The sequence below is a fragment of the Tachypleus tridentatus genome, chromosome 11, assembly GCF_004210375.1.
Source record: "Tachypleus tridentatus isolate NWPU-2018 chromosome 11, ASM421037v1, whole genome shotgun sequence".
In the NCBI taxonomy this organism is placed as follows: Eukaryota; Metazoa; Arthropoda; class Merostomata; order Xiphosura; family Limulidae; genus Tachypleus; species Tachypleus tridentatus.
The window spans coordinates 31,727,014-32,015,371 of record NC_134835.1 but is presented as its reverse complement, the minus strand read 5'-3'; the positions used below and the strand labels follow the sequence as shown (position 1 = coordinate 32,015,371).

The 288,358-nt window shown below is 34.6% G+C and overlaps 4 protein-coding genes and 1 long non-coding RNA gene across 9 annotated transcripts; 1 reads left to right on the top strand and 4 right to left on the bottom strand.

Annotated features, from left to right (window-relative positions):
- Window positions 1–4,114: 4,114 nt before the first annotated feature.
- On the bottom strand, window positions 4,115–16,000 carry LOC143231457 (uncharacterized). Its single transcript, XM_076465992.1, has 3 exons — window positions 15,668–16,000; window positions 8,019–8,085; window positions 4,115–4,322 (listed from the first exon to the last, which is right to left on the bottom strand). Exons 1-3 carry the CDS (start codon window positions 15,853–15,855, stop codon window positions 4,290–4,292), a joined length of 288 nt encoding a protein of 95 aa, XP_076322107.1. The 5' UTR covers window positions 15,856–16,000; the 3' UTR covers window positions 4,115–4,289.
- A 10,620-nt stretch (window positions 16,001–26,620) lies between these two features.
- Window positions 26,621–29,027, bottom strand: LOC143231456 (uncharacterized). 2 transcript variants are annotated; one of them, XR_013016930.1, is made up of 3 exons: window positions 28,891–29,027; window positions 28,172–28,359; window positions 26,621–26,844 (listed from the first exon to the last, which is right to left on the bottom strand). It is a non-coding gene; the product is annotated as an uncharacterized LOC143231456 (long non-coding RNA). The 2 variants fall into 2 exon arrangements; XR_013016931.1 differs by having other exon boundaries at window positions 28,895–29,012.
- Window positions 29,028–45,067: 16,040 nt separating this feature from the next.
- Window positions 45,068–86,865, top strand: LOC143231878 (uncharacterized). 4 transcript variants are annotated; one of them, XM_076466650.1, is made up of 13 exons: window positions 45,068–45,196; window positions 60,379–60,440; window positions 60,902–60,958; window positions 63,502–63,556; window positions 64,140–64,231; window positions 67,831–67,944; window positions 68,702–68,855; window positions 69,406–69,458; window positions 71,810–71,936; window positions 74,584–74,669; window positions 75,014–75,127; window positions 80,799–80,900; window positions 81,314–86,865. In XM_076466650.1, exons 1-13 carry the CDS (start codon window positions 45,127–45,129, stop codon window positions 81,365–81,367), a joined length of 1,140 nt encoding a protein of 379 aa, XP_076322765.1. In that variant the 5' UTR covers window positions 45,068–45,126; the 3' UTR covers window positions 81,368–86,865. The 4 variants fall into 4 exon arrangements, with proteins under 4 accessions (XP_076322765.1, XP_076322769.1, XP_076322766.1 ...); XM_076466651.1 differs by lacking the exon at window positions 45,068–45,196 and adding an exon at window positions 57,278–58,041; XM_076466652.1 differs by lacking the exon at window positions 45,068–45,196 and adding an exon at window positions 58,335–58,359.
- Window positions 86,866–91,758: 4,893 nt separating this feature from the next.
- On the bottom strand, window positions 91,759–106,661 carry LOC143231879 (ras-related protein Rab-11A). Its single transcript, XM_076466655.1, has 5 exons — window positions 106,438–106,661; window positions 100,808–101,003; window positions 98,536–98,729; window positions 93,856–93,936; window positions 91,759–93,466 (listed from the first exon to the last, which is right to left on the bottom strand). Exons 1-5 carry the CDS (start codon window positions 106,475–106,477, stop codon window positions 93,324–93,326), a joined length of 654 nt encoding a protein of 217 aa, XP_076322770.1. The 5' UTR covers window positions 106,478–106,661; the 3' UTR covers window positions 91,759–93,323.
- Window positions 106,662–115,885: 9,224 nt separating this feature from the next.
- LOC143231877 (disintegrin and metalloproteinase domain-containing protein 10-like) lies at window positions 115,886–271,198 on the bottom strand. The gene is made up of 14 exons (XM_076466649.1): window positions 270,736–271,198; window positions 189,380–189,512; window positions 162,113–162,234; window positions 155,467–156,291; window positions 138,931–139,196; window positions 136,733–136,861; window positions 129,605–129,782; window positions 128,514–128,673; window positions 127,750–127,845; window positions 124,309–124,390; window positions 122,156–122,283; window positions 121,624–121,738; window positions 120,767–120,901; window positions 115,886–120,154 (listed from the first exon to the last, which is right to left on the bottom strand). The coding sequence occupies exons 1-14, from the start codon at window positions 270,812–270,814 to the stop codon at window positions 119,867–119,869; spliced, it is 2,736 nt and encodes a 911-aa protein (XP_076322764.1). The 5' UTR covers window positions 270,815–271,198; the 3' UTR covers window positions 115,886–119,866.
- Between the last annotated feature and the right edge of the window lie 17,160 nt (window positions 271,199–288,358).

The window sequence follows — 288,358 nt, the reverse complement described above, 5'->3', positions numbered from 1 at the left end:
ATAAATTATATTTAAATAACATCACATGCGGTGTTCACGTGGCATATTTCTGTTATAATTTCACCCTCTAATATCTCGTGGGCCCAGCATTGCCAAATGGTTAAGGCACTCGATTCGTAATCCGAGGGTCACGAGTTCGAATCCCCGTGACACCAAAACATTCTCGCTCTTTCAACCGTGGGAGCGTTATAATGTTACGGTCAATCTCACTATTCGTTGGTAAAAGAGTAGCCCAAGAGTCGGCAATCGGTGATGACTAGCTGCCTTCCTTTTAGACTTACAGTGCTAAATTAGGGACGGTTAGCGCAGATAGCCCTCGTGTAGCTTTGCGCGAAAATAAAAAAACAAAGAGATTTTGTTAACATATTTGAATCGTGATTAGATTAAACATTTCGTGTTAAATATTTATACATCTCTGGTTGCTCTATTTAATCACTGACACTTTACTGAATTTTTCTAGGTAATAAAAATGATTTAACTAAACAGTAGATTTCAAACACGGCTTTTAATTTTCTTGGAATTTTTCCTTTATGCTCAGGAACAAACAGGTTTATTCGTATTTGTAAAATGATTCTTTGTAAAGGTTTTGATCGAACTGTTTTCCATGCATTTCATAATAATAAACAGATAAAACTCGTGGATTAAATAATTTTGAAATTATTCCGAAATATGCTACTGTATAAAACATTGTTGTTGTTATGACCGTACGTTTCGTGATAAAATAGCCTTACTTTCTTTATCTATAATTTTAAATATCATAAAAGCACTTCACCATAATTAATTTTCTGATATTGACCTTTACATGTGACCCTTAATTTAAAAAAACACTTTATTTTGTTATGATTTCAGTCTTAAAACTTCTTTTGCAATCAATTAAATTCATAAGACAATCACGTAAAACTTGTGTTTATTGTGTAATTTTAGTTTTCATAAGACGATGTTCTTCGAGAATTTAAAATTTAATCATAATATGTGAAACCTCGTGATTAACTACATTTTATAGAACATTTACTTGTTACTTGTTTGTTTGTAATTTCGCGCAATGCTACACGAGGGCTATCTGCGCTAGTCGTCCCTAATTTAGCAGTGTACGACCAGAGGGAGGGCAGCAAGTCATCACCACCAACCGCCAGCTCTTGGGCTACTCTTTTACCAACAAATAGTGGGATTGACAGTCACATTATAACGCCCCTGCCGCTAAAGGGTCAACATGTTTCGTATGACAGGGATTCGAAACCGCGGATTACGAGTCGAGTGTTTTAACCACCTGGCTATGCTGTGCTGATATGTTTCATAAAAGTTATTGTTTTCCTGATATAAATATTAGTGTTTGTGTGTGTGTGTGTTTTTATCGCAAAGCCACATCAGGCTATCCGCTGAGTCCTGGGAGGAGAATCAAACCTCTAATTCTAGCGTTGTAAATCCGAAAATACACCAGCGGGGAACGATAAATATTAGTAGTAACCATATTGTTGAATCACGAATATGATGTTCGTTTCAACACATAGCTACGTTCGGTCCATCACGGAGAATCGAACCTGAATATCGATGTCGTAAGTCAGTAATATTATGACTGATTCACTGGGAACAATAGGAACAAAATCAGAAATAAGGCTTAAAGTCTCATTAGTCATAAAATTTACTGTAAACTGTTATTTAACGTTTAATAGTCACACAGTTTTCACAGTTTCTGCCTTATTGTGAAACAATCGACCTTGAGGAATTATTTCAATCCCTTTACGTGATATTTTACTTAATTATCTTTTGGAAACGTCTGTTCTTGCAGATTGTTTGTCTGTCTGTTTGTTTTTGAATTTCGCACAAAGCTTCTCGAGGGCTATCTGTGCTAGCCGTCCCTAATTTAGCAGTGTAAGACTAGAGGGTAGGCAGCTAGTCATCACCACCCACCGCCAACTCTTGGGCTACTCTTTTACCAACGAATAGTGGGATTGATCGTCACATTATAACGCCCCCACGGCTGAAAGGGCGAGCATTTTTGGCGCGACGGGGATGCGAACCCGCGACCTTCAAATTACGAAGCCTTAACACGCTTGGCCATGCCGGGCCTTCTCTTGCAGAGCTAATTATAGAGTATGAGAATTCAATGACAATTTACGGTCAGTTTTAGTATCTTGTGACTAAAAATATATATTATTTTCAGTCTAACTCCCGTCGTAACACTCACAATACCAAGTTACTGTATTTTACAATGGTAGAAGAACACATTTCAGCACGACTTATTTTCTTTTCTCTTCGTGTTAAAAATTGAAAACTTTTTTTCATAGTTAAATTAGTGCACTTACCTTCCACTAGATGGCAAAACGTACACCTAAACTACTTATCAGTTTGTTTTGGTTTTTTGGTTTTTTGGTTTGTTTTGAATTTCGCACAAAGCTTCTCGAGGGCTATCTGTGCTAGCCGTCCCTAATTTAGCAGTATTAGACTAGAGGGAAGGCAGCTGGTCATCACCACCCACCGCCAACTCTTGGGCTACTCTTGTACCAACGAATAGTGGGATTGACAGTCACATTATAACGCCCCCACGGCTGGGAGGGCGAGCATGCTTGGCGCGACGGGGAGTTTGATTTGGAAGTTCATACAAACTAACTGGAAATAAAATCATCCAATCGAAGATGTACAAAACATTTTTTTGCACCATGACTGACTTGTGTAAAATAGTGTGTAAATTTAATTATATTCTGCACAAATAGCTTCATTTACTTCGTAATTAGATAAAAAAGCGTTTCAACAACAGCAAATCACAAGTCAAAACGAAACAAAAAATCTTATTTAGTTTATAAAGAAAAGATGATACGTTTGTATAAACTGGAGTGTTCAGAGATAATAATAACTTCCTTCGCCCCACACGCTTAAACGTTAAGTTCTTATAAAAAAATTGGGGGAGGTAATAATAGTAGCATTACAAGAAGAAAGACGAAAATGATAGTACAAAGTGTGTTACAATAGACGCAGTTTTAACAGGGTCACCTAGTGGCTGGGATTCATAAATCCAATGACGTCGCTAGAATAATAAATTTCAGGAGTTTCAGGAAATTAAATGTAGGAGAGAGGACAGGAGATTAGTCAAGAAGCCCACTTTCACAGGCAAGGCGCCGAATAAACAATCTGTTCCGTGCCCAGAACTGCAAATGAAACAAGAAATTGGTAATTAGAACATTAAGAATGTTTTGTGGTTTATTTCGTAGCTAGGTATTTGTTGTATGAATATATTGTTTTGTATGATGCGCTCGTCACTGTGTGGAGAAAGGGCAGCTCGGGAGTTTCTCTTTTCTGCGTAATAGTAGTATTTAAATACAAGGGATGTTTGTCTTTCATTTATTGTTTGAGTGTTACACGTTTTGTGTAAACAATTTGTGGGGGCCATTTTGGAAGTCTTTGGGCTATTTTGAAAACTTTGAGACTTAGAACGGAGTGTTGTGAAACTCCTGCTGTAATGACAAATAGTTCAGAGGACATAGGCTTGGTTGTTATTAAATGCTTTGTGTGTCCCGGCATGGCCAGGTGACCAGGGCATTCAACTCGTAATCTGAGGGTTGTGGGTTCGAATCTCCGTCACACCAAATACGCTCGCCCCTTCAGACGTGGAGACGTTATAATGTGACGGTAAATCCCACTATTCGTTGGTAAAAGAGCATCCCAAGAGTTGGCGATAGGTGGTGATGACTAGCTACCTTCCCTCTAGTCTTACACTGCTAAATTACCGACTGCTAGCGCAGATAACCCTCGTGTAGCTTTGCGCGAAACTTAAAACAAACCAAACCAAAAATGTCTGTGGATCCACACCTCTAACAACGGGGTTTCGATACCCGTGGTGGACAGAGCACAGATAGCCCATTGCGTAACTTTGTGTTTAATTAGAAACAAACCTTAATAATAATAAAGCACACAGTGCCATCTAGTGATAATTAAATCTACAGTGACAAACTCGATTAAATAATTTTTGTTAAAAATATTAATTACGTTTGGCTTTGGTTAGATATTCAGTAATTTTTTTCACTCTTTAACATGAGAAAAATAATAATCGAATAACTTTGTTTTAATTATGTCCAAGCTATGGTTCACCAAATACTAGTAAAAAGGCTATGTTTGTTCAAATGCTTGTCATTTATTAGCCATTATACATATCAGTTGTATTGAACTACATTATTTAATTATCTCGACTTTTAAGCAGACACAAAAAAAACCTAATAACCTATGAGAAACATAATTGTTTGAAGACAAAATTTAAGGTAGTTTGAAAGATTTCTTTCCACCAGAACGTCATTTGGTTATCGATGAATGTCGTCAGGTTGGTCAAATATCTATAAGGAAAAAAACAACAAAAAACTTCAGATTAATATTAATAGTGTAGTTTTTATTGATAAATATATACATATATATCATTAAATAGTATAATCTGTGAATGTTAAAGTAGATAGACGCATTAAACAAAGTACATAAACATTATTTACAAATATACTTGGTGATGATACATTCACCTAAGTGAACTTATTTGATAACTACTCTTACAACGGTTTGTTTGTTTGTTTTTTACTTTTGCACAAAACTACTCTAGGGCTATCTGCGCTAGCCGTTCCTAATTTAGCAGTGTAAGACTAGAGGGAGGGCAGCTAATCACCACCACCTACCGCCATCTCTTGGGCTACTCTTTTACTAACGAATAGTAGGATTGACGGTCACATTATAACTCCCCTACAACTGAAAGGGCGAGCACGTTTAGTGCGACGGGCATGCGAACACACGACCCTCAGATTACGAGTCAAGTGCCATAACCCATCTGACCATGCTGGGCCTTTACTACGGTCCTGCATGGCCAGGTGGTTAAGGCACTTGAAAAGTCCAAAATGTGAGTTGAAGTAATTATAATTGTAGCAGTCAATTCTAACCTTTAGTTAGAAGAAACTATAAATTAATTAGTAATGCTGCTGACAAGCTATTCTCCCTCTATTCGAAATTTTCAAGTTTTGTAATTGAACCTTAGAGATATCTAAACTGCTTGTTTACCTCAAATCGTGTCGTTTAGGTTCAAAATACCATTCTCTTTTAAACCATTAATTGTTCAAAGATTATTAATAATAATTTCATATGTGACACTATCAAGGTCAGGACCACTATGATAACAACACGCATTTTGCTAGGCCTGAAGAAAACATGGCTTCTTTATTTCTAGTTATGTTTACACTGTCTAGAAAAATCAAACTGGCTAAACTATTGGCCCAGGATGGACAGGTGAGTTAAGGCATTCGACTCGTAATCTGACGGTCGCGGGTTGGAGTCCCCGTCGCATCAAATATGCTCGCCCTTTCAGCAGTGGGGGCTTTATAATGTGACGATGAATCCCACTATTCGTTTGTAAAAAAGTAGCCCAAGAGATGGCAGTGGGTGGTGATGACTAGCTGCATTCCCTCTTGTCTATCATATCTAAATAAGGGACGACTAGCCCAGCAAGTCTTTGTATAGCTTTGCGCAAAATTCAAAAGACAAAACAAGGCTAAACTATTTAGAAAGCTTATTTATTAGGTTTTTAAAGCCGGTTTTCCATCAGCAAGAGTTTTCAAGCCTGAAATAGCTATGCAGATTTCAGAATGTTAAAAGTAAGGAAATACGAAAAGTCAAGTTGAAAGCTTCAAATTAATCTTAAATATATTTTGTGTCACAGTGTTGTAGTTCACACTTGCAAAAAAAATAAGCACATTTTCGTGAAATCCGTGAAATGCGTCATAATCTTTAAGGAAAAAGCAAAAGAAAACCTCGATATAATTTTTTTTTATTTTAAAAATGTATATTTTCTACATTCTATGTACAACTAATATAATAATCTGATTTAACGCGATTTGTGAAATCTGTTTAAAGCTTTCAAAAGAACGTAACAAGATTGTTCGAAGCTCTCTTCGAGGTTATTTCAACCTTCAAATTCTATTAGTAAAAAAAACAAAAGCAGCTCTCGCGCTTGGAGTTTGGACCTATCTCCAAAGTGACCTTCTCTTTGTTCAGTTAAAGTTTTATTTTCAATATAAGAAAAAAAATCCTTTTCGCGCTTCTTTTCTTAAGCCTCTCACTGAACAATATGAGAAATTGAGTAATTAATATCTAGTTTTTTACAATTAGAAATGCCAATTTCAATATATCCAAGTTTACTCTCTTTAAAAACTAATGGATATTAATAAAAGACTTATCTAAGGTCATCTGTTGTCTTCCCTAATTTTGAACTATTGACAACAGGAAAGTCATCTAGTCAACAGTATTTTCTGGTTAAAGAATAACTGATAAGTACTTAAGGTGTGTGTTTGTTTTTTTATAGTGAAGCCACGTCGGGCTATTTGCTGTGTCCACCGATGGTAATCGAACCCCTGATTTTTGCGTTGTAAATCCGAAGACTTACAGCTGTCCCACCAAGAGGACAAATACTTAGGTCTGGGAATACAATTATTTTCTACCTCTTGCACCAGTTGACACCAACATCTAAGCCTCCATAAAGGTTTTGGTTTGGTTTGGTTTGAATTTCGCGCAAAGCTACACGAGAGTTATGTGACTAGCTGTCCCTAATTAAGCAGTGTAGGACTAGAGGGAAGACAGCTAGTCATCACCGCCCACCGCCAACTCTTGGGCTAGTCTCTTACCAACGAATAGTTGGATTGACCGTCACATTATAACGCCCCTACTGCTGAAAGGGCGAGCATGTTTGGTGCGACGGGAATTCCAACCTGCGACCCTCGGATTACCAGTCGAGTGCCTTAACCACTTGGCCATGCCGGGGCTCCATACAGGTGCATAACAATGTTTCGTTACACCAATATTTCTAACTTTTAATTGGTTCACATTCTTGTTTCCTCAGAAACTGTTCACCATATTTTAAATATTTTCTACTACATACCACAAATATCAACCTTCCTCAATAAACTTAAGAATCAAAGTGAAGCAACACTTATGGAAATCAGCAAGCAATTAATACGATAACATGAAAGAAATTTGAAAACGAAAATAAACTGGAAAACGTTTCAAAAATAGAAATTGTCGAAAATTTATTGCATTATCTTGAAATGTGTTTTTAAAAGTAAACTGAAAATCAAACCTTTGATAAATGATACATTATCGTGGAAACTGTTCGTTCAGCTGCAGATGGGATATTTCAATGGTTGGTACGTTACTGAACAGACTGGACACATGAAACTGATTATTGTACACCCTGGTGTCATTACTTCAAACTTGACTTAATCCTTAAAAAAATTTCATTGGTTGATCTTGATAACATATCCCCATGGGGTTTATTGAATCTCTAAAGACCCCATGGGACACAGTTGGTAGCCTTGTTTGTGAATTTTTTATAGGCCATAGATGTGTGGACTTGTGCACAAACCTATTTTGAACATCAGCCTTTTTTAACAATAAGATCCAGGTCCGAGTCCTTCAACTAAATACGGACTTTTTGGGAATTTCTTTTTCCATAACGGCAAAAATTAGTAACCGAAACGTAGGACGAAATATAGTTGGTAAACAGTGACGAAAATTAAAATGTTAATTAATTATAACAATTAAATTTAGTTTTACGTCAGGTTGTCAAACAATATTGAGTAAAATCTCAATATCTATACAAGTAATTACAAGACACATAAAGGAATTCAAGCACTTGTTACTAAAATTCACAACATTGTTGACCCGGCATGGCCAGGTGGTTAAGGCATTCGACTCGTAACTTGAGAGTCGCGGGTTCGAATGCTTATCATACCATACGTGCTCGCCCTTTCAGCCGTGGGAGCGTTATAATGTGACAGTTAATTCCGCTATTCGTTGATAAAAGAGTAGCTCAAGAATTGGCGATGAGTGGTGATGACTAGCCGCTTTCCCTCTAGTCTTACCCTTCAAAATTAGGGACGGATAGTGCAGATAGCCCTCGTGTAGCTATGCGAGGAATTCAAAAACAAACAAACACAATACTGTAATACAAGTACCGCTATTCAATGTTATATCAATAAGAATTACGAGTACACGAGACGTACCATCTCAAGCTTTCTGGGATCCACATAGTTTTCGACATTGAAGCTCTTATCTAGACTTCTTCCGAACCTGTTAAATCAAAACATATTACAAATACTTGTTAAAATTAATTTGAGGAAAATAATGACTTTTATTCATTTCTGTAAAATTACTTTAGTGAAAATTCTGGAAAATCAAATATATTTTTTCGTGCCTTTCTCTAATTTACTGGTACTTGATAAAGTAGTTTGTTTGTATAAACAATTAGAGCTTGAACGAATAAAGGAAATGTTGACCAGAATAAGTTGTTTCTAAATCAAATTTATATACCTCTAATAATATAAAACTGGGGAAAATACAGTTGTTCACAAAATGTCTACAAAATACAGTTATCTACAAAATACAGTTGTTCACAAGATGTCTACAAAATACAGTTGTCCACAAGATATTTACAAAATACAGTTGTCCACAAGATGTCTACAAAATACAGTTGTTCACAAGATATCTACAAAATACAGTTGTCCACAAGATATCTACAAAATACAGTTGTCCACAAGATGTCTACAAAATACAGTTGTCCACAAGATATCTACAAAATACAGTTGTTCACAAGATGTCTACAAAATACAGTTGTCCACAAGATATTTACAAAATACAGTTGTCCACAAGATGTCTACAAAATACAGTTGTACACAAGATGTCTACAAAATACAGTTGTCCACAAGATGTCTACAAAATACAGTTGTACACAAGATGTCTACAAAATACAGTTGTCCACAAAATGTCTACAAAATACAGTTGTCCACAAGATGTCTACAAAATACAGTTGTCCACAAAATGTCTACAAAATACAGTTGTCCACAAGATGTCTAGAAAATCGAGCTTTTACTTTCTTTCTTTTAATGTTTTCAGTCCAGCCACATTAAGAGTTAATAGCTACAACAACCTCTGTAAAGAGAAAGGCATGGTCTTGTAATTAGCGTTCTGGGCTGCGTACCTGAAAGTCCAAGTTTTAACTTCAAAATACACTGTTGCATGCGCTTTACAGTTTTCGGTGCGCTTACATTATAAAAGTGGCAATCACTCTTGTTATTCTGCTGAAAAAAAGTTGTGTAGGGGGCGCTAAAGCTAATTTCAGAGCAAGAAATGTTTATTTTTGAACCACTTAGAAAGTTTTATGTTCTCTTCTGTTAAGTTTCGATTTCCGACTTTCTGGGCTAATTTCTAAGTAATCTGGGTTAAGCAAGAGATTTGTATTTCCGATCCCCTTATAAAGTTTTGTGTTATTTGTCTGTTTAATCCTTCGGTATTTTAAACATCTGAAACAATGTTTATTAGCGCAGACAACCCTCAAGAAACTGTACGCAAAATTCAACAAACTTTCGTTCATCACCGAAACTGTCAAAGGTTTGTTCTTTTCATAACCGAAGGGTATTTCACATACATTTCTATATATCTACTAATAACAATTTTCTACTGAAAACTTTAATTTTAACTTCGAAGTTCGGTTTGAACTTCTACATCAGAAAGATTAATAATAAAAAAAAATAGGCCCAGCATGGCCAGGTGGTCAAGGCGCTCAACTCGTAATCTCTGAGGGTCGCGGGTTCGAATCCCCATCGCACCAAACATGCTCGCCCTTTCAGCGGTGGGGGCATTATAAAATTACGGTCAATCCCACTATTCGTCGATAAAAGAGTAGCCCAAGAGTTGCCGGTTGGTGGTGATGACTATCTGTCTTCCCTCTAGTCTTGCACTGCTAAATTAGGGACGACTAACGCAGATAGCCCTCATGTAGCTTTGCGCGAAATTCAGATTTGTTTTACTTTATTTTGTTTTCTAAACATTTCTTCCATATTTCATGTTCAACATTAATCCCTGGCTTGTTAACCCTCTTTCCATTATTTTACGTTTATGTTATAATTCTCATTTTAACTCATCTTAGTCTCCAGTTAACCAGTCTGACAAAACTAGAAGAAAGGGTATGCAAATTTTCAGGACAGTAAATCGTCCTATAAAACTAGAACGTTTCTCACACTTTATAAACTTGGTTTCGATACTCGTGATGGCCAGAGCACAGATATCCCTCTGTGTAGGGTTGTGCTTAGCTGCAAACAAACATTTTTCTTCACAATGAAGCAGTAAAAATTGTACATCTAACTCATCCAAGAGGCTTTGAAGTATCTCGACCAGTGGTTCAGCAGTACGTTTTCAAAATTGCGATGCTAAAATCTGGAATTCGACTCCTCACGGTAAACAAATTGCACACACACATTCGCACTAAAACAAACAAAAAACGTTTACGTCTACCACGAAATAGAAATATTTACATCCTTATTAATCAAAACACTCACTGCTTTGTTCACATATATGCATTTCTATTTATGAACGTCTTTATTTCTCTTCCAAGTCGTCACGCCCAGATAAATTTATGTTTTTCTACCCAAATCCCTCAGTCATACATATGAGTATTTCTCTTACTTATTGAAATCATCAGATATATCCTTATTTTACCAGCTTTCCCAACGAAACCGTCACCTCTACTTATTAACACCCAATCTACCTATTCAAACTCTACAAATCCATTTATTAAAAAGCACTTTCCTATTCCAACTTCAAAACTCAACTTACGACAACTCCTTACACGAAACCTTACGTTCCCACTTATCACTGTCACATTGTTATATCCTTATATCACTTTCCTTCACATCAGCCTCACACTTTTCCATGATTCAAACATTCGCATTCTTATTAATGTACACTCTTGCCACTGGAAGTTTTACATTTGAAAACAACAACCAAGTAATGTTGTTGAAAATTCCACGTTTAACTCACGTGCAATCATCTCTATAGATTATTTTTTTGACTAAACATTAGCTAGTTCAAATCTTTCTTTCTTTTGTGTTCTGTAATGATCTGGGGACGAGGGCATTCGATTCGTATTTCCATCACCGGACACTTTTGCCTTTAGGAATAGCTAGCGCAAATAGTTCCCGAGTAGCTTTGCGCGAAATTCAAAGCAAATAAACAAAACTTTTACGTAAATACAAAGTATTGTTATTCATTCCCACTTTCTCCACTCAGTGTTGCTACGTTCAACTATATTCATCATTACAAACAATTTTTCACAAACAAACGCTTTCTCTAATCTACACACGAACACACATAGAACTCTTTACTATGGCGGATGTCCTTTTTAGTCGAGTCTGAAACACAATTTATGGAACACATACTTTGTCAGTATTACTCTGTTTTTACAACATTCTAAATGTATGTTTAACAAAATCTCTTTTTTTTTTCATCTGTTGTTGTTAAAGGAATAGTAGTTTTGTTATAACAAAGAGCCTACTCAACGAAACATTGAGTTCATAACGATTGGTTTCGTTTGTTTTGAATTTCGCGCAAAGCTACAAGATGACTATCCGCGCTAGTCGTCCTAATTTTGCAGTGTAATACAAGAAGGAAGATAGCTAGCCATCACCACCCGCCGCCAACTCTTGGGCTATACTTTTACCAACGAATAATGGGATTGACCGTCACATTATAACGACCTCACGGCTAAAAAGGCAAGTATGTTTGAAGTTGTGGAGATTCGAACCCGCGACCCTCAGATTACGAGTGCCTTAACCACCTGGCCATGCTGAGCCAGTTGATAACGAATCTTAAACTCTTACAATCAATTATTTATATGAATATTAAACTCTTACAATCAATTATTTATATGAATACATTTACAGAAATAGTCTACAAAGAACAGCCAGTTTTCTAATCTCGGTGTTAATTCTGATGAGGTCGTTTGCACAAAAACTCAAAGGAAGAAAGGGTAATTAACACTAAACTGTAAAAAAAAATCTAACAAAAGTGAAGTGGATTAAAGATACTTCCACTGTTATGTGTTGATCGATGTAACATCTGCCTTTTGAAATTATAGTTTTATATTTTTAAGTGCTAATTAAAAACATCAACCTCACATTTTAGAAAATATTTTCCATTGATTCTGAAAAAAACAACAGACAACAATAGTACACTGCAGACACAAACAAACCTATAAATGGTATTCTTAAGTCTTATGTTATTTTTAATAGAATTAGAATTTAATCTTTTTTTACTTTACAAAAGGAAATGCTCATCAAATGTTTGCTGTTTTTCAGTTTATCAGATTAAAAATTCGGCTGTATTTCAATTGCCCAATTTTTTATCCTTTTTTTTTACATATCGCGTTTGTTTTTATTAACTTTTTACCAACATAAGGTCCGGCATGTCAAGATGGTCAAGGCACTCGACTCGTAATTTGAGGGTCGCGGGTTCGAATCTTTGAAACCAAGAAATGGCGGTGGCTGGTGATGACTAGCTGCCTTCCCTCTTGTTTTACACTGCAAAATGAGGAACGGCTAGCACAGATAGCCATCGTGTAGCTTTGCGCAAAATTTAAAACAAACCCAACCGAAACCCAACATAAGTCATTATGCTGCTGATGAATACTTTATTTTACGTCAAAAACTTGGAACAGTCTCGTACTTTTCATTTGTACTGATTTTCCAGGTTGTTGAATTAGTCAAAATACTAACCAGATTTTTATTCAAAAGTCCTCATTTTTATGATTAGCTTCTAAAGACATGAGTTGTTGATTTTATTTATGGAACAAGAGGAATTGTCTGAAACTGTATATGGCTGAAAATTTGTTTGTTTTGAATTTCGCGCAAAGCTGCACGAGGGCTATCTGCGCTAGCCGTTCCTAATTTAGCAGTGTAAGATTAGAGGGAAGGCAGCTAGTCATTACCACCCACCGACAACTCTTGGGCTAACTCTTTTACCAAATTCAATAGTTGGACTGACCGTCACATTATAACGCCCCCACGGCTGAAAGGCCGAGAATGTTCGGTGCGACCGGGATTCGAACTCGCGACCCTCGGATTATGAGTCGAACGTCTTAACACAGTTGGCTATGGCGGGCTATGGCTGAAAGTAATTAATTTGTTTGAATTTGTTTAGGATCAGTTCCTGCGTCAGGAAACTCGTGATGCTATTTTTATATTTGTTTTTTATTATAATTACATAGCAACCAGCTATCAAATTATCATAAAAAAATACAACAACTTAGGAACTACAAACTTTGATTTGAGGATCCACTGTCTTGAATAGAATGTGAACATAGTCATATATGGTACCGTCTCTAGTTTAACCAATGGCAGAGTCTGTTATATTTTCACATTAACTCGTCAGATTGGTTAATTCGTGCAGCTTTGTAGAACTTAATATGAACAATTTCCTTGTTAAAAACTTATTTTAATTAATTACTCTCTACCATGAGCAACATTTCTGCGTTTTTAGTATTTAAAAATTTTAACGATAAACGTAATCGAACATTGGTTTCAAATGTTTTTGCTTGTTTGTTTTAATTTCATGCAAAGCTACACGAGGGCCATCTGAGCTTAGTACCAACTTAGTGAAATGCTGAGATAATCTACAATAGATATGCATTTTTCATTAAGTGAAACTTCTAGAATTCCCCAAACATATTATGTTACATACATAAAATATCCCAATGGAATATTATGTTACATACATAAAATAACCCAATAGAATATTATGTTACATACATAAAATAACCCAATGGAATATCCTGTCACTTTCCGTCAACGTTTTGAAAAGCTAATCATTGCTTATTCACTATAGTCCAATAGAAAATCATTTACTTATAAAGAGACAACAAGTAAGTACTTAAATTATTTTATTAGTTTTATGATTTTTTAAAATGGTAGTTTCCTTACTAATAACACTATAAAGGGTGTGAATAATTTTACACATATACAAAGACCTTATGCAGTTTAAATCTTTAATAACTTAACTTCCATATAAACATTCTATAAAATAAAAAGGGAATTTATTCAGAATTTAAATAATATTGTTAATGATTCATTTGTTCTACTTTCTTCTTTTATTTTCCAGATAGCAAACCTTTTACTTTACTGAAAGACTTCAATTGAAGTAAAGATTATTCGTGTTCTCTGGCAAGCTGAGCTGAAGTCTGTGCCAGCCGTCAGAATATAAACTAGATCTAAGAAGGAAGACTACTTCCATTAATGATAAGCCACGAAATGGAAGACCGAGGGTAAACGATCAGACTGTGTTATCTCTAGAGAGAGTGTTTACAAATAGTCCACGAAAATCGGTGAGGTGAGCTTCATTGAAAATAGGTATTCCTAAAACAACAGCTCACTCAACTCTCAAACCAAAATTACTTATGTGAGCGTACATGTTTCAAATCCATCAGTTGTTATTAGAAGAATGGTGAATATGTAAATATGTTGTAAGTTAACATTCTTGCAATTAAGTATACTAAACCTTAAATAAGTCTCTTCTTTTTTTAATTTTTACAGATTATTTCTATAGAATTTATGTTATTAAAACTGCACAAGGACCATATTTTCAAACTCTTCGTACTGGAATGTTTTTCGTTTTGTTATTATTTAAATATTTTTTTTAATAATGTGACGTTTCAGATTTATTTCTGTGCAACGTTTCGTCTCCAACAGTGAGGTACTTGACCAATCGGAGGGTCGCGGGTTCGAATCCATGTCACACCAAACATGCTTGTCCTTTCAGCAGTGGGGGCGTTATAATGTTACAGTCAATTCCACTATTCGTTGGTAAAAGAGTAGCCCAAGAGTTGGCTGGGTGGGTGGTGATGACTAGCTGCCTCCCCTCTAGTCTCACACTGCTAAATTAGGGACGGCTAGCGCTGATAATTCTCATGTAGCTTTGCGTGAAATTCAAAACAAACTCTAACAGTGAAACGTGATTACACACAACATTTAAGTTAGAGACTAAACGTTTCACAAGAATAAATTTATTATCCTACAGACACCTGATTCCAAAAATTCTGCTGTTCCTAACTTGTGTGGAAGCATTTTTGAAAACCAAACTGGTTATTTTGCTTTCAAGACTTTAAACTGATTTTAATTTTAAACTTCTCTGTGACTAAACAGTCTCTAAGCCCAATGTTCAGAACAAGAAAGTATCATACTTATTTTAGTTCGAGATCGATTTTCTTCCATACGTACATGCTAGTTCTGATTTACAATCCATTGATGGTGTTCAATTCAATGGCTAAGTTTGTCAGTTTTCTACTCGAGACTTATTACGACAGTAAAGGTGTCATTCACAAACCCTACCATATTATGATAAGTTAAATACTTCATATTTCACTGTATTCATAAGATTTTGTGAAAGTGGTTGAAAATCTAAATGAATACCTTCTACCTGAACTAATAATGTTTAACTATTGACAACAACTATGAGCCTTTACTTCTATTGCGTGCATTGCCTAATAACCTTATCTTCAAGAATGTGCAACTGTGAACAGTACCTCTGGGTCTCTACTTCCACTACGTGTATTATCTGGCAATTTAACTTTCAAAAATGTGTAACTGTTAACAACAGCTCTGGTTCTTTACTTCCGTTACGCGTACTATCTGACAACCTTACCTTGAAGGACGTGTAGCTATTGACAACTCTGGTTCTTTACTTCCGTTACGTGTACTATCTGACAACCTTAACTTAAAGGTTTATAACTCTTCTCATCAAATCTGGGTCTTTTGTTATTTTAACTTGAAAAATGTAAGTAATCACGAGATGTGTATTATTATTGTTCTATTACTAATAATCTTACCTCGGTCGAGCAAGCTGAGAGTAATATTTTTCCAAGGACTCTAAGTATCGCAGAGTGTCAACGATGTTCGAAACGTCTTCATGTGACGGTCGGGCGAGGACCAAGATGGGTTCGGAAACGAGCAGAAGCAAAACACATACCGGCAGAGAAACTGAAAAAAGTTTAAAGGTTTGTGTTTTAAGATTCATTTTTTAGTGTGATAGATGGGTCAAAATAGAAGAAAATTTATTGTTTTTCAAAACACAAAAAGTTTGTGACTTTTGACTTCCTGAATCACTATCAAGTGAAGAAATGGAAGGTCAGAGATATTGAAGAAATTTATCTTGAGGTTTGATATTTATGCCTTTCAACGCGAGTGTTGCAAGTTTATAGAAAATAGTAGACAAACATCAAAAGTTGTGTTTTACGTCACGACAACGAAAATCGAGTTTAACCAATAGTTTAACGTTTTCTGGCTCGCGGGCGTCCAATAGCGTTTGATTTGGTTTGGTAGGCACGTGAATAGGATAGTAATTAGAAATCTGACAAGTTACAGTAGTTTTATTTTCGTTGTTTAAGACTTAATGTAAGTTTTTCTTTCAATTTTTCAAGTAACTTTGGATTATATTCTTCGTTTGAAAAGACGTCAAGCCAAATAATTTCCGGAACTATCAATTTCAAAACAAAAGTAAAAAAACATTTTAGCAAAATTAGAAATAAATAAATATAATCCTTAAATGTAATATCATACTTTCTCAACTTTCATTTTGTTAAAAAGTGTTTGTTTTTTTCTTACCTACGTGCCATCAGAAACGACAAAAATGGCGGATGAGCTGTGTAGCCACCACCAGCAACACTTGCACCCCAGAAACTCAATGGATACTTTTGGTGGGCAGCATACAAATAGTCCTTTTTGCATATTTGTGATTAATAATAAATAACAAAACTCAACAATAATTATATTATTTAGAGTATCAAAATAATCGAAACAGGAAATTACAAACATCTTAAGTTGAAAATGCACACTATCACATTGTTTTAGGTAAGACTTTTAGGTCAGTGGTAAGTTTTATGACTTATAATGCTGAGATTCTGGGTTCGATTCTCTGTGGTAAACAGAGTGCAGATAGTCTATTGTGTAGCTTTTCGCTAAAATACTACCAACAGCATTAAAATCAATAAATATCAGCAATTTTTTTCACGTTACATTGGCTTCAATTGTTCTACGTGAATCGATATTGTCGTATGGTTAGCATAATTTAAAGCAGAGAGTTGAAATATTGAGATAAATGATATATATATATATATATATACACACACATATAAATATATAAAGTGTCTAACACTCTTAAACAGTTCTTTCATTTTCCATTAAGGTATTTAAAGTGGATTCTTTAAATACTTAAGACTAGACAAACAGATAATAGAGATAAAAAATCGATTATAATAAGTTAAGTGTGTTGTACGTGATCTCATCTCTCCGTAATGTTTAGCTATCAAACTGTAATTATCAAAGTGGTTTTATTTTTGAATAATCATCTTTTAATGAAGAATCTCGGGATTAATCCTCGTCTTGAATCTCTGGATTAGTCTATGTCCTGTTGAAGTAAGGAGAAGATTTTTACTATAAGGTAAACTTCAGGGTTACTAATTGAAAGAGATTTATCTACAGATGTAGACTACAAATAATATGAAACAAGCTTACGGCTAAGTCATCAGGCTAAGTCACAGACAATAATATATCGTTATCACAACCTAAAAGGATTATTTCAAGTATATTAGAGATTAAATAGATTACGTTAAAGTTATCTCTACTAACGAACAAAATATGTTAACATTTCTTCTAAAACTAACTATGTAATCGAAACTATATTATTGATGAAATTAACAAAAACATCAGCTTAGTTTAACATGTTTTTGTTTTCTAGTTTTTGATTCATAGTTATTGTGTTTCTTCGTCTTGCTTCTTTGTTTTTGGTAATCAATTTCCTAAATTGATGGAAAACAAACTTAAATTATATCCGGTATAACAAGAGTCTGCAGATGAGCGCAGTACATAGTACAGTAAAACATTATTACAAGTGCACAACGTTACTGTAAGATTACGTCCTCATGTTGTCAACAAGTTCAACATTTATAACACAATTTTCATCATTACTCAGTCAAACATTTTTCATCCTTTTATTTTCCGTAAAGTGAGCTTTCGATTCTCATTTAAAACCTGTATCAGTTTAATTATACTCCTGTGATATTCTAAGGTGTATAAATCTTCGAGTTTAATTTCATGTGGGAACTTGTTTTTCCATATTTCTTATAACGTAATTGTTTTCGCTACACAACCCTTTTGTTTGAAAAACCAATGAAACTGGTTATTTACGAGTTCGTATCATATTTTTTGTTTCTCGGTGTCACATTCATACTTCTATTAGTAGCGCTCAAAAATTGCTGCCATTTTGAGGGTTATTAATCCTACGTACGTAATTCACTTTGATATATATATATATATATAAATATAGCGTACACTTTACAGCCATCCAGTATCCAAAATTTATTTAGGGCAACTTTTTAAGTTCTTCCAACTTTCTCTACTTTGATTTTTAAAGGATGATAGGAAGAGAAACCTTTTGGTTAAGTAAAATCAGGAGTTTGATTTGACTATTGTTAAATATAAAACAGACAGACCACAGTTACCCTTGGCGTAACTTTGAGCTTAACTTGAAACAAACCGTTATACCTGAGAAATTAGTATCGAATTAAAGTAGCCAAAGAGTTGGCAGTTGAGAGTTTTAACAAGCTGACTTCTTTCTGGTCTATCAGTTCAACATTAGTGACGGATATGAGTACATAGCTGACTTCTTTCTGGTCTATCAGTTCAACATTAGTGACAGATATGAGTACATAGCTGACTTCTTTCTGGTCTATCAGTTCAACATTAGTGACAGATATGAGTACATAGCTGACTTCTTTCTGGTCTATCAGTTCAACATTAGTGACAGATATGAGTACATAGCTGACTTCTTTCTGGTCTATCAGTTCAACATTAGTGACAGATATGAGTACATAGCTGACTTCTTTCTGGTCTATCAGTTCAACATTAGTGACAGATATGAGTACATAGCTGACTTCTTTCTGGTCTATCAGTTCAACATTAGTGACAGATATGAGTACATAGCTGACTTCTTTCTGGTCTATCAGTTCAACATTAGTGACAGATATGAGTACATAGCTGACTTCTTTCTGGTCTATCAGTTCAACATTAGTGACAGATATGAGTACATAGCTGACTTCTTTCTGGTCTATCAGTTCAACATTAGTGACAGATATGAGTACGTAGCTGACTTCTTTCTGGTCTATCAGTTCAACATTAGTGACAGATATGAGTACATAGCTGACTTCTTTCTGGTCTATCAGTTCAACATTAGTGACAGATATGAGTACATAGCTGACTTCTTTCTGGTCTATCAGTTCAACATTAGTGACAGATATGAGTACATAGCTGACTTCTTTCTGGTCTATCAGTTCAACATTAGTGACAGATATGAGTACATAGCTGACTTCTTTCTGGTCTATCAGTTCAACATTAGTGACAGATATGAGTACATAGCTGACTTCTTTCTGGTCTATCAGTTCAACATTAGTGACGGATATGAGTACATAGCTGACTTCTTTCTGGTCTATCAGTTCAACATTAGTGACAGATATGAGTACATAGCTGACTTCTTTCTGGTCTATCAGTTCAACATTAGTGACAGATATGAGTACATAGCTGACTTCTTTCTGGTCTATCAGTTCAACATTAGTGACGGATATGAGTACATAGCTGACTTCTTTCTGGTCTATCAGTTCAACATTAGTGACAGATATGAGTACATAGCTGACTTCTTTCTGGTCTATCAGTTCAACATTAGTGACAGATATGAGTACATAGCTGACTTCTTTCTAGTCTATCAGTTCAACATTAGTGACAGATATGAGTACATAGCTGACTTCTTTCTGGTCTATCAGTTCAACATTAGTGACGGATATGAGTACATAGCTGACTTCTTTCTGGTCTATCAGTTCAACATTAGTGACAGATATGAGTACATAGCTGACTTCTTTCTGGTCTATCAGTTCAACATTAGTGACAGATATGAGTACATAGCTGACTTCTTTCTGGTCTATCAGTTCAACATTAGTGACAGATATGAGTACATAGCTGACTTCTTTCTGGTCTATCAGTTCAACATTAGTGACAGATATGAGTACATAGCTGACTTCTTTCTGGTCTATCAGTTCAACATTAGTGACAGATATGAGTACATAGCTGACTTCTTTCTGGTCTATCAGTTCAACATTAGTGACAGATATGAGTACATAGCTGACTTCTTTCTGGTCTATCAGTTCAACATTAGTGACAGATATGAGTACATAGCCTGTATGTAGTTTCACTTACGTTCTGAAACAAAATTATCGGTAAAAATGGAAGAAGTGAGGCCTGGTAAATTTGTTGTTTTCTGATTTTCCTTGAACTTATAAAAACAACAGAAATAAAAAAGATGCTTTCTTGTTTTCAGTAAAGATATATATATATACATAACACTGTTTTTTTCAATCCATCGACTGAATTAACCAATCAGCTCTTTGTTTGAAATCAGCAACAAGTAAATTTACAAACGTCGTACATAGATGTGATTAAACGAATGAATAGAAGCAATGCAACATTGAATAATATATTAATATATGTGGGTTAAATCTAGCATTTAAATCTAACAAATAACCAGTAGTTTTACTGTGACAAAAACGAGTTCATAAAATATTAGGAACAACTAGACAAATGTGTATAACGAAAATCGAAATCAATCTTATTTTTAAACCTTAACTATAGATTCACGATTATACGGTTTTAAGTTAAGAGTTCTGAAAATATTCTTAAAGGAATAATGAATATTTAATAGTAAACGTTATCGTTGCAAATTCTAGACTTCAACTTTAAACAGTTGTAAGTCTAATTACAATTCGAAACAGTCCTAGCCAAAAGAAAAACTGTCACCCACATTCAACACAAACACTATTAATTGCTTTGATTGTTGTTAAAAACAAACATACGATGGGTTGTCTGCATTCTATCCACTGTCACTACCGATATACAATTTTTGGTGTTTTAAGTCATCAAACTTACCACTGAACCAAAATGATGCGCCCTCTAGAAACTTTAAATTCCGGCACACGAGTATAGAGACACGGTATATTTCTCGCGAATGACCCAGAAAAATAACTCAGGCTCAGTGAAAACTTAAAATAAATGCACAATTCTTTTCAGCACTATTTTCTAAAACAATAGAAATCTGATATGGATTACAGTATTTAGTACGAGCACTTCTAACACATACGTACGTAAGATATTAACAGAGATAACTCAAACTTCAGATAATATAACACTGGAATTATTGGTATTTCTCTTTCATATTTTTGCTTAAACAAAACTTTTGACGTCATCATTAATATTTAAACAATAAACAATGTTAATAAGAGCAAAAAAATATAACAACTGTAAAAGTAAAATGAAATCCCAAAAGTAAAAATTAAAACATTATCCAACATTAACATTACTATCAAGATAAAACTTTCCTTTCTGCGTATCTCAGGAAAACAAAGTAAGACAACATTAAGCACTCTTAGCTCACTTGATTAAAAATAAATTAAAAAGCTGCAATGTTAGTAACAAAAGGCCCCCTAGTGGCTCAGCGATAAGTCTGCGAACCGACACTGCTTTAAACCGGGTGATAATACTTCTGGTTAGCACAACACAGATAGTCCAACAAACAAACAATAACAAAATGGTATTGAAATAAGTTAATTACTAGAGACAATTGTTTACGTAATCATACTTTAACTCAAATTAAAACTGTACTGTACTTGAATATTTCCATGCTGTTTCTTGTTCCCAGATATTAAAGGGCGTATGGGGTCACGTGGTTACTGTGCACTGACTATGAGTCTAAGGGCGATTTGGTTTGTTTTGAATTTCGCGCAAAGCTACACGAGGGCCATTTGGGCTAGCCGTCCCTAATTTAGCAATGTGAGACTAGAGGGAAGGCAGCTAGTCATCACCACCCACCGCCAACTCTTGGCTACTCTTTTACCAACGAATAGTGGGATTTACCGAAACTTTATAACGCCCCCACGGCTGAAAGGCGAGCATGTTTGGTGTGTCGGGAATTCGAACCCGCAATCATCAGATTACAAGTCGAGTGCCTTAACCACCTGGCCTTGCCGGGCCACTGAGGGTGCAAAGTCAGAAATCTGTTATCGCAAAATCGTACACTGCACTCTATAGAGTTAAGCGTCTTATAACAACGATGGTCATATCCATCTATTTGATTCGACAAAGAGTAATCTATGGTTTGAAGGTGAGTTTTGATTAATAGCTTCCTTGTGTCTCGTCTATTAAGTTCAAAATCGGGGAGAGATGATCGCGAATAACTCTTTGTGTAGCTTTTCTCGCAAATTCTGAAAGAGACAAACAAAAAAACCTAAATATTAAAACGAAATTTGTGGAAGTAAAGCAAAATTAAAATTTCGTATCGTACTTTTTTTAAAATACATTTTCTTATCAAACATTGTTAGAAGTGTCTCATTACTTATACCAGAATTTAGGCTTACGCATTGACTTAGTTTAAAACTTTTTCATTCGATTAGGGTTAATTATCTTTTGTTTTTCAGGAACTTCTAATGATTGGTTAAAAAACTTCATGACGTGATAAAGTATACGTAAAATTTGCAAGGAATTGAGTACGTGCGAAATATTGAACATGTATCTGATTTTAAATTATTAGGCTTAGTTAGTAAGTGAGTGCTAATACAGTATTAAATAATACTAATAACTCACACTGATACGAATGGAGTATCGAACGTGGAGTCACTGTGAGTTACTAATGTGAGTACAATTAGAATACTGAACGTACAGTCAGTGTAATCTAGTAGAATAAATATGAACCATAGATTGACCGTGCAGGTCAGTGTAATTTGCTAGGATTCATACGATTAGAGTGCGAAACATGTAAAATAATATAGGATTTACAAGGATATATTGAGTTCAAATGTGTAGATAATATAGGATATGCAAAGATATTTTGAGCTCAAATGTGTATATATCATAGGATTTACAAGAGTATATTAAGCTCAAATGTGTATATATCAAAGGATTTACAAGAGTATATTAAGCTCAAATGTATAATTACAGGATTTATAAGGGTATATTAGCTCAAATGTGTAAATAATACAGGATTTACAACGGTATATTGAGTTCAAATGTGTAGATAATACAGGATTTTCAAGGATATATTGAGCTCAAATGTGTAGCTAATACAGAATTTGCAAGGATATATTGAGCTCAAATGTGTAGCTAATACAATATTTATAAGGGTATAGTGAGCTCAAATGTGTTGCTAATACAGAATTTGCTATATACAGCTAATACAGGATTTACAAGAGTATATTGAGCTCAAATCTGTAGCTCAGGATTTACAAGGGTATATTGAGCTCAAATATAGCTAATACAGGATTTACAAGGGTATATTGAGCTCAAATGTGTTGCTAATACAGGATTTACAAGGGTATATTGAGCTCAAATGTGTATTTTGTCAAGCTTCATTACTTCCTACAACGGCAGATAAAGCTCCTGTTTGATATATATATAGAATAACTAATATTTATCTGTCTCTATTTTCAAGTATAGAATTAATATTTATATTTTTCGTGTCTTTCATGATCGGTATTTTTATTATGTGTTGGTTTTTTTGCACTGAAGCATTTCGGGTTAACTCTCAGTAAAAATGCTCAGTTTTAGGTGCACCAGTCTGCTCATATTTCAAACATTGTTGCAATCTGTCTTTTAACCAAGTACAAAAAATGCTGAATCAACTTTTTGACGTTGCTGTGTGTGTGCACACATATGACCTTTGAGATTGTTTGTGCACTATTCCCATTTTAACTCTTGTTTGTACACCTGTAAGAACATCTACAGATTGTAATCACACTGTTACATGTAAACCTGTAAGTTGAATCACATTCATTATTCTTTAGACTCATGTTTTAATCAGAATTCGCTTTTAACTTAATCTTTCTGTCATATAACCAACTAACTAAACTGAACATTTTGTTATCTCGCAACCAGTAAAAAGTTAGGAATTTTGTTTAAATTACAAGTTGTATTTACCAGCTCGTTATTTATTGTTTGTTAACTTACGTTATATGTGGAAACAACTTGTATGTTTTAAAAAACTTTAGAACACTAGCTAAATATTCACATATCTCATGTGACAAGGAAATCGAGAAATTAGGGAGAGACTCAGACGTCTTCCCGTGATAAATAACAATGCCATATTTTGTTTGTTCGTTTTTAATTTTGCGCAAAGCTACACGAGGACTATCTGCGCTAGCCGGTTTCTAATTTAGCAGTATAAGACTAGAGGGAAGACAGTTAGTCATCACCATTTACCACCAACTCTTGGGCTACTCTTTTACCAACGAATAGTGGGATTGATCGTAACATCATAACGCCACCACGGCTGACTAGGCAAACATGTTTGATGTGACAAAGATTCGAACCCACGACCCTTAGATTACGGGTCGAGCACTTTAACCACCTGGCCATTTTGGGCCTTATTGAACTATACGCAGACATTGCGAGTAGTCACACTGATGAATAGTCTGTGATGTATAGTTTACTAAGGATTATTAAACACTTAGATTCTGAAACACATTTTGTTTAGATACAGATGTTTGACTTTCTAAAATAGGTTGCTGTTTTTGAATTAAGTATAAAGCTACACAACTAGTAAATCCGTCACACATACTAACTGCTCATAAGGACCAAATACAAAATAGGAAATCATCAAGTATAGGCCCCAAAATGCATATTAGGTCGGAATTATTAGGGTCAAAACTACATATATTTGATTTATTTGTGAAATATGGGAGAACTTATCTCTTGTTTTCAGAATACTAATTTTTAAATCATTTTACATCTCTCATTTATGTACCTTTATCAAGAAGACCTGGCATAACTTGGTGATTAGGTCAAACCGTTCGCGAATTTAAATCCCCGTCATCAAACATGTTCACCCCTTCAGTAGTGGAGACGTTATAAAATGACAGTCAATCCCGCTATGCATTAGAAAAATAGTAGCGGTGTTGACTACCTACCTTCCCTCAAATCTTTTACTGCTAAATTAGGGATAACTAACGCAGGTAGTCCTCGTTTACCTTTGCGTCAACTTAAGAAAACAACAACAAAGGTTACTTAAGCACAAAGTTATACAATGGACTATTTTGTACTCTGCCCACCACGGGTATCGAAACCCGGTTTTTAGTGTTATAAGTACATAGACACAGACATACCGAAGGAGTAATATATATATTGTCTGATAATGAACTGAAAAGAAAGTTCTATTCTGATGCTATTTCTGATGAAAACATTTTAGTTGAAACTGACTATTTGTCAGTTTTTACTCCATATCAAAAAAAAAGGTTAAATAGAAAGTAAATTTTATGGGTTTTTTCAATTTTTTTTTTACGAAATGCGCTCGAAATGAAACAAACTTTAATAAAAATTACTCATTATTTCTCTTACTTACATGGGTCATTGGTATATGTTTTTTTTTTTATAGTACATAAATATACTTATCACGTCAAAATCAATGCAGGAGGCACACGTTAGGATGACGTTTTAATCCGAGGAGAAGCTGTCGTTTCCTAGCTCAGTTTTTACCCTAACTGGATTAGTAAATCAGGATTAAATTTGTCATGAATTACGTTTTTTCTTCATCTTAGTTTTCAGTTAATTCTATTTCTTTAGTTGAAAAAGGAATGAATGTCCTAATATACTAACAATGAAATCCTTTGAAACAAACAAACTGGATTCGTGTGACCCGTAAGGATGAACTCGCAGATGTTTAGTCAAAGTCCGCTATTACTGAACTCCGGTCTGTCGTGTGCTATAATTTGTTTTATAATATTTAATAAAGTCAGTTAAACCAATTAATGAACTTCATTTGTAATAACTGTAAGATACTGTTAAGAATTTATGAAATATGAACAAAATCTGGCCTGGCATGGCCAAGCGTGTTAAGGCGTGCGACTCGTAATCTGAGGGTCACGGGTTCGCATCCCTGTCGCGCCAAATATGCTTGCCCTTTGAGCCGTGAGGGCGTTATAATGTAACGGTCAATCCCACTATTCGTTGGTAAAAGAGTAGCCCAAGAGTTGGCGGTGGGTGGTGGTCACTAGCTGCCTTCCCTCTAGGCTTACACTGCTAAAGTAGGGACGGCTAGCACAGATAGCCCTCGAGTAGCTTTGTGCGAAATTCAAAAACAAACAAACAGATCAATAAATCGACTGCCTGATATAACTATGTATGTATTAACAATTTATAAAAATGTGTAATGAACGATAGCTTGGTTTTAAAGTATATGTAGTAATAATAACAGAGAATATTGTTTGCTGGCATATTGAAACTGTAGATATTTTCAAATATATGTGTAATTAAACTCTCAGGTATTTGTTTCAAAGGTTTGAGAGTGTTTCTTTAAAAAAATGTCTCGCGAGCTTGTTTGTTTTTTAATTTCGTGCAAAGCTACATGAAGGCTACCTGCTCTAGCCGTCCATAATTTAGCAGTGTAAGACTAGAGGGAAGGCAACTAGTCGTCATCACCCACTGCCAACTCTTGGGCTACTCTTTTACCAAAGAATAGTGGGATTGACCGTCACATAATAACACCCCACGGCTGAAAGGGCGAGCGCGTTTGGTGTAACAAGGATTCGAATCCGTGACCCTCAGATTACGAGTCGAAACGTCTTAACCCACCTGACTATGCAGGGCCTCTCGCGAGCTTGAAATGTGTTAATACTTGAGAATATGAGTTAGTGAAAAAGTAAAAAAAAAAAAAAAACTGGTGTTAAGAAAAACAACTCGTAAGAAAAATTGGTTTGCTTAATTTGAAGGTTTTATTTCTTTTCAGTACAATTTACGTACGTTTTAGGAATCACACCGACATTATTAGAGTATAGTATCGTATGTTAGTTGGAAAGATAGAAAGCGAACTACATATTAATTAATAGATAGATTCTTGAACTATTATAGAAATAATTATAACTGACGTAGTTGGTGTTGCCACTAAAATCGAGGTGGAAATACTGGAAGACTTCGCCCAAATCTGAAAAAAAAAACAAATAAATATTATACTAGAAAAATATTAAAACACAATGTATAATGATTATTAAACGTTTCTTAACTGCTTCATAAATATTCAACTTTATTCGATATATTAGATATATTACTGTTATAAAATATATTCCATTTTACTGTTATAAAATATATTGCATATTTTACTGTTATAAAATATATTACATATTTTACTAGCCTACATTGTCTTCCTTGTTTATCCTTCTTAAGCATTTTCATTTCAAAAATAATAATTTGTTTTTATGTATTTATATAATTTACATTACCTTTTTATTCTACTTTTGTTAAGTATCTGCTACGTAAACGACCATTTTTATAAGCGTTTCTTTGATTATTTGTGTGTGTGCGTATTTGTTTTCTTATAGCAAGGTCACATCGGGTTATCTGCTGAATCCACCGTAGTTATTTGTTATCAATAGTGATGCAACAAGATGGCCTATCTGTGCTCTGCTCACAAAGGTGATTGAAGCCTGATTTTTTAACGTACATTAATGCTACACAAATACCGCTAAGCTAGTAGGGGAAGCCTTTTTACAAGTAAAGAAAATACTTTAAAGCAGGGATTCTCAAACTGTGGTACGTGAATGTTGTTGTTGTTGTTGTCTGGAATTAAGCACAAAGCAACACAATGGGCTATCTGTGCTCTGCCCACCACGGGTATCGAAACCCGATTTTTAGCGTTGTAAGTCCGCAGACATATCGCTGAGCCACTGGGGGAGAGTAGTACGTGGAGCTAATATCGGTGGTACATGACAAAATTAATATTAAAAAATCACAACTCTTATAATAAGCCCTATCTGAGCTCTCCACTACATATACCTAACATATAGACTCACCCTGTACCTACATAGACTCACCAGTATTTTCTTTCCATTAAAATTTACAAAAAAAAATGGTTCCACATATTTTTAAATCGTGCCAGAAAAAACAACAACAAAAAATGAAACATCTTTCGCAGTAACGGGTAAGTGTTAAAAATGTGAATTTTTCTTATCAGGTTTTTATCTTTTTTTTTTTAAATTAAGGCCTAGGTTTAATTTTGTTTAAGTAAATAAAAGTGTCAGATGAGCTCGAAACATTTGAGAACCACTGCATTAAAGGATCTGTTCTGGCCACAATTAAAACATACTCTTAAGCAAACGAAAAAAAAAAAAAAGTTTGTTGGCATACTGAAAATGTAGATCCTTTTATAGATACGTGTTATTAGGGCTTTCAGCTAGGTGGCGCGATTAAAAAAAAAAGTCGTTTTTATAACTTTTTACTCATTTTAAAACATGGCTGATGAAGATAATTATTACCGTGGCCGGCCAGCAACAGCAAAGAAATTATCTAGATGTGCTAAATAGGTACGTAAATCATCAGGATTCTTGAATTTTACAGGTTGTGTTTGTTGGCTTTCACCACAACCCTCTTGAACTGCTGTTGTAATTATGGAAACCATGAGGACAAGAAGAAAGACCCAGGCAAATGTTCTGGTCATTTTTATCTGAAATAATCCATAATTAATTAATTATTTCAAACAGGTTGCACCTGGTGATATTATTTCAACTTAAATTTGTTTTATTTATTTAAAATGCTAAATAATAGCATTCAAGAATGACAGAGAAAAATATTAGACTACTTATAGGGACGTAATTGCATCAGTAATCCTTGCAATATTAAAACCGCAAATGCACATAGAAGTTTTTGTTTCTTTATCTTTACATTTTGTGGTCATTTATTTAAATTTTTAGGTCACATTTCTTTCCAAAATGTATTTAATATCAGTACAAATAACAGCATTACAATTTTTTGATAGATTGTTTAAGCAGAGTATTCATGATGAGACTTTGTAGAATGGACGGCAACTGCCTGTTGTGGAGACACGAGTCTTGAAGACGAAAGGCGGAAGACTTTCGAAACGTCGTCCTCTACACTTGTGTCTCCACAACAGGCAGTTGCCGTCCATTCTAAGAAGTTTCAGTATTAAAGTTGTTTAGAAAAGATTTTTTTGAAATCCAAAATATTCTGTACTTACTTACTGAGAAATAACGGAGAAAAAACTTCCAAGAATTTATGGTCAGGTTTAGTGCAGTAATGGCTATCTGCTATGGTATTTATACCTGTCCTTCCAGTTCTGATAATCGTACCTAAAGCCTTGTCAGCTACACATACTTTAGTACTCAGCTTCGTTTCATACGTCAGTTTCTTCTTTGTGTCCCCTACAGATGCACTGAATAAAACTATCTAGTAAGTTTACTTGCCTATAAAGCAGTAACAACGACAAGTAAAGAAATTGAGATATGCCACATTAGGTCTAAGTAAGCCTGTTCATTATTCACAGTAAGCTTAACAAAGAACTCAATTTATAGTTTAGACAGCTTTATAAAACATGAAATAAAGTGTAAGGTAACCATATTATTGTAAGTTACAGAACCAGCTGAGATGGAAAATTATATACCTGTCGTATAAACGCTAGTGTGCCTTCAACACAACAAACTGCTGTGTAACAAAACATTAGAACTCTTTTTGTTGTTGTTGTTGTTTGTTTGTATTTAAACACAAAGTGATACAATTATGTTTTTCTTTAATTATTTGTCCCATGACGAGACAGTGGTAAGTCTACGAAGTTACGAGGCTAAAATACAGGGCTAGATTCCCTGCGACGTAAACAGCAGATAACCCAATATGGTTTTGCTCTATAACAGACGAACCATTGAATACTTTAACAATTTTTGGTCAGGTTTACAATTCGTTAATATATCAAAGTATTCTGACATATCGTTATACATAAGTAATAGAACCATTTCCTGCGCACGTGCTTCCTGGCGTAAATATATATATATATGACTTTGACTATATTTCACCACACACAGAGATGTTAGAAAGGCCGTTGTGTTACCTGCTGGTATCAGAACTGTTGGTGATTAACATTGGTTGATGTTCTACAATTCTTGTGTTTCTTATTAATGTTAGTGAGCCAAGTCACGTGGGGAAAAACAGGAAGTTCGTGATCAGTTCATGAGGATATTAAAATAAAAGGATAAATCTCTAGGTTTGACAAACAAACAGCAGAGCATGTCTGAAATTCACAGAGAAGATGGAACTTCTAGTGTGCAGTGAGTGTTGTGGAATACAGATTTCAATTTCTTATAACCTTGTACTATTAAAATTATGAAGCAAACATATATATTAAATGCTGATATACCGCATATATAGATCGCGTATATTTGAACATTGTAAATCATCTGATCTATGGACCATAAGAGAAAAAACTAAACCTGCTTAAAATCGAAAAAAAGTAAACAAAAATATGGTTTGTTTTTATTTGTTTGTTCTTGGCACAAAGCTACACAATAGGCTATCTGTGCTCTGCCCATCTCGAGTATTGAAACCCGGATTTTAGCGGTGTGAGTCTGCAGACATTCCGCTGTACCAATTTGGGGCCAAAACCGAATAACAGATTTAAGCATTTCAATACCAGTTGGTAACTTCTTCATTATCGTCAACTAGCTGTTTAAATATCTTTTAGGTTTTACATATTTTTCAACGTCATATTTTATTAGTTTGAATTTAGAGTAAAGCTACAACAGGAATACCTGTGCTAGCTGTTTCTAATTTTGCAGCCAAAAACTAGACATAAGGTACTGCCAGCTCATGAGCTATTCTTTTACTAATGAAAAATAGAACTGACTGCCACGAGATCGTACCGACAGATGAAATAATCAAATACTGCTATTGTTTTTTTTTTAAATTAAGCATGGCCTGGCATGGCCTAGCGCGTTAAGGCGTGCGCTTCGTAATCTGAGGGTCGCGGGTTCGCGCCCGAGTCGCGTCAAACATGTTCGCCCTCCCAGCCGTGGGGGCGTTATAATGTGACGGTTAATCCCACTTTTCGTTGGTAAAAGAGTAGCCCAAGAGTTGGCGGTGGGTGGTGATGACTAGCTGCCTTCCCTCTAGTTTTACACTGCTAAATTAGGGACGGCTAGCACAGATAGCCCTCGAGTAGCTTTGTGTGAAATTCCAAAACAAACAAAATTAAACACAAAGCTTCACAATGGGCTATCTGTGCTCTGCCTCCCACGTGTATCAAAACCCGGATTTTAGCGGTGCGAGTCCGCAGACATACCGCTGTGCTACTGGTGGGCTAATTTAGTACTTGTGTAGTGTATTAGTTTAGATAAGTGGAAACGATTAATGGCAAATATTTTAAGAGGTCCGTGATGTCATTTTCCTATGATGTCATGGTAATTTAACTATACACAGAGAGAGACGTTACATAGTCACTTGGAACTGTTTGCAGTAAGCACACAAAGTGTAATTCCATGCTAGATAGAATTGTTTTATTTTATTAGCGTGTTTGTTAATCATAAGATATATTATTAGAGTTAACAAACACAAACAAGCGATTCCTTACAGTGAAGTTGTAAATATGTTGCATAACCACAGTGACGTACCTGTGAGTTCTAAAAGGACTTGGTGCAAACCATTTAGCTGTCCATAAAAACCTTTTCAAAGTTTCAGAATATATCTTACTCAGTTCCAGTATTCAAAGTTTCAAAGGTCCGGCATAATTAGGTGATTAGGACACTTGACTCGCCATCTGAGGAACGTGGTTTCGAATTCCTGTCACACCAAATTTGCTCGCCCTTTCAGATATAAGGGTGTTATAGTGTTACTATCAATCCCACTATTCGTTAGTAAAAGAGTAGCCCAAGGGTTAACGGTGGGTGTTAATGACTAGCTGTTGTTCGTCTAATTTTACACTTCTAAATTAGGGACGGCTAGCACAGATAGTTTTCGTGTAGCTTTGCGTGAAATTAAAAAAAAAAAAAACAACGAAATTTCAAATACCAATTCTGAAAATCAATGGGGTTCTGTGGCAACCGACCCACCTTTTCCATCTATCACTTACCGGAACAACCTTCAGAATAAGAAAAACGACATGACGTAACCAGGCCTATTTGTGAAAACACAGAGAGAAGGTAGAGTGAGATCGTTGTAAACATATTTTAATTCCCTCATAAACCTCGTCTTGAGAACAAAACACTTGTATCGCTGGGCCGCTGTTTGAGATAACGGTTTGGTTTATTTTGAATTTCGTCCAAAGCTACACGAGGGCTATCTGCATTACCCGTCCTTAATTTAGCAGTGTAAGACTAAAGGGAAGGCAGCTAGTCATCACCACCCACCGTCAACTCTTGGGCTACTTTTTTACCAACAAATAGTGGGATTAACCTTCACATTATAATGCCCCCACGACTGAAAGGGCGAGCATGTTTGATGTGACAGAGATTCGGACCCGCGACCCTCAAATTACGAGTGCCTGGCTCCCACAAGTACTGTCTTTGGAATAATAAGTCAACAAAAACATTGAATACTATGAGAGATATGTTCAGTGTATATGTGTCTAAGGTATACTTTTGTCGATATTGTAAATTGCATGGGAAAATTCGGGATTTGTTACAAATATAGGAAAGAAATTGAAGACGGCAAAGAGTGATATAAATGTGGGTCGTTGTGAGCTTGAGCACCCACATTTCGCTCTCCTAATTTATATTTCTATATCTGTTGCTACTCCTTATTTTATTTATTTATGTGAGACTGGTAAATGAAGGTTAAGACTGATAGACGGTGTTTCCCCACTGCAATGTGTGTTCTACTTCTTCATTCACCTCCAAAACCAAGGTACATTTCATATCCCACATTATAACTGAGATCTTTTTAATTAATGCAGCGTTTTTGTTTATTATTTTTAATTTATTTTTGTATCGGCTTGTTTTCTAGATTATAACAAATTACATATATACTTCTATTTTTTTCGGTGTTTTATACAAGACAACATAATGGGTTCTGTGTGTTGTGACTACCACAGGATCGAATCGTGATACTTAAAACTATAAGGCGTCAAGTGTACCAGTGAGCCACATGGAGATGGGAGAGAGAAGGCGATATATATGTATATATACTTTTAAGGATATATTTAAAAAACAAACAGAATAATAACGTATTGATTATACTTTATACATATATATATATATATATAAAAGCACGGAATTGAACTATATTTATTACCATCAAAATAAAAGTTATTCGTCGAGAAAAATGATATAAGTTAATTCGAGCAGTGAAAATTAATACCAGAACAGACTTTACATTTGCAAGTAACACATTTAAAATCCAGTTAAAACTTCACGACCTTATATATTTTTTTTTTAATTAGAGATTACAGGAACCTGTTCGAATGTCTGATAATTTTCGTTCTACGAAACTCATTCAGAATGAAAACAAATGACTGCGTATAGTTTCAACAAGTTTCAAAGGACCATTTATCAACAGTAAAAGAAAGATCTGCGAGATTGTTCCATGAAATAATTTTTGTTTCAGAATTTTTTTGCGCAAAGCTTTCCATAGCTTTAAACTGATAAACTAGAAGAAAGCCAGATAGTTAACAGTACCTTCTGCCAACTATTGCCTACTGCGTTTGTCTGAATAAATATTTGAATGTGAACATTACTCTTATAATACACCTATGGCACCAAATAATAATCCGAAAGGAAACCACCTATACAATAATTTGTAAGTTAGTTATCACCATTAGATTCCATCTAGGAACATAGGGCCGCAATCGCTTGCGGATTCTTCAACAAGTATTTAAGTGAGTAGGTTGTTAGCTTACTGATAAATTTAGCAGTGTAAGACTAGAGGGAAGGCAGCTAGTCATCACCACCCACCGCCAACTCTTGGGCTACTCTTTTACCAACGAATAGTGGGATTGGCCGTAACTTTATAATGCCCCATGACTAGGAGGGCGAGCATGTATGGCGCAACGTGGGCACGAACCCGCGACCCTCGGATTACGAGTCGCACGCCTTACGCGCTTGGCCATGCCAGGCCCAATTTGTAAGTAATAGTTTGTTATTATATAAAAGATTTCCAATAATGCACCCATACGCCATTTACTCAAGGGTTTGTTTATTCTAAGTTTCGCGAAACACTACACGAGGGCTATCTGCGCTGGCCATCCCTAATTTAGTTGTGTAAGACTAGAGGAAAGGCAGTTAGTCTTCTTCACGTACCGCCAACTCTTGGGCTACTCTTTTATAAACGAATAGTGGGATTGATCGTCACATTATAACGCTCCCACAGATAAAAGGGGTGAGCATGTTCGGTGTGATGGGGATTCGAACCCGCGACTCTCAGATTAAGAGCCGAACACCTTAACCACCTGGCCTTACAGAGCTTTTTTCAAGAGGAGAGGGTATGAATCGTTACACCAAGAGACTAGGAGAGAATAAGTCATATTAGTAATATGTCTGTGTTGAATGGATGTCTATTTATGTCTATCTGTGTATACATATACATAAATTGTGTTCATGCGTGTGAAGTTATGCATCTGTATATATATAATTATATGTGCGTAGTTTTCATAAACTAAACTTATCGGATGACTGTTACGAATATTTTCTATTACTCCATGAGAATCGGCTGCTCAGAATAGGAATTCAAGGACTCATGGTTCGTGGTCCGTCGCTTATCAGACTGGAAATATGAGGACTCATGGTGTATGGTCTGCTGCCCCAAGACTGTGCGTCGCACTTTGGGTCATGGGTGCGCTATAAAGATGATGGTCATATCCCACTATTCAGTCAGACAGAAGGAACCTACAAGTTGGCAGTGGTGATTTTTAGAAATAATAATAAAAAATATCCTTCAAATAAAAGCGTAACAAAACATAAAAATATGCCACAGCACGTATATCAATTCTGATATTGATAGTAGACAAAACTTTAACCACGTTTTACACCAGTCTGTTAATGTCACCAACAGGTGTTGTTGTATTCGCCTGTGGACGAGAGTACAAAGGCATAGATATAATATATGTATGTATATATAAACCTTTTCTGGGTTCTTTTATTTTTCAAAGCCATTCATCAACTGTTTAACGTAATCACAAAGAAACTGCTTGCCACTAAAGCTATTTCTAAGAAGCAATAACAATTAAAGTTGTCATTTACCAAACATTAACCAGGAAGTACAGACGCGAACTTTGATAATTAGTGTTTCGAATTTTAATTCTGCGTGAACTTGTTACGTGTCAGAACCTTCGAGAAAAGTTCTAAAAAAGTCACTAGTACATACAATGTTAAAACTATTTACGAATCTTTAAGATTTTAATCAGTTTTATCAGAAAAAAATGTAAATACAGACAGTATGTAACAAAATATTGACGTAGTTATTGTATTATGGTAAATATCAATGTTACACTTGGCATTAAGAAATTAATAATGCACTACGTTATATGACATGTCACAATACTTATTAGATTCTAATGACATGTCACAATACTTTATTAGATTCTAATGACATGTCACAATACTTCATTACATTCCAATGACATGTCACAATACTTTATTAGATTCTAATGACATGTCATAAACTTCATTGCATTCTAATGACATGTCACAAAACTGCATTACATTCTAATGACATGTCACAATACTTCATTACATTCTAATGAAATGTCATAAAACTTGACATGTCATAAAAACTAATGACACATTACATTGACATGTCACAAAACTGCATTACATTCTAATGACATGTCACAATACTTCATTACATTCTAATGAAATGTCATAAAACTTTATTACATTCTAATGACATGTCACTAAACTTCATTACATTCTAAATACCTTATAAATTAGAGATGTTAATACCATTAATAACTGTGTGAACATTAAGCTATTACGTAACACAAAACCTTAGGAAACTTCAATACATTCAGTGCAATGTGTTGTATAAAACGACAGTAAAATTGTAATAAAATCACTGTGTTATTTTGGAGATAATGAAATAGGCTTAATGCTATCATTAAATTACATTAGGTTTGAAAACATGTCAAAAATATTCAGTAAATTATATGTAGCATATTAAGCCAAAATATGTGGTACACATAAGAAAAATGTCTAACTCAGACAGTATGTTATGAAATAGACGAATAAGAATACATGTGCTAAAATGTAACACTACAATTTGTATGTCATTTATAACTTATAACACAATCTATGTGTAACAATACGCAACAAGAAACGGATTCTATTCTTAATATGTTTTAAAATAAAACTTTATAATACAGTCAATATATTAAACTACTCTTTTTCATGTTTCGTTAAACTTTACAAAAGTGCAGTTTGTCGTGTTAGCCCTAAATCGTTAAAGTTGAAAATGTTTTAGCAAATTAATTCTTGACTTTGAGATATTTTCTTCAGTTCTACTTTCTTAAAGGGACATCATAATTTAGACACCAAAGAATATGTCCATATAATTCTATAAAATACAGGATATCCGAAAGTGAATATACCAAAAATAAAGTTGAATAACTGTATTGCTATTTGATATAACAACAGATACTGAATATAAATATAGGTAGTAGGTTTGTAAGTTTAAGTTTTTAATAATTAATGGGCTTCTACGTGTCTTCCACTAATGGGCTTCTACGTGTCTTCCACCATTCGCTATAGTTCATCTAATTCTGAGTTCAAACTCTGATCAAATCTTTTCCAACACAGCAGTATGGATGGGTAAGATAGCATCACGAATCCAATGTTTCAGTTCTTCAAGCTATTTTGTTATGGTGGACTTTTGTCTTTAAAACGTTCCAAAGTTGAAAATCTGAGAGAGAACTAGTTTGTCATTTGACAGGTCCTCTATCGTTCTAGAAAGGTCCGGCATAGCCAGATAATTAAGACACTCGACTCTTAATCTGAGGGTCGAGGGTTTGAGTTCTCGTCATACGAAACATGTTCATCCTTTCAGCCGTGGGGACTTTATAATAATACAGTCAATCCCACTATTCGTTAGTAAAAGAGTAGCCCAAGAGTTGACTGACTAAACGTGCGTAAATGTATTAAGTAATCATTTCATACTCTTTAATTACGCTTACTAAAATCAATCTCGCTTTACAAGACAGTTCTTAATGTCTTAAGTTTTTCTTGGGATCACTGAACATGTTCAGTCATGTAACAATGATTACACACTGTTGGCCAACAATAACAAAAATAAAATACGAAGAAGTAACTTTTAAATCAGAAATATTTGCTCCCCAGTGGCTCAGCGGTATGTCTGCGGACTTAGAACGCCAAAATCCGTGTTTCGATACCCATGGTGGGCAGAGCACAGATAGCCCATTGTGTTACTTTGTGCTTAATTCAAAACAACAGCAACAATCAGACATATCGATAAACGTTTTGTAGATTTTCCAACGTTTAAGGATGTTGGCTTTGATTATTTGGAATCAAATACAAAGTTACACAATGAGGTATTTGTGCTTTTCTCACCACGGGTATCGAAACCCGGTTTCTAGCGGTGTGGATCCGCAGTCATACCGTTATGCCACTGGTGGGGGGGCCAAAATCATATTAGAGGGAAAGGGAACTGTGTGTTTGTTTGTTTTTTGAATTTCACACAAAGCTACTCGAGGGCTATCTGTGCTAGTCGTCCCTAATTTAGCAGTGTAGGATTAGAGGGAAGGCAGCTAGTCATCACCACCCACTGCCACCTCTTGGGCTACTCTTTTACCAACGAATAGTGGGATTGACTGCCACATTATAACGCCCCCACGGCTGAAAGGGTGAGCATGTTTGGCGCGAAGGGGATGCGAACCCGCGACCCTCGGATTACGAGTCGCACGCCTTAAAACGCTTGGCCATGTCGGGCCAAAGGGAACTGACAAGTATATGGTCGAATGGAATTCTTCTACTTCCTGTTTCTTTAGAATTGTTCTACTTCCGGTCGAATGGAATTCTTCTACTTCCTGTTTCTTTACAATTGTTCTACTTCCGGTCGAATGGAATTCTTCTACTTCCTGTTTCTTTATACATTGCCCCTAGAGATACATCTGCGGACTTACAATACCAGGAACTGAGTTTCGATGTACGTGGTGAGCAGAGAACAGATAACCCTTTGTGTAGTTTGTGCTTAATTCCAAACAAATAAACAGAAAATCTTTGGACATATTTATTATGACAAAATCCGCTGATTTCAAGATGTGGCTAGAAGCTTGTAAACCTCTCTGAATTCCATATCTTCTTTGTTTATTATATTGTGAAATATTTGGGGTTGAAATTTTCGCTTTTTTTCTCTTAGTTTTCCTGAACACTCTACTGCGCGTGTTTTTTGCTTCGTAAAATTACTCATAACTGAAAAAAGTATTTTAAGGTAACTATAGAAAATTTATAATTGTAAATATAAAAACAGACACAAAAGTTAAACAATAAAAATATAATCATTGATGACGAGAAAACCCACTTGTAAAGAAAAATATATACGTGAAAACCGCTGGTATGGGTTGAGAAAACAATGTAGAGGAGCAAACAATCGACCTTCTTCGGTCATTCATCTTTAAAGGGGGTTGTGTAACTGAGTGTAGCAATTAGACATAAACAAACGCAATATTAAAGAAGACTTACTTATAGAACAACTCAAACTCAAAATAAACCAACACAAAGGAACACCTTTGTACCTATATTAATAAATGTAATCAAACATCTAAGCACGCCCTCTACATTTCTACACCCAGTTACACAACCCCCTTTAAGCATGTGGTCAGCTATCGATCAGTTACCTCTTTCTTTCTTTGTGAACCTGACGATGACCGAAGAAGGTCAAAACGTTGTTCGCTACTCTACATAAAATATTTTCTCAACCCAAACCAGTCGTTTTTACATATATAATAAAACTATATTTTAAAATTTTTGAAATCCAGGCTAACGCTTTCCTTCCATTTACGATCAAATCAACTTGTACTTCTCTTTATAAAACCTATATCATCAGTTAAGGAACTTGAAAGACAAGAATAATGAGACCGCCTCAGTGTTTATTGGCTCGATTTATTAACCGAAAATATGTTCAAGAAGGAAGAACATACTACAGCACTGTTACTTCGTATAAACCTTTTACAAAAGCGCTTAATCACTTAAAAAGTAATAACTATTAATAATGTGCAATAATTTAATAATCGTATTGAATAACACACTAAGGAAGGCCCGGCATGGCCTAGCGCGTAAGGCGTGCGACTCGTAATCCGATGGTCGCGGGTTCGCGCCCGCGTCGCGCTAAACATGCTCGCCCTCCCAGCCGTGGGGGTGTATAATGTGACGGTCAATCCCACTATTCGTTGGTAAAGAGTAGCCCAAGAGTTGGCGGTGGGTGGTGATGACTAGCTGCCTTCCCTCTGGTCTTACCCTGCTAAATTAGGGACGGCTAGCACAGATAGCCCTCGCGTAGCTTTGTGCGAAATTTCCAAACAAACAAAAAACACACTAAGGAAATAAACTACAATGTACTATTATTGACGTAACCACTTTGGGAACAATACTTTATCTGCCCTCCATGTTATTCCATAACCAAAGAAAAAGCAGAATCTCACGAACAATCTCAACAAATATTTTAAACGAAGGAAAAACCTGGCTTTTAATACAAAATATAATAACGATTTAGGCCAAATTTACATACGAAACATTATCATGCACGTGACTTTCATACACTCGTGCTCGATCTGAGGGACAAAGAAGCTCGAGCCATTACCAGATTTGTTGACAGAAAAGACAGTTTTCTATTCCTGAATCCCACCTATTACCTTCTCTGCAAGAAACTCGGTAAACTGTCAATTAGACAACGAGGTCACAAACATATCTAACAGCTAGTAATATTCAGACGTTTTTACCTGAACGAGTTCATACGTCCAGATTAAACTGAAAGAAAATTCAAAACTTTTACGTATCAATTAATGGAGGAAAAAAACACATGCTACCATCCTGTGTCACACATACCTGAAAACACAACACACTGATTAATAAAAAAACACATGCTACCATCCTGTGTCACACATACCTGAAAACACAACACACTGATTAATAAAAAAACACATGCTACCATCCTGTGTCACACATACCTGAAAACACAACACACTGATTAATAAAAAAACACATGCTACCATCCTGTGTCACACATACCTGAAAACACAACACACTGATTAATAAAAAAACACATGCTACCATCCTGTGTCACACATACCTGAAAACACAACACACTGATTAATATATTTTAAAAACTTTCAACTCAAATTGCATTGTATAATTTTACCGACCATTGAACAATTTTTCGCATCGATCAAAATTTCTGTTAATCGTGTTATTGCTTTTATAAATATAATATTCTTAAGAATGTTGATATCAAAATAAACAAAATTATACTTGTTCTGAAACGTTTTATATGATCACACTGAAATGTGTGTCAGTTAAACTAAGACGTCCAACCAACGATGTATATGATTCGTAGTTTAAAGTTGTGAATCGAAAAGACAATATAAAAGTAAACTGAATCACCCAATAATATCGTAAATATACAGCATATTTTTAAAGAAAAATGATACAAATGATAAATTACATTAAAATCTAAGTATTTGTGTGTTTTACAAAACCAGAAAGAATTCAGAATATATTTTAATCTTTTTTTTTAAATATGTTTTCCCCTGAAAAAATAAATTATGGTGAAATTATAAAAAAGGTTATTTACACTTTTGATAACTTTACTGTCAGAAAATTTATGACGATTAAAAATATTTATTTAATATAGTCAAATGCAATGTATAAAACATTATTTCACAATAAATCTTATAATATTATCCTGGTTAAAATACTTAAACAATTACACTATTGATATACGTATAATTCCCCAGTGGCCCGATGGTAGGCAGAGTACAGATAATTTGGTTGTTTCTGAATTTCGCACAAAGCTTCACGAGGGCTATCTGCTCCTAATTTAGCAGTGTAAGGCTAGATGGAAGATAGTTAGTCATCGCCATCCCCCTTCAACTCTAGGGTTGCTATTTTACCAATGAATAGTGGAACTGACCGTAACATTATAACGCCCCACGGCTGAAAGGGCGAGCATCTTTGGTGTGACGGGGATTCAAGCCCACGAATTACGAGTCAAGCGCTCTAAGTATCTGATCATGTCGAGTATAGCACAAATAGTTCTTTGCGCCTAACAACGATGTAAGTATGTCACATTTTCAGTTTGCTGAACCAAAAAAATTGAAATATTTTATATTTCATCATCATGCCTCTTGATTCCTTAATGGACATAGGGCCGCAATCGCTGCGGTTTCTGTAACAGGCTGGTTCTTAAGTGAGTACTTTGTTAGCCTACTGCACAACCCACAACCCGAAGGACAATTTTTCAGCTCACCGAGGGTAATCGAATCCCTGATTTTAGCGTTGTACATCCGGAGACGTACCGCTGTACTAGCGGATTTTTTATATTTATCCTATTTTTAAATATCTAATTTTGTTTCTGTTGTTTGTGTAAATGTACAAAAAGAATAGCATAACGGTTTTGGACAACACGAGATGTCTTGGTTCATCTCGGCTGTTCCACACTTTAAACAAAATTAACTTAAAAAACAAAACAAAAACTTAAAGACAGTCCTTATCATTCATATACTTATCAAACTTGTCCTTAAACTAAATTAAATTTACTACTTTCACAACATCAGAAGGCAACCAATTCCAAGGCCAACCGCCCTGTTAAAAAAAGCCCCTAGTAGCACAACGGTTTGTCTGGGAACTTACAACGCTAGAAACAGCATTTTGATACTCGTGATGGGCAGAGCACAGATAATCCATTGTGTAGCATAGCGTTTAACTTCAAACTTATCAAAACCTGTTAAGAAATAAAACGTTTTAGCTGAAAATGACTTCTACCCTGCAAAAAGTTATACAGGGTCCCCTAATCTGACTATTCTTACTGTTAAATATGAAAAAAAGACAACACTAACAATTTCATTCACAATGTCAAACATCTCAATCAAATCCCCTCTGAATTTTCTTTCTTCAAGATATGAGAGATTTCAACTCCTCCTCGTATGACAAACCCTTTATCCTATACACCATTCTAGTTACCCTTGTTACCCTTATCTGAACTATTTCCACAATTTCATGGTTTTTCTAAAATAAAAAGCCCAAGATTGAACAAACTACCCTAAATCAGGCTTAACCAGTGACTGTACAATGAAATTATAACCTCTTTAAACTTGTATTCAATATCGTTGTAGATACAACTTGAAATCCTATTTGCTCAATCACCAGCACAGCACATTGCTTGGATGACTTTAGAGACTGACTGGTTACTACAACAAGATCTTTCTTTCATAACATTGTTAACGTTATTCTCATTCAAACTACACTTATAATTCAAATTGTGATAACCTACATACATTGTCTTGCACTTATTATAATTAAAACTAATCTGCCGTATGTTCACACAACTGACTGTATGATCTAAATCCTTTTGTAAATCAGCAGCATCCTCTTCACAATTAGCAACACCTAAGACTTTAATATCATCTGCAAGTTTGAGTAATTCATTAACTATTTCTTCACCTTGTCGTTAATGTAAATTAAAAAGAGCAGGAGTCCTAAGACACAGCAATGAGATACTCCGATTGTGATAATAATCCAGGTTGACTGACTTCTATTTGTAACAACCTTCTACTTTTTTCCATCCGGCCACTATTCTATCTAGTTTGCTAAATTATCTGTTACACCTATAGAAACAATTTAATACAAGCCTTTTACGAGGTACCTTGTCAAATGCTTTCTGAAAATACAGATACACCAAATTTACACTCTTACTTTCATCTGCATAAACAGTAACCTTTTCAAGAATGGCCAATTATTTGTAAGGCAAGATTTTCCCTCAGTGAAACCATTTTTACTATTCAATAAAACTCTAAACTGTGTTAAATGACTTTGTAAAACATCTTTTTACAGACTTTCCAAAACTTTTCTAGAACTGGTGTGAGACTAATGGGTCTTTTATTACTGGGACAAATTTTATCACTTCCCTTTAAAAGGGGAGTTACATTATCTAAATTCCAACCTACTGGTGCATTCCCACTATTCAAGGAGTGATATAAAATAGTAGTAAGTAGCTTACATATCCAATCTTTAACCTCTTTCAAAACCGTTAGGAAAATATTATATGGTCCAGAAGCCTTATCATTTTTTAACCTTGCCGTTTTTTTACTTAAGTAACTCAAAATTAATGCAGTCATCTCGTTGATCTTGTTTCTGTTTACCAACTGTTTAAGATGTGAAATACTGCTTAAATCTTCATAAGTAAAAACTGAAGAAAAGACAAAATTTAATAACCCAACCATTTCATAATCATCAGATACTAGCCTTTCTTTATCATCCCTCAGGAGTTCTACCCCCATTCTAATATTTCGTTTACCTTTAATGTACCTAAAGAAATCTGTTACTTTTTATATTTTCAGGCATATTTTGTTTGTACATCATTTTCTATACATCATTTTCTATACATCATTTTTATACATCATTTTCTATACATCATTTTATATATATCATTTTCTATACATCATTTTTTATGCGTCATTTATTATACATCACTTTCTATACATCATTTTCTATACATCATTTATTATACATCATTTTGTATACATCATTTTTTTATACATCATTTTCTGATGTCTTAATTTCCTGTGTTACCAACTTTCGTGATCTTCTGTTGTCTTTTAATTCTCCTGTCATATCAGTCAATTTAGATTTCTTAAATTTATTATGCTATTTTTAAACTTCTTGTGAATCAACCTACTTTTTTACTTGCAGTTACCCTTTTCTTTCCATAAGGAATATGTTTTCCTTGAACATTTAATAATTTATCTTTAAACATTCTCCACATCTAATCAGTGTTTCCAAATAACTCAGCTGCCTGATTCACAACAGATAATTCTTGTCGCATCCATTCAATTTCTTTTCTTAATTTGGAACCAATCGTTATTTCCATAATGAGAAAAATGTCGAACCTAATATAATAATGATCACTTGTACCCAGACGTTCCCCACTTTCTATCCTCTCGATCCTTTTCGTATCTACTCAAGATGTCCTTAATTTTGAAATGATAGGCTTAACAACAGTCAGTTAGTCAACATCACTCACAAACAACTCTGAGATTTGATCATCTCTTTTATTATACACCCCAAAGTATGGAGCGTAATTTTGGGGCAACATTTTAAAAACCGTGGACTCTACAATGCATAGTTTGGCACATTAACTGTTACAGCACGCCTCATCTATATGTTTGGAAAACAGTCAGCGAAATAGTTCAGAAGTTAGTTATTTGAAAATACATTATTAGTGATCACAAAAACATAGACTTTTTAAATCAATTCTAAAGTTGTCAGAACCCAGTAGATAATTCAACAATAAAAAATTGGTTAGGGTTTTTTCTTTCCTTGAAAATAATTTGGCAGAAGACCCCAGGGGCACAGCGATATGTCTGCGGACTTCCACCACTAGAAATCAGCTTTCGATGCCCGTAGTAGGCAGAGCACAAACAGCTCTTTATGTAGCTTTGTGTTTAATTATAAACAAACAAAATTTTGGCAGAAAATTATTGTGTTCAAATAAATGTATGTATTATTATTTAAATTATCGAAATAGTTTTAAAGATATAACGTAACAAATTTATATTGCTTAAAGCCAGTGCTAGAGATTTTTTTCCTTGAAGCTTTGCTTTAATTAAGCACAAAACTTTAAAATGGACTATTTATGCTCACCACAAGTATTGATACACGATTTTTAGAGGTAAAGTCCGCAAAAATATTCAGTTGAGACACTGGTGAGCGTTTCCCAAACACCTACGCGTTGATTACACATTTTATCACTTTATTATAGAAACTGTTTGTTAAATAATATATTTGGACCGATACTTCACGAAAATAGTTAGTTTACATATTGTGGCACAGTGGTATGTCTGCGGACTTACACACTAAAAACCGGGTTTCGATACCCGTGGTGGGCAGAGCACAGATAGCCCATTGAGTAGCTTTGTGCTTAATTCTAAAAAAAATACAAAAAAAAACGTTTACTTCTTTGATTTGATTATTATTGCAAATGTAATACAATAATTTACTTTGGAAGCTATTGATTGAATACTAAAAGTCTGAAATTAGTAATTATTCAACTTGCCTAGTAACATTTTTTAATATTATAATATATCATTTTGTAGCCAGTAGATACATCTTTTGTGATTAAAAATTAAATAACATCAAACACAAAAATATTTAATATATCTATTCAATTTCTAAGTAAAACAAGAGTAGCTGAGACTTTACTTTAAGCAGAAAATTTTTCAAGAGACATCTAGCGAATATTTAAGAAAGTTGTTAAATTATCCTTGGAAGTCATGGCGGGTTCGTCGAGTGATAATGCTAGTCCAAGTTGTTCTGGGAAATACAGAGTACTTATTTTAGGAGGTAATTCAGACTATAATGTATTATCATAATATTTCATATATTTATAGTTATATAATTATGAAGGTTTTAGTTTATACAGGGTGATACCTGTTTACCTTTACTAAACTTCTATACATAATATTATGAATTATCTTAGGCTACAGTTATAACAATGATACAATGGGAGCCGCAGTTGTTATGAATCATAAACTTTCGAGGCGTAGGCTTCGACAAAACCTAGCCCTGACATGATAGTATAGAAATTGAATTAGTGCTAATTTCAGAGGTTTATGTCGTATAAAATTGTATATATATAATTGTATATATGTAAAATTGTATATATAGAGAACACAATGCACAAAATCATTTAGGTTTTTACGTTTGTAAGTAATTGTACTATTTATGTGAAAAGCCGCGAAAATATGTCACACTTGAAGGTACGCATATAAAGAAATTTTCACTGCTGTTAATATTATCGCAGTCACCGAAGGTTTCGTAACTGAAATGTAATATATGTTCAGTTAGAAGTAGATGTTAGCACTGAATTGCAATGTTCTCTACAGCCTAAAGGTATTTTCGAAATCAAATACAAGCTTAGAATAAAGTTAAATCTTTTCATTTGTGCTTGTTGTAAAGCTTAGTCATGACTCGTTTTTATTTTTTTTTATGAATGTATTTGTGATTTTAAGATAATAGTAGTAAATTCTACTGTTTCACTGTTGTAATTAAACGTTACTAATAAGTGTAATAACTACAGTCTAACATTGCTAATTGCAGGATTAGAGAGTTTTCAGTTTAAAATTTTGGCACTTGCGTCAGTTACAACCTAGGCTGTTTTTAAACTAACATAAATTGCAGCCTCAGAGAACAGTTTTAGTGATTGTGCAAAAAGTTGTTGTTTAATATTAAAATCCAATCAGAGTAAGCTACCTATGTTGAATGAGGCTAAAAATCAGTGACATACTTTTTCATGGTGTTGGGTAATTAATTATGAGTGTATTATTATTAGTAAAATTACACTTACATGAAATGTGCATGTACAGAATAACGTGTGAACATTGTAATAATCACATCAAAGCCAAAAATTACTTAAAACCAATGTTATATTACATTATAATTGTATAGATCACTTGTTAATCTATGTTTGGAATATTGTATTCTGTCGTGGGCTTCTTATCTCAGGAAAAGTATTGAATTTTGGTAAGAGTTGAAAGTAGGGTTACTAGAATGGTGCCTTCAAACAAACCTGAAAGTTGAAATCTCTCAAATTATTTTTCTTGAAGTTAGGGGGAACTTGATTGAAGTATTTAAGATTGTAAAGAGAATTGATAGTGCTGATGGATCAGCTTTTTTTCATATCTGAAAGTGAAACTAGAAGGACATATGAAAACAAGTTTTGACAGGGTAGGAGATATCTTTAGCTATGACAGTTTTTATCTAATAAACAGTGTTTGACCTTTGGGATGGGTCATCTTCTGATGTTATGGAGGCAGTGAGTTTAAGAGAAACCTTGATCAGGTTGTGAATGATGAGAACTGGCTTTCAAAGTTTATTTTTTAATATACTTGTTAATACTGGTGGATAGACCAGTCAGTCCAATATTGTCTCAAAACAGTATGTTGTAATAACTGTTGTTTAATCACAATGAAAGATATTATGTGTATGGTATACTGAGAAGTTATGTTCTGTGTGCACACAAAGTCTGTAAAAATGACTTAGTGATTTATTCGCACCTAATCAAAAAGAACACAAGATCTTTAACATGGACTTTCTCTGTACATGACAGGTGTGTAAGTTTCAGTTGTTTATTTATTTAATTTAAGATTCACAAAAATGTATACTCAGTGATGTCGAGAAAACCCACTTGTAGAGAAATATATATGCAAAAACAGCTCGTTTGGTTGAGAAAATATTTTATGTAGAAGAGCGAACAACGGTTTGACCTTCGGTCATCGTCAAGTTCACAAAGAAAGAAAGAGGTAACTGACCGGAAGCTGACCACATGTTTGGAAGGGGTTGTGTAACTGAGTGTCAGATTGTAGAGGGTGGTGTTGGATGTTTGAATATATAATTTTATTTTATTATATTTAATATAAGTATAAAGGCATTCCTTTATATTGGTTTATTTTGGGTTTAAGTTGTATAAGTAAGGCTTCTTTAAATTTGCATTTGTTTATGTTTGTTTCTTTATTTAGTATTTGAGTGTTTTCTATGGTTATGTTGTGTTTATTTGACTTGCAGTGTTCGAAAACGTGTGAAGGTGACTTTTTATGTTCTTTGAATCTGGTTTCCATTTTTCTACTTGTTTCTCCAATATAGAAGTCGTGGCAGTTATCACATTGTATTTTATAAATAATGTTGGTGTGGTGTTTGTCAGTGTAGTTTTTACACAGTATAGACCTCAGTTTTGTGCCTGGTTTTTGAATAAATTCGGAATTAACTGGAATGTCATATTTTGTTACTAATTTTTGCCAAATGTTGGTTGTTTGTCTGCTGATGTCGGGAATATATGGTATGCAGCAGTATATGGTTTTGTGATTTTTTTGATTCGTGAGATATATTTACTTTTTTTGGTTAATTTTGCTTTCTGTCTAGGTGTATGCATATAATGTTTTCTTCAGTTTGTGAAGGAAACTTATTGATGTTGATGAAGTATTGTTTTATTTTGTTTAATTCATCGTTAATTTTATCTGGTGAGCATAGTTTTATGGCTGTGTTTATTTGGTTTCTTAGTATGTTGAGTTTTTGTTTTGTTTCATGTGCTGAGTCCCAAGGAATGTATAGTCCAGTATGGGTGATTTTTCGGTGGATTTCTGTTTTGAATTGTGTGTCGGTTCTTGTAATTTTGAGGTTAAGAAATGATATTTGATTGCTTTCTTCCTGTTCACATGTGAAGTTAATGTTGGGATGTATAGAGTTAATGTGATTGAAAAAACTAAGTATGTGTTCTGTAGATCTGAATCCTGCAACCCTGTCATCTACATATCTGTACCAGTATAGTGGTGGATGTAATGCTGTGTTAATTGCTTGTGTTTCAACTTGTGTCATAAAAATATTGGCTAGAACTGGTGATACTGGGTTGCCCATGCTTACCATGCACGTGTAGAGTATTAATAAAATCTTTCCAGATATTAAGAATAATAGTTTCACTACAACTTGTGAATTAAGGTATAAAAATATTTTGACATATCCTCAGTTGCTTATAAATGTGCTTTTATTTTGTTATAAAACTACACATTTTTCACACATATGAAATTTAACTCTGAATTTCATTTAGAGATGTCATCCAGGAAATTTTTAAATACGTTAACTTACATTTGAATCATACAAATAAGTAAAATGAAAGAAATACATCAGTTCATTAATGTTTTCTACCAGACTAAGTAGCTAATAACTTTGACCCAAATTAAATGTTAGCAATATATTTGTCAAAAAAAAATTAACATAATTTAAACAAGTTACATATTTTTTAATTCGTAACTGATATAAACATATTTAAAACATCTAAACATAAACTGATATAAACATCTAAGCTTACAAAACTTAAGCCTATTTTCCTTGTTTATTTCTTACTTCACTATTGGAATAGAACATGCATAAAAAGGTTTTAATTCCGGACACCTGAATCATATATTTAAAGTTTTTGTTTATTAGAGAAATAAGATCTAAACTGTAACTCCCATCACACACATTTTCAGTCTGCTTTCATTTCAATTTCTTTCTTCTAGAAAAGAAACTAAACTTTACACACACTATTATAAATATAGCCTCACCAGTATTTTTATCTTTGTTATATTAAGTTTTTTATTCCTTTTACAATAACTATTTGAGGCTTCAAAATGTTATCAATTATCATAGTCTTGCCATCTTTCAAAAGTAACATATCCCAAGTCCACACATGTAGTTTCACGCTTGTTAATATTGATAATTGTTTTACACATTCTCATCTTGACAGTGAGGATTTTCCAAGGTCTTTTAAACAAGAGAAACATTCTCAGTAAAATCAGTTCTTTCCAGCATCTTGATATCCATCAGCTAATGAGAAAATATTACTGTCCAAGTCAAGTACATGATAAAAAAACAAACACTAAGTTCTTAAGAGGCACCATTGAAGATCCCCAGTGATAACATTTTTCTGAATGTGCAAATGACCAGTTAATCCCATATTTTGCTTCATGTCACAAACTGAATCTTCCATCCATTGTCTACTGTGTTTTTTTTCACCTGCACCATAACATTACCACTACTTGATTAATATTTTTTACATCTTATAAATTGTTTATGATTATACAAGCAATTTATGTCTAAGTAATCAAATTTTATATTAAAAATACTTGGTTAGGTAAATAAAATTTTCTGAAACTCTCATGAGTTTATTATTATTATTATTGAATGTCATTTTCTTTAAATGATTTTCATTACCCTGAAAACAATAAGTCAAACTAATGGCCTTGTAATTTTCTAAATTTTTGAAATAAGGATTACATTTATAATTTTCCAAACATAAGGAATTTTTCCAGTTAAGTAAAAAATTGTGGTTAAAACAATCTATCATTTGTTTATCTTATAATTTTTTTATTTCAAGAAGTTCCTTGTGTAGAGCAATTCTTCCTTTCATTCCATAATGTTTTCTCTCTCATGTATTAAAAAAATTATACTATTGGTACTCATTTATTTGTATTTTATATTGACTATTTAAAAAACCTTGATATAAGTTTTAGGGTTTCTTGGAGACTGTAATACACATTTCACTGTTATGTACATTTTAGATTTGATCAAATTAAATTTTACTTTGCCATACAGTCTAACCTTGTTATTAAAGTACACACAAGAAGGCTGCTATAGTCTGTTATATTTGTTTTGCATGTATATATTTACATGTGTTTTATGCTGTATTTTTGCAATACAACTCTTTTAACAAGTCATTTCGACTGATTTCCTTCAGTGGTTAATAACAATGTTTACATCAACAAGTCAAATATTGTGAGGTTTAACTGGCTGATGGGTGGTGATGATTGAAACTAATAAAAAGGGAATAACCTTCAGAAAACTGGGTGGAAACTTCTAGTTACCTTTTTTTCTGTATAGAAGTGTGCCTAATATATATAATATTTAGAATTGAGTACTCTGTACTAAAGCAATTTTGAATGTGCAATTCAGCAAATTGTGTAACAACCACAGCTGATATTAAGTTGATATTAATGTTTCTAATTTTGTAGGTTGTATGATGCCATCAAAAATTGATTGTTTTTGGCAAGGATTTTTTTTTAATGCAAGGTATTTATATGCTTAAGTATAAAGATGTATTTTTATCAGGAATTTAGAATTTTATGATAGAAATATCTCTTTGTACTTAATAGTATTAGATAACAAAGGAACGTGGGTCAGCGTAAGGCTTCAGGATCATTCAGAGAGTGACTTGCAGTAAGTCATAATCCACCTATGGTAAGCAAAGTGTACCATTTGTACCAGGTGAGAATACATGAATACAAATATCAGTGCCAGAAGCCATCCACATGCCTCAGTACACCTATTTAACTGCTCTGTACTTCAAGAATCTAGAGAATGAAATGGGTATTTTTGCTACTCCATAGAAAAACATACCTATCTTGTTGTTGGATGTAGAGTCTATGGATTTGTGTGTGATCCATGTCTTAAAGTGGATAGTGGAAAACTGTCAAAATCATACACTACACGGATTATGTGAAGTTGGCAGGGTGGAGTTGTATGCTTTGAACATGAACCTTACCTCTGCTGGGATATTGTCAAAATGCATAATAATCAGGTGGAACATGACAATATATGACAATTTAGACTGTGACAACATAGGGAGGCTAAAAACTAACTACTCAACCTTTTTTATATACACACACATATATATATATGTGTATTTTTTAAATATATAACTAGTGATGGCTGTGAATACTTGTATACTACTATGTAGTGTTGAAAAGCTTTTAATAATATAGTAGGAAACCATTTAGCCCATTAAGGTCACCCGCTCACCAACCATAGTACCAAAGTTTTCACATAATACCTAAATATGACGTGTTTTTGTTGTTATCGATTTTACAACATAAATAATAATACCTATTTTGGTAAATAATATTCGTATAGATTGCAAGTGTAAATAAAAAACAACATATGCAACTCTTTTGTTTAGCTCTGTGTTCGAATACTTTTGTGATACACTTCGTCTTTTATTACATACTGAGAGGTTCGGATTTGCCTTTGAAAAATGCATGCACGAACAGCTTGTCAAGTACAGTTACCCTTGTCTGTTTCGCTACGTGTCCAACTATGGTCAGAATCTGTTTTTGAGAAGCTTTCCCTTTCACATTTGATTGAGTGGAATGTCGTATCTACTGATGTAGCAGACAAGTCAATACTGATAACGTACGTGTGCATCAAAGGTGTGTGAAATTCATGTCGTCCCTGTTACCGTGGGTTTTACTGTTTATATCTTGCACATTGGATAAGTAGATAAATATATATGTGGGTGTATGTATTTGTTAGAAAAACGCTAGATAGATTTTGAGAAGTCACTGAAGTTCCTGACGATTCTGAATTTTGGAAGTCATGCACATAATCACGAATGTTAAAAAAATCCTAATTCCACACCGGAAACTAAATTTTTGTCCACTGATATACATACATGCGTAACTCTCTAAAGCTCTATAAGACGGCAATAAACGTATTTAAATTGACGTGACGGTGTTATTACGTTGCTCTTGTGTAGGTTAGTTTAATAACGCTTGACTGGTCCCCCTGAGTGTCAGCGGTAAGTTTTCGGATTTGCAACGCTAGAATCCGCGGCTCGATTCCTTCCCCGCGATGGACTGAAGACACAGCCCATTGTGTAGTTTTACACGAAAGAGATACGCTAACGCTTAACTGTTAACTCTTGGGAAAATGTATAATATAGTAGAAGTTACAAAAAGCTTCAAACTGTAATGATGTTATAAGGTGACGGTCAATCGCATAATTTCTTGTTAAAGACTACTCGAATATTTGGTGTGTATACTGCCAGCTGGTTGTATTCCATCTTATCAGCAGGGCAAAACGAGAACGGCGTTAGATAGCTTCACTAATTAACTGTACTGTAAATAAACAGCCAGTTGCTAAAATCGTTCACAGAATATTATGTTTACTTATCAAAAAATTGAAATTTTACAAAAGAGGAACTCAAAGTGTTTGGGGCCCAGCATGGCCAGGTGGTTAAGGCACTCATCTCGTAATCTGAAGATCGCAGGTTCGAAGATATTGCCCTTTCCAAAAAAAAAGATAATTCGTTAGTTAACAAATAGGCTCGGTATAGCTAGGTGGTTAAGGTGCTCGACTCGCAATCCGAGGGTTGCAGGTTTGAATCCCTGTCACACCAAACACGCTCACCCTATCAGCCATGGGTGTATTATAATATGACGGTCAATCCCACTATACATTGGTAAAAGAGTAGTCCAGCAATTGTCCATGGGTGATGATTACTAGCTGCTTTCCGCCTTGTCTCATACTGCTAAATTATAGACGGCTAGCGCAGATAGCCCTCGTGTAGTTTTGTGCGAAATTCAAACCAAACCAAAGTTGTTGGTGCTCACACGTATAAGAAAACAAATAAAGATTATTTGTATAGAATACATTGTTAATTATTATATGCATATACATACATATAACATATATATATAGAAAGAGAGAGATATCTTCCAAATATGATATTACTGACTTAACATGAACTTCATATGTCGATGGAACCCAAAGATGGCACGTGGAATTGTTCAAAGCTGTTAATCAGAAAGATAATAAAAGAATGTTCCAAAAATGAAACTTTGGTAGTTAATGGGTTAAAGTAAACCATGATTTATTTCTTTACTAGCCCATGCTTGAGGGAATTACATGTGATGCATTATCATCACGAATCATAAAAGTCGTGTCGGTTAATCAGTCACTTGTTCATACTCGATTTCTTCTAATTTCGTGAGTTACACGAGCTCAATTCCATCTATTGTTTTAGGGTATTTCATCTATTGATTGTTCTTTACCATTTTATTTGAATCCAGTCGCTAACACAGATGGAAACAACTCCTACATGTGTACACTTTTTCTGTTATATTCAAGAATGAAGTTTTAATACTAAAGATTTATTTAGCATAGAGTGAAATTAATTTATTTGTTACGAAGAGATGTACGATGATCGGATATTTACAAGAAACGTGAAATTTGTTTGTTATGAAGAGATAAACGATGATTGGGTATTTACAAGAAACGTGAAATTTTGTTATGAAGAGAAGTTTTTGAACGATGATTGGGTATTACAAGAAACGTGAAATTAATTTATGAAAAGATGAACGATGATTTGGTATTTACAAGAAACGTAAAATTTGTTTGTTATGAAGAGATGAACGATGATTGGGTATTTACAAGAAACGTGAAATTTGTTTGTTATGAAGTGATGAACGATGATTGGGTATTTACAAGAAACGTGAAATTTTGTTATGAAGAGAAGTTTTTGAACGATGATTGGGTGTTACAAGAAACGTGAAATTAATTTGTTTGTTATGAAGAGAAGTTTTTGAACGATGATTGGGTATTACAAGAAACGTGAAATTAATTTGTTTGTTATGAAGAGATGAACGATGATTGGGTATTACAAGAAACGTGAAATTAATTTGTTTGTTATGAAGAGATGAACGCTGATTGGGTACTACAAGAAACGTGAAATTAATTTGTTTGTTATGAAGAGATGAACGCTGATTGGGTATTTACAAGAAACGTGAAATTAATTTGTTTGTTATGAAGAGATGAACGCTGATTGGGTATTACAAGAAACGTGAAATTAATATGTTTCTTATGAAGAGATGAACGCTGATTGGGTATTTACAAGAAACGTGAAAGTTTGTTATGAAGACGTGAACCATGATTGGGTATTTACAGGAAACGTGAAATTTTGTTTGTTATGAAGAGATGAATGATGATTGGGTATTTACAAGAAACGTGAAATTTGTTATGAAGAGATGAACGATGATTGGGTATTTACAAGAAACGTGAAATGTGTTTGCTATGAAGTGATGAACGATGATTGGGTATTTACAAGAAACGTGAAATTTTGTTATGAAGAGAAGTTTTTGAACGATGATTGGGTATTTACAGGAAACGTGAAATTTGTTTGTTATGAAGAGATGAGCGATGATTGGGTATTTACAGGAAACGTGAAATTTGTTTGTTATGAAGAGATGAGCGATGATTGGGTATTTACAGGAAACGTGAAATTTTGTTTGTTATGAAGAGATGAACGATGATTGGGTATTTACAGGAAAACAGGAAACGTGAAAGTTTGTTTGTTATGAAGAGATGAACGCTGATTGGGTATTTACAGGAAACGTGAAATTTTGTTTGTTATGAAGAGATGAACGATGATTGGGTATTTACAGGAAAACAGGAAACGTGAAAGTTTGTTTGTTATGAAGAGATGAACGCTGATTGGGTATTTACAGGAAACGTGAAATTTTGTTATGAAGAGAAGTTTTTGAACGATGATTGGGTATTACAAGAAACGTGAAATTAATTTGTTTGTTATGAAGAGATGAACGATAATTGGGTATTTACAAGAAACGTGAAAATTGTTATGAAGACATGAACGATGATTGGGTATTTACAAGAAACGTGAAAATTGTTATGAAGACATGAACGTTGATATAAAACAAAGTGTTTGCTATACTACAACATGTACTTTAAATTTACATACACTTCTATTAGTTTTGCAGGAACAAGAAGACATGAACGATGATTGGGTATTTACAAGAAACGTGAAATTTGTTATGAAGAGAAGTTTTTGAACGATGATTGGGTATTACAAGAAACGTGAAATTTGTTTGTTATGAAGAGATGAGCGATGATTGGGTATTTACAGGAAACGTGAAATTTTGTTTGTTATGAAGAGATGAACGATGATTGGGTATTTACAGGAAACGTGAAATTTGTTTGTTATGAAGAGATGAACGATGATTGGATATTTACAAGAAATGTGGTTTTGAGAGAATATTGCAGTTGATGTGATTAAAAAACAAAATCTGTGATCAGTGAATGCAGGGACGCGGGTCATCCCTGGGAAGAGACACTCTTTAGATAAAGGAGGTATTTCATGATAACTTTGGTTTTCCGCTTTCATTTTACTTGTGCCTGTTCATGAGCGGGAAATTTGCAAATGCCTGTTGCAGGATATAAATGTGATAAGCCTTGTTTTCTGTCATTTTTGACGGACTTTTATACTAGTAACATCGTAATGATTGAATTTTAAAATATCGTAAAATACGTGAATGACTGTTCATGAAGAACGTAATGTGAAGCGCTGCATACAACGTTCTACACAATGTTGAGTTATTAATCGAATTGTATTGATGGATATGCAGCATTTTGGGTGAAACAACTTGTTGTAAAGCGTTTTGCACATAAATAAAGTTTTGTTAAGAAGGTAAAATGAGTAACAAAGTTGTTTTAAATTTTCCGTCATATATAATAGTTTTTGGTTTGTTTCTTTTTAAATAAATAGCCCATTATGGATTTTTTAGCATTTTCTTTGCACGTGTATGAAACATGCGGAAAAATTTTCATAGATGGCAAAACTTAATATACGGCGTTTCATGTGCGTATGTAATATACACCCACACACACACGCATACTGTGTTCGACGGCTTAACCATTTTGTACTCTTACAAATCCAGTAACTGGCAACAAACAATGTGGCTTAAAATCTGTTATAGTACTTTGCATCTTAAGAATCACGTTTTATGAGCATGCGTACTGTCATTTCTCAATCGTATACAAAAATCTTGCATATGCCTGAAAACCTTTGTGCCCTATCTGGACACTTATGCGTTTAATGGGTAGATTTCGTTGTCAATAAAAACGCCTAAGTGTTCTCAGTATTCCTTTTAGTCTCTTTCACTGAGGAAGTAACTCATTCAGTTCCAATTTCATTTTTAGAATCACAATAGAAAAGCAAAGACGTATTTTAATACTTTGTTACCAATCTGAAAACTTCGTGGTGGTTGTAAAATCGAAACCTTCCCTGTAGTTAATTTGGTTTGTTTGGAATTTCGCGCTAAGCTACAAGAGAGCTATCTGCGCTAGCTGTCCCTATTTTAGCAGTGTAAGACTAGAGGGAAGGCAGCTATTCATCACCACCCACCGCCAACTCTTGGGCTACTCTCTTACCAACGGATAGTGGGATTGATCGTATCATATAACGCCTAAACGGCGGAAAGGGCGATCATATTTGGTGTATCAAGGATTTGAACCCACGACTCTTAGATAACGAGTCGAGTGCTTTAACCACCTGGCCATGCCGGACCAAAATCTGTAGTGAATATCACACATTTCAAGACTGAAACAAAGTAAAGTGTATATAGTTTGTCTCGTAGCAGTGAAATAATTAACATTCAAAAACAAATATGGCGATTACATTTCGGGGTATTGACCATTGTATAAGACTTGTATTAGGGAAGTCACATAGTCAAAACATTTTCTGTTAACAAAAGGCTTGTAGAAAATCAGAATATTTTAAAAGAAAATAAATTTGTGATGTAATTATTCCTATTTCATTTCGACAGGTGAAATTTAAAACGACTTCTACAGATGTATCAGAATACTTTAATTCTTAAATAACGTGCTTTTTCCCATGTTTCATTCGCTAATCTTAAAACTTCAAATGTTAATATTCACGAAGCGACGCGAATGTCGCTTAATTCAACCATTGTGTGTTGTCATAAGGAATATACATACATTCTTTTTTAACTGGCATCTACTCATTGTTAAAATGTGTTTTAGGAAGGTGACGTGTTTGAAAGGGCACAAAATTCTCTTGAATAATTATGATGAAAATGAGTGCTGAAACAGAAGAACGTGTGTTCTGTTGCCGTAGGAAACGTGTATGTAATACATATTTACATACCACACTTTTGTATGTGTGAACAGCGAGCCGGAAAAGGTTGTTAATCGAAACAAAAAAGTTCTAACAGTGCTTGTGCGGAAGCTCACATCCTATGTTGCAGTAGACAGCTGACGCCAGAACTTTTGATAGGGTTTCTGAGGGCGTGTAAAACGCGACTAACTTTGGTTTAGTTATAAGTGAAAAACGTACGTACAAATGAAATGCGCTTGGAATGAAACATGAGTTAAGATCGTTTGATCTTGTGTTGTGGTTTGAACGTTTGTGGTGTAATTGTACATCAGCTTTAAATGCTGTCAATTTTGCTTTTACGGTTGGTTGTTGAAAGACTATTTTGACGCGTATATTTATATTCATTATTGTTCGGTTCTTCATGTTGTATATATTTCTCGTAACATTGATTTCCAGATGTGGAACGTTGCGGGAGTGTTATTTGTAGAGAAACTGCAAATTAGTTATTGTTGAAGTGTCGGTTTAAAATAATTTCAAATAACTTGTCTGTTACAGGTTTGTTTTGTTTTTTTTAAAAAGCCGACTATGTGATTTTACCACAAATATTAGGCCTACTAGTTTCCAGTTTTCTCCCACATTTCGACGTTGAAACTTTAACGTACTGATAGTTGAGATATGAAAAAATGTTTGCACTAATAGATAGAATATCCTTTTGGGTGCAAACATTTTTACTGGTTGTTTTATGACCTTCAAGTTGTATGCACACAAGGAAAACGTAACTAAAGCTCTTTATGCATGTCGAACCACTCTAATAAGAGTTGTGTCAGTTTGTACCCTTTTGTGTCACTCGTATTCAATAGAGGTATATATCCTAAAACAAAAATAGTTCATCATTATAGCGTTATTGTAATTTTCAACATAGCATATTACAACCAGCGAAAATAAAAGACGTTCCTTCGATTCAGAACGTCAGGTAAACACATTCTAATGATTTATCGTTGTTATTGTAAGAATTTAGTACTTAATGTTGCTTGCACTGAATATGTTGTAAGGAATTACTGTTGAATAAAGTTGAGCCGATGAAATAACGAATATTCTAGGATACGTTAGAAAGTCGCAACATCTTCATTAAATGAACTGAGAACGAGAGTTTCACACTTTCCGTGCTAAAGCACCAATCGTATTCGAGCGTGTCATTTTCTCAGACCTGCAACAGTTCAGGTTTGGACCGACACTTTGTATACCAGCAGCAATAGCATGATTGTTATATACAGAACGTGATGCGTTAATGGTAATAGTTTTGTGTTCGCATGAATTAAATGTAATTCATTTTGTCTTGACTAAATAAAATTATATTACATTAAATATTAACTTCTTACAGTGAATGAGTTTGAAATTGTTAGCCATGAGGTACAACGAATAATTTCTGTTGCTTTTATTAAGCCTCTTTGTCGTAGCCATATAAAGCTTTGTGATTCGTGCGTATTGTCACGTGATCTAAAGTTTAGTGATAAACCACCTGGACCACAAGAAGTTTAAAATTCATAAATGAGTTGAAACCTAACTTTAAATGATTAATAAGGTTTTAGCAACATAAATTAGTTATAGAAAGAGAAAAAATATTTTCATGAACAGTGAACTCTGTGCATTTATGTTACTAAGGCGTAGGCAATTTAGAAATAGCATAACAGTTTCATTAAAAGGTGTAACAGAACATGTGCATTTAGAATAAACTAACTCAGCAGTTTTCATTCTCTTAATCATTAAACACTTCTATTTTTGAATATAGCATTACATATTATCAAAGAATATTATAATTTTTTGTATCAATTTAAAGTGCTTTTGTAATTGCATATCTGAGTGCCATAGGTGTTTGCTTGTTCTGTTGCATTTTAAGTTTGTGTAGTTTTTTAATTTGATGTACACTATTGCAATTGTATTTTAAGCGATCAATATTTTGAAAGGTGATGAATTGGGCGTGTCATATTGTAATGTGTACATGTCATTTTATATATTAATAATGTTTGTAGTTTGCTTAAAACTTGTGTTTTCTCAATTTTAATATATTGTATAATACAACATCCTTACTTTTATAAGTATTATTTTCTGTTCTTAGTTTAGTGAATGAGTTTAGGCCCTAAACTGGCTGGAATTTGCTAACTTATTATGAATATTATGGTCAAATTTTAATAACAACATGGACATAAATTAAGAGTTAATGCAAATTAATCTTAAATAAACTTAAAGCCCTATATCTGGATTTTACTCTGTGTGATTTTATGGCAACTCTCTTGTTGAAATCTTACAATTGGTTTTTCCAAACTGTATTTCAGTAACTAATTAATACTAATTTGATATTTATGGTTAGTCAGATGCCTTTATTAATATCAATTTAATTTTAAAATTTTGAATTTAAATATCATTTGCTGAATGATTTTCAGAAGTTAGTAAAAATTATAGAAATGAAGAAGAAATTGTCCTTTCCAGAAAAACAGAGTAACTCGTTACTTAACAAGTAGGCCTGGCATGGCTGGATGGTTAAGGTGCTTGACTTGCAATCCGAGGGTTGTAGGTTTGAATCCCTGTCACACCAAACATGCTAACCCTATCAGCCATGGGGATGTTATAATATGACAGTCAATCCCACTATTCATTAGTAAAAGAATAGATCAAGAGTTTGCAGTGGGTGGTGATGACAAGCTGCCTTCCCTCTGGTCTTACACTGCTAAATTAGGGGCTGAGATAGCCCTCATGTAGCTTTGTATGAAATTGAAAACAAACCAAAACTTAACATGTATTTTCAAATTTATCAAAAAAGAATTGTTCAATCAACAGAAATGGTTTGTTTTGTGTTTGCTTAATAAGCATCAAGTCAGTTTGTGTATCCAAGATGTTCTGTTGGAAACACTGATGTCACTCTTAACATATTTTTAACTCTGAGTTGGCCAGTTTTATAGCATAAAAACATTATTCAATCAGTACAGTTACGTTCATTAACTGCAATGCAACCTGGATATTCTGGTGAAACATTTTAATCTGTTTGGGATTGAAATCATGCAGAAAACTTAGTCTGTTGGTTAATAAGTGTTTAATTGTAGGACAACACATGTAGTAGTCCTGTTTAAGCCTGTTTAATTAATTAATAATTATGAAATGGTCAATGTATAGAACTTAAATAAAATTGTGTTGTGAAAAATTGTATGATTTTCAGTATTTGTTACAAAATAGTTTTAATATGAATTTGATCTTTGCAGTTTTAACTAATAAGATTTACTGGTAATATTAACATGAAAAATAACATCTTTTACAGGTATGGGCTTTATTGGGCAGAACTTAGTGGAATTTCTAATAAGAAATGACCTTGTATCAAAAGTAAGAAGAACCCTTTTACCTTTTCTCTAACCTGGTTTGCTGTGATTACTTTAGTAACCATGAAATTTAATTTATACACATATATTTAAAGGTTATATTGTATAAATAACATCAGTTACTAAGGAAACAGATGTTTGTGACTGTATATAAACATTATGCATAATATGCAGCCATTATTCAAAAGTGTTTTTAATGGCTATAAAAATAAACAGTAAGAGAAATGTTGTATTTTCCTTTGAGAATATACGTAAAATATTCAACTGTATACATCGTTGCAATTTTGTAGGGAAAATGTGATAATATCCAGTTTTACATCATTATACACACATATCTATGTATTTTTACCTCATGTGGATCAGTACCATGTTTTAAATGTAATTTTTAAAATACAATATTACAAAATGTGTTTATAATTTTACCTTCAAACATATAGTGAATCTTCGTAACATTATTCTCTGTAGGTACGTGTTGTTGACAAGGTCCCTCCTCAGATAGCATGGCTGAACAAGAGTCGACAGGTGTGAATTTTGATATAAAACGTGTGTGTAAAGTACACTTGTGTGTGATACCTAATATGAGTAACAATTCAAAGTAACTGCCTTTTTTTTTAATCTAAAATAGTTCAAGTTATATCTCAAAACCCATATGCAGTTACTAAGGTGTGAAGTTTCTTAAAATAATTTAAAATTAAAATAATTCAGAGAAAAAGTCATTAATAATACTCCAGGTTTGTACAATTTCCTGTGATTTTGTTTTTCATGTTAAGCAAATTTAAAAATGAAATTTAAATATTTACTTACAGTTAGAAAGACATCTAAGTTGAAGTATTATTCTCTTAAATTTGTTTTCATGATAGATTTGATTTATTATTTTGTATGTATTAATGAAAATGTATACAATTCAGAAGAATAAAAAATGTAACATGCTGACATCAATCGTTACAGTTTACTCCTGTCTAGTGAACTTTTATTCTGTCTTGACCAGTAAGGTCTTCAATTTCATTAATGAAGATTATTTTATCAAAATGCAGCTGTGTCAAAAGAGTATGTTTTACAAATGTATTATGGCATATTCAGTAAAGTCCACATTTCTAAGAACTGGTTTTATCAGTTCATAGGTAAATTGGAAAGGAATTTGTTAGATGTCTGTTTTTAATGTTGGAGAGATAAAAATTTGCATGAAAGAAAAAACAAAACTTCTGACAAAGAGATAAGAACTTAAGGCATACAAATATTTTATAGTCATGTTTAAAACATTCAGTCTACAGGACATATCCTGTAAAACACAGTATTTAGTAATTTTTTTTTCCTTTGTTGAACTACAGACTTCTAACTTAATATTAAATAGTGGTTTTGTTTATTTTCTTTTGAGTCAGATTTTGGGAATCCTTCTATGGCCAAAAAGAGAGTTTCGGTGCATTTCTCTTTCTAGAGTCTGTCAGATTTAGTTGATGCTTTGTATATATCTGATGTTTTCCAAGGTGTATTTGCATTTGTAATTTCTCTTTGTAAGCTACAATATATATCTCATTGAGATATTTCACACCAGTGTTTGTAACAAGTGTCATTATCTTAGGTCCTGATTTTTCTACTACCAGTACAACTGAATTTCTCTCATCTGTTACAGTGTCGAAACTTTCACATGACTTGAAAATATCTCCAGCTGAGGACAGTTGACTCAATTGTCACACATTTGTCAAGTTGCTCCTTTTTTCATTTCTTTTCTTTACTTTGTCATATTTTAAGTATTTATTACTATATCCTTAACATTTGGGAATAATACTCATGATCAAGGTATAATCAAGTTTCTTATCAGTCCACTTCTGAAGCATTGTAAAACGCTTTCCACAAGTTTTTGTATTAAGTGTTAGAAGTGTCTTTTTTTTTTATTTATTTCTTCTACGTAGATTTTGTTTCGTGGATTCGGTATATACTTTCTGGTATCAAACATCTTGTTTGAGAATTTGACATGAAGTAAACCCTTTCAGCCACTTCTTTTTTCATTTGATATGAGCAGCAACACAGCAGTTACCCTCCCACAAGTCATTTTGATTATTTGATGCTTAAACAAATGATTTAACTAGTAAATGTACTGCTTTAAAATCACAGTGTTAGTCATCAGTGAATAAAAATAGCCATATGCACCTGTAACTGTACACTACATCTATCAGTACAGTTTATAAAAGCTTGCTGACTGCTACTGTCTCACATGATACAGAGAACTCAGCCCAGATATGCACAGCTTATCCTGAAGGAACATTATGGTGAAAATACTTTTGGTCCAAATATGGTGAAATTATGACTTAAATTTGTGAAAACATAGATATAATTTCTACACCAAAATTATTAACTTTGGCTTGTGCAGACTGGAAGGCTGTATTGGACAGGTAAGAATGAAGTGTTGAGAATTACTAGGACAGGTGAAGGATGAACTGGAAGAGAATTACCAAAGTTTTGTTTGGATGTTTTATTCACACTTGCCTTTCTGTACAAGATTTAAGTTTAATGAAAAATGTTTGCATTGAAATATCTTTGAAATTCTTCATAAAATGTCTACAAAGAATGGCCTTTAAGTTTATTGTTTTATATTATACACTGAAACTGGTGAAATACATGTAGTGTAAAATAATTTAAGTACATATTATGTCAGAATGTTACTAAGATAAAAAAGTTATTGAAGTAGTCATAATGAAAAGAGTTTTAAATGTTTACAAGTCTAAATGGTTTTAGAAAAACAACAATGTTGTATTATTTATTTAGAAGTCATAATACTCCAAGTAAGGGTAATTGTTTTTCTCAAAATTAAAATATTCTTGAACAAAATATTTAATGTTTTATTTCCTAGTGACATACAAACTAGTTGTCTTCCCAGAAAAGTTAGAGGTGTTTTTTTTTTATATATATTTTGAAGTTCAGAAACAAAACATGCTTCTTTAAGGTGCTTTTAGTCTAAAATATTATTAAAGTAGGCTGAAAAATCTTTTATTGCACATAGCAATTTTAGATAATCTGTAATAATACTGTCATACTTTAGATTTCATGTGAATATTTGCTTATTTTAGGAATTATTTGAACATCCTCAGGTGGAATTTAAGAGTGCTAATCTTATTAATGCTGGTAAGTTTTCATTCATTGGCAATGCATCTTTTAGGTTTTTGTTCAGTGTTTTAAAAAGGTAGGTAACTGAATAATTTAGAAGTAAATACCATGAAGAGAGTCATGAAAAACAAGAACTAAAGGTGAACTGGACAAGTATAGACAGATGGAAGTGTAATACATCAGGTTAAACTAATGAGCAATCCAAAAAAACATAAAGAATATGAGAAAAAATAATAGTAAAAGAAATCCTCATGCATTTTTAAATTCTCTTATTAAACAGAAAGTAAGGGAATAACTTGTGATGAACAATAACAAAACTGTTTATTATGCAACTTTTTCATACAATCTATACGTATGTTAAAGTTAAAAATTTCTAGACTTGTTAATTAAACACTTGGCTTGTTTTTGGTAGATTTGATTAATGATTTAAGATGCATTATATATATAGTTATTGAAAATACAAACATAATCTATTACATATTTTTTATGGCATGAAATTTCTGATTTTCCTTTGCATGGCTGAATACATGTAAATGTATCCTGTTAGTAGTATGGAATTAATATATTATTTAAAAATAAACAAATTTGTTTTAACTTTCAGCATCTTGTCAGAGTGCCTTCACTGACCCTGAGGGAGAATATGATTTTGTTGTTAACTTAGCTGCTGAAACTAAGTCTGGACAGTCGGACCCTGTAAGTGTACAAGATGAATATTACAGTAAGATACTTAATTCTGTATGTGTGTGTCAGTATGAACTAGTATTATAACCACTGTGTTTGTTATCTTCCAAAAGTAAGTTATAAAACTTTTTTTTGTTAAAAAATATATTTTTAACTTTTTCTTTGATAAAACTGCTTCACTGTGTATGAACATCTTCAGGAATACTGTCATCTGTTTGATAAAAACTGCCTCACTGTGTATGAACGTCTTCAGGAATACTGTCATCTGTTTGATAAAAACTGCCTCACTGTGTATGAACATCTTCAGGAATACTGTCATCTGTTTGATAAAAACTGCCTCACTGTGTATGAACGTCTTTAGGAATACTGTCATCTGTTTGATAAAAACTGCCTCACTGTGTATGAACGTCTTCAGGAATACTGTCATCTGTTTGATTAAAACTGCCTCACTGTGTATGAATGTCTTTAGGAATACTGTCATCTGTTTTATAAAAACTGCCTCACTGTGTATGAACGTCTTCAGGAATACTGTCATCTGTTTGATTAAAACTGCCTCACTGTGTATGAATGTCTTTAGGAATACTGTCATCTGTTTTATAAAAACTGCCTCACTGTGTATGAACGTCTTCAGGAATACTGTCATCTGTTTGATTAAAACTGCCTCACTGTGTATGAACGTCTTTAGGAATACTGTCATCTGTTTGATTAAAACTGCCTCACTGTGTATGAATGTCTTTAGGAATACTGTCATCTGTTTTATAAAAACTGCCTCACTGTGTATGAACGTCTTTAGGAATACTGTCATCTGTTTGATAAAAACTGACTCACTGTGTATGAACGTCTTCAGGAATACTGTCATCTGTTTGATAAAAACTGCCTCACTGTGTATGAACGTCTTCAGGAATACTGTCATCTGTTTGATAAAAACTACCTCACTGTGTATGAACGTCTTCAGGAATACTGTCATCTGTTTGATAAAAACTGCCTCACTGTGTATGAACGTCTTTAGGAATACTGTCATCTGTTTGATAAAAACTGACTCACTGTGTATGAACGTCTTTAGGAATACTGTCATCTGTTTGATAAAAACTGACTCACTGTGTATGAACGTCTTTAGGAATACTGTCATCTGTTTGATAAAAACTGCCTCACTGTGTATGAACGTCTTTAGGAATACTGTCATCTGTTTGATAAAAACTGCCTCACTGTGTATGAACGTCTTCAGGAATACTGTCATCTGTTTGATAAAAACTGCCTCACTGTGTATGAACGTCTTCAGGAATACTGTCATCTGTTTGATAAAAACTGCCTCACTGTGTATGAACGTCTTCAGGAATACTGTCATCTGTTTGATAAAACTGCCTCACTGTGTATGAACGTCTTCAGGAATACTGTCATCTGTTTGATAAAAACTGCCTCACTGTGTATGAACGTCTTCAGGAATACTGTCATCTGTTTGATAAAAACTGCCTCACTGTGTATGAACGTCTTTAGGAATACTGTCATCTGTTTGATAAAAACTGACTCACTGTGTATGAACGTCTTTAGGAATACTGTCATCTGTTTGATTAAAACTGCCTCACTGTGTATGAACGTCTTCAGGAATACTGTCATCTGTTTGATAAAAACTGACTCACTGTGTATGAATGTCTTTAGGAATACTGTCATCTGTTTGATAAAAACTGCCTCACTGTGTATGAACGTCTTTAGGAATACTGTCATCTGTTTGATAAAACTGCCTCACTGTGTATGAACGTCTTCAGGAATACTGTCATCTGTTTGATAAAACTGCCTCACTGTGTATGAACGTCTTCAGGAATACTGTCATCTGTTTGATAAAAACTGCCTCACTGTGTATGAACGTCTTTAGGAATACTGTCATCTGTTTGATAAAAACTGCCTCACTGTGTATGAACGTCTTCAGGAATACTGTCATCTGTTTGATAAAAACTGCCTCACTGTGTATGAACGTCTTCAGGAATACTGTCATCTGTTTGATAAAAACTGCCTCACTGTGTATGAACGTCTTCAGGAATACTGTCATCTGTTTGATAAAAACTACCTCACTGTGTATGAACGTTTTCAGGAATACTGTTATCTGTATCAAAAAATCATGACAGTTTATTTTTGCAACTAAACAAAAACATGCAGGACACACTGTGTGTTATTAACAGAAGTGATAGTTTAATAATTTTATACCTTCTGTAGCTCAGTCTTCAGTAATCCAAACTATTCTATATTTTTGGTGGATGTGCTGTACTATATTCTTATTTCACAAACCATATTTCAAGGCAATCCATTAAGACATACTTAAGATATAACCTCTCCAGTTTGGGTTTTCTTCCTCTTTTTTGTTTTTTTAAATCTTTGTGCCATAAGTAGAGAAACTTTGTGTGATAGAAAAATACTTTAGTGGATTGTTTTCAAATTTCATATATTTATGGAATTTTACAACGTACAATTAGAATTCTCACTTAGTATGTATATATATATGTGTATGTGTAAACCATGTGCAAAGTTGTTCAACAACATCAAAAACACAAATTTAATGAAAAACTTTTGCACATATATGCAGAAAGTAATTTGAGCTATTGGTTTAACATTTTTACTACAGCTTCAACTAATAGTAAAGGTGAGCCATTTTTTGTTTTCATCATATGGATTAAAGATGGCTGATTTAAAGCAGCAAAACTATAAGGTGAAAATATGTGCAGATATATAAACATTTGTTAGGCCAGGCAAACTACATTAGTAGTTTCTGTATCAAATTTTCCAAAGAATCATGCAGATTGTTGGTTATTATTCATTGCCAGCTTTTCAATATATGTTTATTACATTTTATGAAATTATCCTAATTAAAAGAGCATTTTAGTATAAATAATAATGCCTGATACAGCTGTATCAATTGCATGGAGGTGATGAGAGGAAACTGTTAATCTAAATTCCATGGTGTTATTATAAAGGAAGTTATTTAAAGAGGGAAACTACCATATTTTAAAAAAATTTGGTTGGTTCTGTAAAGTATAGGTCTGTTCCAGATAATAGGGTTGTGGTTCTAAACCTAATGTTTGTTACTGTCAAGTGTTACTCTCTTGTTTGGTGTAATTTGTTTGTGTTTATTGATAAAAAGTCGTGATATCAGAAACACCTTATGTGAAGAAAAAAGGTGTGACCAGAAAAAGATTCAGTATGTGGCTTAAAGGAGCAAAATCAAAATTGGCAGCCAAACTGGTAACTGCACTTATAGCATTAATAAGAATTTGACAGTAAATATTCATTCATTACTTACCGTTTTGTTTTACCAACCATCGTGCCTAAAGTTAAACAAAGAACCTAACTAATGAATCAAGTATTTTTTGTAAACTTTTTATCAATGCTATTAGTGTAGTTACTACTTTGCCTGCCAGTTTTGATTTCACTCTTAAATTGTACGCTGAGTCCATTATTGTCCACTCTTTTTTTTACACCTAAGGTGTTTTTGGTTAGATACTTAAGGACCTCACAATGTGTAGTTCACAGTTGTTAAAAAATAACACCTTGCTGTCTGATATTAAATGAAGAAGTATATTGAATCTGTATTTGATTTTAATACACCTAATGTTTCACTGCAGGTTTATAAGGAAGGTATTGTGAAATTGAGCATTCACTGTGCCAAAGAAGCAGCCAAAAGAAAAGTTAAGAAATATGTAGAGCTGTCATCAGGATACATGCATTCTAATGAGAAGGTAGAGAGTTTTCAAAGAACAAAAAAACAGAGTACACGGAACAGATTGTCAGAAGTATTAATACTAGAGAGACTAGTTTTGATACATTTATGTGACCTGTTCAGTTTCAAGATATGCCAATTTTCTAACTAGTACACACACCATTATTTTATGACAGTGAATTTGTCGTTATCACTTTATAATGTGAATTTTAAAAGAGTCAAGTATGAAAAGTAGACTTTATTATCTGTTCTGATTGTTTTTTTTAATCAGCTGAAAAAGTTACAAGTTAATAGAACAGGAACTGACTTACAAGTAAAATGGTAAATTTTGTATTCATAGAATTAGAGATTGCAATTTTTGAAATGCAAAATACTTAACATTAGTGTTGCAAACATTACTTGTGTAATTATAAGTAACATTGAATAATTTGATAAAATTAATTTTAATGTTTGTTTATAAGGTATCTTTGTTCCTGCAAAACTAATAGAAGTGTATGTAAATTTAAAGTACATGTTGTAGTATAGCAAACACTTTGTTTTATATCATAGAAATTGTAGATGGTTAAAAATGATTACACAGTAAATATTTTTATTTGTTACTTGTTTAGTCTGGTAAGATGTTGATACTGCATACTTCATGTATTTATAAATTTGTATTCAACTTAAAAAATAAATTTATCAGCATTTATGTCATAAAAATGTATATGTGATTCACACAACCCAAATTATTATAGTGGCACTTTTAAAATGTTATTTATGTTATGTATATGTTGTAGAAACCTGCGAAAGAAACAAGCAAACTAGATCCTTGGACATTTATGGCAAGGTTTAAACTAATAATAGAAGAAGAACTAGCTAATATTCCTGATCTCAACTACGTTGTGTTACGACCTGCTATTGTGTATGGGATAGGGGATAAACAAGGCATTAGTAAGTTAAGATAGATTAAAACTCTGCTTGCTAAAAAATATATTTTTAAATTATCATCACTGTTATAAACTACTATTGTTATTTTCTCCATGTAATGTAAGTAGTAAAGGTCCTTTTGTTCTATAAATTATTAGTTTTCTCGTGGTACAACATCAACGAAAATTTGTATTGTAGAGAATAAACATGTAGTGAAAATACATTTGACTCTTATTTGAAATTGATTAAACCTTGTAATATAGTAAATTATATTAGTCTGAGTCATGTAAGTGTATTCAATACATATATGTTGTACGTTTTTATACTAATTGATCTAACTGAAAGTAGGTTTGCTTGTTTTTGTTGCTTATGTTTATGTAATTTGTTGACACTTTGATTCAGAAGTGGAACTTGTAACCAAATTTGTATTTGCTCAGTTGCTTTACTTAATTATTTTTAAAAGCCTTGAGATGTTTTTAAAGCATAAATGTGTACTTGAGCCCTAGAGGTAATAATAATATATGTTATAAAAGTTTCCTTGTCAATGTTTAAATAAATGTTGTTGTTTTTATAGCTCCAAGACTAATTGTTGGAGCAGTCTACAAGTACCTGGGAGAAATGATGAAGGTGAGATGTGTAACCTTCACTGTCTCATAATTTAAAATATAGGTTTTTGTGTCAGAGATTAATTAAGAAAAATGTTATACTAATTGATTCCACAGGAATAACACATTGTTTAAAGTACTTGATAGAAGTCTTTCAGTTTGGTTGAGTCCGAATTTTAATGTTCAGCTCATAATTAATACTTGGTAAAATTAAAGAAATATTTCTAAGTTTCAGCACAGATAAAATATCTTTTAAATGTAGGAAAATAGCACCCATATCATGGCTTTTAACCCAAAAGGTTTCTAGGAAGCATTGGTAGTTAATAGGAAGGTGTTCAGCCACTCTTTGTTGTTAATTTAAAATAGTTGAAGCTGGTATTTTGATATTTTTTTTAGTCATATGGAAATTTATATTTCACAAAGAAGATGTAAAATTAATTGACTTCTAAAATTATAATCCTACTGCAATTTCTGAATTATATGTTGGTATAATTTTTGGTATTAAGAACATGTTTCTAGTTTTGACCAGGTAAGTTTCAAGTATAGTAATACAGTAGTCTCTCTCTTGAAAGACCCTCTGACCAGCAACCATCCTTCATTCTCAACCACTGTACCCATGTACAGATATATCTATGCTGTTTCCAACCTCTTGTTGGTGACCATTCTAAGAATGTAAACACTGACCAGTTTTTATAAATAAAATCAATGATTGTTTGTCTCATATGAGCACCTACATGGTAAAGTCTCACATACATGAGCTGAGCTCATCTGTCAGTTTCATTGTCAGTTGTCTCAGTTGAATGCCACCAACTCCAATGTTTAGGAAATGGAAGATTTTTATCCTGGAAGAGAGTGGAAGTGCTTAAGAAGGCTGATGAATGGAAACCTTGTTGTGTAATAGTGATTGCAGTCAGTGTTGGAAAGATATAAATCTATAATATAGTGAAAGAAAGAGGTTTTGAATTAGTAGTAGAAGAGAGAGTGCTTGGACAGAAAGTACAGTAAGCCTACAACAGCATGCTATTAATACGTAGTTAAGATCATGTAGGAGTAGGTCACTACAGCCAGGGAAAAGAACATCCCTATCAGTGTCAAGATGGCTCAAGAGAGAACATTGATGGATGCAGAGAATTTTGGTCATTTTGATGTTCTAATGGATGGCTAGACAATTGGATGAAGTGCCAGAATGTACTTATTGCTATTTAGTCTGGAGAAGTTGCTGATGTTGACCCAGCTGTTGTAGACAACTAGAGTAAACATCTTAAGTCTATATGCACTGGCTACAGCCTCTCAAAGACATGTTTAATGGTTTCTAAAATAGAGCTTTACTCTTGCACTCAGTGGCCTCCCTGTGTGACATGGGTGACCAGTGAGTTATACCAGCAGTGGCTTGACAAGGCCAATAACAAAATGAGAACTGAAGATCACTCTGTGTTATTGTTTGTGGACAGTTGTATTGTCCACCCTGATGTTGTTCTTGGCAGTTCAAAACACTTGTTTTGTTTTTCTACTGAACACCATTATCAAGCTTCAGCCTTAGGATGTTGGAATTATCCAAAACGTAAATTTATCACAAGAAGCTGATAATGCAACATGTTTCACATGGATGAAGCCACATCTGCAGTTGACCTACAACAAGAAATGTTTTACTTCTTTCTTTTTTGTTTTTAACAGAGGATTTGTCTGAATATAGGGAACAAGACAATCCTGAAGTTCCCAATGATCTTGTAGTCTTTGTTGACAATTGTAATGTTAACTGATAGGAGTACACAAACTTTGAAGTTGTCACTAACAAAACTATAAAGGCAGACTGCGAGACAAAACTTCTGGCTAATACCAGGAGTCAAACTTCTTCAAATGAAGATTAAGAGGACAGTGTAGTAACATCAGTTGTGTCTATGGAAACAGCTGTATGGTGTTAGGAACAATTTCATCTTCACAGTTACTTGTTAAAATCCCAAGTTGCTGCACTATATCAGCAAGAACAAGAACGACATTGAGAAGTATGTCTGTAGTTCAGGAAAACTAAACTGGCAGATTATATGCAACATTTTATTTTCTCATAATAACGTGTATTACATTTACACATGTACTGTACATGTGGTGGTATAAAACATCCTTACATACCGACATTACAACAATTTATGTGCAATACAGAAGTAATTACTGTACTTGTAACTTATTTATTCATCTAGTCTTGCTATTCTACAAGTAATTCAATTTTGAAGTCTTCATCTCCTCCTGAGGAAAGACCACTAGTCATGTAAACCATAAGGTAATCACTTAAGAGGTAGATTACTGTGTAAATTAATGTGGTTTTTTTCAGTGCTAATATTATTTCTGTTTAAAACATATAAAATTTCTTTACCACAGTTACTCTGGACAAAAGATTTGAAAATGAATACAGTTCATGTGATGGATCTTTGTCGAGCCATCTGGCATGTGTTCACCAGTGGAGATAATGGAGAGATTTATAATGTTGTGGATAAGGGTGATACAAGTACGTCATATAACTAAGATGCTTATAATTATTTCATTAAATTAGTGTTTCTTATTCGTAGGTGGAAACTAGTACCTTTATTGATTTGGTGTATAATGTGCTATGTGGTGATGAGAAATACTTCCCTTTGTATTATTTATAATCGGTAATTTTCTTTACAAGAAATAAATTTTATGTAGGGTACAAGTTGCCTATTAGACAATTACACACAGTCTTTCGTGTATTAACACTTTCAATTTGATGTACTACTTTGTATTCATTATAATTCCGATATTAATTTTAACATAGTACGTGTATTACAAAATTTGACCCGTTGATTTGTATTATGATACATAACATTTATTTAGAAAAGAATCAAATTTTTAGTGAAGTATTTTTAATAAAGATTTGTTCATAAATAGTCATTTTTTTTTTTTACTAGCTTAAGGCAAAGTGGTTTTTCATTTTATGATTAAAAATACTTTATCACAAAAATCTCAGATTTTATTTCCATAATCTCTGAAACCTCAAATACATTTCAAACATTTTTTTTTCTTCTTTAATAAATCTTTATTTGTTATTTTCTTTACCCCAACTCTGTACAAGGTTGGTGAAATTGACTGACTTCATAATCACCAGAAAAATTGAAGTAAATCTATATTACATTCTTTTATTTCTAGAATGTCTATAAATTGTATCATGAAACTACATTTATCCTAAGTAGTCCTGAACTCAGGATAGAACACATCTATTTATACTTAAATGTTATTGTTTTATTGTCCATTTGAACAGTGCCTAAATCCTATTCATGCCATTATAAGTTATAAATTGCTTGGAGAACGTACAGCTCGCGTTACTCTCTCGAACTGCATTATCAGCTACTCTGAGCGCCTCCTGTACGTATCTCATTAAAAACTTTCATTATGTTATTATTTCTTTTACCTAATCCAGCCTTATCTTGCTTAAAGAGTTTTCTGATTTTACATTTTTAGTTACTTTTGTGATAGTAAAGCAGTGCTTCAGAAACTGTATAAAGAATATTCATACTTATCCTGGTGCTGATATAAACCCAGAAATCAAGTTTAAAAAATGAAATAAAATTCAAGCATTCGAAAACAGATGTAAAGATGAAAATGTGAGGAAAATCTATGCTTTCATAAGTTGATAATAGATAAGAGTTCATTCTATGAAAAGAAACAAACCAAGTACTAGATGTAAAGCAAGAAGGAAAAAAACAGTTGAATAAAATAAAAGAAGACATGATTCAGAAGAAACAAAGATTGGATGACAAACGGTATACTACTAATGATGTTCAAGAGAAAAATACTCTTCATAATTAAGGAAGCAAAAAAAAAATGATATAGTGATATGCATTATCAGCTACTCTGAGCGCCTCCTGTACGTGCCTCCTTACAACTTGAGAAAAACCAAAAGCATCAGAAGGTGAAATTGTTGACTAATAGAAAAAGGGATGTAAGGACATAGTGGATGTATCATAGATAGGGTGGAGAAGTTCTTTTTGGAAGAGCTGTTGTGTCAAGGAATTGGACAGAATGTATGTGACTTTTATGATGACCCTAATCGTGGAGAACCAATAATGATAGAGGAAGACACTGGTCTAAGGACTGTGAAAGAGGAAGTTTTATATAGACTGAAAATAATGCAAATGGAAAAAGCACCAGGTATCAGTGAAGTTTGAAGGCCCTGAATGAGTTGGAGTTAAAACTAGTAACAAATTTACAGATCTCTTTACATGCCTAGTGATTTAGGCAACAAGTTTACAGATCTCATCACATGCCTAGTGATTTGAGCAACAAGTTCACAGATCTCATCACATGCCTAGTGACTTGAGCAACAAGTTCACAGATCTCTTCACATGTCTAGTGATTTGAGCAACAAGTTCACAGATCTCATCACATGCTTAGTGATTTGAGCAACAAGTTCACAGATCTCATCACATACCCAGTGATTTGAGCAACAAGTTCACAGATCTCTTCACATGCCTAGTAATATTAGCTGCTCTTCATTTATAAAGTCACCAGAAAAACAAAAAACACTGAAGGGTATTCAATACAGAATTAAACACTTTGTGAGTAATATGAAAGTAATGCTGAAAATCATGATATAGAGAAATGGCTATTTTAGAGGTAGAAATAAAATTGGAATTTAGGCAGCTATGGACACCAGAGAAGGTCTACTTATTGGAGGGGTGTTGAATGAACTGGAGAAGAATGGATGCCAAGACAAAAAGTATCACATTTCTCACACTAGGAGAAATTCAGGACTTTTTTAGATACTGCCTTGTAAAACTAAACTTAAAACTTATGCCCTATTAAAATATGGATTATCAGCTATGATTCTATGCCATACTAATTGGTATAATATAAACAAAGTAGTTTAAACTTTGTGACATGTGTAGTAAAAGAGATCCATGGAGTGAGAGTTAATGAAATACTGTGCATATGAACAAACATTTGAAATAATTGTAAATCCCTTTCTAGCTTGATAAGTGGCTGATGTCTTTAAAACATTGTTTTATTCCTTTATTGCTTTGGGTTTTTTCTTGCTGAAACCTTTGGATCCTAGTTTTTTGTTTTATTCAAATATGTTCATCTGTAGTGCCTGATCAAAGTTAATGTTAGGTTTTTATTATTGTATATTTCTTCAGCTCAAGGAAAGGTGAGCAGCATCATATCTGAAATATTCAACATTAATCATGACTATTGGGGCTCGGCTATGTCAACTTTAGCTAAGGTAAAATTAATCTTTCAACTTTACTGTTAGTTAAAATCATCTATATGATTACTTATTCTTGATGTCATGACAGAACTTGCACAGCAGTTAGTAAAACTTCTTTTAGTAGATCACTGAAAACTAAATATGTTACTTATCACATCTCTTGAAGATGTAACTACTGTTGTATAGCTTTAGTTGTGTGTATAAAACTATTTTAAAGCAGCCTGTAGAGTTAAATCACATGATTTCTCAAAGAAAACTTCTGTGTGTCTGCAAAAACCTTGTTTTTATACTCTTTGATGAATATTGTTATCCATTCATATTTACGGTAGTAATGATTTTCATTCCATTTACCTGTGTAGACAGATATGAAGTCACTGGTAGAAGAAATAAACGACAAACACATGGGTCCGTGGGCTGAGCTCTGTAACAAGGATGGTATCTCCAACACTCCTCTGAATCCGTACTTGTACGAGGTAAGGCAGATTTGCGCTTTTCTATGTTACTGTGAAACCTCAGCATGCAGTTGTAATGGGCTTTACTAGTTTTGGTAAGAGTTATGAGTTCTTGTAAATATGAAGACACCATGTAAATAGTTTAAATAATTTTCAAATTGCATGATAACAAACTGACTTCTTATTTGTTGGTATAAATAAAAATATAAGTTGAGTAATAACACTTTTAAGGTATTTATTTTGATACACTAATATACGGGGTCATGCAGAAATTTATTGAAAGGCAAATAATTTGGAAATGGAGAGGTACAATGGAAAAATAAAATGATAAAGAATGAGATGGTATGGGCCTGCTCCGTGACAGTATCATTAATGTTCTACAAAGAATGAGGTGGTATGGACCTACTCCGTGACAGTATCATTAAGGTTCTACAAAGAATGAGGTGGTATGGGCCTACTCCGTGACAGTATCATTAAGGTTCTTCAAAGAATGAGAGGGGTATGGGCCTACTCCGTGACAGTATCATTAAGGTTCTTCAAAGAATGAGATGGTATGGGCCTACTCCGTGACAGTATCATTAAGGTTCTTCAAAGAATGAGGTGGTATGGGCCTACTCCGTGACAGTATCATTAAGGTTCTTCAAAGAATGAGGTGGTATGGGCCTACTCCGTGACAGTATCATTAAGGTTCTTCAAAGAATGAGGTGGTATGGGCCTACTCCGTGACAGTATCATTAAGGTTCTTCAAAGAATGAGGTGGTATGGGCCTACTGTGTGACAGTATCATTAAGGTTCTTCAAAGAATGAGATGGTATGGGCCTACTCCGTGACAGTATCATTAAGGTTCTTCAAAGAATGAGATGGTATGGGCCTACTCCGTGACAGTATCATTAAGGTTCTTCAAAGAATGAGATGGTATGGGCCTACTCTGTGACAGTATCATTAAGGTTCTTCAAAGAATGAGGTGGTATGGGCCTACTCCGTGACAGTATCATTAAGGTTCTTCAAAGAATGAGGTGGTATGGGCCTACTCTGTGACAGTATCATTAAGGTTTTTCAAAGAATGAGATGGTATGGGCCTACTCCGTGACAGTATCATTAAGGTTCTTCAAAGAATGAGGTGGTATGGGCCTACTCTGTGACAGTATCATTAAGGTTCTTCAAAGAATGAGGTGGTATGGGCCTACTCTGTGACAGTATTATTAAGGTTCTACAAAGAATGAGGTGGTATGGGCCTACTCTGTGACAGTATCATTAAGGTTCTTCAAAGAATGAGGTGGTATGGGCCTACTCTGTGACAGTATCATTAAGGTTCTTCAAAGAATGAGGTGGTATGGGCCTACTCTGTGACAGTATCATTAAGGTTCTTCAAAGAATGAGGTGGTATGGGCCTACTCTGTGACAGTATTATTAAGGTTCTTCAAAGAATGAGATGGTATGGGCCTACTCTGTGACAGTATTATTAAGGTTCTTCAAAGAATGAGGTGGTATGGGCCTACTCTGTGACAGTATTATTAAGGTTCTTCAAAGTGATGACATTATGAATTTTTATTAAGATGCACACAACTGCTTTAGAAAATTATTATAAGTCTGTGCCTGAAAATCCTGGAAATTGTAACTTGTAGCCTTCAGTTTTGAAAAAGAATTGGAAAATAATTTTCCGTGTTAAAATACTACATTTTTGTGTCTTATTTTTCAGTGTATTTTATTTATTATATGCCCATACTAATTATATAAGTGGATTATTGATTGTCAAAATATTTTCAAAAAGCATCACGTGTAACCTGTTTATATTTCTATCGGAAATGCTCGCATCCAAACTTGAAGCCGTAAATAAAATGACACGAGACAGAGCAGTTTATCGTGACACGTGATGGCTTGTTTTTTAGATTAATTATTTAAGTTTAAAAAAGCATATTCATTTCATTTTCTTTAATATCATGAGTTTTTATTAATACAAAGAGAGTTCCACCATATCAATAATGTGAAAGCCCACATGCTTGAAACTTACTTCGTCATGAAAATTGTAGAACAGTTAGAAGAAACATGTTAGCATGTCAAAAATATTCTGAGTTCATCTTAAATGGAAACTGAAGAGATTGTGTTTTCTCAGGGTTAATATGAATACACATTTGAGTCTTATTTTCAAGCAATATTCTGCCTGAGATAGATATAAAATATTGGCCTGAGGTTATTTTTGGTGATTTTTTTTTATTATTGTTCTACTCGCCCAACCTGGTGTGAAGATTTTTGTGTGAAGTTTTCCTATTTTGCACATTTAATAACAATCAAAACTAGGCAGTCTTTACCTATTGAACTAATTATTCTTCCCATGCTCATAATTGACTTAACAACAAATTTCCCAAGTAGTTCATTGTATAAGGTTGTTTTCATAGAAACAGAATTCTGAAATTAAGTCTCCACCAGTGATTGTACACCTGTTATAATCACATTTCAGTCACTTATATGTGTATCTAATTGAACTAGCACATACTTATTTAATACAGTTATCTTCTATTATTATACAGAAATTAAATCTAATAAACATTTACACAATGATAAAAAAAAAAAGTCTGCCTTCTGTCTGTTGCTTTAAATTTTCCTTTAACATCTCTCTCTGCCAGTCTGTGTATAGGTATCATAAATGTTGAAAAGTGCTGTCTGTGCCATTTATGTAATTGTTATACATATATTCTGAATAAATAAACTCTAATAATAGTGGGCTTATATGTATATAGTTTACTGTTATGGCCAAACAAAGGAACATCAGGTTTTAAGTGCAGGTTATTTTGTGATATATACCATATAGTTTCTCAGTGAGTTTAGAATTTAAAGATAGTGATATGTGTATTTTGCACTTAGCATTTCCAACTAGAAATGTTTTGTGTTTTTTTCTGAATTTTTTAAAGTGATACATGAAGGAGTTTACTTTTTGTTATAATTAATAAACCTAATATAATTGTTTTCTTTGTGCAGTAAACTAATTTAAAACTTGCATATTAAGTTATAGACAATACAGATTGTGTAAAAGAAACACATGTTTGGCCATAAGTTGTAAATATTTAGAGAAATATAGGTATTTTATTTAAAAATGTCTTTAAATTTGAAATGAAATTATAAATCTATTGTTAAATAAGATAATCATCATTTTGGTTTATATTGTAAAGATTAAGTAATAATAAATAAATGTTGTTAATAATACCAAATAAATACATAATATTTTGTTACTAGCCCTTACTGTAAAAAATCTGACTTGTGAATTAAAAGAACTTCATAATGGTTACAGTTCACTTAGTCGTGTTTACACCATAACAGTCGTAATTTATGAAAGTTGATGATGTAAATTACACTTAGACCACTACTTTGTTATATCTCATCTGGCCTTGACGACCTCTGGTTTGGGGACAATGGGCTTTGTCAGTATTGGATGTGGTAGAGGTAGTGTGGTTGATATGTTATATTTTACTTTCATCACTAGTTTCTAGAAATGCTTTCAAATGTTGCAAAAAAATAGCTGTGTGTGTTATACTGATGTGTTTTTTTGTGTCAAGTAACTAAGTTGCATGTTATCACTCATGCTAGCAGTCTTTAGTATCTAACAATGACCATAAGTTTTTTTTAAGTGTCTCACAACAAACATTTTGAATTGAAGAAATGAATCAAACTAGAAAAGCCAACACCTACAAGATATCTGTCCCTTCCTGTTCATCTTGTTTCAGTAAGATCCTCATTATACAGTATATTTCATGGCAGAGTTAACAGGACATAAACTTTAACTTGTATACTTTGGAAGTTTTAATACTTGATGTATATCAGCTTGAGACATCTTTGTGAGAAACATATATTAGAGAACACTAAGTTATGACCTTATAATGCATCAATAGGACAGTTTGTGTATAAATAAAATAATTCATAATTGCAAACCAAAGTACTTATTTGGTAAACAAGACCTTTGGCATAATATGTGCAATTTCATACATTGTGTTGATTAGATTTTTATTAATAGCAGCCCCTTGTAATGTTTATTCATGCAGACAGTGTCTTAGGTTCAAAGCTCCGTGATATGTATACTACAAATTCTTTTAACTGTGATGCATCTCAACTCAAAAATAAAAGCACAAATTCTACATGTGTTTTATTTTGGTCTATGGAGTTTATTGGAAGGTATCTTTGTGCAATATCATTTATATTTGGACAAATTAAAAGAAGAACAGTAGGTCAAAAAACTTTATTAATGAAAGATTTATATACATTGCCTTTGTCAAATTATAAGAAAGATTCAAATCTCTTACTTGTCTGCTTAGGTTGGTGGGAGTTGTCATAGGATATATAGCCATGTGCAGTCTCATCTTTACTTTTTAACTGATCACTATGTAAAACAGTAGCAGGTCAAAAACCTTAATTTTATAAAACAGTTTTTTTCCTCGATTCTAAATTTGTCTGCTTGTGTCTGTAGGAGTTATCAGGTCAATTTTGATGTAAAATTTGAAAAATTGCAAGTCAAAATGTTTAACTTTTAACCATGTGAAATTGGAATGGGGCCTAAATATATATAAAAAAAAAAAAGTTAAATATTTCTGGGTGTCTTAGACTGAGGTATGTGCCTTCTGTACAAAATAGTGGCATAAAATTGTAACTTTCCTAAAGAAGAAACAAAATGGAATATTAAAAATGTGGCTCTCTTTTTAAGGGTGAAACATAATTATATGAATTATTATAAGCTAAAAACAGATAATATTTAGTAAACATGATGGAGCCACAATACCTTATTTCATACCACAAATAATTGTATTTTTCCTATTTTTGAATTATTGTATTCATTCTTGTGAAAATTATTTTTCCAGTACCAAAGTGTATCCCTAAGCTTAACTATATTTTTTTCTCCCTTTATAAATGAGAAAGCCAAAGCTAGTCATGTTGTTTTAAATGTAGTTTAAGAAAACAGCTACCATTGATAACTGTAATGGTTACATTTAATACATAACAATTCTATGTTTTATTTAAAATTTGTTTCTTGCACTGTGCTCTTTTGTTAATAAAGACTATTTGTAAATGTGATGACAAGTTTACACACTGTTAATTACATAACTATGTGCTGACACCTTACTCAATGTGTTAGCTGTCGTGAATATTAGAGCATGTGTTACAGTATTCAACATAGTTTAAAATGGTAAAAACTAATTCGTAATTCTTATCTCCAGAACTTTTGTCGGTGCTGCAAAATTTTGTGTTTACTTAGTGTAATTGTGTTGTATGTTGCTGGGTTTTATTCTTGCCAAGAAGCTGTTTTATTAACTATTCTCCTTGGACAAAAGATTGATATAAAGTGCTACAACATGAAACTTTGCCTTAGTAATAAATCCACCTAATAAAAAGGCCCGAAATTTACTTCTCAAATATTGATAAATTATTTAATACCATTAACTGTTCTAGACTAGACCTGTGTTCTCATTCTGTCTTCCTTTTTACACTCCCTGGTCTATCGGAATATTCCACACTGTTAAATTATGCATTTGGTATGTAAAGACAATGAATACCCTTAAAATTGATAGCAATGTATTTTTAGGTTCATATTCTACCTACCTACCAAAGAGTCTTATTACAAGAAATTAAATTTTAACAGAACCTACTTTATGAAAGAAATGTTTCATTTTTCCTCGACAATGATATGAAATGTTTTTCTATTCTTCAGGAATTTTTGTATGACAGAAACTTGTACCTGGATGGAAGTAAGTTAGAAGACACTGGATTTTGCTATGAAGTTCCTAATATCACTTTAGATAGAGTGAAAGAGGTATGTAAGTTAAAAATATATTAAACTTCATTAGAAATACTGTGTGGTTCCAAAGTTAATAGCATACTTGTTTATTTAAGCTCTCTATTAGCAAGGTAAAAATATAAATATGTATTGTGTGTAATTATTTAATATTATGTTGCTTGTTGGTAGGACAGCTTCAAGGATAGATGTGCTCTAATAAAGGATACAGCTTTGAAAAAGTTATACTGTTGTCTTTTTTTCTTACTCGGAAAGCTTACCTTTTCTGCTTATAACGTTTACTCGTTTATTTAAATACTTGTACATAAACATAAATTTTCTGTTTTAAAAGTATTAGTTGAAATATTGAATGACTTTTAAAAGTCTTTTTTATTTAACATCTCAAGTTGTGTCTATACAAGTCGATAAATAGGTTTTTCCATGAATAATAGATTCTACAAGATTATGCAGAAATGGGACTGTTTCCAAAATCTCTTCTTTTGTGACGTGGCCAAATCTTTCGTTCAGCAATCGAGCAGTGAGAGAATGTGAAGAAGAAAACCATCCTTTCTAGTCACTGGTGTGGAAAGGAAAAACTTGAAAACTAACGTTTCTGCATGCTACAAACAGTGTTTGTAACAAAACACATTTTACACTTGTTAACAGTACAGTTCGGTGTTGCCGTCAACACTTTGTTTTGTTTATATAATGCAGTAAGTGTTTTGCTTTTTGTGTGCCATTTTTGTGTCATATGAATTAATGATCTAACCTAGGTCACCTTGATTTTGTTTGAATTTTGTATTCCCATTGTAGTAGTGTAAGAATTATACCCATTCCTGGTCAAACTTTTAGTTTTCTAAACGATTAAGGTTTTTATTTTAGCATAAAGAAATAAGGCATTCTCAAAGGAAGTATTGGCTGATATTGTAGGAACCCTTAGTAATAAGTATAGTTTATATGAAGCACTTAATCTCTTAGATATATTAATATCATAATAGTGTTTCAAACCACATTTGTTCTAATGTTTTATTATTTAAAAAAACCAAAACCTAACCGTATTTTTCTAAAAGTGATCATGCTTCCTTCACTAAGCATGGCTTTAACCAAAAATGCTTAATAAACCAGTTAAGATTTTGAACATAAAAGGTTTTTTTTCTTTGTTTTTCAACATCATGCTATAGGTTAAGTGCTTAAGACTTGGACATTTTTTGGTATTACTGGTTTTCTTGTATCCATTGGATAAATAAATTACGTACTTTCCCCATGTTGTCCATACATGTATAATACACAAACATTTCTGTTTGTCTTGAAGTACATTGATAAATTTATTATCAAGACTTACAAAATCATAATATTTTATGCATCCACACTGAATGTAATTTAAAGAAAACCATGCCTTGCTAACATGATTTCTTTCACTCAAATCATTATGAACAGCTCAGTTCTTTGAGTAAGTGAGTATTCATTTAAGAAAACATTTTGTGTAATGTACTGTAGTAATGAGATGAAATAATAAAGTAATATATCAGATTTGTTCACTGCTTCAAATTAACATCTTATCAATTTAATTTGAGCATAAGTCAGTTCAGTAGCCTAAGCAAAGAACTAAACCCTCTGTGAAAATGTTTAGTTGTAGCTTAGACTTCTGTTTATCATAAAACATGTTCATTGATTCTCAACTGTAGTTTAATTTTCATGAAAAGCTAAAAATAGTAGCAGTTAGGCCAACTTAGTATAATGTGAGAGCATCATAATTCCAGTAAGTTTATAAAACTACACATGGCTTGTGAAGCTGGTTTTCTATAATGTTTATCATGATCTGAATAAGCGAGTTAAAAATCTTTGTAAGAAAATTTGATCTCTAATACCTTCACTATCACTATTTATTTCTGGTGGACAAGTGCTTCCCCCTTAAGATGTGTGCCTATTAAAAGTCTATCATTTTCTTTTTTGTATGTGGGACAGAAGGTGAGATATTTACATTTATTGTAGATACCTAGTTTTCATGTTCTTTAGGTCACGACTTTTATTGACAAATCACCCGAATACTTAAGCGTGAAAGACAGATTACACTGTGTGATACAAATTTTGTTCCTGGATAGTATCTGTTATTTCTTAATTACTTATGTTGTAAAAGCACAGAAAATGACCATTATTCCCTTCAAACTTTACTTTTGTGACCTGGATAATGAAATTTAGAAATTAACCTATTTTCTTTGTAAAAACGGGAAAATTTGCACATTTTCATTTACATAAGGTCTGAATAAAACAACATATGAATCAAGATTTACATGTGTTTATACTAAAGTTATACAAAAATGTTTAGAAATGAGTAGTTTTTCGAGATTTGCGACTGTAATGTAAATCACTTTCACGTATCAGCTCCCAAATACAGTCTCCCATCATGTTTTCATTATATGCTCCCAGGTCACAAAAACAAAGTTTGAAGAGAAAAATAGGTCTTTTTCATTTACTTTAGGCATAATCAATTAGGAACAAGAAAAAGTAAAAATTTTTTATTTAATGTTATGATTTATCATTAAAAACTGTTTTTTGATTGATGTGCATGAATTTAGTGCTTAAGTGATCATAATTATATCTAAACATTCCAAAGACCATGACTTCAGTACTTATACAGAAAAGTGACTACTTTCTTAAGAACCATGAAGTTTTAAGTGTGTTTTAGGTTTGTTTTGAACAAACAGGAACGACCATCCTTAATTGTTCTATTTCATCAATTGTAAAAAAAAAGTCATTTTTATGAATAGGCAAGTTTAACACTGTTCCATTATTTTTCTTATTTCTTTTTAGCTCTTAGTTTGTTTAAAAGCAATATTGTTTGTTGGTAGTAATAAACAGAAGACAGCTTCTTTGTAAAAAGTTCTAACCTGGAAATATGCAATAATGTGAATATTTGTCGTAACTTTTTAATTACATATCTTGCTTCAGAATCTTTAAAAGCTTTTTTTCTGCTTTATATTAAACTAATTAAAAGAAAAACTAAGAGAAGTGAGATTATTCATATCAGTGATTAATGTTATGTTTACCATTTCAGTTATTAGAAATTAAACTGGGAACTTCATTATAGTTGTAGTCGTCCCTTGTTTTTCTTATTGCCTTTCAGAAAGCACAAATCTCTGTTGGTCACTAGTGACATCTATAATGTTGTTTATTCACATTAATAAGTGTGTGAAACTGCCTTCTAAACTGAAAGAAATAATCTTTTGAGCAAAACGTCTTTGTTCATGTGACTTTCATCTTAATACATTGACAACAAGAAAGCATAAGCATTCAGTGGAAATGTGTTTTTCACTCTTTGAAGTTGTACTTTAAGGTTTCTAAAGAATTTCGAGAAATTTTTGGTATACGTGTCTGTACGTCTAGTGCTAACTGGTGTAATTAAACTTGGCTGGACAGTACTGGGTTATATCCATGGTATGATTTTATATATTATAATGCATGATTTATATTGATAATTAACTTTCTGAATTTGCTAAAGTTTTTATTATGTAATTGAAATGTTGCAGTACCTTTACTTACGGTTACTTACTCGTCAGTTGATACTATTTCTTCTTTATCCTTGTTGTATTATCAGAAAGAAAAATGTTCACAGGTTTATTATGTTCTTACCATTTGGTATCACTATGTGAAATCCGTTTTTGTTTTTTGTTGATTTATAACAAAGATGTTTAGAAAGATTCCAGTGTTACAATCACTTACTGTTAAATTCTTGTAATTAGCAATGACGTGTAACAAAACAATGACGTTTTATAATGTCAAATACAATGGTAAAAGTGTTATAAGAAACAAATGTTTGTTTTTACTTTTCGTTTCAAAGATTAAGATATTAAAACAAATAAAACTGCTGATTACCAAAATATTTACCAATATGAAAACCTCATCTTCCATAATTTGAGATACAAAAAAAATTTAGTATGTTTCCATAGCAAAGAATTCTAGGAGCCAGGCATGTAACACATGATTTTGTTACAGGTTTATTAACAAAATACCTTATTTAACAATGTCCTAGAAAAGGCCAAGTAAAATGTAGGGATAGACGACATTAAAAATAACTTTTTACCTCCAAATTCTTATGTGTATTTTAGTTTTTTGTGTGGACATCTGAAAATAATGATAATTCCCTATTTAATGGCTTTCAAAATCTATTACTTTGATTAAAAGATATTTGTTTTAACCAAAATGGGATTTAGAATCAAAACTGTCCAACCATGTGTAGCTTCATTCAGGGTTATTGCGTGTTTTGACTTTACTATTTAATAAGTATAAAAACCTAATGTAAGTTTTTCATTTTTGTGTCTTGATAAGGACATTTTCCTCATACCCTGCTCATGTATTAAATAAATCTTTATTTTAAGAACCTCTTTAAAATGGATGACAGCATTTGTTGTGATGTTGCCTTGATGAAGGCATATTTGTGTCGTGGATATTATATCCTAATTTTGACGACTGCTGCTTTTTATGGAAACTATTGTTTTTATAGAAATTACCAAAGCTAAATAATGTCAGTTACGTGCAAAGTTTATAAAGAACAATTACAAGTAAAGTGTTTACTGCTAAGTGCATGTTTATGTATCTCATGGAAAAAAACAACAGTTTTGAAATTGTAATTACCAGTTTTGCATTTAAGTTTACAAGTTGTCATAGTTTGTGTGTTTTGTTAAAGTTCAAACATCTGTCCAGTTGTAAGTTCATGAATTGTTTTTTCTGAGTGTCAACCACATTAAAGATGTTTACATCTTTTTCCTCGGCCATTCCTTTTTGCTCAGGTGTTTTCGATACTGTTATTGTATGTAACAAGATAAAGTGAATGTAGTACTTCGTTGTTACGTTACCATTTTCTGCTGTAATTTCACATAGTCTATTAGTGGTGCCATGCTTGTTTATATAATTTTGATCTTAACAGTGTGTCTGGTAATAAAAATATTGTATGCACAAAATTTTGCAGTTAAAAGCACAAGGCTAAGAAAAATATTACCAATTTAAAGCATCATGGGAAGTGTTTGAGTTGCTACTTTTTACTGGGTTTTGTGTGAAAGAGACTAATGAACGCCAGTAACTTTTCAAGCTATCGACTATCAACGGACACTTTCCTTCGGTAGATAATCTGTGTATTTTGAATATTTAAACTTTGTCTGTTACTACAAGTGCTCTTGTTTTAAAATATATTAATCTTTAGGTATTGTAATTAGCATATTAAAAACAAAATTTATTTAACTTCATTCTTTCTTTTTTTGTACAAAGTGAATTTTTGCTCGTAATTGGAAATTTCTCCTTTTACTCTGCTCTGATGCAAGTCTATTTCTATAGTTGCCTTTTCTTTCTAGTTTACTTAAGACATATTTATATTACTTTTACAAGTAGTTATTGTTAACAGAAATGGATATTGGTATACTTAGAAAATAAAGCTCACTTATTAAAATATGATAAAACTTTTTTTAGAACTGGATATGCCAATCCCATAGAACACGATCTGTCAACAAACATAATAGGAGTTGTTCATCTAGAAACAACATTTCTGTATAGTATTCCAGTGGATAAATTACAAGTAATAAAAGTGCAATTTTTAAAATTGTTAATTCACATATATGTGCTAACATTTCTAGACCACGATATTGAACATTTTCACATTTTATTAAGAATTTTCTTTATAAATTTAGAAGTAACATTTTCAGACTAGAACTGTTAGGACATTCAACTTTACTGCACTCAATAACAGTTATCTCAAATAAAGATAAAATAACTCTTTACAAATTATGGTAGATTTAATATATGTTAAAAATAGATAACAAAACACACAGTTTTGTTTTATTAGTATTACACTAAAACTTAAGATTGTTTTGATAACAAAAATGAAGCGTGATTAACATCATCAATCCTGCTTCTGTTGTAAAATCAGTTGCAATCAATCCATGAACAATGTAGTATTTTTGTGTAGTTTATACAAACTTTCAGTTTTTGTATTAAAAACAGTTTTTGAAACTTTTGTATTTTGAAAAGTATTTTTCAAGAGTACACTCACTCTGACATGGGACTTAATAATGTACTAAAACTAAACATTAAAAATTATTTGTAGCCAAAAGAGAAACGTATGTATGATCATGTATATTTTCATACAAAAGATGAAACTTCACATTAAACAACTTCTGTTTTCAAGCACATGATAATTAGCATGCACATCACAATTTTCTGTTCACCTAGTTTGATTTTATTGCATTATGGTACTTTCTAATTTCATTCAAGTGTTTCATTAACCTAATACATTAACTGTACCATATTTAATGTAAAAAATTGTAGGAGATTAAGAGATATTGTTTAAATTTTATCAATCATTTCATTTATGCTTTTCACACAGTCTAAAACGTGTAGATTTTTGCAAACAAAATATATTCTTTATTCACCGAGATGTTTAGTTTGAATTTCGTGCAAAGATACACAAGGGCTATCTGCAATAGCCATCCCTAATTTAGCAGTGTAAGACTAGAGGGAAGGTAGCTAGTCATCACCACCCACCACCAACTCTTGGGCTACTCTTTTACCAACAAATAGTGGGATTGGCTGTAACATTATAGCACCCCCATGGCTGAAAGGGTGAACATTTGGTGCAATGGGGATTCAAACCTGTAACCCTTGGGTTACAACTTAAAACACCTTAACCCATCTGGCTGTGCCAAGCCTTATTCATGGAATAAAGATAATTCAGCAAAAGATTAATAGTTTCTTAGGTTCACCCAAATTAAATACCAGTTTATAATTACAAGAAACCTGTATTATAATGATATTTATTTAGCAGCAGTTGACACCTGTACATTACATTTATTAATTGATACATGAAAGATATTGATTTGGTGGATGATATTCCTATCAGCTTAAAGATTAGTTGATTTTTTTATTAGTAACTCTTCACATAATGAAATTATTTAATCTTTGTTCCTTTACATTATTTTCAGCAGGTATGATGTACAGTCACTAACCTGTTTACCTTGTAGGTGTTACTTGCAGCATATTGGTATGTCGGCATTGTATACCAGATAACTATCTTGATTGTTGGTGTGACAACGTTGAAGATGTTTATTTTATAGAACTAAGCAATGTGATTGGGTTACCCAAGTGTACAGACAATGCAGCAGTTGTCAGTGCATCTAATGACATTGTCATAGTAATGCAAATTAAACTTTTATACAAGTTTCTGTCAGAAATCTCAAACACTATTTTACTAAGAATGTGACTCTTCAGATTATTAACATTTAGGCTTAAAGCTTCAACCAACTACTTTTAAATTAGATAGATATAGCATTTATGAATACATTTATTCTGGTAAATTACATTGTTCTATCTCGTGTAATGTTGCAAAAAAAAAAATCGTAATGGTTGGTTTTACATGTTAAGACAAACTAACATTTTTGAATTGTGTAAATTTGGTATCCGATATTACACCAGTAGCTGTGTCCTTAGCACAAGAAATCATGAAGTTTGGTGAAACATGCACAACTTTTTTGGTTTTTACTTACTGTCCTAAAAGCTTTACATTACAACAAATTTACAGATTTTTGAAGATAGTTACAATTGTAGTAAGCATGGGCCTCTGTCATCTAGTTGGTCCAGCCACAAACGTTTGTACAGCAGAAGTATACCTTCAAGTTTTATGAACTCACTGTAAAAATCTGTACAGTGTAACAGATGAATAAAAGTACTTTTAGCTAAAACTCTTAACACATTAGTTTCATTTGTAATTTCAATAAACTATTTTTTAAACACTTTAACAAATCTTATCAAATGGATCAATTAGACTCCCATAAATTGACAAACACTATTATGTAGGTAAGGTTTAGACATATAATAATTGCAGTATTCGTTCTGACAGGATATTCAAGGTTTCACAAAACTGAGGGCAACATACGTCACTTCTTACTTTATTAAATTTTGTTGAATCATATCAATATACTTGTACTTACTGTTGGGTAAGTAATTTTCCTTTTAAACATTTCCCTTTAGAAATATATTTAATTCAGTCTTTAGAAAGTGTTTTTTATTGGACTTTCTATATTTTATTTTGTTATTTATGCCTTATGGCCCCTGGTGGCAAATCTTATAACACAAAATCGGTTTTGACATTGTGACAGTGCTGATAGGCAATGGTGTAGCTTTTTAGCTTCAATACAGACAATTATGCCTCACCTTCAAATCTATATATCACAATACTTGAACTGTAGTAGTTACAAAACATTTAAATAATTTAAGTAACACTGTGTCCTTTTATTGCTTATGAATATAAATATACCTGTGCATTTAATCTGATGAAAACATAGCACTTACTAAACAATGATTTAAAAAATAACATTGTAAAGCAACAGAAAGTTAATTTGTTTATTGTGAATTTTTTCTAACAACTGAACTTAAATCTTTTTATACTTTAGGCTTAGGTGATTATAAAAGTAATTTTTCAGAAACAAGGATGGTTTTTCACTTTCTAATGAAACTTTTGGTTTATCCATTTCATTATGCATGTCATTCAATCTCTGTGTTCGATAAAGCTCAAAGTAATTCTACCTCTTTGGATTTGCCTCATTTTCTTTCTGAATGCAAAATGACCCAAAACCATCTATATAACTAAAGTACTCTAACTAGGAAAGAAAATGTCAAATATTATGTTTCAATACGTGATTTTAAGAGTTGTTCACACTATTGTTGTTTTATCATAAAATTGTAGAGTATTAGGTATGATTACAACTGTATAGCTTTATTTGTACAAAAAGTGAACTGCTAGAAATGTTAACTATGTTTATATTCTTTGACCTCCTGATGACAAATGGCATCCCTCCTGGTGGAAGTAGATAATATTATCTGTATCACTATACTTGAAATGGATAACACAGTTACAAAACATAGGCATTATGTATGTAATGTCAGATTTGACAAACAAAAACGCTTTTGACCTTTATAACCTTACAGTTAATTGAAATTTAACCAGGTGACCTTTACCACTGAATTTGATAAGGTTGTTTGAAGCGTGAAGATACCTAAATGAAAGTAACAATCTTCGGGAGTTATGATCTAATGAATGAAAATTAAACAACAGAATATCAAAAAAATGTTCAGACTGACTGGAAAACAAACAGGTAAGGTATAACAAAATGTCATTAATTAGGACTGAAAATCTACAGTCAGTCATTTTTGTAAAACAGTAATACTTCTATAATGTACACATCCATAAAACCTGTGGTTTCATAGGTTTGAACTGTCAAACTCTATCATCTGGATGGAGTTACATCAAAAAATTCAACCAGTTCCTGAAACAGCAGTGACAAAAAACACCGGACTTGTTAGTATTTAATTATTTGAGAGGTCAAAGAAGTCTTAGTAGCAAGTGCTAATGGCTTAACGCTAGTTCAGTTGGTAGAGCTTTTATTAACGTGCAGTTGGTCCCATGTGCATATGGACATGAGAGATAAAGATATTTTAAATACTACAATAGCACAGGGCATGCATAACTACTTTCAGTTTTTCCTTGTCTAAGATATTTATTTACAACTTCTTAAGACTGTAAATGCTGTGATCACATTAAAATTACTTCAGTAATCTATGGATCAAAACTTTTAAATACTTGTTTTAATTACACATTAACTACATTTCTATTTGGACCAAACTTGTGTACTCGAAAACTGAAGTATCCTTTAGTCATCTAGCAACAAGATAATTAGAAAATGAAAATGTACACGTCTAAAATAAACAATGTCGCAACAAAGTGATCAAATACAAGCACATTTACCTGGATTTCCCTTGCTTGACACCTTACCACAATACGGTACAAAACTTATAATATGCAGTGTTTCAACATGTTACTGTTACACATATTAAACTGTCACAAAACTATCTGTTCACTTTACACTGAAACAACTTAACAGATACATTTATTTTCACTAACGTACAAAACATGCATCGCAAAATGAAGGAAACAGTACTATCTCCTTATCTGCAGCTAGAACATAATATTCAGAACACAAAGGAATGTGAACAATTATTATAAGGGGTGGAATTCATGGTCATATTTGCCTAATTAAGTATCAGTAGTTACATCATATTAAAGGTAACTTGAATATTTAGTTCCATTTTTATCATGTAATGATACTGACCCAGAGTGATGTTATGGCCTTACTACCACTTATTACTATTCTCTCTAACAGTAAAACAGATGTTGTACAATTAATATTACATTCTACACTTCTTACCAGATTGAAATAAAAGTTACATAAAAACAGTTCCATAATTTTTCTTTATTTATGCAAGGCTTCTGCAAAAGTACAATAAATTCCTGAAAGCAGGATATGAAGCTATAGATTAGTGGTACAAATAACTTATTAAAATTATGCTTCAGAAATTTAAAAGAAAATCTTGAGTAATACTCGTTACATGAACCCCAAGCTTTCAGGTGTTTATATAAAATTACTCAATATCATTGTTACAAGTACTATATATATATCTTTCCATTTTTTCTCCATAACTGTAACTGAAGACAGTATTATAAAAGTAAATCAGTCACCAACATCAAGTCACAAGTTGTGTTTTCTTTCAACTGCCTTAAACTTTTCTCTTATATTCAAACTTTTGTTATTGTTTAGTTACATATTTAAGTTCATCTTGTGTGTTAGTTTCCACATTTTGTTTATTACACCCCTACAAAAAGACATACTGACACCTACAACTTGGAACCATTATTGTGGCCCAGTACGTAGAAGTCAAAGTACATCTTTGATTACAAAAACGTATTTGAAAGTAACAAAATAGTGGGCTTAATAAATAATACTATCACCCAAAATTAGAAATATTTTACTTTATTTTAAAAGTTTACCAACACAGTACTTGAAAATAACATACAAGATTTAATAAATGAATATGAACTTTTATTTGACACCTAATTAACAAAGCCTACAAACAGATGAAACAATCAAAAACATGAAACCTGCATAAATAAGTAAAGTGTTTACAGAAGGTTTGTGTTTGGAACAATTTCACTTTTCTTAGACCTAAAAGAAAGTGCACATACTTTATATCACTGTCCGATACATTTAATATTCAGTAAGGTGAAGCTTAAGAAGATATATATGTCACCGTCACTCTCAGATACTTGTTTTTAATATATCCTAAATACACATTAATGTACAGGACAGGTCTGACATTTTATGGACTATTCAAACCTAATGAACTGCACATACTTTCAAGATAGTGTCTTAAACTCCTCTGTAGGTAGCAACAAATTCTCTGTTACATGTTACAAAATACATAAGGTTAGCTTTAATTTGTACACATCTCTATTAACAGTTTATTAAACATATCCATTTACGTGTAATGACAAAAACATACCACCTACCCTACATTTGTCCTATCTTTAGTCATTAAATGTTTTGTTTAAATGTAATGACAAAATTGTATCATTCAGAATAGTTTCCATGTGACTCGCAAAAAGATTTGATTTTCAGTTAAAAATAACATTATTATTCAAAGAATGAACCAAATTTTTTAAATATTAGAGAGACCTACATTAATTAAAATTCAAAATTTTTTTTTTTTTTTTTTGGTTTGGTTGTTTTTATCAGTGTACATAGTAAAACTTTTATTTCGTTCACAAAATTTCACCACGTTTACCTGGCATCGTGAGGTGAGATATAAGAACTAAGGCTGAATATTGCTTTAGAACTTCAAAAGCAACTCTAGTCAATACTAATTACAAGAATTCAAAACACTCTGTATGTTTATATATAATTACTGAAACTACACAACTAGGTTCTTGTATCACACCTGATGCCAGTTATCCATAGTAAAACATTGTAAATAAAATAAATTTGCAACATACAACTGATAAAAACTTATGTGAACTCAGATCTTGCTGTTCTACAATGATTTCAGCATAATGATATTAAATTCCAAAACAAAACAATGTGCAATAGGCATTTACTTTCTCATTTGATAAAGACGTGCACAACTTCCAGTCATAAAAACACCTATTCGGTGAACTTGTTTCAGAGGTTCTTTAACTATTTTCTAAATCAAGTTTCTCAACAGTTAGTCTAGAATAGGAGATTATAAAACTCTCACAAGCAGCTGAAAGTAGTTAGTCGTAAAGCTGAAGTGCAGCACATTTATAATGAAAGCGCTACTAACACAAAGACGAGTGTACATAGACTGCAGGAGTTACCCCGCAATTCTAGAAACATGTACATTACAAATATAGAGAACTGTTCCACCAGTGATATTTTCTGTTTTAACAGATAATACAAGGAATTTATTTTCAACTTAAGAATAAAGGATAAGAGCTCTCTAAACAAAGGACATTGCAGATTTTTATAGAATCTGGTGAATTTAGAAGAAAAAAAATCAGTATGGCCACACATAGTTATAAATGAAAACAAGGGTGCACCATGGGAGTTTGAGACACAAGAACTTTATCTATGTCTGACAGCATTGTCTCTTACGCGTGTCCGAGCTGTCGGTTGGGGCAATGGAAATTGGTTTCACATTGTCTCCCGATGGAGACGGGTCATTATCAGTATCATTTCTGATCTGCTTCTGGGACACAATTCGATAAATTTCTGGAAACAAATAAATCCAAAGATGTTAATTTAAATTATCAAAAAAAAAAAATTTAAAAATCAAAAGTTAACCACAAAATGAAATTACTAACAAATACATATCTTAAACTAGAAACAAACAAATATTTATCAGTTCCATAGTAATATAAAACTTCTTACACAGTACCTTGGATTCAGTTTTTGTTTAATTACTGGTACAAGAAGGGTATATATTGGATTAAATTTCATTGTAGAAGTAATACTACAACAACCATTTTGTAAAATTAGTAAAGTAATACTATTACTTTTAAAACTTAACACGTAACTTCACCTATGTCACAAGCAAAAAATATATGAAGTAGTAAATACTGAGTTAGCTTAATAACACTGCATCAGTGATATTAACATACCTGTTAAGATTTGTTGAAAGGCAGCTTCCACATTTGTGGAATCCAAAGCAGATGTCTCAATGAAAGACAAAATGTTCTTCTCTGGAAAGAAATAATATTACAGACAAATTTATAAACCCAAACAACAAAATGTATTAAAGTATAACTAGTAGGCTCACTCTATCAGTAATGTACATCAGTTTACCCATCACAAGTAATAAAATGTTTTAGGACAATATGAGAAGTACTATTAACAAATAATAAATACACTGTTTAAAACACCTTAAGGCCAGCCCAAGCTGTCGGGTCAGTAACATCATCGGAAATCTGCCTTTCATTACACTTCCCAACATTTTTTGATTTTTCATTAAAGAAGTTTAGATGATACACGTCTCCTTGAAAACACAATAGCTATTTTTTAGCTCACAGTAGGCCTATAAGTCTTGAAATTAAATAAAGTTTGAGAGTGTCACTGAATTTGTAATGTGGCAAAAATTATTAATTACTCAGTGGATTGTGTGCAGCCAACTTTTATATTGATGGATTTTTTACTGACAGCTAATATTATGATTAATACATGTTCTTTCTCATTAAGTAGTAGGCACTTCTAATGAGCTTTGGAATATCACCCTGCCAGTAGTCACCCTTTGGAATGTGCCAGTAGTAAGAGCACTTCTAATGAGCTTTGGAATAGTCACTAATGAGCCTGCCAGGACCCTGCCAGTAGTAGGCACTTCTAATGAGCTTTGGAATGTCACCCTGCCAGTAGTAGGCCACAGTCACCCTGCCAGTAGTAGGCACTTCTGACAGTAGTAGGCACTTCTAATGAGCCAACCCAGTAGTAGGCACTTCTAATGAGCTTTGAATGTCACCCTGCCTCTCACCCTGCCAGTAGTCAACCCCACTAATGAGCTATTCTCAACCCCACCTATTCTGAAGGCCAACCATATGGGCAGGTCTAGAAGCCAACAAATATATAATTGTCTAAAATGGTTTCTTAAAGAAATTAATATATCCAAAACGTAGTGAAAAACTGCAAAAACAATTAACACTGACTTAACTATCTACAAGTCTATGGACACAAGACAAAATTACCAAATCCCTTAGAACTTCACAAGAAAATTTAACAGAAAACAAACTAAATGACTGTACAACATTTTGAAACTATCTGAAAAGATAGCAGAATGGTAGAAGTTAGGTGTTTTGTACATTACTACAAATTATGTATTAAATATCTTGTGTTGTTTTCAGTCTTTCTAAATGCTAAAACACAACACTAGTGTTACAGTACTTCTGTCCAAAACACAGTACCCTTGAAGGGCTACACTCTCTCCAATATCTTATGACAGGCTTCAACAAACCCAAGGTATATCACCATGGAAAATAGAATTTTATGAATATTTTCTCCAATTTTATTCATACACAGAAATATGCCAAATATAACTCAAATCAAGAACAGTTCCAGGCTCTTATAAGTCCAGAACTATACTTACATTCTTTGAGTCCAAATTCAAACTTTGTTTCTAGGATTTTAACAATGGATTCTGACTTCATGTCTTTCCAGGAATGAAGTACTGTGGTTTCACAACAAGCTACTAATTTGTGAATCATTTTGTGTTTCTTCTTTCTCTCAATTCAACCAGTGTGCATCTTTAGACTTAAGATAGGACTAAATACAGTTAGTTTAGGCAGTACTATCAGGTGGTTGTTGATATCGTGGATCACTATCATGTGCTCTTTGTTGTGAAAGTAAATAAATACAGTCCACATTTCCCAGTACAAACAGTAGTGAAATTAAGTTAGATGCACCAAAAGGCCTTTACTTATTAGCACACAGTGTTGTAGTGGTGAGTAGATTAAACCTATTTTGAAACAACATACTGTGATAACAGTAGTTGTATTTTCTTCATCCAATGCAAGTATCCACCTAACTTGTACATATTTAGTCTACTATTTTAATAAGTTAGATTGAATAAGCAGGTTTTGATAAGTAAAATGTCATTTTGGTATTCAAAATATTTAGAAATAAAGTTGTATATAACAAAGAACATGTAAATTACAAATGAACAAATATGATTAAAAAACAATTACCCCAAAACAACCAAGGCCATATTTTCACACTCCACAACTAATTAGTGCACAAATTGGTTATTTCACCTTTAGTGAAGTTTTGTTGGAGTTCTCATGAAAGTCAATACTATCATATACTAGGTTATGAATTTATTATTTTTTTAAAGATTTATTTTCAACTTCAAATGTTAATATTTAACTGATATTTTATTATCAATCAAACAGGAAAAAAAAAATAGCACTGCAGACACTTGTCTGAGGAGTAATTCCAATTTTTAACCCTGCAACTTCTGTCCTAGGACTAATTTTTATTTAACAGTTGCTTCCAAACTTTTATGCCTGACAAAAATTGAACTTTATTTAACTCCAATTATAATGTAACACTTTGAATGATCAGTAAAAACCAGCATACCCAGAATCACTAATGTTGTACAACTTCCCTTACGTAGGACTTGTTTTCTCTGAGAAAAAGTAAAATTCACCCAAATAGTATTTATACTAAAGCTAGGTAATTAAACTGAATACCCACAAGCAGAGTTACATTGGTTACTTTCACGTAAAATAATCAGTTAATTAAGTTTATGATTAAAATTATTAACATCATAAAAATAAACCAATTGAAATTGTTGTTTCTGATTATTGTGTTTGGTTAATCTAATAATGATTAATAACAATTGTAACTCTAATGACAAACAAATAATTACTTACATCATAATTAGCATTTACGGTTATTCAAACAATTGAGTAACCAAAATAACACTATTATGATTTTTCATTAATCACCTTTAATTAATTAAATTTTTATCAAATTAATCAGTTAGGCTAAAGACTGACAAAAAAAAAAATAATGAACTGCCCTAAATCAGGTTTCAGTTATTAATATTTTTAAATATTCCAATTCTATCTGAGTAAATCACAAAACTGCCATTATGATTGTACACTGTTAAACACAAAGCTATCTAATGGGCTAACTGCGCTGTAACCCTCTTCAGGTATCGAAACTTAATGGTTAGTAAGCAATTTGTTTTTTTCCTACTTTGATTATGGCCACTGCATACCCTATTTTTGTTTTTTGTTGTTGTAACGTAATAATAACTTGCGAGTTAAATTAGTAATTAGACTATCATTTAATCACGTAGCAAATTCCACTAATCAATCAGTCCTAGTTTAAGCTGTATCCTCTTAAATGCAGAAGTGTTTTACTTAAGGAATATCAAATGCCAAATTGGTAATAAATCATCACAGGTCTAAAATAACCACCACACACTTCACATCCCTTTGCTTTGAAGTAACCCAGCACCCTTTAAATTAAATGTTTATGCATTTATTCTAATTTAATATCAAATGTTTAAGTTCATTAACCAGTGACACCTGTAATTCATGAAATAAACTATAATAATTACTAAGCCCAAAAGTTTCATTTGTAATAAAACTGACTGATATTAACTTAATAACAAATAATGTTACAGAGATAATTAAAATAAATAAAACAAATTCCAGGCTATGATTAACTGTAATATTAAAATACATGCAACAAATCAATGTCCCTTCAGTTAACTTCATACACTATAACCAATTACACTGCACAACAAAGTTGTGAATAAACACCTGAACTAAGTACAACTTCTAATAAATAATACAGCTTTAAAGAAATGCCTAAACATTACACACACACACACACACACACACACACACACACACACAGTGTGCTACTCAGATTTAAAAAAAACTGTGACAAAATCTAAAGCAAAAATAATTTTGGCAAATCACTTAAGAGAAACAAACGTTTTCAATATACACTAGAATTACGTTCACTAAAAGAGCAGTAACTAATAATCAAAACTTAATTTATTAACAACTACCAGTTAGATCAAAACAGAATAAAATAGCATTACTCAAAAGCTAATACAACACAACATGGAGACTGATGTTCCAATGGATAAAAACAAAAATCAAGATTTCAGAAGTGTTCAGTATATTTATAGATAAGTGTTTTTAGTTTGGCTAATCATTACCTGCTTTAAAACACAGATTTTCTTTACTAATTTTATCTGATTCAAGTCCAGATTTGTAAGTACTTAGTACCGGTCTTCCTATTATGGAACACTGTCAGTAACACATGAAGGTTCTTTTCTCTGTAAAAGTATGGTCAGCTCTTCCTTGGTGTAATTGATTGAGATTTACAAAAGGAAGAGAGAAGGCATATGTTTAACATAAAAATGAAAAGTACATATTGAGCAAGTCTTTTTCATCTTTGTTTTGAATTTCACATAAAGCTACATCAGAGCCATTCTTAATCTAGCAATAAAAGACCAGAGAGAAGGCAGCTGGTCTTCACCACCTGCTGCCAACTATTTGGCTACTATTTTACCAGTTAATAGTGGGACTGAGTGTCGCATATCGAGCATGTTTGGTGGGATGGGAATTAAAAACCCACAACACTCAGATTGCATGTCGAGTGCTCTAAGCACTTGGCCATGCCAAGTCAAAATTCAGTCAGTTATCTCAACAAAAGAAATGTTACATATTACACAGTATATGTAGAAATGTTTGCAGTGTGTCTGCAAAAAGCTATTTCAAAATATGCCTACTAAATGAACGATGTAAAAAACATAAACAAATTGTCCTAACCAGCAAAGGCCCTGGCCTCATCAGTTGGGACAGCTCTCAAGTGTCGTAAGTCACTTTTATTACCAACTAACATAATAACAATGTTCTGATCGGCATGATCTCGTAGTTCCTTAAGCCAACGTTCCACATTCTCATAGGTTAAATGTTTAGCAATATCATACACTAGTAGAGCCCCAACAGCACCACGGTAATATCTGAAATTATACAAATAATACATTACGTTAGATCATTTAACAATACACTTAACACCACTAATTCAGACAGAAAAACAACATGCATCCAGTTTGAAGTTAACTGGTCACTTTAATGAAAAAAATTCAAATTTTAGCATTTCATTGGAATATTGTATATTTTACTCATGACCAGTATGCAAAAGGTTAAAGTTCAACTTGATCTTTTCCTAGTGGTGCCAAATAAAGCAAGTTCAACTTATAAAAGCTCAATTTAAGCTTTCCAGTATTGTTCAAAAGGTAACTATACATTTTATCACAGGGATAGTCTATAGTGTTTTCAAAGAACTAATTATATGAAAATATATTAATTCATTGAGAAACTTTATCATGTGGTAAAAAATCTATTTGCTCATTAGTTTAAGTTCTCAGTAATTTTATTCATTAAAAATTAATAAACAGTCAGTGACAAAAGTTAAGGGTATGATAAAAAAAACAGTTTATAATAGAATAATAATATTTTATAGTTTGTAATACAAGTTGCATTATCTCTTTCAAGACAACCATTATACTTGTAGTCTTACACAATTAATTTAGTAGAAATAATAGACTTGAGAACTGATTGATTTTTAGATCATAAATATTACATAATAATCAAGTATGAAACTATTATGTGATGTAGTTAATCTATCACAACCAGTCCCAATGACTGCCAATTCAATAACATCACAAACTCTCCAATATAACACTAGCTACACTACATACTGTACAAAGAATGAATAGCATAGTTGCTATAATATTGTTTATCTGAAAAAAACTACATCAACATTAACTTGACTGCTATAGTAATGGGTATACCTTAACTTGTGAAAAAATGGTTATCTCCATAAATTGGGGCTGGAGTCAAACCTTATACATTGTGCTATTGCAAGACACACTGATAATGGACTGTGCTGAGACTAGAGGAACTGGCATTAATCATTCTCTTTCAAACAAAATATTATATGGCTTTTATACACAAAACATCAGGTTTTTGAAACAAATATTTAAAGTTTTTTTGCTAATTTATTTATTTCAAAACATTGACTACTCAGCATGCAAAGTAATTTCTAATTTAAGATTAAAAGTACTTTTATGTATCAGAAAAAGTTTCAAATTCCACATGTGAAATCTTAATAACCTCCATTATATTCTGTTATTTTCACTGTTGAATCAGAATCTCTGTACATCTTCTGTGGATTTCACTGATCTCTTTACCACCATAAAAAAATTTGGAAATGCATACAAATTATGTTTTTTATTTAACTCGAGAACACAAATACTTAGTTTAAAGAGCTTTAATATCATAACATTATATATTTATTGCTGGCTAACATCACAGAAGCTACGATGATGAAGCCCACATGCACTCATATTACCATATCCAAGAATATACCACTGACCTTTACAGAGTGACCTGTCTTGGCTATGTTTCAGTGGACTAGTATTTTATTACAATTTTCCTTAAAAAAATTGAAAAGTATATAAAGTACAGCAAACAATCATCTTCTAATTAAAAATTGAAATGAGAAAAATACAAGAACTAATTTGAAGATTATAGACAACAGCATATAGCTACTGAAATCCAAATGCAACCTTATTTTTCATAAAGTATTACACGTTTACAAAATGTTTTGGCTTATTACATTTGGACATGTGCAGTTAGTTTATGTAAACCATAATTTTTTTTTAATGTATATAAATTGTGCATTTTATTATTGCAAAGCCACATTGAACTATCTGCTGAATCCACCCAGGGGAATCAACCCCTGATTTTAGCGTTGTAAATCTGTAGACTTACCACAGTACCAGTGAGGGACTATAAATAAATAAAAATACACGAGTGTATTTCAATAGTGCATTAAAGTAACAATAAAATTCTATAGAACAACAAAATAAAAAAGTCTTCAGTATAATTCACTATCCCTTGTAACATACACGTACTTGTTTAACTAAGTACTCAAAGCTCTACATCATGAATTATTAATCTGTATTCAATTATTGCTTCAGTACATCTGGAACTATTCACTACATTTCAACCTATAACACATAAAGTCACTTACGCACTGGTGATAGCTCTATATCTTTCTTGTCCAGCAGTATCCCAGATCTGGGCCTTAATTGTTTTTCCATCTACCTGTATACTTCGGGTAGCAAATTCCACACCAATGGTGCTCTTACTTTCCAAATTAAATTCATTCCTCGTGAACCTGGAGAGGAGGTTACTTTTTCCAACACCAGAGTCTCCAATCAAAACAACTGTAAAATAAGATCTTTGTACATATATTTAATATACAAAACAGCAACTAGAGGATAATCCAGCTAAACAGTGTGGTAAATATGTTTACATTAATAATCATTTGAGATTTGTACTATAGGTGAATACTAAAAGCATAATGGTTCCATATACGTGCAGTGAATCAAAACTGGTTGCAGTTTAAATGTTAGGTTGTCCAGAAATAAATATCATTTCTGAACTACAAAGTTTGGAAAAGTATAAACCAGTGTTGTAAAATATGCTTTTTTCAAAGTAAACACCATTTGCTTCAACACACTTTTGCCAATGTATAATGATACTGTTTATGTCCCTGCTGTAGAAATCAAAGTTTTTATGATCAATGAACTCCCTGAAAGCTTCTTTTGCAGCTGCCTGGTTTTGAAAACATTTATTGTTCAAAAAGTTGTCAAAGTGCTTGAAAAAATGAAAATCTGTAGAGGAAAGGTATGGGGAATAAGGTGGATGAATCAAAACCTCGATTCCCAATTCATTCAATTTTTGGATCATCCTTGACAGGTCTCATAATGCAGATGTTGTTGATCTTCAGTCAACTCAAGCAGGAACCGCTTACCCAATATTTTCATCTTTCCAATTGCACTCAGGTGGTTAGCAATGCTTGATTTGCTTGTGTCTAGCTTTTCTGCAAGCTCATGTACTGTTATGCGAGGGTCTGTCTCATCTGCTTCCCTTAATGTGCTTTCATCTAAAGATGGCTTCCTTCCATGACCTTCAGGGTCTTTAAGACTTTCATCTCCATGTCAAAACATTTGGAACCAGCACTGAACTGTACATTCACTAACAGATCCATAGCTGAATGCCTGGTTGATGTTTCATGTAGTTTTGATAGCTTTGCATCCAAGTTTGAAATAACAGAGGAAAATCAGATGAAAGTCCTTCTTGTCCATGCTGCTTTGGGGGTTGTGAAACTTACTCTTAGCTGAAACAGCAAACTATTAAGACACCTTGTAAGTGGCAAATGTTAGATTAAACCAACCAACCAACAATAATAAAGTTACTCAATATTCAGTTTTAAATGTCATTGTGAAAATTCTGACGTTTATTTCTGGGCAACCTAATATCTATTACTTGTAACTGCCTGTGCCAAATATTTTCAATTCTAAAATATCTTCTTTCACTGGGTATCCGATGACAGCAAGAAATATGCAAATACCTCTGACATTTTTAATCAGAAGGTATACTTCACACCATCATAAATTAAAATTTGTACTTTAAAGCTGTATTTGTGACTTCACATTTGTAATATGCATTGCATTCAACATTTGCTTTTTTTTTTTGATATATATAGATCTAGTGAATACTTCTAAATTTAAAATTATCATACTAATGAAATTTTACAATGATGGATGCTAAGGTTTATCAAAAGTTTATCTGTACAAGAGAGAGAAAGACTAATTAACTAGATTTAAATATAGATGGGAAGAAGCTAAGGCTGTTTGTTATTAATAGAGTCTCGAAAAACTGTCCCCTTTCCACTAGTGATATGTCTCAGGTTCAATGCTTTGGTTATTCATATTCCTTGTTCACATTAAGGATACAGAAAAGAACATAAGTAATAATGTTTGTTGATGACCTGAAACTCTGACATTGTATGAGAATGTTGAGATAGAATGACTTGGATCAATTGGCAAGTCTGATGAAAGTACACAGTTAAGCCTAAAAGTTCAAATAGTTAAATTACTTAAAGTTAATAAAGTTGCTAATAAAACTATTATATAGTTGAAGGAGATACCTCAAATAATTCAAATGATGCCTAGATCAAACAACTAGCAAACAGTTGCTAAAGTTTTACTTGCAATTTAAGTAAGTTAAATGAATATCTGAGAAATTAGTTTTAGCTATACGAAGTACAGATGGGAAGACTCGTTAAATAGTGTGAATTTAAGAAACTGGAAGGCTTGACATGCAAGTAGACAGTAACTCAAATCATGGAAACAGTTCATAATTTATCATAGTAAAGTTAAGAGAATTGTACATGTGTGTGTGTGTGTGTGTGTGTGTGTGTGTGTATATACATAGACACAACTAAAACAACACAGAGAGGTCAAAAGAGGTAATTCTTTCAATATACAAATCACCAGTTAGACCTCATTTGGAAAATTTCAGGCAGTTTCAGTCTCCTTATATAAATGAATATTCAGTCACTGAAAAGAATTCAGCAGAGTAAGGCTACTGTAGGATAACTGTAGGGATAGAAGGGTTATCTTTACAGGGATAGTTTAAGATCTCTCAACTTATTTTAGTATCGTATTTTCTTACTGACATTTACATGACTGGGCAGAGAATCAATGTGACAGGAACCTCTAATTTTTGTGAACAGCCTCTGCCAGAATACACTACAAATCTTTTGTTATGGCTCACAAAAAGTTGCTTTATCATTTAACAATTCATGTCAATTATGAAATAACAGTATGATAATACTTTTCATTGGATGAGATAGATTTGTTAGGCTTAGTTATAGCATTTTGCATTCAACCATACCAAGATTCATTATATTTACATTAAGCCTTACTGAACTAACTAGTTTCCTGAATGGGTGAAGGAAATTGCTAAAAATAAATGTACAAAAGTGAATACAAAATGGGTTTACAACATATCACACATTAAATAAAACATTAACAGTTGAGAAACAGTCTTACTGATCATTTTGGAATAAAAGTTATTTTTATTGTATGCTAGCAGTTGCAAACAGTGAAACTGTATGTGGGGTGTTTTGTGAAATCAAAGAATTTAATTTTACAAAATAAACTTTATTGAAATGTTTTGCAATAACATGAAAACACAAAAATCAGTACTGAAAAACTGTAATAAAGTTAAGCCTTTAACAGTTTCTTAAAAAACATCTTTTCCCCTTGTTAAAATTTATACAAATATCACAAGCAAGACTGGCATTTTATTTTGATGAAGTTACATGACCTGTAGAAAATTCATGTAACATTTCAAACAATTTCAACCAGAAAATGAATTTTTCAATATAATTGAAACAAATAAGAGGTGGGTCAAACCAACATGCCCAGGCTTGTAATAATTAAAAGGAAATCAAATATTTTCTGAAAAATAAAATGGTGAATTTAGATTATTTTTCAAGGACAACCTTGAAAAGGACCAAATGGCCCTTGTTGTCTATATGCTATGTTAGTTGTCAGTAAGCTTCTGTCAAGGTTAAGAGAAATTGTGAAAATCTTACTTAAGTTTCATACATCAAAATTTGGCTTTAAATGCTAGATTAAATGGGAAAATTATTTAAAAAACAACAGAAATATGAAAGTAAAACACTCAGGGGTGAAGAGAATTATCTTTGCAAAGACACTGAGGAAACAGATTTTTTAACCTCTTTACACTGGAGAAATTGCTGATCGTTGAACATAACACTCCTACTATAAAGAAACATACAATCATTCACAGCTGTCCATTTACACACACATACTCCCCACAAAAAAAGCACAAATGAAACCCATTCTTTACTCTTCAGATAACCACTGTTTCTCTCTTGTAAGGTACTAGTCACACCCATCACACTGTTCAAAAACAAAAATAAAGAACTTTGAAACTAAACATGATATACTCCTCACTATCAATAAAATAATGGAGTCTGTTGCCAGAAATAATTTATAATAGAAACCTCAAAAACTGACTTGTAATTAGCAACTCTATCAATAGTTTTAGAAAAGGAATTTATTGCCTTACTGACTTGGAATTTTTTTTACAGGGCTTCTATTTACATTTATTGACTAAAAGGGTATATGTTAACTTAGAAAAAATATTCAAAAGTGCTTCCACAGAAAAAAATTAATTTCAGTACTAATGGACAATGTAAGTAACTAACTCATCTCTTAGCTTCATCACTCACAATTGAGCACCACCTTAATGATTTGAGTGACTTTGCCAACAACCTTTGTCATATATTGAGTGGCTTCTCTTCTGTATTGAATGTCTAATCCACATTATGATAACTTGAGTGAATTATATTTAACTTTTGTAATTAACTCTTAAAGGTCATTTGCTAAATATTTATCTAGCCAATTAATCCAACTCATTACACAGCACTTTATTGTCCCACAGATAGAAATGTCCAAAAGTTAAATTCATAAGCAAACTTTAGTAATAAGCTACTAACATATTCAAAAAAATATAAAAGATTAGCAAGATTTCCCCTTCATGTTGACATTCATTTTGGTTTCTCCCCCTACTTTAGTGTATCAACATGCTAAATGTATTTCACGCTTCATATACGTGTAGCCGACACGTTAATTTAAGAGAATATTGTTAGTAAGTTTGCACAATTTCTTATGGTTGCTTCATTTCCCATTGTAAGCCTAAATGCAGGTTCTTTTTCTATTAATCATCAGCTTATGAAATAGTTTACCTGATTATTATTATGAATATCTTTGTCAAATTATTGGATATAAACATGGATTTGGAAAAACAAGAATAAAAAATTAGCTGGTTCTACTTGTGGATAAAGTGTGACCTCATTAGGTCAAATGGCCCTTTGTCTTCCAGTCTGTTTTGTTTTTTTGCTTTGCGTTTTGATGTTCTGAAATTAAATATCATACTCAAAACAAAATTCTTTTTTTATCATATAAAGATATACTTTCAAACAATATATGTCTCACTGCATTTCTATTGCATAAAAAAACAAATACATTTGTTTCACCAGTTTTGTTAGAGAGAAGGATCCTAAATTAATGTCTGTATGGCATACAGATCTCAAGTTAACTATTGCACTAAAAATAATTCTAAAGCTTTAACTTTTAAGGCACTTCCTAAATTTCATTTTCAAATCCAAAGCATTTTGCTCATGTTCCTTACAGTAATATTTGCTTGTGATTAGGCCAAAACTACAAATTGGACTATCATGAGAATCAACCCCAGTTTTCAGCGTTACAAGTCCTCAAGCTTATCAATAAGCCATCTAAAGTATAAAATAAAATCTGACTTGAAAGTTAAAGTGATTTACTATTATTTACAGCTCTACTGTAAAGTATAATTGCATCACCATACCAGCTCAGGTCTAAGTTCTCAATAACTATAAAATACACTTAATTTTCACTCTTATTAAATTTTTAATCGTTATACTGTATTATTATATTAATAAATATACAATATATGATACAATATTAATAATGCCACAAATTCCACAATTACTCGTCTTTGCAAATTCCCCTTGAACCTTACTTAGATTTTGATCTAACTTCTAAGCACAATACAACTTTGTTTTCAAACTACACAATCCGATTAGGCTTAACCTGTTCTTAAAAGTTTTACTTTGAAACAACTACATGGATTTTATTTAGTTGAGCTTTTAACCTAATAAAGTCGAAGTCCGAGTAAATTATATAAATAATTAAATTAATTATAAATTGTAATGATAATTTATAAGTAACGTCCACTTACCTTTAAACAAATAATCGTATTCATCATCCTTGTTTCCCATTTTATAAAATTAAGATTCCTAACGTTATAAATTGTAATTTGAAACAGAAATTTAAAAATATTTTAAATAAGGTAAATACGTATAAATTGTCTAATTACTTCTTTTCTGCAACCGGAATAAGCCTAAAATTAAGCCAACTCCCCTCGAGTATTTTTTATTATCATCAATATTAACGATACTAACGCCACCAAACTTCCTTTTTCATTAGTTACAACATCACAGAAATGATTACAAAGTACAGGAACAATAAGATTACATAGATGTAGGAAAAGTGTTGAAGAAATATCGATTAAGAGAGATTTATTTTTATCGTTGAAAATAAAAATGTTGAGCTAGATGCAACACTTTCTGGAGCAGTATTGTAACGTATAATTATTAAATGACTGTTATTTGCAAGACAAGAACAGAAACTATTAGGATGAAAGGTAATGAAAATAAATTAATACATCACAAAAAAAGTTTATTTTTTTGCGTGACATTTCAGACAGACGTCTTTCATCAGGCAGTAACCACCGTTATGCATAAAAACTACTTTAACTAAAGTATAGTTAATCACTAATTACCAAAAATAAGGTTTTGTAACAACGAGGTGTGAATAATGAATTATAGTGAATTCATAGTCCTGAATGAAAGGCCTCACCCAGTCCACCAACAAAGAAGTGAGTGGGCTATGTGATATAAACATCACTAAATAGTTAAAATTAATTTTATTCAATATTTTATGTTTTTGGTTATCACAATTGATGTATCAACGAAACCGTAAATATATATAAAATACCTGTATCTTCGTATTATTTTATTTATACTTTCTGGTTAGTGATTAAAATGTAAACTGAGTACTAAAGCTACGAACCCACTCACAATTCTCAAACACCTTTTATCAGGTGGTTAGGGCGCTACTAAACCTTTTATAGTTCTATCATAAGGAGAACTCGCTCCCTTATATATATTTACAAGTCAGTGATGTGTATGTCACTTGGCTACCTTTACTAACAGTAATTTAGTTTAAACTATATCTTCAAACATTTCTTGATCGCTAGCTCTTATCTCTAAACATTAAACTACAATAATGTATACCGTATCAAAACATTGGTAATATATGACAGAAGTGTACTAACATTAAACACATATTCTAGTAAGAGTATGGATAATCATTAAAGTAGCTGATGTCAAAGATTGATTTATTTCTTGGTTGGTTTTAATTTCGAGCAAATCCACTCGAAAGCTTGTTTGTTTGTTTTGGAATTTCGCACAAAGCTACTCGAGGGCTATCTGTGCTAGGCGTCCCTAATTTTGCAGTGTAAGACTAGAGGGAAGGCAGCTAGTCATCACCACCCACCGCCATCTCTTGGGCTACTATTTTACCAACGAATAGTGGGATTGACCGTAACATTATAACGCCCCCCGCGGCTGGGAGGGCGAGCATGTTTGGCGCGACGCGGGCGCGAACCCGCGACCCTCGGATTACGAGTCGCACGCCTTACACTCGAAAGCTATCTGAGCTAGCTGTCCATAACTTAGAAATTATAGACTAGTCAACACCATCAATCGTCAACTGTTGGACTACTGTTTTACAAACGAAAAGTGGGATTAACTGTAACTTATAATGCCCTCATGGCTGATGAAAGAGCATGTATGATGACGGGATTTGTAAGATAGCAAACAAGTTGACTTGTTAGTTTCAATAAAAATATCTTCAAGTATAATGCAAAAAGGAAAAGAAAAATATAGTGACAACCAAAGAACTAATAATTTTAAAATTACAGATTATTGCGATTGCTAGTATGTGTCCTGGTTATAATTCAAGACTGATTTATATGTAAAAACGGCTGGTTTGGGTTGAGAAAATTTTTATTTAAAGGAGCAAACAACGTTTCAACTTTCTTCAGTCATCGTCAGGTTCACAAAGAAAGAAAGAGGTAACTGACCAATAGAAGACCACATGTTTGAAGGGGGTTATGTAATTGAGTGTAGGAATGTAGAGGGCGTGCTTAGATGTTTGATTATATTTATTAATATAGGTTTAAAAGTGTTCCTTTGTATTGTTTTATTTTGGGCTTGAGTTGTTGTATAAATAAGGCTTCTTTAATTTTGCGTTTGTTTATGTTTGTTTCTTATTTGGTATTTGGGTGTTTTCTACGGTTATGTTGTGTTTATTTGATGTAGAACTCTATATCCGAGACCCTAACCCATCAATAGACATTCCTAGCAACCAATTAGCAACTCTCATAGAATTCACCACAATGAAGACAAACTTTATGTTCAACAACCACAACTACAATGTACATACAAACAAATGGCCTAAGCAGGGGCAATCCAGTATCATCAGTTCTAGCCAATATTTTTATGACACAAGTTGAAAAAAAAGCAATTAACACAGCATTACATCCACCACTATACTGGTACAGATATGTAGACGACACGATTGCGGGATTCACATCTACAGATCACACACTTAATTTTTTTCAATCACATTAACTCTATACATCCCAACATTAACTTAACATGTGAACAGGAAGAAAACAATCAAATATCATTTCTTAACCTCAAAATTACAAGAACCGACACACAATTTAAAATAGAAATCCACCGAAAAATCACCCATACTGGACTATACATTCCTTGGGACTTAGAACATGAAACAAAACAAAAACTCAACATACTAAAAAACCAAATAAATCACCAGATAAAATTAACGATGAATTAGACAAAATAAAACAATACTTCATCAACATCAATAAGTTTCCTCCACAAACCGTAGCAAACATTATACGCGCACACCTAGACAGAAAGCAAAATCAACCAAAAGTAAATATATCTCACGAATAAAAAAATCACGAAACCATATACTGCTATATACCATATATTCCCGACATCAGCAGAAAAATAACCAACATTTGGCAAAAACTAGTAACAAAATATGGCATTCCAGTTAATACCAAATTTATTCAAAAACCAGGCACAAAACTGAGGTCTATACTATGTAAAAACTACACTGACAAACATCACACCAACATTATTTGTAAAATACAATGTGATAACTGCCACGACTTCTATATTGGAGAAACAAGTAGGAAAATGGAAACCAGATTCAAAGAACATAAAAGTCATCTTCACACGTTTTCTAACACTGCAAATCAAATAAACACAACATAACCATAGAAAACACCCAAATACTAAATAAGAAACAAACATAAACAAACGCAAAATTAAAGAAGCCTTATTTATACAACAACTCAAGCCCAAAATAAACCAATACAAAGGAACACCTTTATACCTATATTAATAAATATAATCAAACATCTAAGCACGCTCAATACATTCCAACACACAGTTACACAACGCTCTTCAAACATGTGGTCAGCTATTGGTCAGTTACATCTTTCTTTCTTTATGAACCTGACGATGACTGAAGAAGGTCGAAACATTGTTCGCTTCCCTTCATAAAACTTTTTTCAACCCAAACCAGCCGTTTTTACGTATATATTATTCTGTACAAGTGGGTTTTCTCGTCATCACTGAAGACTGATTTATCCTAACACATAAGCAGAGTCTACTTTAGAGCTTGATAGACCCAAAGGCAAAGCAGCACGCGAGACCCTCTTCTATAAACTAATAATCATTTGTTCGAAAACAAATGACATCACAGTAACAGTACGAGTGTTCATTGGTTGTCACGTGCATCTTTCCTATTAGGCTATCGCGCACCTGTCAACTTCATCATCTCAATTTGAGCACATATAATTGTATTATCTTAAATTGGTTCACGGCACAAACTCAAAATATTTTATTGGATTTCAATTTTCAAGCACCCTGTCAAAAGCGACTATTGAACCTGATTCATCCTAAGGCAAGTTACCGAATCTAGATAATATATCAATAAGTAGGATAATTTTGTAGTGCAACTGTTAGAGTACTTACACACCGTTGATAAAATGTCATAGCTATAATCAGATTAGTTTTAATTCTATTGTCGTATTTTCTGGCTTGTAAGTTTCCCTCTGGGTAGCCAGTTAAGGTCCTTTAACTGAAGGTTCGAAGGATACTGAGTTATGGAGTAAATATTTATTCTAAAGACGGCTGGTATGGACATTAAAACTTTAAATAAACTACGGCACAACTTTTCCATGTTCTTAGCTCATCTTCAAGTTAACAAAGAGAGTTTGCAAATGACCGTTGCTGGGTGCATGTCTTAGGAACTAGAGTGTGAACTGGTACTAAATTGTAGGGGGCGTTGCATTTAGATATTAAGTTATAATAATCTCTAATTGAGTTCGTCAAGAGGAAAAAATCACATCATAGAAATGCACAGCATTAATATTAACAATTCAACGACACGATTTTTTGTTTGCTTTGAATTTTGCACAAAACTACACGAGGGCTATTTGCGCTAGGCATCCCTAGTTCGTTTGTTTTGAATTTCGCGTAAAGCTACACGAGGGCTGTCTGCGCTGTCCGTCCCTAATTTTGCAGTGCAAGACTAGAGAAAAAGCAAGTAGTCACCACCACATACTGCCACGGCTGAAAGGGCGAGCATGTTTGGTGTGACGGGGATTCGAACACGCTACCCTTGGATGAGGATTGTTTGTTTGTTGTTGTTTTTTTTAATTTCGCGCAAAGCTACTCGAGGGCTATCTGTGCTAGCCGTTCCTAATTTAGCAGTGTAAGACTAGAGGGAAGGCAGCTAGTCATTACCACCCACCGCCAACTCTTGGGCTACTCTTTTATCAACGAATAGTGGGATTGACTGCACATTAAAACGTCCCAACGGCTGAAAGGGCAAGCATGTTTGGCGCGACGGGGATGCGACCCTCAGATTACGAGTCGCACGCCTTAACACGCTTGGCCATGCCGGGCCCTTGAATGAGGAGTCGAGTGCCTTAACCACCGGGCCAATTGGAAAGAGAGAAAACCGAAGTGAAACCTTTTGCGATCTCTTTCAAACTAGTCTGTGGTTTGCCCCTCTTTTGAAAGGTAAACTACAACAATAATATAATAATTAATCAAGTCCTCTGTAAAATTAAAATAAGAAAACGATTTCCACTACAAGCTAAATAAACTAAAACTGTAAAACAATGTTAAAGTTATAATAGAAGTATGGGTATTAATACTTTTGTTGGTAAGAAGAGAACAACGTTTAGACTTTCCTAGATTATCTTCAGGTTAGCAAAGAGAAAGTTTGAATGTGACCGTTGATGGACACATGTACAAAACTAAAGTCCATACTATGTAGAAACTACACTGACAAACACAACACCAACATTATTTTTAAAATGCAAGGGAACAACTGCCACGACTTTTGTATTGGAGAAACAAGTAGAAAAATGGAAACTAGGTTCAAACAACACAAATGAAACACCTTCACACATTTTGAACATTGCAGATCAAATAAACACAACAAAACTATAGAAAACATTTAGAAAGTTGGGAAACAAACGCAAATTCAAAGAAGCCCTGCTTACGAGTCGTATACAACAACTAAAACCAAAGTTAAACCAATAAAAAGGAAGACCTTTATTCCTGTAATAATTAATAACCTAACATCCAACTGCAACGCCCCCTACAATCTCGTACTCCATTATACTCTCATTCTTGCGACATGTGCCCGGCAACGGTTCCTTGCAAAATCTCTCTTTGTTAACCTGAAAACGACCTAGGAAGGTCGAAACGTTGTTAGCTGATTATTAATAAAAGTGTTAATACCCATACCAGATGTTCTGAGATATAATAATAACTTAAGCCTAATTTGCACACGAAACACTTCCTTGCATGCGATTTCTGTACACTTGTCTCAAACGCTGGGTTGGGTTGCTGACAGAAAATGCATTTTTCTATTTCTCGTCATGAAATGTTATCTTTCCTTCAACAAACGTGATTAACTGCTAATAAGAGGACGCGGACCCTGAAGAACTTGTAAGAAGCAAAATTAAGATATGAGTATTTGAAATTCTTTCCACATACAAACTGAGCTGAAAACTACACAGAAAAAAACTATATTGTTATGAAGTTGTGCGCAAATCTTCATAATGGGCTATCTGTGCTGTGCTCACAGGTATAAAAACTCGGTTTCTAGCATTGTGAGCTCACAGACATATCGCTGTGCTACTGGAAGTTTGGAATTTTAAAAGGATTTACGTATAAATTCAGTGAGTAGAAAACACATAATGCTGTCTTGTGCCACATTATTAACAGTTCCTGCATAGTAAATGACTATTTTACTGACAAAGGGATAGTAATTAATTTTGACATATGTAGAAACTGTAATCATTGCGAATATTTTACTGTTCGTTTGTTGAATTTCGCGACACTCGAAGCCGTCCCTAATTTAGCAGTGTAAGACCAGTAATCACCACCCACCGCCAATTCTTGGGCTATTATAACGAATAGTGGGATTCACTTAGTAAATGACTACTGGCGAATTTTACTGCTGACAAAGGGATGCAGTAATTAATTATATTTTAAGGTTTAGATAATTATATTAAGTAATCATTGTCATGTCAAAAAATCTTGAATATGAAAATTACGTCGTAAAATTCGTTTGTTTGTTGAATTTCGCGCAAAGCTACTCGAGGGCTATCTGCTCTAGCCGTCCCTAATTTAGCAGTGTAAGACCAGAGGAAAGGCAGCTAGTCATCACCACCCACCGCCAACTCTTGGGCTACTCTTTTACTAACGAATAGTGGGATTGACCGTCACATTATAACGTCTTCACGACTGAAAGAACGAGCATGGTTGGTGTGACGGAGATTCGAACCCGCGACCCTCAGGTTACGAGTCGAGTGCCTTAACCACCTATCCATGCCGGGGCCCAATAGGCTATGGAATTTTTGTTTTGATAACATGATTACTTGACAACAATAAAATGCACCACCAGTTATTTACTGTGGCAACAAAATGTTCTAATACCATTATGAACAATAGCATTGTTGTTTGATGTATCAGGCCTATTTATTATGACTCTAGGTTGGTTTCTAAAGTATACTACTTTTTTTTTTTTTGTATAAAACTGCTTTAGGTAAACGTAATGCTGTTAAGCCATAACCCAAACTATGTGACTACTATGACGTTATATTACAAGTTGAGCTCTTTTAAACGTAATTACTTTAACCTAATAATCAGAGTTGTGGCTTAGCATCTAGATCAAACTATCATATTTATGCTTCCCTTTGATTTGTTTGTTCGTAGTTAAACACAAAGGGCTATTTGTGCTCTGCCCACCACGGGTATCGAAATCCGGTTTCTAGTGTTATAAGTCCGAAGACATATCGCTATGCCACTGCAGGGCACTTCCCTTTGAATGTCATAACAAACAATGTCAGACATTTTTACTTCCCTTTGCACCTGAGGCGGCTGTCATACTCGCTCCATCCTTGTTGCACATCAACTAATAATTTTAATACTAGGCTGTATTGCTCTAGTATTACCTTCATATATAAATAATACTTAAAGGGGTTATAAACTTTGCACAATACTTACCCGATACATTGTAAGCAGATTTAATATTATTGTGATGATATGGTGTCAGAATTACCGTTCATAGAGGTCTCTCTTGTTTTCAAGTAGCAAGGGGTTTGTGTGGTGACGTCAGATCTCAGAAGATAGACAAGCTTCAATATCTAACAAGTAAGTGCTCTGGCACATCTTGTCTCTAGATTACTCAACTTATCTTGAGAATGATGTTTTACATTCAAAGAATTGAACAAACTTACGTTGTACTGTCACCAAAAGAAACTTAAAAGCACGCTGAAACGCTGTTCGAGTTAATTTTTTTTTTAGTTTACTTTTCATAAGGTTAAATGACGAACAAATGTATGAACAATAAAAATGTATCAACCATCGAAATAAGCTAAATACCTCACCGCTATGATTGTTTGTTTTTGATCTTCACGCAAAGCTACTCAAGAGCTATCTGCGCTAGCCGTCCCTAATTTAGTAGTGTAAGACTAGAGGGAAGGCGGCTAGTGATCACCACCCACCGCCAACTCTTGGGATACTCTTTTACTAACGAATAGGGGGATTGACCGTAACATTATAACGCCCCCCACGGTTGAAAAGACAAGTATGTTTGGTGTGACGGAGATTTGAACCCGCGACCCTCAGATTACGAGTCGAGTGCCTTAACCACTTGGCCCTCTAGTTAGTTATATTCATATTGTATAGGCTTAGATATTATATTATTCTGGCGGCATTCTAGTGACTTTTAAAAATATCACATTAATTAAGATTTGCATTTATAAAATCCATTAACCCTTTTAATGCGACTAATATATTTCACTTCTGTGAGAGAGAAAATTGGAACAGAAATTTTGCTTTTAATGTAATTAGTTGATTGTACCCGTTAAGGATGCAACACTGTATATAGTGCAATATCAGTCAACTTATTCTATCTTCCTTTTCTTGTTACTAAGCCTTTAATGACCTGATTAATTAAATGCTAATTGCAGGTACTGTTTTGTGGAAGCTAATAGTTGATTCATTTAACTAATCAAGTACTTGTGTCTCTAAATTCAAAACCAAACTATAAAAAATGTGTCATCTTTCAGGGTACTTTTATCCCTCTTCTCAGACAAACATTTTAAAACAAAATAACCCGTGTACATAAACGGATAACTTTAGTTACCCTTTCAGAAATTACGATAACTGAATTAACCATGAGTGATGTAAGTAAGTTGTATATAAGTCTGCAAGTAGTTTATCAGACAAAAACCTTAAAATAGTTCATGCCCACCATCCAATAGTTTCCACATGCTCGCCCTTTCAGCCGTGGGAGCGTTATAATGTTACGGTCATTCCTACTGTTCTTCGGTAAAAAGAGTAGCCCAAGAGTTGGCGGTGGGTGGTGATGACTAGCTGCCTTCTCTCCAGTCTTACACTACAAAATTAGGGATGGCTAGCGCAGATAGCCCTCGTGTAGCTTTGCGCAAAATTCAAACAAACGAAGCCTTCGTTAATAAATATAGTTCTCCACTTACACTTACAAACAAATGCTTATATAATTGCTAAGGAAGACATTTCTTACTCTGACTTTAGCTTTACAATTACTATTTTAATTACCTAACTATTTCTGATTTTATCCTGTTTGGCGGATTCTTGCACGTGCTTTCTATTTAGTATAACCTTATTGCTTGACCTGAACTTCTGAAACTCTCGCACTCTCTATGTATAATTAGTTAATTGGAAGCTGCTATTGGGTGTTCTTAATGCAAAGAATTGTTTGTTATAAAAAATGTATTGTAAAAATCTCGTCTTGTTTAAAATAGTAAAGTTTAATAAACAAGAAATTCAATTCACTTTTAGAAATATTTTATTACAGCAGGTTTGGAGATTCGGTTTGAAGCTGAGACACATTTATTTATGACATAAGACAATATATATATATATATTTATACAAGACTTAATTTTATAAACACATTTCTATCTTTACATATGAAGAAAAATAAACACAATAAAACAATATATTTTTATACTATGCTAAACAATATTAACATTTTTAAAAAAGCGAAATAAAGAATCACGTGTAAGCACGAACACTGGTCAATTCGTCACTGTAGAACGAAAACACTTTTTTCTTAGTAGATGACAAAAATATCCAACGTACGATGTTAATAATGAATACTCGAACGTTCATATGATCATATCATTTATATGAAAGCTTAATACGATCCTTAACGAAGTTCAATCCACTGTTCGCCTTCTTTAACTTGCGGTACAACATACATCAACTGCTAGCAAACTTTCAACAGCAGCCCGTGATAACACCACTGAACATTCAAATAATTTTCTCTCGTCGTACAAATCACAGTATATAAATGTATTTTTCAACAATATTTATAAAATTATTTTTTAACTACATTGCATTACAACGTAGCTCCTTTTAAACTAAAAATGACACGAACGGTTAAATGGTATTAAAAATTATTATCATTTTAAACAGAAGCTATCAAACCCTATTAATTATTTCCTGTTTTATAAAGATATGTCATTTAGTGGTGGATGGTATTAAATTGAGAAAACTGTTTAAAATGTCATTAATCAATGACTGTGGCAAATTACAATTATAGCCAAAATCATTTACCAATAAAGGTGCACGTGTATGATTTATGAAAACTTATTTCTTGTACTACAAAACTTCTAGACAAATTCAAAGATCTTTCTTTTCCTCTAAGTACCTTTACTAAAGAATGAAAAAAAAAGACATGAAATATCTCTTAATATATTCAACGCTGTTCAATAATGAATAATCACCTTTCTATTCTTTCGTGAAATAAACATAATGAGGTCGTATATTAATTTTTATAATAATAATAATCCAAACAGGCCCAACATTAACTTTTAAACCAGCACCGGCGCAAAAACCCACGAAGCACATCTAGCACGAGGATATTTTGTCGCCATGGTTATTACGATACAGAATGTATAATTTTTACGCATATTATAATAAAACTCTTGCTTATATGATACTGGAAAAAAAAAACTTATTATGCGATGTACAACCCCAAACTTTTATCCTGTGTGCATGTAAACTTGCATTAGGAGTGACAACATTCCCCTTTTGCCTCAGTTTCCCACCAGTTTTCTCCATTCTCAGGGTGTAGATATGACGTCATGAAACGTCACACGCGGATTTAATGTACTGACGCCACAGGTAACTGGCTAGTGTATAGCAATTCGCTTTGAAGTTTTATAAATGTTTAAGACAGCTATGATTCAATTGATAAACGCTTTTCTCATATATCTAATTTTAAAGCCATTTTTCTTGAATTTTAAATTATAAAGCACGCACATTTATGAACTTATCCAGAAAGGGTACCGGAGTTCTTGATTCGCTTGTAGTGTTTTTATGACATACACACACTTTCCCAAACATTTGTTCTTTTCTTGTTTTAAGTATAATTACTGATAATTGTTCTAAAACAACCACTACAAGAGTGATATTTCACACGCTAAACATGCTCGCCCTCCCAGCCGTGGGGGTGTATAATGTGACGGTCAATCCCACTATTCGTTGGTAAAAGAGTAGCCCAAGAGTTGACGGTGGATGGTGATGACTAGCTGCCTTCCCTCTAGTCTTACACTGCTAAATTAGGGACGGCTAGCACAGATAGCCCTCGAGTAGCTTTGTGCGTAATTCCAAAACAAACAAACAAACAATACAAAAGCGAGCTTACGGTTTTCTAGCTTTCTATTTGGTTGTGACGTTTTATCATAAATATATTTTTGTTGTTGGTTTTTTTTTTAGAATTAAGCACAAAGCTACACAAAAGGCTATCTGTGCTCTGCCCACCACGGGTATCGAAACCCGCTTTTTAACTGTGAGTTCACAGACATATCGCTGCGCCACTGGAGGGGTACATAAATAATTTGTTGTTCCTGTTTTTTTTTCGCCATACAATGGACTATCTACTCTGTCCACCGCGAGGAATTGAACCTCGGATGCTAACAATGCAAGTCCATCAACTAAATTTTGATCCACCAGGAGCAACTAGAATATGAAACGTATCTCAGCACACGTCAGCAAAAATTTCCATTTGCCAACTGTTCCGATTACACCTATGGTATTTTGTTTAACAAACAGTACAAAATGAACGTTTGGTAAATCCGATGTTATCGTAAGCACCTTACAAGTTTGTTTTCTTTCTTTTAAACAAATAAATTAATACGATATTGCAACATCTAAATATACATATATCACAGATACCGATAAACAAGTCATGCCAGTAGTCATGGCCTGTGGCAAAGTTAAATAGGAAGTTGACCATCAGGATGACTCCTCATTCTTGGCACATTTTTGCCTTCATGTTTGCATCATTTATTTTTTATTTCAAGAGTGAACAATCTCTGAAGTTTTTGTAAATCAGACCAAAATTCGCAATTTCTGGCATTAAACGAAAATTTAAACAAGGCTAAAACATTACAAATGAGTTCACAAATCCAGGCAAATTTGCAGTTCTTCCTTGTATATAATATCGAGATTATATTACAAATTAAATAATAATAATTTCGGTTTCAATCATTTCACGGTCCTCGAAAAAATATCTAATCATTTAAAGTGAAGTTAAAATTAAGATTATTTTTCTTACGACCTCATGCGGATAAACATTTTCGTAGAAGAACAGTCTACCGTAGAAGGTAGTTGCGAAATGTTATATTTAATAACAACAAACTTTCACTCCATAGAATATTCATCATTTGATTTTCTTTTTGTTCACACTTGTTAACAAAAATAAAGGTTACTGTTTGTTGATGTTGTTGGTGTTTTAAGATTTTAGAACTGCGCCCCCCCAAAAAAATGTAATTGCACAAAGCATTTAAATCATCTTATCACGTGATTACTTGACGGAAGATTTGATTAGCTATCAAACTAGTGTCAGTAGAGTTAACACACTTATTTAGATAATGATTATCGTAAAAATTAATAAGCAATAAACACGCTTAATTACCTGAAGTATTTAAATCTAAATTCCTCATGGTTTGGTAATGTTTGCTAAATATATTTAGCTAAGCACTTTCGAAAACTTGCTGTTTTTTTTTATTTTCGAGAAACTTCAATTAATAAACCTCAAAGCACCGAAAAAGCGGTATTTAAAAATTCATTTAATGTATAAAATAACTTATTGTCTGCACCAGACTTCTCTTTAATACTTTTAGAAAATTTGCATTATTGAAATGTGCTGATATAGGAAGTTTTTGCTCAAAGTTTTTACGCTATGTAATTTTAATGTAATCCTTCTCACTTACAACCCGTTCCTAAGTCTGCAAGAGAATAGAACCACCCCTTACTTTCACCAGCTAAAAGTAAAGCTATCCGTAATGTCACCACATGTAAATTTGTCTAGCACGTTACTATCAAAGTGGGAACTTTCCTTAGTTCAGCAAACGTTACCAATAGCATCTAGTTTGTTATATTTTTCAGTCTACACAATCCGTGTATTTTTTTAAAACCAAGTAGAACACGAGGCTTAGTTCAAAGTACAGTTCCTCTGATTCTGTATTTGACATTTCTTTCAAACAATGGGTTTGGTTTGTTTGCCAAAAACAAATAATCTTCCATTAGGTTACAGTTATTTGTGTCTTGTATTATATTTTCCCCACTTACTTCCTCGATTCTTGTGCTGTACGATAAAGATGTACGTATACCTACAGAACAATAACCTATCTCACTATCAGTAGGGTCCACAAAACATATAGTTTAGTTCGCTTGTAATGCACATATATTCACCAGTGCACCATCTGCAATTATTTTTGGTCAGTACTTAATTCGCGCCTACAAACTTTTTGTCTCCTTCTGTTTGTAATGAAAAAAACGTGAATGAAGATCTTGTTAAATTCACTATTCACCGCGATGCTTGAAACACATCCATTGTTTAGTGGCAACTAGAGCCTTGGTCATCACACCCATCCCATACCATGGTTGGAAAATGGGCGGTCAAGAGGTCGAAAAGTCAAGCTAGTTTTGACAAAATTCGAAGTAACTGGCTCGGTAGAGCTTGTATGAGCTATAGTTGCTGGAAAACCTTCGTTTGAGGCTACAGGCTGTGATTGGCTCTTTACCACAGAAGAACTCGAATCAGGACATACGATGGAATTGCTTCTCGCTGCTAAGTGGCTAGAAACTTCACTGTACTCTTTTCTTTTGTTTTTTCTTGAACTTTTCCCACAAATTCTCACTGCCAACACCTGAAAATAAATAATTAAAACCGATGACAAACCTTATATGAATACTGTCCCTTTAGTAGAATAATTTTTCTGGACGCTATTGTGTGTACGTTAAACAATTAACGTTAAGAAATCTGTTGTTTCGCTATATTATTTCTTCTGGAACAACACATTTCTTAACTGAAAAGATTGTCTCAGTAAAACAACTAATTCAGGTTGGGTTTTACTATTTTTATTTTTATAAAATATTTATCACTATTCTTAGTGCCCAATACAACATTAAGTGACTCAACAGGACTCACTTCTCTGATAAAGAAGGTTTGCGCAACTGAAAAATTAGTTCTATACGGAGTGTAGTTAGGTTTAATTGTTTTTAGTATAAAATCTGCTGTTACGAATAAAGTACAGGAAAAAAAAAAAAGCTATTTTAAGAAAACTACACAAGTGATTTTGTAAGATCACTCATGCTAAATTACTAGGAAAATGTTAACACTGAAAAAATCTTAATGGTAAATCATCTGCGCATGACTAATTCATCCTATCTATAAAAGCTGCACGTGTTATACAGTTTTCTGACAACGATTTTAAACGTTTATTTAATATATACATATATATATATATAAAACATTTTACCATAAGCAAAGCAGCCCCAATTAAGCCCAACAACACTCCCCACCAGTGGTTCATGAGCCACTGTTTCAGGAGAGCAACACTTTTACTGGACAGAAGAAGTCTGTGTAGTGTAGCTAATGGTCCGGACGGGTCCACCTGGTGGCATAAGGGAAAACTAAGATAAACTATAAAATAAATTTGAAGGTAACAACAAACACATTTAAATTAAAAAAATTAAAGAATGAGCGTGATGATCATAAAATTTGGAGTGTGTGCGACTAACATGATCCAATTATTTATGTTTTATAATTTATATAATTACAATTATAAATTAATATCCTAAATTAAGAATTTTTCACACAATTAGCTGATTCCCATTTCCAAGCATGTATTATAAACTGAAAAAAACCTTGATAAAAACAAGAGTTGAGCCATACCAACATTATGCCTGCGTGTTTTGCCCCATACTCAATGTTTTAACGCAACTTGTGATTGGTTTCGAAAAATATGCCGAAGCTCCAATCACAAACAAGATGGTATATACCGTAAATATCTCGTGAAAATATTATGTTGCTCCTAACCAACCAGAATTTTAAATACTTTAATTTTTAATTTAAAAAAAAATCAAAATAACTTCTTCTGAATTTAGAACTTCAAGTGAATATTTTAGAATTACACAATATGTGATGAACTAAATTCTAAAACAAAATGGTATCAAAATAAAACAACGTGTGTAAATAAAGACACGTATATTTCAGAGTCAACATTTTTCTACATGTTTAAGTTTGTGTAAAACTGAAGAACTAAACAAAAATATGTATAAAAATCTCTGAAGATACAAAAGTTTTTATTGTTTTAAATTAGTTATTATATCATACCTCTCTGCACCTTTGAAACACATCACAATAGCCATTGTAGTTGTTACACGGAGTGCCGGGCTTTGCATAAAGATCAGGGACATTGTATGGAGGCATGTTCCACTCGAAGGAAGATCTGAATGAAACATAGCCTGTCAAGTATATGTCATATCCTAACTTAACAATTAGTCGTTCTCATCGTATAGAGGATGAAATATTAGATTCATAAGATTACTGGAAAGTTTGAATGTTCGCAATGTGACAGAAATACCTATTAATGTCGTTGGTAATTCACAACAAGAAGAGAAAAAAAAACACGTTTTAGGTCCTTGTTTTATGAGGTGTTAGATTTAAAAAAAACTAGTTACGTTTTATTGAAATACACTGGGAAAAGAAAACATATTGGGAGAACTAGAGAAGAAATAACATCTTATTTAGTGGTCGTAGCAGCTGTATATACTGTTCAGAAAAGACAGAAGTACCTTAGATGCATACGTGCAAATGTGGGGAAATAACACCAGAACCTAAGCTAATGGATTATAAATAAGCCTACTTGCAACTCGAGTCATCACCAGGAATTTGACAACACATCTCACAGGCTTTGGTAACAGGGTCACTGGGTCCCATTCGGCACTGGCAGGAGTGAAGACCGTAGGCCACACAGATGGAACCAGTGCACTCCTGTAACCCAACCAAATATCAGGTAAGATACGAGACTAAGCTTGTAGTACTAAAAAAAAGGTAAAATAAATGTATTCCTTGTTATATATTTTTAATTTTAATAACAAGTTCACAGCTGAGCTAATCTGGTTTTTGTTGTGTGGTTTTTCTTTTTACGGAAGATTGTCACCATCGTCTTAGTCACGTCGATTGTGGATAAATAGACTAAGTCATCTGAATACATTAGATTTACCTTTTCACGAAACTTACAGAATATATTTTAGTTGCGGTAAACATGAACACAAATGAAAGGTAATTTTAAACTGACTAAATGACGCCTGTAAAAAGGCATTAACAACTTAACAAATATTTTACAATATTTATCACAGATACAGTTCGGTGTCTTAAAAACGTAAAGTTATATATTCACTAGTAGAAAGGTATACATAAATATATATGCGTATATAATGAAGAACGGATACTGATGTAGTTGTAAAGTGAGAATTTCAAAACTTCGGAATTCTTTATATTATTACATTATATTATATGGCCACGACAAGATAAAATCTTTGTTCCAACATCTGATCACTGAGCACGTGATCTGAAATGCAAGTGTGTCTCATGATCTTATGATATACACGATATTCTCAGGTAAATCTCACTTAATTTCTCATTTTACACTAAATTACAGAGTTTAAAGTGCTCCAAGTTGTTTGTAAAGCATATTTAGACCTCACGGGAGTAATATCAGGAATACGTGTGTCGAAGTCACAACCGGATATTGAGAATTGGTTAAATGTTTCAAGGTTGTTATTTTATTTGTAAAATGTAAAACCGGTTCCTAAACAAAGGTGCAGGGCCACTCTGATTCCAAAACGACCACATCATCATTCACAACACAAGGTTACAACTGTTGTACTTGATTATGGATCGCTGCAATCGTTGAGTACCAAGTCCGAGATTGAATCACACGTTCGCAGCCGCAACTAGACTCGTGTCAATGTTGAAGCAATTAGAAAAAGACTTAACAACATCGGCCAGCACGTCAAATAAATACTCAGTAAGGTATATTCTGTTCGCAGCACATCACGTTCGCTTGCACTGATACCAAGCATAAGCTCAGTGAACCAAAAGCACATATAAAGATAGCACTGTTATTTTTACAGACGAGTTGCGCTTCGCCCTAAAGCCACATAATGCACGTATATGATAATTTGGAAATAACTTTAAACCTAATCAAACACTATTTTCCTGCAATAATGTCACGCGCGTGTGGTTCGACCAAAAATTTAGTGCTGGTAAGAAAAATAACTAGTAGATGTACCACATCGATTACCTGTGAACTACGCCTGTGGCAACGTAATTGGTCCTTGCAATGTCAACACCCACAGCACAAAACTGTTCGACCACTTTTGAAAGAGTGTGTGTGTTTTCATATAGCAAGGTCACGTAGGGTTATCTGCTGAGTCCACCGAGGAGAACCGAATCTCTGATTTTAGCGTTATAAATACGTAGACTTACTGTTGTACCAGAGAGGGACCCTTTGGAAGAAGATATTAACCAAATGAAGCAGTTTTCATGAATCCTATCGAGCACGTCGAGAATGCTTCTGAGTGGAAACGTGCTGCATCTGGTCTAGCCATTGAAGATATTATGGAGACAGCTTCGTCAAAAAAAGTGATAAAAATATACCCTCCAGTATTTAAGTCTTTCTTCATGGCAAGTAAACCATCATTCTAGTGTGAAACGTTATGAATCACACAAATATGCGGCCATCTCCACCGAGCATTCATAAAGGCCAGATGATCAATTACAAGCGTTTCAGGTCATGTGACGCATCATCTGATGTCTGATTTGCACACAAATGTACTGAAGAAATGGTTGCCGCCACTTTCTGACGGTGATTTTGTCTTGTCGTAGCTGAAATTTATAAAATCTGTGCAGCAAAGCTCAACATGATTTTAAAAAACAACAACAACTAAATGTATAAACATAAGAGCTTAATATATTTAATTCAAATTCATCACATACCGTTACTTAACTTACCCCAAGATAACAGACGAATTCTTTGTTGCAAATGGTTTTGTTGGGTTTGTTAGTGGAAGGAGGACATTTTGCACTCACTCCAGTAAGTTATGGTTAAGTTTTAATAACACTATTGCAGTGACCTTACGTTTATCTATTCACCTACTGTATTCGTATTATACAACCTATAGACCTTAGTCAACATATATAACAATTACAGTGGAGCGCCATTAAACCGCGGACCAGTAAACCGCGAAATCGCTTAAGCCGCTATAGCAAGTCTTGTGAGCGATGTGAGCGAGGATTATCGCGGCTCACCGCTAATTTAAGAACGTGTAAAAACGCGGCTTACGAATTTAATCCTGGCTTTATAACTTCAAGGGGATATTTAAAAAGGAATTGCTTTAATTTGGAAAATAAATAAAATATATTACAATAGAAATCGACCGTTAATCTACCTTATCCGCTCTCTATGTCAGCTTTATGGAGGCCGCCATTGTTACCGAATCACACCTCTCCATACATTAAAGTTAATCCGCGGTAAATCCGTGAAAAAAGTGATCAATAATTAAAGTATTATTTTTAATTCGATAATCCGATATAATTATCACGCAATGGCCCGGATGAGGCTCCTCGGCGGAGCTGTTGGCGACTTCGGCTTTTCAGTCACAAAGGTTTAAGCCGCAGACCACTTAAGCCGCGGTTAAGCAGGTTGACCCCCCCAAACACCGCGGCTTAACGGCGCTCCACTGTACTTCTATAGTAATTCGCATAAATACATATACTGACGACTGTACAAAAAGTACACCGTTTCCAAAGCATTTCTCCTGCATCAGATCCAGTACGCTTGAGCTATCTGCTCTAGCCGTTCCTTTTTTAACAGTGTCAGACGCCCACACAACGTATCTGAGCAAGAAAAACAGTCATAGCTACTTTTAAAAATGAAAACTGTTTGAAAAGCTCGTGAGATAAAATTGAGTTGACAGCCAAAAATATCGTTAATAATACTATGTAACAAAAATTTTGTTCCTGGATAGTATGTGTTATTTTTCTTAATTGCTTATGTTGTAAAAGTACAGAAAATGACCATTATTCCCTTCAAACTTTGATTTTGTGATCTGGATAATGAAATCTAGAAATTAACCTATTTTCTATCTATGTAAAAACGGGCAAATTTGTACATTTTCATTTTACATAAGGTTTGAATAAAACAACGTATGAATCAAGATTTACATGTATTTATATTAAAGTTATACAAAAATGTTTAGAAGTGAGTAGTTTTTCGAGATTTGCGACTGTAATGCAAATAACTTTCACGTATTAGCTCCCAAACATAGTCTCCCATCATGTTTTCGTTATACGCTCCATGGCAGCGGCGTTCAAAGTCCAGTATATCTTGATGGAAGTGCTCGCTTTGCTCCTCTGAGTATGCTCCCATGTTCTCCTTGAATTTATCAAGATAGGCGTCAAGGATATGGACTTTCAGGGACATCCTACAGCCCATTTTGCCGTAGTTCTTCACCAGAGCCTCAACCAGTTCCACATAATTTTCGGCCTTGTGATTTCCCAAGAAGCCCTAAACCACTGCAACAAAGCTGTCCCAAGCTTTTATCCCTTCCTACTAAGCTTCTTGGGGGATTTTGTGCATTCAGGATCTTTATTTGTGGTCCAACGAAGATACCAGCTTTGAACTTTGCCTCAGACAACTTAGGGAAGAAGTCACAAAGGTATTTGAAGGCTGCAGACTCCTCATCAAGAGCTGTGACAAATTGTTTCGGAAGACCAAGTTTTATGTGCAATAGTGGGAACAACACCTTCTGCAGGTCAACTAGTGGCTCATAGTTCACATTGTGCCTCCTTATAGAGAACTCGGTCCGTTGTGGCCAGTTCTTCCTGTTGTAGTGCGCTGCGATGTCCCTGCTGTTCCAAAGGCAAAGATAACAAGGAAACTTGGTAAAGCCTCCTTGGAGACTCACCAGGAATGCCACCATTTTGAAGTCTCTGATGACCTCCCAGCCATACTTATCATACTTCAAGACTTCTAGCAAGGTCTTGATGCTGTATTCCTCTTTGAGGTGCCCGAATGAGCCAGAGGAATAGTTCTACAACATTCTAAAAAAATTCTTGAAAATTCTTGTAAGTTCGAGAAAATTCTCTATCAGCTAATCAGCACTAAATCTACCTGGAATGTTCTGGAAAATGGATAAATTTGAAAATTTCATTACCCAGGTCACAAAAGCAAAGTTTGAAGAGAAAAATATGTCTTTTCCATTTACTTTAGGCATAAGCAATTGGGAAATAACACTTTCTGCCCAGGAACAAGAAAAAGTAAAAAATTTGTTAGATAGTGTAATTCATTATAACGTTTATGAGTAAAAACTTGAGGAAAGTATATTCTATTGGCTCTAATCACTTCCGGATCGATATTTAGTTTTGATCTAAGTAAGTAGCATTCTTCCATAAGAAGTTAGTATAAATAATCTGTATTCAGATATAAAGATGCTAACGTCTATATGTATATATATATATAAGTTGTCATAATATATACAAAAACCAGTCATTCAAAGAAATAAGGTTGTAATAATATATACAAAATCAATCATTCAAAAAAATAAGGTTGTAATAATATATACAAAAACCAGTCATTCAAAGAAATAAGATTGTAATAATATATATAAAAACCAGTCATTCAAAGAAATAAGGTTGTAATAATATATATAAAAACTAGTCATTCAAAGAAATACGGTTGTAATAATATATACAAAAACTAGTCATTCAAAGAAATAAGGTTGTAATAATATATACAAAAACTAGTCATTCAAAGAAATAAGATTGTAATAATATATATAAAAACTAGTCATTCAAAGAAATAAGGTTGTAATAATATATACAAAAACTAGTCATTCAAAGAAATAAGGTTGTAATAATATATACAAAAACCAGTCATTCAAAGAAATAAGGTTGTAATAATATATACAAAAACCAGTCATTCAAAGAAATAAGGTTGTAATGATATATACAAAAGCCAAAAGCCAGTCATTCAAAAAGTAAGGTTGTAATAATATATACAAAAACCAATCATTTCAGAGGATAATAAAACTAGTGTAAAACTTTGGTACTTGTTGCATGCATGCCCGAATGATTACCACGTACGAAACGAAATATTTACAGCCTTAATGAAAACTTATGCATACGTAGGCTAGACGATCAAATGAGAGACTTCGATAATACAAGGCCTTTGTCCGGTTCTTTTGATGCAAAATCAGATTTGTTTATAACTGTTTTTACATGCCCTCAATTAAAAGTGGACTCTCAAACCGCAGCTTTGTACTAAGCCACACCCGGGAAAAGTTAGCTCTTGAGCCACCAGTGATATCTGGAATACATATTGAGAATTGTTGGCTAAAGTAAAACATTTTACAGAATATACAGATCGTAATAACACTTATGGCAAAAGGATATTCACAAAAACTGGCGCTTCTACAGCCGTTGTCATTACGACACTTTTTTCCAATCTTCAAGTAACAGTCGTGAGTACAACAAGGACCTTGACTAGGGCTAAATAAACAAAAACTATTTACATACCCTCAAAATAACTTAAACAGAAGAACTACGTCATACACTCTAAAATACATGAATATATATGCTAAGCATCTCACGAAAGTTGTACTAAATATCTCTTAAATGTTTTACAGAGAAAATAAAAGGAATTTTTAAAATACATATACAACAAAAAACAATTTATGGTAACAATTTAAAACATACCTAATCATTAAAACCTAGAGCATAAAACTTTTTAAAACTGAATCAACGAAGTGTCGAAAACAATACACTTGGCGACAGGCCCGCTGTCTTAGAACGATCTAGTTGCGCGTAATTATGACAATTGTTTAAAATAAAATATTTACAATTATGCCGAAAGATGGCGTTAGAGTTTACTAATTGATCTAATACCCTATGACTAGTTCACCCAAGAAATACGAGCCTATAACTAATATTTCTCTCTCTTTCTTTATCATAATTAATCATATGCACAAATTACTGAATTCTGAATTGTGCACAGTTGAGAGCAAATCCTCTGTCATCGTTTGTTTGTGAGGACTCATTCCCAGCTAATCGTCCGTTCTCTCGAATTAGTTTTTATTAATGATTAAAAAAAAAATCCCATAACTCATTCTTGTGGTTAATTCGTTTTAACATTCTAAACGTCAGTAGAATTTATTTACCTGCACATTACATTAGGACGAAGATGACAAGGGGGTTGCCCGTGAGGATGGTTAACCCTCATGGGGAAACAGCATGGCTCCTGGCATTCTTCCTCCCACCCACAGTCACATTCTTCATTCGTTTCTACCACACCGTTACCACAGATGGCGAGCTGAGGTTCTAATGAGAGTTTCGAATTAAAAATACAACCTTAACTATATTTATTATTTACTAAATTCGACACTACTGAAAGAGCACGATATAAATTCGTTTTTTTATCAATGGTTTTTTTAACGCACTAAACTATAAAATGTATCACTTTTAACGCTGTATTTTTCAAACATTTAGAAATAACCTTTATTATATATTTTAATCTCCTCGTGCGATTTTATTTTTATACTTCTGTTTCTGGACTAAACAACAATTCTTGACTTTCACCGTCAGAAAGTCAATATATAGTGACGTCAGAAAGTCAATATGTAGTGACGTCAGAAAGTCAATATGTAGTGATGTCAGAAAGTCAATATGTAGTAACGTCAGAAAGCCAATATGTAGTGATGTCAGAAAGTCAATATGTAGTGACGTCAGAAAGTCAATATGTAGTGATGTCAGAAAGTCAATGTGTAGTGAGGTCAGTTTTCAAATATAATCAGTATGTGATATTATTTCAATTACGTATACATTTTTCACGTAACTGATACATTTGGTAAACAGTAAACATATATATATATATATATTGATTATACAAAGTTTTTATTTACACTAAAATAAATAAACAATGTTATATTACATCACAACCACCACAACATTTGAGTCTTAATAGTTTTGTAACTGAGGTGTGACGCTTCATTGGCAATATCGACAATTTAATTATTTAAAACTGGACGTAAAGAGCGACATCTGTCCTTCAAAAGCAAAAAGAAAAAAAGAGAAGTTTCTTGGATATTTAATTTTATTATTGCATACGTTCGATTATAAGTTTCAATATAAGATACATGTTCGCTTCCATTCATTTACTGACAATATGACAAACATTACTTAAAGTTCTCGTACTATGTCATAAGAAACCATTTAATAGAAAGTTATGGTGATCTATAGTAACAAAATGTACCTGTAAAGCACCCTCTCATGGTTCTTGCTTTTGTATTTAACACTGCATTCATGCTCGTAAGGCTACATGGTGAAAATTTGTTGTTATTTTTCTTGTCTCCGGCGGTTGCCCTAGCAAACATTATATAGTTCCCATAATTACCACCAGGAGTACAAAGATCGTTATTTTCTGGGTCATGCTGTTGAATGAACGAAAAACGAGTTATTTAGAAGAAGAACGGATAGAATGTTTCATGAACAAATAGATTTTAGCTCAAAGAAATTAGTGCAAACAATGTTTCAATGGTACTATAACATTCAGCTAGTCCATTACATAATAATTTCTAACCTTATAAATTAGACAACTTCTGCGGTTTCAAAACCATTATTTTATTCCAATCATCTATTGTTCTAAAAGCTGATACTGTAACATACTTATTGATTTTGGTACACATCAGGATTACATTCGATCTAATTTCACTAAAATTAAAATTTTAGACAATTAATTTCGCGCTTTTTCGGAATTTAACAAATAATTATTCTTCTTACTTGTTTATCTTAAAGTTAAGCACAAAGTTACGCGGATGATATCTGTGTTCTATTCCTCCTGTGTAACGAAACCAGGTTTCTAACGTTGTTTGTCCGCGGACAAACTGTGCCACTGCCAATAACAGAATTCTAGTTCTGTTATTGCAGACCTCTGAAGATTACCTCTGTCTTGGATGATTTCGAATCACACATAATTCTCTACTTAAAGAGCCCCCCCCCCCAACAACATATCTGTGGACTCGCATTCTTAAAAACTGGGCTTCGATACTCGTAGTGGGCAAAACACAAACAACCCACTGCATAGCTTTGTCCTTAATTCCATAAAAAAACTACTTGAAGACTCTTTAAAAAAATTTGTAACTGATTCTTTAGCTGAAAAAAGAAATAGATAAAAGTTCTAAAGTATTGTATTGGTAATTTATTCCCATTAAATACGCCAGGTGGTTAAGGCACTCGACTCGTAATCTGAGGGTCGCAGGTTCGAATCCCCGTCACACCAAACATGCTCGCCCTTTCAGCAGTGTGGGCGCTATAATGTGACGGTCAATCTCACTATTCGTTGGTAAAAGAGTAGCCCAAGAGTTGGCGGTGGGTGGTGATGATTAGCTGCCTTCCCTCTAGTCTCACACTGCTAAATTAGGGACGGCCAGCGCAGATAGCTCCAGTGTAGCTTTGCACAAAATTTAAATCAAACAGTGAAACAATATGAGCGTCAGGGACTTTCATCAAAAACGTAAAGATTTCTCATCAGCTTCTAAAATGATATCTTTATGTTATCAAAATGATACGATGAAAAATATTACAAACCCTTACTCATCATAAAACCGTACATCCGTCATTGAAAGGTATAACATTTTTATTACTTTCAGCCTTCAATATACATTCGACTACCACAGTTAAAATTCATATCACGGTTGGTAATATGATAAGATGAAGGAGTTATTTTGATTTCAAGGACTAACTGTGTCTAGACGGAAATCTAATCTTCCTGTTTTGGTCTTTTCATTTGATATTTTTTTCATAATCCAAACGTGTCCACACCTACATGGGTCGGATGTCTTTCCATCCCGTCCAGACGTGTTTAGTTTGTTATCTTTGTCTCTGGTACGCGTGGTGTCTACGTCAGTTGTTTTGTGTGTTGTTTTTTCTTTTGCTTTTGACTCATGAGTCACTATATTTCAAAAAGAGAGACAGGTAGATGGATAGATAGACACTTTGTTACGAAATTAAACGCAGCTGTTGTTTGAAGCAGACTTTGTTTTAAGGGGGATAAAAATGCACTGTCGTGTTTCAACTTAGAGCATTAACTACAAATCCATCAATAGAAGTTAAACCTACATGTTCGTAGTTCTCTTCTCATGATGATACCACAATGTCCACCAGAATCATAGAGACTTCCGAGTATTTCAGAGTGAGCTAATCGCAAAACTGTTTCTGTGATAATGATATGATAAGATTGGCCAATCTGTTCATTTGTAAGACACCTCAGTAGACATAATAGCTACCTTCCGATAACTACCGAGTTATCGGATTACTTTCTTTGTTTCATGTTTTATTTTGTAATCCTTCCTGCCATACAAATATGGAGGTAAAACGAAAATTTTTAGTCGGCGTATCATTGAAACCATAATAATATTAGTACAAATACCCTTGAAACTAGAATAATGATTGTTAAGATACCTTGAAACAACAATATTGTCAGTCGAGATACCACTGAAACTACAATATTGTCAGTCGAGATACCACTGAAACTACAATAATAATAGTTAAGGAATTTCTGCATAGGGTACGTGAGATCAGTGGCAGTTTTTCTTCTATCCTGGTAGTAGAATCATTTACCAATCATATACGCCAACCACTGGCTGTACCATGACAAATTAGTACTGGATGGTTATTTATTCCACCTATTTTGCAAATATTTGCTGTGGCCTCAGCAGAAAAAAAAATCCCAAACCATCACAATACCTCCTCAGTACTTCGTGATAGGTGCTTTGTATTTTGGTATCTTACGCCTTTCTTACTCTGGACGTACAGACTACGCTTTGAACCAAATATTTCAAACTCGGAATCGCCCGTCTTTAACACTTTTTTCGAATCATCAACAGTTCAGTTTTTGTACTTTTTAAAAACGTTTTGGTCTCTTTACAATATCTGAAGAACGAAAGAAAGGTTTTACAAACGTCCACATATTTCAAACTCATGGAATCTTATTGATACTGCAGATCTGGACACTTTTCTGTCACGGTTGTTTATCTCGTACTTGAGATCAGTGACAATTTTCCTTCTCTCCTGAAGACTACATAAACAAAGATACTTAACATCAGTATCATTACGTTAGGTGTTCTGCCTCTTCCTTTCATACTTTCAAATTTATCTCGGTTTCATGATCTAGGGTGTACTTGGCAATGTTTGGGGAGCATTTCAAGCCTCCAGCAATTTGTCACAGAGTCTAACCAACATAACGCGAACTTTCTGCTCTATTGGTTTGTTTGTTTGTTTTGAATTTAGCACAAAGCTAGTCGAGAGCTATCTGCGCTAGCTTTCCCTAATTTAGCAGCGTAAGACTCGAGGAAAGGCAACTAGTCATCAGCACCCACCGCCAATTCTTGGGCTACTCTTTTAACAACGAATAGTGGGATTGACCGTAATAGTATAATGTCCCCACGGCTGAAAGGGTGAACATGTTTTGTTTTACGGGGATTCGAACCCGCGACCCTCAGATTGCAAGTCGAGTGCCTTAACCCTCTGACCATGCCGGATCTGCTCTATTGACAACTCTTTACGTTTTTTTGGGGGGTCGTCGCATGATAATTAAATAATAAAATCCATGCTTCCGCTAGCCATTAGCCACATCGCCATTGGCGAAAAGAAACAGCCTGTGGCTAAAAAATCTAGTGTTGGTTTCGCCACAGTGGCGAAAGATAATAATTTTTCAGTCTTGAATGATTTTCCTTTATTTATTCTGCTCAAGTTTCGGTTTTGAACAGCTTTCATGGTTTTTTATCGCCATCCAAGTCATTAATAATGACAAATGACCAGAGGCGCCCCTCAGCGAGATGAAGAAACAAGAAACGTCTTTAAAAACTACCACTGACTGTAATCTATATTTTCTTTATATATGTATTTTTATGATTTTAGGGATATGACAACTAACAAATTAAATTTAAAAAAAATTATTACTCAGCTGCGCTAATGATTTCTTTTATTTTCATTTCTTATGCTACATGTTTGATTTTGCCTGTGATACACAAACAGTAATCAGAGAAATCCTGACTTTCGTCAAACCAACATATGGTCTGTATCAAAGTGGAAATTCCAAGTTTCATTTGACATGTGTTTGAATTGAGATCATTGCAACTCCTAGAACAGATAAAAAGACGTCTAAACATTTAGATATATCAAGTTTTTTTCAAAAGAAGGTCGAAGCAACAACATCAACTGATGGTGAGAAATCCAATTCCAAAAGAGAAGACAGCTCTGAAGAAACTGAAGCTTCAAGCAGTGATCAGACTGTCGGTGTGAAAAAGAATTTACCCACGATTTTCACAGAGTTGTTAAAGAAACTTGGTTTTCACAGTTTCTTTGGCTGGAACATGTTTCCCAACAAAATACATTTCATTGCAAATTATGCAGGGACAACACGAAGACAAATATTTATGCTACCACTGTTACTAAGCCTAAAAAAAGATGACTTTTGAAGCATGCACGGTCAGAAGATCATTGAAGTCCAGTAGCATCACAAGTTTTGAAGAAGGACATGTCAACTGCTGCTGTGAATGTGTATGTGGGATGTAAAGGTGACATTCAGACACAGATGACCACATTACTTGTACAAACAAAGGAAGCCATCGTGAAGTTTCATTCCCTCCTTTCACTACAAGTATTCAATGTAAGAATATTCTTCATTCGAGTATTAATAAGATACTTTCTGTTTTCTATAGTATTTTCTTAAAACAAAAGGCAATTTGACAATTTTCTAAAAGTGAAACATTTTGAAAATATCTATCAAGCATTAAGTAGCTAGCCAACTCTTCCAAATATCTTTGTTTATTACTTTAATTGGTGGTCTTATTTCAAAACACAAGTTCTCATATATTTTTAACAAAGAGTGACCTCTCTAAAGAAACTACAGACTCAGTCACAAAGTGGAACAGAGAGCTTCGTATACACCCACAGCCAGTCTCTGGATGATATGTACAGTGCCCTAAATCATGTAGTTCACGATGAAATGCAGGCAGACTTTAGGGCATCGCCTTTCCATTTTTTGCTCTTGAAGCAGATGAAGCAACTGATGCAGGAAACACCTCTATACTGATAATTTATATCAGGTATCTTTCATCATTAGGTGAGGTTATAAGTCGATTCCTTGCTGTGCGTGAACTGACCAACACTAAGGCTGATCCTATCTACAACACAATGCGCTCAGTCATGGCAGATTGAGGATTGTTTGATGTTGACTTGGTTGGACTTGCAACTGATGGTGCAAATGTCATGGTGGGAATAAAAACAGGTGTTGTTACAAAATTTAAGGAGGAATGCCCCTGGATAATAACAAGTCATTGTTTGGCACACAGATTACAGTTTGCAGCTGAAAAGACAGCAAACTAGGTGCCATACCTTGTGAAGTCCATTTCAGTTTTGAGCCAGTTCGCAAAAAGCCTGAAATATTCTCCCAAGTTGTGTCGGGTTCTGAAAGAGATCAAAGAAACAAAATCAAGCAAGTGTTCTTCACACGATGGCTCTCTTTTAATGATTCTGTCCAAGCACTAGTCAACTGTATTGCATCTGTGATAAGCTGCCTGCAGGTCGTAGCAATGTAACGTGGTACTACAGGCCGAGCCTTGCTACGTGGTCTAGTCCAGCAAATGTCATGTTACAGCTTTGTCATGATGACACATTTTTTTGGATGACGCTGTTGGCATTCTTGGACTTTTGTCAAGATCTCTACAGAGAGCTGATTTATCTTATGATCAGGCTAAAGCAATTATTGATGGGTCAATTCTGTCAATTCAGTCACTGGTACACATCTTACACACAGACTGCACTAAAGGAACTCCCACAAACTCCTGATGCCAGTGGTTACACTTCTTACAGAGGCCATGACATCAAAGATATTGATAAACAACGTGAAAAGTACAGATCAGTCATTTGTTGAAGCTGAGTCATTTGTTGAAGAGGTGGTCACAAGACTACAAGTAGCATTCCCAGACACTAACATCATGTCAATTTTTTCAATATTTAACCCATGTCACAGCAGAGCAGTATATGATGAGGATGATCTGAAGAAACTCATCCAGCACTTCTCTCCTTTCGTCAGTGAGGATGAGGCACTGACTTAATGGCTGCTACTAAGGAACATAATGGAACAGGATGCTCACAAAAACAGAAACATGAAGAGCTTCCACAAGGAATACATCCACCAGACCCGTCAAACTTTTCCAACTCTGTCTCAGCTTACAGAAGTTGGATTAATAATTCCAGTTACATCTGTTGACTGGAGCAGGGAATAAGCATACAACAGCATCAAAACAGATACCATGAGCAGTCTGTCTGTGGCCAAGACAGAAATGTTACTGAACTTATCCATGGAGTCCAATTCTTTAGATCATTTTAATTTCAACTCTGCATTCATATACTGGGTCACTCACAAAGACAGACGTGGGTACCATTCCCTGTTGAAGAAATGTGCTTCGGAACCTCAGGTGTCAACCTCTACTACATCTTCTGTTGAGAATGATTTGGCTGAAGAGCTACCATTGGATTTATCTACTTACTAGTCATGCTACCGTATTCTAGTTTTAAGTCATTTTTTTGTTTCTCTGTTATTTTGAGAAATGTATCTTTATTTTCCTCTTTATTATGTTTATTTTGTTTTTGTTTTTTTTTTGGCGGGGAAGATTGCTGAGGAATAAAAAATAGTACAAAACTTAATGTCTTGTAGATTTTCACATAATTACAACTATTTTTTACTGAATGGAATTGATGCATATTAAAAGTCACGCACCACACAGTTTTTGTAGACCTAAAATTGTGGCTAAACAACTGTCACTGTGGCTAAAAGAAAATTACTTTGTTTAGCCACAGTGGCTAAGAGAGTTATTTTTTCTAGTGGAAGCCCAAAAAATATTCTCTTGTCCTAACACTTTTGCACAGTACTGTATACATATCTTGCACTTTTAGTAACAAACTGTTTACAGTCATTGTTGCTGAATAGTGAAGTGTAAACTCATTTTGCTTTATAATAACTGTTCAAAGTTACCTCAGCGACACCTACTTCACTTATATTCATCCTAAGACAACTGAGTTGTATACACAACAATGTGTATACATATATATATCTCTAAACCACCATTTAACAAAATTCTGCGTCAGTGTCCTTATAACTGTCGAGTCTCTGGACCGATTGTCACCATATTTAGCATTTAATTCCAGCGCCCCCCCCCCCGATTGGATCCCCATGTTTTCTCCGTGTGTTGTGCGGTCACGTCAGCAATTGTATATATATATATCAATAGCGATGTGAATTACTATATCTGGTGAGACCAGATAAAATAAATTAAAACAATTTTTTTTTCACTATTGTTATAAAGGTTCTACTTACAGGAGATCCAAAGTTATGGCCTATTTCATGGGCTAAAGTTACATGAGAAACAACCGGCGGGACGTGTTTTCCATAGTTTAGGAGGGTGACGATTCCAGTGTTTAGACTTTTAAGGCTTCCACGATAATGCTGTCAAATAAGTAAGAAAGCAACCGAGATCGTTAACATAGATACACGAATATATTAATATACAGAACTGAAATTATTAAAATGGTAACACGTAAGCTCATTTTATTAATGTTCTCTTACCTGAAAACAAAATGTTGAAAAACACTCGTTAATATGATTCAGTTTTGAAAATTCACAACTTCTCATCTTTACAATCCCGAAAGAGAATGTTCATTTAACTCGTTATTATCAATAATTCATAAACTACGCAAATCTTCCAACTTAATCTCTTCTTATATGACACAATTTTACTAGACAGTATAAATTTAAGTGCTCAATTCGTTTTTCAGTCTATCATAATAAACAGAGGAAGAAAACAAATTAACCAAATTATAGGCTACTGTTTAATGAGTCCATTATGTTTAATTTATTATGGAAATAGAAGAGACTAAAACTAGATGACGATGGTCAACGATAACAAGCTAAGCCTAATGCAAATGTTCAAGCTAAGCCTAATGCAAATGTTCAAGCTAAGCCTAACGTAAATGTTCAAAATACTTTGAAACCAGAAACAAAACTCAAATGGTCTGTACCTTCACAGCAAATGATGTGCTCATATTTTTATAAAATATAGCCCGACCCAACTAGATAATCTGATGCACACAACATAAGAACATCGAAGCTGGTGAAAGCAATTACTAACAAGAGAAAATCGTGGTACAGCATCTGGTTTGAGTGAATACTGCAGTTAAGAAAGTGTGGTTTATTTAAATTAGAAATAGTAGATGAAATATAATTTCAAGACAATCAAAGACGGATTAGTAATGCTTGTTGGGAGATTTCTTTTCACAGAATCTCTAGAAAATTAAACGTCAGTCGCATAGGTTACAGAGAATTGAATACTTTCAGTATGCGTTACCGATTGTTGAAATTAAAAAAACAAATTAAAATTTACTACAAGTATATTGAAGAGACAAAAAATTCGTATGAAGATTTACGAAAATATAATTTTTGTAGAGGAAATAAAAAAAAATAATTTCAGATGCATTTGATAAAAGCAAAGCTAAAATCACATACATTTTAATAAAACCAAGATGGAGTGTAAGAGCTACATTAATGACATGATTTTTCAGCCACTGATCTTATATAAAATGATTTCTGTCGAGATAAATATTGCCCTAGTCTAGTGGTCAGTGTAACGGATTGTCAGGCAAAGGTCTAAGGTTTGAGCCGCAACATGCCCCTAATATGCCTCTCACCAAGTGGAGAAGTTAAGGTTGTGTGGGGCCCAGAGACTAATAATTTTTGTTGGCCCTACATACCGTGTAATTTTACATAAAATAAAATTATCATTTGGCCTCCATTGAGACCACAGACCCTGGGGCTGAGCCCCCTCTAGCCTCCACCTAAATACATCACTGCTTGCACCTTTAACTGTAAAAGCATTAAAAATGTGACAGTCAATACCGCCATTTCGTTAAGAGTAACCATATAGGTGACGGTTATATTCATGGTAATCCTTCAGCTGGTAAGTAGTTCTAAATTAACAACTGTTATGTCTCTTTTTGTTTGCTATATATTATAATCCCTCAGAACTATCGCTGTGTGTGTACGTTTTCTTATAGCAAAGCCACATCAGGCTATCTATTGAGTCCACTGTGGGGAATCGAACCCTTGATTATTATCGCTGGGAACCGAAAGGCGGACTATGTTGGAACCTTATGCTACTCGCCTAGGTTTTATTTGTCTTAAGTGTCACATTCAGTACTGTTCAGATTGAAGTTACCAAAGGAAATAAATTAGGCCTTAAAAACAATGAAGTTTTGTTTTACAAATTAATTTGGCTTTGAAAATATTTCAATATGTAACAATAACTTTTAAATGTTATCGAAAATGATTTTCTAAAATATATAAACTATTTCATAACTTAAAGTTTCGAACAGTATTATCTCTTAAAGATATCATTGCGTTAACATTTTTATTGACTACTTATTTAGAGTTATTATGTGACAAGAAAAGATAAAAGTTGTTTTTCTTTTCATTTAAACTTTTCCAAATAAACTTTATGTTATTCACAAAATTTAACTTACCCCGGTTTTCTCACATACTCCACCAGCGTTTTTCAAATCACCGGTCCAGGCTAGGCCTAAAGTTCCTCCCTCAAAATCTCGGTAAGTAAACATGTAGGCCAGACAAAAAGCATCATAATCCTCTTCAGAAAATAGTTCCAAAAATTTTTCCACCCCATAGTTTCCCGGAAAGCGATAATGAGGATCTCTGAGATCATCTACGGTGTAGACTTTTATTCTTTTGATCATGAAAGATATGTTATCGGAACGACCATCTTGGTTAAAGTCTGCAGTGGGAGATTAAATATAAGATATTTGAAATTACTAGATTACACTGAAAGAGGTTTGTTGAATTCCAAAAACAGTAAGTTGAATATAATGAGGAAATTAGAAAATAAAACCTCTCAAGACATAACTGAAAAACAATAATAATAGGCCCGGCATGGCCAGGTGGTTAAAGCACTTGACTCGTAATCCGGGGGTCGCGGGTTCGTATCCCCGTCATACCAAACATGCTCGACCTCTTAGCCGTGGGGGCGTTATAATGTTCCAGTCAATCCCACTATTTGTCAGTAAAATAGTAGCCCAAGAGTTGGCGGTGGGTGATGATGAATAGCTGCCTTCCCTCTAGTCTGCTAAATTAGGGACGGCTAGCGCAGATAGTTCTCGTGTAGGTTTTCGCGAAATTCAAAACAAAACAAAGCGCAGATAGCCCTCGTGTAGTTTTACGCGAAATTACAAAAAAACAAACTAATAATAATAATTACATGCCAAGACACTGAGGGAGTGTGTTTTTTTCTTTTTTCATAAATGTTAAAAGAGATAAATCTATATTACAATTACCGTATTTCCCGGGGTCGAAAACGCTATTTTTCCCCGAAAGTAAGTCTCAAATATTTACCCTGTGTCTTCCAGGCCATAGGTTACATTGCTCATAGGTCTAAACCTAAGCCTAGACGAAGTGTTCCGATACTAGACAGTAATACAAGCTCCTCTATATGACCCAAAATGAAATGTATAAGTTACTTAGTATTAAATAACAAATAAATAAACAAGATCATTACAAAATGCATTGACAATTCCGCAGTAGGATAAGATAAACCAGTCAATGGTCTAATTTATTTGTTTTCCATCAAATAATGACATTTTTACTCATCTCAAACGATCTTGATGTTAAGGCATCATTATAAGAACGTACGAAAAGTAAAATTGCGGAAACACTACCCGGTAACGGCAGCCATTTGCAAGATATCGTAAGTTTGTTTTGATTCCGTTCAGACCATTCTGTTCTGTTGTTGTGTTACGATTTCAAACACAGACCTCTTCTCTGTAAAAGTTCAGCTGAATCAAATTTGTGAACAAAGTCCATATTATTTACGGCTTCTACAAAAAAGGCACTCAGAGAATAGGCTTAAAATAACGTTATTACATAGTAGTACAGATATTCTAGTCTTAATATAATGTACACACTTTCAAAGGTAGATGTAATCAGCATGTGGCTCACAAAAACCAGAAGTAGCCAAGAGTATTTTCGTACCGTAAGTCACTAAACAATTCACGAAACATCTTGGTAAGATTGGTGGAAGTGTTACTATCTTATTCTTATGTTTATCTTTTTTTTCTTCTTCAAAATTAGCTAATCAAAATGGGGGTGCGTCTTCGATGGCGAGAAATACGTTATTTAAACTAATTAAACATAGAAACTAAACTAGATAAGTTATACTTTTAAGCATATTACTATTACTACTAAAATCAAAACGTATTTAGAACGATCCACTCAATTTTATAACATTTCATTCATTTTTCTCATAAAAATATGGTGACAACATATAAACAATTACACAACGTTCAATATGTAACATTATGACAGTTACTCTATTTCAGTAGAAATACTTTTTAATGTTCAATGTTTAGATTAACGTCGTAGTTTCAAAAGATATTGCATAAGCACCCTCTTCGTTTAAACTTACGGGAAATAATATAACGATTTTAGAAGTCCGATTATAAAACTTAGAAAATTAACTTGGGTTATTTCGGCAAATAATAGAACAATCGAAGTTGCAATATTGGAATAAATGTCTCAGACCAAATTTTGAATCTCAAAATTTAAATTACCATAGGTGTGGTTTGTGATTATAACTTCGAATACTGATAACTGGAAGTGTCCATGAATAATGTGTTTGTACAAAAAAAGGGAAAACGCACCATTAGGCCTAATTGAAAACAAAATGTAATATAAAGCCTAATATTATTTCGAACCGTACAAGAAACCGGTATTATTAAAGCACAGCTGTATAAAAAAAAAAACAGTTATAAACTGCGGTTATCTGTAAAAAAAACAACTAACCTTAAAACTTTGTATTAATATTTCTGTACCTTATTCCAATCTGTTAAAACGAGAACTAAGTTCTCCCGGAAAATTATTCCAACTTAAATGTATGTTTAAATATCAACTTGAGATATCTGCTTTCAAATAAAGAAACAGAAAACAAGAGTTCTTCCAGGTATTTCATTTACTGATGGGAAATCAACTCAACAGTGACTGATTCATTTTTTTCGAAAATTTGACAGCAGTGCATGCGGTTTGATAAAGTTCTTCTTTTCTGGGCAATTTTCTGTTTGATGGTGTTTGGTATTGTTTACTTTGAAGAAAATGATTGAGAGCGCTTTTCTCGTGAACGTGTTATCAGTGTCTGCCACAGGCATGTCTGTCAAAGCTTGCCATGAAGATTGTATAAACTTAATCACGTGATGTGCCGTCGGGTACTTAAAAAGAAACAAAAAAAAACTACAACTCTGCCACTACACTCATGCTCATATAAAAAACTAGTATACTTTGTAGCTTACACTTGTTTTCTGAGAAAGCACGTTCAATATTTTGTGAATTTTTAAAAGTTGCTATAAATAAAAAGAAGAAACTTATGATAATTTCTATTAAACGAAAATTTCTAGAATTAATAAATTAATAAAAAACATTTATTAGCGCTTTTACAGGTAAAGGAAATATATTTTAATGTTTAAACTAATGTTCCATATCTTCGCATGTCAGTTACTCCGTATCACAGTGGAATACAAAAGTCGATTTATAACATTATAAATCTTGTATTCTAAACAGGCTTAATTTTGTAATGAACAAACTTAGGCCTGTCTATAATAGAAGACCCAGAATGTATAGACAGGCCTAAGTCTGTAATAAAGAAAGGCCAAACATATACAAGTGGTTAGTTTGCTCGGACTTTGAATCTGAGGATTTGTGGTTTGTGTCTCCTATCGTAAAAAAATCAGTACATGTTTTGGAGTCTTTGGCGTGCTACAGTAATGATAGTAATTTTCCACTGTTGGCGGCGGGTGCTATTGACTAACTGCCTTCCCTATAACCTATCAAGTGAAAATTAGGACAAGTAACTCCTATGTAGCTTTACGCAAACATTCTGAAATAAAGCTAAAAACACAATGAAACTAGCCTAGAGTTAATCAGCATATCAAATACTAACCGTAATGTGATGGTGCCAATTCCATAATCTACATAAAATACTAACCCTAATATGATGGTGCTAATTTCATAATTTATATAAACTACTAACCCTAATGTGATGTCGGTGTTTCCATAATCTGCATAAAATACTAACACTCATGTGACGGCACCAATTCCATCATCTATATAAAATATCAACCCTACTGTATAGGCTCTAATTTCTCCCTTTCTATATAAAGTACAGTTTGTTTGTTTTGAATTTCTCGCAAAGCTACACGAGAGTTATCTGTGCCAGCCGACCCTAATTTTCTTGTGTAAGACTAGAGATAGGACAACCAGTCATCACCACCTCCAGCGAGCACGTTTGGTGTGATGGGAATTCGAACCTGCGACCCTTATATGAGAAGTCGAGTGCCTTAACCACTTGGCTATGCTGGATCGATAACTTACACAACAGATGTGATAACAACACCGAGTTCAGTATTCTCAAATATATGATCAATTCTTGCATACTAATTCAATTCAATAATTTGTCGATTTCACTCGGAAAGAGGGATTTACAGTTTCGAAGATTACCACATGTCCTCACCAGATAACAAATATTACATGTTCAGTTTTCTGTTGTGTTGTGACCATAGCAACCCCTTCTTTTCTTTTCGTTTCGAACGATTTCCAACCCATCCAAGTTGTTTCCAAGCCATATCATGAGTTCTAGTATCTGATGCAAGTTCGTGTTTTTGTTGTTTTTTGAACTTAGATATTATTCCACGAGTTTAATAATATGTGATATACTGTTAAACTCACGAAATAATTCATAATCATACATTGCATCCGGTTAAAGCAGAAAATCTTGCGTTACGTGACATCAATTTGCATTTTGTAATTTTATGAAACAATATGTGAACCAACAAAAAAGCTAGAACGGCCAACAAACACATACAGTTTTGACTGAGGTCGAGGGTGTACGTGATATTATGGTGAGTAATACCTCGATACACGTGCCATGTATATACTTTTAAAAACAATCACCTGTACACATCTTTTATTTTTGCCGCAGTGGCGCTGCAATCGCTTTCAAGTCCAGCAGCAGACGTGAACTATTAATGTCATATCGAAAAATGTAGCGAAAAAAAAAATTATTTTTTTTCAAAAAAAGATGTAATAATCGAGTGGTGAATATTTTATAACCAAAGTATCATATTTGATGCTATTTATAACTTAGTTCTTTAATCGATGGCTTTACAATCTAAACGTGTGTACACAAACATTTGCCAACTTTTCATTCTACTAACAATTAAAAGCACTAAATGCGAGTAAATGTTAATTCATCTATGTTTACCACATAATAACAAAAATATTAAAATAATATACTGAATAGAATGTAATATAAACACATTTAATAAAAGTGTGAAAAGAAACAGGGAACAATGATGTATCTCCGCAGTTCATTAATTAGAAATTAGAGAAGGAAACAAAAACTGTGCACCGTTCGAATTGGAATATCAAAGTAAATGAAGGATAATATTTTCTGTTCGAGGTTCAGTTTAATTAATAAGATATTACGATCTAAAATAGCGCCTACATGATTAATACGCACGAAGTAGTCAGATGGTGTACGTATAAATTTTTGTAAAATAAATTTCTCGTGTCTTTAGATCTTTCCATAATGCTTCAAAATTGTTGAAAAGCGTGACCATTAAAGAGATAGGGAATAATTTACTGAATACAATTTGGGTGTCACAGAAATACATGATAACAGCGAAATGACAGAACGGGAAAACCCAAAACCGTGACGCAGTACGAAACTGACGTGAGATGGTGAGTCGTTCGATATTGATCAGGTGAGCTGCCAAGCTGAAAAGTAAGACGAACACTTGAAACGCTTGGTTATACTGTACACACGAATACGTATAATACGAAGGTCGAAGTATTGCGCAAGATAAAATACAACCTTAGTCATTTAAAAACACGCAAAAACCCAAGGATTTATAAACCGTATCGCTCGTTTTTGTCCTTTTATACGAACGTGTAAAACTACATATAATTTCCAGCACTTCAAAGTTGAGTTATATCATGAACTTGAAAGAAGAAACAGACCACACATATAAAAATGTTTCTAAAAAAGTGATTTCGTGTTCACTACATATTTAAAAGGATTGATAAGTGTACCCCCTCCTTGTAGCACAGCGGGATGTCTGCTGACTTACAACGCTGGGAACCGGGTTTCAATACCCGCTGTGGGCAGAACATAGATAGCCTATTATGTAGCTTTGTGCTTAATGTTAAACAAACAAACAGACATAAATATGACTGCTTTGCATGTGAACAACAACTTTAGTTAAAAGTCGCTACGGACAAGACTACTTCTCCAACAGTGGTCTGTTCTTCAGGAATTTTAACTTATTTTCCAATTCGACTTCTGGAAGGAAGATATCGATCTATGATTCTAACGTTCACCCAAGAGGAACCTTCGTGTTAATCTCTTTAAAGCTGTCACCTAGTCGAGCATCTGATGATTAGGCTTAGCCTATACTGTACAGTGTTAAACTACTACTAGGTTTTTGTACCCTGTAGTTTATTATTTATCTGTCGCTGTTTGTTAGCAAACACAAAGTTAAACAAAAAGCTATTTCTTCTGCCCACCGCCGTTATCGAAACCCGGTTTCTAGCAGTATAAGTCGGCAGACATACCCGCTGTGCCATTGGACGAGGGATATCTGTTATCTGAAACTAATCACAGTTGAACTAGGTAAACAAACCTAAGTAGGCTTCACTATGTTATGAATTGTCTCGAAACAGGTAAATATAACCAAATAATAGAAGAAGACGAATGCGGCCCTATTTTTAATACTTTGCTAAGTAGTGGAAATAAATATCGATTTTAAGCCTGTCATAAATAATCCAATATTTAAGTGAACTTTCATTGCAACAGTTTTATTCTTCCTCAGTCAGAGATTAAACTTCTAATCATTTAATTTGCTTGGTATATCTTCTTCAGTTTCTAATCTACTTTGCAAGTTAATACCATAACAAGCAAATGCTCCTTTCAAATCGTTCGTTTATTTCCTAATTGGATTGGTTTTGAATTTCCCGCAAAGCTACGCGAGAGATATCTGTGCTAGCCGTCCCTAATTTAGCAGTAAAAGGAATAGAGGAAAGGCAGGTAATCACCACCACCCACCGTCAACTTTTGGATTACTCTTTTACTAGCAAGAAGTGGGATCGACCGTCACATTATACCATTCTCACGGCTGAAAGGGCGAGCATGTTTGGGGAGACGGGAATTCGAACCCTCGACCTTATAATTGAGAGTCAAGCGCACTAACCACCTCATCACCTCGGAGAATCGAAACGCCTCATTTTAGCGTTGTAATTAATTACTAATAAACACATTAAGTCATTAATAATTAGACCCGGATAATCGTACAGTCTACTAACCATGACAAAGACTGATATCTAGACTCCACAGTCTTACCGTGAATTCTAAGTGTGTCAGCTAAAAATTAGTAATCATAAACTGTACCCAAAAAATTATGTTACATGCTCATTTCTAACAAGATTGAAAAATGTAGAAGATGAATAAATATGTATGTGTATATATATGTATGTGTACATTATGCCCCATAGCAACAGTTGTTTCGGGGCAAGTTAATCACTTCAGTCGGTTTGAAATATCAACCAGAGAATAGAAATGTTTAAACCACTGAAAACATACATGCATATGATTTACTAAACTCAAACATAGGCTTTTTAAAGTGCTGTCTGTTTATTAGTAAAATGTTTTGCCGTCCTATCTATAAGCCCTTAGTGGCACATCTGAAAAATTTTACCGCTAGGAACTGGGATTTGATACACGTGGTGGGCGGAGCACAGATAGCCCTTGTGCTAAGTAACAAAAAACACCAAAAGCCTATATGTATAGCTTCCCCCCCTCCGTGGTTCAGCAGTAAGTCTACGGACGTATAACGCGAAAATCGGATTTTGATACCCGTGGTGGTCGCAGCACAAGTAGTCCATCGTGTAGCTTTGTATGTAGTTACAAACAAAATGTATCTGCAATGCAAGTTCAAGTTCCCAAAAATAAATATATCCTCGACAGCAGTGTGCTTGACCTACTACGCAGAGCTAATCATTTTAGTAATAATTATACGATTAAAAACTTGAGTGATGTGGTATATGTAACATGTGCCATTAAAACTTGTGTGATGTGGTATATGTAACATGTGCCATTAAAACTTGTGTGATGTACATCTACACGTACGATTAAAAACTTGATTGGTGTGGTATATCTAGCTTGTACGATTAAAAACTTGATTGGTGTGGTATATCTAGCTTGTACGATTAAAAACTTGATTGGTGTGGTATATCTAGCTTGTACGATTAAAACTTGATTGGTGTGGTATATCTAGCTTGTACGATTAAAACTTGATTGGTGTGGTATATCTAGCTTGTACGATTAAAAACTTGATTGGTGTGGTATATCTAGCTTGTACGATTAAAAACTTGATTGGTGTGGTATATCTAGCTTGTACGATTAAAAACTTGATTGGTGTGGTATATCTAGCTTGTACGATTAAAAACTTGATTGGTGTGGTATATCTAACTTGTACGATTAAAAACTTGATTGGTGTGGTATATCTAGCTTGTACGATTAAAACTTGATTGGTGTGGTATATCTAACTTGTACGATTAAAACTTGATTGGTGTGGTATATCTAGCTTGTACGATTAAAAACTTGATTGGTGTGGTATATCTAGCTTGTACGATTAAAAACTTGAGTGGTGTGGCATATCTAACATGTACGATTAAAAACTTGAGTGGTGTGGTATATCTAACATGTACGATTAAAAACTTGAGTGGTGTGGTATATCTAACATGTACGATTAAAAACTTGTGTGGTGTGGTATATCTAACATGTACGATTAAAAACTTGTGTGGTGTGGTATACCTAACATGTACGATTAAAAACTTGTGTGATGTGGTGTTTCTAGCTTGTATGATTAAATCAAGTATTCAAAAGCATATAGTCTGGTTACTGACACAGACGAATTTGATACGAAACCAGCGTCTTACCTACACATAAGTGGTGAAACTAGTGTCTTATCCATACATAAGTAGTGAAACCAGTGTCTGATTTATACATAACTTATGAAGTCAGTGTGTTACCAGATATTTGCATGCCTAACGCTTCAACCTACTTAATATCTTAACGTAAAATTATTATATTAATATATCTTTAAAGATATTCATCGAACCGAAGAAAAATGTTATAACATTTGAATTTTTTTTTTTAAAACAAGCGAATGGGGAAAACAAGTCTTAAAGAGTAGGTGCTTTCTACTTTTATTTAAAACCTAGAATTAAAAACAATGAATTAACCTGTCAGTTACTGTATTTTTATTTATTTTCAACGTATGTCTTAAATCGTTGTAGTTTCCTTTATTGAGCATTAAGGCCATTAAAATGTGCCGAAGTTGCTAGATCTGACAGATACGTTATCCGATATTCCAAAGCTTCAGTTCAACTCATGGTTGTTTTTTATCATTCTTTGCACACGATAACAACAATAACAAAACTGAAAGTTTATATCTCGTGCCGTGAACAAATAACTAGAAGCACCTAAAGAAACACATCAAACATTTCATAGTCTCGTGTTTATTCTCGTCCCCATAGATTTTGTACTGAAATAATTTCTATATAAATGTTCGAGGTAAAAGCTGTGAGACACGTTCAACGATTCGTGAAAGGTGCTTTTGACAAGTTTAATATTTTCATGCAAGTTCCACCTTGTCGCAACCAATCTTTGATTTAAAGAAACGGGCGATTTCAATTTTCTCTATCATATAAGTTTTCGTTTCTAACGCTCCAATGTGTGTAGTTTTATATACGTAACAAAACCGTCGTACAAGAACAACGTAGCTTATACGTTTGGAAACATGCAAGTTATGACAACTAGATGTTTCCACAACAGTGATCCAGTATATTTTCCTTATACACTTTTGAAATTGATTATATGTTTAACTATTTATTGTTTGTTTGTTTGTTTTGGAATTTCGCACAAAGCTACTCGAGGGCTATCTGTGCTAGCCGTCCCTAATTTAGCAGTGTAAGACTAGAGGGAAGGCAGCTAGCCATCACCACCCACCGCCAACTCTTGGGCTACTCTTTTACCAACGAAAAGTGGGATTGACCGTCACATTATAACGCCCCCACGGCTGGGAGGGCGAGCATGTTTGGCGCGACTCGGGCGCGATTGTTTTTGTTTGTTTGTTTTTTTGGAATTTCGCACAAAGCTACTCGAGGGCTATCTGTGCTAGCCGTCCCTAATTTAGCAGTGTAAGACTAGAGGAAAGGCAGCTAGTCATCACCACCCACCGCCAACTCTTGGGCTACTCTTTTACCAACGAAAAGTGGGATTGACCGTCACATTATAACGCCCCCACGGCTGGGAGGGCGAGCATGTTTGGCGCGACTCGGGCGCGATTGTTTTGTTTGTTTGTTTTTTGGAATTTCGCACAAAGCTACTCGAGGGCTATCTGTGCTAGCCGTCCCTAATTTAGCAGTGTAAGACTAGAGGGAAGGCAGCTAGTCATCACCACCCACCGCCAACTCTTGGGCTACTCTTTTACCAACGCAAAGTGGGATTGACCGTCACATTATAACGCCCCCAGGGCTGGTAGGGCGAGCATGTTTGGCGCGACTCGGGCGCGAACCCGCGACCCTCAGATTACGAATTGCACGCCTTAACGCGCTAGGCCATGTCAGGCTTAACTATTTATATTACACAGTTTTACAACTGAAAATATATATATTTATACACCAAAATTGTATTTTGCATTCTTGCAACCAATGATATAGTTATTCTTATTTTAATAGTTTTATGATTTATGATTATGTACTTTTATGTTCCATCGTTTCGTAGTTGATGATACATGTGCCCGTATTTTAATATAACCTCTATCAAATGATGTCCGGATTCTTCTTACAAAGTTTTCGCAACTCACGATAAACATACGTACTTGTATTTGTATTTGTTTTTGCTTTTGTACTTGTATTTGTTCCACAATCAAGTTTTGCGCAGTAAAGACGAACATCAATATGTTATTCACTTCGTAATGAGACGTCATTACGTTTTAGTTCACCAATAATAAACTTCAGATGTTTCACGATTTATTTTGCCTTTAGTTGTATATAAAAAACAAGACAAAAACGAAATGGAATAACCTCCTATTTTAATCAAGTTCGTTACGAAACTACGAACAAAAATGCATCGATTCATCAATATCGTTGGAACCTATTACTCATGGCTTCCATCGAACTTTTTCTAGAAGTCTGTTTAAAACCTCCAACTGAAATGTTCGACAGCAATTAGTTTTCAAGAAGAAGAAAACAATGTTTGGGAACTTTTGACCTTAATCTAAAAACGGTTACTTGCAGAAACGCGAGATCGAATTTTGTTGTTTTTTCTGTTATGTGTTTCTAATAATAAACGATGGGTGCTATTAAACTATTTTTATTAGGCGTGTTTCTCAATATATCAAGGTCAATTGTAACGCTAGTAACCGATTTCGTACACATGTCGATAGCCTAAAACACAACCACTTGTTATAGTTCTAAAAACAAAATTACCCAACTTTAGACGCCATTTTTATACCAATTGCTATTTTAAACATACAGCACCGTGTAATTGTTTTTGTCTATATTTTATGCGTGGCGCTTTTCTACTATAGACTCACAAACTGTTTTATTACCATTTTTAATAGGAACAAAAATATGTTCGCTTCGGTTTGGAAAAATGTAAATTAATAAATGCTGATAAAGTTTATTGTTTACTTGCTTAATTATTGTCACTAATATAATACGCTAAAAAGTCACGTGCACATCCACTTAGAAGTATCGACTTCTCAATTGGCTGGAAACTGAGCACAGTTTATATTTGCACTTAATAACATAGGCCTGCGATTATTCTATTTTGTTGGATTTTTATATTTTTTTATACGTTCTACACTAATTCCTGTACGCTGAATCCGAAAATGATATCCATTATTCCTCATCGCTTACAGAGGTTTTTTTTTTTTTCACAAAACGTCATACGTACGTTTACATAAGTGAATCATTTTGAAATCGGATCACATTTTCTTGTGCTTAAAATGGTGACAACCACTGGCTCTAGATTTCTTTAGACCAGTAGCGACGTTTTTTTGTTGTTGTTTTTTAAATTTTGCGCAAAGCTACTCGAGGGCTATCTGCGCTAGCCGTCCCTAATTTAGCAGTGTAAAACTGGAGGGAAAGCAGCTAGTCAGCACCACCCACTCTTGAGCTACTCTTGTATCAACAAATAGTGGGATTGACCGTCACATTATAACGCCCCCACGGCTGAAAGGGCAAGCATGTTTGGTGCGACCTGGATTCGAACCTGCGACCCTCGGATTACGAGTCAAACGCCTTAACACGCTTGGCCATGTCGGGCCCCAGTAGCGACGTGAGAGTCTTATCGATCGTTCTAGAATCCAAATATAACAATAAAAAACGTTCATTGTGGTAAAACAAATAATAGTGTGATCTAAACATGAGTTGTCTTTTTTCTTCCCGGTTTGTAAGACTCCTTACGTGACGGAAAAAAATCAATACTATATTTGAAACCTGCGTAGCTGAATTATGGAAAATTAGTTATTAAAACTAGAACAACATTTTTATGAAGTGTAAGTTGGAACAAAGGCTTGTGCAACTGCCTAATTTAAATTTAATTTTACAGAAAATGGATATTCTATCTCTGTTTAAATTAAATTGTCTTTAGTCCCAATCAGTAATCCAACACTTGTCTTCAATGTACTCGGTTTCGATTATTCTACTGTGTTAAAGTATAAATAATTAAAATTCGCTTCAAAGAAAGTCCGTACGTCATCTATTTTTAGCTGTCCTAACATAGTATAAAATGAGTACGTTATTATATGCCTTCTAATGTTAATCGTTTTAACGTCCAATATTTAAAACAAACTTATATGTAACTCGAGACCAACGCCACCTGCGTGGGTCGTTGGGAGTTACTACAAGTATGGAGCTGAATTTATTTAAATATTCAGTAAAGTTAATACTGCTGTGTAATAACGAGTGGTTTATATAAATATTCTTCCCATAACTATTGTGTTTATTGTGTCTTGTCCAAACTGGTGTGCAAAACATTTTATCTGCAATGGTGTGATTAAATGGTCATTCCAGTTTTCATCAGTTCTGTTCAATTTTTTTTACTCTTGACCATGTTGGAATCCGAGATAAAGAGATATGTGACACCACAACAAAACCAACCTGTTCTGGCCGTATAACAGCATTGCTTATTCCACTACCTGGTATGGCTAGGTAGTTAGGGCGCTCGACTTGTAATCTGAGGGTCGCGGGTTCAAATTCCCACCACACCAACCACGCTCGCTCTTTCAGCCGTGGGGAGCGTTGTAATATTACGATCAATCTCACTATTAGTTGGTAAAAGAGTAGCCCAAAAGTTGTCGGTGGGCGGTGATTACTAGTTGTCTTCCCTCTAGTCTTACACTATTAAATTAGAGACAGCTAGTGCAGATACACCTCGTGTAGCTTTGCGCGAAATTAAAAAAAAAACAAAAAAAACCCTATCTTATCCCATATTTGAGTTTCAAGCCCGTACAGCTCCACGTCACTTGGCAAGTGATTTGGATGGCCAACATCAAAACAGATTTTTCCCAGACAAAGCCAGCTATTGCTTATTAGCCTTCTGGTTTGCATAAGAATCATATATAGAAAGTTGTTTTAGCAACGTTCCACTCTGGCCACAGTGTTCCTTCTTACTGTTTACTGCGTGAACCTTGTGACACTTATGTCACAAGTGTTTCTTTCACTCAGTACGATACTGACCCGAGGTACTATTTTAGACATATTTTATATTATGGTGTACCTTTAACCTAAGAAGATGTCATTGACAGTGATGACATTGGTTGTTCCTGGGCTCAATTTACATTGGTGAACAGAGTGCACCTAACCTGTTGTGCACTAAAATAAATAAACAATTGTCTCGGCCACCTAGTCTTTTAGACTCTTTTTTTTTTCTTTTTACGATTGAACTAAATTAATAAAACACTGGTTCTTTTCTGGTTTTTATATTCCACTCTATTGTTTACAGTTATTTTTCTGACTGGGTGTCTTACTAAACAAACACAAAAGACATTTCTAGATAGTTTTGTTTCTTTCATCCCAATAGGAATCATTACGTTATCAATAATACTGAAATACTTAATACTTAAATTTTAATAATCAACCATAACTAGCCATGATTGTTGTTGTTGTTGTTTTGAATTAAGCACAAAGCTACACAATGGGCTATCTGTGCTCTGCCCACCACGGGTATCGAAACCCGGATTTTAGCGTGTAAGTCCGCAGACATGCCGCTGAGCCACTGGGGGGGGGCAACTCGCTATGAACAAATACGTTTTGATACGGTGTAGCTCGCGTGGCGTAGCTTGCATTCGTGTTTTAGAGCTGAAACTAATTTTTTTTATAATTTTACCAAAAGAATTATATCAATATAAGAAAAAACAAAACAGTTTTATATAAGCAGGTGTGTATAAAAGATGAAACACATTCAATTCAATTAACCTAAAAAGAAACACGTATTGCACTCATATTTTCTGTAACTTGTCAGTTTTCGTAAAATAGTGAAACTAGTGTCTGATCTATACATAAGTGATGAACCAGTGTCTGATCTATACATAGATCATGCTTGAATTATACTGATTAGTCACTTCAGTGTGAACTCCCCACTTAATTTATTAGCACATGCAAAACAAAATGAGTCATGAAATTGTACAGATTGGATACACCGCAATTAATCTGTACGGCCCGGCATGGCCAGGCGGTTAGGGTGCTCGACTCGTAATCTGAGGGCCGCGGGTTCGAATCCCCGTCCCATCAATCATGCTGTCCCTTTCAGCCATGAGGGCGATATAAGAAACGGTCAATCCCGCTATTCGTTGGTAGAGCAGCCCAAGAGTTGATGATGGATGGTGATGACTAGCTGCCTTCCCTCTAGTCTTACACTGCTAAATTACGGACGGCTTGCGCAGATAGCCCTCGTGTAGCTTTGCGCGATATTCAAAAACATAACTAGACTATCTCCAACTGTACCATTCAGACCTCGTTACATAACCGTTAAAAATCAGTCCAAAAAAACCTTCATCTTAACTGCGAGCAAGAAAATACAGCTTTAGTGGTACTTAGATAGCAAACTGTGGATAGAGAAAGGTGTGACGTAATATGTTGAGTTCTGTTTTACTTATTTCTGTGCTGATAGGAAGTAAATACGTACAAACAATCTCAGTGCCAGTTCTATTACAACACTGCAAAATTGGACAGATAGTTTAACGTTGACAGAAATGTTCTCGTAACAAAAAGAACGAATAACACCAGAAAGTTGCTGAATCTACTTGCCAATAATGTCAACCCCATAATGACACATTTCCACCAGGATGGAAAAAAAAATGTCTTCAAAAACAATAATGCAATATCTGTATATACATGATAACAGAGTGGCCTGTCAATTTTGAACCGAAATCATAAAGTCACAATCATCCTAAAAACGTAGTTTGTTAGAACTCTTTCACACTAGATATATATAAAGATGTGAGAAGATAAAACGGGAGAGGGGAGGGTAACACGTCAATAGAAATAATACCCCCCCCCGTTATCAGAATAGATAAATCCCTTTCTGAGGGTCGCCCGCTGATACAGTGGTACGTCCACGGGTCTACAACGCTAAAATAAGGGTTTACAGCCCGGCATGGCCAAGCATGTTAAGGTGTGCGACTCGTAATCTGAGGGTCGCGGGTTCGCATCCCCGTCGCACCAAACATGCTCGCCTTCCCAGCCGTGGGGGCGTTATAATGTGACGGTAAATCACACTATTCGTTGGTAAAAGAGTAGCCCAAGAGTTGGCGGTGGGTGGTGATGACTAGCTGCCTTTCCTCTAGTCTTTCACTGTTAAATTAGGGACGGCTAGCACAGATAGCCCTCGAGTAGCTTTGTGCGAAATTCCAAAACAAACAAACAAACAAAATCAGGGGTTCGATTCCCTTCTGTGGACTCAGAGGATAGCCCACTGTGACTTCGCTATAAGAAAGAAACACACACCCTTTCTGAGGAGAACGAAGTGGGACTTTCTAATTTTTATTTACATTCTTATCTCGCTTATTGTTCGTTTTGAAATTCTATTTTTGCTAATTAACTGAATTTGTATCATATTTTAATTTATTTATTTTTTCTACTGATTTTTCACTTGCACGTCTTCCATTTCTTTTCTACCCCTACTTTTTATTTCGCCACCAGAAATCATTGCCATACCTATACGATTCGTTTAAAAAACTAACATAGACACTTGTTTGTTTGTTTTTTAATTTCGCGCAAAGCTACTCGAGAGCTAGCCGTCCCTAATTTTGCAGTGTAAGGCTAGAGGGAAGGCAGCTAGTCATCACTTCCTACCGCTATCTCTTGGGCTACTCTTTTACCAACGAATAGTGGGATTGACCGTACATTATAACGCCCCCACGGCTGAAAGGGCGAGCATGTTGTGGTGCGACCGAGATTCGAACCCGCGACCCTCGCTTGGATTACGAGTCGAACGTCTTAACATGGATACTTCTCTACTGGATTTCGGTGGACTCAGCATATAGCCCGATGTGGCTTTGCTATCAGAAAACACACATACACACACGCTCTGCTGAATTATTATATAAAACCTGAAGATGAAGAGTTCGTATCATTGGTTTGGTTTGTTTTGAATTTCATGCAAAGCTGCTCTAGGCCTATTTGCGCTAGCCGTTTCTAATTTTGCAGTGTAAGACTAGAAGGAAGGCAGCTAGTCATCATCACCCACCGCCAGCTCTTGGGCTACCCTTTTACCAACGAATAGTGTGATTGAATGTCACAATATAAAGCCCTCACGGCTAAAAGTAACCACCTGTGGCCATGCCGGGCCTCATATTAACAGGTTTCTTTTATTGTGATTTAACTACATAGGAGGCTGATGCATCTTTATAGGTTCTAAAATGGTTTGACTTTACCTGTATTTCGGAAAATTCCGTTGACACGCTGAACGTGCCTCGTCATAGCCTCGATACATGCTTCTTCACTGCCCATCTTCTGATAGAACAGGTGGTCGGCTTGAAGATACAACATGCACGTGGACTTTTTTAAATCAAGGGTCACCGGTTGACCAGGATCTGTTGCTGTTGTTTGGACCCGTTGACCCGACTGAAGTCCGTGGGGCTCAAACTGGGTCTGTAAAATCTTGTCTTTGTAGTGCAGTGCATCGATGTCTCTCCAGTAGATGGCGTTATCGTCGACGACCTCTCGACGGAGACGAACATATTTAGAGTTTGAAGAAGGTGTATTATGTAAGGCCTTTCTTTGGTTTCTATCGGTATGTGTGTCTATTTCAGCAATATCACGAGAACGAGAAAGATGGTCGTATTTTGCTAAATGAATGTAAGTATGGTTTGTAGTTGAAAATCTGAAACGTGTTCGAATTTTACTATGCGAAGCGTGAAAGGAATACATGTTACCGCAACACTTTTTGTCTGGTTTCAATCTACGAACATTCGGCTGCAGTTTCTCCGAAAACAATGAGAACTTCTTCGGTGAAAGAGAATGCGCTGGTAGCGAAGAGGAACCTTTTAACTTGTCATGAAGCTGCTGAGAAAGACACGTGTTTTGTACAGGAAAGTGGACGTCAGACAGTCTGTACATAATGGAATGAAAGGCCGTAGGTGACACAAAATGACGAGAGGCTGGTTCGACGTGATACTCGTCTCCACTTCGAGAATAGATTACACCGTCAAAAACTCCGTCCTGGGTGAGAACGCCTTCTGCCGTAGATTCTTTGTCATCTGTACCAGGAAAAAAAACAACAACTTTATTTAACATCTTTTAAAGGACTAGAATGTTGAGTTTACCTGGGCATGTGGAGTTAAATTACATATATTCAGCTAAGACATTTCCACCGTATTTGTGTGGAATTGATGGAAATTTCAGGAATAATTTTCCCAAAAAAAGAAAAAGAATTGCGTGTCAATTATAAGGATCAAACTCTGGATTCTAGCGTACTTGACCCTTAATAATATTAAACGGTTTCCAGGGCTCGTTAATTTGTTTTTTCTTTCTTTCGTAGCTCGGCATGGCCAAACGTGTTAAGGCGTGCGACTCGTAATCCGAGGGTTGCGAGTTCGAATCCCCGTCGCGCTAAACATGCTCGCCCTTTCAGCCGTGGGGGCGTTATAATGTGACGATCAATCCCACTATTAGTAAAATAGTAGCCCAAGCGGGCGGTGATGACTAGCTGCCTTCCTCTAGTCTTACACTGCTAAATTAGGGACGGATAGCGCAGATAGCCCTCGAGTAGCTTTGTGCGAAATTCAAAAAACAAACAAATCTTTCTTTTATAGCTAGCTAGAACGTTTTGATGTTTCTAATATATACTATTCAAAAAAAGAAACGCAAAATGCAAAATATGAGACAAATTGTCAACAAGTTTATTCCGGGTAGTTCTGTATGACATGTGTGAAACTATGCACATTCACTGCTGAACATCCAAAGTCTGCAAAGGCGAAGTCCACGCTCACTAGTTGAAGTTTAACGTCACTCAACGTCAATAACGAGTATGCCCCCCGTGAGCATCAATAACTGCTTGGCATCTCCTGCCCATGGAAGCGATGAGATGACAAAATGCATCCTGTAGAATGGCTGTCCACTCAGCCTGCAAAGGTGCTGCAAGCTGAGATAGAGTCTGCGGTTGAGGTTGTCGCCGTCGCAGACGTCAGTCCAACTCGTCCCAAATATGTTCGATGGGGTTTAAATCTGGTGATCTGGAGGGCCAGGGAAGAACGTTGATGTTGTGGTGTCTCAAGAAAACAGTGGTGAGTCGGGCTGTGTGAGGACGGGCGTTGTCATGTTGAAAAACGTCGTTGACGTTCACCATGATGGGTTGCACATGGGGCCTAAGAATCTCGTCGACGTATCGTTGAGCCGTAAGATTCCCTCGAATGTGCAAAAGGTCTGTTCTGGCATTGTAGGCGATGGCAGCCCACATGATGACACTGCCACCACCATATCTGTCAACATCCTACACACAGTTTGCTGCAAAACGTTCACCTCGGCGACGGTAAACACGGGTCCTTCCATCCTGCCTACGAAGCATAAAACGTGATTCATCGCTGAACCAAACATGCCTCCATCGTCGATGAGACCATACCCCATGTGCTCGAGTCCACTGCAGCCTTGCTTGACGATGTTACTGGGTGAGGATGACGCCTCTGACTGGACGTCGAGGTCGGATTCCTGCATCTCGTAGACGGTTGCGTACGGTCTGATCGAAAATCCTACGCAGCCCTGGTATGGTTGAGGCAGTAGACGTCGCAGTGATGGTCCTGTCCCGAAGGTGACGTAACCGGATGTAGCGATCTTGTGTGGGCGTGGTTACACGAGGTCTGCCAGATGGTGGACGGTCACGAGTTGATCCATATTGTTGGTGACGATTCCATAGCTTTGTGATGGTGCTTGGGTGGACATTCACAGCTCTGGTAACATTTGATCTAGATTCGCCTACTTCCACGCGACCAATGGCGTTGTTGTGTTGTGCTTCAGTCAGTCTTGGCGTAACTGTATTGCGTGTCGGTGGTTTAACACTGAGCTATGGAAACCGAGAACCCGTCACTTTTATAGGGATTTTGCACATGTTGCACTTGCAGAACATGCAGATCTCTCAAACAAATTTATTGGACACGCATGCGTTTTGGCGAAAAATCCGATGTTTTCCTCCGTTTTCAAAGTGCACAACTTTTATTGTCATTTTGGTCTGACAATCAGTGCCTTAACACGTGTAACATCACATACTCTGAGCTTGTAACGTTATTACATATATTTCTCTTTAAAATAACAAAAATATCCCTTTTGCGTTTTCTTGTTTTGAAGAGTATATATTATCTCAGTTTAAAACAAAACACTTTCCCTTGTCTTACCAATATTTTCTATAACTCTCAACAACGTTGGTTGGAAAAAGACCAATACGTCTTCTTCTCTTATTAAGTATTTCGTTTACTCAATGGTAGTTTTTATAACAACGTCGACTTCTTTGTTCCCGCATCTCTTCTCTCGTATTTCTATGTAAAATTCAAGGGTTCATTGTTCTCCCGTATTTTTATGTAAAATTCAAGGGTTCTTTCTTCTCCCTATTTTTATGTAAAACTTAAGGGTTCATTCTACTTCCGTATTTTTATGTAAAATTCAAGGGTTCTTTCTTCTCCCTATTTTTATGTAAAACTTAAGGGTTCATTCTACTTCCGTATTTTTATGTAAAAATGTAAAACTTTATGATTCATTCTCCTTCCATATTTTTATGTAAAATTTACATAATGTTGAATATTACAAATGGATTCAAGAGTAAAGTATGAAGAATACTGGATTAAAACTATATCTCAAGACAGCTGGTATGGGTATTAACACCTTTACTGATAAAACAGAGAAAAACCTGAAGATGACCTGAGTTTGAAACGTCGTTTCATTAGTAAAGGTGTTAACACCCATACCAGCTGTTGTGAGCCACATTTTTACTTCAAATGGGTTTCTTGTCATTAAGAGTATCCTGGACTGTTTCACAAACACCCATGCTTTACTTATGGTCAGTTGGACGTAGTGTGGGGTCACCTCAAAATCTATATTTGTTGGTAGATGGAAAGCAAACTGCAAATGTTGTTTATGAAGAAACTATAATTTTAAAATTTTGAGATGTAGTTTATGTTCAAGTTATTACTTTAAAACATATGACTGATGTTAAACCTACACTGACTTAATTAACTTCATACATTTCACTTCACCTGACGACTAATTTAGTTTGTGTTTATATTTCTAGAAATATTATCTTACTATCCTTATCACTTCAGGGTTGGGTGTATCAACACCTTGAATCAGAGAATTCGAGTATCCAGTCCTGTACCTCACACCCCAAACAAAGCGTATTATGCCATAAGAGTGACTGTCGAATCCCTTTATTAATCAGTCGGAAAAAACACAGTCTGATGGCTGCTATTCAGTAAGTGTTTTCCTTCTTTTAGTTCAAAAGTAGAAACGGACATGCGCAGATAGCCCACCGTGCAACTTGGAGTGAAAAGTTTAAAATAAAAGTAATTTTCACACATGTTTTTAATTCACTTATTTTTTTCATCGCATAAGCACTTTATTGTTGTTCACACGAATTTCTTACTCATGTTTCTCTCATCTTTTCAGGATTCACACTTTGATCTTTTTTTTTTTAATCTTACCGATTGTTTTTGTTTATTTATTTTTAGGTACAAAGTTGTAGAATTAGCTACCCGTACACTGTACCATCGCTGATATCGAAATCCAACTTTTAATGTTATAAGCCCGTAGATTATTCGCTGAACTACCAGGGGACTGATAGCTTTTCAAAGTTGAACAATTTCACTCATGTGTATGTATATACGTACATACGCTCTTGACCAAAATGGTTATATACTGTTCTGTATTGTTGTTATTGCTTACATGCATGGAGTAGTTGTTCAGTAAATGTCCGAGTATTAAGAGAGGTGGCCTAGCATGGCCACGTGGTTAGGGTGCTCGACTCGTAATTTGAGGATCGCGGTTTCAAATTCCCGTCATACCAAACATGCTCGCTCTTTCAGCTGTGGGGGTGTTATAATGTGACGGTCAATCCCACTATTCGTTGGTAAAAGAGTAGCCCAAGAGTTGGCGGTGGGTGGTGATGACTAACTGCCTTCTCTCTAGTATTACATTGCTAGATTAGGGAGGGTTAGCGCAGATAATCCTGATGTAGCTTTGCGCTAAATAAAAAACAAACAAAGTAACAGAAAAGGTAGCGTATGATCAGACAAACATTTACGAGTTATTCAGCTAGTCTGAATAAGTTGTTTTGAGCATTTGTTTGTCAAAAACGCATAAACATCTGACTTGCTTAAAAGAGTGTATTTTTAGTATAACATTTTTCAAAACAGACCAAAAGCTTGTTCAGACAATTTATCTGTACTTGGTGTAAAGTCATGCCTCGTCACGTATCAGAACTTATGGGTTGTCAACTTGTTTGTCTGTCCAAAAATGTATGACGCGATACACTGCCAGAACAGAAGGGTGCCCCTCAGAATACTCTAACCAGAACCCTCAAACCTCATTAGAATACAAGAAATACTGTTCAAGAAAGACTACTGATAAACTGCTGCCTGAGATGACAGTGTTTCGATCAGATTAACATGTTAAGGTTGATAAAAGTCTTGCAACACATTAAGACACGAATGGCATGAACATATTCATTCCAGTGTACCCCGAAGAAAAGTGTATAGATGACTTACCAAATTGGGTTATTTTGCAAGAAGGGCCATCTGCAAATCTATATTAACCAGAATTTACAGCTATCACTGCGTTACATGGGCAAAACAGTACGCCAACTTACAGTAAGGACACTGGCAACAAGTCAGCAGTTCAGATGAGTTCTGTTTCCGGCTTGTTGAAGTTGATGGTGGGATTTGCGTTCGTAGTTTGCCTGGAGAATAGACGAGGGAATATTGTCTTTCCCACAGGGAACAGACAGGAGGTGGTGCAGTAAATGTTTGGGCAACTACTTATCATAATGAAAAAGTTGTTCTTCTTACTCTCCAGGGAAACATCAATGAAGCCTCCTATAGACATTACATGTATTGTTTGTTTGGAATTAAGCACAAAGCTACACAATGGGTTATCAGTGTTCTGCTCACAACGGGTATCGAAATCTTGTTTGTAGCACTGTGAGTCTGCAAACATGCCATTGGGGGACAGTATCACATGGATTTCATATTTTTGCCATATGCTAGGATAAAGTTTGGCAGCAACTTTTTGTCCTAAAATGGAAACAATGAATTGCATTAATCGTTTCTAATGTCTTAAGCTGAGTGAATCTATAAATAAAGATACGTCAGTTCGTTTGAAGATATAACAGCTACCGTTCATTTATTGATTTATTATAATTATTTTATTATAATACGTTCTATGGTAGAAGCTTTTCAACTGTACCACCATATACTTGTTTTATTCTTCAATAAAAAAAGTAAATAAAGTTTGATAAAAATATACATACACACACCTAGTTATTCTCATAGCGTAGGGATCCGGCGTAGCCACGTGGTTAGAGTGTTTGACCAGTAATCTGATGATTGAGGGTTCGAATCCCGTCATACCAAACATGCTCGCCCTTTCAGCCGTGGGCGCATTATAATGTGACGGTTAATCCTACTATTCGTTGGTAAAAGAGTAGCTCAACAGTTAGCGGTAGGTGGTGATGATTAGCTGCCTTCCCTCTAGTCTTACACTACTAAATTAGGCTAGCACAGATAGCCCTCGTGTAGCTTTGCGCGAAATTAAAAAAAAAAAAGAAATCGCCCTCTAACGGCATTTGTAACAGATCTTGCCTATCTCACGTTTCATGTTATCACAACAGTAATTCTCGTTTTACTTATATAATCTAAAATGTGCACATATTTATAATGTTAGCCACTTGTTGACTTTATTAGCATTTTGACTGGTTGGAAACGCAAATTTATAAACAAAAGGAAACCTTAACTTATACAAACATGCCGCGTGTACCGTTTAAATATCAAAACTGACTTGGGTGGCTTTATAGAAAGATGTGAGATCTTTAGCAATACTTACCTTCCAAGTGACCTATAAGAACCCTGCTCGTGTCAAAAGAAATGACCCCTCGAGTAGACGACTCGATTAGGACGTCCTGGGTGAAAATGGATACGTCTGTCTTCATGCGAAGTTTGAAGGCCCTGAATAGAAAATATGAATAGTTAATTATTTAATTCAACCTGACGTCATCGAGACATTCAGCTACAGACATTATACGTATTTCTATCACGGTTCACGCGCAGGCTTACTGTTAGCAATAATAAATTCGTTTGTTTTAAATTCAGGTATATTTTATTGATATTCTAGGTTAAAAATCATTTTTTTTATAATTTTACATTTATTTTTGTACTGGGCTGTGCCTGACCCAACTTTTAGCGTGTCTGAACTATGAATTGGAGGATTATTGGTTCGTAGACTGTTACCGCACAAAATGCATTCATACTTGCAATTATGGATGCGCAATAACAATAATTAGTAACATCTGACTATTCCACCAGGCAAGAGTTAGAGATGTAGTTTTGAAGAGCTGCCTTCTCTTTAGTCCATCAATTGAAACTGTGGATGGCTGTGGGTAGATAGCCCTTGCGTAGCTTTGCGAGACATTCTGAAGCAGTCTCTTGGCGTCTCCGCAATGGTTTAACTTCTTCCTGGTGGCTGACTACGTAAGTAGACTCACGCTTTCGTAATTAGAGGAAGCATCGTCTCTAAAGCTTGGAGGAAGGAAACAGAGTGGTAATCTGGTTATAAAAAATCTAGAAATTCTCCATAACGATAATCTTTAATGTCTGTCATGAAAACGTATCTGACTGAAAAGTGGTATTAAAAACAATCCTGAACAGTGACTAATAAATTATAATAACGAAATTGCTTTTAAAGTTTAATACGAGGTATAGATTGCAACTAGACAGTTGAAGCAGTAAAATATGGCGTTCATTACATTTCAGTTCGGAACGAAAACAATAGAAAAAGGTTGAAATATATTTGAGGGTGTGTTTTGTTTTTTAATATACAACGAAACTATTGTTCTGTTATGTAAATCGGGACAATATTGTTACGACGGTTATCTTTAGGAACGTTTAATGTCCCTCAGCACTTTACATTTGTATTAGATAATGCTTTTATTGTGAAACGTCGATAGCTGTTTGGCTTGTTTGTTATTTAGAGATGTATTAATAATTATAGTATATCAATGATTAGAGGTGTATTAATAATTATAGTATATCAATGGTCAGAGGTGTATCAAAAATTATAGTATATCAATGATTAGAGGTGTATTAATAATTATAGTATATCAATGATTAGAGGTGTATTAATAATTATAGTATATCAATGATTAGAGGTGTATTAATAATTATAGTATATCAATGATTAGCGGTGTATTAATAATTATACTATATCAATGATTAGAGGTGTATTAATAATTATAGTATATCAATGATTAGAGGTGTATTAATAATTATAGTATATCAATGATTAGAGGTGTATTAATAATCGTAGTATATCAATGATTAGAGGTGTATTAATAATTATAGTATATCAATGATTAGAGGTGTATTAATAATTATAGTATATCAATGATTAGAGGTGTATTAATAATTATAGTATATCAATGATTAGAGGTGTATTAATAATCGTAGTATATCAATGATTAGAGGTGTATTAATAATTATAGTATATCAATGATTAGAGGTGTATTATTAATTATAGTATATCAATGATTAGAGGTGTATTAATAATTATAGTATATCAATGGTCAGAGGTGTATTAATAATTATAGTATATCAATGGTCAGAGGTGTATTAATAATTATAGTATATCAATGGTCAGAGGTGTATTAATAATTATAGTATATCAATGGTCAGAGGTGTATTAATAATTATAGTATATCAATGATTAGAGGTGTATTAATAATTATAGTATATCAATGATTAGAGGTGTATTAATAATTATAGTATATCAATGATTAGAGGTGTATTAATAATTATAGTATATCAATGATTAGAGGTGTATTAATAATTATAGTATGTCAATGGTCAGAGGTGTATTAATAATTATAGTATATCAATGGTCAGAGGTGTATTAATAATTATAGTATATCAATGATTAGAGGTGTATTAATAATTATAGTATATCAATGATTAGAGGTGTATTAATAATTATAGTATATCAATGGTCAGAGGTGTATCAAAAATTATAGTATATCAATGATTAGAGGTGTATTAATAATTATAGTATATCAATGATTAGAGGTGTATTAATAATTATAGTATATCAATGATTAGAGGTGTATTAATAATTATAGTATATCAATGATTAGCGGTGTATTAATAATTATACTATATCAATGATTAGAGGTGTATTAATAATTATAGTATATCAATGATTAGAGGTGTATTAATAATTATAGTATATCAATGATTAGAGGTGTATTAATAATTATAGTATATCAATGATTAGAGGTGTATTAATAATTATAGTATATCAATGATTAGAGGTGTATTAATAATTATAGTATATCAATGATTAGAGGTGTATTAATAATTATAGTATGTCAATGGTCAGAGGTGTATTAATAATTATAGTATATCAATGGTCAGAGGTGTATTAATAATTATAGTATATCAATGGTCAGAGGTGTATTAATAATTATAGTATATCAATGATTAGAGGTGTATTAATAATTATAGTATATCAATGATTAGAGGTGTATTAATAATTATAGTATGTCAATGGTCAGAGGTGTATTAATAATTATAGTATGTCAATGGTCAGAGGTGTATCAATGGGTAAAGGTGAATTAATGAATTAGAAGCGTATCAATTGTTAGAGTTTATTCATAATTAGAAGCGTATAAAAGGTGTGTACACATGTGTTGTTTCTTAATTTAAAGCACTCAGGTATGTGTGACTTAATTTTTATACGCCTTTGGCTCTGCCCCCCGCCAGTACAGCGGTAAATTTACGGATATGCAACGCTAAAATCAGGAGTTCGATTCCCCTCGGTGAGCTCAGCAGATAGCCCGATGTGGCCTTGCTGTATGAAAACACAAACACCTTTGGCTCTCGTACCTGTACTATTTTTGCTAAAATAAGAATGCAAAGCTGAATCCATATGTACGTAAATAAACTATCTCCACAATTGTAGTCCCCACCAGTGGCACAGCGATGTCGGCGGTAGATGATGTTTAACTGTGTTTCCTCTAGCCCATCGTTTAAAATTGAGGGACAGCCAGCGCAGACAGCTTTTGAGTAGCTTTGCCCCAGTGACACAACAGTATGTCTGCGGGCTTACAACGCTCGAAACACACTTTCAATACCCGTGGTGGGGAGAGCACAGATAGTCCTTTGTGTAGCTTTATGATTAATTTCAAACAAATCTGTAATATTTAACAAAAGACAACAAACAATAGGTAGAAATTGGCAAAAAGACACAACAAACAATTTATTCAAGACTTAAATTAAAATGGCTTCCAAATTTTGTTACAACCAATCCTTAAGAATTATTTTACAACAAACTACAGTTTTACAGTAAGAAAGACTGCTTTTAAAATGCGTACGACGTTTTTTTTACTATAAAAACTGTAGTTTGTAGTAAAATACTTAACAATCAGTAAGTAAACAGACTCAAAACAAAACCATTAACTACGATCTACCAGATTTCCTGGATCAAAGCTACAACACACAATTTATTAATAACACACAGTAACTTAAAATTAGTAATGTCCCTTGCTGGATTTACAAGGCTAAAATCAGGGCTTCGATTCCCCTCGGTGGACTCAGTAGATAGCTCGATTTGGCTTTGCTAAAATAAAACACACACATATAAAATTAGTAATTATTTTATTCGTAATTATCTGTGCATAGAATAAAAAACAATTCGTTATTTTCATATATCTTTATCGTCAAAAATCCATTAGAGTGCCCATAGTGAATCGACTATAAGTTTGCAGACTTATAACGCTAAAAATTGTGTTTCGATACCCGCAGTGGTAAGAGCACGAACAAAGCATTGTATAATTTTACGCTAAACAGGAAACAAACAGCCAACGTATAACAGAACTATGTGCACAATATTCAAAAGTTAATGCTGTTCCACTGGATCTCGAAAAGAGGTGATCCAATCATGGTGGTTATTTAATTAATCCAAGATTTTACAGTTTATGTCCAGTTGCTGCAAAAACGTGCTTCGCTCTTTCAGGTCACATAAAAGTGAAAATCAGATCTCACCATTAATCGAGCAACCCAAGAGTTGACGGTGGGTGTTTTAAACTAGCCACCTAACTTCTTCTATAGCAGTTCAAACTTAAGACTGTTTAGGTGCCAGAACCTCTTGTGTATTTGTATCTTTGCAAGAAAATTCCGAATAAACAAAACCAAAACATGCACGACATATTTTGGCACCTAAAATAAAAAAACACATACGTTAACTAGTAGAAAAGAAGTGCATCTCATATTTGGAAACAGCCACTGTTTAAAGTATAAATAAATCGTCTGGAAATACATAGTGCTCTGAAAATTGTCAATTGTGAAAATCTGCTTCAATACATGTATTCGTATACATATACACAGCGTAAGGTTAATTGACACGTGTGCACGGTAGCTCCAACATATTACACATGTAATGCATGACTAAACAGGTTGAGTCAGGCTGTTCTTTGTCTCGTGAGGATTACCGTCCATTTTACCTAAAATACAAGCCAAACCGAAGCGGTTTCCCTGTTACTACACAGAAATATTACTTTAATGCTATTTTCAGCCGCTAGGGATTTAGACACGTACATTATATGGGCGGTAAACCATCTTTCATTTTTACGGCTAGGTCTTTATGACATGCGTGATACTTAACGTTCTAATGGACACCAGTTTGTTCATCTCAATCATTTCTTGCATAATTAGCAATGGGTTTAAAATATGCACTTTCCTATTTTTTACACTCGGATGATCTATTCAGTTTCCTTCGGAACTTTTGACATCGGAAATACAAACACAAAATATGGTAAATCAAAGTTTTAAGAAGTAGCTGAAAGGGTAAAATCGTAAGTTAAATATACGCATTAAAACGTCACGAACATTAACTACATAAAATCCCAACCACTTTCGACAAAACTAATGTGTTTTTATCAAGGACAAAACTAACACTTGATAAAACAAACCTAATTCAAAATTATATATATACATATTTGCCTCCTGGGCCCGGCATGGTCAGGTGGGTTAAGGCGTTTGATTCGTAGTCCGGGGATCGAATCCCGTCGCACCAAACACACTCGCCGTGGGGCGTTATAATGTTATGGTCAGTCCCACTATTCGTTGGTAAAAGAGTAGCCCAAGAGTTGGCGGTGGGTGGTGATGACTAGCTGTCTTCCCTCTAGTCTTACACTGCTAAATTAGGGACGGCTTGCGCAGATAGCCCTCGTGTAGCTTTGCGCGAAATTCAAAAACAAACAATTTGCCTCCTTGTGGCACAGTGGCATACATGAGGACTTACAACGCTTATGTAGCTTTGTGCTAACCTTCAAATGATAATTTACAACTCTAATCAATAAACTATCTTAGAAAGCTTTTTATCACATTTTTCTTATTTTTGAGATTAAGATATTCTTGATATTTCATAAGTTCTGTTTGATTTCTCTCTAAAAACAAACAAACAAAAACATCTATAAGTAACCAAAACCTAGCGGCATAGAAAACATCGAGTGGTAAGGGAACGTTATACACATTAACTTCAAATAACGAATATGTAAAACAAACAAACAAAAACACTCAGAAGTAATCAAAACCTAGAGAGTTACAAAACATTAAGTTGTAAAGGAGGGGTATATACATTAACTCCAAATAACGAATATCTATAACTAACAAACACACCTATAAGTAACTAAAAAATGGCGTCACAGAAACCATCAAATTGTAAAAAACTAGCACACATTAACTTCAGATAACGAATACATGGAAAAACATCTATAAATAACGAAAGCGATCTGGAAAAAATCCTCGTTGTAATAGAACCGTATGCATTAGATTCAAATAACGAATTTTTTTTAAACAAAACAAACAAAAACACTTTTAAGTAACCAAAACTTAACGGCATAAAAAACACCAAGTATGAAACAAATGGTACACATTAACTTGAAATAATCGAATATTTAAAGAATGGAATTTGAGGTAAAAGCCTTACAAAAACAAACATTCATGAACTACACAGTAAATCTGTAATATTCCAACCAGCCTGATATTGAAAAAACTTGGTGGATACTCAATATGGTAATTATGAGGCGGTCCGCCAGTTATGTTATAACCTATCCTGTAACTGCCAAACCAATATACAGTTAATTATAGAAGATGTCCTAAATACAAGGACATCAAAATACAATAAGTCAAAACAAACTAACAGACAAGCATCACTACTACCTACACCAGTAACACATAATACACTAGCACCTACTACAACCTACACTTATTAGCAGGATCACAACCACTAAATCAGGAAACGCTAATTCCAACAAAATAAATCCAAAAATAACCAAACCATTCAACTGTTAACAAACCAAATCCAGAAATAACCAAACCGTTCAAATACCAACAAAGCAAATCCAGAAATAACCAAACCGTTCTTTTCCAGCAAAGCAAATCCAGAAATAAGCAAACCATTCAACTGTCAACAAACCAAATCCAGAAATAACCAAACCGTTCAAATGCCAACAAAGCAAATCCAGAAATAAGCAAACCATTCAACTGTCAACAAACCAAATCCAGAAATAAGCAAACCATTCAACTGTCAACAAACCAAATCCAGAAATAACCAAACCATTCAACTGTCAACAAAGCAAATCCAGAAATAAGCAAACCATTCAACTGTCAACAAACCAAATCCAGAAATAATCAAACCGTTCAAATGCCAACAAAGCAAATCCAGAAATAAGCAAAACATTCAACTGCCAACAAAACAAATCCAGAAATAACCAAACCATTCAACTGCCAACGAAGCAAATCCAGAAATAACCAAACCATTCAAATGTACAACAACAAAACAAACAAATCCTAGAAATTCCACAAACAAATTATCTTAAAGCCGAACCAAATTCCATTTTTGAAGCAACTAAAAATATATTCTTAAAACTTACACAACATTAAAATAAAGTTCCAAAACTACAGACGCTTCACACATGCAACAAAAAAAACTAAGCAACATCTACTTGTTACTCCACACTATACGATTATCTTTAAACTCAAAAACACACAATTAATTAATAAATTATACGAAAACAAGTAACAAAATCAAAGTGATCTTATTCCAGGGTTTTACATACACCGGCCATAGGATAACATCTGTAATCTAAGGATAGCGGGTTCGAATCCCCGTCACATCAAACATGCTTGTCCTTTCCGCCGTGGAGGCGTTATAAGTTTACGATCAATCCCACTATTCGTTGGTAAAAGAGTAGCCCAAGAGTTGGCTGTGGGTCGTGATGACTAGCTATCATCCTTCTAGTCTTACACTGCAGCCCCCCGCTAGTTCAGAGGTAAGTCTCCGGATTTGCAACGCTAAAATCAGGGGTTCGATTTCCCTTGGTAGGCTCAGCAGATAGCCCGATGTGGCTTTCTATAAGAAATACACACATATACTGCAAAACTAGGGACGACTAACGCAGCTAGCCCTCGTGTAGCTTTGCGCGAAATTCGAGAACAAACAAACAGGATAACAATTTCGGAAATGGTCCTGAAAAGGACAAGATAAACACGAAATAAAATAAAAGACTACATGCCTTAACTTAAAATAACAGTCAGGAACAAAGTAAAGGTGAACTATGAACCTGGCCCTCACAAGTCCACACACACAACCTGAATTATGATGCTGCTCTGAACAAACAGGAACTCTATTTCCGACAGTCTCTTTATCTATCATTTTGTAGATCGTTCTTTTGTTTACGAAATCAGTGTACACTGTAAAACTGTTCACTTGCTTACGAAGTCACTATACACTATAAAACTATTCCTTACTGATTGAAATAACTAGAGTTTAAAACGTTTTTTTAAATTAATGACAAGTGTAAAAATGTGTTATTTCCTGAGTGCATGTGATACTTATGTTTATTTTTAAGATCTATTCGTCTACTTCATTTTTATCTATCTATCATTCTACCTTACTGTTTGTATATTTCCTTACCAGCAGTCCACTAATCTGTCTATCAACATTTCCAAATACGTCAGTTATTACCTACTAACACTGTAGTTAATTGCGTGGTAACAGAGTAATGTAAAACCAATAGATGGGTGCTTTTCCGTCTTCAAGTGTGCATAGATGCATGCACATACACACTGTACCAGATGTACTATCTTAAATACGGTAATAACAAGCCTGGACCATGCAGGATACGTCTCTTTAATTTACGTCATACAGATGTATAGTAAGAAAAGCTTCCTTCCGATACGCTCAGTGTTAGTCGATTTATTGAATTGTAATTAAATCTATTTGACGCTGTCATAAAATTGAGCAAAATCCTTAGGTATTGGAGACTGAAATATTCTGCATATTTCTCGACAGATACTACAAAGAAAAGCCGCTTTTTAAAGCACGTGTTCATATTATAAATTAACGTCATATTAATGATGTCAGGCATAAACATTAAAATGATGATTTACAATAATTTTTCAGTGTTTTCCGAAAACCATTCGTATTTTATGTACTACTTTGGTTACCAAACTAGAAGGCATTTATACTGTATAAGTCTGCGCTTTTCGTTGTGTTTTTTAAAAAAGAAAATAGACATGCATTTATTGCCATAAGCCTTTTTCTGTCTCCTTGTGGGATTCAATTATTCTAAATGCATGTTGACAAGATTTATATACTTTTCGAAGTAATATTAGATTAAAAAGCATTAATAAATCTTCCCATCAGACTTAAAACATCTCTAAATATCGGGATTTATACTTGAAATTTTATCGGAAGGTTCAATATCTTAATTTAAAAACACACAAACAATGGATTTGGATTTTGTGTTACTTTTTGTTCTCAAGACTACGTACCAAAATGTATTTGGTCCTGATCTTCCAGAAAGGAATCGTCACGTTTCTTTTACATATTTTATAATTTCGCGCAAAGATACTGGAGGGCTATCTGCGCTATTCGTCCCTAATTTAGCAGTGTTAGACTAGAGGGAAGGCAGCTAGTCATCATTGCCCACTTGAGCTACTATTTTACTAACAAATAGTGGGATTTACCGTCACATTATAACGCCCCCACGGCTGAAAGGGCGAGCATGTTTGGCGCGACGGGGATGCGAACCCGCGACCCTCAGATTACGAGTCGTACGCCTTAACACGCTTGGCCATGCCGGGCCCTACCAATAAAAGATTGGCTTGTTATCACCGGTAACTTGATTTTTTAATAACGGTAATTTCACTTTATGTAAGCCATTCATTAAAGTAAGAAGTTTAGAAGAAATATCGTCCTTATCTGTCGCGTGATTTATAGTTTAAGCCTATAAATGTTCTTTATTTTTTGATATATATATATACATAAATTTTACATCAAAAATTAATTATGTATGTAGATACGTTACAGTCGATCTTCTATGGCTCCGTAGTAACTCTGGGGGATTGTAACGTTAAATATCGAGTTTTGATATTCGTGGTGGACATAGCACAAATAGCCCATGCCTAGCTTTGTGTTTAAGAACAGAATAAACAATCAAAAAACAATAATACAATATCTTAACCCCCCCAATGGTACAGTAACATCTTTGCTGACATAAAAAGCTAGAAACCGGGTTTCGATATCCCTTGATGGAAAGAGCACAGATAGACAATTGTGTAGCTCTGTGTTCCACTTGTGAAAAACAAACAAAACAACCTCTTAAGCAACTGTGAAACGCTAAAATTAAAACTTCGTTTGTTCTCTTATTCATACTAACAAGGATTCCTGGGTCTACATTAGTTAAATGCATTTCCTTCATACAAAAAAAAATGTTTCTCGTACTCGGTCAGCACCAATGCGTTTTTTATTCTATTGAACTAGCTCAGTGTGTGTGGAAGTCAAAACTCAATTCAAAGACACATGAGTTCCGATTTTTAAAAAAAAACCTCTAATGTTTGTTACAGACTGAACAAGCGTATTTCAGGTTTAGCTTCGTGATCAGGCAATCACTTAAGTATAATCTGAACGTTAGTGAGAACGACTAGCGCAGATAGCATTCTTGCTTCTTGTTAGGATATTCGTTTGTTTTGAATTTTCGCGCAAAGGTACACGAAGGCTATCTGCGCTAGTCGTCCTTAATTTAGTAGTGTAAGACGAGAGGGAGGGCAGCTAGTTATCACCACCCACCGCCAGCTCTTGCGTTACTCTTTTACCAACGAATAGTGGGATTGACCGTTACATATAATGCCCCCACGGCTGAAAGGGAGAACATATTTGGTGTGACGGAGATTCGAACCTGCGACTCTCAGATTACGAATTGGGCGCCCTAACCATCTGATCATGCCAGGCCTGTTAGGGTTAGGAGCCAGCATCATAAACTGGGCTGAATTTTAAAAGCTTCTGTCAAACATTTGTTACTGTTACTTGCAGGTAAAGGACCTGAGTCGCACAGAAATAGAAAAGACAACGGCTTGAAAATAGTCACCCACGCAAACACTCACAGGCAAAATGCACTGCACGATTATTTCTAGTTTTCAATCATGAAATGCGCTCGTGTAGAAACACTGAATGTTTTTAAAACGGGGAAATATCTGGATTCGTTTTTCGCGTGTTCACTCTCTTGGGTTGTGATAGAAACTTACATCATCAAGAGATGTGATCAGCCCATCGAGTTTGGTATTAGTCCGCACTATGGATTATCAAATGAGTATAGTTTAAACACAGTGAGATCCACGTTCTGATTCCATCTAGGGAATAACACCTGACCTTCCCAAATCCCAAAAAAAGATATAGATCCCGGTCAAAATCAAATGATTATCTTCAGGGAGGAAGAGATTTACATACCATATGACTTTCTCAGATCTACATCAAGATCAAATTATTTTGTCTACAATGAGACGAGCACTGGCCTATTTTATCCAACATGAATTGTGCTGTTTCATTGGAAAATAGATTATTCGATGCGTCTGAAAAAGATGCCGACAGAGGTCCTCTTCATTGGGCAACGAACGTAAGCTACCCAACACTGTTGTTCGAATTTGAGAACTAAGATGACGAATTATGGAGTATCTCTTAACAAAGAAGTCAGTTTTCCACGAAAGATGCAGGACTGAATGTACCAATGATAAAAAACACAGAAAAACGTATTTGGAAGTAATACAAGGTTGGAAAGCACACGCAATACAGTACTGAATGATCCCTCAGCACTTGGTTATCAGATGAAGCTTAGATTCACTACAGAAATTCCAAATCTTTCTTTATCAATCGGAAGTAAAGAGACAAAAAGAGAGATTGCATTCTCATTTTCATTTATAACGAAGATTAATAAATTTATGTGTGCCAAAATTATAAGTAAGTAATTGGCGAGAAGATGTTCTTAATGCTCCATAGTATATAAACCATTACCAATGATTTCTGATATTACAGAAACTGTATGGGTGCTTACTTGTTGTGGGAACAGTTCCCCAAAGGGCATTTGGTGTTCATTTTTTCCAAAATGGGAGATTTTATTACTTCAAAGTTTTGTTAAAACGATAGAAACAGCTTTTAGCACACCATGGTACAAAGAATGCTCTCGCCTACAAGAGATCCGCGGTAAGTCTTCGGATTTAAATGCTAAAATTAGAGGTTCGATTTCTCTCGGTGGACACAGCAGATAGCCCAGCACGGATTTGTTATAAGAAAACACGCAAGAGTGAATATCTGAAGTAAAATAATACAGGACCTCAGAAAGTCTACTGTGCTGGAGGTTTCTATCCGGATCTTAGACTAATGACAGAATTACTGACTAAAGGTTCCAGTGTTTCATCAGATAATTCTAAAAATACGGATAATGGTGGAAACCACCCTCTACTTTTAAAACGTTTCAACACAGAAGGTATCAGTATTTGAGTTGTTTGCTTGTTTGAAATTACACACAAAGCTACACAATGTGTTAACACAAAAAGCTACACAATGTGTTATCTGTGCTCTGGCCACCACAGGTATCGATTTTATTATGTTATTATGTTCTTGACTTGGTTTTGATGGGTTTTGTTATATTTTTGACATCATAATTCTTTTAACTGAAAACAGATAAAAACTTAATTTTATATAATTCCATCATAGGATGCCGAATATACGTACAGTGCAAAAATTTGGTATATTTGTACTAAATTTCATGTTAATCTTGAAGAAACAAATTTGTTTTTAATCTGCAGAAACCTTGACAGCAGCCACCACGTGATGTACATAGTGCTCAAAATATTATTAAACTGGCCGGGCTCGGTACGGCCAGATGGTTAAGGCACTCGACTCGTAATTCGAGGATAGCGTGTTCGAATCCCGGTCGCACCAAACATGCTCGCTCTCTCAGCCGTGGGGGCGTTATAATGTGACGGTCAATCCCACTATACGTTGGTAAAAGAGTAGCACAAGAGTTGGCAGTGGGTGGTGATGACTAGATGCTTTCCCTCTAGTCTTACACTGCTAAATTAGGGACGGCTAGCACAGATAGCCTTCGTGTATCTTTGCTCGAAATTAAAAAACAAATATACTATTAAAATCTTCGTTTTTGTGACTGAGCCAAACACCTCTGTCAGTACTTGGTGTCCTGAACCACACGTAAGTATTCATTGTTTATTTAGGAACATTGTTTCAACTTCAGATAGAGATATAAAATTTACGATGCATTATTTTTAAAGTATGTACTGGAGGACAACGCGAGTATATACTTTGTTTGTTTTGAATTTCGCCGAAAGCTATCTGCGCTAGCCGTCCCTAATTTAGCAGTGTAATACTAGAGGGAAGGTAGCTAGTCATCACCACCCACCGCCAACCCTTGGGCTACTCTTTTACCAACAAATAGTGGGATTGACCGTGACATTATAACGCCCCCACGGCTGAAAGGGCGAGCATGCTTGGTGGAACGGGGATTCGAACGCGCGATCCTCGGATTAAGAGTCGAATGCCTTAACCACCTGACCATGTCGGGCTTTGGTTTGTTTTAAATTTCGCGCAAAGCTATACGAGGCTATCTGCGCTAGCCGTTCCTAATTTAGCAATGTAAGACCAGCGGGAAGGCAGCTAGTCATCACCAGCCACTGCAAACTCTGAGGCTACTCTTTTCCAACAAATAGTGGGATTGATCATCACTTTATAACGGACCCACGGCTGAAAGGGTGAGCATGTTTGGTGTGATGGGTAATAGTATGTACTTTAAGGCAATTCATTTTATTTTTATTAATTATTAATATGTTCTTTAAAAAACTAATGTTTTTAACATTTTTAGCAAATCATTCTTGTTTTATTCTAAATAAATAAGTTTCGGTGTATTATTTCATTTTATCATTTGTGTGCGGTCTATGATAAATTTATAAGACACCTAAACTTTCCTAGAAAGAATAACAGGTGGTTCAAATATATAAGATTTATATGTTTTTCTCTTCATCACTACTGCGCATTGAATTAGAACAATTATAGAAACGTAAGACCGCGTTCTCTAAAAAATGATAAATTTTAGACGTTAAAATATAGTCACTGACATGAAAAACATCAATAAAACAGGCAGAACGTACTTGGATACCACATTCTCTGATAAGGTTCAACTAACGTCATTTTTCTGAATTAATGATCACCTGAGAAGAACGAACTCTTTTGGTGGAGGTAATACGTTCAGTAATATAAGTAACTGAATTAAATTCATTAATAAACCTAGACACAAATGGTATTACAAGCCTTACTGGCTAGCACAGATCTCATGTATGTAAAATGTATGAATTTGGTAAAAGTGGTTATAAGGCACATTGTGTTGTCCCCGCGTGGTTAAGATTCTCGACTCGTAATCTGAGGGCCGCAGGTTCGAATCCCCGTCACACCAAACATGCTCGCCCTTTCAGCCGTGAGGTCGCTATAATGTTACGGTCAATCCCACTATTCGTTGATAAAAGAGTAGCCCAAGAGTTGGCAGTGGGTGGTGATGACTATTTGCCTTCTCTCTAATCTTACACTGCAAAATTAGGGACGGCTAGTGCAGATAGTCCTCGTGTAGCTTTGTGCAAAATTCGAAAAACAAACAAAGACTTTGATTCTTTGTACGGCAATAAAACATTACTTTTCAGTTTTTATACATGTAAAGTTATTTATTTCCGGTACTTTCCGCTTGATGGCGCTACAAACGCTACGTGTGTTTTATTTTATCAATGATATTTTGAAACTTTGTCATTTCGGTTTCTTTTGCATATTTATCGATACGTATTTCTTAGACATTTGTGTCTATATAATAAAGCTTGTGAGAAATAATGGTCGAGGCATTCCAGTTAAAAGTTTAATCACTACTGTTCTTTAACCTGCATCCAGTGGTGGCTCCATGGTAAACTCAAAGCTCTGAGATTCAGGGTTCTATCTCTGTAGTGAGTGCAGAACAAACACTTAATCTTCATTGACTGGGACACGTCCAGGTATAAAACTCGGCCATTAGAAAACAATGCCAGTATATCAGCAAATTAAGAGGACGTTTTATACACGCCTAAAAGTTTTAGATTAATGCCGGTAAATTAGAAACTGAAAACTTTTGTTTGTTATGAAAATGTTTGTTTGTTATGCATAAGGCCTTTAATGGACTATCTGTAATTCACTGATTGATTGTTTTGAATTAAGCACAAAGCTACACAATCTGTGCTCTGCCCACCACGGGTATCGAAACCCGGTTTCTAGTAGTGTGAGTCCACAGGTATACCGTCGTGCCTCTGTGTAGCGTTATCTGTAACATATCAGTCACAGGGATCTAACTCCGGACATTTACAACTGAGTCATCAGAGACTAAATGAAAAAAATGGTTATATAAATACTTGAAAATTATACTTTCGTGCAAGCATATAATAAAAATGCAAAATGTTCTTTGCACATGCTAGTTGCGCGTCAGTTAACACTAAAATAACAACGGCTGTGTTACTTACACAGTACCTCAACGTCATTGTCAAGAAGTACTTTTGTCCCTTTTCGTCTGGTAATGAAAACGTAAGTCAGCATAAGATAGTGGTACATGATATCTCCACCATTAATGTATTAAGCCTATTATTACCTACAAGAGTAGCATGAATTCAGATACATTTTTACGTCATAAACAACTGTACTCCATTTCGACTTAAGAGTATTGTTCCATTTATACGTTTGTATACGTACGTTCAAGTCGTGGCGCAGACATCGTCCTGTATTCACTCAGAAGACACATCAGTCCTAAAACGATTGTCGTGTAATTATCTTTGACACGTAATAAATGATATGAGTTGTACCATTCCAATGAAGAGAACTCACGCTGAAACGGTTACTTACGAGTTCTGATGTAGTTTCTGTGTTTAACTACAGTGAGCTATATCTTCACAGAAATCGTAACTAAAGTTGGCTCAAAGTAACTCAGCTGTGGAAATCAAACCAAAATCATCTAGCGGATAAGAACGCAATGATAAGTCCGTATGGCAACGAGAGATAAACTTAATCACGGATACAGAAGCTAATCGTAATTCCTGATGGAGGTATTACGAATTGAGTGTTAAATAAGGTTTACTTGTAATATGAAGAGACGAAACTTGGATCAGATTAATACAAACGTAAGAATTCATATTAAAATCGAGGAACGAAGTTTTAAGTCCTAATTTAAAACAGATCGGATACTCGTTTTTATTCACAAGACACAAATACTGTTCATATCAAAAGTTATTTTTGTCTTTAAAATATAACTTATTAGAATCTTCAAAGTTGCCTATAACAATGTGTTAGGGATAAGAAACGTAAAAACAAACACATACAAACAAATTTTTTCAAGCAACGACAGCATCCAATCCAAATTCATTTTTTACCCCAGTTAAAAAACCTTAAAGGTTTTAACTTTGAAGAATTTCAAGAGTAAAGCATGTTGCCTCTTATTTCTTCCGTTTTTTCTCACCAGTAATGACAATGGTTTCCAATGTACCTCACTTTCATTGCTGGCTTGTAAAATCACTTTAAACTATTGTTAGAGCGGCTGAATTTCACTGCCATTAAGATAGTGCGTTTGTACCCTCTAATGCTCTTTGTATCTTTTCTGAAGCTTGGCAGGCCCAGCATGGCCAAATGTGTTAAGGCGTTCGACACGTAGAGGGTCGCGGGTTCGAATCCCGATCGCACCAAACATGCTAGCCCTTTCAGCCGTGGGGTCGTTATAAGTGACGATCAATCCCACTATTCGTTGGTAAAAGAGTAGCCCAAGTGTTGGCGGTGGGTGGTGATGACTAGTTCCCTTTCCTCTAGTCTTACACTGCTAAATTAGGAACGGCTAGCGCAGAGAGCTCTCGAGTAGCTGGCGCGAAATTCAAAACAAACAAACAATCTGAAGCATATATACAATAGCTCAAAGACTCTTGCATAATTCTCTAAAATATTTCAATAAGAATTGGCACAAAAATGACTTAATGTGTGATCTCGACAGATATCACGTACATGATGTAAATGGTACTAAATACCTCTCCCCTTTTAACATATATTTAAGAAATGTAACACAAGCTGGCCACTATGCACTAGACACTTAGTCCTTGTTTCTTTTTATTTTTATAATTATTATTTTCTTTTTTTAATCATTATTATTATTTTTATTTTCTTCTCTTTTTGAATTATTATTCAAGTATTGAATAATAATAATTATTATTACTTTCTTTTCTGTGTGAGTGTTTGTGTTACTACAAGTAGTAGTAGCATTCTCTCAATCGAGAAAAAGGAGAAAAAATACAAAAAAAAAATATATATATATGAAAATAAAAAAAAAAAAAAATTAAATGGAAAAAAAAAAAAAAAAACTCCTTGTTCGTCCGTGCATGGACTGAGCCCTGAAATGGACCTGAGTATGATGTTATACTTTTACTCTGGCCCAAAGCTTTAAAAAAAAAAAAAAAAACCCTAAAGACAGACGCTATAATCGTTCGGGAGGGAGGAAGAGGTCAAATGTACCTGACCCTCCTGGGTATTTAACAACATCAATACCCAAATACCCACACAGTCAAACTCGAACTCGAACTCATGGTTGCTCAGCTGTAAGTCTAAGAGCGTTTAACCCTAAAAATAAAGTTTCAATACCTGTGATAGCCTACTGTGTGGCTCTGTGCTTAAGTTCAAGAACCAGCAAATAAATAAACCTGAAACCTCCTGACGGTGAAACCAATATACTCAAGTTTTTTAACTTCTACATGCGTAAAGAAAAATCACAAAAAACTTCAGCATAGAATATCTGTTGTTCGTTGAAATGTAGTTATTAGTCAGTTTTGTATTTTAAAAGTAAGCTTATGTTGCACCTGTGGCTAGCTATATGAAATGGTGTATAAAACATCGGCATGGTCAAGTGGTTAAGGCGTTCGACTCGCAGTCTGAGGGTCGCGGGTTCGAATCCCCGTCACACCAAACATACTCGCCCTTTTAGGTGTGGGGGCGTTGTAAAGTGAGAATCAATCCCATTATTCGCCGGTAAAAGAAAAGCCCAAGTTTTGGCGGTGGGTGGTGATGACCAGCTGTCTTCGCTCTATTCTTACACTGCTAAATTAGGGACGGCAAGCGCAGATATTCCTCGTGTAGCTTTGCGCGAAATTCAAAAAACAAACAAATAAAACATCGATATTGGACAGAAAACTAGTGTTCGATAACAGAGAAGAAACCGTACCTCTGACACTTAATAGGGTCTGACTCCCTAGAGGTTTCAATGCATGATCCGATTTTTACACTTTCACATCTTAACAATAACATCGGACAACCCTGAAAACAATGAATCCACTCGTCTGAATTGAATAGTTTGTAACCACTTTATTAGAATCAACACACACACAAAACACATTTGTAGAAACCTTCGTCTGACACGTGACATGTCAGAAAAGTCTTATAAATGCAGAAATAAAGTCATATCGAGGTTAATCTGTAAACAATGACTTTTAAAGATTCATGACATTGATCTCCATTTTGCAAGGCTATCATTAGCAAAGGTAATTTTTCTGAAAAAATACTTAAAAAAAAGCGTATATGAACAGTTGCAATCGAAGAAAAAATACGCCCATCACTGAAAAAAAAATGTACTTGTCAACAACTGACACCAGGTCCAGCTGGAGCAGTGATTCCAGATTTTTATGTCAGACTTTGGAACCTGACTCAAACCCCTGACACATATTAGTTGTCTAAAAAACAACGAGCTGAAAGTGATTTATCTGAATAAAAAGGCAAATAAAAAAATAATAATAAATTTCAGTGGTGGCTATTGGAATACGTTGGTAACTCACCTCAATCGCCCTTCAATTTCTTTCCACATGAATAGGCATATCACAGGCTGGGGGTCAAATAAGAAATTTCGGAAGCAGTCCAACAGACTGTGATCTGGTGGACTGATTCTTTTGAGACTGGTGGTCAGGGTTTTAATATTTCCAATAATATCATGAAAAATACCAGCTCAGTCCATAAATTGTGAACACTGAATGACCGGAAGTGCGTAATGAGTGACGTTTTATCTTCTTTTCTGCAGTAATGACTGAAAGAAAATATGAAGAAAGTCACGTGATGCATTAAGTCTACTTTTGTTGTTATGACAGTAGAGGGCAGCTGCAGGTGGTGTAGCGTTGTAAATAATAGAGTACATCTAATGGTGGTATTTGGGTCCCTTTGCTGTTGTTTTATGTTTTTTTATTTAATTTCGCGCAAAACTACACGAGGGCTATCTGCGCTATCCGTCCCTAATTTAGCAGTGTAATACTAGAGGGAAGGCAGCTAATCATCATCATCCACCGCCAACTCTTGAGCGAGCCTTTTACCAACGAATAGTGGGATTTACTGACGTTATAACGCCCACACGGCTAAAATGGCGATCATTTTTTGTGACGGGGAATCGAAACTACGATCCTCAAATTACGAGCGCTCTGAGCACCTGGCCAGGTCGGGCCTATTTGAGTTATTTTATTATCTCAGAAAGCCGAGTTGGTAATGGTCATGTGCATCTAGTAAAGTTAATTTCCATCCTGGTGGACCACAGCTCTTTGAAAAACGATAACGGAACAACAATTACATAGTCTTAGATCGGTTTGAATAACAGGAAGATGACTTCCCAGTCTTTCTGACAGCAGGATTGTAATCCGACTTTGTTTCCTTGGAGTGAGATTACACATTGCATTAGCTATGATAATCATCTGTAGACACCTCTAGACAAACTGCTCTACCACATACTTGGAAAATCGACAATTGTCAAGCATGAAACCATATTAAGGTCTGTTGGAGTCGATTACACTTAGAGAAAAGACTCCTAAATCGACAAAAGGTGATATTAGTTGGAAGCCCTACAATAAAGTGACCAAGCAGGGCACATACATATATATATATAACTTGAAAGTTAACAATATTATTTTGTATCTTTGAGAATTTATTTTACCAAATTCGAATAACTAAAAAGTCAGATAAATTTCTAAAAAGATTTATAGATATGTGTATGTATGTGTGTGTGTTTGTAAACCTACAATAAATTGAATATAAAAGTTACAGTTGCGTTAAATTCACTAGATATGTTATTTTTAAAGGAAGGTTAATAATTCATATTGGTTGAGGTGCGCAATTCGTAATCTGAGGGTCGCGGGTTCGAATCTCCGTCGCCAGAAACGCTTGCCTTTCAAGCCGTGGTTGCTTTATAAAGTTACGGTCAATCACACCATTCGATAGTAAAATAGTAGCCCAAGAGTTGGAGTTGGTGGTGATAAATAGCTGCCTTCCCTCTCGTGTTACACTGCTAAATTGGTTAAGACTAGCGCAGACAGCCCTCGTGTAGCTTTGCGCGAAAAGTTAAAAAAACAACACATATTATAACGTATACGTTTTACAAAAGTTGTTTATTAGTTGACCATGGGTACCACTTCGGAATACAACCATAAAGTAATTTTCAGTATCAATTTAAGCATATTTTAAATCTCAAAATGTTTTTACAGCTAACTGGATTGAAAATTTGCGTGAAAAATACAGAATATTAAAATATGTTTAATTCGGTTTTAACGTCTCGGAAAAAAAAAACAACTTTAGTTGAGATACTGGTATGCAAAATGCCATTATATATTTCACGCACCAAGATATTGTTTTTGCGAAGATATGAAGTATCATAATTTCTATATAAATCAAGTTAATAATGAAAAGAGACAGAATGCAATGTTATTCGTCATATAAGAAATAGCACTGTACGTGTAAGCGAAAATTATAAATGGTTTGTTTTTGAATTGCGCGCATAGCTACACGAGAGCTATCTGCGCTAGCCGTTCCTAATTTTGCAATGTAAGACTAGAGGGAAGGCAGCTAGTCATCACCACCCACCGCCAACTCTTGAGCTACTTTTTTACCAACGAATAGTGGGATTTACCGTCACATTATAACGACCCCACGGCTGAAAAGGCGAACATATGTGGTGTGACGGGGATTCAAACCCACGACTCCCAAATTGTAAATGTAATATGATACATATTAAAATATGATCTTTCTCATGGATATAAAAATAGGGCCCGGCATGGCCAGGTGGGTTAAGGGGTGCGACTCGTAATCCGAGGGTCGCGGGTTCGCATCCCCGTCGCACCAAACATGCCTTTTCAAGCGTGCAGGCGTTATAATGTGACGGTAAATCCCACTATTCGTTGGTAAAAAAGTAGCTCAAGAGTTGGCGGTGGGTGGTGATGACTAACTGCCTTCCCTCTAGTCTTACACTGTTAAATTAGGGACGGCTAGCGCAGATAGTCCTCGAGTAGCTTTGTGCGAAATTAAAAACAAACAAACAAACAAAACATAAAAATATCGACTAATGTCGCTTCTAAATTCCTAGCACTCATAATATATTGCATTGCACGGTCTTTTCCACATCACATTGAATCCTTTTGACATCTTTAACGTATCAATTGAACTTTTTTTCTTATCACGTTTCACTCTTTCATAGACTTCTGATGCTCGTGTTATTGAAGCCAGAATTGGGTCATTCTTTCAATTTACAAAGTTATACCTTTTTGTTTGATGCTCAAATTGTTTCGTAAGTTAATGAAAATCATGTTTGATTAATCTTTATACCCCTGTTACTGGTTTCAGTCATTTTTTACAGCATATAATGCTCGTTAAAGTCGCAACACATATTTTCAAGCGTTGATGTGACACTCTGTATTTTGATCTGTGGCAAAACTACTAAACCAATCAGACACCGCCTTTAATTTTTAACTGTTGACCTGATGGAAGGCAACAAACCAGAAGAAACCTACCACCCAATAAAATACGTTAATTCAGAATTTCAAATATACAGACATATTTTAAGGACTAATGTTGGTGAATGTGTATACAAGCCTGAAATGAAATCTACATGTTGGTGGTGGTTTTTAGCGCACAGCCACACAACTGGCTATATGCGCTATTTAAACTTTGTGGGTGATAATTTATTTTGCTTTCCACACAAAGCTGCATTCGAGCTATCTGCTCTAGCCGTTCCCTGTTTAGTAACGAAAGACTAGAGGGAAGAGAGCTAGTCAATTACTGGACTACTCTTTTCACACCGATAACTGGGATTGACCATGACATAAAGACGCCCCCGAAAAGAGAAAGGGGTGAGCATGTTTGGTGTGACTGGGATTCGAACCCGCGACCCTCACAAAAATGGCAAATATGACATATAATTAAATTAAATAATTAGTGAAATACGATAAATGGTGCTTTGTTTGTTTGGAATAAAGCACAAAGCAACATAGTAGGCTCTCTGTGTTCTGGCCATCATAGGTGTCGGAACCCAGTTTCTAGTGGTGTGAGGGCGCAGACACACCGCTGTGCTACTGGGTGGGTAAATAGTGCTATTCTAAATCCTCAAAAAATGTTAGTAAACTCAACGTAGATCCCAGAAATATTATACGTGGATATAATATATAAATTAAACAATATAAAAATAACTTTAAAATATTAAGAAAAAACTTTAATTGGTACTGTTAATTTAAAATAATTTATTAATATCACTAATAAAATACAAATATAAAAATACCGGTTTAGTATCACCCACGATACTCTTTAGTTTTTACAACAAAACTGTTTTGAATAAAATTTACTTTAAAATATTAAAAGTCCCAAGTTTTTTAACCTTAATATTTCATATATCTTTCAAACTCCCTCTGTAGGTTAAACTGTGAAACATTTAATGTTTTAATTTTTAATTAATCAATCTATTTTCATAAAATAATATATATATAGTCTCTCTGGCTCTATATGTATATCAGTGTAGTGGTAGTTGTCTCTTTGTTCCTAGAGATGTTTTACGTTACAAATATTTGTAAAAAAACTTTATCGAGAAGCCGTGAAACCATTATATTGTTTCTTACTTGCTACTCTCCAACGAATTACATTCTTAAACGTTTTATCTTTGTTCCACTAGGTTTATACGGGCCCGGCCTAGCCAGGTGGGTTAAGGCGTTCGACTCGTAATCTTAGGGGCGTTATAATGTGACGATTAATCCCACTATTCGTTAATAAAAGAGTAGCCCAAAAGTTGGCGGCGGGTGATGATGACCTGCTGCCTTCCCTCTAATCTTACACTGCTAAATTAGGGACGGCTGGCGCAGATAGACCTAAAGTAGCTTTGCGCGAAATTCCAAAAAACAAAAAACAAAACAAACAAACAAATAGGTTTATGCGTTATTTAGCCATTTGGTAAACAAAATAATGACGACTGCGGTAACCGATAACTAGTAATTGCTGAATCTGTCCAATGTTCCATTACCATGCAACAGCTGTCTTGCTGGTCCCCGAAACAGAAATGCTGAAAGCTGTACATGTGTGCTAAAATTAATACAAGTCGATGACAGTGCACTTCTTAGTGAATCGTTCGTCTGTGTCAAAACAAGAAGAAAGAAGTGACAGAAAAAGAAAACACAAAATCTCAAACTTCCTGAAGAGAAATGATTTAGTATTAGACCATGCGTAAGTGAATCAGCTATGTTGAGCACTCTCACGAATTAAAGACAAAATTAATCGATTCAACTTCAAGAAAGTATTGGGTTTGGTTTGAATTTCGCGCAAAGCTACAGAGGGTTATTTGCGCTAGCCATCCCTAATTTAGCAGTATGAGACTAGAGGTAAGGTAGCTAGTCATCACCACCCACCGCCAACTCTTGGGCTACTCTTTTATCAACGAATAGCGAGATTAACCGTAACATTATAACGCCCCTCACGGCTGATAGGGCGAGTATGCTTGGTGTGACGGGGATGTGAGCCCGCGACCCTCAGATTGAGAGTCGAACGCCTTAACTACCTAGCCATACCGAGCCCGTCATGTATTGAAACTAATCGTTGCTCACAAACTGCGAAGAGACTGTGAAGAACTAGTTTTGATTTCAACAGCTTGACCGGCTGGCACAAATAAGAATGACAAAAAAAAAAACATGTTTTTTCCTAAAAATCCTCCCCGATGAGTTAGAGGTACGCCTGAAGGCTTATAACGCTAAATATCGGGTTTCGATACTCACAGCAGAAAAAAATATAGATGAACTCATTGTGTAGTTTTATGCTTAAAATAAACAAAACGAAATACACGTAAGTGCACATGTTGTGCATTGAAACTTCAATCGAATTTGTTAAGTTTCATTCAGAAACTATCAAACTGACAACAAGTAAACATCTGGGGTTGTGCATTGAAACTTCAATCGAATTTGTTAAATTTCATCCAGATTCTACCAAACTAACAGTGAGTAAACATCTGGGGTTTATACTTAATTTGTAAATGCGACAATAACCGTTTATAGTTTCTGACGTCACTGAATTAGAAGCGTACAGTCCTAGTATTCATGGGCTTTAATCCACATACTGCTCTAGGGAGTCTGTTTGTAATGTGAAATAAACACATTTTAGATGCAACATTACTTTCAGTGATTAAACTGGCTGTTATATGACGTCATCATAATTGTTTAATCTGAAAGTGCACGTGTGCTTTTATATTTCATTTGAGTTAACTGTTGGTGGTCTTCCAATCAGAGGTTTGTAATCCATGCAATTGCATTACCCCACGTGACTTCTCATATTCATTAATAAGCCTGATAAATTATATTTATTTTTATTAGGACTAACTGTATAAGTTAGTTTCTAATCTCTAACCATTCGTATTAGATGCTAATAGCAGTAAGAGAATGGTTATATCCTTTAGGGTTACAATAAGTTCGTTCGTTTGTCATTTGAAAGTGAATTACAGATGGTTGAGTACATTATAATAATTAAAATTTTAATATGCAAATCGGTAAGTCACATGAAACTACAACTGTGATAAAATCAAATCGATAAGTCACATGTAAACTACACTCGTAATAATTTCAAATCGGTAAGTCACATGAAAACTACAGCTGTAATAAAATCAAATCGGTAAGTCACATGAAAACTACAGCTGTGATAAAATCAAATCGGTAAGTCACATGAAAACTACAGCTCGTAATAAAATAAAATCGGTAAGTCACATGAAAACTACAGCTGTGATAAAATCAAATCGGTAAGTCACATGAAAACTACAGATGTAATAAAATAAAATCGGTAAGTCACATGAAAACTACAGCTGTGATAAAATCAAATCGGTAAGTCACATGAAAACTACAGCTGTAATAAATTAAAATCGGTAAGTCACATGAAAACTACACTCGTAATAAAATCAAATCAGTAAGTCACATGAAAACTACAGATGTAATAAACTCACGGTAAAACGACAAGTATCATGACAATATTTCAATATTGTTTAACGTTGCGTAGGTTGTGTGATGCCACCGAAAATTGATCGCTTTTAGCAACGGTTTCTAACAGCTGTTTCAGGAGTAAAATATTAATACACTCAAAACATAAAGATGTGTTCAGTTCACAGATTTATGATTTCTAAGACACTTTGTACTTAACGGCTTCTTGTAACAGGCGAGAAACTACAAACACAGGATTTGTTTTGGTTTTGAATTTCGAGCAAAGCCACTCTAGGACTATCTGCGCTAGTCGTCCCTAATTTAGCAGTGTAAGACTAGAGAAAAGGCAACTAGTCATCACCACCCACCGCTAGCTGTTGGGCTACCCTTTTACCAACGAATAGTAAGATTGGCTGTCACATTATAACACCCCCACGGCTGAAAGGGCGAGCATGTTTGGTGTGACGGAGATTCGAACCCGCGACTATCGGATTAAGAGTTAAGTGTCTTAACCACGTGGCCATGCCGGGCCTATCGAGAAAGAACTCCATCTCGAAAATCGATGTACAAGTCACATGTACACTAAATGCTTCTACGACACATCTGCTCAACATATCTCAAGCAGTTAGGAGAATGAAACGAGTGTTTATTACATCCCATGATATACATACTGATCAAGTCTCCAGACACATCGCTTACACATTTTTGTTAGATTAAGGTTTCGAAATGGACAATAGGAAACTGTCGTCCTCATACACTAGATAGATTATGGAAAGCATGCAAGACGAGGTAGTATGTTTTGGAAATGACAGCCTTACAACTGAGCCTTTTATAACGAAAGGTAAGCTGCAGGGCCATTGTCAAAATTCACGATAGTCGAACAGACAGCGGTTGTTGTTGCTTACTAAGAAAAGTTTCAAAATTAGCGACTTTTAAGACAGAAAAGGATAATCACCTGCTTGCATGCGTTACGTTAATATGATTTATTGCAATTACGTTTTGTTCTAAATAGCGCTTAGTAAGCAGTAGAACGCTTTATTTATCTTAGGATTACACATGAAGGCTAAACGTTCGTATCACTTCTCTACGATGTTTGCTTTCTTAAAAATTAAAAACATAAAGAGTTCAAGGTTTCCGAGTTACGTATATCAAAGCTGTTTGAGTAGTTCTTATAGGCTGTCCATCTAATCCGATAAAGGTAACTTTTTGTCACTTTCACAAAAGTTTCGATAAACTGGTATTAATAAAACGAGTAGGTTACAAGTCATTATACATGCCACTTAACAGTTTATAGACTTATAAATGTCTACATCCATCCACCTCGGAAAACGAAACACGTTACAAATGTCCCTATGTTTTAAAACCTTTCCTCCGGTATCTTATGAGAATATATTGAATAAGAATAAATCTGTTTCTCCTGGAACATTCACGACCCACACAGTAAAATAAAAAAAAACACACACAAAGCAAGGCTCTGATAGAAACAGTAAAGACTGTAAGTTGTTTATCAAACATTAAAATGTATCTCAAGACGGCTGGTTAATCTGAAAATGACCTAAGAAAGTCGAAACGTTCTTCTGTTCTTTATTTTAATTAAAGTTTTAATACCCATACCAGTCGTCTTGAGAAAACGTTTTTACTTCAAGTGGGTTTCTCATCATCACGAACATTAAAATGTTTCATCTGTTTGTCAATCAATCATCTTCTTCGCATCTTCCTTCTTCAACAACTAATATGATCGAAAATGAGTTGTATAGATTGAATCTCAAACATTTTGCTCCGAGCAACATTTAGGGTCAACGTTTTTATAACGTACACGAATGTTATGATCTATATAGTTATCAGTTTTTTTTAGTTCATGCTCTGCCTATAACATTCAGTACACTATATGCACGTCTTGTTATATCATGTGGTTTATCAAGGCCTGCAGTAGAGTAGAACAGATAAAGTTTATGAACTACGCCCTCTAGTGAGAGTGATGGCACCTTTCTATAAATCTCGTCTTCTCTTTGGATTACTGGTCTTTGTAGGCCTTACAATTATTTGACCAAAGTAAAAATATATCTTCAAACATACACCTAAGTGAAGATAAAGCTATGTAAATGGGCATATGTGTATAAGTCAAATAAGACTATTGAATATCAGATCCTTTAAGAAGATAATACATCACCAAACATCTAATTCAATTCGCATCTGTTTGAGAATATTGTTTCCAAACATGCCATTAAATATACATTCTTTTGCTAGTATTATATTACCAAATATACCACTAAATATACGTCATTTTGGTGGTATTACATTACCAAATATACCATTAAATACACATCCTTCTGGTAGTATTACATTACCAAATATACCATTAAATACACATCCTTCTGGTAGTATTACATTACCAAATATAACACTAGATATAAGTCCTTTTGGTATTATAACATTACCATTAGATACACATCCTTTGGATAGTATTACATTAACTCACCTGTTATTAACAGTAAAGTCCAGATGGATTTCCGTTTTTGGTGAACGTTTACTTCGACGATGTTGTTCTTGAAAGTCGTTGAGATTATAGAACACAGGATCAAACCGTCGGATGAAATCGTTGAGAACTAGACCTGCATAACAGCAAAAAAAAAGAACGACTAGAGTCGTTGCATGTTCCGGATTTAACAGTCACGGTTACTGGTTTTTATTGGACTCCGAGTGTTCACATGACTGTTTCATTATATGTTTTCTTTTATTTCTGTTGTTCAGTCTCCATTACAAACCTTAACGACTACGACTCTTTGACTCAAGTAGAAGCAAATATTACTTCGCTGGGCTTATTACTGTAAGGATCAGTAATATAACTCTCTACCTGAATGTACTGTACATGGCCACGCAGTTCAAGTGTTATCCCATTATCTTCACTGATTTAGGCTTGGGCAGGTGGCGCTAGTTTTGCCTGTCTGTTTTGGAATTTCGCACAAAGCTACTCGAGGGCTATCTGTGCTAGCCGTCCCTAATTTAGTAGTGTAAGACTAGAGGGAAGGCAGCTAGTCATCACCACCCACCGCCAACTCTTGGACTACTCTTTTACCAACTCTTTTTAGTGGGATTGACCGTCACATTATACACCCCCACGGCTGGGAGGGCGAGCATGTTTAGGGCGACGCGGGCGCGAACCCGCGACCCTCGGATTACGAGTCGCACGCCTTACGCGCTTGGCCGTGCCAGGCCCCCACTAGTTTTGCTAAAAATCCCCAATGTTATCTAATATACTGCACAATGTAACTATAGCAACGTGTGGAATAAACTTCGAATTATTATGATTAATACTAAGGTTAATTTTTACGTAAATAGAAAAACTTTTGCCGAAATGTGAAGTTATGGATGGATTACCTCTCAGCAAATAGGCGGATATTGCAGTTACGAATCAACCGTTTGTTAATAATGCTTCGGTGTATACGTTATGTAAAACTTTGGATATGCAAACACTAGGTTTCATGTGGAAAATATCTATAGCAATTTTTTTGTTCTCAGGAACATCTGCTTCTTAAATTCTTTCAGATATTATTTAACTTAAAATGGTATAATCTAACTAAATCTAGTTAAACTAATACTAATGTAGTCATTTCAAAGTTTGTACTACATACAAGGGAGATTTATACATTTATGTTCTAACCCTGAATGTGCTGCAAATACGAAACGTCGGTTGAAATAAAAGTTCTCTTAAAATTATTTGCATAGACTAGAGTTGGCCAACATGAACTGTAGGGTTACTCTTTATCAATGAATAGTGGAATTAATTGTAAAATTTAACGCCCCTACGGTTCAACGAGCAAGTATATTCTAAAAGATATATTTTTGCTAATCTCATCAATTGCAGTTTCAATTTCTACCAGGCTGGTTTGTTATGAATTTCACTCAAAGCTACACGAATACCATCTGCGCTAGCCGTCCCTACTTTAGTAATGAAAGACTACAGAGAAGGCAATTAGTCATCACCACCCACCGTCAACTCTTGGATTGACTGTCACATTACAACGCTCACACGGCTGAAAGGGCGAGCATGTTCAGTGGCACAGGAATTCGAACCTGCGACCCGTAGATTGTGAGTCGAGCTTCCTAACCACCTGGCCAAGCAAAGACCATTTTTGGTAACAAAGAATTAAAATATATAACGTATATTACTTGTTCACGAACTATCACTACAGTTTACCGCTTTTAATCAATGTATTAAAGAAGTTGTGCTAATTAAAGAAACTCATTAGCTAACAATGTGGACAAGAAATCAAAGCATCACATAACTAAAAAGTGAAAATCCTCGGAACTTCTGTATTACTTTTCCCGATTTCCCTAAGGCCTTTGTCTCTGCAGCGTGTTTGTCTTCTACAACCTATAATCCAGAGATAGACAGTTATTTTGTTTTATAGAAATTCCATCAGCTGAGTTTGTATATTTCTATAAAGACACACAACTAGTAAGATCATATTTCGCTAGAGGGTTGTTTTTGTTCCTGAAAAAATAGAGGAAAACACAAAAGGAAGTTCCAATTTACATTAATATATATATATAAAGCGTCGCAGAGATCCATTGGCCTAAAGGAATGACATGACCCAAATACACTGCTCAGTAAGAAACAGCTGAAGAGCGTGGATTCTCCGTGGAAAAGTTTTTGAAAGCTGACTATAAACGACTTTTATACGTTGTTGTTGACTGTAAAAATCCACTGACAAGAAATGGATGAACTCTGCTTTCCGAGAAATGTAAACGTAGATGTTCATAAAGGGATCCTCTGTTTTTAATGGAGTCCGTTAATGCAGCTAATGTTGATTAACGTGACCTTTGGGATGTCCAGTAGTAAAACTATATTACCAATGAACAAGAGACTAACAGATAGTGTAACTAAATACAAGAAAAAGTAAAATATATAAACATTTCACATACACTGTTGTCACGTATATAACTATACATGTCCGTGTGTTTGACACAGAAAAATATAATAACAGTCGATCCAAAAACATGAAATGATTTCCATCCTATTTCAGTCATAAAATAGGTATTTAGTAATAAGGGACAAGTTAAATGGTTAATAGCCCTCCCCATACTATAAAAATTGACCGTTCCCTTTAAGTTTAGAAAACACATCCAATTTTACATTTCTTAGCGGAAAATTAATTATTTTCGATGTTTATTAAATTACATTAATCGTAATTAGGAAAGTACTCTTGCATAGATATTTTTTTTCGTATTAAAGCTTAAATGAAATATCTTCATTATAGAATAAGTCTGAGCCCTACCATTCAACTTCAATCAGTAGTACTATGGAAATAGATTTTCCTGCACGTGTTCAGCTGTAAAGTCACTTTTCCATAAACACGTGATATAAAATGTAATGCTGTTTTTAGCTTTTCTTTTTCTGTGAATTTCGCGTAAAGCTACATGATGGCTATCTGCGCTAGCCGTCCCTAATTTAGCAGTGTAATGCTAAAGGGAAGGCAGCTAGTCATCACCATCCACCGCCAACTCTTGGGTTACTCTTTTACCAACGAAGAGTGAGACTGACGGTAACATTATAACGTTCCCCACGGCTAAAAGGGCAAGCATGTTTGGTATGATGGAAATTCGAACCTGTGACCCTCAGATTATGAGTCGAACGCCTTAACCCATCTGGCTATGCTTAGTCTTGTTTTTAGCTATAGTCTAGTATTTTATGATCGTGTTTTAAGTTGATCAGTTAATGTAATTGATTAATGTTCTTCCTGTGTTCATATGATGATTTGTTTCTACACATTCACGACTGTTTGTGTCTAATATAACTATCAAGATTAATTATGTTTAACTAATAGTATGTTCTAGATTCTACAATAATTATTATCCTGCTGAAAGATAATCGCTCAATACGCTGACAGTGGAGTTATTTTTTTGGAATAATTTGATTATCTACTAATATATTTGTTAAGGTCAAAGAGAATGTATTGATTATCTATGTCTAAACAAAGTGGCCCGGCATGGCCAGGTGAATAAGGAACTCGACTTGTAATATGAAAGTCGCTGGTTTGAATCCCCTTCACACCAAACATGCTCGTCCTTTCAGCCGCGGGGCGTTATAATGTGTCAGTCAATCCCACTATTCTTTGGTAAAAGAGCAGCCCAAGAGTTGACGGTGAGTGGTGATGACTAGCTGCCTTCCCTCTCGTCTTACACTGCTAAAGTAGGCACGGCTTTGCGCGAAATTCAAAACAAGCCAAAACAAACTGAACAAAGTTTTCTAAACAACTAAATAGGCCTAACAGAAAAACTTAAAATGAAAACTGAAACTGAACATAGTTTTTAAACAACCAAATAGGCTAAAAGAAAAAGTTAGGTTGAAAACTAGAACTGAACATAGTTTTTAATAAAAGTTTCTGTTCTAGTTAGAACGACGAATCTGAGGAGCGAAAAACAGAGCCTTCAAAACTTGACTTTAAATAAACTTATTAAATACGTAAATAGACCCTATTCAAAGGGATTAGTCGGTACAATAGATGTAAATGCAGTTGTTGAATAATATACACATAAGAGTCATTCGAGAAGAGTCAGGAAATCGACAAGCAATTTGACCAACTGAAACAAAATATTGACCTGTTATTACGTAACAACAATAAATTCATTAGCTTCATGTTTCGAGACTTTCCCGTGTTCTTCTAAGCCCGTCTTTAGTCGAACGAACTTTATTCACCTAAATATAAAATAAACACCTTTATTAAGTTATTAACATCTTCCTTGTAAACAGATTTTTGATATGACTTTTCATAAGTATTTTAAAATATTTAAAAATTAAATTCGTTCAAGCATTTCTCAAATAACGTAATAAAAATGATTTTGTCATTATATACTTTTTTGTTTGCGCGAAATTCCAAAACAAACAAACAAACATGTTCATTTTATATGGCACGCGACTCCAAATGCGATACTTTTAGGTAGAGCTAATTCCACTCAGATATACAACTCAGGTCCTTTAATAACAGGAGATTCGAAAAGATATTTACTATGAAGTAATTCGATGCTCTCTGATTACTGATGTCGTGTTAAATAAATAAAAGCTGAATTCAAATGTACAATCACAATTAATAATCTACATAAAACAAATATAATTCAAATGTACAATCACAATTAATAATCTACATAAAACAAATATAATTCAAATGTACAATCACAATTAATAATCTACATAAAACAAATATAATTAAAATGTATATTAACTGCTCAAAAAAGACAATTGCCTTTACTGAAGAATTAGTAATAACTCGATAGCTTTAAGACCCAAACTGTATCTCTCATTTCAGACTACTCTCCAGAAATTTTGTTCCAGATTGAATAAACTAAAATTGCGTTCAAGAGTGAATAAGCTGAGATCTTGTTCCACACTGAATAAACTGAGATCATGTTTCAAACTGGTTAAATTGAGATCGTGTTCCAGACTTATCTCCCTCGACGATGTTTCAGACTACTCTTCTGATACAATGTTCCAAAATAAACAGGCTAAGATCGTGGTACAGACTAAACGCTGGTTACTTAAAATGTTAAGATCACGCTTACCCAGAGCATCCAGCATTACTAATGTAATTGGTTATTCCCTGATAATACACAGATGTGATATGTATACCAGTGGAAACAATATTTGTCTAACTTCATATGCCGTGAATGACATTATAATTAGTTCCCCATGATAAAACTAAAAGTTCTACTCTAGGTGAAAGACTTCATACAATAGACAGCTAAAGTGAGAGAAACTGAACGACATTCTTGACTGATATAGTGCGAAAAAACACACTAATTGTTATGCTTATATACGTAAATAAATAAATCGCTTATTTTTATTCAATAGTTATAAATTTGTTTAGTTTGTTTTGAATTTCGCGCAAAGCCACACAAGGGCTATCTCGGCTAGTTGTTCCTAAGAAGTTGGCAATTATAGACTTGAGGAAAGACAGTTAGTTATTCAACATAACCCATCACCAACCTTTGGGCTATTCTTGTACCAACAAATAGGGGAATTGAACGTTACATTATAACGACCCCACGTTTGAAAGGGCAAGCATGTTTGGTAACAGGTATTACAGCCCACGACCCTTGGGTCCCCCAGTGAAACAGTGGTAAGATTTCGGATTTACAATTCAGGGGTTCGATTTCCCTCGGTCGACAGAACATATAGTCCGATGTGGCTTTGCTATAAGAAAAAACACACACACACACGACCCTTGTATTGCAATTCAAGCAGCATTCTAACCATTATTAGTTATGAAAACGTACGAGGAGATCTTTTGAAACAATATGTCCCATTTGGTAATCTATAGTTAAAATCTTAAAAAAAAAACGATTTCGTATTTGTGTGGGTATACATTAATAATTAAAGAATATAAAATATGGGCTTACTCTTTCAGTAAGATTGACAGTTGTACATCATCATAAAATAATAAAAATATTAAATAGTAGTGTTTTAAGAAACAACAGTTCATAGCCAGGTAAGTATATCATAAATTCACATATTTTGAAGAGTTACTGTTTTCTAGGGCATTTCATAAAACTGTATAGTAATCACAGAATTATATTAAGCGATATTGTACCCAGTGGCGCAAGAATCAAGAGGACCGTGGGGTCCCCCTCACTTTTCAGCCTGTGGTGCAGGAATCAAGAGGACCGTGGGGTCCCCCTCATTTTTCAGCCTGTGGTACAGGAATCAAGAGGACCGTGGGGTCCCCCTCACTTTTCAGCCTGTGGTGCAGGAATCAAGAGGACCGTGGCGGGTCCCCTTCACTTTTCAGCCTGTGGTGCAGGAATCAAGAGGACCGTGGCGGGTCCCCCTCACTTTTCAGCCTGCGGTTCACGTTATTTCCCTTCACTCTATCAAATAAATCTTGATTTCCTTCTACACTTCTGCTGCTACTACGTTTCTCATCTTTACAAATTACCTACTTTCTTATTATAATTTCACATTACATTCACACCCTATATATATATATATATACATAAGAAAAGTGTGGACGTTTATTTGTTCTGTCCCCCTAGTGGTACACCAGTATGTCTGTGGACGTATACTGCTAGAAACCTGATTTTGACACTCGTAGTAAGAAGAGCACAGGTATCCAAAGAAATGAATGCATTTTTTCTACTCTTACACCTTTAAAGATGTAAATTATCGCCCAGGAAACAGCAAAAGATGTGTTTTTTAATCGCACATTTAATAGTGTGTAATATATATATGTGGTAATATTGCTTGTGGGACGTAACTTTCCAAAACTCTGAAGGAACCACAAACATTCTCGAAACCACGAAACAATAAAAGACTAATAAACTATTTCACCAATCAATCAATAAATAAAAGCATCGATTACTCCTTGTCATGGACTATAGGTAACAGCAAAAAGCTAATGAAAGTATTGGAAGCGATATTTTTTTATTACTATAAACAAAGGGATAATGGAGTTGAAGTGAAGCTTCATAATGCCCTGTTTGAAGATACCTTCATGAGAGCCATCGTTCGAGACTGGTATAAGAAGGAATGTTTCTAACTTGCTGATAGTGGAAGCGTTTCAGCAAATCGATCTATCAAGGACAAGATCTTCGCTATCGAGTATCCTGGTAAGAAAGAGGATCTTGTTCCCATTAAAATAAAATAAAACAACAACGAGCTTTTTGGCTTCGCTTGCTGAAAAGTCGTGTTTAGTCACCCAACTCAGCTAATCAAATTTTTTCTTCTTCAGGCGGATGTTCACAAGAAATAGAATTGTTTTTAGAGTCTCATGTTGTGTCTTTCTTCCCACAGATAAGTCAACTCAAGAGTAAATACTCCGTTGTTGTTTTTTTTCGATTTTTAATCTTCAAAAATGTTCAGTCGATAAGAGTGTCTAATTATTACAAACCTTCAAAAGGAAAGCACTACTGCTTAGTCCCTGAGGGTAAAGAGTTGTTTTATTCTGACTATGAGTGTCCATTACGACCAGAAATAGTTCGTGAAAGCTAATGACAATAGAAGAAGAAAAAAAAGCACTATTACTGTCAGCACTTTACAAAAGTTACTGATAGTAAAAATAAATAAACTGTTACATTTCTTACTTCACGAACACTACTGACAGTAAAAACTAAAAACAGTGTTACAGTTGGTAATAGTTCACGAAACTTACAGACCATAACGACACAGTGGTTAGAGTGCTGCACTATGGATCTGTAATTCGCTCCTCCTAACCAGGATTACTCATGTTACTCTTACTACATGGATTTAACTTTTATTACTGTTGCTAGAGGTGTTTTAGTTTTACTGAAGTTAAGCATTCATTTTACTGACACAAGAGGTACTTACGATTCTGTGTCACAAGAGATATTTTAATTATCTTATTGTCACTAAAGTTATTAATGTTATTCCCACTGGAGTTACTTCAATTACGTTATTATCATGAGAGATACCGTTACTGTTGTAACAAGGTAACTAGCTCATGTTTCTGAAACTAAGATAGTTAAGTAATACTACTGTATTACAAAAGCTAAGTGCGTTCTTATTTTCGGCAACTAAATAACTACACGACGCTGTGTTGGAAATTACACATTCAAGCTAATAAATAGTGACGTCCACATCTAACGTATTTATTTTATATAAAACGAAATAGTATTACACTGATATCAATACTTGCGATGATTATGCGGGTATTTCAGCCAGTAATGTGCACATAACGTAATACTTTTATGTTTTTTCGATTCCAAATATGGTCATAAACCATTTTTTATCGATTTTAAGGCAAAGATGTAGATGTCGCTTTAATAATGGGAAGAATACACAGTTACAAACAGGGCAAAACTTTGATACGGATTTCAATAAATAATGAAGTTGAAACTACAAGATATAAAAAAAATGTAGGCTACTGCACAAAAAATCTTTTCAAGCAACTAAGTGTTGTGGTAATTCGAATAAAGTTTAAAAAAAACTAATGCATAGAACATATAAAGATTCTTGGGGGCTGTATTATCAGTAGCAATTAATAAAAATACATCACTTTATACTGGTGTCCCAAGAGAGTTTTGGCACAATGTTTTGTAAAATGAAAAAAGAATTTGGCATCTGTTGTATTCGATCATAAACCTAATTATCTTGTTTGCAGTTTGTAACCCGTGTAATAGACTTTCATGGATCATGTACAACAATAGAGCGAATGCATTTATTCGAGCCAAATGTTTGCCAGAGAATTTCTCACAAAGAAAACTTAACCCTCTACAATGCGAAGATGAGGTCGTGTGTTTAAGTTTGCAAATTATTTGGTGAAGTAGAAAATTCGTAGAAAAGCTGGTTGCGTTTGAACAATGCTCGGAAAATTTATTCTGTGAACGATCCAATTTATCACATATATAAAAGGCAGATCTTATTTGAACAATTTTAACAAGAAATTTCTCTCTATCTGGTGAAGATGCTGAATGAACTAGAACTGGATTTTATAGTTAAAACTGGCCACAAAAATATGGGAAAGGAAAAAGGTGCTCAAAATAAAAATTGGGATTTTAAATATCAAATATGGTAGGACTAGTTTTGTTTGTTTGTTTTAGAATTTCGCGCAAAGCTACTCGAGGGCTATCTGCGCTAGCCGTCCCTAATTTAGCAGTGTACGACTAGAGGGAAGGAAGCTAGTCATCACCACCCACCGCCAACTCTTGGGCTACTCTTTTACCAACGAATAATGGGATTGACCGTTACATTATAACGCCACCGCGGCTGAAAGGACGAGCATGTTTGGTGCGACAAGGATTCGAACCCGTGACCCTCAGATTCCGAGTCGAACGCCTTAACCCACTTGGCCATGCTGGGCCTGTGTCATTAAAACCAAACAAATTTTATACGACGCACTACACTATACAGGCCTAAAGACAAAATGCATATTATATAAGAAATGTATGTGATTAACTTGACCTTGTAAGTCTACAACTACAAAGTTTGCTAAACTGGATGGATTTTAATTGGAAAGGTTTCGAACAGTATAACAAAGTCTTGAGCGATTTTAGGATTTTAACTCCAAAAAAACTGCGAACTTTACGTATGATCATCTTTCATGCAAGTTCCTTCATATGTCAAAACGCTGTTAAAGAAATTGATTATTCTTAAGCCTAGCTTATAACTCACGCGCAACGTGGATTATAATGGTTATGGAAGCTATCGAAGTGAATCTATGTATATAAAGCTGAATGTGAAGAGTTCACAGTCAACGTTATATTTGCAAAACCATTTCTGTATTTCGGCTTTCTTAGTCTTAATTTTAAAATCATAATTATTTTTACGTTTTCTTTAATTTTTTTTATCATTAACATTAAATATTCTGTGAAAATTAATATTGAGGTTAATCTCATTTTATAAAAACGGTGTTCAAGATGATGTGCTAATCTTGGGAGCGATGTTCATGATAATGTGCTAATCTCCATTTCTATTGTGCATTTATATAACAAGGTTCTGTAAAGGGCAGCGAGGTCAGACCACACGTCCACTGACTGTACGTGAAGGTCGACTTCAACGTCCACGTTAAAGAGGGCCAAATACACGAAAGTTTATTAGTGCTGCATCAGGGAACTTGACAAGTTGGAGGATGAATGTGGTTGCTGTGATTTCTGTCACTTGTTTTGGCTTTCGTTGTTGTTGTTGTTGTTTTATCTCATGAAAACGGTTGTTGTTAAATTCTGTTTCGAGACTTTCTTCATCTTCAAATGTTTCTTTTATTATTTCATTTAAAATAACAGAAGGCGACCAGAATAATCTCACTACATTATTTATAGCCTGAAGGGACTTCCTTGTGATTATAACCAACCTTCATTTTGCAAATTAAGGCGTTGCTTCTAATTGGCTTGGAATGTGGTCGTATAGTTCTTTGCTGCCCTAAATACTCTGTTTTTTGGTTTGTTTTTTAACTTTCATGAAGAGCACTGAAAGCTATCTTGTTTAAAAATCATGTAAACCTTTGTCTCAAGACCTTTTAACAGTGTAGTTATGCCAATAATATCTTTCTAAACCACCGTGACGAATTTTTAATTTTTTTGTCCCCACTTTCTCGAACAGTTTCGCTACATAAATATTATCCCTCGAAACCACTGTGGTAATTCTTTAAATCTTTCTTCCATTTCCTTTAACAGTTTCTCTATACGAATATTATCCCTCGAAACCATTGTAACAAATAAAGCTCCCTATGAGTTTGCCTGTGACGAATGGTATAGATTTGTCGAAAACAAAATCTATAAGTAAAAACTATATTTTCTCTGACGCTGCAGTTTGCATCTACCGTTGCATTAACATATAAAAATCGTTAATGTAAATTCGTTTAACTATGTGTATTGTACGAACCATTCAAATTCGCAAAACACTTTCAACTACACCTAATTTACTATCGACCACGTGAAACAAGAAGGTAGATAATACAGTTATATATATCAGCTGTTTTTGGTCCATAATATAAAAAAAATATAGCAATGAAAATACTTGGTTGGTGATGTACAAAAATATTTTCTAGATAAATCAAATCATTAGAAGAGTAGCCATTTTTCTGAAGTCGTTAAAATTACATTAATGCATTGTTCCATCTTCCACAGATTCAATTAGACTTGATTATGTTGGTTTCAGTTCGACAGAGAATTATTAAGTTCATACATACAGTTAATCAGCTTTATTAATTTTAAATTTAATTAGAAACTGAATGTGGTGAAGTTTCTGTTCATCCTTGGAAAAGAAAATTTGGAATAAGCGGTTAATTTTACGAATGATATAAAAGATTCTATACCTTAAGTAAAGACTGGATTATTGTGTAATATTCACAGCAATAAACTACAGACAGAAATAAGTGTATTTATATCTATTTAACTCAGACGACTTAGTAAGAGTATCTTTGAAATGACTGGGAGTTTTGCTTTGGTGGCAAAATAAATACTCGGAGACCCATTATTAAATTGAATGGTGATAACAAGCGTTTTACTTTTTAGGTCAATAAACTCGTATATTACACGCCATTTTACGTAATAAAAGTCTAGCAAAGCGCCTGAAACATTCAAATGATTATTAACTTTGCTTAATGGAAACTGTGTTAAGTTTGTATCACTGTGATATTTTGGTCAGTTTGTGGGACTTATTTACTGAATCTTAAGAATACTGATTTAAGTTATTAATAATTTTGTTAATTCTTATATCCACGCATTTACATCACAAGCAATTTTCATAAGTATTTTAATTTCTCTAAATATACACCCACAATATGTAGTGACATCTATACCCCTATGTAAGTGGTTTTGTTTGTTTTGAATTTTGTGCAAAACTCCATCAGGGTTATCTACACCAGCCGTCCCTAATTCAGCAGCGAGAAACCGCCAATTCTTGGGTCTCTCTTTTACCAAAGAATAGTGGAATTGAACGACACGTATAATGCCCCCACGACGTAAAGGGCGAGAATGAATGGTGTGATGTGAATTCGAACCCGCGATTTTCAGATCGCGAGTCAAATATCCAAAACACCTGTTCCCTAAGTTGAACAAGTATTGTCATAAATAGTGATTCCAACATTACATTTGATAATGCAAACAATATCTCTTATCCTCTGGTATACTAGTTGATAAACTAAGGACTCTCCGAGGTTTTTTTTAACAATAACAGTCAAACAACAGATTTATAATGTACACAGTATTTCTTCTCCGCTGGTATACTAGTTGATAAATCAAGGACTCTCCGAGGTTATTTTTAACAATAACTGTCAAACAACAGATTGATAATGTACACAGTATTTCTTCTCCGCTGGTATACTAGTTGATAAATTAAGGATTCTCCGAGGTTATTTTTAACAATAACAGTCAAACAACAGATTGATAATGTACACAGTATTTCTTCTCCGCTGGCATACTAGTTGATAAATCAAGGACTCTCCGAGGTTATTTTTAACAATAACAGTCAAACAACAGATTGATAATGTACACAGTATTTCTTCTCCGCTGGCATACTAGTTGATAAATCAAGGACTCTCCGAGGTTATTTTTAACAATAACAGTCAAACAACAAATTTACCGTAGACCCCTCTATACCCCAGCTTTAATAGAAAATATACTAAATGAATTGCAGATGTGTGCCAAAGTCGAATTTCTCTTTAAAAATTAGTTTTATTCCTAAAGCGTGGAATATCACACGTGAAAGGCAAACACCTGAAAGAACGGCTTATTCGAACTGTACATATAACACAAATTACAAAATAAAACGAGGATTTTCCAAAAACGCAAAAGATGACCAAAGTTAGCAGCTTTTAAGGCCACTCACACACTTTTAAAAGTAATACAAGTGGCGTGTCCCTGGGGATGGATGGAGTGGGGAAATCTCGGGGAATGCGAAACAGTCTCTCTTTTTTTTTTTGGACCATATTAAATATACGTTTCTGGAGCTGCCATGACAATTTGAGAGTTAAAAGGACGAATCATAGGACTGTGGGTGTTTGTTAACACCCACATGCTGGTGACAGTTCAATACAGTACGCTAAAACTGAATGATTCGAGTGACAATATATCTACCTTATATTCTCTAACAAGAGGAAAATAGTTATTAAAAGACGTTTACAAACGTATATTGTGACATAGAAAATCTTCAATCAAGTAATAACTACTATAAATATTTAGTTTATTGTTAAAACTTTCATTTTTATTTCAACAGCATTTGGTCATCATCGAGTTCTCGCCAAATATCACGTGTCACGTGTAACTTCACATGTAATTTAGGTATATAAACACTCATGCCAGATATCATACAGATATAAACAGAAATGAATTGCGAAAATATTCGAGATCTTATGTAGTGTTTGTTTGTTTTGGATTTTCGCACAAAGTTACTCGAGGGCTATCTGTGCTAGCCGTCCCTAATTTAGCAGTGTAAGACTAGAGAGAAGGCAGCTAGTCATCACCACCCAACGCCAACTCTTGGGCTACTCTTTTACCAACGAATAGTGGGATTGATCTAAACATTATAGCGCCCCCACGGCTGAAAGGGCGAGCATGTTTGGTGCGACCGGGATTCGAACTCGCGACCCTCAGATTACGAGTGGAACGCCTTAACCCACCTGGCCATCTTATGTAGTAATATTTAATTGCGATGTCATTCTTGACAAACTTTCTTAAATGTCCAGTCAGTTGAATGAACAGACTTTCGTGGTATATAATTATAGCGTACTTTTATCATCATATTACTTACTTTTTGACATCTTTCTCTCTATTTTATATTTTTAAGGCAAAGCTAATAAAACGAACTTATTTCCGTCCCTGGCTATTAACTGCCGATAAGAAAGAAGGCAACTGACTGACAGTACCTATCGCTCATTACTGGGCTACTCTTCGTTCAACTAAAGCGCTTCTCAGTGACACAACGGTAAATCTAAATGCTCGTACCGCTAGAAACCGATTTTCGATACTGGTGGTGGACAGAGCGGAAATGGTTTGGTTTTTGTTGGTTTTTTTTTAAATTTTGCGCACAGCTACACGAGGGCTATCTGCGCTAGCCGTCCCTAATTTGGCAGTGTAAGACTAGAGGGAAGTCAACTAGTCATCACCATCCACCGCCAACTCTTAGGCTACTCTTTTACCAATAAATAGTGGGATTGATCGTACATTATAAAGCCCCCCGGCTGAAAGGCGAGTATGTTTCGTGTGACGAGGATTCAAACTTGGGACCCTCAGTTTACAAGTCGAGTACTTTAACCACCTGGCCATGCCGGGCCCTTTTACATGTATATTGAAAAATTACATTAGTGTTGACAGTTTATGCACGACACACGTTACGTTACGATTAATCGCAGGTAGTGCACTGTACCTCATATTTTTCTCAGATTAGCTGTTGACAGCATAATATCTTCCCCTCATTCGTATCCCCCTTCCTAGCCGTACACAATTAGACCAAATAGCGCTGTGTACTAATAACCAGCAATTAACAGCTGGTCTTCAATGCGTTACGTATAATAATAGATAGAGCCGGTAAAATTACGCGTGCAGGAAAAATGAACTTTTTGTCCTCGATCGATGCAAAATAACGCAAAATCCCAAGCATGCCTGTTTTAAATTTCTTATCAAATATGTTCGGAGAGTTCCACTTTCGTGTGGCTGAATGTTCATGTTAAACTAATGGCGCAACTTGCACGAGTCTTGAACAACTTTCTGCATTTTGATAGAAAAGATAATATTCTAATTTGGCAAATGTCTCTTTTTTTTTTTTCTGCATGATAACGCCTCATTTTTTTTATATATTTTCGTTATGAGTATCGAAGGATCGTGCGTTTGAAAATGCACAACACAATGTTATTTAATGTTTAAGCAAAATATCTTGAACGAGGATTGAATTTTATTGGCAATTCTTTTAATTCGCTTTTGCTCTTACCTTGTGCAGTCGAAATTTTAATTCACTAAGCCTCGGAAACAGAAGGTCCTTAGTTCGAGGTTCCAATCCCGCAAAAATACTCTCCATACTTTGGAAGAGTGAGTGATTTGGTTTGAATTTCGCGCAAATATAATCGAGGGCTACCTGCACTAGCCGTCTCTAATTTAGCGGAGATAGACTAAAGGGAAGGAAGCTAGTCAATATCATCCACCGCCAACTCTTGGGCTACTCTTTTTACCAACGAATAGTGGGATTGACCGTAACATTATAAGGCCCCCACGGCTGAAAGGGCGAACATGTTTGGTGTGACGAGAATTCGAAGTCGCAGATTGCGAGCCGAACGCCCTAACCACAAGGCCATGTTTGGCCAAAGCTGAATGTCTGTGGTTAGCTGTTCTGTTGCCACAAAATGCACTCACACCAATGGATTAAACTCAACAACTGACAAGAGGTACTACTGACTAACAGCCTTCCCTCTAGACTATTAGTTCAAAACTAGGGGCGGCTAGCCCTCGTGTAACGTTGCGGAAATTTCTTAGTTTTATAAATTATAATTCTAAATAATAATTTCTCCTTACGTAGCTGACGTACGTTAACTGCCTTATTTTAACGTAGACGTTCTATTTTTATTTTATCATCTCTATTGAAAACGATTTGGTGCGATTTACTTCGAATAAACAGTAGTATTTAGATGTTAAACATCGAAGGCTTTAACTGAAAAGTTAGAAAATAAATGTCCTGAAAAGATAAGACAGTGACAAGCGCAGAAAAAAATCATCCACGTTACAAAAAAAAAAAAAAACGCGAGTTGAAGACAAGAAATAGAGGTTATAGATAAAAGCAAACTAAAGGAAATAAGGGGGGTGAGGTAAAACCGAAGTGTGTATAACTAAAAGTGTGGGTTACAGAGATAACTTCTTCCATAAGGGCAGTAAAGACCCCAAACACAAGTAAGCTTAAGATCCTTTAGGGATCGTTGATGTGGAAACATCTCCAGATATGTCCTAGTTCCTGTCAGTAGAAAATGACACGAAAGCAATTCTACCCCAAACAATGTCAACATCTTCCTTGACTGCGTTAGTAATGTTTTGTGAAAGCAATCTCTGCTACGGGTTATGTGTGTGTGTGTGTGTGATGGTTTCAACTCTTGGTTTGTTTTATTCTTAACGTAGAACAAGAAAAAAAAAAAAACAACGGTTTCAAATGCAAAAATGTTTTATAGATCTTTTCGTGATTATTCGCGCGGAATGTGCTCTTATAGACGTGCTGTGATGGGATTCCATAAGTTGAGAAAGGAAAGCCTCCTTTAGAGCATGATTATTCACGTTCTTCTATTTCAGTTTTTTTTATCTCAGAGAAAGAAATATTCAGGTTAATGAGATGCTGCTTTTCATGTTAACTGTTAAGAACATCGACCAATTAACTACCTACATGGGAATTGATGGAATATTTTTAAAAGTTGGTGTCGAAAAGCAAATTTCAGTTAGCTATCGTTTGAAACATGCTACCGTATCAATCATCTAATACAAAATTAAGTATGTAAGCACTAGAACACTTAAGAGATGATTTCGCTTAAGCACTAGAACACTTAAGAGATGATTTCGCTTAAGCACTAGAACATTTAAGAGATGAATTCGCTTAAGCACTAGAACATTTAAGAGATGATTTCGCTTAAGCACTAGAACACTTAAGAGATGATTTCGCTTAAGCACTAGAACACTTAAGAGATGATTTCGCTTAAGCACTAGAACATTTAAGAGATGAATTCGCTTAAGCACTAGAACATTCAAGAGATGATTTCGCTTAAGCACTAGAACATTTAAGAGATGATTTCGCTTAAGCACTAGAACAATTAAGAGATGATTTCGCTTAAGCACTAGAACACTGAAGAGATGACTTCGCTTAAGCACTAGAACATTTAAGAGATGAATTCGCTTAAGCACTAGAACATTCAAGAGATGATTTCGCTTAAGCACTAGAACATTTAAGAGATGATTTCAGCAAGCACTAGAACAATTAAGAGATGATTTCGCTTAAGCACTAGAACATTTAAGAGATGAATTCAGCAAGCACTAGAACATTCAAGAGATGATTTCGCAAGCACTAGAACATTTAAGAGATGATTTCGCTTAAGCACTAGAACAATTAAGAGATGATTTCGCTTAAGCACTAGAACACTGAAGAGATGACTTCGCTTAAGCACTAGAACAGTTAAGAGATGATTTTACTTAAGCACTAGAACACTTAAGAGATGATTTCGCTTAAGCACTAGAACATTTAAAAGATGATTTTGCTTAAGCACTAGAACACTTAAGAGATGATTTCGCTTAAGCACTAGAACACTTAAGAGATGATTTCGCTTAAGCACTAGAACATTTAAGAGATGATTTCGCTTTAAGTACTATAAATGTCCGTCTTTACCACAGGATATACAGAAAAAGTAACCGCATATGAACTAAACAGATGTGTCAGGGACACTTTGATTTCTGTTACAGCTATCCCTTAATTTGAATTACTCATAAGGAAAATATTCATATAACAGTAACAGCTATCATAAAGGCTTTTCTCTGTTCTGTGAAATCAACAAGAGGATTGACTGCTACATTTATCAATTTCCAATAGCTGAAATTGTGGGCCGTGTTCAGCAACTTGGAGTCTCCAACCCAGGACCCTTCGATCCGTACACCAACACACTAACTACTATTCTATACCCAACCCAGAAAAAGAAAACAGTTAAGAGAATTTTTAACTAGTTGACTATCTTTCGCTGAGAATACCACCCCAATCCTAAAACCACATGGTAATAGTTTTTGTTAATGCTGTTTATTAATACTGAATGACATTTATCCTTTAATACAACTAAAATTTTAATGTTATTAAAGCAAGAAATAATAATTTCATTATATTCACGTCTTTGAGAACTCAAGATGGATGTTATGAAAAAATAAAAGTTTATTTAATTCTAACGGAAGTAATTTAATTTTGATTTAAAAATAACTTATTCCCAAATTATACAATTAAAACGGAAGTAATTTAATTTTGATTTGAAAATAACTTATTCCCAAATTATACAATTAAAACGGAAGTAAATTTAAGTACAAAATCGACACAACAAAATTGGAAGCCTTTTCAGCTTTGTTTGAGGTTTCAAATAAAACGAAATTCAAGCTATTTGATAAAAAGTTCACACGAATCAGATGTATTCTCATATCCTACGAAAAGTCTGTTTAAGACGACGTATTACAACTGCCTGTTCTGTCGTTGTTATCATTACTGGTTTTGGTTTGTTTAGAATTTCGCGTAAAGCTTCACGAGGGCTATCTGCGCTATCCGTCCCCAATTTAGCAGTGTAAGACTAGAGGAAAGGCAGCTAGTCATCACCATCCACCGCCAACTCTTGGGTAACTCTTTTACCAACGAATAGTGGGATTGACCATAAAGTTATAACAATGATGACAATGATGCTTTATAAAAGGTTTTGGATTCATTGGTGAGTTGAGCGAAAACTGGCAGATGGCGTTTTAATTATAACAAATGCAAGATAACGCATATGACACGAGAATAAATTTTGGCAGGATCGAGTCATCTGGCAGAATCGAAGTCGTCTTTAGCTAAGACAAAATGGGTGGCCTTTGAAATTGGTTACCTTCAGATGTGGTAAATGCAGTTGAGTTTAACACTCCTACGAAAAGACGTTTCTAGTCCTGATTTCTCCAAGCCCCTTCCCCTGGCTGTGGTTTCGCTAGATAGTAGATAGGGACAGTGGGAATCTCGTTAATCCATTCATTAATGGATTTAAATGGCAATTTCATTTAAATACAAAATTATTAGCCTAATATTAATAACCTTTCAAGTTGCTCTGGAGCCTATTAGGCCCCACTTTTCGTAGGAGTGTTAAGGAAGTTTCACTCCTTGGAAACAGGCTCGGAATAACATACACATTTGCACACGTTAAGTGTTTGCACTATAGCTTTTGACACAGCACGCGAATCTTCATAAAGTTGGGTAAAGTTTTAGTAAATATTACAAGTGTTTTATATAAAAAAATCAAAATTTTTAATGAAATATTTTTACTAAAGATTTGTTTTTAAAAATAAAGTCTGTTTCGTTGCTAGTTTGAGTGAAAATAGATTTCATGTTATGATTAAAAACTATGTTTCGTTCCAAAAATCTCAAATATTATTTGTGTAATCTCTAAAACTTCCTAAGCACATTTCAAATGTTTGTTTTGAGTAAAACTTTATACTTCATGTTATTTTATATACTCTAAGTATGTGGGGTCTGTCATTTGACTAACCTCGTGACCATCAAAAAAATTTAAAAATAACTATAAATTATGTTTATTCTGTGCCAAAATGACTACATATTATAACATTAAAATACAAATGTTTAGTAAAGAAGCTTAAGTCTCATAACGATAGATATTTACATATATGCATTTATTATTTTTTTATTATATTAACCTTCCACTCATGTCTACCTAACATTACATTGCTTGCAATGACGCGGTGCACGTGCATCCACATCACGTTTGACTTGTTTTGAATTTCGCGTAAAACTACACGAGGGCTATATGCGCTAGCCGTCCATAATTTATCAGTGTAAAACTAAAGAGAAGGCAGCTAATCATCACCACCCACCGCCAACTTTTGGGCTATTCTTTTACTAACGAATAATGGTATTGACCGTTACGTTATAACGCCCCCATGGCTGAAAGGGCGAGCAAGTTTGTTGTGACAGGGATTCGAAACTGCGACCCTCGAATTACGGGTCGAGTACCTTAACCGCCTGGCCATGCCAGGCCCTCAGATCGCGTATCCAGTGATATAAAACTGACCTTTAGTCTTGGCTGTGTTTTAGTAGACTAGTATTTTGTAATGTACAGTCACATTCCAATTATTACACATAATATACGTGTATACAGATTATTATTACTTGGAAATAAGTTATTAAACGTATCTTTCTTAAAATATAGAAGAACGTATTATAAAGGAAAGCAAACAATTATCTCTTCTCGCTATGCCCTTGTTCTCGGTTGCTAGCCCTTTTAAAATTTTGCACATGGACAATATCAAACAAATTTTGTTTTTAGGTTTTATATATCCAGTTGAATAACTAAAATATCACAACTAACTACCCTGATACTATAGAATTCCACTATAATTGATTAAAACTTAGTAACTAGGGTGTCTTTATATTTTATAAAATATGAAACTTTGAGCAGACTAAAAATACAACCTACCTCCTTGAAAACTTAGATGAAAGAACGTGGAAGCCTTTTCAAAAATTATATGGCGGGAAAAACCTCTCTGGGGACATTCTAAGCTGTTAATTGATATATTAAATATTGTTCGAAAAACACTACTTGTTTTATATTTAAAAGCAATACTTAGGAGTAAATAGATACAACACACTATATACATTAATAACCAGGAAGTAATAAAACCACACAATAATTCACAAATTATTTACAAAAATTAATTATGTAGCAGCAAGCCATTCAGCTACTTCTGAATATAAGACTCTCTAAGGACCACAGGAAACTTTGTAATCCTTCACGTGACATCTTAAACACCAGTAAATGATTAATACACCACGTGGTGATAATTTATGTTTACCAGAACACAGACGACCCAGTTTTCTAGTAATATTGTAAAATGAAATGATAATGTTCGTGCTTAATATTTTTATCGAATTTAATTATCAAAATGGTAAAACACGAACATGAATTTTGACAGGATTGGAGTCATCTTCAGTTAAAACAAATTTATATTTCTAACAGAATGTATGACCTTTGAAACTGGTAATTTTCATATGTGGTAGATGCAGTTGATTTTAAGTTAGTTTAAGGAAAAGTTAACAAAAATATGAATGAAAAGTGCTAATTTTTCGGGTTTTGTTAGATAAACCAAAATATCTTTTGTTGTCATTTGTTACATTGAATAGTCGCATTAATAGCTTTAGCAAAGGTGTACAAACACCATATTGATACGGTAACCGATGCTTTTAAATTATGATGTTATACGTAAGCTGTATGTTATCTAATGGTCAGCGTAGTTTGGTACTGGCCCGGCATGGCCAAGCGTGTTAAGGCGTGCGACTCGTAATCTGAGGGTCGCGGTTTCGCATCGCCGTCGCTCCAAACATGCTCGCCCTTTCAGCCGTGGGGGCGTTATAATGTGACGTTATAATGTCAATCCCACTATTCGTTGGTGAAAGAGTTGGTGGTGGGTGGTGATGACTAGCTACCTTCCCTCTAGTCTTACACTGCTAAATTAGGGACGGCTAGCACAGATAGCCCTCAGTAGCTTTGTGCGAAATTCAAAACAAACAAACAAGCAAACTTTGGTACTATGAGTATGTAGATGTACCATAAAAATAAAAGCCAAATTCCGCTATTCGGTCGAGCAAGAGTAGGTCAAAGGCAACAAATGGATCTTGTTGACCAGGTGCCTTCCCTTTGATCCATCAGTTCAATATCAAATATGTGAATATGTATGTTTGTGTGAAAGTTCTGAAATAAAAACTTTCATTATTGTTAAAGCAAAATCTTAAAGAGCTTACAACTAATGTTCCTTTCTAACGAAAGGACGCGAAATATATTTAGTTAAACTGGAAAAAACTGAAGGAGGACATTGTATACAAGTTTTAATTGTGTATATATATATTATATACAAAACATGCAATAGCACACCAATCTATAATATTTTGTTAAGTGTTGTGTTTTATTTTGATTGAACTTAGGGTTTATCTTATTTTTGAAGACCATCTTTTTTTATTTTAATCACTATTTAAGCCTGATTTTCTGGAATTTATGATTGGATACTGAAGACTAGATGTCTTGGATTTCTACTTAGATGCCTTGAAACTGTGCAACAGTCATGAGTTGGTTTACTTTGTTTTGATGAATTTTGGGCAAACCTATTCGAAGTTTATCGGCCGTTCTTAATTTTGAAGAGATAGACTAGAGGAAAGGCAGCTAGTGAACACATCTCGCCACCAATTTTATCAGATAAAATTGTTTGTTTGAAATTCGTGCAAAGCTACACGAGAGCTATTTGCGCTAGCTGTCCCTAATTTAGCATTGTAAGACTAGAGGAAAGGCAGCTAGTCATCACCACCCACCGTCACATTATAACTCTCCCACGGTTGAAAGGGCGAGAATGTTTGTTGTGACGAGGATTCGAACCCGCGACCCTCGAATCACGAGTCGAGTGCCTTAACCACCTGGCCAATCGGAGAAAAGCGATATTGACCGTCACATTATAACGCCCACACAAAGATTACGAGTTAAGGGTTCTAACCGCAGCTGTGTTTATATATAATACAGCAAAATAACTGAAACGACAGTACACAAAACGTAGAACGTGTAAACTTGAACAAAGTTTCATATTAAGTTCATCATAGCTTAAGATGTGTTTATGTCACAAATACGTACATATATATATCATTTCCCTGAATAGTTAAGCCTAAACCTCCATTTTATTAAGATCTCATATGTAAATATTAAAATATGTACCACTTATATTTTAAACTACTCATGCCCTATACCGAACAGGAGCAGTCAGTACTGACAATGTGAGAGTTCCCTGCGACGACAAAAAGGTATATACATTATAATTACATAAGAATCAATATCTACCAATGTTGTCTCGTTTGAAGTTTCGTCTCGAGGCTTAGAACTGAAAATCAAAGTATAAATAGATTTGTTTCACTCTCTTTACGTACGTGTGAACCTATCGTACAGTTTTAATAATGTTTGTGTTTTCTTTTAGCAAAGCTACGTCAAGCTATCTGCTGAGCCCACGGAGAGGAATTGAACCGCTGATTTTAGCGTTGTAAACCCGTAGACTTACCTCTGTACCAGCGGGGAGCTTTTGCACAATAGAATTCAAACATTTTTTATCACCTTCTTTTCAGTTACTCTCTTAGCCTTGTAGCTTAAAATCCAATTACTATTTTACTTCAGAGAACTGGAATTTTGACAACCCGAATAACCTTTATGTGCATACAGGTTAAACGGCAAGATTCAGGTGTAGAAATCTCTTAATGTTTTAAACACTGGGTGGTGATGACTATCTCTCTTCCCTCTAGTATTACACTGCTAAATTAGGGACGGCTAGCACAGATAGCCCTCGAGTAGCTTTGTGTGAAATTCCTAAACAAACAAACAGCTTTGCACGAAATTCAAAACAAACCAAACCAATTTAAAGTTAACATTAAACATAGAGTCCAAGGTGAGGTAAATATAAGAGGTACATTAGCAAAATAAATGTATGTTTTGAAGTAGATAACTTGTGGGAAAGGAAATCAGTAGTCGACCTACCCCTGTGCTATTTGACGTTAACTCATCGAAGACAAAGTTTGTGGGAAAAGCATAAAAATGATTAGACTTAAATGTACGAAGCTGTGAAACATTACCTAGATTAGTACAAGATCAAAACAGATATAGAAGTGATTTGAGATAAAGGAGTGAAAATGGACGCCATGCTGAGAGAATTATTATAGTAACTACTAATTCGGTTAAACGTAACTCCAGCGCAATGATTTACAAGCAGTATAGAATGGTTATTTCAGCTTGTCGCTAAATCCGTAAAAGCCAGTGATAAGCTGTGTTGGTTTGATTTGTCAGACACGACACTAAAATGTATTGTTTACGACAGGTAAAGGACATTTTGTGGATCTGTAATAAATCTGTTTGAAAATACGTAGCTACTTGTTTTTTATACAGTTAAAACGAGAATCATATCTTATCTTACCGCATATGCACCATTTTAATGGGTAATGATTTTAACGAATATGTATGTATTTGTATTGCACATTAATGCATTATTATGTAAGGCTTTGTATTAAATTATTACATTAATGCATTATTATGTAAGGCTTTGTATTAAATTATTCATACTTGGACAACTTACGATGCTAAGAAATGATAACTCTTTTCTCTTTACACGATAAGTTCTGTTTGTTTTAGAGAAAAATCGTTTTTAGTGCTGTAATCCGTGAGCTAATCACTGTCCTACCTGAACATAGAAAAGTAAGAAAAATTATGGTTTCGAAATCCACTCCTTCAGTTTTTAGTTACATAATAAAATACAGTTACTTTTAAGAACAGGGTTTGTTTATTTTTGGAATTAAGCACAAAACTACAGAATGGGCTATCTGTTCTCTGCCCTCCACGGGTATTGAAACCCGGATTTTAGCGGTGTCAGTTCGCAGACTTGCCGCTGTGTCACTGGGGTACATACGAAGAGGGAATAGTACTTTCCTAAATAACAACGATAAAACTGAAGCTATACATCTTACTAAAACTGGAACCATACATATCTTACTAAAACTAGAACCATACATATCTTACTAAAACAGGAACCAAACATAGCTCACTAAAATTGGAACCATACACATCTTCCTAAAACTGGAACTACACATCCTACTACGACTGGAACTATACACACCTTACTAAAACTGGAACCAGACATATCTTACTAAAAAATTGGAACCATACATACCTTATTGAACCAGAACCATACATACAAACCTTACTAAAAACCTGGAACCACACAAATCTAACTCAAAAAACTGGAATCATACATACCTTACTAAAACTATAATAATACACATCTTACTACAACTGGAGACATACATATCTTACTAAAACTAGAGAAATAAATATCTTACTAAAACAGGAGCCGTACATATCTAAATAAAACTGTAACCATATATACCTTACTAAAACTGAAACAATACGTAGCTTACTAAAACTGGAGTCATAAATATCTTACTAAAACACTGGAACAAACATATCTTACTAAAACTGGAAGCATAACTTCTAACTAAAAAAACTGGAACCATACATATTATACTAAAACTGAAGCCGTACATATCTTCTTGAAAAGCTTGAGCCATCCGTACCTAAATAAAACTGGAACCATATATATCTCACAAAAACTGGAACAAAATATATCTTTCAACTACTGAAGTCATACATATCTTATTAAAAAACTGGAACCACACACATCTTACTAAATCTGGAACTATACATATCTTACTAAAACTTGAATCACACACATCTTACTACAACTGAAACCATACACATCTTACTACAACTGGAATCATACATACCTTATGAAAACTGGAACCATACAAACATTATTAAAACTGGAATCATACATATCTTACTAAAAAAACTGAAACCATACATATCTAATTATACCTAGAACCATATATATCTTACTAACACTGAAACCACACATATCTTACTTAAAAAACTGGAAGCATACAGATCTTACTAAAACCGGAATCACACACATCTTACTAAAACTGGAACTATACATACGTAACTGATATTGAAACAACGCATATCTTACTAAAACTGGAACCAAACACATCTTAGTAAGACTAGAATCATACATATATTACTAAAAAAACTGGAACCATACGTATCTTACTAAAAATGGACGTAAATATATCTTACTAATAAACTGCCAACATACATATCTTATTTAAAAAATTAAAACCATACATATCTTACTAAAACTCGACAAAATATATCTTGTTAAAAACTGGAACATATATATCTCACTAAAACTGGAACCATACGTGTCTTATTAAAACTGTAATTGTACATATCTTACTAAAACTGAAACCACACTCATGTTACTGAAAAAACCAGAATCATAATATCCTACTAAAACTGAAACAATACATATCTTACTAAAACTGGAGTCATACTTATCTCACTAAAAGACTGGAACAAACATATCTTATTAAAACTGGAACCACACACGTTACTGAAAAACTGGAATCACACATACCTTACTAAAACTGTAGTCATACATATCTTACTAAAAGACTGGAACATACATATCTTAGTAAAACTGGAACATCACATACCTTAATAAAACTCTGGAAACATTCATATCTCAGTAAAAAACTGGAACCATACATATCTTATTAAAAGTGGATGCAAATATATCTTACTACAAAAACTGGAACCAAGCATATCTTACTAACACTGGAACCAAGCATATCTTACTAACACTGGAACCATACATATCTTACGAAAACTGCAACCATACATATCTTACTTGAGCTGGAACCATACACATCGTACTAAAACTGGAAGCACAGACATCTTACTAAAAACTGGAATCATACATAACTTACGAAAACTGGAACCATATATATCTTACTAAAACTGGAACTATACATATCTTAATAAATCTGGAACCATACACATCTTACTAAAAAAACTAGAACCAAACATATCTTACTAACACTGGAACCATACACATCTTACTAAAAAAAAACAAACTAGAACCAAACATATCTTAGTAATCCCCCCCGCTAGTCCAGCGGTATGTCTCCGGATTTACAACGCTAAAATCAGGGGTTCGATTCCCCTCGGTGGTCTGATCAGATAGCCCGATGTGGCTTTGCTATAAGAAAAAAAAAATCTTACTAAAAGTGGACGCAAATATATCTTACTAAAACTGGAGCCATACATATCTTACTAAAAACTGCAAGCATACATATCTTACTGGAAGAAGAGACATCTTACTAAAATTGAAACCACAGACATCTTACTAAAAACTGGAACCATATATATCTTTTGAAAATTGGAACCATACACATCTTACTAAAAACTGGAATTATACATATCTTACCAAAACTGGACCCAAATATATCTTATGAAAATTGGAACCATACACATCTTACTAAAAAACTGGAGCTATTCATATCTTACTAGCGTATGATAAAAATGATTACAAAATATTCTTATATATCATTTTGGATCGATCAGTCTTCCTGTTGGCGAATACAATACAGTAAAAACATGTACAAAAATGGAAAATTAAAATATTTATTTTACATTCTAGTCTTTTACCTCCGCAAACAAGAAAGTTAAATCTCGAAATATCGACTCTTGTTTTTTTCTGCTTATTTACTTATTTGTTAAAGAGATGGTGCACTGAAGAGGTTTGATTTTCAGTATAAAGTCGGTAGCCCTTATATGTAAGGATAGCCAATGTACTCAATTGGTATAATATAAATATACACATTAAAAATTAATAGTTAGGGACAATTTCACTTTAAAATATGAATGTCACTCTCTTTCATTTGTTTCTTAACCTAATAAACCCAAAAATAAGGCAAGAAACCATGGCTAAGATACCAAACAAGAAAGGTACCGACCGACCAAGTTCTTCGCCTTTCTTCTTGTTGTTTCAGTTGAGATAACTCTACAACTACTGTATGACTAACTCCAGTTTAAACCTAAACTTATTCTATGTGCTTTGGGACAGTTCAAGATGTTATCATTTCGGTCGCAGTAACCAGTAGTAATTTTTCTTTTTTTAAATCGTAGTTCTAGTGCAAACAATGTTAACATCGCCCCTTGAAGTAAGTTATTTTACAGAAGTAGCCTGTTCGTACGAGAAGTTTACGTACAGGGGGAAATACGAATTGCAAGTCAATAACAGGTGAGCATCAGAAGACTAACATATATAATAATACTCAAAGCTTTGTACACAATAGAATCGGTATGTTAGAAAAGCAACCCATGTATTATATGCAAAGTGAAAGAGTAAAAAAAATCGATATACATAACATGAAATTTTATTTCACACAAAGTATGCAGTAACTTTCTCTCAAGAGAGAAAAACCGTCACAAAACAATAAGAAATATTCTTGGCCCTGCGTAATCCGAGGGTTGCGGGTTCGAATCCCGGTCGCACCAAACATGCTCGCCCTTTCAGCCATGGGGCGTTATAATGTGACGGTCAATCCCACTATTCGTTGGTAAAAGAGTAGCCCAAGAGTTCGTGGTGAATAGTGATGACTAGCTGCACCTAGAAAGCTCTAATGTTCCATTCTGAAACGTCCTCGTATTCAGTGACTCTTGTACAACGATTAAAACCTGCATACAGGTGGAAGGGAAACGTTTGTTGTTTCTGAGTAACCAATCACAATCTCATATGATATATCATTTTAGTAATTTTTATTGGTCACGTGTTTTATATTACTCTTGTAAACAGATCACACCTTCGTCCCTCTTCGTCGACTTCGTTCCTAAGACTTTAAGACAACACGAAATTAGACTGTAATGGGAATAAGTTAGAAATCATATTTAACCGCATATATTCGCACTCGTACAAGGCTTTTCCTTTATTAAGCCTTCTAGCGTGATAACCATATAACCTTCATAGAACCGTAATTGAACGAACTAAAATTTTAGTTACCACTCCACAGTTTACTTCTCTTAATCAATGTATCAGGCCATCTCATAAGTAATGTCCAAAAATTTAATACAGAAAGTGCATCATCATTTCTGTCTTTGTAGAAGGCTTTAATGACTAAAATATGTAGTAGGGCATGTATAAAAATGTTCAGACAAATAAACGAAACTAACCAAACTCCACTTTTTCAGATCATTAATCAAATAAACCCTTATGAAGATGGATGTGTCTGAGGAGCACATCGGGCATATAATGCTTTATGAGTTTACAAAAGGCAATAGTGCAGCAGAAACTACACGAAACATTCAAGGTGTTTACGGTGCGGAGTCTCTCAATGAAAGAAAATGTTGAAGATGGTTTCAGAAGTTCAGATCGGGTGACTACAGCTTAAATGATGTGCGACGTTCAGGTTGTCCTGTTGAGTTTAATGATGACTTGCTGTTGGCTGCACTTGATGAAGATTGTGCTGTAACAGTTGAAGAACTAGCACAGAAGCTTAATTTAACCCATTCAACAGTTCACCGTCATCTGCTACAGCTTGGAGAGATGTCAAAACTTGGAAAATGAGTACCACATGATTTTTCAGAAGCCAACCTTAGATCAAGACTGGACATTTGCACTTCTCTGCCCTCTCGTGAACGTGAGCCACCTTTTTTGAACTGGACTGAAGATGAAAATGGATTGGATATTTTATAAAAATGTTAAGTGCTGCAGACAATGGCTCATTGCAGATAAACTGGCTAAAGCACAGCTCATAATGGACCTCCATTCAAGGAAAGTCTTGTTAAACGTTTGGTGGGATATTGTTGGTGTGATCCACTTCTATATCAGACTTCTACTGTCAACAGTTAGATCGCTTGAATATCACACTGAAAGAAAAGAGGCCTGCTTTGATCAGTTGTAAAGGTGTTGTGTTACACCAGGATAATGCACAGCTCCATACAGCATGTTGTGTTACACCAGGATAATGCACGGCCCCATACAGCAAGGATCACATCTGTAAAGGTTGAAGAGCTAGACTGGGAAAACTTCCACATCCTCCTTATTCTCCAGACCTTGTCCCATCTGATTATCATCTATTCCAAAGTTTGCAGAACTATCTTGATGGAAAAGAGCTTGAAACACATGAAGATGTCAAACTACCCTCTCTACATTCTTTTCTTTCAAACACCAAGAATGTTATAGAAGTGACATTCAGAAGCTTGTGAATCGTTGGCAGGAAGTAATTAATAATAATGGAAGATCCATTAAATAACATTAAAAGCGTTTGAAATCCTTTTTCTTTTACTGAACCTAAAATCGGACATACATTACTGAAAGGATGACCTGATAGTAATGCTCCGATAATACAGTTTTATTCAGGAGTTTCTGGCTTTTATTGGCCATTGTAGAATTACATTTGATCAGATGTTATTAGTAGCCATGGTAAATATGTTAACATTTAATGAAAGACATCTATCCCAGTGTAATAAGATGTTCACTTGATAATATTATAACGATTCATTATAATCAAATCGACAGCTAAAAACATGACACTGGGATATTCAGGTTGAAACAATAGTTCAAATATGTATATTTGCCTTTCAGCAAAAGCGACAGATGGGCGTGGCCTACTCCTTTCGTAACGGTCTGTGAATCAAAGGGTTCGGGTTTTGAGAGCTGATGCTTCTGAACACGTTCTTCAATTCGGGTGTGAGCGCGTTATAAAAGTAGCAGTTAATCGCTTCATTCGGTTCAAAGAGCTGACATTATAAATATGACGATGAAATCTCATGTCATTCAAAAGGTGTCCAAAAGTTGATGGTGGGTGCTATTGACCAGCTTCCTTCTCTGATCAGTGCCACAGATATTAGACAGTAAAGAGGTGTTATTGTTTTTACGTTTGCCATCGATAATAAAGATTAGTGTTAACATCGTTCTCGTCATTAAAAAGTATCATTGTTAAAGGTGCCACAGATATTAGACAGCAAAGAGATGCTATTGTTTTTACGTTTGCCATCGATAATAAAGATTAGTGTTAACATAGTTCTCGTCATTAAAAAGTACTATTGTTAAAGGTGCCACAGATATTAGACAGTAAAGAGATGTTATTGTTAAGGTTTCTTGACATTAAAGATATACAATTTGTTATGGGCAGTGGCGTATTTAGGTAGGGGCTAGAGGGGATCTTAGCCTCAGGTTCCATGGCCTTAATGGGGTCCCATTGAAAATTATATTCTATGCAAAATTACATGGGACGTAGAACCCACAAAAAGTATTAATTCCTGGACGTACACAACCTTAAATCCGCCACTGGTTATGAATGCTCTGGTCATTAATTTGATACTACTACTGTTACGACTGCTACAGTTGCTAAATAAACTACTGTTACGACTGCTACAGTTGCTAAATAAACTACTGTTACGACTGCTACAATTGCTAAGTAAACTACTGTTACGACTGCTACAGTTGCTAAATAAACTACTGTTACGACTGCTACAGTTGCTAAATAAACTACTGTTACGACTGCTACAGTTGCTAAATAAACTACTGTTACGACTGCTACAGTTGCTAAATAAACTACTGTTACGACTGCTACAGTTGCTAAATAAATTTCATTATTGGTAACTCTACTCATCAAGGTGGAATCATTCTTTCCGTAGTTATCTAGTCATTAAAGTTATTTCAATGGTCCTCAAATCGAATGATATTTCCTGTCTATAATTAACTATAATTCGGAAAGCAAAAAAAATTCGGTAAGTTTGGATGTCCGGTGGTTTGGACGTCAATCTTTCTCCAGTTAGGACCAATATTTCATTAATGACTGATGGTCCTTTGATGATTTTATATAGCGCAGCAGAAAAAATTAACATATTTGAAAGACGTAAAGTACTTCACTCGGGGAGCATTCACAGTAGCGCCCTCTTTACATTTGATTTGTGTACTTTAAAAAAGTCTACGTTGACGCTACAGTTATCCTCTTGCGAACTACTAACGTGTAGAATGAATTATTAAGTCAACAGAAGAGCATGTTCTGCACTCACCTACCAAAAACATAAATAAATATGAAAGGAAGAACACCTGAAAATAAAGACTTTTTTTTATCCACAAATATAGAATTATGTAGCGTGAGGTTAAACAAACTGCTACACTTATAACTCATAAAAGGTTCCTAATTCTTTAAAGAAGGAAAAACTGTCAGTGCTCACTTTCGGTGAGACTCCATCATACAGTTGCGAATCAATAGGTAATGTCTTACATGGATATTTCGAAAGACAAAGCAAAGTCAACTGTTTTTGTTTGTTTAATCCTAAGCCCAAACTTATACAGTGAGTTACATCTTTGGTGTCAGCCACGGATACCAAAACCCTGTTTTTAGCGACATAAGCCTTCAGACGTACTGCTGAGCCGATGTGGGTTTAGTGCATGTAAAACACGTGTGATATCTATACATTTTTCTATCATAAGAACGTTCCATGTTGAACGGTGATCGATATGTTATGAGTGTTCAGATAAAGTGAAATAGTTGACATTCTCACTATGCTGCTCAGACAAGTTTCCTGAATACGTCACGATGGTAGTTCGAATACTTTTTAACAACGTGCACGTGCGCCTTTTCTCAAAGCTTCTGAACTCCTAATGGGTGAAAGAAGAAATTCGAATGCCACGTGCTTCCTGCTTCATAGTTTGCATAAAAATTGGAATTAGTATTTCTCTAACCGGATTTATAAAACAGTGTTGACAAACTATTGTAAACTGTTAAACATGGAACCTACATGAGGCCGCATACAAACGAGTCCATAACGTCTAGTATTTTCTGCACACGTGGCACCAAGTAAATCTATAAAAAGGCTCTTTGTGTTATACTATTCAACTGAGGAATTCCTACATGGAGCACAAAAGTTCTATTTACAATCCACATCAAATACCATTATTAATCCAAGTGCGTGCCTTAAATTATCTACATCTCATCAAAGTGTAAATATACTTAAGATGAAAAACAGTTAACGACAGAAAATTAATTATTCCCCTAACATTGACTTCACATTGAGTCTACACAATGAAGTTGATTGTGGACTCACTCGTACATGATGTTAGTTGTATGCACGCATAATTTAAAATCAGATCAAAAAATTGGTTAAAAATCATTCATTGGTTTTATTAAATATGCAAAAAATACAAATAGTACTTAATGGGATTAACAACAAAATTGATGGTATTTTTGGGAGTATATTTTTGAGTGACTCAAGTGTTATTAGGACCAGTACTTCCAGTTGACTCGGGCCCGGCATGGCCAAGCACGTAAGGCATGCGACTCGTAATCCGAGGGTCGCGGGTTCGCGCTAAAACATGCTCGCCCTCCCAGCCGTGGGGTGTATAATAACGGTCAATCCCACTATTCGTTGGTAAAAGAGTAGCCCAAGAGTTGGCGGTGGGTGGTGATGACTAGCTGCCCTCTAGTCTTACACTGCTAAATTATGGACGGCTAGCACAGATATCCCTCGAGTAGCTTTGTGCGAAATTCCAGAACAAACAATCCAGTTGACTGATGGTTTGTTTCTTTTTATTATTATTTTTTGTCACGTGTTTTATTTGGACTAATTCTTAACAGGAAAAATAATCAGACTATAAAACTGTCCTCGACAGATGGCGATGTTGATGCATACGTCAAAATAGCAACAGAATATCGCGAGTTCGAATCCCCGTCACACCAAACATGATCGCCCTTTCAGCCATGAGGGCGTTATAATGTGACGATCAATCCTACTATTCGTTAGTAAAAGAGTAGCCCAAGAATTGGCGGTGGGTGGTGATGATTAGCTGCCTTCCTTCTAGTCTTTTGCTATTAATCAGGGACGGCTAGCGCAGATAGCTCTTGAGTAGCTTTGCGCGATATTCAAAACAAAGAAAAACCTATCGGGGACCACCATAGCCAGGAGGTCAAGGCTCTCGACTCGTAATCTGAGGGTTGCGGGTTCGAATCTCCGTCCCACCAAACATGCTCGCCCCTCAGCCGTGGGGGCGTTATAATATGACGATCAATCCCACTATTCGTCGGTGAAAGAGTAGCTCAAGAGTTGGCGGTGGGTGGTGATACTAGCTGCCTTCCCTCTAGTCTTACATTGCTAAATTAAGGACGGCTAGCGCAGATAGCCCTCGTGTAGCTTTGCGCGAATTTCCAAATAAATCAAATAAACTTGACATCATTTGAGATCTTTCCAAATGTTAAAAGGCCATATGATAGCGTCTGTTATTCCAAGTCGAATTTTCCTGAGCTATTACGTCATCACCATGAAAACAATATCCTGTCCGGCGGGTGCCTTGGCAAAATCAAAATAATCCAAGTGGAAATAATAAACCTTCATCACCCGTGAACTAAGACGTAAAGAATGAGAATTGTGTTTTCCGCTGTCAGGACATTACACTGCGACTTCGATTTTAACCCCCGCTAGTACAGCGGTAAGTCCACGGATTTACAACGCTAAAATCAGGGGTTCGATCACCCTCGGTGGGCTCAGCAGATAGCCCGATGTGGCTTTGCTATAAGAAAACACACACATACTCACATACTTCGATTTTGTAGAGCTTTTCGCCGGAGAGTATATCTGACAGCCTGACGGGTGATGATTTAAACATTATAATCGTAAAGCAATCAGTGTATAAAATACAGCGTACAGAACAAGAAGGGATATAATATCTAACCAGAACACTGTGTATTAAGCAAACCTTAGTTTTTATTGGTTAAATCATCCCGATTTCTTCTGTCTTCTGTTACTTATCATAAGGGCGTCATTAATCGTATGCAGGTTGACTTGTACGAGTTAAACTGTTTTATTCATTTCCTTCTAATGAGAAAATGAACCGTATTAAATTTCCTACACAAATGATTTTTCTTTACTCTCAAAGACAGACAACGTTGTTTGACATTTAACAATTACCTTACAAATTAAAAAGGTATTCGATGTGTCAGGCACAACAAGAAACTTAGAAATGTCTTCTTGTACCTAGCAGATCAGATATAGTGGGCTACTCTTTTACCAACAACTAGTAGAATTGACTGTCATATTATAACACACCCACAGTTGAAAGGGGTAAGCATATTTAGTACGACGGGGGTTCGAACCCGTAACCCTCGGAATACGAGTCGAACGCCTTAATCCACTTGTCCAACATTGTTAATTAACCCAACTGATTTTACTCTAAATAATAATTCGCCATTAAGCCTTTTCTTATCGATAGTTTTCCCTGAGACATATGTCCCTCTCCCAGCAGGGCAGACGTAAGTTTTTGGATTTACAATGCTAAAATCAGGGGTGCGATCCCTCTCGGTGGACAAAGCAGATAGCCCGATGTGTCTTTGCTCTAAAAAAAAAATATACGCTCTTAGACATGTTAAAATCTTCTTAGGACTAACAAATAAATTCCACTAAGTATCCTGGTGGTTTTCAGTGGAACTAATCAATGAAGAAATAAAACGCTGACTGGTGAGCGTGGAAAAAATTACATAGATTTTGTTGAAGGGAACAGAATTCTCAGTGTTTTGATGAATAAAGTAAATATATTCTCGGTACGGTCCATTATCACTCGTTCATTTTTGAAGTGATTTATGATTATTATAATATACGGTTTTCTCTCCGTTTTCAATAAAATCTTTAAATAAATAACATTATAAGCGACTACAATTATGTTAATAAAACGACATTTGCATCAATTACTTCCTTCATGTCGTTGTTTATTTCAGCAAACGCTGTCTTGGCTCGATAACTTTAAGTGATTGAAACCGAGAAACCTGAAATAAGAAAGCTGGTGGAACACAAAACAATGAAGAACCATAATCATCGTCCCTCAGAACTGGGGAGGACAACATCATTGATTTATCGATTATTTCAGTATTCAAATCTAAGTTAATGTTAACGTTCACACATAAATTTTGTACAGGAGTTGAAGACGCCATACGATCCGCCCTCATTCTGTAATAAGAGTGTGTTTGTGTGTTTTTCTTATAGCAAAGCCACATCGGGCTATCTGCTCAGCCCACCGAGGGGAATCGAACTCCTGATTTTAGCGTTCTAAATCCGCTGTAATAAGAAGAGAAAAGAATAGCAACACTGAGTCAAACTAAAAGAGAAATTTGTAGAATGTTTAATATTTATGGTGTTACTATATAAATACTTACAAATCCGCAATCATATATTGAAATGTAATTCATGATAATTAAAACAAGAACTATTATTCATAAAATATATGTACGTACAATGAGAAATTAATAGATAGAAGTTTTTTTTTCTTGTATTTGATTATTTTGATATATGTGTCTTAATATGATTGATTTTGGTTTGTTGTGAATTTCGCGCAAAGCTACACTAGAGCTATCTGCGCTAGGCGTCCCTAATTTAGCAGTGTAAGATTGGAGGGAAGCCAGCTAGTCATCACCACCCACCGCCAACTCTTGAACTACTCTTTTACCAACGAATAGTAGGATTGACCGTTACATTATAAAGCCCCTACAGCTGAAAGGGCGAGCATGTTTGGTGTGACGAGGATTCGAAACCGCGACCCTCAGATTACGAGTAGAACGTAATTTTCGATTTTGCGAAGTAAGTCTCTATAATTGGCTTATTTCTCGGTACTTGAGCACGTGTAATGCCACAATTTCGAAGTTATAAAGATTCATATTGGGAAACTGTTTCTTAGAAAATAAGTAAACAACCACGAGCTGCTTATATCCACGAAATGATTTTATTTGGGATCTAAGTAAAGATTTCTAAGTCATTTTTATAACCTTTTAAAATACCGTTGATTTTTTTTACTTGAGATGAGTTATTCATTGTATTATTACTTATTTTTCTATGTATGTGTGTGTTTTCTTATAGCAAAGCCGCATCGTGTTATCTGCAGAGTCCAGCGAGGGTTATCGAACCCCGATTTTAGGGTTTTAAATTTGTTTCTGTTTCTAACCTGTCAAGACAACTGAGCATTTTAGGCTTAACAAAAGTTTGATTATAATGTAAAGCTACACGAGGGCTATCTGCGCTATCCATCCCTAATTTACCAGTGTAAGACTAGAAAGGAAGGTAGCTAGTTATCACCACCCACCGCCAACTCTTCAGGTACTCTTTTACCAACGAATAGTGGGATTGTCCGTCACATTATAACACCCTCGTGGCTGAAAGAGCTAGCATGTTTGGTGTGGCGGGGGTTCGAAACTGCAGCCCTCATATTAAGAGTAGAACGCCTTAACCACCTGGCCACGACGAGCCGTGAGTCCTCCAACTCGCCTGTTAAGCCCATGCGTCGTATCAGATTTACACTGAGGTTTCAAATTCTGAATGTCATACGATACCAACTAATGAAATTTAGAAGTGTCTCAATATGACAGATTGCAAAGTTTATTCTTCATGCCTTGTGTGAAGATGTGGCCAATGTGTGATTTCATCACAACTGAGGTTTTTGAGAAATTTATTAGATGGTAACATCATATATTTACTCAAGCCTTTACCTTTTTTTAAAAAAACAAACATAGCATCCAAATCTCAGGCAACGCATGAATCTTTACTACGGTGATCAATTGAAAACATTTTAGTTTCATTTTAAAAAGAAATACGATGCTAACTCCTGGGCGTTCTGGAATTAATTAAAAATAGTTCTGTATTCAGAGGCAGCCCTAGCAACTTCCTGATGAGGCGTGTAACGGATTTATTGTTATATATTTATTTTAGTATCTATGTTTGTTTCAGTTTAATATATATTTAGAAATGCATATGTGTGCTGCGAAAATTCTGCCTGTTCTCTAAATCTGTGGAAAATTATCGAGCGTAAAAATCAACAATATATGTTTTACGAAAGCAGTAGCGAATCTTCGAATACTGCTGCCAACTGAACTTTCGGGAACTTCACCATAAATATTATAAAATGACGCGCCAAGAGACAGAATATTGTTGTTGGTGTACTACAAAATATTACAAATCTTTTAATTCCACAGAAGTAATTTCGGGACGTTAGTATTTCTATGACATCAGATATTTTCTTCGAAAACCTCACGTGTAAAAAAGCTAGCTAGCTTCCCATCATGAGATGTGAACCTGTGCGTCAACATAAAATTAATTCGTTCATGTGAACTGTCGATAAAATATTCAATTTCAGATCAAATACAAGACTCAGTATTGTTTGTAAGCATGTAAAACCTTTGTATATACATCACAATTTGTAATAACCGTTATTATAAATTGTAATGTTGTTTGTATATTAAAATATATTTGTGTAACAAATATCATAAATCTGATACATATCGAAATTCATTTAAACTTTAAATTAAAAATTTAATTTATTTTAATTAAAAATTTCGGCTATTTGAAATCGTAATATGTAAACTAATAAACTGGATAATAATTTATCGTCCAGGATAAATTATAATACGTTACAGGACGCTAAGGCGGAGTAGACATATATTTGAGTGAAGTATACTCTACATATTGTGAGTACACATACAGTAACAATCAGGAAATAAACCAACTTTAATCATAAGCATCGTTCATTGAGTGTGGAGCCAACAGGGCAAACTGAGGCACATTTTGAAGTAGCTTTAACCCCAGCAATCCCCACCATCACAAACACACGGTCACCAGTGTCTACGTTTCTAACAATAAAATATGGTACAAACATTATTTATTACTTATCTTATCTTATGGAACATTGCACAGTTTGCTTGTTTGTTTTCTTAATTACCTCATCTGTTTCAGTAATATGTGTAGTACCTACTCTATTTGTCGTAATACTGAAACCTGTCATAGACCTTAAATATATTTGTATTTCATGAACAACAAATAGAAACTATTTTTGGAGCTCCGACATCATTCAATAATTATATTAAAACGATTCAGCGTAGCACTAACTTAATTAGCAAGGATGGTTTTGTCGTCAATAAATGTTGATAAAAAGCTAATCTAGATATATATCTTGTAAGATGGAATATAACACTGTTAATATAAACACTTGTCAGGCGCTCGAATCTGAGGATTGCGGGTTCGAATTCCCGACACACCAAACATGTTCACTCTTTCAGCCGTGGGGGCGTTATAAAGTTACGGTCAATCCCACGATTCGTTGGTAAAAGAGTAGTCTAAGAGTTGGCAGTGCATGTGGACGACTAACTGCCTTCCATTTAGTCTTACACTGCTAAATTATGGACGGCAAGCGCAGATAGCTCTCGTGTAGCTTTGTGCAAAATTCAAAAACAAACAAACAATTTTCCATTTGGTACGCTGTTTAAAATGTTGTGTTTTTCGATGATATTCTAGGGTTTAGGGAGTAAGCCTAATAGACCACATGACGATTTTACTTTAGTTTCAGAAAACGGTTTGAAATTGAAACTTTTTGTTAATAAGGAAGACTTGTGGTAATCTGGACATAATAAACTTTATATAAATACTTTTTGTCTCTTCTTTTATACAAAATTAACTTTGTCAAACGAACTAAATTTTTTTTTTGAAATTATTTATCTCTATAGGCTACATATAATAGCTACCAGTTTGGTTCCCATAAAAAGGAAATACATTTTTGAGATTAAATTTTCGCTAACGGGGGTGGTGGAGTGTGTATTTTCAAAGTAAGTTTGTTTTACATTTCGTGTAAAGTTACACGAGGGCTATCTGCGCTAGCCGTCCCTAATTTAGCAGTGTAAGACTAGAGAGAAGGCAGCTAGTCATCAACACCCACCGCCAACTCTTAGGCTACTCTTTTACCAACGAATAGTGAAATTGACCGTAACATTATAACGCCTCCACGGCTGAAAGTGCGAGCATGTTTCGTGTGACGTGCATTCGAACCCGCGGATTACGAGTCTATGCATTAACCACCTGGTTATGGCGGGCCTTTTCGAAGTAAGAGAATCTGATGTCAGACACAGTAATAAGATCAGGAAATAGAAATAACCTTATTAATATTAATGAACTTTATAAATGATGTAACTATAACCTGTGAATATCATAAATATGTTTGTTTTATGTTTTAGTTGAATAATTAAGTCCATGAAAACCAGTTTCAGGCGTCCTTTCGTTCACAAAGAAAGAAACGACAACTACAAATCTTAACTGTTTTCACATACATGTAGATGTGTGTGTGTATTTTTCCTTATAGCAAAGCCACATCGGGATATCTGCTGAGCCCACAGTTTGGAATCTAACCCCTGATTTTAGGGTTGTAAATCTGTAGACATACCGCTGTACTCGTGGGGGTCATGCATATAGGTAAATAAGGTAAGATACATTTCTGCAACAGACAAGCTAACACTGATTTTTTGTTTTTACCTTTCTGTGTGATAAAACTGACTGGTAACCAGTTCTAATATCTGTTTAAGTTCCAGCTACTAACTTTTGTCACTAAAAGTTGTCTTTGAGCGTATAAATGTATCTAGTAACCTTCGAGTAATATTTACAGAATATGTTAAGAATATTAATGCACAATAAACCATAAGTTCAGAGAAACAAACGCTTAATGTGGTTCGTCAAAATCACACCTGAAAGCATTTCTGAAAATCGATATGCTATTATATATGTATACGTTGTAGGTATCTTGTTGTGAGAACGCCCGACCGTTCCTTTACGTTTTGCACGCAATACCAGCCAGGGATAGACAGTACCCTTGTTTACTCTTCAGATTTGATCATTTGCAAATGTGTTTGTTTTGGCGACTGTTTTAATTTTTGTTACTGTTTCTATGTAATTATGCGTCAGTGTTATCAAGTGATCGCATGCAGATGTTTGTTTAAAGAAGTGGGGCCTTCTGGACATAAACACAGGTGACAAAACAGTTTGGGTTACTTTGGACAGGAGGTCGCGAACGCTATCTGACAGATATTAGACAGTCTGTTGAAGCTGTTCAACCAGACTAAATTATAAAATAACAATAATAATAATAAATTTACTGCGAATGGACGAAACATGGAATTTAAAACGAGTGATTATTTAACTAAGCGGAGTAAAAGAACACACTTCACGACGTTCTTACGTAAAACCTGCTTCACACAATAATCGCCCTCGTAGCACTACAACCTTATTTAAAATCTTTAAAATTGGTAACAACTTCTGTGATACTTGTACACAGAGTTAAATGTTTCCTAACTTTGAAATGATAGACGGACAGGAAGACAGCTGTTCAACATCACCTATCGTGAACCCTTGTCGGGTGAAATACTGAGGCCACTGTTTTGACACACCACCTGGGTTTCGTTGCATGAAGCACTTTTTTGTGGAAACGGTTATTTGTTATCTGCATTTCACACAAAGCTACACAAGGGCAATCTGCGCTTTCCGTCCCTAATTTAGTAGAATAATACTAGAGAGAAGCCAGCAAGTAATCGCCACCCTTGGGATACTCTTTTACCAACAAATAGTAGGATTGGCCGTCACATTATAACGCCTCCACGTCTGAAAGTGTGAGAGGGATTCGAACTCACGAACCCTCAAATTGCGAGTCGAGTGCCCTAACCACCTGGCCATGCTGGACCTTGTAGAAACGTATCGCGGGTCATGAAGTATCCGTAGTCACAGTAGGGGTACACTTATTATTAAGGCTAGTCAAAGGTTTTTGCAAAGTCGACTGTAATTTCACTCTATTGCTCATTTGACTTAATACAATTTTGTTATAAAATTCTACCTACTTAATGATTTGAAATAATAATTTGTTAAAAGAAAGTGCAATCTGATGGTCAGCGATAAGGTAGAGAGCTTATAACATCAGAAGCCGTGATGGGCACAGCACAGAGAGTCCGTTGTTTAACTTTGCCCTTAGCAACAAACAGAAATGACATTTGAATGACGTGCTAACGTTCGATCCCTATAAAGCTACTGACATGAATCAATTTCATTTCTTTTAATTTCCCAAGGTGCGTCCAGTTTATGAGAAGGACAACCTGCAGTTCAAGGTTGTATCTCATTTATGCTGTTTATTGAACCATATCTTTGTAGTTTATACCTTGAACTTTATCACCCCAAAAGATTTCAAGTTGATGATACGCTAAAAAATAAATATTAAACTTTAGCGTATTATATATACAACCATTCTATTTCCAGTTGGCCTGGCATGGGCAGGTGGTTAAAATACTCGACTCATAATCCGAGAGTCACGGGCTTGAATCTCCATCACACCAAACATGGTCGCCCTTTCAGCCGTGGGAACGTTATAATGTAACGGTCAATCCCACTATTCGTTGGTAAAAGAATAGACCAAGAGTTGGCGGTGGGTGGTGATGACTAGCTGCTTTCCCTCTAGTCTTACACTGCTAAATTAGGGACGACTAGCGCAGATAGCACTCGAGTAGCTTTGCGCGAAATTCAAAAGAAACAAGCCAATTTCCAGTTATTTTAAGGAACAACTCATTCATGGCAACCACATAAAGATATAATACACTTAATTAAAAACAGACGTATACTCCGCAGACAGTACATTCAAAATCGAAACCCCACACTTAAAACTCAGATAAACACAATAAGAAATAAAATACGAAACTTAATCAGACAACAGAAACAAGAAAACTGGGACACCTTCTGTTCCGATCTAAATCATAAAACTGATCCTAAACAATTCTGGACACATTTGAAAAGATTTACAAACACAGGAACAACAAACACAGTATATCCACCACTGGAACTGGATGGAGAAACAGCATACACTAACACAGAAAAAGCCGAGATATTTAAAAACACCTAGAAAACACGTTCAAAACACATCATGAACCAGACATGAACAGATACTTTTATAATACAGTCACAAACTTTATTGACCAAAACAGAAGCATTTTTACACCTAAATTTCCAGTCAACAATATTACACACCAAGAAAAAACAAAAGACTGGAGCACTCATCAACTGGTAAAACATATCACTGTTACAGAAGTAGTAACTGCTATTAAAAACACAAAAAACAAAGCTCCTGGAGAAGATGGTATTCAAGCTATCCTCCTAAAACAAGGCACTCAGAGATTATATGAACACCTAACAGCGTTATTTAATCTCTCACTATCAGCTGGATATATCCCCGTTTCTTGGAAGGAAGCAATAGTATCAATGTTCCAGAAAGAAGGAAAGTCAGCGAATAAACCAAACAACTACCGCCCGATTAGCTTAACCAGTTGTATTGGCAAAGTATTAGAGAGGATAATTAGTAATCGTCTGTCAGTTTACTTAGAAGAAAATTCAAAATTACCAGAAATTCAAAACGGATTTCGAAAACCGCCAAATTACAGACCACCTGATTCGACTTACAGAATCAATTACCGACAGCTTCAACAAAAGAATGCACTGTAGCTTGCTTTCTCGACATTGAGAAAGCATTTGACACAGTGTGGCATAACGGCTTAAGACATAGATTGCTTGAAATGGCATTACCCCAGGAAACTATTCGCTGGCTGTCCAACTTCCTGGATAACAGAATGTGTAAAGTAAATGTAAATGGGGCCCACTCAGGGTCCTTTTCACCCGAAGCAGGAGTCCCGCAGGAGGGGTTGTTAGCCCTATATTATTTATCATGTACGTGAGTAATATGCCTCTGTCGGACCTAAATTTAGGTTATGCATCACAGTTCGCTGACGATGTAGCAGTCTGGAAAAGTGCCCCACTCCGTCAATAGCAGCAACGAACCTACAACCAGTCCTAAATAACATCGAAGAATACTGCCAGAAATACAGAATCAAAATTAATATTCCAAAAACCCAAGTCATAGTATTCAGCAGACTGAATAAGCTGAAAAAAGATCCACCAAAACTCTATATGAATGGATCACTTTTACTGACTGCTACTTCTGCTAAATTTCTAGGTCTAACCTATGACTCAAAATTAACGTGGCTACCACATATTAAAATGTACTGATACGAATCTGGAAAAGAGCAAACTATGCAAGAAGTCTTTCAGGTAAAATCCAAGGAACATCACCAGACAACATACTTAAAATCTACAAAACGTACATTAGACCAACAATAGAATATGCATCACCTGCCTGGATTAACATAGCACCCACACATGTACAGAAACTTCAACGTATACAAAATTCTGTACTAACTTCAGCATACAAAGTACCACGTAGCACCTCAACCACATTCATGCACAAGTATGCAAACATAGATACAATAGCTGAAAGACTCTTGCATAATTCTCTAAAATATTTCAATAAGAATTGGCACAAAATGACTTAATGTGTGATCTCGACAGATATCACGTACATGATGTAAATGGTACTAAATACCTCTCCCCTTTTAACATATATTTAAGAAATGTAACACAAGCTGGCCACTATGCACTAGACACTTAGTCCTTGTTTCTTTTTATTTTTATAATTATTATTATTTTTTTTTTAATCATTATTATTTTTTTTATTTTCTTCTCTTTTTGAATTATTATTACTTTCTTTTCTGTGTGAGTGTTTATGTTACTACAAGTAGTAGTAGCATTCTCTCAATCGAGAAAAAGGAGAAAAAATACAAAAAAAATATATATATATATATGAAAATACAAAAAAAAAAAAATTAAATGGAAAAAAAACAACAACAACAAAAAAAAAAACTTCTTGTTCGTCCATGCATGGACCGAGCCCTGAAATGGACCTGAGTATGATGTTATACTTTTACTCTGGCCCAAAGCTTTAAAAAAAAAACCCCTAAAGACAGACGCTATAATCGTTCGGGAGGGAGGAAGAGGTCAAATGTACCTGACCCTCCTGGGTATTTAACAACATCAATACCCAAATACCCACACAGTCAACTTGGAACTTATTTTAAGGAAAGACGAAATAACCAAACTGATTACCTGCCTTAAACATACCGTTTATGATGATAAACGTAAAGCAGTTTTAATTATGTGATGATATATGTTAACCTGTTGAACTGGGAATTTAATCCACTCGTAACAGACATAATTCTCTGAGAAAACAGGTCACGCTGTGCGGTGTTTTATTACCAGAGCTCCAAACCATTCATCTTCTGTAAAATAAGATATATATATCACAAAATAACTCTGTTTGTTTACAGGATAATTAATTAAAATCATTAAATTTCTAGGGTAATTCTAACATCAATCCATTTGATACCACGTGATACATTCAGGAACTGTATTTGTTTCTACACAGTTCATACTCGGACAAGTGACGAGAACGTTTTGACTAGAAGAAAAACTATTTGATTTAGTTTCTTTTAAATGCAGTAAAAACGTTCAAAGAAGTGTAGTGTTGGAGGTTTTTATGGACAAAATGTCGTTTATATGTGCACATTTATCCTCGTCCATAAACATTGTCAACGAACGCACGGTATTATCTTTACTATATACTTCCCTGACTATTCCCATCATGGTCCTCAAAGCGGTACCAAAGCCCTTAATAGTTGTTCACTTCCCACTTGTACCAGAATGAAAGAAGAAGGCACCAGCAAGGCTTCCATTCTACCTTTACACGTTATGTTTCTAATTTAGCCTTTTTTAACACCATTGGTCTATTTCTCGATTTCATGTTAGAATCTGAACGCTTCGTAAGTTCGTGAAATGTTCATTTTCTACGAACATCGACCACCTCTTAAAGCTATTTCAGTTTATACTAAAATCGACTGCAGTAAAAAGAATATAAAACAGATTTTCATACCATATGCAACGCTAATGGATTTTAAGGCACTGCAAAAAAAAACACTTCGAAAATTATGACCAAGAAGCGATACCACATCCTATTCCACATACGAAATGTGATGAACATGTGTTAAACAAAACAAAAACCAGTTTTTAGCATACTCTAAAGCAAATACGATACAATAATTATTGAGTTTAATTTTTGGTCTTTCATTTGTTTAGAAGAATTTTAGTCTTACAATTATTGTTGTTTGCTATTAAGCACAAAGCTACACAATGGGCTATCCGTGGTCTGCTTACTACAGGTATCGAAACCCGGTTTTTAACAGTACAAGTTCGCAGCTTTGCCAATGAGGAGCACTTAAAAATAATTGGAGGTCGCAGGCCTGTGTTCAGTCGTCATTGGTGAATTTGTTTTATTGTTCAGAAAGCTACATAACAGGCTATCTGTGCTCTGCTTACTACAGGTATCGAAACCCGGTTTTTAGCGTGTAAACCTTCCGACTTACCACCAGTACTTTAATGACACAAAAGCGTAAGATATTGTAAATTTAGTTGTAGCTATTTTTCGAGTCATTACAAGACATTACATTACATTTCGAGTCATACATCTCATTATTATGAGAACACAAATTAATTAACATCTCGCTTTCCACTGAACTAACCCACACATTGATTAACCATTGGAACACAAAGTGAAAACCTACTTGACTTATTGGTAATAACTTGAAATAACAGCAACAGAAACGGTACCAAAATAAAAAAGTGACCATCAAAGTGATTCTCTGATTTATTGGCAGCGATTATGAAAAATACTTCAAAAGAGAAAGATGTGTAATTAATGGTTTGTCATTTTTGTCTTCTGTGTGTTCTTTTTCCCTGAATTACGTTTAAAACACTGCATAAAGTGAATGGTGTCCAGTACGATCATGGGAGATCAACTGTATCGAAATAGCATTTTATTTACCTCTATTTTTATATATCTCGAATTCTGGAATCATCAAAGTTACTACTTTATAGTTTATAATGTTTGAACTCTATATGAATTCTTTCCCCCGATGGTACAGCGCTAAGTCTTCAGAGTTACAATACTAAATTCAAGGATTCGATATCCCGCGGTGGACACAACAGATAGCCCGATATGGCTTTGCTATAAGAAAAACCCAAAGCCATCCTCTTGAATTTTTATTGTTCTCAAATACGTAAACGTAATTTGATATTGGTGTTACCTTGAAACACTTTCCTTAAACTCAATATTTAGGAAAATAAATTTCTGGTGAGAGTTTGATTTGTTTTGAGTTTCGCGCAAAGGGCTATCTGCGCTAGCCGTCCCTAATTTAGCAGCGTAAGACTAGAGGGAAGGCAGCTAGTCATCACCATCCATCATCAACTCTTGGGCTGCTCTACCAACGAATAGTGAGATTGACCGTCACATTATAATGTCCCACGGCTGAAAGAGCGAGCACGTTTAGCACGAAGGGGATGCGAACCCACAACCCTCAGATTATGCGTCGCACACCTTAACACGCTTGGCCATGCCGGGCCCCTTAACTTGTTAAAACATGAGAAAACCTATCGTTAGTTTTAGAATTCATCTAAAGATACTGAAATATCTAACAAAGACAGCGTAACTATGACTGGTTATCCAAATCACATGATTAAAATCGAATTCATCCCTCCATCTTGTTTTAATTAACCCTCAAAATGATAAAATATAAATATATTTGATGAAAACGACGTTTTTCCATTCAAGAGAGAAAAACTGTGTGTTTTGGTAATCTCATCAAGAAGTAACTCTTGTATTTACATTAGCAAAGGACATCTTGAAAAGAGAAGTCGCCTGTGTTTTTTTAATATACTAATGATATATGTAGAACAAAATATTAATAATGCATTTCCTATGCTACTTCTATTCTACCTCTCTCTACATTTATATATTTAATGTATTTCTCCAGTGAATACTAACATTGATTTCATACATTGCTGTCAATTTATTGATTTAAAGTTATGTGTTTAGTTCACTTATCGTGCCATGCCCTTATTTATCTTCTAGAAATAGGAAGTGGACACAACTGAATCTTGAATTCATGGCGTACGCTTCTACAAATCAGGTAGGCGTGGCTGTAATTAAAATAATTGATTTTTCCACACCACAAAAAACAATAGATAGAAGTATAGAATTCTGTATTTAGGAATATTTAATTGTAATGTATTTGTAGTGTTTTATTTTTCTGAGGAATGATAACATGACAAGGGGGAAATTGTAGATGAGTGTCAAAGAACTGTTCTATCTTTATCATCTTTTTCAAAACACCTCAACATAATATAAATCATAAAATCCAACCTGTCATTACCATTTGTTTTCCTGTTACTGTTTTTACATTACTAACAACTATTGAAAGTGGGGACATAGATTCCCATATTGGAAAATGCTGCTTCTTTGGGTTTCATAGAAGATAGTTCAATAAAATGTAAACCAAAACATAGAGAAAATTAGGGTAAATAGATCTAGAATTAATTGGAATATATATATATAATCTATACTTCCGACTCCCACAAGCTATATCCACTGAAAGTCACTCCCACTTACCTTAACAGCAGTCTATGGATTTTCTGAGATATTCAATGGTAGAAGCCTAGGAGTTCTCAAAGATAATTCATAAAGAAACAACCACGTTTTTGTTTTTTTCAATATAAGTTATTAGAGATAATCTAGAGATTCTCCGAAATAATTTGTTAAAAGAAGTCTTAGGTTTAACCTAGATAGTTTGTTAAAAGCATCCCATCCTAAATAGTTTTTCGAAGTAAAGTAACAAACATTTGTAAAATAACAGATGATCAGATGAATGGTTTTATAAGACGTTAACTTGGAATCGTTTTCTTTGTTTGTTTGTTTAGAATTTTGCGCAAAGCTACTCGAGGGCAACCTACACCAGTCGTCCCTAATTTAGTTGAGATAAATTAGAGGGAAGGCATCTAGACAATACTAAATATCTCTTGGACTGCTCTTTCACTAACGAATAGTGGGATTGACCATGACATTATAACGCCCTTACGGCTGATACGGTGATCATATTCGGTGACGGTGATTCGAATCCGCGATCTACAGATTGTGAGTGGAGCACTCTAACCACCAGATCATGACAGTCCGTGTTAACTTTGAAATCCGCGAATTTTTGATAATGAAAAATACAATGCTCTTCTATCTTGTTCACATGTCCCCAGTTGGGACAGTGGGAAGTTTACGGCCTGACGGCGCTAAAATCAGACAGAAGTTTGACTCCTCGCGGGTGAACACAACAGAGAGTGCCATCTAGAGTTCCTCTTGTTTGTTTGTAATTAAGCACAAAGCTACACAATGAACTATCTGTGCTCCGCCCATCATTGGTATCGAAACCCATTTCTAACTGTTTAAGTCCGCAAACAGTCTGTTGTGCCACTAGGGGGGACAGCGTTGCTCTAAAACAACAACATAAATATTTTTCACACCACTCTGAATCATTATGAAATAACAATTTAAGCTTCGAATTTAAAGGAAGTTTTCATATTATTATGCGAATGGTAAAAAAAAAAAGATGAAATAAATGCCACGCCTCCTTAAACAATTTAAGTATTGTCCACGTGTGTTTCATGCTTGTTTGTAAATTACGTGAATTGTGCCTTTACGTTTTGTTCGATGTAACGACAAAAATAAATATTTTGTTTCTGTCTTTCAATTTGAAAACGTAATATCAACGTTTACTCCAATTATAATAGCTCTAAGGAAATGACGAAATAATTCGATGTCAAGACTTCGATTCTGGTTCTTGGGATTAGAAAAAAAAACTGTTATTAAAGATTTACCAACTTTCCCACTAACGCAAAAGTTTATTTCATTCTATGCACTTGTTCTAAGATCTAAGATCTGAGCAATTTTTTCTTCACAAACATATTTTCTTTTCTTAAATCATGTTTAAACATGATCATTAATCTTTAGAGCACGTGGCTTTTTAGGACAAGATTTCGAAAATTCATACTTATTTTTAATATCAGAACAACAATAAATATTATTCGTAAGGGTCCGGCATGGCCAGGTGGGTTAAGGCGTTTGACTCGTAATCCGAGGGTCGTGGGTTCGAATCCCCGTCGCACCAAACATGCTCGCCGTGGGGGCGTTATAATGTGACGGTTAAAACCACTATTCGTTGGTAAAAGAGTAGCCCAAGAGTTGGCAGTGGGTGGTGATGACTAGCTGCCTTCCCTCTAGTCTTACACTGCTAAATTACGGACGGCTAGCACAGATAGCCCTCGAGTAGCTTTGCGCGAAATTCAAAACAAACAATTATTCGTTATTTATGTAACAGCTTAGTACTACTTCCGGTTAATGTTTGCAATTACTATCGCCAGGAGTAACTTTTAAACGCATTTTAATCAATATACTTCATCGGGGGTAGACGGTTTTGATGTTTTCCTCTAAATAATTTATAGAGTACTTTTTGCCTTTTCTTAATAAGAAAAAACTTAACGCTAACAGTTTAGAGCACTTATTTAGAGGTAATATTCATAAAAATCACCCGAGTTTATACAGAAACATCCACGCGAAGTTAAAACCAATGGCTCAGTGAAATGTTGAACATTTATTGCACTTTTTTAATTATACGACAGTCTTGTTCGTTGCATATCAAATTGTTTAGAAAACTAAAATAAAACTGTTACGTAAATGTGTTATCGCTGAAGAATGATGGAATAATTTATTGCACCTTAAATTTCGTTCGTAATTTTGAATCAATGATAAATGCCTAAAAATGCAGTTCGTTTAACAAATGAAAGTTAAGAGATGCTTAATACACGTGACTGGAAAAATACAGAACTGTATATGTAATAATTATTAAACGAACGACTAAATTTGCCACTTTCCTTTGAACCGACAAATAGAGTTTGATTTAGCGCCAATTTTAACTTGAGTACGCTTTATATATCAAGTAAACAAAATGAAACATTTCTCAATGAACGAGTAAAATGTGTTGGAACAGACGGAGGTTAAGAGGTTAGGAGAATCACAGTTCATATTTTTAGAATATACAGAAGTTGTCTCTTTCTTTTTGATTTAGCTACTATGATTTTGTGGGCAACTATTTATTTCTATTAATCCCAATAGAAACATAAACATTGTGCACTAGTGTAAGACCACATGCTGAATCATGATTAAGATACTGTTTTGTAGATATAGTGATTAATTATTATGCCTAACTCTCGTCAAATAAAAAAAATGGTTTCGACTTTTATTTAAAGTCGTAATTTTAAAAATCATCTTATCCTTGTATTGAATATCATCTTATCCTTATATTGAAAGTCATCTTACCCTTATATTGAATGACATCTTATCCTTGTATTGAATGACATCTTATCCTTATATTGAAAGTCATCTTATCCTTGTATTGAATGACATCTTATCCTTGTATTGAAAGTCATCTTATCCTTCTATTGAAAGTCATCGTATCCTTCTATTGAAAGTCATCTTATCCTTGTATTGAATGACATCTTATCCTTGTATTGAATGACATCTTATCCTTGTATTGAATGACATCTTATCCTGGTGTTAAAAGTCATCTTATCCTTATATCGAAAGTCATCGTATCCTTGTATTGAATGACATCTTATCCTTGAATTGAAAGTCTTCTTATCCTTGTATTGAATGACATCTTATCCTTCTATTGAAAGTCGTCTTATCCTGGTGTTAAAAGTCATCTTATCCTTATATTGAAAGTCATCCTACCCTTGTATAGAAAGTCATCTTATCCTTGTATTGAATGTCATCTTATCCTTGTATTGAAAGTCATCTTATCCTTGTATTGAATGACATCTTATCCTTGTATTGAATGTCATCTTATCCTTATATTGAAAGTCATCTTATCCTTGTATTGAATGTCATCTTATCCTTATATGAAAGTCATCTGATAGGCCGGTGGAACAGTCCCGGCATGGCCAGGTGGGTTAAGACGTTGGAGTCGTAATCTGAGGGTCACGGGTTCGAATCCCAGTCGCACCAAACATGCTCGCCCTTTCAGCCGTGGTGGCGTTATAATGTGCCAGTCAGTCAATCCTACTATTCGTTGGTAAAAGAGTAGCCCAAGAGTTGGCGGTGGGTGATGATGAACAGCTGCCTTTCATCTAGTCTTACACTTATAAATTAGAGACGGATAGCCCTCGTGTAGCTTTTCGCGAAATTCAAAACAAACCACAGCTGTATTATAAAACTGTTCTTCACATTTACTATCTTCTCTTTGAAAAGATCTAAACTTAATCCATTTTCAATTAAACCAAAAGCACGGAGAGCTCGAAGAAAGTGTATGTGTTGGTAGATATTATGTCAGCAAATACACGAAAAACTAAAGGAAAAAAAAAAGACTGAAAAAGACACAGACACCTAATTACACAAGACTTATAGATGCAGTTAGTACAATGTGAGTATAATGTTTTCCGAGAATTACAAAAGTAAAAGGAGAGAAAGAATAAACAAAAAACATTCATCATTATATTGTAATTAATACAATATATTTCATAATTACATTATTATTTTTGTACTAAACAATAAGACTGAGTTATACAACAGAGTCAACAAAGCCAACTTGACTCGTGGCACGAGGCTGCCACATCCAACACTGTATACATGCAACAGCTGTGTAAGATACCTTCGGGGTGCCCTCTTCTTCAGTTGTTTCCCTCTTTAATTCGTATTTTATCTTTACTAGCAATAATGTATTTTAAAGATCTTGTCTCTCTTGTGTAATGTACTTAGGAGTACATAGGCGTCAACATTTATTTAAATGGACTACATTAGATGAGTTATTATCACCGTAAATGTATTCGTTTCCAAGCTGATGCTTCGTCTGTTGTTTCCTTATCTAGGAATTTAAGGTGGTAGTTATAAACAGAGAAGCGAAATATCCATTTCGATCACAACGTTTGCATGCCAGTTGCCAAAAATATTTGAAGATATATTAATATGTATGTGTGTGTTTTGTACGTATATATCAGTATTTGTTTTTGCACATTTCTATATTTCTTGTCTTGTAAAATAATATCTAAACATAGTTATGGATATACGTGTGTGATATAAGTTTCTAGTAAAGAAAGCCTGAAGCCCAAAACGAATGGTTAAATTAAATATTTTACGTCTCCATATTTAACTGTTTTTTGACAAAGAATTCAAGAACAGATAAAAGTCCACGTGTGCTTTTAATCGATCAAAACTGACGTATTCATGCAAATCGATTAGTCATTAAATAAATATTATTCTACGGTATCTTAAATTATTAAAGAGTGCATTATAAAAAAATTATAAAGAGTGTGTGTTTTTCTTATAGCAAAGGCACATCGGGCTATCTGCTGAGCCCATCGACTGGAATCGAACCCCCAATTTTAGCGCTGTAAATCCCTAGACTTACCGCTATACTAGCGGGGGACATTATAAAGAGGAAAACTTTTTTTCTTGGAAAAATTAAAAGCTTAAAACAAAGTACATCTTATAGGTCACGCGCAAGAATAAGAGTTTTTTTTTTGTCCAGTTAAACCAACCTAAGACAATGTTTATATGTAATAAGGCTGGCTATTCGTTAAAGTAATGAGATTCGTGTTATTTGAGGTATTTAATTCGTTTATAATATTGGTTTTCTTCTTCAGCGACAATTGTTCTGCACAATGGTAAATTAAAAATAATACAAACGATAAATGTGTTCACCTTCCTCTTAATATTCCCATTATGGATTTCGAATCAGAGGTTTATAAAAAGAATGTTTTGTGTTTAGCCCAGCTAACCAGTCTGATATTGAGCGAAAGATCTTCTGGACAGTCAGTGTCTTGAATAAAGCTAACGATCCATCTGAAATATTATTTATTTATACATTTCTGATTTGGAGTCCATAACGAATAAAGGGAACGTGAAAAAAAAAACACATCTGCGATCTATCATATTATTATCTATACAGGTTTTTACTAGCATCAGATTTCACAGTGAACTTTAATTCCCATCGTGAAGAAATGTAGCATTGAACGAAAGACCTCTTGAACAGTGAGTTGTGACAGATAAAATATAGATGTGAAAGGGCTTTTAAATTCACTTTTAACGGGTAACTGACAAATGAAATGGATGAGATAAACATAAGCAGTCTAGTATGGTATCTACCATAAATATTAAGCCTATCTGTTTTCAATGCTTCGATAAATAACAGTGTTCGAGTCACGACTTTGAAATAATATAAAACTGTTTATATTTACTAGTACGTATACCTTAGGGCATTTGTAATTTTAAATAACAGATAGAACAAATATACGCCTCATTACTGCGCGTGCACTGTTGTTTCAGAGTGTTTATAATCTAAAGAATGTAGTATTCAAATACTGCACATCTTAATCTTCTATAGTACGTATTTATTACTAGCTACAAAATACTTAGAATATTAAAGTCCTAATTTTTGAATATGCTGAATCCAGTTCACGTTGCGTGCCAAGTTTCATTTTAATTGGATAGTTGCATTGTATCCCATTTTACCTTACATTTGAGGGTACAGATTGTAGCTTAGAGACGGAGCGAAGATACTTTCGCATTTCAGTGCATGTTTCCTAATTGTCCAGCTACAGAAATAATTTGTAATTTGAATGTATTTCTTTTACGGTTTATGATTGGATTTTTTCTAAGTTTTGAAGAAAAAAGTTTAATTTTTGATCCGAGAGAAAGAAACTCTAGTCAAAGTTCATTCTGTCCTTGTAGTGACTTCTAATTGTGTATTACTTAAGCCTATTCTAGAAAAAAGTCTATTTTTGATCTTTCTTTTGTCTTCAAATAGAGCAGCCACATTAGATTTGTTTTACCTGTTTAAATAAAATTTATTTCAATTGTTTATTCCATATTTCAACTTCAATACCATTAGCACAAAGTGTCAGTTTCTGTCCACTCTTTCAGTATAAAGAGTTTCTTTTCTCTTTAATTTTACCCATAACAAATCCCCACACTTGTCTATCTGCATATTACAACCACGAATTTCACTCACTACAGGATTTGTTTGTTTGTTTTTTTGTTTGTTTTTTAATTTCGCGCAAAGCTACTCAAGGGCTATCTGCTCTAGCCGTTCCTAATCTAGCAGTGTAAGACTAGAGGGAAAGCAGCTAGTCATCACCACCCACTGCCAACTCTTGGGCTACTCTTTTACCAACGAATAGTGGAATTGACCGTACATTATAACGCCCCCACGGCTACGGCTGAAAGGGCGAGCATGTTTGGTACAGCCGGGATTCGAACCCGCTACCCTTGGATTACGAGTCGAACGTCTTAACACATTTGGCCATGCCGGGCCAGGAGCCCCCCCACCACCACCACCACTGCAGGAACCGAACTGCTGTGAGCTACATCTAGCTATTTAGGTAGCCGTGTACCAATTTGGTAATATCAGAAGAATTTAAGCCACAAAGTAAGACATTTCCTACAATACATATTTTCTAAGAAGAACAACTTAGTGGTTGAGATTAATTTTCTTTCAACCTATTAATGAATTGCTTCACTTAGTTCAGGGGATTTTGATGAATGAAATGTATAATAATTATCTGAATAGCAGATTGGGAATATTAAGTTGATTTATGTAGTTAGAAATGTAAACATTACAACAATTTAATTCCCTGAAAGAAGACTGAAGTCGCCTGGAAAAGATCACCTGTTTTAACTGCTATATAGTAACGTGTTGTCTGTCAGTCAGTCAGTAGACACTGATATGACGTCATGTAAAGGATACTTACAGTTGCAATTTGTACTGTAGTGACGTATCACTGAATCATGAGAAGAATTATATATTCTGCAGACTACAACACAGCATAATATATGAACTTCAAATGCAAGAAATAAAAATATTTGTTACTCTTAATTTTGGTTTAGTTTACTCTTGAAACATAACATTTCCGGAGACTCTGCAGAAGTACATCTAGTATATTCCTTAAATGTACCCTTCACAAAACCTTACGCAGAAGTTACATTAAAAAATATTTTTAAAGATAAATGTATGAGATGGTAAAAACTTCAACAGAGGTTTTACTTAGCAGTGTTGTGAATGAAAGTTAGTTTTATAGAGATTTAAGTACATGGAATTTCAGCTACGTAAATCCTTAAATTGACTACTTACTGTAAATATAATGACCTTATAAACTTGAGATTGTTTTAAATGTACACTTTCGTTACTAATTTTCTTAAATCTAGGACAAAACATCCGAAGTTTTGATGACTTGTATTCACGTAGTCAAATTTGGAGCACTTCACTGTTAACTTCTATACCTTCTCATTAAGAAATTTAAAATATTTTTCATTAAATTCCAAAAGCAATTTATTAAGAACGTTGATAACGTTCTTTCTTTTTTTATTTATTTTAGCAATAATGTATTTCCTAACGATTAAATCGATGGTACGTCATAACTAGTTCAGACTGAAACTGTAGCTCATTGGTGGATATCATAGTTACTCACTGCCCCGCAGTGGTTTGGTTTGGTGTTTGAATTTCGCACAAAGCTACACAAGAGCTATCTGCGCTAGCCCTCCCTAATCTAGCAGTGTAAGACTCGATGGAAGACAGCTAGTCATCACCACTCACAGCCAGCTCTTGGGCTACTCTTTTATCAACAAATAGTTGGATTGACCGTTGCATCATAGCGCTCTCACGGATGAAAGGGCGAACATGTTTGGTGCGACGGGGATTCGAACCTGGAACACTCGAATTACGAGTCGAACACATTAACCCACTTGGCCATGACGCCCCCCGCAGTGGAACAGCGACGTGTATGCGGACTTACGACGCTAGAAACCAGGGTTCGATACTCGTGGTGAGCAGAAACAGGTAGCCCATTGTGTAGCTTTGTACTTAACTTCAAACACACTCCCTGTTCCTGTGAAGTCTAAGGGCTCACATCGTTAGAAACCGGGTTTCGATACCCGTGGTGGGCGCATCATAGATAGCCCATTGTGTAGTTTTGTGCTTACTGATAAACGAGCAAAAAAGTTCCATCGTTGATAAAAGAAATAGATAAACATTTTCTGTATTTTTTTTTCAAATCCATGTTAACTAGAGTTTTAATTTTCAGCAGCTAACTTATACATGACCAGTAGTCTAAGAATTTTTTAATTACATACCTAGCGTCAAACGATTTTCTTCGTAAAATACATAAATTCTAATATTATACAGTCGACCAAGTAATTTAACTTTTTGTACGCTTTGATATGTAGGTATAAAAGTGCATGCAATCCAGCTGTAATTCCTATCGGCCAAAAGAAGTAGATAAAAAGAAAGGAGACGCCGTTAGTTTCATATCATGAGTAGGATTCCAGCTTCAAGCGATTTCTTACTTCTATCATAATCGATTCAATCAGTAAGAATGGCTGATATCTCCAGTATTTTGGAAAGCCTTACAGCTATGAATACTTTAGCAGCACATCATACGTTATTTGAATTATATATTAAAAATCATATGATTTTTTGTTTACAATAAAAGAATATTTTTTCATTTGATGATTAATAATAAACTGTTCAGTCAACACGATGCGAAACTTGTATGACGTTTTCGTGCGTCAAAAAAGAAGAAAAGATTTATTCAGAGATCCGGATAATGAAATATAACACTAGTTAAAAAATAAAAAAATACGTTCAGCCTTAGAGACTCTACTTTGGAAGTAATATAATACTGAAGTATACCGATAAACCTTCATTAAGATAACTACCAAGCAAAAGTAATAACTTTCGAATCTTCCTGTTTATAACCATTACGGTATTGTGATTCGTGAAAATGGAAAGTGAAAAAAAATATATATATATTATGTGATTTAACTTTCAAAAGACTTGCGAAGACACCTTTAGGCAAAGGTCGATAATCAAAGGTCATTAATATAAGTAAACTAATAGGAGAAGGTCAGTAGTGAGTTATATTATGATCAAAAGTCCTTTATAAAAGACAACTGATGGGAAAAGCAAGAAATTAAGTTAAACTAATAAATAACTACAACTAACGAAATTAAAGTGATTGCAAGAGAATGTTAGTGAAAGTTAAACGATGAGAAATTTTCAGTTATTAAAATTAACCGACAAACCAAGACTATTTTTAAACAAGTTAGGTCGGTAATAAAAAAAAATTGTAGGGCAAAGGTCAATAATGAACATTTACTAACGGACAAAGCTAGTAACAAAAATTGACTAGTGGTCAGAAGTGAAAGCAATATGATGAACAAAACCGGTAATAAAAGTTAATTGGTTGGTGAAAGTCAGTAAAAAGAGTCAACCGGTGGTTAAAGGTCAATAACAAATGTTCACTGATGGACGAAGGTCAGTAGAGTGAATTGTATAATTGTTAAAAGCTAGTAATAAAAAGTTACTAATGAATAAAGGCTAGTAATGATAATTAAATTATTAGAATTAATTTAATAACAGTGACTAAGAGAAGGTGATGAGCAACAGTCAGTCAATGCCAGTTGGCTGTTTATTAGATGTCTAGGCAACAGTCAGTCAGTGCCAGTTAGCTGTTTATTAGATGTCTGTAATGACGGTTAACTGATGGGTTAGTGTCTGTTATGAAAGAAAACTGAGTTCAGTTATTATAGCATCCGGGTTAAGAGAAGTCACGTTTACTGACACACAAAGGTAAATCATGGTTAATTGCAAGTCAACCGGACTCGGCTTTCGTAAATCTGTCAACTTTGACATCTCATCCTCCAGTTCTAATAATCTCAAAACGACACTTTCGAAACATTTTAAAACACTTCAAATGAAAGTGATGGTACTACCTAACGTCATGTTAAATAAAAAGTACAAGTTATATTTAGTTGAAAGATATGTTAGTTTAAAAAGGTGTACATTTGATAATATTCTATTATTTCAGACGCGTAAAATGATAATCACGGAAAACCAACTCAAAAATGTATCGGCCAAGTGAAGAGGGCACTCAACTCGCAATCTGAGAGTCGCTGGTTCGAATCCCGGTTCCACGAAACGTGCTCGTTCTTTCAGCCAGACGAGGGTTGTAATTTGACGGATAATCCCACTATTCGTTGATAAAAGAGTAGCCTAAGAGTTGACGATGGGTGGTGATGACTAGCTGCCTTCCTTCTAGTCTCTTGCTGCTAAATAAGAGACGGTAGCGCAGATGGCTCTAATGTAGCTTTGTGAGAAATTCAAAATAAATTATCACCTGCAATGTTTAAATACAGCAGATAACCAACTGTGTAGATTTGCGCTAACAACGATGAACAGCGTAAACATTTTATTCCAGGTTTATGTACATAATCACCCAATATCAGTCTTTGAAAAATAAGAATATATTTATATACGTTATATATACAGGTAAACATCGATATAAAACGCATCGATAAAGCGCAATAATCAGTTGGGCGCGATGGGCCATGACATTTTTTTATCTGATAATTATTTGACTTCAGTTTGTACTTAGATTTTAATAATTAGTAAATAAATTATCAAAATTAATTTCTATATGTATTAACTTTTAAAACTGAACTAATTTTAATCAGCGTCTAATCGTAAAAACGATCACATGATTGCTCTGACAGAACTACTTTTAGAATATCAGCCCCATCAAAGTAATGAATTCGATAAATTTCTTTAGAATTCTGCTTTTTACATTTAAGTTCAGTCTTAAAATTGAGTTTAATAAATAAAAAAAAATGCTATATCATTGGTGTAAGTAGTTTTGTTTGTTTTTCTTTATTTCACTACAAAACGCGTAAATTTTGCATTATCGCTCACCCCGAGGGTAAAAAAAATATATAATCAAATCGGTATAAGGCGCAATCAGATACAACGCGGTCGAATTTTTTGGACCCCAACTAGCGCCTTATATCGATGTTTGACTGTATTTGTTCTTTGTTACTAGAAGTGGCCGGACATGGCCAGGTAGTTAGGGCGCTCGACTCGCAATCTGTGAGTCGCAAGTTCGAATCCCTGTTTCACTAAACATAGTCACCCTTTCAGCCATGAGGGCGTTATAATGTTAGAGTTAATCTCTTTATTCGTTGGTAAAAGAATAGTCTAAGAGTTGGTGGTGGGTAGTGATGACTAGCTCGCTGCCTTTCCCATAGTCGAGCGATTCACGACCATTTCAAAAGTTGTGCCCCGGACTTAAAACGCTGAAAACCTGGTTTCGTAACCCATTGTAGGCAGTACAAATATAGCCTATTGTATAACTTTGTACTTAACTTCAAACAAACCAAAAATTGTAGTCCTTAATAAGCATGGAAAAATTTATAGTGAATATCTAAAACAATCCACAGTACTTTAATTTATGTTAGAAACTAGGGTAATAATAACTGTATTATGTTTTAAAAAGGTAAAATTACAAAGAGAATCTGTGAACTAGAGGTCTGAGGCATTCCTTAACTGGCTTTGCCCTCTGGTGTGGACAACAGTTTCGCCTATCCAGTGTTCATCCAGTGTTGCGTCAACAAGCCAAAGAAATACCATCAGGCCTGTTATAATTTAGGTTACTGTGAGATGAAACAAAACGGACTCAATATGTAATAACAAGTTGACAAACAACGAATTACAAACATAATGAAATGCTAATAATTCGTTGTTTACCAAGTTGTTATTATATTACAATAATATGTTCCATTCCCAAGAAATAAGCGTAGTTCTATCTGTCGTCGACTGTAGACGATCGTATTCGCCTTTTTAATTAACTTATTAAATTATTTATATTCTACTCAACAAACGTGACTGTTAGCTCAGAGACGTGACTTTATAATACAAGTACGAAACAAGGAGAAGGTAAGATCCGTTTCGATTTCCCAGTCTTTTTAAAATCTACATAAAATGTACGTACCTCGTTGTTGTTCAGACCTCGCTGGCACTCTCTTTATTCGACCGTCTAGGTGCACAGAGATACACATTTTCATAAATATTTGTGTATTAGTAAGCAGAATGTCTGGGTTTTAGTGATGCACTTGTGGAACTGAATAATGAGTCAGTTTATATGCTCTACAGAATATAAACTTGTACGTGCAATTCAGAGAAAGATTCAGACATTGAAGTAAGAGAAATTTCAATCATGAAATGCATTAAAAAAAACAACAACCAAATACATGCGTGTTTTAAACAAAACGATGGAATATTGATGGATTGTTTTTTGTTTTGTTTTTGAATTTCGCGTTAAGCTACACGAGGGCTATCTGCGCAAGCCGTCCATAATTTAGCGGTGTAAGATTAGAGGGAAGGCAGCTAGTCATCACCACCCACCGCCAACTCTTAGGTTACCCTTTTACCAACGAATAGTAGGATTGACCGTTACTTTATAACACCCCCACGGCTGAAAGGGCGAGCATGTTTGGTGCGACGGGGATTCGAACCCGTGACCCTCAGATTACGAGTCGAACGCCTTAACCCACCTGACCATGCCAGGCCCAATATAGATAAAATTGTTCATGGAAAGCTACCTTTAAAAAGTGGGTTTCGATCATTCCTTTTTAAATGGTTTTTATAAACTAAACGTGTAGTCTATTTTTTTCAAAAGAAACATGCTTCTGCAGCAACAGTTGATTACGAAAACATTAACGAAGTTTTTGTGTTTCTAAATAATATTACCCATTACCATTCTTATTAATAAAACAAATTACTCAAATCTTAAGATGTAACGTAGTGTAGCAACGATGCATTTGTTTGCTCATTTGCTACACGGTATAATTTAGTATCAAGTTATCTTGCATAATGAATTAAAATTCCTCAATGTAAAACTTCATAAACACTAGTGTTGTTGTTTTTAAACTGTTAGAACACTGCAAGCATGCTATTAAAAGGTTCTGCACGAGTGGCTTACGTTGTCACAGAAATATTTAATCGAAATACTTTTGCCCGAAAAAATTTTGTAAATGGTTAAATTCAAAAGAATTACTGCTCAGATATTCAAATTTCATGAGCGTTTCTATTAATTCAGTCGATAGCGCACAAAATTAACACCTGAAAAAAAAAAATTAACAAACCGCGTTAAAAATGCGTGCCGCTTTGCTTTTAGTCGGCCATTATTTTTTCGTGACGTCACAGGAGCTGTGATGACGACGAAACAAGACACGATAACCAATAGATACTGTGGCATACAAAGCTAACGTTGTTGCCATGCCATGCTGCCTGTCGATAACTGTGCACGTGAATTTTGTTCTGTTCCTTTGTTCGTGGTGTTTTTGGTTTAGTTCAATATTAGATGTTAGAGAAATGTCAAATGTGAAACCCCAAAGCTGTATTCGAACATGAAGAACGTGAGATTATATAACTTTTAAAAAACTCACAAAATTAGCAGCAAGTAATTTTCATCAATATAATTTTGTTTATATCTTTTATATATATATATCAATTGTCTCATCCGCTCTGAAAAGCTTAACTGTTTACGTGTTGAACAAATACCCTGAACGCATATTATTAACAAAATCAGTCTCGCATAAACAGTAACGAACAAGTAGTACAGTATTTGTAATAGTTTTGAATGAGATAACAACTGATATAATACAATGAAAAACAAAATAGTATTGCACGAGTTAAAAACACGTTAATTTATCTTACGTAATATGTTTGTAATCAATATATGAATTGAGTACATTTCAGTTAACCCTACATGTATCAGATATAAGCACACTATGTGTTTCCTAACTTTTTAACTGCTAGATAATTTTTCAAATTTCCATTGTGTTTCATGGTTTATTCTTAGTATAGAAAGATGTTCAAGGAAAAACCCAAGTTTCATTTTTCTTTGTTTAAGCCACCGAAGTTGTTTGATGTAATTTTTTTTTTTTTTGAAAGTATCACTATAGCATGAACAATGTAATAAACAGAAGTGGTTTGTTCTAATGGAGAACCATGTGATTGCCTAGGGGTATGGCCATTCTCTGTTGACGCGAGAGTGGCCTTCAGTCACTTAAATGACGCGTACGCTTGGACAGTGACAACTTTTTAAATACATTGTTTTGTTGATATTTGTTATTACGCACAAAGATACAAAAAGGGCTATCTGCGCTCTGCCCACCACGGGTACTGAAACCCAGTTTCTTCCAGTATAAGTCCGCGGACGTACCGCTGTACCACTGAAGGGGGGTACTTTTTATACATGCCATGATCTCTTTCGTTTAACAGACTGAATACAATTTTCAAATTTTGATATACAAGTTGCCAGATTTAGTGGTTCAGCTTTTGTAGACACAATTATTGCGATTCTTTATCAGCTAAATTGTTATTGTACACAGTTCTAGTTTGAGTCTGAACAACTTGGATTTTAACATAACATAGTTAGATTTACACTGGCAAGAAAACCTAAATTAAACTCTCTCTCTCCAGTGAAACACTTTTTGACGTGTTAAACTTGAATTTGTTTTCAAATTCAAGACTTCCATTGTATTCAGTCTCTTTCTTTTATGTGAAGACTTAAAGGCAGAAAAACAATCCGCTCCTCTTATTTTTGCAATTCTCTGAGGGCAATCTAAACAATCTAGGAATACCACGCATGTTTGCGTAACCCTGAAACACGTGCTTACTTATCATTCTTTGATACAATAAGCCATAAATGTTTTCTGCACAATATAACAACGAATTTGTAAACATCCTTAATTAGATATTACTAACTTCTCGTATTTAGCTATCTAAAGACCTGTTGATGTCATTCACACGTGAATTAAGTTATTTTAAATTTTCTTCATGTTATTATATATTTTAATAAATCGACCACAGGTCTCTAATGATAACGACGTATTCTATATGAAATTATTTTAAAGATATAACTGAACGCTGTTAAACGGCTGTATAACGTTCGTTTAGTGACCAGATTAACATATTACTTGTGTATCTTGAAACCATTTTAAAATTAGAATACATTACTGGTAATTGGACTTTTATATGTGTAAAACAAAGTGGTTTATGACAAGACAAAACAGGCCCGGCATGGCCAAGCGTGTTAAGGCGTGCGACTCGTAATCTGAGGGTCGCGGGTTCGCATCCCGGTCGCGCCAAACGTGCTCGCCCTTTCACCCGTGGGGGCGTTATAATGTGACGGTCAATCCCACTATTCGTTGGTAAAAGATTAGCCCAAGAGTTGGCGGTGAGTGGTGATGACTAGCTGCCTTCCCTCTAGTCTTACACTGCTAAATTAGGGACGGCTAGCACAGATAGCCATCGAGTAGCTTTGTGCGAAATTCAAAAACAAACAAACAAGACAAAACCGGAATTTTAATTCCTAGCAGAGTTATGGAATCATTTTAGCCAAAAGATGCTAGTATGCGCTAATTGAAATTTGCGAAGCAAATTAACCAAAATCGATCAAATTGTAGCGCTTTCGATAGATAATTTTGTTTGTTTATTTTTGAATTTCGTGCAAAGCTACACGAGGGCTATCTGCACTAGCCATCCGTAATTTAGCAGTGTAAGACTAGAGGGAAGCAGCTAGTCATCACCACCCACCGCCAACTCTTGGGCTACTCTTTTACCAAAGAACAGTGGAATTGACCGTCACATTATAACGCCCCCACGGCTGAAAGGGCGAGCATATTTAGTTTGACGGAGATTCGAACCCGCGACCCTCGGATTACGAGTCGAGCGCTTTAACCACCTGGCCATGCCGGGGCCTCTCGAGGGAAAACTCTTGATTTTGCTCTTAATCGTAAAGACAGGACCATCTGCTAAAACCGCTAAAGTTCCTTTGGGTTGCTTGTCGAGGGATAACAGCTCATAAAATATGTTTGGGTTTTTTGGGTTTGATTGATTGTTTTTCTAATTACAAACTTTTTGCTCACAGTTCCATCATCTCTTGACCTATTAAGATTTAATTAGACTTTTCGATTCAGATGATCAAACCCTTTCCACTGATCTATTTTATCACATTTAAGGTATCAAATATTAAATTACTCTAATTTGCCTAAATAATTTCAATTTGAGGGTAGAAAAGGAAAAACCTTGATGAGTAATAAATTCGAATAGACTATATGCGAGCCACACTTGGTATTGCTCGCACACATAAGTACAGCTAATAAAAAGGAAAACAAAAAGGTCTAAAATTAATTTATTTAATCTTGCCTAAACGAATTTCAAGTGCCACGGTAGTTATGAATACCCTCTTATTTTAGTGTATTTTACCGACCTTTGTGACCCTAAATGGCTTTGTTTTTCACTGTCGTCATTGTATATACATGGTTTTGGAATTATTATAGGAAATACACATTTATATACAAAGCATTACATATAATATAGTCATCATATTAAGATACGGATTTATACAAGGCTAATGTGCACTATAACCCTCTTCTAAAAATTCTACCTGACTTTTAACAATTTAAAATACTTTTATTACCGACCCGGCATGGCTGGATTGGTTAAGGCATTCGACTCGTGATCTGAGGGTCACGGGTTTGAATCCCCGTCGCACCAAACATGCTCCTCCCTTCAGCCGTGGGGGCGTTATAACGTTACGGTTAATCCCACTATTCGTTGGTAAAAGAATAGCCCAAGAACTGGCGGTGGATGGTGATGACTAGTTGCCTTCCCTCTAGTCTTACCATGCTAAATTAGGGACGGCTATATCAGGTAGCCGTCGTGTAGCTTTGCCCGAAATTCAAAAACAAACAAACATTTACTGCTCACACGTTAATCACTACGATTCCAGTCTTGATAATTGGTGCAAAACAAGTTGATATACAAGTCTCAGAACCCTGTTTATTTATTTTTTTAATTTTCAAAAACTTCTAAGAGCACAATAAATGAGGCTTTTAAGAAAACGTGACATTAAGAAAAATTGATGGTGAAGTGAAACCTAAACCATAAAGCTGTCAGTCACTAAGTAAATGGAAACTTTAACTTTATCACATTTTTACAGAGTAACAAAAAGTTCCAAGTTAACGTTTATAAAAACATATTACCATTATAGAGCAAGAAAAAATGTTTTGTTTTTGTTACATAACGTAAACGGTTTTTCCCACATCGTGTGATTTCTAACCCATTATTGGCGTTAACCCCAAATGGAGCTTGCCGTTGTATCAAGTATATACAAAATTCGCAAAAAAAAAAAATTATGAAATTCAATAGAATTATTAATCTAGAAATTTAACACTTTTGGTTGTACTTCTATAAAATCCTGATTTACTATCGCCTCTTTTCGTCTTTTCTTCAAAGAATTATCCACTGTCAAACTTATAAAAATAAATGTATACAGATAATACGTTATGGTAGTCCATGTTTGAATCCTTTCAAAACTTAATCCAATTGAAAATCAGCATATTGAAGCTAAAGGACACAATACTGCGTCGCTTCAGACTTTTGGTGAAAGTAACTGAGCTGTCGTAATTTCTTGGCTTTTTAGTATCCGACGTGCATGGAAACTTACGACATGCCTAGTGAATTCTTGATAGATTTTAAAATTTCAGATTGGTAGTAACTCGAAGCTGATTTGTCGCTACTGGACCATTACCGTCAGCTGAATCAAACTGGAATAACAGAACGTGTTCTCAGGTTTTAGAAAAACAAAACAAAAAACAAAAATTCCTATCTGAATTTGATCAGTACAGTGTTATATGTGAACTGTCAACATCAGACAGCCTTCACTAATCGGTCTGGGATTTAAGCTAAATCTCATATATGTGAAGAAACTGAAAAAGCGACACAGAGATATGTAGACGAGGCTTAGCTACCGTAGACAAGGCTTAGCTACCATAGACAAGGCTTAGCTACCAATAACGTACATATGGTTTATTTTGACTAAAACGTTTCGTACATGGATGTATGCTTGTGATATACGATGATGAATATCAGTTATCGACTTTTATGGACTTAAACCGTGTTATCTATCCTTGTCACATTGTTTCGTTGGATACAAGTTAAAACATTTTCAACAGGTTTTGTTTCGAAAGCTGTCCTCAACAGTACACTTTTGAGCTTACAACAATTTCACGCTAGACTTCAATTAAAGTAATTGGAATTAGTTCAGCGTACAATATATGATTACAAGAAGGTTTTCGTTACAGTGAACATTTCACTTACAGACCGTAGATTGGTGAAACAGCACTTTTAATTTGCGTGTGGCAATTGCAAATGTTATACTAACTTTAATGCTATGCCATGGACAGACTTGTTTATAAAAAAACAACACACTCTCAGAACATAATAATAACCTTTTTCATGTAATTTTTACATTTATAGTCTCTCCAACCAGTAATCAAATTAGGAAATTCGTTTGAAATGGAAGTCTTCCTATATTTTAAATTAAATGTTTTGTTTTTTATAAGGCAGTTAAAATCAATACTTTATCAGACAAAGTAAGCTACTAGTATATATTAGGCCTAACAGTATCTGAAATAATCGTTTCACTCGCAAAAAAACACATTTCACTTACACGATGATAAAATCTATCACTTTAAATGAAATCTCAGTACAACTCTTTACTTTATTTCTCAGTGTATTTCGCTGACACAGCGGAAAATTTACGGACTTACAACCCTAAAATATAAGGTTCGATTCCCCTTGGTGGGCACAGCGCAAATACGCCATTGTATAACTTTGCGCTAAAAACAAGCGTTCCTAAGTAATGATGATTCTAAAAAACGAAAACATGATCATACTACGCCCTTATCGAGAAAGTTTCTATAATACTATAGACAACACAAAAGTTAAAAAATAGCATAATCTTGTTTTCACTAGTATAAAAAAGTGCCTAAAACCTTATTCGAAAGTTTAGATGTTGCCTCGTATCCGAAGAAAAGTCTCATATGACATTACAGTTCCGATTGGAGTCTCTCCTTCGAACATAATACTACATACTTGAGAAATCTCCTGAGACAGTTTTGTAATCTCTATTTGTAGAAGCACCTACTTCCAGAACAAATACGAAAAAGATAAATGTAAAGTAATTATTTTAATGAATTTTAGAAACAAACCGTTTTAATGTCAACTATATTATTTCGGGTAATTAGGTTGATTTACAAACTTACATTAGTATAACATCTTAAACAAATTTTCAGTATTTTTTTTTTTTTTAGAATTAAGCACAAAGCAAAACAATGGGCTGTCTGTGTTATCCCCACGACAGGTATCAAAGCCCGATTTCTAGCAGTGTGAGTGCGCAAACATACCGCTGTACTACTGGGGGTAGGTAACATTTAAAAAAAAAATTAATATTCAGCTGTTCCACAAATCGCCCTTGATGTGCCGCAAACACATTCAGAACGTTTAAACACAATCAACAGCCACTAATTACATTATCAAATAGCAACAACAACAACTGAAGACAACAATGTGGATTCGAATCCCCGTCACACCAAACATTTTCGCTCTTTCAGCAGTGGAGGCGTTATAATGTGACAGTCAGTCACACTATTCGTTGGTAAAAGAGTAGCCCAAGAGTTGGCGGTGAATGGTGATGACTAGCTGCCTTCCTCTCTAGTATTACACTGCTAAATTAAGGACGGCTAGTGCATACAGCCCTCGTATAGCTTCGCGCAAAATTCAAAACAAACCAAATCAGACTATCGGTTAATCACACGAGAGAATCTGACGCAGACTGATGACGCGCCACTTAGTCACTCAAAAGGCATCACAATGATGCGTTATAGTGTGACTTCTTTGTGTATTCATATAAAATTATTAAACTTCGAGAACAGAAGATTTTAACATTTGGTAGACAACATCGTCTAAAAAAATGTATTTTTGTGAAAGCTTCATTACTGGCACTCACAGAGGCTCCATGAATTTAGTTGTAGGTAACAGGCTGTTGTCACTTAGGGACAATTTTTTATCACAGTTCTTTTTAGATTATCTGATTAAATTTCGTGTTTTCTATTAAAACACATTTATAAAAAATTGTTCAAAACAAAATAAGGAAATCGCCTTCTATACGTCCGTAAATATAGAGGCCCCGGCACGGCCAGGTGGTTAAGGCACTCGACTCGTAATCCGAGGGTCACGGGTTCGAATCCCCGTCACACCAAACATACTCGTTTTTTCAGCCGTGGGGGCGTTATAATGTGACGGTCAATCCCACTATTCGTTGGTAAAAGAGTAGCCCAAGAGTTGGCGGTAGGTGGTGATGACTAGCTGCCTTCCTTCTAGTCTTCCACTGCTAAATTAGGGAAGGCTAGCGCAGATACCCCTCGAGTAGCTTTGCGCGAAATTCAAAACAAACAAACAAACAAACAACTCCTGCCGAATTGAACAGTAGAATATAGCCGTTTTTCTGCTATAGTGGACTTACGGCTTCAAAGTACGGTGAGCTTTTACGTGGTAATTGTAATCAAATATATATATAACAGAAAAACGGCTATATTCTACAGTTCAATCCGGCAAGAGTTGTTTGTTTATGAATTTCGCGCAAAGCTACTCGAGGGCTATATGTATATATACACACATATCGTTCCCAGTGGCTCAGCGGTATGTTTGCGGACTCACACCATTAAAAATTGTGTTTCGATACCCGGAATGGGCAGAACAGAGATAACCCATTGAGCAGCTTTGTGCTTTTTTCTAAACAAACAAATAAACATACTTTTATCTTCAACTATTTTATTTCTTGTTGCACATAATATTACACAAAGGGCTATCCGTACTCTTCCCATCGCAAGTAGCTAACCCCAAACTTTAGTGTGAAAATCCTCAGACTTATCGCTGAGTGACTTACCACTGCAGTGCCTAAAAAATTTAATGTAAACTAATATGAAGGCTATATCGTAGATATCGAAATTTCAATAAAAAGAAACAGATCATAATCGAACTCTCTAGTTTTGATGGCGTGACAAGACTGTAGTCGCAATCCATGATTCGTCTGATTCACAATCTAGGCACGATAACCATTAGGCCACACCCAGCCCATTTCTCTTTCAACATTAATATTTTACAATAAACTTCCAAGAAAAAAAACGTTCACTTTAAGAATACTTCTTTCTTCACGAATCTGTAATAATAATAATACAAGTAATAATAAACCTATATACTTCACGTTGTGTCTGAATCGCATTGTCTGGTCGCGAATTTTCCTTCCGCGAGCGGTTTTGAAGCTAACGATCTCGGAGTGGTGAGACAGTGACCTTATCTATATACTGTTGACCCCTAACAAATGATTTTGGTTCAACTTAAGACTAAAACACGCCTGGAAGACAACCCAAATATTGTAGGGGTGCATGATCACTGAGCCCGAACATGTCATCGAGTTTTTTGTTGTTGTTAGTGTTCCTGTTCTTCTCCTTTGAGAACCACAGATGAGGGGTGGGGCACACTTGAAACTATGCTCACCTTCCCTCACAAGCTAATGAGACCAAGTTTGACCCACATTCTCGTGTGCCGCTAACTTTTTCGAGTAAACATCTCCCCAACTGTAGAAATAATTTATGGTACTGGAACAGTATAATCGTTAAAATGGCGTATTTGTGGGTCATGAGAAGAACCTTTGACGAAAAGGATATGTGAACTACACGGCTGATCTCGGTTATTTTATTGCAGTAGTAATACATTATTAGATGTAAGTTTCAATTGTTAAGTCTTTCAGCCGCTCATCAGTAAGTCTAAGGTCTTATAATTTAGATCTTAGACGTAGCTCTCTGCTTAACAACGAACAAATAAATTAGCATAACATTTGAGTTTATTTTACTTCAGAGTGGTTTTGCAAGAGCGATTAAGAGCAGTTTTTTTTTCTGTAAATTGTCTACACAGCAATTAATATTTTTAACTGATAAAGGCAGGCTGGATTTTTATCTTCTCCCAAGAAAGTAAAAAAAAAAAAGCATATAGAATGAAGATTCTTAACGACAGCAATGAGAAATGGTAGTTCAAGTTGTTTGGTTTGTTTGAAATTTCGCGCAAAGCTACACGAGGGCTATCTGCGCTATCCGTCCCTAATCTAGCAGTGGAAGACTAGAAGGAAGGCAGCTAATCATCACCACCCACCGCCAGCTCTTGGGTCACTCTTTTACCAAACAATAGTGGGATTGACCGTCACATTATAACGCCTCCACGGCTAAAAGGGGTGAGCATGATTGATGTGACGGGGATTAGAGTCCAGTGCCTTAACCACCTGGCCATGCCGGGCCTCGTCCCTTATGTAGTAGCGAAATACTACAGGCAAAAGAGTTCGTCACCACCACCAATGGTGACATTATAATATAACTCACTGCTGAAAATTCGAGTATGTTTGGTGGGAAGGAGCTTCGAGCTTCCAGATTGCGAGTCGAGCTCCTTCACCACCTGATCATGCCAGGTCCTGTCCAAAATAAATTTTGTTTTCTCGCTAATATGACATTTAAAACAGTTGACATTGACTGACCATGAACATTTTTGTACCAGGCACTATACTGGTAAAACCCATTCGGTGTCGACAGTTTCCTTACGTAGTTAGAAAAACAGATGTTATAAAGGCCCAACGTGATGTAGCAGCAAATAATTAAGTAAAAGTATACTTATTATTTTGTGGATTAAAGGATTTGATCTGAGGTGAACATTTATAATGTGGAATGTCGATGAATTTTAAAGCATAGGTTGGAAGGTGTTTGGAATTATAGACTTTCAGATAATTCTAGGCATATCTTCATAATTGTAGTACCGAGCTTTCGATCGTAGAGTTCGAAACTCAAGATGTAATGCGTCCATGGCAGAAAGAGCAAGCATGTTTGACGGGACGGGGATTCGAACTTGGGATCCTCAATCCTATTTGTTGATAAAAAAGTAGCCCAAGAGTTGGCGGTGGGTGATGTTAACCAGCTGTCTTCCTTCTAGTCTGTCACTACTACATGTGGGACAGCTAGCGCAGGTAGCCCTAGCTTTAGCGTAATTCAAAATCAAACCAGTTCACTTACAACATTTAAAAAAGACTAAACAAATCCATTGGGACGGCAGTTACTACCTGTTGACTGCCTTCTATCCTCTGGTCAACAGTTTTATTAGGGATAGCTATATCTGAAACCTTACATGCTGATAAGACTGGAAACTCCAATACACATACATTGTTCTAGGTTGCTCGTAGGCCCATAAAATGAAAAGATTCGAAATAGCGATAATTGCCTCGTTGGGGTTTTTTTCTTCCTAATGAGCCTCATACGGCATTCTGTTTTACGATAATGAAGGTCTGAATTACTTATCCAAGCCTGAAGACTGAAGATAGCCCAAGCATGATATAAAAATAATGTGGAGATGTCTATTATACGAAAACTGCTTCAAGTCAGTTCTTCTCAGTCTCTGTCAGATTCTGCTGATTGGTTATAAATCACCCGTTTTCAACGGTGTAAGAGTTAAAGTAAAACACAAATAATGAAAAATATAAATTACAATGTGATGCGATTTCTTTTCACCTGAATTAAAACCTAATGGGGTGATTTCAGGTTTTCACTGCTTTATAGGTGTTTCAAAGAAACAGTTTTAGGCTGAATTTAAGCCTAATGGGGTGATTTCAGGTTTTCACTGCTCTATACGTGTTTGAATTAAACAGTTTTAGACCAACCAAGTAAGTATATGTGTGTGTGTTTTTCTTATAGCAAAGTCACCCCCGGCTATCTGCTGTGTCCATCGAGGGGAATTGAAACCCTGATTTTAGCGCTGACTGATGACTAGTGCTGAAAGACTCCAAATACAATTGAAACAAATATTTATCAAACTACAGTACTGTCCAAATGTGGTAGGACAACGTCAAAAATTGGATTTCACGCTTTGAAAATAGCGTATTACATAACGTACGAAACACAATGAATCGGAGATGCGTCCGGACTAAATTATGATAAGTAACACCCCATAAAACAGAAATAATGATACAAACATTATCTCGTCATGACACTTTTCACAGTGCTGTACATTCACAATTACCAAACATTAATTCAATTAATATATCGTCCACATATGATAAGTTTGAGCTTATTCACTTTATTATAAATGTCATATTAAAATACGCATATTAAACTTTAGTTAAAATCGACTCTATTAACACACAGTTTAAATGCGTATACTAAAATTGAGTATTATTAACAGTATAGAAAAGACTGTTGCAGGGTATGACACGTAGACTATACTGTTTCAATTGAGTGGGTATCAACTGAAAATTTTCTTCAAATTCCAGTCATTATGAGCTAAGATTAATGACATGAAAACTCATTGAAAATTATGCTTGTTTATTTTTCAATTTCGCGCAAAGCTACTCGAGGGCTAACTGGGCTAGTCGTTCCTAATTTAGCAGTGTAAGACTAGAGTGAAAGCAGCTAGTCATCACCATCCACCGCCAAATCTTGGGCTACTTTTTACCAACGAATAGTGGGACTGACCGTCACATAATAACGCCCCCACGGCTGAAGGGCGAGCATGTTTGGTGTGACCAGGATTCGAACCCGCGACCCTTGGATTACGAGTCGAGTGCCTTAAACACCTGGCCATGTCGGGCCCTATATTATAGCAATAATTAATTTCATTGCTGAAGTTACTGACAAAAATGCAATAATATTTATAAAAAAATTGCCGATAAAGAGATATAAGAGAAATAGCCCATTTTCAGAATCACTTTTTTATTTAGTCTAGTGGTTTTGTAAGTTACTTTTTAAATTAAACTGTCTATTCTTGTTATTCGTTGGTAAAGTTTCTTTGTTGAAATATCTCGCAAAGCTACTCAAGAGCTATCTGCGTCAGCCATCTCTGATTTTAAAGAGATGAAGAGAAGGCAGCTAGTTACCACCCACTGCCAAACCATGGGCTACTTTTTACCAGTGGATAATAGTATTGACAGTCACATTATAATATCATCATAGTTGAAATGGCGAGCACGTACAGTAACGAGTTTGGATTTAGCAGCTCGGAGATTACAAGTCGAGTTTCCTGTCCATTAATGCATTGACAGGCCTGTTAGAAAAGAGCACGGTAGCTCAAGTGATGGTAGCGGGTTTAACTAGCTGTCTTACCTTTAGCTATGACTTCAAAAGGAAGAACAGATAGCACAAAATTCAATAAAAAGAAACAAAATCGTTCCATGTTCATTATTTATTTGGAATTTCCAAAAACAAAAAAGTGCCAATAGGGGGCGTGGTTCTGAAACGAAACAACAGGACGAAACTTTGTAGAATGGACGACAACTGCCCGTTGTAGAAACACAAGTGTACAGGACGACGTTTTGAAAGGCTTCCGTCTTCAAGTGGAAGACTTTAGATACGTCTTCCTCTACACTTGTGTCTCCACAACAGGCAGTTGCCATCCATTCTACAAAGTTTCATCATGAATACTCTGACAATTACCAAATTTAAAATTATATAGATTTACTAGGATGCGGTTTCTTTTTCATTTCTTTATTTTTAACGCGTTTGATGCTTCACATGTAGATTTTTTTTATGTGTGTGTGTTTTTCTTCTGCAAACACGGCTAGGCGGAAGGACACAAGAAAGTTTGTGTCACTTTGTCAGAACTATTTCTTCGTGGAAAAGTTTAGCACCAGGTAAGTTCTAAGTAATGCACGCAAGTAGTGGAAAATGGGAATGTCACGCACTAGGTTTATTCACAGAAGTCGACAGCTTTCCTCTTACTGTCTCGTGAAAGATTTTTATTGGCTTATCTCTCAACGATCACATTTTCTCAATAAATGCATGAACATGCATGCCAGACGGTGGGAATATTTATCAGTCACGAATTCCTGATACAACAGTGATGTGGAAAGGTAGAAAATTCTATGAACTATTCTGTACGCTTCTAGTTTTATGGAACAATATTTTCTTCAAGAAAAATAAAGTCCGCGTGCAATTAGCTAGTTATAAAACCTACATCCGAACCACCTGTTATGGTAATTTTTCGGAAATAAAAAAAACATTAATTTTGTATGAACACATTTAGTCATTATAAACTGACGTTTATTAGTTTATTATTTCGTGTTGTTGTTGTTTTTTAAAAAGTAAACTGGATTTTCCTTGCTATAAAGAACTTTATGCGCTAACTTTGAGTTCAAAAGTCGTCTGTTGTTAAATTGACACCAGAAACACATACGAAATTATTGTGAAAATTGGGAACTTAAAAAATGTAATTTGAAACATATATTTGGTAATAAGGCATATTATACAACATATGTATCACGTGCAGTATTTGAATTTAATGTACATATAAATGGTTCGTCTATGTGATGTTTAGGAATAACTTTGAGATTTTCTTCATGAGTCTTTTGCTTTCATGTTGAATATTAACTGGGTAAATGTTTTCCAATATATATGGCAGAAATTATAGTTGCTTTGATTTAGTTTTAACAGAATGATGCCCTCTCTTGTTTTTAATTGTTTTAATTACACTATGTAACAATTTTTTTTCCTTTTTCTTGTTCCTGGGCAGAAAGTGTTATTTCCCAATTGTTTATGCCCAAAGTAAGTGGAAAAAAACTATTTTTCTCTTCAAACTTTGCTTTTCTGACCTGGGAACATATAACGAAAACATGATGGGAGACTATATTTGGGGACTGATACGTGAAAGTGATTTACATTACAGTCACAAATCTCGAAAAACAACTCACTTCTAAACATTTTTTGTATAACTTTAATATAAATACATGTAAATCTTGATTCATACGATGTTTTATTCAGACCTTATGTAAATGAAAATGTGCAAATTTTCCCGTTTTTACACAGATAGAAAATAGGTTAATTTCTAAATTTCATTATCCAGGTCATAAAAGCAAAGTTTGAAGGGAATAATGGCCATTTTCTGTACTTTTACAACATAAGCAATTAAGAAATAACACATACTATCCAGGAACAAAATTTGTGTTACATAGTGTTATTAATGAAATTATGCTTGTTACACCATTCTTATAAATTTCTCGATAGTTCACAATTATGTATGGCAGATAGGCAGAGAAAAATGAAAACTAAAAGAATCTGCAATTAATAAACTATACTTTTCTGCCAAAACGAGTATTCCTTAAGGCTAACAACATGCACTTTGCCTTTAAAACTTCTCTATTTTGAAAGAAGTGACAAATCTCTACAGGAAATCTTCACAGAATAAAGTTATATTACATCCTAACACGACTGTATATCATCCTGACAACCGGATTCAAGGCAAAAAAACAATCTTGCTTCTTACTATACGCTGAGTTATCCATTACTCACGCTCAACGTAAAGTTAAGTAAAGCGCAAACCTTCTACGTTATTCTCTTAAGGCTTGCATTCTGTAAGTAATTAGTAAACACAGAGAACATTGTATGGGTGAAACAGTGCTAGAACAGACATTGGGCAAGTTATATGAAAATTATTTTGAAGCTTCGCCACACCGTTTTAGTCTGTGTAGCCACGTCCGGTCACGCTCTCTCAGTCAACCGTGCACCTTCACAATAGTCCTTCAGCGTATTTTCCACTGGAAAAGGTTTTGTCATAAGGTTGTCAAGTGCAAAGCAAACCATTCTTTCCTGAGTTCTTTCCATAATACATCTAACGACGGCACACAGCGCCCATTTCAACTATTTGGTCGCATAAAAATCCACGGCGATGCATCCAACAACCTGACTGGTATGTCTTTGTTTTATAATTTCACTACAGGTAGGGATCCACATATTGAGCAATTACATGTTTTGCTTGTTATAACACTCATTTTAAAGAAGTAGCAAAAACAGTTAAGTGAAATTACTTATTTACTATGTAGATGAATAGAATACCCCAGTAAAAATTAGTGATTTAATTTTAGTACTTATGGTAGTTTTATTTATATTTTTATTTTAGTACTCATGGTAGTTTTATATATTTTTATTTTAGTACTCATGATAGTTTTACTTATATTTTTATTTTAGTACTCATAGTAGTTTTATTTATATTTTTATTTTAGTACTCAAGGTAGTTTTGTTTATATTTTTATTTTAGTACTCATGATAGTTTTATTTATATTTTTATTTTAGTACTCACGGTAGTTTTATTTATATTTTTATTTTAGTACTCAAGGTAGTTTTGTTTATATTTTTATTTTAGTACTCATGATAGTTTTATTTATATTTTTATTTTAGTACTCAAGGTAGTTTTACTTATATTTTTATTTTAGTACTCATGGTAGTTTTATTTATATTTTTATTTTAGTACTCAAGGTAGTTTTGTTTATATTTTTATTTTAGTACTCATGGTAGTTTTACTTATTTTTTTATTTTAGTACTCATGGTAGTTTTGTTTATATTTTTATTTTAGTACTCATGGTAGTTTTATTTATATTTTTATTTTAGTACTCATGGTAGTTTTATTTATATTTTTATTTTAGTACTCATGGTAGTTTTATTTATATTTTTATTTTAGTACTCAAGGTAGTTTTGTTTATATTTTTATTTTAGTACTCATGGTAGTTTTATTTATATTTTTATTTTAGTACTCATGGTAGTTTTATTTATATTTTTATTTTAGTACTCATAGTAGTTTTATTTATATTTTTATTTTAGTACTCATGATAGTTTTATTTATATTTATATTTTAGTACTCATGGTAGTTTTGTTTATATTTTCATTTTAGTACTCATGATAGCTTTATTTATATTTTTATTTTAGTACTCATGATAGTTTTACTTATATTTTTATTTTAGTACTCAAGGTAGTTTCGTTTATATTTTTATTTTAGTACTCATGATAGTTTTATTTATATTTTTATTTTAGTACTCATAGTAGTTTTGTTTATATTTTTATTTTAGTACTCATGGTAGTTTTATTTGTATTTTTATTTTAGTACTCAAGGTTGTTTTGTTTATATTTTTATTTTAGTACTCATGGTAGTTTTATTTATATTTTTATTTTAGTACTCATGGTAGTTTTATTTATATTTTTATTTTAGTACTCATGGTAGTTTTGTTTATATTTTTTTGTGTAAGTCACTTTTAAGGATCCTGGAAATAACAAAATCATGAATCCACAACCAATTTGGGGCAAAAATAATTTTTTTTTAAACCATATCGGTAATTCACGTTCTTTTTATGTTTTCTTTTTATTCACGGGCCTTATTATTTTCGCTCTGAATGTTGCATAAATTTAATACATGATTAAGACACGTTTAAATAAAGCTAGTTTTCAACTTTAAGAGTCTTATACACAGATATAATGATAAGCCTTGTAAGCATAACTGAACCAGCTTTACGTATTACTTGAATGTAAATACGCTGTTGAAGTAATTCTAATGCTTGACTAATAATGTACAAAAAACGTAACTGGAATAACTCTTTGCACTCACATTTATTTAAGACTTGTTAATTTTGAGTTCATAAACAACATGGAAAACAGCTTATCAACAGCACCCCTTACTCACGTTTGATGTATTATTCTTGTCTGGTCAAAGAGCGTAATTTGACCGTCCTCCTTATACCGCACTCAGGAGCCCAAAGTAAAAAGCGTGCCGCAAACCATGAATCCTCAGATTAACTATCGAGCCACACCCAACTTTATTTGAACACATGTCTGATTAAGACACATTATATACATAAATTTACTCCATTAAAACAAACATTATTTGTCACGACATGTCACTTTCAAATCAAACGCATACCTTCTGGTATTGTAATGATATATTATCATTTTTCTTCATCAACCTATCTTATCTTGTGTTACACGTGGGGTTTGATTAACGAGCAAGATAAAACCTAATTCAGTTCCTTCGGTTTTCCTTCTTTTTTCCGCTTTGTTTCTCGTTCTTAAAGTATACATAAACGATGAACATACTGAAGACACTAATTATATGTTCTGGGAACTGACGTGTAGAGTTACTAAAGTACGTGGATAAGATGACCGATGGCCTCTTTCTCCACGTGCAAACTCAAGATCAGATCTTCCATACAGTCTTATGTTAACAGAATATGGCGAAAGTAAAGAAAACAAAAACAATTTACATTCAAAACCCAACAGTTTACAGTTTATATGAAATTGTTTTTGGTTCTCTACTGAGGTTTTGTAACATGGTCTATCCCTATGCCAATATCCTCATTTGTATCCATGCATCAGATGTATTAATCTTTATTTCAAGGAATTCATTATACACATTTTGAGTCAGAAATGTATATAAATGCCACTAATTTCACTGAATATTTTTATGACTCCCGGTAGTGTCTAGAACAGTTTTAGAATGTAGTTCTTTTTTGTTTGTTTCTTTAATACTTAAGTTACGTCGAATTCGTGAAATAGCTGTCTGTTTTCAAAGGAAAAACTTGGGTGAGTGACAGCTAATCAGAGAGAACAGGTAAAAAAAAGAGTTGATTACTTTGTAGAACATGGTCATTCAATTTCACATACGAGACATTTGATAGTAACTAATGTAAAGTGACAGGAATGAGATAACAATGTCCTGATCTAATTGTTTTTAAAACATCATTTTTTTTTGGAAATGGAAAAGTAAAAACAAAAATATTAAAGTTAATTGTACAAATCTTTAATGGTGTCAAATTTCTTGCTTTGACTCAACAAGCACTGTTGTTTATAACACGTCTTGTAATTAACAATAAAGGTTATACGTTGCACTTACAAACATAATAGAATTTCCTTCCGCACCCGAGTTCATGGTTTCTTAATCGTTAATTAGTACGAACACTACCATCAATACGGGATCATATACTTCTTCCCGTATTAATGGAATGCGTAGTTTCAGCTTTGTCAACAAATAATGTTTCGTAATTTGTATGTCAGTCGTAAAAGTTCAAAGATTACGTTTTTAAGCTTTTGAGGGTATACACGTGATGCTCTCTGATTTTGTAAAGATTGTTTGATAAAGCATACATACACACACATGCTCTACTAAATAGGTATATATAAAAAAGCACTATATAATGGACTACAGCGTATCTCCGCCATCACTTGGTAACACCACATATTTATAATGGACTACAACGTATCTCCGCCATCACTTGGTAACACCACATATTTATAATGAACTACAACGTATCTCCGCCATCACTTGGTAACACCACATATTTATAAAGGACTACAACGTATCTCCGCCATCACTTGGTAACACCACATATTTATAATGGACTACAACGTATCTCCGCCATCACTTGGTATCACCACATATTAATAATGGACTACAACGTATCTCCGCCATCACTTGGTAACACCACATATTTATAATGAACTACAACGTATCTCCGCCATCACTTGGTAACACCACATATTTATACATATTAACAGTAAATTTCGCTATAACTTTTTTTACATATAAAATAAAAGTGTTATATCAACCTTAGAACAATATATACTCTTGCTGTATTAAACTGACCCCCTTAACCAATGGCTCAGAGATACGTTTGCAAGCTTACGATGTTAAAAACCGGGTTTCAATGCCCATGACAAGAAAAACACAAAAAGCTCATTGTGTAACTTAACGGTTAACAATAACCTTACCAAAGCTTTATCAAACTAATATCAACTTCTTATCGGAGCAAGCAACTTGCTTAGAGCGAATCTAAACTTTATCTTGTAAATACGTATAACTAATTAAACATACTATTCTGTGTTATATGATACGAATTAGTTATTCACCTAATGCTTCAAGTAAAAAAAAAACATCTGTGAATTAATAGTATGATACAGACATGGGTTGGTACAGAAATAAGTGAGGAAACATATCATAAACAAATGGTAAACAGATGTCTCTGATGTTCACAACGTTTCTGATAAAAACGCCTTTCCTTCTGCGATTTTAAACTTGGACTGGTATATACGTGGGACGTCACGAGCTACGAAACTGCTCAATTTCCCACAGCAAAATCGTAAACGTCACAACACAGTCCTTGTTTTCTACAATGAAACAAACACAACAGGACTTTCCTTTTACATACATCCTAATAAGTCATTAGATCCACCAGACCTGAAACAAGACCCATCTTTATAACCTTTAAATTGTACTGTTGGGCCTAATGCTTTTGGATGAACAGGTTTCATTGTTGTTTTGTTTGTCCTACAATATCAGCGTAATCTGGTATAGCAAATCCTATTATCCTAAGAAGCTAATGTGTCCTGACTTCATGCTGATGGAACGTAATGTGAACAATGTTGTTTCGTTGGCCAGGCCCACCAGCTATCTCTGCTTTAAAATATATATATAAAAAAAGCCGAAGACACAACAAAAGATACCCCTGATTTGTTTAACAAGTCTTAGCTTAATCACATGTGAACAAATTTAGCTGACTTAATATACAATGAAACATAGATAGATAGGTGGATAAATAGTCAAAACTGTGGTTATAGCTTAATAAAATAAATACTACTGCCAAGTTATGATAAGAAACATATAAATATAATATAAATACAACATAATTTGTAATATATAAACAACGAGTACAACGAAATCCACTTACATAATGTTAACAGTTCTGGTATTCAAACACACCATTCAAAAACATTATTCCAAATAGAAAACACTATCAAGAACTATCATAAAGCATAACACATTCACAACGCATAACACTGGATAACGCAACGTAACCTCACGCATGAAAAAGAACACATGATATATGAAAAAAAAACATATTTAACACACGTGATCATCAAATATATCACAATTAACCCTTAAAAGACGGCATCACTAACTGATACCGCTACCTACGATTTTCCCGCTGTTTAAGGGTTAAGAAACACCACAAAGCGAATCTTACATGTTAACCCATAAAATTTCAAAAGTAAAATAATTGTTTCTAACTATAAAAAAACAAACATTAATGTTCAGATAAATCATCAGATATTTAAATTAAAATGATTTCTAACCACAAAAAAATTACTGTCTAGAAACCTGAAATGCTAATATATATGAGCGAATAACACAGCATGATCTCACTGTGGGATTTTTTTTAAATCTCTCAGCTCTGCATACGTAAGGAACACGGTCACGTAATGCAAGTTTCTATACTGGACAAAGACAGTAAGATTCAAACCTGTTTCTTATCGAAAGAAAATGACAATACAGTATTCTTAAGGAACACACACTCTCTCTAGCACTGTCTAAACAGCAGTTACTCGGAACTATGTTTACAACGTGACCAATCTCTGCGTGAAGAACCATCTAAGGTCCAATAAATTATTTTTAGCGTTAGCCTAGCAAGACGTATGAGAGTTAATGCTGCTAGAAAATTCAGTTGTCAGCTGAACGTAATGAGAATTTTGTAGTTATTTCAGCAAATACATTTCATATTTTAAGCTTATATATTTCCGTATTTAGCTCTCTATTTTTTCAGAAATGAAAGGTTTTAGTTTTGTAGCTACAAAAGTAAGTTTTTATCAAACGCCAGCAATGCACGCAACCTAAACCTGCTAAATGTTTCACCGTTATTAAAGTACCTTCTATAAGCAAACATAAAGTATGTAATCAACCTAAGCCTACTTATAAGTCCCCCTGTATAAGTGGTTTCCTCCTCGAACAAGACCTATGCACAGAATCTGAACTTGTTAAAACAATTAAAAACACCTGAAAATTCTTCTTATCAGACCTACTTTAGTTTGGAGGTTTATGTCAAGTAAATTGTACACCACTATTCGTAATACGATGTTGAGTGCTAATGTAAAAATAAACACACAAAAACTTGGTACATCGATGACGAAAACGTTCAACATTCTTGAAGGTTTTTATTACATGATTTGTTTGGGCTTTAACTGCGTTTTTGAAGCGTCGAGATAGTCAGTATTTAGAGAAATAGCTAGAAACATTGGGAAGTATAGATTAAAAAACGTGTTACTTACCTGAGTTTACAGAAGAAAATATGAGAGGAAATAGCGCAAGGCTGAAAGCTAGTGTTAGACAAACTAGGCCGTGCACCATCTTCTACCACAAACAAATTTCAATCTCAACACGTCCTGGCAACTTGACCCCTTTCAGAAACCCACAAAACATTTTGTTCTTTTTGGGGTTCTTGTTATTTGTTTCTTGCATATTCTAACTTCTTAATTTTTTACATTTTTGTTTGTGTATTGTTCTTGCACACAGACGAACGAATTCCCTATTTTCCTACTCTCCAAGCGTGAATTTTCGTTTTCACGACTGCGGATTGCCTTACTCTTAAAGCCACGCTTTATATGTGATTTCACACTAAACATTTGTCTGCATATTTCGCAGTAGTTTAGATGACTATCTCTTAGTAAAAATTAAGCATAATAGACAAGATTTTTCTTAGAATCATAATTATGAAGCATTTGCACACGACGATTTTCCTCGTAAATAACTTAAGCAGAAACTGAAATCAGATGGTGTTTATTGAACGGTTTAGACCAATATCTCAAAATTGGGGAGGAGCACCACCGACGTCATAAAGAGCTAAAATATTGATTTGTCGCTGCCACGAGTTCGATTTTCACTAAAGCAATAGCATATTATTTGATGAATAACCTATTGATGTTAGCAAAAACCTTCAAAGTTAGTGCTTGGGCCATAAAGTCACATACGTACAGCACTAACACGCCCTTATAGTCAATGGAATCGCCCTCGACAACATTGGTTGCTCACTAAATAATATTATTTACAATCAAATGTTTGAATATTGTTCAGTCTTTGTTAGAAAATTATTATATAATTATTCTTTGTTAATCTATTCAATTAATTATTTGTGAACTTAATAGCAATAAATGTATCGTAAAATACGAAGTTAAAGGATGGCTGACATAGAAGAAGCGCTGCTCTGGTGCTCTTTAAGGGGTCGTTTCTAAAGTTTTGTGGTGCAATATCTCAGTTTCATAATTTCTTGTACAGGTTAATAGAATAACCATTATTAGTTCTGTAAGTAAAAGGAAAACGTACGCAGTAATTTTTATTCTAAGAAATAAAACGGTATAATATTTAATGGGCATTGATGGTGACTGACAGATTTTATTTAAAAAATAATTTATTGACAGTGTTTCTTGCTATCTTAAGCCTACAGACAGCCAATAGAAAACATTACGTCGTATTAAGTACCTGCAGACGACCATCAGAACGATTTCAAATTATAATAAGTATCTACAGTCAGCCAATAAATATTGGTTTTCTTTTTAAAATTTTATTACCTGAAGGATATTTCCCGATAATTTTTAGTGAAGACAACTTATTTATTCACGTGCATTCTTAATGTTTTACGTTGACATTTTTGACTTAGACAATATTAATAAATTAATATTTTGTTTCGTTATCAATATATCTTTTTTCGCTGCTAAGTTTGTGACTTGGCTAGTCCTAGCAAAATTAGCCCTGTCAGTCTATTGATAATCAATATAAAGCTTATTTAGATCGTAATAAACATGAATTTTGTCGCTCACTTAAAGAGTGTCCTTTTTTTGTTTTCAAAAAAGGACATTTTTACATGTGTACTTTGATACTCACTCCTAACCAGTGAGGATGTCACAGGTTTATTTTACTGTTGGCTAAAAGGTTTCAGTCAATGCACTTTTCTGATCCGATAAGTGGTTTCTCGTGAAAGCGACAGTTTCCAAGAGACAGGTATACTCGCTTCTAAACTTATATATCTGTGTGTGTGTGTGTGCGTAATGCAATGGTTTGTTTGTTTGTTTGTTTTTGAATTTCGCACAAAGTTACTCGAGGACTATCTGTGCTAGCCGTTCCTAATTTGGCAGTGTAAGACTACATGGAGAACAGCTAGTCATCACCACCCACCGCCAACTCTTGGGCTACTCTTTTACCAACGAATAGTGAGACTGACCGTCACATTATAACGCCTCCACGGCTGAAAGGGCGAGCATGTTTGGCGCGACGGGGATGCGAACCCGCGACCCTCAGATTACGAAGTCGCACGCCTTAACACGCTTGGCCATGCCGGGCCATGTAATGCAATGGAGAGTGTTGCGTATTTTAAACATTCTGCACAAGAAGGTGGAGCTTAGACCAAAACAGTTGTGGACTACTATTTTAACAGGATGTATGGTAAAACATTTGACTGAAAATATCAAAATGTACAGAGAGTCAACAAAAAAGTGGCCCCCTTGAAAATGTTGTTAATTTTTTACAACTTTTATTAAAAAGCATTTTATAGGCTAATTGTAATAAGAAGATAAAAGAAACTACAGCAGGTTCACGACAATTTTTATGATAAAATGTAACAAAAATCATGAAAGGTTGAGGTACTTGCAAAAGCCGTCAGTATTAAAATTAGGGTTTGATACTATATTTCAACAGGTCTCGACGAGTACGTTTTAAAAAACATACAGTTTAACACATTTTTCTGTTATCTAATAAAAACATAACAAAATCACAAAATTTTCAGAGGGGATACTCTTTTGTCCACATCCCCCATATATCCATATTTTGAGACATTTTTTTTTCGCCTTAAAATTTGTGACACTCTAAACGTATGTTTGTTTCTTTTAAATTTCGCGCAAAGCTACACGAGTGTAAGACCAGAGGAGGGACACCTAGTCATCACCACTCACCACCAACTCTTGGGCTACTCTTTTACCGACGAATAGTGGGACTGACCGTCACATTGTAACGCCTCCACGGCTGAAAGGGTGAGCATGTTTGGTGTGACGGGGATTCGAACCTGCGACCCTCAGATTACTAATCGAGTGCCTTAACCCACCTGGCCATGCCGGACCATGAGACTAGAGGGGAGGACTAAGAGAAATGAATATCGCAATACTTGATTAAGACAGGTTTCAATTTATAATCAAGAATGTTGTATTGTAACCTATTGTGCAGCTATGTTTAGAGTGCTGTATTCAGTTGTTACAGGAAACAAATCAGCCTTCCAGGCAGACCTCAGACTAATAGAATGATAATTGGTTTAAGAACATGAAGCAAAGAAGTCTTGAAGATACGTGCTTGTTTATCGGTTACGTTTTTTTTTCTTGGGCGTAAAAAAACCAAGAGTGCCTATTTCTGGTGTTTAAAAGTGTTATAGTCTTCGACACATTACCCACGAGGTAATTAAATTAAAGAGGTACTTGAAATTTTCAGATAGTTGTAACAAACCTTTGAAATCTCAGGTTAATAACTTTTTTTTTAACGCATGATTTCAGTATTAACTAAAGTTTAAAACTTGTGGAGTGGTTCACCTAATGGTTACTTGTTTTAATTTAACTTCTCTTGTATATATATGTTTGTTATAACTTAGAAAAACAAACCAAAACAAAAACGTTGCACTAATTGAAAAGATCTCAGGGTGTAAACTATAATGTGGGATTATAAAATGTACCCTAGGTTTTGGAGGTGACTAATCATGTAGGACACACATTGTGATGGAGATACACCGTCTATAAGTCTTAACATCCATTCACTTGCATCAATATAACTACTATAATCAGATCACTAGGCTTAATTATAGTTTTACAATATGTCATTAGTTTTAGGCTATTTCACTTAACTTCATAAAGATTGAACAATATAATGAAAAAGTGCGACATAGTCAGTGACAAATCACATACATTGAATATATTTTAACGAAAATTATTACATTTCATTAGAGTTTAAATTTATATATATATATATTACTTCTTTATTAAAGTTAAAAACTTGTAAAATGATTCTTTTAATGGTTATTTGTATTAATTTAAGCTCTCTTGGATGAATATATTACTTCTTTGTTAGGGTTAAAACCTGTGGAGTGGTTCACGTACTGGCTACTTATGTTAATTTAACTTCTCTTGGATATATATTTCTTCATTGGAGTTAAAGACTTGTAGCATGGTTCTTCTCATATTTATTTGTGCGTGCTGTTAATTTAACTTTTCTTAGACAGATATATGAGTGACAACGGTCAAGTTTGGAATGGGTTGGTTGCTTTAGTTGAGCTAATAATAGCCTTCTGTTTTTCCACATTCACATGCTCTTAGAAGCGTTCAAATTAATTATGATATGATCCGTGTGGTTATCAACAAGCATATGAGATGTTTTCACAATATCATTAATTTTCAATGAAGCAGATTCTCATTTTGTCTTTAACCACGAAGCTACACAATGTGCTATTTGTACTCTGCCCGCCACGGATATTGAAACCTGGTTCTTAGGGATGTAAGCCCTCAGAATTACAGCTGAGCCTTCAAAGAGTTTTAAAGCACACAAAGCTGTAAACTCTTCATTGTTTTATATCGTGAACTTACTTAATTATTTTAATAATGATATTCGCTGCTTACAGTTACAATTATTAAGCAACAATTAAAATAAAATTGAGTTTAATTCGTTGTTTTACATCGTGAACTTATTTGATCATTTTAATAATGATATTCACTATTTACAGTTATACTTATTAAGCAACAATTAAAATAAAATTGAGTTTCATTCATTATTTTACATCGTGAACTTATTTGATCATTTTAATAATGATATTCACTATTTACAGTTATACTTATTAAGCAACAATTAAAATAAAACTGTAAACTTAATTCATTGTCTTCAAGTTTCAGTATAAGCATGTGAATATAATATAATTAGTAAAGTTATACTTTAATGTGAATTTCATTAACTAACACCAGAGAAAACAAAACATGTTTTTCCGTTCACTTTTAGACAAGACCATCGAAAACATTTTTGATGCAATTTCAACAATGTATTATAAACGTAAGTACATAACTCAGATAAAAGATATGGTGCTGGATTGTAACAGTTGCTGATTTGTGTTTTTTCTTGTTTAAACACTTTTGCATTAAAGCGTTCCCATAAACTTTTCGTGAAAACACTTTTAATTAAGGTTAAGTGCCCCACCAAGTTCGCCATTTCTAAAACGTAACGGGTAATAAACTAAATTATCCATATTAATATTAATAACAAGTATATTTCAATAAAAAAATGATTCAACAAACGTATATATCACGATTCCAGACTTAAACTTTGAAATTTAAGTTTTTAAAAAGTCGATATGTGTCTCTAACCTTTGTTGTTTTTTTCTTTCGCGGATGAATGGACGAAATCGAAGTCGCTGTTACACGGTGGAACTTCAGTGTTCGGTGGAAGTTATTTGGTCTCCTGGTCACGTTCCGAGGATTTTCCTTTCTTGGTAATTTAAACAGACTGAACTAACATTTTTGGTATTTGAAAGCCCGCAGAAACTCAAACCTGACCATTAGTGGAGCTGACAGCTGACTTGTTGAAGATACAAAGTGATTCTTACACTCACATGAAGCAACTCGTTGCAATTCACTCCTGTTTGCCATGAAACTTTTCCCTGGTTACAAACAGAATTTTACTAAATAAATAATAATAAAAGAATTTCCCTGTAAAGCAATTCCATCCTTTTGGAAAAAAAAATAGCTTTTTCAAAGTATGGAAATGATTGTATAACGTTTGGCATCGATGTTGTTACTCGGTTTGTTTGTTTTTGACTTTCGCGCAAAGCTACACGAGAGCTATCTGTTCTAGCCGTCCCTAATTTAGCAGTGTAAGACTAGAGGGAAGATAGTTAGTCATCACCATCCACCGCCATCTCTGGGGCTACTCTTTTACCAATGAATAGTGGGATTGACCTACATTATAACGTCTCCACAAGTGAAAGGGCAAGCATGTATGGTGTGACAGGGATTCGAACCCACGACTCTCAGATTACGAGGGAATACGAAAAACATAGCAGTGGTTGAATTCGATGTTGATATTCATCGTGATCTTGCATGAACAACAACAGTTGTTGTTACTATTACAACCGAATCGGGCCAAGTAACCAGATCGTCAAAGTGAAAAGACTGCAAAGGGACGATCCTTGTAAAATAATCAGAGAATTTATAAAATGATTTGTTCCAGTAAAGAACAACCGTATACATAGTTTCTTTAACATGGACGACTCGACTTGTATCATACCAATTTCATTTACGATATTTTTTAAAAATCAAATGTCTAAGGTAGTTGCTTTCACTTTATATAATTCGTCGGCCCATTACGGCCAGGTGGTTTAACCAGTTGACTGCCAAGTGTTTCAGCTGCTACGGCAGCTCCTTTTAATGCTTTTTTCATTTTGTAACTTTTATCGTGACGCCATTTTGGATGGAAAGTGAAACAATTTGTAAGTAGGCCAAATGCATGTATGGTGCTGGCATCTAGCGTTGAAGTTAGATATTATTGAAAACGAATTAACTCGTCCGTGTACTGTGTTACCGATCGGCTTGGACGAGTTATTTCGTCTGCGGCACTGAACAGGTTAAGGCGTTCGACTCGTAATCCGAGGGTCGCGGACTCGAATCCCCATCGCACCAAACATCCTCGCCCTTTCAGCCGTGGAGGCGCTATAATATGACGGTCAATCCTATTCGTTGGTAAAAGACTAGCTCAAGAGTTGGTGGTGGGTGGTGATGACTAGCTACCTTCTCTCTTGTCTTACACTGTTAAATTAGGGACTGCTAACGCAGGTAGCCCTCGTGTAGCTTTGCGCGAAATTCAAAATAAACAAACAAACAATAATTCATTATTTTTAAATGATTAAATTGAGACAAATTAAGTACGTTATACATGATTAGCTATTTATTATCATTTCTTTCATTGAAATAGTTAATTCGCCCTAACTAGCAGATCAAAATCGCTTTGGAGACAGATTTGTGAGGAAAAATCTACTACAGACTAAAGTAAACTTAAATCGTCTTGGATACAGATATGCGATAAAATATAAATGACCCAAATGGTCATAAAAGGCTTAACAAAAACATTTTCATTACTCTGGTTTCAGTTTGACAGGATGAATTGTTTGGTGACAAGCAAAAGTTATTAATCTTTGGAAAACACGTTCTGTTACGCAAGGCTTGACCAGTAGGGTAAAATGAACAGTACTTGATGTGGATAAGACATCACTGATTGTACCTGATCCTGATCATTAGAAGAAATGTTATAATTAGAACAATAATACCAGTTGATAATAGCTGCATATGCAGAGGGTGCTGCTGATCGGTTGCATTCATTAGTATAAGTGATTTGTATGTTCTTTACCCTTATTTCATGTCCCATGGAAACAATAGTAAGTCCACGTACTTCATTATTATTGTTTTAATAGTCTGAGACTGGAACTGTACTATAAATAAAACTTGATAGAATTTGTTTTTGGACAACATAGTTTAGTCAAAGCAGAAGTGAAGCAAATTTAACAGATATATATTTAGTATAAGCTGTGTGTGTGTGTTTTTCTTACAGCAAAACCATATTGGGCCATCTGCTGAGCCCACCGAGGGGAATCGAACCCCTAATTTTAGGGTTGTAAATCCGTAGACATACTGCTGTACTAGCGGGGGGGGGGCGTATACTTCCCGCTAAGTGTCTTTCCACAAACACAACAACTAATACCCTTGAGAACCGGAAAATGCATCCAGTACATTCTTGAATTGCCTTAGTCACTCTAAAATAACATGTCAGTAGAGATTGAAAACTTAATAATCCATAAAAGGTTTACTGAAAGCTTAATAAAAACCTGGTTTGAACCAACCTCTGCTAGCACGGCTTGTTTGCGGTTTTTTTAGGCTTTTCTGTTTGTTTGTTTGTTTGGTTTTTGGAATTTCGCACAACGCTACTCGAGGGCTATCTGCGCTAGCCGTCATTATTTAGTAGTGTAAGACTAGAGGAAAGGCAGATAGTCATCACTACCCACCGCCAACTCTTGGGATACTCTTTTACCAACGAATAGTGGGATTAACCGTCACATTATTACGCCCTCTCGGCTGAAATGGCGGGCATGTTTGGTGCGACGGTGATTCGAACCCACGAACCTGAGTCGAGTGCCTTAACCACCCGGCCATGCTGAGCTTAAATTCTTTCTGAAAAAGTAAGGTATATCTGGTGATTTGTTTAACCTTTCATTGAAGCTCTGGAGGAGAGCCTGACATGACTTAGTGGTTAGGGCGCTCGACTCGCAATGTTCTGGTTCATATCCCCGTCACAAAAAATATACTCACCCTTTTACCCTCGAGGGCGTTATAATATGGTGGTCAATCGGTTGGTAAATGATAGCCAAGACAAGGCGGTGGGCAATGCTGACTAATCGCCTTCTCTCTCGCCTATCACTGCTGAATTAGACACATGTATATAACCATCGAGTACTTAATTCAGTAGACACTAAAACGACGTCACGTAAGTGAAACTTAATATTACAGTTAGGACTATGGTGACGACAGTAAGTCGTGCGTACGCCATGAAGCACGAAAGGATTTATGAACTATGTAGGTTACAACATAACATACGAACTTCAAAAAATAAAAATATTTTTACTCTCAATTTCCTTTATTCTTCTAGTTCATAATCCGATGGTTGCGGGTTTGAATCCCCGTCGCATCAAACATGTTTGTTCTTTCTGCCTTGGGGGCGTTATAATGTAACTGTTAATCCCAAAATTCGTTGGTAAAAGAGTAGCCCAAGAATTGGCGGTGGGTGATGACTAGCAGCCTTCCTTCTCGTCTTACACTGCTAAATTAGGGACGGCTAGCGCAGATAGCCCTCGTGTAGCTTTGAGCGAAATTCAAAACAAACATACTTATTCTTGGAGCAGGACACTCTCGGGACTCATCCAAAGTACACCTAGTTTAACTTATATTCCAGTATTATACTTTACAAAATCACTTGTTTTATCCGCGGCATTATTGTAAATACTGAGCTATTTTATTTTTATTAATTAGTAACGAAAGTACCTACTTAACTCAGGTCATTATGTTGATATACACTAGTGGCCGAAAGTAATTAGTATGTTCGACTATTTCAGCCACACCCATTGCTAACAGGTGCATAAAATCAAGCATACAACCGTGCAATTTCCATATACAAACATTGGCAGTAGAATGAGTTGTACTGAAGAGCTCAGTGACTTTCAACGTGGCATTTCATAAGACGTCACTTTTCCAACAAGTCAGTTCGTCAAATTTCTGCTCTGCTAGAGCTGCCCTGGTTAACTGTAAGTGCTGTTATTGTAAAGTGGAAACGTCTAGGAGCAACAACAGCGCAGCCACGAAGCGGTAGGCCACACAAGCTCACAGAACAGGATCGTCAAGTGCTGAAGCGCGTAGCGCGTAAAAATCGTCTGTCCACAGCTGCAACACTCACTATCAAGTTCCAAACTGCCTCTGAAAGCAACATTTGAATGCATTGTTATCAAAACGCACCAGCTTTTCTGCATATTACGAGTTGTTAATCTAACTAATATAATTACAGGGTATACTATGGGGCGCGCATATGCGTACACAGATGGATAAAATGAATAATTATAATACCTAAGTGCACATCCTCAGGGTTGCCTTAATACAGATGCAAAACTGCAGTTTTCTGGGTTCTTTTCTCAAGAGGCTATGATTGTTACACACACATACATTGATTGATTGCACAAATTTACTGATAGCGTTATCTACACAGAAAATATATTACTTTATCTAAAAAATACATAACATTTAACTATTCTAACGGAAACTACACAATAAGCTATCTGAGCTATATTCACCACCTGGAATAGAATGCAAGATTTTATCATTGTATGCCATAAACAAAATATCAAGTCGCTGGACAAAGAAAACTCAACTAATCCACAATAATCAGACGCGATAAAAAATTATGTTTGTTTATTTTTCGAATTTCGCACAAAGCTACACGAGGGCTATCTGCGCTAGCCGTCCCTAATTTAACAGTGTAAAACTAGAGGGAGAGCAGATAGTCATCACCATCCACCACCAACCCTTGGGCTACTCTTTTACCAATGAATAGGGTGATTGTCTGTGACATTATAATGCCTCCACTGCTGAAAGGGCGAGCATGATTGGTGTTACGGGGATGCGAACCAGTGACACTTGGGTTATGAGTTGGGCTCCTTAACCATTTGGTCATGCCGTGTCTCAGAGTATTGTGCCATATATTGAACTACTTACATATATAATTTATAACACTATGTAACACAAATTTTGTTCCTGGATAGTATGTGTTGTTTCTTAATTACTTTGTTGTAAAAGTACAGAAAATGGTCATTATTCCCTTTAAACTTTGCTTTTGTGACCTGGATAATGAAATTTAGAAATTAACCTATTTTCTATGTAAAAACGGGCAAATTTCACATTTTCATTTACATAAGGTCTGAATAAAACAACATATGAATCAAGATTTACATGTATTTATACTAAAGTTATACAAAAATGTTTAGAAGTGAGTCGTTTCTCGAGACTTGCGACTGTAATGTAAATCACTTTCACGTATCAGTTCCGAAATACAGTCTCCCATCATGTTTGCGTTATACGCTCCCAGGTCATAAAAACAAAGTTTGAAGAGAAAAATAGGTCTTTTCCATTTACTTTAGGCATAAGTAATTGGGAAATAACACTTTCTCCCAAGGAACAAGAAAAAGTAAAAATTTTGTTACATGGTGTAATTCGACTAAGCCTTATATTCAATTAAACAACGTAATAAGTATTGAAGTTAAAATGGTTTCAACTTTTACTTATTCGTTCGTCAAAGTTATCTTTCTGAGAGTAACATTTTACCATAAACAATTCTGTTGTTTTTTTGTCGACCGTAGACTATACAATTATAAATAGTATTTAGAGCTAATAATTCATAACTTTAAGATTTTGTGTTCCTGCGGTCTCACAATATTTTATTAATTTAATTTTTTTGTGTGTTTTGAATTTCGTGCAAATCTACACGGGGTCTAATTTAGCAATGTAAAACTATAGGAAAAGCAGCTAGTCACCAACACTCACGGCTATCTGTTGAGATAGGGCCCGGCACGGCCAAGCGTGTTAAGGCGTTCGACTCGTAATCCTAGGGTCGCGGGTTCGAATCTTGGTCGCACCAAACATGCTCGCCCTCCCAGCCGTGGGGCGTATAATGTTACAATCAATCCCACTATTCGTTGGTAAAAGAGTAGCCTAAGAGTTGACGGTGGGTGGTGATGACTAGCTGCCTTCCCTCTGGTCTTACATTTCTAAATTCGGGACGGCTAGCGCAGACAGTAACTTTGCGCGAAATTCAGAAACAAACAAACTCTTGAGATAACCTTTTACTAACGAATAGTGGGATTGAACGACACATTATAACGCGTCTACGTCTTAAAGGGCGAGCATGTTTAGTGCGACGGGGGTCATTAGTTTAAATGTTAGTAGTACACAAAATGTATGTTGTGGCAGAATACACTATTGATATTTATATTCAAGAAATTATGTAAAAATATATTAATTACTGCAAGTGCATATATATGTGTGTGTGTTTGATTACTTGAAATAATAAATTTTGTAGGTCTTCAATACTTCAAAAGGCAAGTCGTTTTCTGAAGAGTTTTGATTATCCTATAATTAAAGTTATAATTATAATTCGGTATAATTTTACTGAAATTAAATGTACAAGACTCTCTCAATAGGTGACGCTAGTAGCATTGTGTTTGTTATATCGACATGTGCTAGTACAAGATACGTACAAAAATATTGATTTTTTTTTTAATTTTGTACAAAGCTACTCGTAGGTTATATCTGAGTTAGTTGTTCCTAATTCTGAAATGATAGACTAGAGAGAAAGCAGCTACTCTGCATTGCTAAGTCAAGTTTTATTAACGTATAGTGGATTCATAGTTATATTTTGCGCCCCACAAGATAAGAGATGTGATATTTATTACGTCATTCTTGCTACGATATAATTATGGTTTCTTTGTTTTCTAATTTTTATTGTTACACCGTATTTGTTTGTTTGTGTTCAACTACAAAATTACACAATGTGAAACCTCAAATCCTAGCGTTATTAGCTCACAAGCTTACCACAGGACCATTATGGGCTTCCAGCGGGTTCACATTATTATTATTTTAAATAAAGAAAAAATAAAATCTTCTCCTTCTTCGCTGGTACAATAAACTCATCCATCTGCATCAGTTGTATTATTTTAATTTATTTCGTCCTTAATTAAAATATTCACCTGTTAATTATCTTTAGTAAATACAGATGTTCAAGTATGTTATGACGAAACGACTTTGAACACACAGGGAAATCAGCAAATCACACAGAAACCACAGTTGATGCAGAGTCGCATTGGAACATTATGTATCATAACTATACACTGACCCTGTTTAGGCCTCGCATCGCCAGGTGGGTTAAGGCGTTCGACTCGTAATCCGAGAGTCTCGGGTTCGAATCCCCGTGGCACCAAACATGCTCGCATATTCAGCTGTGGAGGCATTATAACGTGAGGGTCAATCCCATTATTCGTTGGTAAAAGAGTAGCCCAAGAGTTGGTGATGGGTGGTGATGACTAGCTGCCTTCCCTCTAGTCTTACACTACTAAATTAGGGACCGCTAGCACAGATAGCCCTCGAGTAGCTTTGTGCGAAATTCAAAAACAAGCAAAACAAAAACGAACTTAAACTGCAAAATTAGGGATGGCTAGCGCAGATAGCCCTCGCGAGGCTTTGCGCGATATTCAAAAACTTTGATGCCACTGAAAATCGATTGATTTTGGTAAAAGTATGTAACAATTTGATTGTACTTGAGTGCATCGGAGAAAATAATTTGGATCAACTGGAACACTAGCGCCATCCATAAAGACACTTACAACAAACTACACTCCAGTAATGACCATTTCGTAACAGGTAAGAAAACCATAAACACAAAGATCAGCGGTGAAAGTTATTCGCGTGTGTCTCAAACAACAGTACGTAAAACACCCAACTAAGATCTCCATCTGGAAAAGTGGCAAAGGTCCCAGGTACACGAGCTACTCCCACGACATTGGCATTCAACTACCACATACCTCAAGTAAGTGGTGAACGAAATGGGCAATCACACCATTCCAAATGAAGATATGCTTCAACGTTATTGCTAAGATGTACAATGCGGTACAGAGATATAACTTTATGTTTTTACACACTTTTAGTTAAAAGTTTTATATCTAGAATTATGTTCTTTTTCCACTAACTTTCACTTTTCTTAAAGGGCATATCAGGCTAAGTGGTGACTAAGAAGGCTGCATTGCCTGAGAAGAATAACAATATGTTTTTAATTATTAGGCACAGTTACTCTTGAAACGAATCAGATCATACCTGCAAGCGGACTCGTCCATTGGCCAGCTGATCCAACAGGCACCAATCACTGCTTTCTTACTTCAGAAACTATAGAATTTAATGACACATTTAAAATAACGGCGCAGACTTAGTAATTATATAAATATTGTTTATATAAATTAAACACATTATGGCACTTTTTGTAACATCAACAGACATAAGAAATGTAAAAGAAAAAATTACGACTGAAAGTGCGATTCGGAATTTGTTGTTTATAGATGTGAAAACATATAAATATATGTCGGGTAAGGAATTATTATTTAAGCATAATGTAACTTAAAATGCCGGCTTCAGCTGAACTAAAGATAATAATAATAAAAGGAAAGGTGAGCTAAAATTGAAAAAAAAAAAGAAACAATGAATTTTTTCGAAGGTACCTATTTTTCTGTATCATTTCCCTGAGATTACACCTGGACTGCCACTGAGGAAAGTAGCTATACAGTTCCATCTTATGTATGGAAGTAGAAACTAATTTTCTTCGATGATAGCAAAAGTGATGTCTCGAGGTTACAAACTACCTTATGTTTTTTTAAGAGGAATAATCAGTCAAATGGTTGATGCAAATCAGCCTAAGAAAGTACAACATTGACACTCTAACGATCTAATATAATGTTTTCACACTCTGGAAAAAGTTCTCATCGAATACTTCGTGGAATAAAATTTAAAACTTGGTAGTTTAGAGGGAGTAAGCAATGTAGTCCAATTCTCCAGTAAAGACCATCGTTGTCTGTACTCAAATGAATACACACATTGTGTTTGTGTTTTAAAAAAGATAGTTCATTGTACTTTATATATATTTGTGTCCAAGTTCTTTATTTCTGAGTCACATTCAAATAATTTAAAATTACTGTGTATTAAATATATTGTTCGAGTTTTGTTTTTCCTAAGCCTGTCTTGTTGCTCTCAAGTTTAGTGAGTTTCGTTTGAGAATACCACAGAAGAAGAATATTAGGTGTTACGACAACAGGATATATTAGGTGTTACGACAACAGGATATATTAGGTGTTACGACAATAGGATATATTAGGTGTTACAGGATATATTAGGTTTTACGACATATGTACTGACATTCAATTGATCATTTCTGCTGTTTCATTTCAAAATGCTTCATAAGGAAAATGTTCTTTACCCAAAGGAATTATTTGGCCCAGAATGGCCAAGTGGGTTAAGGCGTTCGACTCGTAATCCAAGGATCGCGGGTTCGAAACCCAGTTACACCAAACTTGCTCGCCCTTTCAGCCGTGGGGACATTATAATGTGACGGTCAATCCCATTATTCGGTGGTAAAAGAGTAGCCCAAGAGTTGGCGGTGGGTGGTGATGACTAACTGCCTTCCCTTATAGTCTTACATTGCTAAATTAGGGACGGCTAGCACAGATAGCCATCGAGTAGCTTTGGGCGAAATTCAAAAACAAACAAACAAAGGAATTACAAACAACAGAAAGTATTGGTAACTAAATGGAGACGAATGCATGAAATAATTGTTTGATCTTGTAAAACATTTTCTTGGTCCTATAATTTTCTCCAATGCTGTGAATGTTTATGACATTTTTCTTGTTACAGCTGATAATTATTACACCTAAAATGGTTTATCACATTATTACCTTGAAAATCGACCTTAGTAAAGTACAAATGACTGAGGGTCACATCAGTGGTGTGACATCTGAGAACAAATTGAATAATCTGTGTAAAACTCCCTAGTTCTCACCAGTCAGAGTAACCTAACCACGGCTCTGGTCAAAGCCAATCAAAAATAATCAAAAGAAACTGATATTGCAGTTGATGGAAAAAATACAATGGCAGGTGAGATGGTAAGCACTAAATAGTGAAAATAATAAAACATGAGGAAGTCGAGAATCTCTCAGAGACAGAAGAAATCCTGATAGAATGACTATGGGTCATGGATGAGCCTAGGGTAATGCAAAGTTGATGGATGAGCTGCCAAGAGTATCTCTTCCTTCTACCACCCTAAAGCAGGGGTTTTACGCCTCAAAGCATTGGGACCCCTGAGAATGTCTACCATCTGAATCCATTATACAGAAAACACCTCAGTAATATTTTGGCGGAGAGTTTATTGGGGAAAGATTTTAACAATGGCGGGAGATCCTCGTAAGTAAAGCAAAGTACATCTTACCTCTAACATTCAACCTTGACCATTTTCTGAACCTTTTCAGGCAGACAGTTGTTTGAAATGGACTGCTTTCAAAACAGGTACATCGTGCCTAAACCTGAGTCTGATCAGTCCAGCACTGGACTCCATTGAGCACTTGAGTGGGGCGCACGTATGCCAGTAAGAAGTAATCATTGCAAAGCATGACACAAAATTGAATAGTGGAAAACTGAGCAATCCACCAGGTTGAGGCTTGGAAGATGGGTACCACCGGGAGGTTAGTCGCCTCGACAAATGATATATGTTATTTGCATGTTAAAGTTATCCTCTGGTACCCTCAGCGCATCAAAAGGATACACTCATCAATAAATTTGTTGATTGGCTACTCAGCGAGACAATGAGCCATCATCTTGGTATTCTCATCCATACTCAGACAGTTTATATTATGACAAGGTATGAAGCAGTAATTTCGAATTAGTCAGAGCAGTTGTTGTGAATATACCATATGCAAACCATTCTACCAAAGTACCTACACCATCTCGAGTTTAAGCCATGCGGAGGATAAAATAAACCCCCCACACATTCTGCTGCTGTAATGTAACCACATTGGCGTCCTCTGAAAGAGCAGGGTTATCCCCGTTTACTTGTGACTTTCACATCACAACCTATGCTGGTGAAGCCTCTATCTGAACGTTAATTTGTAGGAGAGAAGCAAAGTGATTTCTTTGCTTGTGGAGAGTTTGTTCTCTTTCGAGTAAATTCCCAGTCCAAGTTCAGAAGAGTTAACAGTAGATGGTAACCACTGTCATTGCAGCTCCAGAAAAATCCTGAAGTTCAAGTCAAGCTCCACCAAAGGTGTGGTACACGTCTGTCAAAATACGAGTGAGATATATCGCTTCGAATGTTACAGAAGTAGCTGTAAAAAGCTTTGTATGTATGTGAATATTAAAAATATCTTAGCTGAAGTCTTTATTATGTTATATGCTTTTTATTTCGGACGGTTGTATAGAGTGGTAAACATGCTACATATATACGCATTTTGTTTGTTTTTGGTTTTGAATTTCGCACAGAGCTACTCGAGGACTATCTGTGCTAGCCGTCCCTCATTTAGCAGTGTAAGAATAGAGGGAAGGCAGCTAGTCATCACCACCCACCGCCATCTCTTGGGCTACTGTTTTACCAACGAATAGTGGGATTGACCGTCAAATTATAACGCCCTACGGCTGAAAGGACGAGCATGTTTGGCGCGACGGGAATGTGAACCCGCGACCCTCAGATTACGAGTCGCACGCCGGGCCATTGTCATTCTTATCTAAATGGTTTATTTCGCGTTTTGACTCAATGTCAGATGGGTTAATTTTCGATTTTCGAATTTGGATGATCTATTTGTGCTAAAGGGCCATTTTTTTCTTTGATAGAGTGATTTTATTTGATGCTTTACATTAATCATTGTTGTAGGGTTTGTGTTGTGCTAATGTGTTATGCATTAAGAATGAATTTTGAAATTTCCATCGTATAAATTCTACTTTGTATTTGGAGTATTATATTTATTTATTAAAGATGTAAATACTTTTTGCATTGATGAAATTTTGATCTGTGTTAAATTTACATTCTTGTATTTATTTCTTGATTCATTTTTAAAACGTCTTTTTTATCAACTCTTAAACTGTGGTTAATTAATTATTTTTTTCTTTATTATGATGTAATTAATTGTTACTGATAATTTTCAAAAGGCAGTTTGACTTACAATGTAAAAAGCGTGTAGTCTATATTAATATTAAAGGTTTCAGTTATGTCTAGTATTGTTGTCAACATTTTTTTTAATTCCTATGTTTAAATACAAAGCCATGCTTCGCTACCTTGTTTAATACACTTGATTGATCTATAAAATTAAATTACAAATACCTAAGACTGTTAAGCATAATGAATATAGCAGTGTAAACAGAGAATCGTTCCTGAAGAAATTGTCGAAACCAAAAGTAGAGGGGGTGTGTTTTCTTATGGCAAAGCTACATCGGGCTCTGCTGTGTCCACCGAGCGGGAAAAGATAGAGGGAAATAAATACAACATTGTTCTGATGTTTATTGTAATTTTCTCATCATACAAAAAATTGTGTATTGTTTTGTTATAGGGCACTTAATATTATGATCTGGACTATTCATGTACTAAGTAGAAAATAAGTATAATATAAATACGAGGAAATTAAAGAAGTGATTAATAAGACGTAAGTGTAGTGTTCAAGGAGTGGCTTAGCGCAAAGTTAATGGTGAAATTTCATGAAAGTTACTTGATAAA

What these genes read in the sequence shown, in the direction of transcription:
- LOC143231877 (XM_076466649.1), bottom strand. Translation starts at nt 270,814, where the DNA reads ATGGTGCACGGCCTAGTTTGTCTAACACTAGCTTTCAGCCTTGCGCTA. An exon ending in GACTTTACTGTTAATAACAG is followed by an intron (nt 162,235 to 189,379) that starts GTGAGTTAATGT and finishes TTTTCTATTCAG; the next exon opens with GGCCTTCAAACTTCGCATGA. An exon ending in GGTGATGACTCGAGTTGCAA is followed by an intron (nt 121,739 to 122,155) that starts GTAGGCTTATTT and finishes TGTTTCATTCAG; the next exon opens with ATCTTCCTTCGAGTGGAACA.
- LOC143231457 (XM_076465992.1), bottom strand. Translation starts at nt 15,855, where the DNA reads ATGAATCTTAAAACACAAACCTTTAAACTTTTTTCAGTTTCTCTGCCG. An exon ending in TCTCAGCTTGCTCGACCGAG is followed by an intron (nt 8,086 to 15,667) that starts GTAAGATTATTA and finishes TTGATTTAACAG; the next exon opens with GTTCGGAAGAAGTCTAGATA. An exon ending in ATCCCAGAAAGCTTGAGATG is followed by an intron (nt 4,323 to 8,018) that starts GTACGTCTCGTG and finishes TTTTCCTTATAG; the next exon opens with ATATTTGACCAACCTGACGA.
- LOC143231879 (XM_076466655.1), bottom strand. Translation starts at nt 106,477, where the DNA reads ATGGGAAACAAGGATGATGAATACGATTATTTGTTTAAAG. An exon ending in ATACGATTATTTGTTTAAAG is followed by an intron (nt 101,004 to 106,437) that starts GTAAGTGGACGT and finishes CTTATTTTACAG; the next exon opens with TTGTTTTGATTGGAGACTCT. An exon ending in TGAGGCCAGGGCCTTTGCTG is followed by an intron (nt 93,937 to 98,535) that starts GTTAGGACAATT and finishes ATTTCTTTCCAG; the next exon opens with AGAAGAACATTTTGTCTTTC.
- LOC143231878 (XM_076466650.1), top strand. Translation starts at nt 45,127, where the DNA reads ATGGCGGGTTCGTCGAGTGATAATGCTAGTCCAAGTTGTTCTGGGAAA. An exon ending in GAAATGACCTTGTATCAAAA is followed by an intron (nt 60,441 to 60,901) that starts GTAAGAAGAACC and finishes TATTCTCTGTAG; the next exon opens with GTACGTGTTGTTGACAAGGT. An exon ending in TGTGGATAAGGGTGATACAA is followed by an intron (nt 71,937 to 74,583) that starts GTACGTCATATA and finishes ATATTTCTTCAG; the next exon opens with CTCAAGGAAAGGTGAGCAGC.